This window comes from Schistocerca serialis, chromosome 9 (assembly GCF_023864345.2).
Source record: "Schistocerca serialis cubense isolate TAMUIC-IGC-003099 chromosome 9, iqSchSeri2.2, whole genome shotgun sequence".
Classification (NCBI taxonomy): Eukaryota; Metazoa; Arthropoda; class Insecta; order Orthoptera; family Acrididae; genus Schistocerca; species Schistocerca serialis.
The window spans coordinates 14,971,161-15,259,518 of NC_064646.1; the positions used below are offsets into that span (position 1 = coordinate 14,971,161).

Consider the following 288,358-nt stretch of genomic DNA (forward strand, 5'->3'; position numbering starts at 1 on the left):
TAATTATGAAAAAAAGATTGAATCTGTTGAAGTAATATGTTTTGCTAATTTCTGGAGTCATTTTATCCAGTGTAATATGATACTCCTTTGGGAGCGGGGTTATAGCCCCCATAGCCCCCCCCCCCCCCTTGCCACCGCCCCTGATTTCTATAGACTAGTTAAAATTACTTGTTAGTTGACACTTCACGTGTTGGAGTTCGTTTCCTCCAATCAGAGCCCTCAACGTCACACTCACGCCCGAACTGTTCGTCGTTGCCAAATTGCCACAACAATTGGTATTTCACTTCTCGTTCTTTGTCTGGCTTTCTCTCTTGATGTGCTTGGATCTCGAATCATGGATCTGGCACATTTAAGTCATATTTCATCACACGTGTAAGTGCATGTAAAACACACGTGCACACAACGATGCTAATGAAATACACACGTTTCATAGGCAGCGCTAATCAAACACTACTGAATACCTCCGCGCACATCCACAGAGATGGGCTTAAATTAGGTAAGCTTCGCAAGACACTGCGTGAAGACGAATTTCTGATGGCTGCAATTCATCGTTGCGACTGACTCGCCACAGCCATAAATATAACAATTTAAGCCAGTGTTGCATTGCGCAGCGGTCACCGTGTAAATCAAATGTACGGAAGGATGTAAGTTCGAATCGTATTAAATGTAAGGTTTTTTTATTTTTAGATATAATTAAAAAGTCTGATTATTATTTTTATTCGATTGATTGGTTTAAATGTAATTTTTTATTTCTAATACTTTACCGCATCATTTTACCATCGTATCGACTTTTTTATGTGCTCTTATTTGTCTTCCTATCATTCGTTTTCGTCTGCCTCTGACTCCAAGTGCCAACGAGGACTGCTCTATGGTTGGTAACACGACAGCTCGTGTAGCCAGTGTGAGGATATGAAACTTCCTGGCAGATTAAAACTGTGCCGGACCGAGACTCGAACTCGGGACCTTTGCCTTTCGCGGACAAGTGCTCTACCAACTGAGCTACCCAAGCACGACTCACGACCCGTCCTGACAGCTTTAATTCCACCAGTACCTTGTCTCCTACCTTCCAAACTTGGTAGAGCACTTGCCCGCGAAAGGCAAAGGTCCCCAGTTCGAGTCTCGGTCCGGCACACAGTTTTAATCTGCCAGGAAGTTTCATATCAGCGCATACTCCACTGCACGATGAAAATTTCATTCTGGAGTGTGAGGATAGTTTCAGCTAGCCAATGAGAGCGAGAAATTACAGTTTGCTTTTGGGGCTGAAACTGATTTTTTTCTGTGTTGACTTTGCTCGCAGAGGTTGGCTTTAATCGTCGTGACCAAAGCAATCGTGATTTTAGTTGTGCCGCAGATTGCTAACATCCGTTTTTTCTTGGTTACATTGCACATCACGAGGTTGCGGTTAGCTTAGGACAAGACGTTACATTCAAGGCTGCAGAATGTGTTGTCTGCTGCGGTTTAGTCATTGGTCACTTAAAATCAAATGTCGACAGAGCATCTCGCATTTCCGACGTACTTCACGACGATCACTTCCAACACCGATCGGCGTTACACATTAACAGCATTTCTGAAGCGACTCGCCGTGTCTGTGTGTCAGCTATTACCGACCGCTAGCCGGCAGCCGATGTGGAACACCGTAGCCGTGAGTGACAGACGTCAACTATCAAGTAATTTTAATCGGACTATAATTACATCTCGTATACAGCAGTCCAATTTTCACTATATATAAAAATTCTTAATTACTAATATTTTATAATATATTGTTTAAATTAAAAAAGAGATTAGTAATTAATTTTGTTTTCATCCTTATTTATTGTACGTTACGTTGGAATGTTCATGGAACATGCACTTACGTTTAAAATTTTACTCTGGATGGAAGTCGAACCCAGGCCCCCACATGGTACATCATTATTCTACCACAGATCCACATGGCCCCTAAGAAAACCGACACTGTTGTGGGGTATTACAGATGCTCGGAAAATTTCGAATTCGATTTTCTCGAGAATTTTGAGAGTTGCATTGAACTGTTATGTTGTTGTTGTTGTTGTTGTGGTCTTCAGTCCTGAGACTGGTTTGATGCAGCTCTCCATGCTACTCTATCCTGTGCAATCTTCTTCATTTCCCAGTACTGACTGCAACCTACATTCTTCTGAATCTGCTTTGTGTATTCATCTTTTGGTCTCCCTCTACGATTTTTACCCTCCACGCTGCCCTCCAATGCTAAATTTGTGATCCCTTGATGCCTCAGTACATATCCTACCAACCGGTCCCTTCTTCTTGTCAAGTTGTGCCACAAACTCCTCTTCTCCCCAATTCTTTTCATTATCTCCTCATTAGTTATGTGATCTACCCATCTAATCTTCAGCATTCTTCTGTAGCACCATATTTCGAAAGCTTCTATTCTCTTCTTGTCCAAACTATTTATCGTCCATGTTTCATTTCCATACATGGCTACACTCCACACAAATACTTTCAGAAACGACTTCCTGATACTTAAATCTATACTCGACGTTAACAAATTTTTCTTCTTCAGAAACGCTTTCCTTGCCATTGCCAGTCTACATTTTATATCTTCTCTACTTCGACCATCATCAGCTATTTTGCTCCCCAAATAGCAAAACTCCTTTACTACTTTAAGTGTCTCATTTCCTAATCTAATTCCCTCAGCATCACCCGACTTAATTCGACTACATTCCATTATCCTCGTTTTGCTTTTGTTGATGTTCATCTTATATCCTCCTTTCAAGACACTGTACATTCCGTTCAACAGCTCTTCCAAGTCCTTTGCTGTCTCTGACAGAATTACAATGTCATCGGCGAACCTCAAAGTTTTTATTTCTTCTCCATGGATTTTAATACCTACTCCGAATTTTTCTTTTGTTTCCTTTACTGCTTGCTCGATATACAGATTGAATAACATCGGGGGGAGGCTACAACCCTGTCTCACTCCCTTCCCAGCCACTGCTTCCCTTTCATGCCCTTCGACTCTTATAACTGCCACCTGGTTTCTGTACAAATTGCAAATAGCCTTTCGCTCCCTGTATTTTACCCCTGCCACCTTTAGAATTTGAAAGAGAGCATTCCAGTCAAAATTGTCAAAAGCTTTCTCTAAGTCTGCAAATGCTAGAAACGTAGGTTTGCCTTTCCTTAATCTTTCTTCTAACATAAGTCGTGAGGTCAGTATTGTTATAGAAGATTAATATCTGAGTTCCTAATTTCATGTGCAATAAATACAGGAGTATATCAAAAGATACAAAAATGGGATAACCCTGTCGTCTCCTTGTCAGCTACAAAGGCGGACAAACTTTATAAATAGTGTAAAGAAAATGTGCAGCAGGCAACACTCAACATTGAATAAAAAAAGATACAGTGCTGCGTATACAAAATGTTTAATGTTACAATCGGCCTTTTTAACATCATATTATATTGTATTAATTCCTTGTTTAACGTGTCTAATTTGAAGCCTATACTGATAATGTTTTAGCTGTGCACTCACATTTGTAAAACCTCATACGTGTTGTATCTGTGTTCAATGAAGATTTAATTTAGAAAAATGCGTCAGAATGGTTGTGAACAGACATGAGGTTACTGTGCGCTAGTCTACATCATTTCTTCCGAGTGCACAGACCCCAGTACATCGCAACTAATATCAAGTTCCTATCACCTCATGATAATCACAATAAAAGGTCTCACTTATTTAACAGCCTAGCTGTGCGCGCCATAATACAAAAACATTCCCACATTCCTCCTCTATTGATGCAGCCCATCTCGAAAACAAGTTACCCAACACTCTATTCAGAATTCAGAAAACATGTCGTGATATGATCCGAAAGAACAGACTCCACACAATACAGGGTGTTTCAAAAAGGACTTTAAAACTTTAAAAATTCACACAAATTTATTGAGAGAAGATACAGAGCTCGGCTTAGTGTTATTTTGTAGGGAAACACATCAAGTTCTTTTACCTTAAACTAAATATGTTGTATGTGGCTTTGGAAGTCAGTTTCTTCCCAAATTCGCTGTAGCATTGCAGGCGTAACATGATGCGGTGTAAATACTTGCTCTAAGTTCAAATAGAGAAGCCGGCACGGGAGGTCAAACACGATATTCTTGATGAAACCCCATACAAAAAAAATCGAGTGGTGTAAGATCTGGCGAAGGTGAGGGTCATGCAATTGGCGCATCACGGCCAATTCACTGAACTGGAAAGCGCTCACTGAGAAAATCCCAGACTTCAGCCAGGTAGTGGGGTGGTGCACCATCTTGCATGAAGAAAACATTTCGTTGTTGGTCATCCTCATCGATCTTTAGTATCAAAAATTGTTGTAAAATATCAAAAGTATCCAGATACACTATCCAAATGAAGCTTCTCTCACGGCAAAAAAGGTGTCGTGCACTTTGTTCTTGTTAAATGACCAAAAAGCGTTCATTTTAGGGCTATCACGAACATGTTGAAATGTTTGATGTGGATTTTCACTGCCCGAAATCCTACAGTTATATGTGTTAACCTCGCCACTTAAGTGAAAATTCGGATCTTCAGAAAAGATGATTTTGTCCAAGAAATGTTCATCCTAATGTACTCGATTTAACATATCTGCACAGAAGTTCTTGCGACCAATTTTATCAGTGTCTTTTATTGCTTGTGCGATCGTCAATCTGTACGGTTACAAATGCAAGCGGTTTCTCAACACACGTTAAACAGTCGTATGTGGAATCTGTAATTCGCGAGATGCACGCCGGATCGATTTCGTGGGGCTGTTGACTAAACGTTGTCTCACTCGCTCAACGACGTCGTCAGATGTGCTTGGACGACATGATGATTTCCCAAGTCTTATCGATCATCCTGTTTCTACAAAACATTTATGCCACTCATAAACTGCAGGCCTACTAGGAGGACCTTTAGCTTACTTGGTACGGAAATTAACGCCGAACTGTTGTCGCCCAACTCGATTCTTCAACCCAAAGCACACAGCTAGCACGCTCGGGTCCAGTGAAGGCAGCTATCTTTAACGCAACTGCCGCTAGCGCTCCTTACGGTGCGATTCGGCACTAGCGAACTACGCTAGACAAAACTTGATGTATTTCGCTACAAATTGACACTAAAATCACCTCTGTAGGTACTACGAATTAATTTATATGAATTTTCAAATTTGTAAAGTCCTTTTTGAAACACCCTGTATATTTTTATATAACACCCTATATTTTTCTGTTCGTTAATCCGCTTCTTCTCCTCATGACCTGTACAGAGACATCACGAACTGGCATAAACACAACATTCAACTTAATAAGAAACACAAAAGGGAATCTTTAGTAACGTGCCACGTGGCATAGCCGCGCGGTGTGAGGCATCTTGCACGGTCCGCGCGGCTCCCCACATCGGAGGTTCGAGTCCTCCCTCGGGCATATGTGTGTGTGTGTGTGTGTGTGTGTGTGTGTGTAAGCTTAGGGACCGATGACCTCTTGCAGTTTGGTCCCATAAGACCTTACCACAAATTTCCAAAAAACATTTAGTTCTGTTGTGAGCACAAAAGGAGTTGAACGTTCAAAGATGCTGCACCACGCGTTAGATGAATGAATCCATCGCTGCTTCCAGTGTCGCCTGTTGAAGTGAATTACAAGCAAGCACGATTCGTTCCCTCATGTCCTCTCGAGTTGTTGATATATCGCAATAGACAACGTTGTGTTACGCGTTCCTGAAGAAGAAGGAAGACCGAGAAGGTTAGTCCTCTGTGACCAGTCAATCAGACAAGATACCTTCGGTGCAGAACACGACATACACGCAAAGTATTATATGCAAAAAATACTGGTGATTTCTCAAACTGGGGAACAAACAAGAATGGGGTGCCGCAAGGTTCGGTCTTGGGCCCTCTGCTGTTCTGTTGTTGTTGTGGTCTTCAGTCCTGAGACTGGTTTGATGCAGCTCTCCATGCTACCCTATCCTGTGCAAGTTTCTTCATCTCCCAGTACCTACTGCAACCTACATTCTTCTGAATCTGCTTAGTGTATTCATCTCTTGGCCTCCATCTACGATTTTTACCCTCCACACTGCCCTCCAATGCTAAATTTGTGATCCCTTGATGCCTCAGAACATGTTCTACCAACCGGTCCCTTCTTCTCGTCAAGTTGTGCCACAAACTCCTCTTCTCCCCAATTCTTTTCAATACCTCCTCATTAGTTATGTGATCTACCCATCTAATCTTCAGCATTCTTCTGTAGCACCACATTTCGAAAACTTCTATTGTCCTCCTGTCCGAACTATTTATCGTCCATGTTTCACTTCCATACATGGTTACACTCCATACAAATTCTTTCAGAAACGACTTCCTGACACTTAAATTTATACTCGTTGTTAACAAATTTCTCTTCTTCAGAAACGCTTTTCTTGCCATTGCCAGTCTACATTTCATATCCTCTCTACTTCGACCATCATAAGTTACTTTGCTCCCCAAATAGCAAAACTCCTTTACTACTTTATGTGTCTCATTTCCTAATCTAATTCCCTCAGCATCACCTGACTTAATGCGACTACATTCCATTATCCTCGTTTTGCTTTTGTTGATGTTCATCATATATCCTCCTGTCAAGACACTGTACATTCTGTTCAACTGCTCTTCCAAGTCCTTTGCTGTCTCTGACAGAATTACAATGTCATCGGTGAACCTCAAAGTTTTTATTTCTTTTCCATGGATTTTAATACCTACTCCGAATTCTTCTTTTGTTTCCTTTACTGCTTGCTCAATACACAGATTCAATAACATCGTGGAGAGGCTGCAACCCTGTCTCACTCCCTTCCCAACCGCTGCTTCCCTTTCATGTCCCTCAGCTCTTATAACTGCCATCTGGTTCTAACATTCTGCGTGGTGTCTGTTGTTCTATATCGTGTCTCCCTACCACTTTCGCGCAACGACGCTCTGAGCGTGTTTTTTGGGGAATTGTCTAGTTTGAACCTGGGACCTGTTGCTGGTAAGGAGACGCCAGACCACACATGACATGTAGAATTCAGAAGAGTTCAGTGAGACTAGCGATGATATAACCAAATACTTAATGATTTCAGCGTCAGCTCCACTGCACTCCCTGTAAAAGAATCTTAATATTAACTAAATTTAGTGGAAGGGGTTCAAGGCTTTCCTATTTTTAGTTACCTGGTAAAATAACGTCGAAAAGCAGTTAAGTTTACCAATGGAAATTTTATTCTATTCACAAAACATTGTTTATAAATTGCACTATTGATAAAAGGAAATGTTTTAATACAGGATGGTAAAAACCAACTGGGTTCAACAAAAATGTGAACGAATATTCCCTGAATGGGTTTCCAAGTTCTACAATGGATCGAAGGATGACCTATGCCATATCACATCTATAATCTAGGTTTAAATTAAGTTTCACAAGAGAGAAAACTATCAAAATGGTGTACAGTGACCCTCAATTATCTTTAATTACTTATCTAACTTTCATAAATTACAGTGGCTGATGTGGCTTCTCAATAACTATATAACAGAAAAATCATCGCGTTTCAGATTTTTACTTCAAGTGGCAAATGTGAACACCATGAGCTTTAATTGACGATCGACACTAGTATTACGTAAAAAGGGGATGTAACAGATGAGACTTCTGCAGTTCTGAGTGAAGCCTTATGCGCTCAAAAATGCGGCATCGCGTGCGTTCATTACCTCGTCGGTGTTCGCCAGGGGCCGGCGGCCGGCGCAGCTCCGCTCACCTCTCCGTCTCGGAAGCAACTCTCTCCTAACTTCTCCTTACTACAATTTACCGAAGTTGGTTTAAAAAAACTATTTGGCTGTGTTTTCATCTGAGCAATCAGGGTCTCAATGTTAACCTTAAGCTCCACCTACAAAAATTCTGTCTATCCAATGAGAAACGTTATACTTTTCGTGGTTGGGGAATGTTTTTAAAGTTTACAACGTAACAGAGACGCGAAAAAGTCTCACGCTAAAACTTGCAGCTGGTGTGGTCCTTTTAGCGTTATCATAAGATTTATACTGTTCTTCTGGAGGGCTCCATCTTTTAACATGGGCTGGAGGGTGGTCCTGACGTAACAGAGACGCGAAAAAGTCTCGCGCTAAAACGTGTGGGTGGTGTGGCCCTTTTGTGTTATCGTAAGATCTATACTGTTCTTCTGGAGGGCTCTAGCTTTTAACATGGGCTGGGGGGTGGTCCTGACGTAACAGACGCGAAAAAGTCTCACGCTAAAACTTGCGGGTGGTGTGGTCCTAGCGGTTAGCTGGCGACGTGGGTGTCCATCCGTCCCTTATCGTAGGGCCTTCCAGCTTAACACAGTTCTGCTCTCGGCTTCTCCCCTCGGAACTGCGTCTGTCTCACAGTGGGAAGGTATGACATGCATTTTTGGCATTCTTGTGTTAGTCTGTGGTATTCCATTTGCTCACTCGTTACTCGTATTACTTTGGTTAATTTAATGTCACGATTTATTCGGAGCTATGTGACATACTACTGGATTTGCTTATCATGTCAGGGTTTTCATGGAAGGTGTTGGATTTGCCTGACACCTTACATATCACCACCCTTCGAACTTAATTTTTGCACTGAAGTTAGGCGATGATTGAATCGTTGTCTAAGCCAGTCAAAAATTATTCCTTTATCTAAATTTTGTTGCCTACTGTTCAGCCACGTTATTCTGGTTCTGTGCTAGTTTGTATTACTAATTTATATTTTTATATTCTTCCACATTATTCTCAAAAATATGTTTATATTGACAAGAGAAGAATATTTTTATTCTATTATAATTATTATTTTTTAATTATTTTCTTTCTTTATTTAAGTGTGAAGTTTGTTTTTTAAGAAGTTTGTTATCGAAAGTGAGGAGTCTTTCACATCGATTTTCTTAGAAATATATTTTTTTATAAATGTAGTAATTAAGTAAAATCCATTCCTAACACATTTTCTAAATATCATGTACAAGTAAAATGTTTTTGTTTCTATACACTCATTTCAACGTTGTTACACTAACAAATAAGAATTATTTCCAAGAATTGCTTTGACGAAGAAATATACATAACAAGTATTGAGATATTATCCTAACAAATGGTACAAATGTTAAAAAAAGGGAAAACATCCAACAAGATAACTTTTTATTCATTGTGTTTATAAGCAGAAAATAAGTAAAATATAGTTATTTTTTTATTTTTTATGAGGAGAAAATAAGTGGCTTATAGTTGTAGTGTTTATTATGCCTTACTTTTGTTCTTTATATTCTGTCCATTTCAGAACTAATGACTTATTTTTATCGATAGTCTATTTTTTACTTAAGTCCATAGTCAATGACTGTTATTTTGTAGTTTATTAGCTATCTGGTGTGCTTAACTTATTTAGTTTTTCACACATTTCTTTTGCACAATTCCTACATCACATAATTGGATTTCACACATTCACACAATCCTATGAATGTTTAAGCATGAGGTTAGCGAATGTTTTTGCGCGAAGGTGATGGACTTGAGCGAGATGGATGTGGGCAAGTATTTGATGTACAGCTTCGTTCGTCATTCCTTGTTGGCTTTGCAAGTGTGTGTTGCTGTTGTGGAGGTCCCATAATGGAATGGAGCTGTGAGTGCAGAATCTCGTGGTTTACTAGCTTTGTATGCGTGAAAGTCATCGTTATGTGTCGCTGAAAGTGGTCTTTTTTTCGTTGTAATAGTTCGCAGACGACTAGTTTACAATAGGATACGGATTTGGGAAGGTATGTCGTCTATTCTTCACCCATCTTCTTTCTTAGTCTCAATCTTGCGAATCTTCAACTTCTGTTCTTCCTGCTTTTTCTCTGTTTCTTACTCGCTTCTTGGTTCTTCTCTGGGCAGGATATGGAAATATTTATTGATAACTAGTTGCTTTGAAGTTCTCCTGCTAGTAACAGTTTGATAAATGGTTTGGACATGTAATGTCTACTTTGTGGACGTTTTCTTCAGTTTCGTGCATCAACGTGCTGTTTAATGGTGGTAGTGTCACTTTTACACATCTTTTTTTGCCAGTGGTGGCTTGCCCAAGTGGGCTTCTCGTCGGGCCGTTTTTTGCTCGCTCTGTTCATTCGGGGCGCTCGGAGACCCTTCCGGCGTTCGGCGTCCCATCGCGTCTCTGCAGGGCTCTGCCACTGTGCAGCTCCGTGTTCCGTCCCAGCAGGGTTCCGCCTAGTGGGCAGATTTATTGCCCACTCTATGAGGGCCCTCTGTTGGTCTCGCTGACCTATACCTTCTCTCGACGCTTCTGCCTTGTAGGAATTGTGTCTTGCTAGTTACATCCTTTTCTTTCTTGATACTTCTCGTTTTGCAACTTGTGGGTCGTTGCATCTGGTCTTTGCTGGAGTTTTTACAATGGTTCTTACAAAAAGTTTTACTTATAACATCTAACATATGTCTAGTACCTACATTGTTTTATGCCTTCTTAAAAAGCTTTACAAATTTTGGCGCCCTTTCCATGTTACAATTCTTAGATATTTTGAGTCTCAACTTCTACAAGAATCCTCAAATTCGTTTTTTATTTTTGTGTAGTGTCGTGGTGTATAGCATTTTAGTATTTCATGCTGTTAGACTATCTACGCTTTATCCCTTCACCTTAATCTATGGTACTATTGGTGTTATTTTTGTTTTTATTGAAACTACTTTCTTTTCCCACCTTCCTCTCTCTTCATTCTTCTTTCTCCTGACGATCTTATCTGCAACATAATCTTGAAATATTGTGCTGATTATTTACCAGTAATAAAATTAATCTTCAAACTTGTACTGAAAATGTTTGAAACTGCCAGTCTTAGGTAAAAATACCTCTGCTTTATCTCGTAAAATACCCTCTAATTCTCTTTTACTGTGTTCCAAAATACCTTGAACTTCTTGCAATTTGTCGTTGATTTCTTTATGGACTTCTAACATGAGTTGAGGCGATTCACCCTTTTGTGCATACCATTCTAATTCTTCATCCTCTTTATCTCACGTCATTCTTAATTGTTTGTTTATAACTGGTATTTCTTCTAATTTTAGCTTTTGCTCAATGAGAAGTGTGACATTCCCGAATGTTACGCTACCTTTCCCCATATCTATTATCGCTCGTCTCTCATTTAAAAAATCTGCACCTATAATCAAATCTACAGTTAGTTTAGGTATAATCACGAAGTTGGCTTCGATCTTTTGACCTTGACACGAAAGAGTTAATCTTGTTTTTCTCGTAACTTCCGCAGCATTGTTTCTAATAGGACCTCTTACTTTAATCTTACGTGTTTTCAGAACTGGCAATTCCTCATTGGCATTACACTGCATGAATAAATTTTCTGAGATCGCAGTCAGTTCACTTCCGCTATCAGTTACAATATTGACTGGAATATGCTTTACCATGGCCTTCACAATTGGTTGAATTTGAAAGGGTTGGTTCTGTTCTTCTTCTTCTTGCATCAACGAATCCTCCACTGAATCATACATGAGTCTTTTTAGGAATTTCCCTTGTGAATTCGAACTTTCTGTAGGATAAGCTTCGACTGCTACTTCTCTCTCTTTTATTTCCTCTTCTCTATTTCTTCCTTCATTTACGCTTTCTTCAACATCCTCTACTTTTTTCTCATCCTCGTCTATCTTCTCCTTCTTCGTCGCTTCTTCCACATAATCGCATCTAAAAAAAAATGGGTCAAATGGCTCTGAGCACTATGGGACTTAACATCTATGGTCATCAGTCCCCTAGAACTTAGAACTACTTAAACTTAACTAACCTAAGGACAGCACACAACACCCAGCCATCACGAGGCTCGCATCTAAATGCTCAAATTATCGCTTCATAACTTTCTTCATTATGTACGTTGGGTTGTGTGCCCACTCGTAACTTATTTTCATCTTCTGTCGACTGCGCATTATCCTCATTGAATTCGCTTTCCCTGGTTTCCATCCCAAATAGCTCTGCAATACTCATTACTTCGTCCTTTCCTCCTACATTCGTTGTGCATGCCTCTGGTAATTCATCTTCCTCGTCAGTATTCTCCCAATTAATTTCGGCCCAACACGATGTTGCTATTTTCTTGTCTTCGTTTTCATCTGGTCCCTGCGGATTTGTTTCTTCCTTCTTCTCTTCTCGTGATAAGATTTTTACTTCTCCGTTCAAGGTGCTGCAGTTGTCCTGGGTCGGTGCGTCATTCTCTTTGGCATGGGCGCTTAGCTGCCAATTCGAACGTTTATCGGGGTTTGGTGGTCTTACCTCCACCTCTTCTATCTGTATTCTCTTTTCTTGTTCAGCTTGTTGATAGTGGTTTCTTTGTTGATAATTTGTCAGTCTATTGGTTCTCCCGTACCCGTTCCGGCTGTCGTTATTCCCTCTGTAATAGTTGTTGCCGTTCCTGGGTGAATTATAGTTATTGCCATATTCTCTTCTAAATCCATAACCGGTTCTTTGTTGAAATCTTTTGTCGTTTCTTGGTGCGAAGTTATCTCGTGGTTCGTAATTATTGTTTCTTCGCACTGTGTCTTGTGGATTCCACTGCTTTTTGCTTTCGTTTTCACGTGCGCTTCGTCTTTTTCTTGGGCCATCTTTCGAAAATATGAACTCTAGTTCCCTTAAAATACCTTTAAATGCTTCGACGTCATTGCCTTCGCGACCGACTAATGATTGCTGGTATTTCAATGGTAGCTTCATCGCGCATAATTTAATCAACTCTCCGTCACTGTATGGTACATCTAAGCATTGATTTTTGTTTGCCATTGCTTCGAAAAATTTCACGGGACTCTTCTCTCCTGAATTTTCAAAATATGGGTTCTGTAATAATTCGTACTTCACTCTGTTCTGTGCTTCGCTGGACCAATATCGTGAGAGAAACTTCACTCTGAAATCTTCGTACGATCGGCATGTCGCTGCAACATTCTGCATGGTTTCTGCGACTTTTCCTGACATGTGTGCACATATAAAGTCTAATTTGTGTGCTAGCGTCCAGTGTTCTGGTAATCCTACTCGGAATTGATCAATAAAAGTTCGTGGATGTAATGAGTTTCCTTCTCGAAAGTGTTGAAATTTTCTGACTGTGAGGAAATGATCGTTGTCGTACTTCGTCGTAGTTCCATATGAAATTCGCGATTCTTCGCCACTTTTGTTTCCGATCATTTCTCCCGTCGTTCTTTCCGGTTGTAGTAGATCCATCGGATATTGTCCACTGTAACTTTCGCCTACCCTTGCGTAGTATCGTTGGAGTGGTACGCAATAATTTTCTTCCATCGGTTGTGAATGTGTAGCTGAATGCATTGCACTGTACTCTTCGCGACCTGGCTTTCCATTGTCACCTATGTTACTTTCCGCCTGTGATTGGAATCGCAAATGCGTAATACGTTCGTTAATTGCTTGTTTTTCCGGTGCTGTTACAGATACGGATGTGGTTGCAGACTCTGTGCTTGTTCGATCCTGTTCACTACGCTCTTCAATGGTTTGCAACAACTCTGTTCGCAATTTCTGAAATTGTCGCTTCGTTTGCGCTCCTATTTTGACTATGCGGTTATCATATCTCTTAAGCGCTGCTTTTGTGATACGTTTGTGTAACACATTGTTTTCAACAACTTCACGCGCTGTACCTGCTGCCTGTCTAGTAATTTCGCTTATCTGTTTCTCTAGTTTCTTGACTTCTCCCTGGGTGTTGTTACATAATGTTTTGATCTCGTCCTGAATGTCATTACGCAATGTTTGTACGTCCGCTTGTACCTTGTCAATGTCTGTTCTCAATTGATTGTGACCTGTTATTAAGTTTCCTATCACTTCTCGAGATTCTTTTGCCTCATCTTCAATACGACTTAGGTGTAACTGAATTTTTTTGTTTTGTTCTTTAATCTCACGCATTTGTCTCGTGGTTTCTGCATTCTGAATTTGAATTTGGTCCGCTATGTCTTTATTTTGCCCTGTCATGGTTTCCGTAATTTGTTGTAATAATTCTGCCAGATTGGTGGGTCCTATTGCGTTTTCTTCCGACGTCCTACGCTCTGTGTTTTCGCCCAAGTGTTGGTTCGGAATCGATTGCATTGAACTGTGCTGTGACACGTTTCTGCTCGAATTCCTTGTACTCTGTGGTGAGGGAGCTCTGATTACTTGTACTATGGGGTCTACGTATTCAAGACACAAGTTAGAATCCTCATCGACTGTCTCTCTACTTTCCTGCTCCTCTGTCGTATACTGACTTATGTTTTCTCTGCCTTGACGTACATTATCCTCGTTATGGTGCGTTATATGTCCTATTTCTCGCGATACTGCATCGTCTGTTGTACTGTCCTCTATTCTCTGTCCATTTTCATGCTGGATCTCTACCTCAATTCGGTCAAGGTCTCGATCTGCCATTGCTAATCTTTCCGAATCCCTTATTTTCTGTTTTAAAAGCAATTCACGCGCCCTACTTCGCGTCAACATGCGCTCATACGATCTCACGCGTTTCATAAACTTTTTTTTCACACGACTTGACACTACCAAGACTGACAATCTATTCACTTACTTGTTGGGTCAGAACCAACTTGTCAACGATGTATCCGCCACCTGTGCGCTTGCATTGGAGAGAAACCTTAATTCTAACAATATTAAAATTCATAACTTAATTATGCTATTGTCTCTGCCAGACTCACTTTTATTGAATGCTTTCTTACTATCTATCGCTACAGCTACTGTTTTCGACAATGTATAACTTTAGGAAAAAAAATTTTTGCTACGAAAATTTTTCAACAGGATATTTTTCTGACCTAGTTAGGCATGTGGTCGACCTTCAATCATGGTATTTTACCATCCTGGCAGGGTCGTCATTTTCTAACATTCTGCGTGGTGTCTGTTGTTCTATATTGTGTCTCCCTACCACTTTCGTGCAACGACGCTCTGAGCGTGTGTTTTAGGGAATTGACTAGTTTGAACCTGGGACCTGTTGCTGGTAAGGAGACGCCAGACCACAAATGACATGTAGAATTCAGAAGAGTTCAGTGAGACTAGCGATGATATAACCAAATACTTAATGATTTCAGCGTCAGCTCCACTGCACTCCCTGTAAAAGAATCTTAATACTAACTAAATTTAGTGGAAGGGGTTCACGGCTTTCCTATTTTTAGTTAGCTGGTAAAATAACGTCGAAAAAGCAGTTAAGTTTACTATTGGAAATTTTATTCTACTCACAAAACATTGTTTATAAATTGCACTATTCATAAAAGGAAATGTTTTAATACAGGATGGTAAAAACCAACTGGGTTCAACAAAAATGTGAACGAATATTCCCTGAATGGGTTTCCAGGTTCTACAATGGATCGAAGGATGACCTATGCCATATCACATCTATAATCTAGGTTTAAATTAAGTTTCACAAGAGAGAAAACTATCAAAATGGTGTACAGTGACCCTCAATTATCTTTAATTACATACCTAACTTGTCATAAATTACAGTGGCTGATGTGGCTTCTCAATAACTATATAACAGAAAAATCATCGCGTTTCAGATTTTTACTTCAAGTGGCAAATGTGAACACCATGAAATGTTTTAATACAGGATGGTAAAAACCAACTGGGTTCAACAAAAATGTGAACGAATATTCCCTGAATGGGTTTCCAAGTTCTACAATGGATCGAAGGATGACCTATGCCATATCACATCTATAATCTAGGTTTAAATTAAGTTTCACAAGAGAGAAAACTACCAAAATGGTGTACAGTGACCCTCAATTATCTTTAATTACTTATCTAACTTTCATAAATTACAGTGGCTGATGTGGCTTCTCAATAACTATATAACAGAAAAATCATCGCGTTTCAGATTTTTACTTCAAGTGGCTAATGTGAACACCATGAGCTTTAATTGACGATCGACACTAGTATTACGTAAAAAGGGGATGTAACAGATGAGACTTCTGCAGTTCTGAGTGAAGCCTTATGCGCTCAAAAATGCGGCATCGCGTGCGCTCATTACCTCGTCGGTGTTCGTCAGGGGCCGGCGGCCGGCGCAGCTCCGCTCACCTCGCCGTCTCGGAAGCAACTCTCTCCTAACTTCTCCTTACTACAATTTACCGAAGTTGGTTTAAAAAAACTATCTGTCTGTGTTTTCATCTGACCAATCAGGGTCTCAATGTTAACCTTAAGCTCCACCTACAAAAATTCTGTCTATCCAATGAGAAACGTTATACTTTTCGTGGTGGGAGAATGTTTTTAAAGTTTGCAATGTAACAGAGACGCGAAAAAGTCTCACGCTAAAACTTGCAGCTGGTGTGGTCCTTTTAGCGTTATCGTAAGATCTGTACTGTTCTTCTGGAGGGCTTTATCTTTTAACTTGGGCTGGGGGGTGGTCCTGGCGTAACAGAGACGCGAAAGAGTCTCACGCTAAAACTTGTGGGTGGTGTGGCCCTTTTGTGTTATCGTAAGATCTATACTGCTCTTCTGGAGGGCTCTAGCTTTTAACATGGGCTGGGGGCTGGTCCTGACGTAACAGAGATGCGAAAGAGTCTCACGCTAAAACTTGCGGGTGGTGTGGTCCTAGCGGTTAGTGTCCGTCCCTTATCGTAGGGCCCTCCAGCTTAACACGGTTCTGCTCTCGGCTTCTCCCCTCGGAACTGCGTCTGTCTCACGGTGGGAAGGTATGACATGCATTTAGGCATTCTTGTGTTAGTCTGTGGTATTCCATTTGCTCACTCATTACTCGTATTACTTTGGTTAATTTAATATCACGATTTATTCGGAGCTATGTGACATACTACTGGATTTGCTTATCATGTCAGGGTTTTCATGGAAGGTGTTGGATTTGCCTGACACCTTACATGGTTTCTGTACAAATTGTAAATAGCCTTTTGCTCCCTGTATTTTACCCGTGCCAACTTTAGAATTTGGGTGAGAGTATTCCAGCCAACATTGTCAAAAGCTTTCTCTAAGTCTACAAATGCTAGAAACGTAGGTTTGCCTTTCCTTAATCTTTCTTCTAAGACAAGTCGTAAGGTCAGTATTGTCTCACGTGTTCCAATCTTCCTACGGAATCCAAACTGACCTTCCCCGATGTCGACTTCTATCAGTTTTTCCATTCGTCTGTAAAGAATTCGCGTTAGTATTTTGTAGCTGTGACTTATTAAACTGATAGTTCGGTAATTTTCACATCTGTCTACACCTGCTATCTTTGGGATTGGAATTAGTATATTCTTCTTGAAGTCTGAGGGCACGTCACCTGTCTCATACATCTTCCTCACCAATGGTAGAGTTTTGTCAGGAATGGCTCTCCCAAGGCCGTCAGTAGTTCTAATGGAATATTGTCTACTCCCGGGGCCTTGTTTCGACTCAGGTCTTTCAGTGCTCTGTCAAACTCTTCACGCAGTATCTTCATCTACATCGTCTTCCATTTCCATAATATTGTCCTCAAGTACATTGCCCTTGTATAGACCCTCTATATACTCATTCCATCTTTCTGCTAGCTGAGCTCTTGATATTCATACAAGTGGTTCTCTTTTCTCCAAAGGTCTCTTTAATTTTCCTGTAGGCAGTATCTATCTTACCCCTAGTGAGATAAGCCTCTACACCCTTACATTTGTCCTCTAGCCATCCCTCCTTAGCCATTTTGCACTTCCTGTCGATCTGATTTTTTAGACGTTTGTATTCCTTTTTGCCTGCTTCATCTACTGCATTTTTATATTTTCTCCTTTCATCAATTAAATTCAATATTTCTTCTGTTACCCAAGGATTTCTACTAGCCCTCGTCTTTTTACCTACTTGATCCCCTCCTGCCTTCACTATTTCATTCCTCAAAGCTACCCATTCTTCTTCTACTGTATTTCTTTCCCCCATTCCTGTCAATTGTTCCCTTGTGCTCTCCCTGAAACTCTGAACAACCTCTGGTTCTTTCAGTTTATCCAGGTCCTATCTCCTTAAATTCCCACCTTTTTGCAGTTTCTTCAATTTTAATCTGCAGTTCATAACCAATAGATTGTGGTCAGAGTCCACATCTGCCCCTGGAAATGTCTTACAATTTAAAACCTGGTTCCTAAATCTCTGTCTTACCATTACATAAACTATCTGATACCTTTTAGTATCTCTGGGATTCTTCCATGTACACAACCTTCTTTTATGATTCTTGAACCAAGTGTTAGCTATGATTAAGTTATGCTCTGTGCAAAATTCTACCAGACGGCTTTCTCTTTCATTTCTTAGCCCCAATCCATATTCACCTACTATGTTTCCTTCTCTCCCTTTTCCTACACTCGAATTCCAGTCACCCATGACTATTAAATTTTCGTCTCCCTTTACTATCTGAATAATTTCTGCTGTTCTTAATATATATTAAAGACGTGCCATTCTAAATTCACGAAGATGCAAAGCTGGTACTTTTTGCCGATGATACAAGTATAGCTATCACACCCAGCAGACAAGAATTAACTGGTGAAATTGTAAACGATGCTTTTCAGAAAATCATTAAGTAGTTCTCTGCAAATGGACTCTCAGTAAACTTTGAAAAAACACAGTACATACAGCTCCACACAGTAAATGGAATGACACCATTAATAAGTACAGACTTCGATCAGAAATCGGTAGCTAAGGTAGAATATTCAAAATTTCTAGGTGTATGCATTGATGAGGTGTTGAACTGGAAAAAACACACTGAAGATCTGCTGAAACGTTTGAGTTCAGCTACTTATGTTATTAGGGTCATTGCAAATTTTGGCGATATACATCTCAGTAAATTATATTACCACGCCTATTTCCATTCTCGGCTTTCGTATGGCATCATATTCTGGGGTAACTCATCACTGAGTAAAAAAGTGTTCATTGCACAAAAGCGTGTAATCAGAATAATTGCTGGTGCTAATCCAAGATCATCCTGCAAACACTTATTTAAAGAGCTAGAGATCTTCACTGTAGCCTCACAATATATATTTTCACTTATGAAATTTGTTATTAACAATCCGAACAAATTCAAAAGTAATAGCAGTGTACATGGCTACGACACTAGGAGAAAGGTTGATCTTCACTACTCAAGGTTAAATCTTTCTTTGGCTCAGAAGGGGGTAAATTTTGCTGCTACAAAAGTCTTTGGTCACTTACCTAATAGCATCAAAAGTCTGACAGATAGCCATATAGCATTTAAACGGAAATTAAAAGAATTTCTTAATGGCAACTCCTTCTACCCATTAGATGAATTTTTGGATATAGTAAGTGGGTAATTTCCCCAGCCCCCACAAAAAATGAAAAATATCAAGTGTCATGTAATATTTTGTGTAATGTAATATCTTGTATAGACACCTTTTATTAGCCTGACACGTTCCACATCATTGCGAAGTGTCGTATTCATGATGTATGGAACAAAATACTAATCTAATCTAATCCATCATGTTGCTACAACACAAGCGTTCTGGTTTTTAGCGGCACTTTTTCCAAGACGACGACGAATTCATGTGAGAAAGTTGGCATAGGCCCTGCCGCTTAGGTCACTACTAATAAATAAATAGTTGTAGAATTGAGCATCCTATAGCAGACATTAAGTATCCATTGATGCTAATGTTCGACATTTCTAAGCTGTCGTGGGTCTTCGCTGGGTCAATAATGCATGATCTTTGTATTTACCTGTCCTCTGTTTGGGAAGCAACATCCATCTGTAAATAGAACGTCGTAGAAGAAGTTCTGGTTGGTGAGGATTTGCTGCTGTGCCTTTTGCCGGAACTGTACACGATACTCGTCGGGATATCACTCTCTGTAGAGTTCCTCTGCATGAATCAGTCGGCACACAGACCGTGCTTTTGAACGTCATCGTTGAGCGTGCCGAGTTCAACATGCTGCTGAACTCTCAGGATCGATGCAGGTTTTGCATACGGTACGTATGCCTCAAAGTGGTATTCCAGATCGCAGCGCACTCAATTGGCAGTTGTCCGCTGTATCTGGCTCGTAGATCACACTGTTTACAGAATGGACGGTCGTAAAATTCCTACATCAGCTGTATTAAAAGGCAGATTTCCTCCCTTGTCCATACGTTAGTCATACTGTTCTTTCTGTAGCATACATAAATAAAAACTCCAATATCCATGAACATGTTATAAAAGGCAAAAAAGAAAGTACTATGTCCTGTTAATCAGGACATCGACTTATAAAACTTCCATTACAAATAGTGCGGTACAAATTTGCAATACTTCTCTACACAAGATAAAAAGTATTTCATCATTTTCACTTTTTAGTACAACTCTAAAGTCATCTTCGTTTATCGCTATTCCTAGTGGGTTGCAGACTCATTACAAAACATGAAATTCAAAACTTGATGCAAGGAAGTGCAAAACATCTTACTGCCAGTACAGCCAGCTGTCATATACACTCCTGGAAATGGAAAAAAGAACACATTGACACCGGTGTGTCAGACCCACCATACTTGCTCCGGACACTGCGAGAGGGCTGTACAAGCAATGATCACACGCACGGCACAGCGGACACACCAGGAACCGCGGTGTTGGCCGTCGAATGGCGCTAGCTGCGCAGCATTTGTGCACCGCCGCCGTCAGTGTCAGCCAGTTTGCCGTGGCATACGGAGCTCCATCGCAGTCTTTAACACTGGTAGCATGCCGCGACAGCGTGGACGTGAACCGTATGTGCCGTTAACGGATTTTGAGCGAGGGCGTATAGTGGGCATGCGGGAGGCCGGGTGGACGTACCGCCGAATTGCTCAACACGTGGGGCGTGAGGTCTCCACAGTACATCGATGTTGTCGCCAGTGGTCGGCGGAAGGTGCACGTGCCCGTCGACCTGGGACCGGACCGCAGCGACGCACGGATGCACGCCAAGACCGTAGGATCCTACGCAGTGCCGTAGGGGACCGCACCGCCACTTCCCAGCAAATTAGGGACACTGTTGCTCCTGGGGTATCGGCGAGGACCATTCGCAACCGTCTCCATGAGCCTGAGCTACGGTCCCGCACACCGTTAGGCCGTCTTCCGCTCACGCCCCAACATCGTGCAGCCCGCCTCCAGTGGTGTCGCGACAGGCGTGAATGGAGGGACGAATGGAGACGTGTCGTCTTCAGCGATGAGAGTCGCTTCTGCCTTGGTGCCAATGATGGTCGTATGCGTGTTTGGCGCCGTGCAGGTGAGCGCCACAATCAGGACTGCATACGACCGAGGCACACAGGGCCAACACCCGGCATCATGGTGTGGGGAGCGATCTCCTACACTGGCCGTACACCACTGGTGATCGTCGAGGGGACACTGAATAGTGCACGGTACATCCAAACCGTCATCGAACCCATCGTTCTACCATTCCTAGACCGGCAAGGGAACTTGCTGTTCCAACAGGACAATGCACGTCCGCATGTATCCCGTGCCACCCAACGTGCTCTAGAAGGTGTAAGTCAACTACCCTGGCCAGCAAGATCTCCGGATCTGTCCCCCATTGAGCATGTTTGGGACTGGATGAAGCGTCGTCTCATGCGGTCTGCACGTCCAGCACGAACGCTGGTCCAACTGAGGCGCCAGGTCGAAATGGCATGGCAAGCCGTTCCACAGGACTACATCCAGCATCTCTACGATCGTCTCCATGGGAGAATAGCAGCCTGCATTGCTGCGAAAGGTGGATATACACTATACTAGTGCCGACATTGTGCATGGTCTGTTGCCTGTGTCTATGTGCCTGTGGTTCTGTCAGTGTGATCATGTGATGTATCTGACCCCAGGAATGTGTCAATAAAGTTTCCCCTTCCTGGGACAATGAATTCACGGTGTTCTTATTTCAATTTCCAGGAGTGTAGATAAGGCCAATTGAACAAACTCACTCCTAAAAAAGAACACACTTATATTAATATAACAGCGAATATTATAGAGCATATTTCTATTAAAATATTGTTGTGGTCTTCAGTCCAGAGACTGGTATGATGCAGCTCTCCATGCTACTCTACCCTATGCAAGCTTCTTCATCTCCAAGTAACTACTGCAACCTACATCCTTCTGAATCTGCTTAGTGTATTCATCCCTTGCTCTCCCTCTACGATTTTTACCCTCCACACTACCCTCCAAAACTAAATTGGTGATCCTTTGATGTCTCATAATAGGTCCTACCAACCGATCCCTTCTTTTAGTCAGATTGTGCCACAAATTCCCCTTCTCCCCATTTCTATTTAGAGCGTCCTCATTAGTTACGTGATGTACCCATCAGCATTCTTCTGTAGCACCACATTTCGAAAGCTTCTATTCTCTTCTTGTCCAAACTATTTATCGTCCATGTTCCACTTCTAAACATGGTTAGACTCCAAACAAATACTTTCAGAAAAGACTTCCCGACACTTATATCTATACTCGATGTTAACAAATTTCTCTTCTTCAGAAACGCTTTTCTTGCCATTGCCAGTCTACATTTTATGTCCTCTCTACTTCGACCATCATCAGTTATTTTGCTCCCCAAATAGTAAAACTCCTTTACTACTTTAAGCGTCTCATTTCCTAATCTAGTTCCCTCAGCATCACCCGACTTAATTCGACCACATTCCATTATCCTTGTTTTGCTTTTGTTGATGTACGTCTTATATCCTCCTTTCAAGACACTGTCCATTCCGTTCAACTGCTCTTCCAAGTCCTTTGCTGTCTCTGATAGAATTACAATGTCATTGGCGAACCTCAAAGTTTTTATTTCCTCTCCATGGATCTCAATACCTACTCCGAATCCTTCTCATGCTTCCCCCACTGCTTGCCCAATACACAGATTGAACAACATCGGGGAGAGACCACAACCCTGTCTCACTCCCCTCCCAACAACCGCCTCCCCCCCCGTGTTCCCCAACTCTTACAACTGCCACCCGGTTTCAGAACAAATTGCAAACAGCCCCTCGCCCCCTGCATTCCACCCCTGCCACCTTCAGAATCTGAAAGAGAGCATGCCAGTCAACGCTGTCAAAAGCCCTCTCCAAGTCCACAAATGCCAGAAACACAGGTTTGGCCTTCCCCAATCCAGCCTCCAAGACAAGTCGTAGGGTCAGTATTGCCTCACGTGCTCCAACACTTCTACGGAATCCAAACTGATCCTCATCTGCAAAGAACTCGCATTAGTATCCCGCAGCCGTAACCCATCAAACTGACAGCCCGGCAACCCTCGCACCCGTCAACACCTGCCCTCCCTGGGAGTGGAACCATTACATTCTTCTTGAAGTCCGAGGGCACCTCGCCTATCTCGCACATCCCGCCCACCAGATGGCAGAGCCCTGCCAGGACCGGCTCTCCCAAGGCCGTCAGTAGTTCCAACGGAATGCCATCTACTGCCGGGGCCCTGCCTCGACTCAGGTCCCCCAGTGCCTCGTCAAACTCCTCACGCAGCACCACATCTCCCGTCCCAACCCCATCCACCTGCTCCTCCACCCCCACAATATTGTTCTCAAGCAAATCGCCCCTGTACAGACCCTCCACACACTCCTTCCACCCCTCCGCCTTCCCCCCCCCCCCCCTTGCTCAGAACTGGGTTTCCATCTGAGCTCTTGATATTCATAAAAGTGGTTCTCTTTTCTCCAAAGGTCTCCCCAACCTTCCTGCAGGCAGCATCCATCCTACCCCCCGTGAGACAAGCCTCCACATCCCCACATCCATCCTCCAGCCATCCCCACCCAGCCATCCTGCACCCCCCGCCGATCTCATCCCTGAGACGCCCACACTCCCCATTGCCTGCCTCATTCACCGCACTTTTACACCTTCTCCCTTCATCAATCAAGTTCAACACCTCTTCTGCTACCCAAGGATTTCTACCAGCCCTAGTCCCCCCACCTACCCAATCCTCTGCTGCCCTCACCACCCCATCCCCCAAAGCCACTCACTCCTCCTCCACTGCACCCCCCTCCCCCACTCCTGCCATCCTCTCCCCCATGCTCTCCCTGAAACACCACACAACCCCTGGCCCAGTCAGTCCATCCAGGTCCCATCTGCCCAAACTCCCACCCTTCCGCAGTTTCCTCAGTTCAAATCCACAGTTCACAACCAACAAACTGTGGACAGAGTCCACATCCGCCACTGGAAACGTCTTGCAGTCCAAAACCTGGCTCCTAAATCCCCATCTTACCACTATATAATCCATCTGAAACCTGTCAGCATCTCCAGGCTTCTTCCATGTATACAACCCTCCCTCATGATTCCTGAACCAAGTGCCAGCCATGATTAAGTCGTGCTCCATGCAAAACTCGACCAGGCGGCCTCCTCCTTTACCTCCACCCCCCAATCCACACTCACCCACTACTCTTCCCTCTCTCCCCCCTCCCACTACCGAACTCCAGTCACCCATGACCATCAAATTCTCGTCTCCCTTCACCATCTGAATAACCTCCCCTATCCCACCATACATCCCCTCAACCTCCCCATCATCCGCAGAGCCAGCTGGCATACAAGCCTGCACCACTGTAGCAGGCTGGGCCCCGCGTCCATCCTGGCCACAACAATGCGTTCACCATGCTGTCTGTAGTAGCCCACCCGCACTCCCACTTCTTTTATCCATTATCAAACCCACTCCTGCACCACCCCTATTGGATTCTGTACCTACAACCCTGCATTCACCCGACCAAAAGTCCTGCTCCTCCCGCCACCGAACCTCACCAACTCCCACCACATTCAACTTCAACCCATCCAGTTCCCCTTCTAAAATTTCCAACCCACCTGCCCGATCAAGGGATCCGACATTCCACGCTCCGATCCGCAGAACGCCAGCCCTCCCCCTCCCGACAACGACGTCCTCCTGAGCAATCCCCGCCCAGAGATCCGAATGGGGGACTACCCTACCTCCGAACTATTTTACCCCCTACCCCATGAGCCATGGACCTTGCCGTTGGAGGGGAGGCTTGCGTGCTTCAGCGATACAGATGGCCGTACCGTAGGTGCAACCACAACGGAAATAAGAATATGAAGTAATAAAGTATGAGAACCTATTGCAAACCTGAAAGTTGGCAAAAATGTTTGAATCCAGTGCGACGTGAACGAGCACTAGCTCAGGTGACACCATGCAATTGTGTTCCATTGTTCATGACGCTGCACCGACCACGAATGATCTATCCCCAAACTTTGCGTCATACTATCTACTGAAAGCTTTAAACGGAGGTATGTTTTTAACTGACTTTTAATTACAACTAATTGTATCAAGTACTGTGTTTTTGATGGATCCTCCAAGCGATGTTGCCTTGAAACTGCATAATTTCATAATATGTAAGTTAGAATAATTCTTTAACCACCATTATAACTTTTTTAAACACCGTTATAACTTTTCAAAAATGGTTCAAATGGCTCTGACAAGGGAACCTCCCCATCGCACCCCCATCAGATTTAGTTATAAGTTGGCACAGTGGATAGGCCTTGAAAAACTAAACACAGATCAATCGAGAAAACAGGAAGAAGTTATGTGGAACTATGAAAAAATAAGCAAAATATACAAACTGAGTAGTCCACGTGCAAGATAGGCAACATCAAGGATAGTGTGAGCTCAGGAGCGCCATGGTCTCGTGGTTAGCGTGAGCAAGCTGCGGAATGAGAGGTCCTTGGTTCAAGTCTTCCCTCGGGCGAAAAGTTTACTTACTTTATTTTTGCAAAGTTATGATCTCTGTCCGTTCGTTCATTAACGTCTCTGTTCACTGTAATAAGTTTAGTGTCTGTGTTTTGCGACCGCACCGCAAAACCGTGCGATTAGTAGACGAATGGACGTGCCTCTCCAATGGGAACCTAAAACATTTGATCCAGTAAAACACATCTTATATATTCTATACGACACTGGTGACGGCATGTGCGTCACATGACCGTGCGATTAGTAGACGAATGGACGTGCCTCTCCAATGGGAACCTAAAACATTTGATCCAGTAAAACACGTTTTATATATTCTATACGACACTGGTGACGGCATGTGCGTCACATGACAGGAATATGTTGTCGACCCACCTAACTTGCACACTTGGCGAATGGGTAAAAAGATTCTTCTATCTTGCCCGATTTAGGTTTTCTTGTGGATGTGATAATCACTCCCAAAAAAGTGATGAAAACATAAGAGTGTGTCACATAAACTGCAACAAATGAATGCAACAGTTTCACAGTCGCACAGTTTTCTCTGTGCTCTGTCAAAACATATGTTTTTAACGTTTTCAAACTTTTCCGTGTGTAGACCGTCAAATCCTGCATATGTCCAAGCAAATATGAACATGTCTGGAATTTTGGAGAGCGAAGTTGATTATGTGTGAGTGCCTGAACTCTGGTAATTGCTGAAAACAAAAAATTAAACTTTTCACTCGAGGGAAGACTTGAACCCAGGACCTCTCGTTCCTCAGCTGCTCACGCTAACCACGGGACCACTGCGCTCCTGAGCTCACGTTATCCTAAATGTTGCTTATCTTGCGTATGGACTACTCAGTTAGTATATTTTGCTTATTTTTCATAGTTCCACACAACTTCTTCCTGTTTTCTCGATTGATCTGTTTTCAGTTTTTCAAGGCCTATCCACTGTGCCAACTTATAACCAAATCTGAGGGGGATACGATGGGGAGGTTGGCTTGTGAGCAATGGCTCTGAGCACTATGGGACTTAACATCTCAGGCCATCAGTCCCCTAGAACTTAGAACTACTTAAACGTAACTAACCTAAGGACACCACACACATCCATGCCCGAGGTAGGATTCGAACCTGCGACCGTAGCGGTCGCGCGGTTCCAGACTGAAGCGCCTAGAACCGCTCCGCCACCAGCGGCCGGCTTATAACTTTTCCCGTCGTTTTATTACAGCAGAACATACAACTAACGACGTATTTTCGAGAGTACTTCAATTTACTAGTGCTTCGAAACGGTGTATAGACAGAGTACATATGGGCTTCAAATGAGAGCCAGTATGGCGTTCCCGATTCTGTAACTGATGATAGGTCGCGGGCATGTGACGTAGGTGTTTGTTCTTCCATCTCACTGGTCTACGTTCAAACGCAAGTCCAGAAATATCTGACACGCTAGACATTGCTCTGCAACCGCGGCATGCTTTTTCCCGGTTATGACGTCAGAAATTCACACGCTCAGCGTTCGAGTGCACGGTCCGAGTGGCGACGGCTTAAATAGCATTACACTTACCATCAACAACAGTAAAAGCAAATTAGTGATGGTGCTGTTTCTAATCAAAGATTTTTCCGTGTACAAAATATATCATTTAAAAGTACTGCAGTCCTCATATTGTATTGCATTGCAGTAACTCGTATTGTCAATAAGAAAATGTTGCAGTTACTGTTCTGCTAACTCACATTCTCGACACGTGAGTAGCATTTCTACAACTGAGGAGGACAGGACCACAAAAGTTTCTATTTTCTCTTTGTACTCAGACAGACCTTCAACTGAAAACGGCCGGCTGGTGTGGCCGAGCGGTTCTAGGCGCTTCATTTTGGAACCGCGCGACCGCTACGGTCGCAGGTTCGAATCCTGCCTCGGGCATGGATGTGTGTGATGTCCTTAGGTTAGTAAGGTATAAGTAGTTCTAAGTTCTAGGGGACTGATGACCTCAGATGTTAAGTCCCATAGTGCTCAGAGCCATTTTCAACTGAAAACGATTCACTGATTGACTAGCAAGCATTTGCTTTGTGTTTCCATTTGTTTGTTAACTGTCAACTCTAGCACGTGGACGATTTGTCACTCCGGGCACCTGCGCTGAGCGCTAATACACGAAAGTCAGTCAGTATTGCGTTGGGTTTATATTAACGTCATGTGTACGTGAATGGTACACAGTCAACTCTAGCACTCTTTTGAACAGACCTTGAGAAGTGGATTACTAAATTAAAAAAAAATTATTTTATTATTTATTTGTTTATGCTGATCTAATCCTTATGGCCCTCTCTTACATTGGATCAGGGTTTCGCACGTATAGTATGTATTACATCATTGTTACCTAAGGATGTAACAGTTTCAGTGTGACAACTAGTGTTAAAATGATTTAAGTGTCCGCAGTGGCGGTGTAAGTAAGTTATACTGATCATGAACTAACAGTGTCAATACTGCCATTATTTGTTCAAAAATGGTTCAAATAGCTCTAAGCACTATGGGACTTAACATCTGAGGTCATCAGTCCCCTAGACTTAGAACTACTTAAACCTAACTAACCTAAGGACAGCACACACATCCATGCCCCAGGCAGGATTCGAACCTGCGACCATAGCAACAGCGCAGTTCCGGACTAAAGCGCCTAGAACGTAGTCCACAGCGGCCGGCTCGCAGCTGCTGCATGTAATAGTGATAACAATAATGATAATAATAATAATAATAATAATAATAATGACATTAATAACAACAATGAAGTGGCAGATGTAAGAAGTATTTACTGGTCTACAAAATAGATGTTTTCTGATACAGCGAATTCTACGAAAAGGAAATGTACGGAGACTGCATCGCCTGGGAAGACAGGTAAATGAGGAAGATCAAAGAGAAAAGAGAGATGTACAAGGGTAATCGTTCTGCTGTTACAGCGGTACGACAACCTGCTGGTGGAGCTATTAAGACTTCGACAATTTATATGACAGTCAAGAAAGTGGATATGGTTTCCTTTTATGACGAATGTCGCTAAAATGCTACAGCAGCGACGCAGTCGCATGTTGATATGGAACGTGATCGTGCCAAGGTCACAAGATCTGTCTTTTCAAACGTGATAAAAAGGAATTTCAACAAACTGGAATACGTACATGAAAAATAACACAACAGCAACTAAATGACAATGTTGTGACTGATAATTCGCAAGCTGCGAGTACTTTAACGATCGCTTTATAAACGCAGCGATAAAACTAGGATTTCTTTGTGGTCCGTCGTGTTTTTTTTTTTTCTTACTGTGTACAATTAAAATAAGTGTTCCAGAATACACATACACACAGAAGAGATGCTCGTTTATGAAGACAGACAGGCAGTCGGCCGTGGCCTCGAAGATGCAACCATCCCAGCATTTCTCTGAAACGTGTAAGCTGCTCACTGTGTGTTTCTGTACGAGACTGAGACAAAATTTACCTCCCACTTTATAAAAAATCTACGTATTACCAAAAATATATACCAACAATTGCCTTAAACTCGTATGCTAACTTCTGACTAAACAAAACCTAATAAGAATTGAATTGTTACCGGTCCGAATACAACTTGTCTTTATATTAAATGCGAGACTGAAGCAAAACAGTTATCTGGCCCTAATCAAAATTTTCACTTACGTCTTGACAACATTGTTGCAGATTTCTCGAAAGCCAGCAGCAAACAGCAAGGAAGCAGCGGCTAAGTTAGATTTCCATTTTTAAATAAAATTTCCAAGCAATATTCAAACTGTTGCATACCACTTGCTACAATATGGTAACGCGTAATGATAAACCTTCTTTAAACAGTGAGATGGGGAGAGTAACTATTCCTATGAAATGATATTCCGAGATAACGATTTTATAACGAAGGCTGTATTCGAAAAGACAGAGTAAACTTCTGAACAACACTACCCTTAACAAAGTAAGCAATGATTTAAAAAGGGTAAAATGTTAACAGAGAAAAAAACATTATTCAAAATTTATATTCTTTTCGCCTTTCAGTGTGTATACAGGGTGGTCCATTGATCGTGACCGGGCCAAATATCTCACGAAATAAGCGTCAAACGAAAAAACTACACAGTCCGAAACTTGTCTAGCTTGGAGGAGGAATCCAGATGGCTCTATGGTTGGTCCGCTAGATGGCGCTGCCATAGGTCAAACGGATATCAACTGCGTTTTTTAAAATAGGAACCCCCATTTTTATTACATATTCGTTTAGTACGTAAAGAAATATGAATGTTTTAGTTGGACCACTTTTTTCGCTTTGTGATAGATGGCGCTGTAATAGTCACAAACATATGGCTCACAATTTTAGACGAACAGTTGGTAACAGGTAGTTTTTTTTAAATTAAAATACAGAACGTAGGTACGTTTGAACATTTTATGTCGATTGTTCCAATGTGGTATATGTACCTTTGTGAACTTATCATTTCTGAGAACGCATGCTGTTAGAGCGTGAATGGTATTCAATACCGCTTCAACCTCACGCGAGCTATGTGACGGACATCCATCATGTTGGAAGTACATCGCCATTCTGTCATGCAGTGAAACATCTTGTAGTAACATCGGTAGAACATTACGTAGGAAATCAGCATACATTGCACCATTTAGATTGCCATCGATAAAATGGGGGCCAATTATCCTTTCTCCCATAATGTATGGTAAACCATACATTAACCCGCCGAGGTCGCTGATGTTCCACTTGTCGCAGCCATCGTGGATTTTGCGTTGCCCTATAGTGCATATTATGCCGGTTTACGTTACCGCTGTTGGTGAATGACGCTTCGTCGCTAAATAGAACGCGTGCAAAAAATCTGTCATCGTCCCGTAATTTCTCTTGTGCCCAGTGGCAGAACTGTTCACGACGTTCAAAGTCGTCGCCATACAATTCCTGGTACATAGAAATATGGTACGGGTGCAATCGATGTTGATGTAGCATTCTCAACACCGACGTTTTTGAGATTCCCGATTCTCGCGCAATTTGTCTGCTACTGATGTGCGGATTAGCCGCGACAGCAGCTAAAACACCTACTTGGGCATCATCATTTGTCACAGGTCGTGGTTGACGTTTCACATGTGGCTGAACATTTCCTGTTTCCTTAAATAACGTAACTATCCGGGGAACGGTCCGGACACTTGGATGATGTCGTCCAGGATACCGAGCAGCACACACAGCACTCCCCCGTTGGGCATTTTGATCACAATAGCCATACATCAACACGATATCGACCTTTTCCGCAATTGGTAAACGGTCCAATTTAACACGGGTAATGTATCACGAAGCAAATACCGTTCGCACTGGCGGAATGTTACGTGATACCACGTACTTATACGTTTGTGACTATTACAGCGCCATCTATCGCAAAGCGAAAAAAGTGGTCCAACTACAACATTCATATTTCTTTACGTGCTGCACGAATATGTAATAAAAAATGGGGGTTCCTATTTAAAAAAATGCAGTTGATATCCGTCTGACCTATGGCAGCGCCATCTAGCGGGCCAACCATAGCGCCACCTGGTTTCCCCCTTCAAGCTAGACGAGTTTCGTTCTTTGTAGTTTTTTCGTTTGACGCTTATTTCGTGAGATATTTGGCTCGGTCGCGATCAATGGACCTCCCTGCATAATATTCATCCTTGCTGTCCTTTACAGTAAATCTTTTTTCATCTAACTGGTACAATCACAAGTCAACACAGCACTACTGAATACGTCCGTCACCTGCCACACTTCAATTAAGAATACGGCAGACTGTGTAGAAGCAAAGACTGTGCCACAACAAGATCAAAGAATGTTTAACAGCAATATAACCTGCTCTCTCTCTCTCTCTCTAACGTGCACATAGATAACTTACGAAAATCGAAAACGACATGCTCACCTTGCAAATGTCTTAGGAAAATCACGGAAGACCTAAATCAGGATAGCCGGACAGTGCAAACTCCATCCTCTTCAATTGAGGTCGGCATCTTAACAGGTGCGCTGCCTCATTCGGTTGTACAGTTCAGGGTGATTCAAAAAGAATACCACAACTTTAAAAACGTGTATTTAATGAAAGAAACATAATATAACCTTCTGTTATACATCATTACAAAGAGTATTTAAAAAGGTTTTTTTTCACTCAAAAACAAGTTCAGAGATGTTCAATATGGCCCCCTCCAGACACTCGAGCAATATCAACCCGATACTCCAACTCGTCCCACACTCTCTGTAGCATATCAGGCGTAACAGTTTGGATAGCTGCTGTTATTTCTCGTTTCAAATCATCAATGGTGGCTGGGAGAGGTGGCCGAAACACCATATCCTTAACATACCCCCATAAGAAGAAATCGCAGGGGTTAAGATCAGGGCTTCTTGGAGGCCAGTGATGAAGTGCTCTGTCACGGGCTGCCTGGCGGCCGATCCATCGCCTCGGGTAGTTGACGTTCAGGTAGTTACGGACAGATAAGTGCCAATGTGGTGGCGCTCCATCCTGCTGAAATATGAATTGTTGTGCTTCTTGTTCGAGCTGAGGGAACAGCCAATTCTCTAACATCTCCAGATACTGTAGTCCAGTTACAGTAGCACCTTCGAAGAAAAAGGGACCAAAAACTTTATTGGCTGAAATGGCACAGAAAACGTTCATCTTAGGCGAGTCACGTTCATACTGAGTTGTTTCCCGCGGATTCTCAGTGTCCCATATACAGACATTGTGACGGTTGACTTTCCCGTTAGTGTGGAAAGTTGCTTCATCACTAAACACAATCTTTGAAACGAAAGATTCATCTGTTTCCATTTGAGCAAGGATAAAATCACAGAAATCGATTCTTTTAATCTTATCAGCTGCAGACAGTGCTTGAGCCAATTTCAGACGATAAGGTTTCGTAACTAACCTTTTTCGTAGGACTCTCCATACAGTTGATTGTGGAATTTGCAGCTCTCTGCTAGCTCTGCGAGTCGATTTTCCTGGGCTGCGAACAAATGCTTGCTGGATGCGTGCTACATTTTCATCACTCGTTCTCGGCCGTCCAGAACTTTTCCCTTTGCACAAACACCCACTCTCTGTAAACTGTTTATACCAACGTTTAATACACCATCTATCAGGAGGTTTAACACCATACTTCGTTCGAAATGCACGCTGAACAACTGTCGTCGATTCACTTCTGCTGTACTCAATAACACAAAAAGCTTTCTGTTGAGCGGTCGCCATCTTAGCATCAACTGACGCTGACGCCTAGTCAACAGCGCCTCAAGCGAACAAATGTACAACTAAATGAAACTTTATAGCTCCCTTAATTCGCCGACAGATAGTGCTTAGCTCTGCCTTTTGTCGTTGCAGAGTTTTAAATTCCTAAAGTTGTGGTATTCTTTTTGAATCTCCCTGTATTATAGAATACTCTTTGAACAAAATTGTACAATATTCTTTGCTTTACAATCTGCACAAGGTAACTTATAGTATAAAACATAGTTTTGTACTACATCACTGCACACATAACTGCACCCGCTGGAACCTCCTGGACCACGAACTTGCTGCTATGCCCATTGCACCAGTTCAAGTCTGTTCGGAAAACTGACCCTCAGGCCATAAACATGCAATTATGCCCCATGCACGTCTTCACGTCCCCCCACCAGCCTCTTGAAAACTAAACAAAACAAAAAAACACTGAGTCAGTATCACTCCCTGATGAGGGCGATCCGGAGAATATGGCGGACAATCGAGGCCCATGCCTGTGACCTCTGAGTATCCGAGAGCCAGAATGCAGTCTCCAAAGTGCTCCTCTAGGACATCAAACACTCTTCTGCTTCGATGGGGTCGAGCTCCGTCTTGCATGAACCACGCCTTGTCGAAATCAGGGTCACTTTGGATAATGGGGATGAAATCACCTTCCAAAACCTTCACTTACCATTCGGTAGTCACCGTGCTATCAAGGAATATCACTCCAATTATTCCGTAATTGGACATTGCACACCACACAGCCACCCATTGAGTGTGAAGGGATTTCTCGTTCGTGAAATGCGGATTCTCAGGCCCCCGAATGCTCCAATTTCGCTTATTGACGAACCCATCCAACTCAAAGTGGGCTTCATCGCTAAACCGAACCATATGCATACGCACATTAATTCCCATCATACCCTGCTGCCAACAGTGCAGTTTGAACGTCCTAATGCAAACCGTTCAGAAGTTATGACAATTTTATTTCATATAGTTCAATAATTGCGTAAGAGCCCTTTGGCGCTAGCTTCCGAGAGGTGAACCACAGCTGAATCATGTCCACACACCAGATCAACGACCTCGTCTAGTACACACCTATCCCAAGAGTGGCTTTCAGGCTGTTTCCGATGCTCGCTTAGGCAAATGTTAGTCTAGTCCGCAATCTGTCCATCCGAAAACACGAAACACAAACAGTGAAAATACGATAACACAGGGAGCAAACACTACACGATTCACAGGCAGATGATGGAATCGGCTCTTCTCCCTTAGGTTAAGTAATGGCTGTGGCGGTAGGAAGTATGTATATATATATATATATATATATATATATATATATATATATATATATATATATAATAACAAAAATGTTAGTCAGACCATAAAAATAAATAAGAAAATGAATCGCTAGACAACGAGAACACGCTAAGAAAAAAATGATGATACTAAGAAAGAAGCTACATTTGGAGGCATTCAATGTTCTTCAGAACGGTAATTTTCATCAACTGCAAAATCAAGATCAGAAAATACTACCTGCACTACTAGTGTAGCCTATATACGAGGGTCACTCCAAAAGAAATGCACACTATTTTTGTAAAAATACAATTTTCATTCTGCATGTGTGAAAGTTTTACAGTGTGTAGATACATCCTTCCAGCTTGTTTTCAAACTTAGTTCAACCTGTTCCCGTGAGTGGCGCAATCACAGCATGTCTTCAAGATGGCTGCTACACTTCACGTTCGTCAGAAGCAACGTGCTGTCATAGAATTCCCGTGCTGTGAAAACGAGACAGTTGGAAACATCCGCAAGACGTTGAAAAAGGTGTATGGAGATGCTGTTGTCGATCGCAGTACAGTTTGTCGGTGGGCAAGCAGGTTACGTGATGAAAGCGGTCACGGCAATATTGAGGACTGTCCTCGCAGCAGCAGGCCTCGTACTGCACACACTCCAGACAATGTACAGAGAGTTAACGAATGGTGACTGCTGACAGATGCATCACAGTGAACGAATTGTCACGCTACGTTGGGATAGGGGAAGGTGGTGGTGGTGGTTAGTGTTTAACGTCCCGTCGACAACGAGGTCATTAGAGACGGAGCGCAAGCTCGGGTTAGGGAAGGATTGGGAAGGAAATCGGCCGTGCCCTTTCAAAGGAACCATTCCGGCATTTGCCTGAAGCGATTTAGGGAAATCACGGAAAACCTAAATCAGGATGGCCGGAGACGGGATTGAACCGTCGTCCTCCCGAATACGGATAGGGGAAGGAAGTATTTGCAGAATACTGAAAGTGTTGGCGTTAAAAAAGGTTTGTGCCAGGTGGGTTCCCAGGATGTTGACAGTGGCTCACAAAAAAATAAGAAAAACGGTATGCAGCGAACTTTTGGAACAGTACAAGAATGGTGGAGATGAATTTCTTGGAAGAATTGTGACAGGTGATGAAACATGGCTCCATCATTTTCACCAGAGACGAAGAGGCAATCGAAGGAGTGGCATCATGCAAATTTACCCAAGAAAAAAATTCAAAACCACACCTGCTGCTGGAAAAGTTATCTCTACTGTGTTTCTCGATTCCGAATGACTCTTGCTTGTGGATATCATGTCAAGTGGAGCCACCATAAATTCTGATGCATATGTGACGACATTGAAGAAAGTTCAAGCTCGACTGAGTCGTGTTCGACCACATCGGCAAAAGCAGGATGTTTTGCTGTTGCACGACAATGCACGGCCACATGTAAGTCAAAAAGACCATGGAAGCGATCACAAAACTCGGATGGACAACACTGAAACACCCGGCTTACTGTCCTGACCTGGCTCCATGTGAGTATCATCTCTTTGGGAAACTGAAAGACTCTCTTCATGGAACAAGGTTTGAAGATGATGACTCCCTTGTGCACGCTGCCAAACAGCGGCTCCAACAGGTTGGTCCAGAATTTTACCGTGCGTGCATACAGGCGCTGATTCCAAGATGGCGTAAGGCAGTTGAGAGGGATGGAAATTATGTGGAGAAATGAAAATATTGTTCCTACACACTGTAACAGTTTCAAACATGTAGAATAAAAGATGGATTTTAAAAATTAATGTGCATTTCTTTTGGATTGACCCTCGTACTTAAACATCAAGTCAAATGCATCAAATGAATCGGACAAGAGACTTCCAAGTACAACGTCTGAGCTGTACGGGAAAATGCATAATAGATGTACGAGTACAGGTCATAGACATCTGGTTGACGACATATGGAAGTTTGGGTCTGGCCGTGAGTCGTGCACGGATAGCCAAATGGTAAGGCGACCGCTCGCGATAAGCGGGAAGTCCGGGTTCGAGTCCCAGTCGTGCACAAATTTTCATGTCACCATTCCATTCTACAGCTGATGGTAGTCCTTATTCGCAACTGCGAATTCATTTGATGTGTGCCGTAACGGCTGTGGTCGCCATAGTGCTTGTTCCTTTGGACACGCATGCATCGTAATCAGAGTAACACAGGAACTGCAGTTTCGTTCATCATATATACTTAAGTGTCTATCAGTAGGCAGAGCTCTGAATTGCCGCAGCTAAGAGCCATTACAATAACTAGTCTGCAGAAGAACGACAATGACGATTGCAACCGAGCACCGTCGCACGCAAAGTACCCAGCAATTTACGTTTCCGCCCGTAAGAAGCACGGGTAATAAATTACGAGGGGACGTCAAGAACTAAATTACACATGTCATGCCACGCTAAGAACATTGCGCAAAAATAGTGGTACAAATTCAGGAGCTAGTACATGTTCCGAATATCCTTCAGACGAAGTTCTACTGCGGTACAGCTAACAGGTACTTCCTATTGTGGGAGTCAAATGAGTCAGCAACTGGAAACAGAAGTTGTGTGATTCTTGTGAGCAGGACGTCTGAACTGCACACATATTCACCGTGAAATTCTGGCAGTCTATGGACCAAAGGCATTGTGGCGTCCAGCCGTAGTAAAATGGAGCCAACTATTTATACCAAGGCTGTACGTAAGTGGGTGATGCTGATCGGGAACGAAGGCGATCGACGTCGATCACAGGCGATAATGTCCAGGCAGAGGCAATCGAGGAACTAGCAATTTTTTATGACATTTCTCGTGGAGAAAAAGCGGTCTGGCTCAGCTTTAAAATGGATTAAAAACGGTCTTGACCGCCATAATACATATTTTGTTTACAATGGTTACCGGTTTCGATCAGAATGAGACCATCTTCGGGTCATTTATACCATGATGGTAGGTGGTGTCGGTGAACGGAGCAAGTGTAATGACTCCTCGAACTTTATCTGATCAAGATCACGTTCGTGGAGTCAAAGCACATGCTCCGTTCACCGCCACCGCCTGTCACAATGGTACAAGTGGTCTGAAGACGGTCACGTTCTGACTGAAACTGGTAAACATGTATGTAAATAAAAATCAACTGCCACATGTATGAAAGGTCATCACCTGAAAACGGCTTGACTGATTTACTTGATCTTTTTCGTTGTGATCGCTATTATCAGGACAAGATTTGTACGAAAGAAAATTTTAAGAAAATCCACCGGAAAAGTCGGACATTAATATCAATTATGTATCAATGTATCCAGTATCATCAGTTAAAAATGGCTCGACAGGTTTGGTTGAGTTTTGCCTTTGTTGTGTTCGTAATTGTCAGGAAAAGGTTCAAAAAATGGCTCTGAGCAATATGGGACTTAACTTCTGAGGTCATCAGTCCCCTAGAACTTAGAACTACTTAAACCTAACTAACCTAAGGACATCACACACATCCATACCCCAGGCAGGATTCGAACCTGTGACCGTAGCGGTGGCGCGGTTCCAGACTGTAGCGCCTAGAACCGCTCAGCCACCCCGGCCGGCTCAGGAAATGTTTTGTATGAAAGAAAATTTTTGGAAAATCCACCGAAAAAGGCAGAAATTATAATCGATTGTGAAAGATCATCACCTGAGAACGGCTCTAGCGATTTGGTCTTTTTCTTGTTTTTCAATTATTATCGATGGTAATGCACATTTGGTATGAAAAGGAAAATTTAAAAAATTTTTGCGTTCAGTCTGGCAGTTCTGCTGCCATATGTTTTCATAACAAAAAAATCTGTTTGACAGTTACAGATACAGGGTGTAAATTTCAAGTTGACAAACCAGAATAACTCGAAAAATAAGCGTCACACGAAGAAATGTGTAGAATCCAAAGTTGATTATTTTCGAGGGGGACATCAGCTGGTGCTAAAATTAGCCCGCAACCCCAGCCCCCTTCAAAATTTCAAATGGGAACCCGCATTTTATATTGCAGAATCAGATTCTACATAAAAACTGCTGACATTTTGTCTTAAACATTTGTTTTGATTCTTTGTAGTTAACGCTGTAATTCAAGAAAATCCATGTTCTCATTTTTGCGTGGAAAATGGTTACGGATAAATAAATAATACTTATTTACTTCGTAAATTTTGATTCGCTAAAACTAAAACTCTCCCTCTCTTCCCATAGGGTGGGGTTTGAGAGAGAGGAATTAGAGTTTTACAAATGTTGACCCAAATATTAATTTTTTCCGTAGATTCGGATAAGTTTTGTTTGTTTCGTGGTCATGAGGCTACACAACTTTTAATTATCAAACAAATAATCTGACTACCTAACTAACATCCAAACATCCTACTTACTAACGAGTGAACTCATTAACTCACGGAGTAAACAAAGTAAAAGACTAACTCACTCGCTAACTAAAGACAAACGTATTCCCGTATGAGATTTGGTGGTCCTGAAAAGGAACGATTAGTATCGTTTTATTGTTGATTATTTGCAAATACTTGCAAGTAAATGAATTTCGGGGTGCTTGTTTCCAGTGAGTTCCCTCGCCTCTCACTTTAGGCCTGCTTGTTGTCCGTAAACCCCTTGCAGCTCACCGTTTTATGAAATCAAATGTTCAAAGTGATGACCTCCAACTTCGATGCATTTAGTGACTCGTGCTGCAAATCCCTGCACACATCTCTGCATGTTTGTCAAAGTTGTGTGGCCTCATGACCACGAAACAAACAAAACTTATCCGAATCTGCGGAAAAAATTAATATTTGGGTCAACATTTGTAAAACTCTAATTCCTCTATCTCAAACCCCACCCTGTGGGGAGAGAGGGAGAGTTTTAGTTTTAGCAAATCAAAATTTACGAAGTAAATAAGTATTTTTTATTTATCCTTAACCATTTTCCACGCAGAAATGAGAACATGGATTTTCTTGAATTACAGCACCAACGACAAAGAATCAAAACAAACGTTTAAGGCAAAATGCACATAGTTTTTTATGTAGAATCTGATTCTGCAATTAAAAAATGGGGGTTCTCATTTGAAATTTTAAAGTTGCCTCCCGCCCCACCCCCAGGGGGCTGGGGTGGTGGGCTAATTTTAGCACCAGCAGATGTCCCCCTCGAAAATAATCAACTTTGGATTCTACTCATTTTTTTGTGTGTGAAGCTTATTTTTCGAGTTATTTTGGTTTGTCCACTTAAAATTTACACCCTGTATAATATACGAACACATATGTAATATATGTAGGGGAAACGTTGTTACCAAAAAACTCGAAAGAGCTTGACGGATTTACTTCAAATTTTTTCACGATACTCTGAAGAGCATTCAGATAGAAACGGACAGAGAGAGGGGGCAAAATGACATGGATAGAGAGAGCTGGAAGGACGTTATGCACCGAGAGATGGGGGGAGGAAAAGATGTACAGAGGTGCGAAACATTCAGACGGAAATGGACATAGAGGGGGTGAGGAGGAGATGGACAGAAAGAGAGGGGAGGAGGTTACGCACAGCGAGATTGAGGGTGGGGGGAGATTTGTGGAGAGAGGGGGGATGAGAAGATGGAGAGAAAAGGGGGGAGCGGGGAACTCCCATACATATTTAACAGCTGCAAAGAATTGCTGGGTTCACTAGTTATAAATAAATATTTTATTGCAGTCAAGACTGTTTTTCAACCGTTTTAAAGCAAAATCGAGGAACTGATTCGCAAATCATCCGACAATGAGGACGTTCACACATCGATACTCGAAGGGCACCGTGAACAAGCAGCGAATTTCTACCATCGAAGAACTGAATGATTGCTAGAACGTTCCGACTGCTGTTTACACAGCCTTGGTGACTACGTTGAAAAACAGTCATGTATCTGTGTCACTTTGAAGTATAGGTCATCATTCAATAAAAATTATTCGGCCTGCCATAATTTAGTAACTTACTTCTTGTAGTTCCCTTTCCGCAAACCTAACATAATGTGGACAGTTCGTCCTCATGATTTACTAATTTCTATAGGAATTTTGGTGCAGAGAGATATTGTTTCTCCTCTGTTGGGCTCATATGATATTCCAGGTACCTTCGGGTTGTATTTAACGCTCCGTTAGACTGTTGAATTGTCAACGCTACCATTCAGATTTACCTTCCAATAGCTTTGTGAAATTGCCTCGCTCTGCGGATCTGTAAGGCCATTGCGGTCCCTGGCGGAACAGCCTCCAACCGACACAAGAAATCTCTTATGAAGCAATCCAGGTGAAGGCAACCGCAGCTGACAACAACCCGCCTCTCCTTCCCCACCCCCTCCCAAACACTACCCCACCCTTCCCCTCCCCCACCGCTCCCCTCCCTGGACTCCCGATCGTCACCCACCCACCCACATACACACACACACATACACACACAACAGAACGCTCGTAGACACGGGCCACTGCACGTGATAGCTGACTGAGCAACCAGTAGGGCGCTAAGTTTCACATGAATCATTTTCCCCTTCTCCTGCTTCGGTGTTGTCAGTATTCACAGGTACTCTTAGTGTGAATGACGTGCAAGCAGTACTCCATCTATGAGACACGTCTAGTGCAGCGTACACACTTGGAGTCAGTGCCGCAAGCGCTCTTCTAAATCATTCAAGGTGCGGAGTTTATCTTATCTTTACGACCGTTACATGCAAAGTGTGAGATCGTCTCACACTATCGCCATTCAGAGCTGATCCCTCGGATAATACCAGAGTGTGTCTTCAAGCAGGTAATTTCTTATTTGTACAGAGAACGCCGCAACCATCCGCGAATGTGGTGCTTAATTTAATTTTTGTTTGACTTGACTCTTCTATAAGGAACGTCGTGTTGCAGCTTACGTCATAACGCGGAAATTAACAGAAAACCAAGCACAATAATTAAATCTGCAACTTTAATATGTCCGACACTAACTAATATACAGAATACTAACAACAATATATACTACTGTATAAATGACATGTCATAGTTAACGTTGCTAACAAAAATCTCATAGAGTTCTTGGTCAGTTTACTTCAGATTTTCACATGTTGCTCTAATAAACGTTCGGGTGTCCGTAGACCACACATTGTTTGGTTCAAATGGCTCTGAGCACTATGGGACTTAACATCTGAGGTCATCAATCCCCTAGAACTTAAAACTACTTAAACCTAACTAACCTAAGGACATCGCACACATCCATGCCCGAGGCAGGATTCGAACCTGCGACCGTAGCAGCAGCGCGGTTCCAGACTGTAGCGCCTTGAACTGCGCGGCAACACCGGCCGGCTACACACTTTTAATGTATATGGTATATAAATACTTGTGTACTATATAACAGATAAGGATCTTTAACAAAAATCTCAGAAAGTGCTTGACCAATTTACTTCTAATTTTTACACAGTATTCTAATAAACGTTCTGACTGACAGAGGCTATATATAAAATCTAAGCTTTTAAATGAAAACAAGTCGTAGGTTAATTTTGCTACCAAAAATTTCGAAATTTTCGTAATATGATACCCCAATAAACTTTCGGACAGGCGTAGGCTATAAACTGTAAAAATATGTCTGGTATATGAGTAGATATATATATACTATAAACATGGAAAAGTGAAAAATCTCAAAAAGCTCTTCAACGATCTACTTCAAATTTTTACACGATAGTGTAATAAACTTTCAGACAGATATGTGCTACAATTTCGAGGGGTATGCGGAAAGTAAGGAACGATCGGTCGCGAAATGGAAACCACAGTAAAAAGCCGATGAAGCTTCGCACAAATATGTTGGGCAGTGTCTCTAGTATGCCCGTAGATGGGATAATATTGTCCTTCTCAGTTCCTGAGCGCACAATGAGCGCGTAAAGACGCCTAGAACAATTGTGTCTCCCCCCGACTATGGGTGGCCACTGCGAGATTTCGGATTTCATGCAACCCCACATACCGTACATGTCATACATTTCCTTCTACCTGACAGTTCTCGGCCGCGCACTGCAGGGGCAATGAAATCGCTCCTGCAGCATTCTCCCTGGGAAGTGTTTGATCGCCCACAGTCTGTTTTCATCTCTGCTTACTTGCACCGCTGGCTGTAAATACGACGTTTTGGCAAGAATGACCTCCAGACCAGCGTAGAAAACTGTTGGAAAGCAGAGGAAGCTGACTTCTGTAGCCGCGCGGGGTAGCCGAGCGGTCTGGGGCGTCTTGTCACGGTCCTCGCGGCTTCCCCCGTCGGAGGTTCGAGTCCTCCCTCGGGCATGGGTGTGTGTGTCGTCCTTAGCATAAGTTAGTTTTTAGATTAAGTAATGTGAAAGCTTACGGACCGATGACCTCAGCAGTCTGGTTCCGTACGACCTCACCATAAATTTCCAGTTCCCTGACTTCTGTGACGAGGGTATTGGAAAGTTAGCACAACGCTGCGACAGGTATCTAAGTCGGAGTGGTGACTATGTAGAGAAGTAGCTGTAAGGTGTAGCTAACTGTCACAAATAAAACACATTTGATTTTCATTATGGTTTCCATTTCGCTACCGATCGTTCCTTACTTTCTGAACAGCCCTCGTATTTACGAGAAACATTATTGGCGAAAACCTCGAAAAGTTTTCGACCTATTTTGTTCAATTGTTTACACAATACTCTAACATACGCTATATACTTTTCAACACGTATAGTATATAAATATATATACCATATAACAGAGAAAAATTGTTAGCAAAAATATCGAAATGTTCCTGACTGAACGACTTCAAATTTTTACACTGTACTGTAACATTGGTTTGGACTGAGACACCTTGTTAGCAAAAATTCTCGAAATTTCTTGATCCCTTTACTTTTTATTTTTACACAGTACTCTAACACAGATTTGGACAGACATAGATTACATTTTTTATGTTTACGGTGTATAAACATTTATATGTTATATAAAAGAGAAACACTGTTAGCAAAAATTTCGATTAAGTTCTTGAGCGATTTACATCAGCTTTTTACACAGTAATCTGACAAATATTTGATTTCGGAGGACCCGGGGCAATCACTGAGGAAACTGGTTTAAATACTGAATGTCAGTGAGCGAACAATCTAGATATCTACGTATATACTCCGTGGCCACCAAGCGGTGTGTGGCGGAGGGCACAATTCGCGCCAAGGTCACATTCCCCCCCTCGCAACTGTTCCATTCGCGGATCACGCGAGGGAAAAACGATTGTCTGAACGCCTCAGTAAGAGCTCTTATTTCCCTTATCTTTGAATGATGATCATTACGCGATTTGAATGTTGGTGGTAATAATATATGCTCTACACCCTCGGTGAAGATTTGATTTCGGAATTTAGTGAGCAGCCCCTTCTGTTTAGCGCGTCGTCTGTCTGCAAGTGTCCCACTTCAAACTTTCTATGAGGTTTCTAACGCTCTCGCGATGGCTAAATGTACCAGTCATGAATCTTGCCGCTCTTCTTTGGACCTTCTTAATCTCTTGAATCAGACCCAACTGGTAAGGCTTCCATACACACGAACAATACTCTAAGACTGGATGAACTAACGTATTGTAAGCTATTTCCTTTGTTGAAGGACTGCAACGCTTCAGGATTCTACCAATAAACCGCAATCTAGAGTTCGCCTTATCCGTTACTTGTGTAATCTGGTCATTGCACTTGAGATCATTTCGAATAGTCACACCCAAATATTTGACTGATGTTACCGCTTCCAAAGACTGATTATTTATTTTGTACTCATACATTAATGGGGATTATCGCCTTGTTATACGCAGTAGGTTACACTTACTAATACTGAGAGATAACTGTCAGTCATTACACCACGCATTTATTTTCTGCAAATCCTCATTGGTTTGTTCACAATTTCCGTGTCATACTACTTTACTGTAGGCTACAGCATCATTGGCAAACAGTCTAAGGCCGCTGTCAATACCATCAAGCAAATCGTTTATGCAAATCGTCGGACGGGAGAGGAGGATGTCGTACGAGCCATTTAGTCCAAAACCGCCTCTCGGATAACGTTGACATGTTGTGGTCAAAGGAGTTCTGGCACCCGAATAGCCCGGATTTGAACCCCCTCGACTACTATGTTTGAAAGAGTTACCAATAAGACGAGGCATCCTTATATCGCATCTCTGTGCACCGCTACCGAAGCAGCCTTCGCGGATACGGACAAAGCTGTTTTAAAGAGTACGTGCGGTCGCTTCATGACAAGATTGTAGGCGGTCATTGCGGCTGAAGTGGGTTACACCGAGTAATGTTACTCTTGAATGATACCAATACTTATACGTAAAAGTATTTTCATTTTCATTTGTACACTGAAGCGCCAAAGAAACTGGTATAGACATGCGTATCCATATACAAAGATATGTAAACGGGAAGAATACGGCGGTACGATCGGCAATGAGTCTCTGGCGCAGTTGTTAGATCGGTTACTGCTGTTACAAAGGCGGGTTTGAAGATTTAAGTGATTTTGAACGTGGTGTTATAGTCGGCGCACGAGCGAAGGGACACAGCATCTACGAGGTAGCGATGAAGTGGAGATTTTCCCGTACGACTATTTCACGTGTGTACCGTGAATATCAGAAAAGACACCAGATCTCCAGCATCGCTGCAGCCGGAAAAAGATCCTACAAGAACGGGACCAACGACGACTGAAGAGAATCGTTCAGCGTGACACAAGTGCAACCCTTCTACACAACAAGTGTCAGCGTGCGAACCGTTCTACGAAACATATTCGAGATGGGCTTGCGGAGGCGAAGGCCCACTCGTGTACCCTTGTTGACTACACGACATAAAGCTTTTCGCCTCGTCTGGGCCCGTCAACACCGACATTGGACTGATGACGACTGATAACATGTTGCCTGGTCTTACGAGTCTCGTTGCAAATTGTATTGAGCGGAAGGGGACAACTTCATGGATTCATGGACCCTGCATGTCATCAGGGGACTGCTCAAGCTGGTGGAGGCTCTGCAATGGTGTGGGTGTGTGCAGTTGGAGTGATATGGGACCCCAGATACGTCCAGATACGACGTAAGCACCCTGTCTGATTACCTGCATCCGTTCGTGTCCATTGTGCATTCCGACGGACATGGGCAATACCAGCAGCACAATGCGACACCCCACACGTCCAGAATTGCTACAGACTGGTTCCAGGAACACTCTTCTGAGTTTAAACACTTCCGCTGGCCACCCAACTCCCCAGATATGAACATTAATGAGTGTATCCGGGATGCTTTGGAACATGCTGTCCAGAAGAGATCTCCACCCCGTCGTACTCTTACGGATTTGTGGACAGCCCTGCAATGTTCATGGTGACAATTTCCTCCAGCACTACTTCAGACATTAGTCGAGTCCATGCCACGTCGTGTTGCGGCACTTCTGCGTGCTCGCGGGGGCCTTACGCGATATTAGGCAGGTGTACCTGTTTCTTTGGCTCTTCAGTGTATTTTGTTAAAGAAAAGTTTTATTTGTCTGGATTTAAGCACCTCTACTCCCCAAGTCACTTTATTATGTGAGACGGATGATTCTTTGTGTAACTCTGTTACTTCCCCCGCCCCACACCTTTTCAGATCCAGTCGCGAATGAAGCACGGGAATTACGATTGTTGGTAAGGTTCCGTGTGAGCTCAAGTGTCTCTACTTTTAACTTCCTGGTATTTCCGCGACATAACGGTCGGAAGGCAATGTATTGGTCGGCTATCCTACGAACGTACGTTCTCGGAACCTTTGGCTCAACATCTCCGAGACGCTTCGCGCTTACTAAACTGTGACGAAACGCGCTGCTCTTCTCAGGACCTTATTCTATCTCTGCTGCCAGCCTAATCTGGTAATGGTCCTAAGCCACAGAACAGTACCTAAGCATCGGTCGAAGGAAGGTTTTATAAGCTTTCAAACGTAGTCAAATACTGAAACGTCCCCTTAGAAAAATTAATGAATTACTGTGCTGATAAACCTCTTACATTATTTGATTTTCAAACAGCTGAGCAGAACCGAACCTACTCGCTCTTTACCTATTCTGATCAACACTAAACTGACACACAATATTTTTAGCGCAACGCAATCCTGACTTTCAGTACAGTAAATTTGTAAGATTGGATGTCATGAACTGCTATATACACTCCTGGAAATTGAAATAAGAACACCGTGAATTCATTGTCCCAGGAAGGGGAAACTTTATTGACACATTCCTGGGGTCAGATACATCACATGATCACACTGACAGAACCACAGGCACATAGACACAGGCAACAGAGCATGCACAATGTCGGCACTAGTACAGTGTATATCCACCTTTCGCAGCAATGCAGGCTGCTATTCTCCCATGGAGACGATCGTAGAGATGCTGGATGTAGTCCTGTGGAACGGCTTGCCATGCCATTTCCACCTGGCGCCTCAGTTGGACCAGCGTTCGTGCTGGACGTGCAGACCGCGTGAGACGACGCTTCATCCAGTCCCAAACATGCTCAATGGGGGACAGATCCGGAGATCTTGCTGGCCAGGGTAGTTGACTTACACCTTCTAGAGCACGTTGGGTGGCACGGGATACATGCGGACGTGCATTGTCCTGTTGGAACAGCAAGTTCTCTTGCCGGTCTAGGAATGGTAGAACGATGGGTTCGATGACGGTTTGGATGTACCGTGCACTATTCAGTGTCCCCTCGACGATCACCAGTGGTGTACGGCCAGTGTAGGAGATCGCTCCCCACACCATGATGCCGAGTGTTGGCCCTGTGTGCCTCGGTCGTATGCAGTCCTGATTGTGACGCTCACCTGCACGGCGCCAAACACGCATACGACCGTCATTGGCACCAAGGCAGAAGCGACTCTCATCGCTGAAGACGACACGTCTCCATTCGTCCCTCCATTCACGCCTGTCGCAACACCACTGGAGGCGGGCTGCACGATGTTGGGGCGTGAGCGGAAGACGGCCTAACGGTGTGCGGGACCGTAGCCCAGCTTCATGGAGACGGTTGCGAATGGTCCTCGCCGATACCCCAGGAGCAACAGTGCCCTAATTTGCTGGGAAGTGGCGGTGCGGTCCCCTACGGCACTGCGTAGGATCCTACGGTCTTGGCGTGCATCCGTGCGTCGCTGCGGTCCGGTCCCAGGTCGACGGGCACGTGCACCTTCCGCCGACCACTGGCGACAACATCGATGTACTGTGGAGACCTCACGCCCTACGTGTTGAGCAATTCGGCGGTACGTCCACCCGGCCTCCCGCATGCCCACTATACGCCCTCGCTCAAAGTCCGTCAACTGCACATACGGTTCACGTCCACGCTGTCGCGGCATGCTACCAGTGTTACAGACTGCGATGGAGCTCCGTATGCCACGGCAAACTGGCTGACACTGACGGCGGCGGTGCACAAATGCTGCACACCTAGCGCCATTCGACGGCCAACACCGCGGTTCCTGGTGTGTCCGCTGTGCCGTGCGTGTAATCCTTGCTTGTACAGCCCTCTCGCAGTGTCCGGAGCAAGTATGGTGGGTCTGACACACCGGTGTCAATGTGTTCTTTTTTCCATTTCCAGGAGTGTATATTATGACTTTTGAAGCTTTTGTCCCATTTGTTGCATTAACTGTAATAACAATGCACTGGTGTCCGAAACATGTTCCTCGGTGCTTTTTGGCAGTGCATTTGCACCGGCAACATTCACATTTTGACAACCAGAAAATGTGTCTTGACTTATTTGAGAAAACGGTGAGGATCCAAAACCTGAATCTACAGTATTTGCGAGATTGTGTCCTGTCATTTCGGATTCCTGCGGCGAGCTGTTCCCGAGCGATCGATCGATAATGCTTCCCTGTTCACTAATTGTTTGACTGTCTACACCATTATTTGCAGCCCGCTCCATTTCCCTCTGCACAGTTACCAAATTACTACTTCGAATGTCTGGTAATTCATTACACAGTGGTGCTGATAAGCTAAGCTCGTCGTCACTATTATTTCTCAATTTACTTTGGAGCCTAGTGTTACGTTTTTCACACGCCATTATTGTCACAATGTTTCACACGATAACACAGAAAAGCACAATTTGAAGAGCAAAATAAGAAAACACATTAACATAGCATTGAAAATAATATCTCGTTAATTGCAAGCGAAGCTGCGAAATACTTGGTGCAAATCTACATGCATGCCACAACTGTTTTACTGTACAACAATGAAAAACTGCAACTACAAAGGAAATTCTCTCTATAATTACGCGCTAGCAATAAACAATAGCTACACTAATTACACAAACAACAAGAAAAAATCAGAAGATTCCAGTGAGGTCGACATATGAAACGTCCCCCTAGAAAAATTAATGAATTACTGTGTTGATAAGCCTCTTACATTATTTGATTTTCAAACAGCTGAGCAGAACTGAACGTACTCAGACATTTCGCTCTTTACCTATTCTGATCAACACTAAACTGACACACAATATTTTTAGCGCAACGCAATCTGACTTTCAATAATCCCTACAAAAGAATGGCCCTGACTAACATTAACCTATATCTTTCACAAATCACTTACCTCACAAAAATCTTCGTTACTCGAACTAATGCAATACAGCGAGTGCCACTACTGCCAGCTAAATAAAAGATTCAAACCACTGAAGGCACTAACTACTGATAGGCACAGTTAGCAAATGAAAGATTTTGATAGAGAACAAACAATGTATTTACCTTAATAGTGTTCAAAAGTCATGATATACATAGCAGTTCATGACATACAGTCTTACAAATTTACTGTGTCTGATGGACACACGTCCAGATCATCCGCTCTCAAAACTCCGCCATTTCTCTCTCCACATCCACCACTGCTGGCGGCTCACCTCCAACTGCGCAACGCTACGCGCTGTTAACAGCCAACTGCCCAACACTACAATAGCATATACTCCAACAATGCAAACCAACCACAGCCTTCACACAGCACAGTCGGTGATTTTCATATAGAGCGCTACGTGGCGTTACCAACATAAAAACCTAAACAGCCCACTTACAATATAAAATAAAAAGTGTTTCAGATGTTGTCTGTTCATTCATTGAATTCAAGTCTTTCATTCGCCTTCCCTAATAACGGTTTTGTTTCATTGTCCCATTACATATCGTATTTCAGTACTAGCTCCACTTACACGATATTATGCTCTCAAGCGCTTCACCGCAAATCTTGTAATCGGAAAGTAACGGGTCCTTTCTCTTTGCTATAGGCATTATTTAGCATATATCCACGTTTTAAAAGTATTGCCTTTCGTTAAATTTAGTGAAAATTTTCTCCAAGTCTTTCTGTATTTTCTTACGATCGTCCGGCGGCCATAGTTTCCTATACACAACAGTATCGTAAGTGAACAACTTTATAGCGCTGCTGATCCTACCACGAAGATCATATTACACCTCTTTGAGACACGTCCGATGCGACTTTCGTTTCTTTAGTGCATTTCTTATCCTCAGGCCTCGCAATCCGCCGATCAATCATCATTTGACCTGAGGCAAAAACGTATAAAAAAAGTTTACAAGCCAGTCACGTGCTCCCCTAAGACGGTATGTTTTGTCTTTGTCCCTTCGTTTCTATTTGCGATCGCCGTCCAACAAAACGCACTGGATTCTATTAGTCAAATATTCATCGAGCGGGTCACATTTCTGCGATGATAGTTGCTATGAATGTATTTTTGTTAACAGTCGGCAATGTGGTACTGTACGTAACGTTTTATGGGATCCTTCGAAGGCGGACTGCCTGTCCACCCGCAGCTATTGTTTGCAGGATTTCCTGTAGGAATAAAGCCGGCTGTTTTTCACGAAGTGGTTTTTCCGGAATTAATACTGATTCTTCGAGAGGAACTAGTTTTCTCCAGGATCGACATATTTGAGCTTACAATATGGTCTCGAATACTGCGGTAATCTGACCTCATTGTTAGGGTCTGTAAATGTGGGCGTCAGACGTCATATCTTTTTTTGTAAACAGGATTGACTGCACTCTTTCTCAGTCACGGGTGACTATTGGCTAAGCATGAAGTTCTCGGCAAAATTAGGAAAACAACGTACTAAGAGTAAAGTATAGTTTAAAATATAACTGGAATTCTATGTCCTTTAAGTAGTCTTAATTATATTCCAGTACGAGGTTTGCTTATATCAGTATCTCCCATTTGTGAATCTACACGACAGTCAAATATTAGTACGGTAGTGTAAATACAATTTTAAATGCAGAATTTAATATTTATGTTTTCTGTCTGCTGGCTTCAGTCAACACAGGCATTCACGGGAAGCTGAATGGGAAGTTTAGTTCCATTCATTATAAACGACCACAACTTACGAAGCTTTTCTACAAGATAATGCTTTAGGACCTGACTGAAAATCCTTGAAGCCTTCATGCATAGCCCTTCTAACCGATGCACAAACTCTTTCGTTCCGCCAGAATTAATTTTGCCTCGTTCCCGTTATACTTTCTCGCAAGCCAAAAATACCAACTGATGTCCGAAATATTTCTTTTGGTGCATCCTGCACGAAAAGCAACCTAATTCTGTGAAGCTCTGACGCCAAAAAAACAGACTTGTGACGAATATCTCAGCCAATATGCGAGCCCATTTCCTACGTTGACAAATGTACGATATTCAAGAACGAACCGAAAAAGAATTCTTTGAGTAACGTCCTTCGCACGCGATTTACATGTCCCCAGTATCTGCAGTCTGGAATTTGCTTCTTCCACCGTTTAATTTACTCCGTCGTTCAAACCTTCATCAACCCCGGAGGGCACGCCTAAATGTTTGTCTGTTGTATCTGCCTGTAAAGAATTTTCACCGGTGATGTAGACGAACAATCTTTTATCTTATCTACCAGCCTGTTTATGTCGCGTCATGTTGCATTTGCTTATCTGTTACGAGTCATCTGGCGCTTGTTGCATAGGATGTTACTTTTGTAGGTCTTTCTGTATTCAGTAACAGTTTTCTAGCATCACATTGTTAAGTGTGTAACGTTGTCCTCCTACATCTGTATGCATGCTTGGCACACCATGATACGGTTTGTGGTGGAGGCTACGTGTGATACCAGTATCCACACTTCCCAAAATGTTTATCCAACTCTAAACAGGTATTACTGTTTACCTATGCTATTGTGTGATATTACGTATTTAGTGTGTCGATAAACTCCGTGATGGTGTGTTTCATTTCCTGAATCTATCTATGGGAGCACCAATACGAATTAAAGCGTAAAATGATAGCTTCAGTACAGGAAAAGGTACAATGTGTTGTGTGGATACCTGAGATGAAAACTCCAAACATAGGTGCAACGTAAGTTACGGCAAACTGATGAAATTTACAGCTGAAAAGAAGAAAAGCAGCAGTCAACTAACAAGGCAGGTATTACCTCACCCTCACGTGCTGGAAACCCTACTTAACGTTTCAACTAGATGGAACACCATCTCAGTGGACAATAAACATCCGGGAGTCTCCGCGTGAACAATATCCGTATCGGTGGACAGGAACACATTGCCTAATCTCACGGCCACCAAGATCGTTGAAAATTTTACATCTCTTATGGTAATCCAACTTGTTATAGGTGCTAGACCGACGAAAGGTATTCGAGACTTTTACGAATAGGGGTTTTGTTAGCAATGAGCCGTGCACGGCTCGTGTTCATGCCATTTATTGTTTGTCATCTTCTGTTATGGTACTGCCGCCTCCTTTTCTTATTCCATTTACTGGCGTCACTAACTTCCTGCCTTACATACCCGTCAGCGGCAGCAGAAGCGCGTATCGATAAGTGCACTGTTGTACCATCTCTGGAGCGACCGATAGTATTTCCGGGTCGTCGTGTGTCTGGTAGGCAGTTCGGGACGGACCAGCAGTGCAGTCCGGACGCAGCAACAGTGAAGTCTGACAGCCGAATGTGTAATTCGTTGTGGGCGTCGATACCTTCTCCGTTGTTCCATTTAACTCCCTGTTGTGTGCTGGTCGAATGGAGCGGAAGTTATCCTGTCGGTTGGGTTGCCGTCGGATTGAGAATCGTTGGGCCGACTGCCTGTCTCACCTAAGCGAGCGTTAATGTTTGAATTCCAGGCCTACCCTTGGAAACTTCTGAGTGCCGTTTGATGACCTGTCTTTTCTTATTTGTCCTTGTAGTTTGTGTGGTGTCACCGGCAGACACCACACTTGCTAGGAGGTAGCCTTTAAATCGGCCGCGGTCCGTTAGTATACGTCGGACCCGCGTGTCGCCACTATCAGTGATTGCAGACCGAGTGCCGCCACACGGCAGGTCTAGAGAGACTTCCTAGCACTCGCCCCAGTTGTACAGCCGACTTTGCTAGCGATGGTTCACTGACAAAATACGCTCTCATTTGCCGAGACGATAGTTTAGCATAGCCTTCAGCTACGTCATTTGCTACGACCTAGCAAGGCGCCATTACCAGTTACTATTGATACTGTGAATCATGTAACGTCAAGAGCGACGTTCACCATTAATGGATTAAAGTTAAGTATTTCACCAGCTACGTCTGTTTTTTCTAAATTCTAATTTACTTGTCCTGTTACAGACCTCACGCCAGCCTGCGTGAGCTAAATCGCGTGCCTTTCGGCTTTCTCTAGTAACACGGTGTTGGCTCTCCTGCTAACCACAACATTGGCGACGAGGATGGGATGCTCGATGGTTAGTTGTGGTACATTCATTCAGTAATTTTCCTTTTGTTGTCCGGATGTCTTCCACGACGTCTTCTGCCACCATCCAAGCGTTGTCTGCTATCTTTTGCATTGAAGGTCTTCCACAGACTATTGTTTCCGACAATGGCCCATAATTCATGTCTGCAGAATTTCAGTCATTCTGTAAGGCCAATGGTATTCAACATCTGACGTCCGCGCCGTTTTCGCCACAGTCAAACGGTGCCGCTGAACGATTGGTCAGGACTTTCAAGTCACAGATGTTGAAGTTGAAAGAGTCGCATTCTCGGGAGGACGCGTTATTGCTCATTTTGTCTTCGTATCGCTCTCAGCCCCGAGATGGTCGCTCGCCGGCTGAGTTGCTCCACGGTCGCCCTCATCGAACCTAGATACCTTTGCTACATCCGCCGCATCAGGTTCCTGTGCAGCGGCAGACACCTGTTTTTGCCCCAGGCGACGTTGTCTACTACCGCCACTATCGAGGTTCACGGCGTTGGCTCGAAGGGCGCATTCTTCGCTGCATCGGCCGCGCTATGTATCTGGTTTTGGAGGCCTCTGGTGAGGTGCGTCGGCATCTCAATCAGCTGCGCCTCTGTCGTCGCACGGGATCTGCCGCTCCCCGCCGCCGCCGCCGCCTGTTTTCCCGCCGGCGACGCCCGCAGTGGGCGCGTCGCTTCAACCGCCGGGTGCCTCCCTGGGTCACGCGCCGCCGATCACTTCCCGTGACCAGTTGTCCTCCGACATGGAACTCTTGCCTGCTCCGGACCGTATGTCGTCTTCGCCCGTCGGGTGCCCCGGCCCGATGGAGGTCGACCCTTCGGCCCCTCCTGTCTCTCTACGGGCGCATACACCGCATGTTGGCGTGCACTCTGGAGCAGGTTTTCAGGCGTTTCCGAGCTCCCCGCGGTCCGAATGGCAGGGTGCGGGTGGCACAGCCTCGCCTGTTGTGAGGCTCCCCACCTCGTCGATAAGTCAACATGGGGTCCTCCCCACGGCGGGCGGAAGCCTTATGCCACAACCGTACGCCGATTTGCGGGGGAGGAATGTGGTGTCACCGCCAGACACCACACTTGCTAGGAGGTAGCGTTTAAATCGGCCGCAGTCCGTTAGTATACGTCGGACCCGCGTGTCGCCACTATCAGTGATTGCAGACCGAGCGCCGCCACACGGCAGGTCTAGACAGACTTCCTAGCACTCGCCCCAGTTGTACAGCCGACTTTGCTAGCGATGGTTCACTGACAAATTACGCTCTCATTTGCCGAGACGATAGTTTAGCATAGCCTTCAGCTACGTCATTTGCTACGACCTAGCAAGGCGCCATTACCAGTTACTATTGATACTGTGAATCAAGTAACGTCAAGAGCGACGTTCACCATTAATGGATTAAAGTTAAGTATTCCACCAGCTACGTCCGTTTTTTCTAAATTCTAATTTCCTTGTCCTGTTCCAGACCTCACGCCAGCCTGCGTGAGCTAAAACGCGTGCCTTTCGGCTTCCTCTAGTAACACGGCGTTGGCTCTCCTGCCAACCACAACAGTTTGTTTATGCATGACTTCTAGCTGACTTTAAATTAAAGTTGTTCTGCCCTTAAGGAGTGAGATTGTTAGGGCTTTCGGCCTGATTTAAAGAAATTTTAGGATAAGGCCTTCTGCCTTTTAAAATTTAAATTCCTGTTTTGAGTCTTAAGTTGCTGGCCTTTAGCAGTTTTTAAATTAAAGTTGTTTTGCCCCTTAAGAGCAGGTCGAAGTGGCCGAGCGCTTCTAGGCGCTGCAGTCTGGAACCGCGTGACCGCTACGGTCGCAGGTTAGAATCCTGCCTCGGGCATGGATGTGTGTGATGTCCTTAGGTTAGTTAGGTTTAAGTAGTTCTAAGTTCTAGGGGACTGATGACCTCAGATGTTAAGTCCCATAGTGCTCAGAGCCATTTGAACCATTTTGCCCATTAAGGCGTCAGACTGATTAGCGCATTTAGCCGGGAATTATGTTCTAAAAATTAATGTTTGGCTTGCTCTGTTTTTGATGTTTTCTTTACTCTTGTAATGTTTGTCAAATGAATAAAGTAGTATGTTCGAGTGCAACTGACAGGCACTCATTTTGGCCCCTTTCCACAAGTGAAATTATCTGTCCTGTCCTGCAGGTATAGCAGGGAATCTGAAGCACCATTTTTGTGCGTAAATTACTTTCCATTACAATTCTCCCAAAAAACCAGAGTTTGCCATCTGCTTACTCCACGGTTATATTTATAAGTATGTGGTCGACTACGTTAAATCGCTCCAAACAGAAACTCCTTCGTACTTGAAGGGTGAGACTGATTCCAGAAACTGGTTTCTCACCGCGTAGGCCAACAATGTCGGACTTCTCCGTCTGGTTATGTGCAGTAAATTATACTTACACTTTCTGATCAAAAATATCGGGACACATGCTAGTACATATAAATATGTGGTGTAGCCACTCTTCACCTCTGCTGGGGAACTTCAGTGGGGTGTCTGAATGTCCGTAGAGAATTGGTAGCCCATCCTTCCTCAAAGGGCGGAACTAGAGAAGTTGGTGATATTGGATGTTGGGGTTTGGAGCGAAGCGGACGTTCTAATTCATTCCATAGGTGTTCCACCACGTTCAGATCGGGAATCTGTGCAAGCCAGTTCGTTCCAGGAATTTTATTGTCCACAAACCATTTCCTCATAGATGATGCATTATGACAGGATGTTTTGTCATAGTGATACAAACAATCACTCTGTTGTACGCAGTACGCGGTGCTGTAGAATGTGTTCATATTCGTCATCATTTAGTGTTACCTTATGTGCAACAAGAGGACACACCATAACCTCCAAAAACACCCGCATACCATATCACTAATTGCTCCGTACTTTTGACACTGCACATGACGGCAGTCTCCAGGTATTAACCAAACGCAGACACATTCATAGGATTGCCACAGAGTGTGGCGTGATTCAGCACTGTGAATAACTAGTTTCCTGTCATCCATTGTCCAGTGGCGTCTCTGTAGCGTCACTCACCATTGGCTGTAAAATGTGTCACTTAGAGGAGCAACTCTACCATCGTACCCCACTCTTTAAACTCCCTACGCACAATTACTGTCCTGACGTGATTTCTGACAGCACTTTAGAACTCGCTAGCGATTCCTTTCGCTTATTTCGTGGGATTTTGTTTACAACTACCCCTCCTCAATGCTCGACGGTCCCTTTTCGTCAGTACATGACATCTGCTCTGTCTCGGTTTAGCTCTGGTGGTTCTTTCGCGCTTACACTTCACAATCCCACCACCAACAATCGACTTGGGCAGCTTTAGAAGGGTTGAAATGTCCCTGATGAATCTGTTACTCAGGTGACGTCCAATAAGTAGTCTACATTCTAAGTCACTGAGTCCTCGTGATCCTTTCATTCTGCTATTACTGCTTCTCTATCGACAGCGCAGTACTCCCCCCTCCTTTTTATACGGATGAGTCTGTCTCTCGTAATGTTTAGTGCTGAATTCCGCATTACCTACTGCTACGGAAGCAAAGGGAACTTCACAGCAAACATAAACACAGCCAAAGCCTTGCAGACAAACAGAAATTACACGAAGCGAAATGTAGTGTGAGGAGGGCTATGCGACAGGCGTTCAACGAATTCGAAAGTAAAGTTCTACGTACTGACTTGGCAGACAATCCTAAGAAATTTTGGTCTTGTGTCAAAGCGGTAGGTGGATCAAAACAAAATGTCCAGACACTCTGTGACCAAAATGATACTGAAACAGAGGATGACAGACTAAAGGCCGAAATACTAAATATCTTTTTCCAATGCTGTTTCACAGAGGAAGACTGCACTGTAGTTCCTTCTCTAGATTGTCGCACAGATGACAAAATGGTAGATATCGAAATAGATGACAGAGGGATACAAAAACAATTAAAATCGCTCTAAAGAAGAAAGGCCGCTTCACCTGATGGGGTACCATTTCGATTTTACACAGAGTATGCGAAGGAACTTGCCCCCCTTCTTGCAGCTGTCTACCGTAGGTCTCTAAAAGAGCGTAGCGTTCCAAAAGATTGGAAAAGGGCACAGGTCATCCCCGTTTTCAAGAATGGACGTCGAACAGATGTGCAGAACTGTAGACATGTATCTCTAACGTCGATCAGTTGTAGAATTTTGGAACACGTATTATGTTCGAGTATAATGACTTTTCTGGAGACTAGAAATCTACTCTGTAGGAATCAGCATGGGTTTCGAAAAAGACGATCGTGTGAGACCCAGCTCGCGCTATTCGTCCACGAGACTCAAACGGCCATAGACACGGGTTCACAGGTAGATGCCGTGTTTCTTGACTTGCGCAAGGCGTTTGATACAGTTCCCCACAGTCGTTTAATGAACAAAGTAAGAGCGTATGGACTATCAGACCAATTGTGTGATTGGATTGAAGAGTTCCTAGATAACAGAACGCAGCTTGTCATTCTCAGTGGAGAGAAGTCTTCCAAAGTAAGAGTGATTTCAGGTGTGCCGCAGGGGAGTGTCGTAGGACCGTTGCTATTCACAATATATATAAATGACCTTGTGGATAACATCGGAAGTTCACTGAGGCTTTTTGCGGATGATGCTGTAGTATATTGTGAGGTTGTAACAATGGAAAATTGTACTGAAATGCAGGAGGATCTGCAACGAATTGACGCATGGTGCAGGGAATGGCAATTGAATCTCAATGTAGACAAGTGTAAGGTGCTGCGAATACATAGAAAGAAAGATCCTTTATCATTTAGCTACAGTATAGCAGGTCAGCAACTGGTAGCAGTTAATTCCATAAATTATGTTGGAGTAGGCATTAGGAGTGATTTAAAAGGGAATGACCATATAAAATTAATCGTCGGTAAAGCAGATGCCAGACTGAGATTCATTGGAAGAATCCTAAGGAAATGCAGTCCGAAAACAAAGGAGGCAGGTTACAGTACACTTGTTCGCCCACTGCTTGAATATTGCTCATCAATGTGGGATCCGTACCAGATAGGGTTGATAGAAGAGATAGATAAGATACAACGGAGAGCAGCGCGCTTCGTTACAGGATCATTTAGTAATCGCGAAAGGGTTACGGAGATGATAGATAAACTCCAGTGGAAGACTTTGCAGGAGAGTCGCTCAGTAGCTCGGTACGGGCTTTTGTTGAAGTTTCGAGAACATACTTTCACCGAGGAGTCAAGCAGTATATTGCTCCCTCAAAAATGGTTGGCTCTGAGCACTATGGGACTCAACTGCTGAGGTCATTAGTCCCCTAGAACGTAGAACTAGTTAAAGCTAACTAACCTAAGGACATCACAAACATCCATGCCCGAGGCAGGATTCGAACCTGCGACCGTAGCGGTCTTGTGGTTCCAGACTGCAGCGCCTTTAACCGCACGGCCACTTCGGCCGGCTATTGCTCCCTCCTACGTACATCTCGCGAAGAGACCATGAGGATAAAATCAGAGAGATTAGAGCCCACACAGAGGCATACCGACAATCTTTCTTTCCACGAACAATACGAGACTGTAATAGAAGGGAGAACCGATAGAGGTACTCAAAGTACCATCCGCCACACACCGTCAGGTGGCTTGCGGAGTATGGCTGTAGATGTAGATGTAGATGTAGACCGTGTATGTCATCAGGGGACTCTCGAAGTTGGTGGAGGCTGCGTAGTGGTGTGGGGCGTGTGCAGTTGGAGTGATATGGAACACCTGATGCGTCTCGGAACGACTCTGACAGGTGTAAGCATCCTACCTGATGACCTGCATCCATTCATGTCCATTATGCTTTGCGATCGACTTGGGCAATTCCGGCAGGATAGTGTGACACCCCATACGTCCAGAATTGCTACAGATTGGCTCCAGGAACACTCATCTGAGTTTAAACACTTCCGCTGGCCACCAAACTGCCCAGACATGAACATTATTGAGCATATCTGGGATGCCTTGCAAAGTGCTGTTCAAAAGACATCTCCACCCCCTCATACTCTTAAGCCCTGCAGGATTCATGGTGACAGTTCCCTCCAGCACTACTTCAGACACAAGTGGAGTCCGCCGGCCGCGGTGGCTCAGCGGTTCAAGGCGCTTCAGTCCGGAACCGCGCGACTGCTACGGTCGCAGGTTCGAATCCTGTGTGATGTCCTTAGGTTAGTTAGGTTTAAGTAGTTGTAAGTTCAAGGAGACTGATGACCTCAGATGTTAAGTCCCATTGTGCTCAGAGCCATTTGAACATTTTTTTTTCTTTGGCTCTTCAGTGTTCAGTGTATAATAACAGCCCAGTGGAAATGAATGTGTGGGATCATGTTGTCAGCGTCTCCCAATCGTGCACAGAGAGCTGAACGTCACATGGGTAAGCGTAACTATAATGCCAGATGACGCTGGCCCCACAACACGAGACAGTTGACGGAACAGGAAACGATAGTGTGTGTCAATCAGCGATCTGTTACGGTGCACTGTGGTGGTGTTCTTCATTACCACATGGGCCGGAGACATTGGGATTACTTTAACACGGGGAAATATCGTCGGGAAACTGGAAGAGGGACGAAGTGTGATGAGTATAGTCCATGGGTTTGGTATTACTCACAGCATTGTTTCACGTGCTGTCCGAAGGAGAGGAGACGGTCGACCACGGCCAACTGGAGCAGCAGGTGACCGCTAAGTTATGCAATAAGCAAGAAGTGGCCTATATGAAACAGCGGGTACAGTTGCAACCATATTCAACAGAACTGCAAGGCACACGATTTCACTGTCCACAACGGCACGACGACTGCGTGGAGGTGGTCCTCTTCGCCCGACGACCAGTACGTCGTGTTCCGTTGACAGCTGCACATTGTCTTTGAATAAAAGTATCGTATGTTCATCTCATTGCGTGTTTTTTTCAGTTACCTTCTGCACCGTAGTGAAGCAGTTATTCCTATCTATGGTCCATCTTTCATCTAGATATGGTGCTTGGCAGTGACACGTCATGAAAAAGTTACTCTTGCCTTTAAGTTTTGCACACCAGTATACTATCCTGGTAAGCAGTTAAAAGGGTAATACGTCGGACTAATAATAATGAGCGAATGGCATTGGTGGCCGGGAGACCACTCTCGGAGGGCGGTTCGGCCGCCGCTCCACAAGTTCTTTCGCCGGCCGCGGTGGTCTCGCGGTTCTAGGCGCGCAGTCCGGAACCGTGCGACTGCTACGGTCGCAGGTTCGAATCCTGCCTCGGGCATGGATGTGTGTGTTGTCCTTAGTTAGGTTTAAGTAGTTCTAAGTTCTAGGGGACTGATGACCACAGCAGTTGAGTCCCATAGTGCTCAGAGCCATTTGAACCACAAGTTCTTTAACACTACTACGGCGACTTTCGAGTGAGTGAGGATGAAATGATGATGAAAGACACACAACACGCAGTCATCTCGAGGCAGAGAAAATCCCTGACCCCGCCGGGAATCGAACCCGGGACCCCGTACGCGGGAAGCGAGAACGCTACCGCAAGACCACGAGCCGCGGACAGATGTCAGACTAATCCTCTGATAGTTTTTTAGTTTTTGAGTATGTCCACATGTGCCTTATTTAGCAAGGTTAAGATAGTTATTTTCTGGAAATCTGATGCTAAATCGTATCGTTCATAGATTTTCCCACCAACTCCACTAATCTCCTAGTTTCCACCGCTCTCGCAAATAACAGCAACTCTGGAGGTTTAGCATCGACTGTTGCTGTCTTGTTTGAACTCAGATCATTTAGAGCTCTTGTCAGATCCTGACCGTTTGACTGGATCGCCTATTACTACCACGTCAGTTTCCTCCTTCTCGTCTATCACTGTCTATTCGACCAAGAGTTAGCATACACACTAATGTGTGAGTCTATTGCTGATAGCGCCTTTGGTCTTGGTAGGAAGCGACAGCCTTTTTGTGACAAAGTTCATATCAAAAGGTGAAAGGTGACGCACTTGTCTCCTTCGCTACTTAAATATACACCTTCAGACGTATGTATGTTGCGATTAATTTCGTCGGGTATTCCCAGTATAAGACCTCCGTCAAAAGTCAGGGAGAGTATTTACAATACATTAAATAACGTTGCTGATTCCATGGCTTACACTAAACGCATACAGGTGGGGTACACTAATTCCGTCCTGGGGGGTTCGGGGTGGCGTCAGGAAGGGCAACCGACACCCTCTGACACTAACAACGTCACATCCTAAGTAACAAGGCTGACCCCGCGTTGCTGGGGGACAAAAGCCCAAAGAAAATGATGAAATGATGATTCCACTGGTTTTATAAATAGCTCATCTTAGCTCATTGCAGCAAGTCGTAGAATAGTCAGTGAATAACACTGCCTTTGTCAAAAAATTGGCGTAGATACATCAGCTACACAAACCGAGGTTACGTGTAAGTTTTCAACAATGGAAGCATCAGTGTCCTTCAGTCTTATTTTTTTATTTATTATTTTTTTTTTATTTGGCCTTTGAGTGTGTACTCAATTTAGCCATCGGCAACACATAGTGACAATGTACACATAATTGAAGAAACAAATACAGAAATGCATATTTACAATAATAAAAAACTTAACTGTTACAGGTTTGTAGATAATGTTTTAAAAATTGAATTGAATTGAATTGGAAAATAATTAAAAGTGCCTTGGCTTACAGTTCACACCAATTCTGAAATATCTTCATCAGCAAGACATATTTATAATTTACGTACACCATTAAAATCTACAGATTGTGACCAGTAGTCTTGATGAAGTTAACTATCACTTTATATAGACGAACGTCTTTAGTACACAAAAGAGAAGAAGCTGACTGAGGAAGATGGTAGCCCATACTCAGCAATGTCTTCAGAAAGACCAACCGTTCACGGTCAAATTTGGGGCACATAAATAAGATGTGGTTGACATCAGCTTCCGACTCAGGATCACACTCACATGCTGGTGAAATGTAAACGTTGATCCGATGTAGATGTTGTGGGAAATAGGCATGATTGAATCGGAGTCTTATGATGGTAGAAATCGTGGATCGGCCCAGATGTGTCCTCATGAACCACGGCTGTGAAGGAATCCGAGGTTGTAGCACTGCGTAATAACCGCCTTTTGTCTGTTGAGAAACGTTCCACATTTCCTGCCATTGTTATCTTGCGTGATCCTTGACTTCACGTAAGTAGTCTGTATAAGGAAGGTGCAGATCCAGGACGGTGCCTAAGGTTGCTGCTTGTTTGGCTAATGCATCAACTTCATCATTATAGAGGATACCAGACCCTGCATCTGCCAATTCTTCCTCCTTGACAGCTGAAAGCGGCGTGAATAGCAAATTAATATACTTCGCTGATCGATATAGAAATTAACCGCAATAAAAAAGTATAATAACCACTAGATTCTTCATTTATGTGGTTTTGGGTCCGTATTTACTTTATAATTATTCCAAGTATTTGAAATCCGTCATTGGAACTACATAAAAATGCGTATTTATTTTACCATACGCGTTTCGTTTCATTCATTTAAAACTTCGTCAATTGTAGCATTTTTGTGTGACTTAACGCTTACGTCAGGCGGTATTGTCAGTTTGCATATTTTCTAGGGTATAGCACATATGGCTTTAGCCCAATATCAAACAGGCTTGCCGCTCTACATATTTCTTGACGTAAAACAAGACGGAATATTGCATCGCTTGCGTTTATTTAAGAAAATTATACAACATCATGCGGTGAACTGTTTTTTAAACAAGACGAGTCCCGTGTGACGGGCGCCTTCTAGGATAAAATCACCACCTATTGCACTAGTATGACTTTTAAAAAAAGTATCAGAATGTCACCTCTAACGACCTGCAAAATTCCAGTTCCGTACAAAAGAAAACATCGAAGTCTGTATTTTCTAGTATGATAGAAATATAAATTAAATATTCATATATCTCAATTTTTTCAGTTTTAATCTAATACTTACATAGGTGTTGTATTTCATATTAGAATATCGTGTTCCCAGTTTGGCACAGCTTTGCCACGGGAAACACGAAAGAGGGCGAAGACGTCCGCCTTCTGGTCGGCTCCTGATCGTTGTCAGGAGGAGGCTAGTTTTTTGATTACGCAAAGGCTTCTATTATTTCGAAAAGGACTACCCGAATTCCATTACGTAATCGGTATGAATTTTATAATTACCTAAGGGACCTTTAACAATGAATAATAAAAATTGCATGAAATCATTAATGAATGGGGCGGCTATGCGTTGTATAGAAAACAAGGAACGGCCTTCTGTCTACGGCAAGGATGCCGCAGTATTCTCTGCTGTACTAAAGGCTGATTGACTTTTATAAACATAATATGACACGGAGATAAAAAAAGAAAAAGAATAGAATAAGAATTCTGCTAAACACTAAATATATTCAAATAATTCTCACAAGCTATTAGGGCTTATTCATAAACAGTATAACCTACGTAAGTAATTTTCTGACTATGTTGGTGCGATAAGTTTTCAACCTGTCCTGTGATCGCTTCTTGGTTCACGTCTATATCACAAATTACACTCTTTTTCTTTCTCTTTCTTTCGAGGAAATTCTTTCACTGTTTAACAATTTTATAATAATAACTTGCCGATTTACAGTATCGAACAAAAATTAGTTGAATTTTACCAATTAATAACTGTTGTCTGCACGCTGGCAGGACCACTCATTTTTATGGCTCACAATCGACCTCTTTTACCCTTTCATATTACTAGAAGAAGTGCGATAAAATCTGAAGATCTACAAAAGTTTCTACCGTCATATTTTTTATTTAGATCGAAGCGGAACGCTCAATTCAGCTTCTGTTAACATGTTTCTCTGACTGCGCAGTCGATGTATTAGCGTTTGCGCTAGATGCCCATCTTTACAGTTACGTAAATCATATAAACCAAATGTCTTTCATAGAATAGGTCTCATCTTATAAGTTGATCATTTATACGTAGCTTGGTGAATGGCTTTCCAAGGGTACTTATAGCTTTCATACGACGGAAAGCCAAATAATATTACAATATCCATCTAAAGAGACAACAGTTCACACACTGAAACACCAGCTCGTCCGAACATATCCCATAGATGGAAGTTTGGCCGATTGTAAGAGGATCTGTGTTTTCAGTAATCCAATCGCGTCTCTGTTACTACGTAAGCTGCACTGGAGCACGCCCGTGCCGAGGCTGCTCCTGTATTGATCTGCAGTCCCTCCAGTCACGAGCGGTGAGTGGTACATCGATGTCTGCTCACCTGGCGTACATATCACATTCGAGAAGAATTCTGTACATAGCACTCGACGAAATTTTCCTTCTGATAGCTCCAGTACTGACAGACTGTAATCGGGATACGATATGGTTGTTTTATATCGAGTATATAACAGGAAATACCGGTCTTCGTCGCCAAACCTTCTGGACGCCGAACTTGTGGTTATAAATTGCTGCCACAAGCTAAAAACAACAAGAGGATCAACATCTAACCGCGTTGTTGCCTCTGTATGAGTTCGACCTGCCTTAAACCTACTAATGACACTCCACAACATTTCTTGGCCTCATTCATGATGCTGAAACGTACGTACCTGTTCTTAGCCGCATCCTATTGTCTCACGAATACTCGACCCACCAATCAGAGACCTCACGTGCATACTATCCGACTACTGTTTGGTTCTCCACATACCTCATAGATTAAACTAATATAGTAGAATCACCAGCTTCTCTTTACAATCAAAATCGCCTGAGACAAAGACTATCGGTTATTCCATTTAACTAGATTTGTTGTTCAATTAGAAAAATAGTGTTAATTGAATGTAAAAATGTGAGTGCTGTATGGCGGTGTTGACTGGGATATACCACAGGGTTTATTCAGCCGCCTGTCGTAAAGGATGTTTGTCCTCAACACACAATGGCCCCTTTCCTTCTGGATGTATGAGAGTTGTGTCGTATGTCTATTTGTAGAGTGTAGGCGAGTGTAATGGATGCGTGAATAGTGGAGTGTTACTTTTGTGTTGTATAATGATAATGAGAAAAGGGAGAAGGTGAACCTAGTGACCTCACATATCCTGCTCCACCCCAGCAACACCAAGGTGGCAGTTGAGCTTAACGTCCACATCAAAATGGTTCAAATGGCTCTAACAAGAGAACCTCCCCATCGCACCCCCCTCAGATTTAGTTATAAATTGACACAGTGGATAGGCCTTGAAAAACTGAACACAGATCAATCGAGAAAACAGGAAGAAGTTGTGTGGATCGAGAAAACAGGAAGAAGTTGTGTGGAACTATGAAAAAATAAGCAAAATATACAAACTGAGTAGTCCATGTGTAACATAGGCAACATAAGGGAGAACGATAGCAGATGAGCGCCGTGGTCTCGTGGTTAGAGTGAGCAATTGCGGAACGAAATGTCCTTAGTTCGAGTCCTCCCTCGAGTGAAAATTTTACTTTCTTTATTTTCGCAAAGTTACGATCTGTCCTTTCATTCATTGACGTCTCTGTTCACTGTAATAAGTTTAGTGTCTGTGTTTTGCGACCGCACCGCAAAACCGTGCGATTAGTAGACGAAAGGACGTGCCTCTCCAATAGGAACCGAAAACATTTGATCGCAAGGTCATAGGTCAACCGATTCCTCCACAGAAAAACACGTCTGATATATTCTATACGAAACCGGTGTCGGCATGTGCGTCACATGACAGGAATATGTTGTCGACCCACCTAACTTGCACACTTGGCGAATGGGTAAAAAGATTCTTCTACCTTGCCCGATTTAGGTTTTCTTGTGGATGTGATAATCACTCCAAAAAAAGTGAGGAAAACATAAGAGATTGTCACATAAACTGCATCAAATGAATGCAACAGTTTCAGAGTCGCACAGTTTTCCCTGTGCTCTGTCAAAACATATGTTTTTTTTTACGTTTTCAAATGTTTCTGTGCGTAGACCATCAAATTCTGTATATGTCCAAGCAAATCTGAACATGTCCTGGAATTTTGGAGAGCGAAGTTGATTATGTGTCAGTGGCTGAACTTTGATAATTATCTGAAAATAAAAAATTAAAATTTTCACCCGAGGGAAGATTTGAACCAAGGACCTGTCGTTCCACAGTTGCTCACGCTAACCACGGGACCACGGCGCTCGTGAGCCAACATTCTCCTCGATGTTGCCTACCTTGCGCATGGACTACTCAGTTTGTATATTTTGCTTATTTTTTTCATAGTTCCACACAACTTCTTCCTGTATTCTCGATTGATCTGTGTTCAGTTTTTCAAGGCCTATCCCTGTGCCAACTTATAACTAAATCTGAGGGGTGTGCGATGGGGAGCTTCCCTTGTAAGCACTATGGGATTTAACATCTGAGGTTATCAGTCACCTATACTTAGAACTACTTAAACCTAACTAACCTAAGGACATCACACACATCCATGCCTGAGGGAGGATTCGAACCTGTGACTGTAGCAGCAGCGTGGTTCCGGACTGAAGCGCCTACAATCGCTCTACCACAGCAGCCGGCAACGTCGACATCCGACGGACCCATCACCATATACAGTGTCACATGCCCTCACTTCATGAGAGGTGGTCAGGAACTGACCACTACCATCTCTCTTCCCCTTGCCGCTCAAATACTGGCAGTGTAAATGATTTTATCCATTACCAGGGTTCGAATCTGCATACCTCCGAATCGAGTGGCACAGCAAAGCTGTGCGTTCGCGGCCTCGACCACAGAGAGGAGTATGTAGTTAGTTAAGGTGGGAAGTTCATGAAATTGGTCGAAAAGGTTAGCTTCATTTCTTTTTATTAGTAGAAATCATGGACAATAAGCTTCCAAAGTTTCAACCATGAAATCGCATCCGAAGTGCCTGAAAAATAATTAAATGTATGACGCGACCATCCTCCCACCCTCAGTTTCTTTGAAGCAACACTACAACTTTGGTTCGGTCAACGATTCTGTGGATTACTTTCGAGCAAACTTGGACGGGATGCATCTATAAGGCTGCATTGGACACGTGCAGAAGATAATGGGCTCTAGATTGAAGAAACTTGTCAGTGATATGAAGGGCAAATAGTTGGTAGATGGAAAGGGCATTGATGGATACAACAGACTCACAAAGAAGATGATAGACACCCTTCAAGTGTATTATGCAAGCCTATCAGTCAGAATCAATCAAATGTAAGTGACATGAGAAGTGCAGTATGGGCTACATACTTCCACGTAGTGTCAACAGACGAACATCCCATTCATCATCTGTGCCACATTAGCTGGTGTAAATACCTACAGGCACAGAGGGGTAACAACCCCCATATTCACAAGGAGAGGCTGCCAAATTGTATCCTGGATGTTGTCAAGTGTACATAGGAGTTTATGACCGATCCTGAAGTTCATGTCAAAACCCAGATTCCAAGTGAGTCTCTAAATTCTCTCGTATGGAAACGGTGTCCTAAAACCACATTTTGATCTCCTACAGATGTCAGAATGGCACTTATGATGTAGTTCTTGTATTTAATGACGAGAACGTAGGAAGGATGAAGGTATTAGAAGGAATGGGTTTTAAAAAAGGAAATTTCACTCAAAAAATCTCGAAAAAAAGTAGGTTTACAGCGCCTCTATACAACTGAGAAGTCAGTTGAAGACCTGGTAAAGAAAAGACGGCAGAAAATAAGAAACCAGAAGAGAAATCTTGAAGGAAAAGAGGACCCTGGGTACAAATCAGGAGCATTCTGAAGAGGTGACATAAGAAAAAGCGTTAGGTTGAACTTCAAACTGCATTTCCTGTAAAGTCCTTTTTTAAGCTTATGTACCTTCTTCTCAGAATCAACGAAAGCTAGAATTATGAAATTTTGTACATTTATTCCTATAAATTCAATAAATGTTCTCCCAAGAGCGAATCTTGAAATTCTGAGTGCAAGCTGAGGTACGGGGAAAAGGGCTTGGAATTTTACACGAATTTTAATTTATAGTTATAGTTATATTCCTCCCCCCATGAACCATGGACCTTGCCGTTGGTGGGGAGGCTTCCGTGCCTCAGCGATACAGATAGCCGTACCGTAGGTGCAACCACAACGGAGGGGTATCTGTTGAGAGGCCAGACAAACATGTGGTTCCTGAAGAGGGGCAGCAGCCTTTTCAGTAGTTGCAAGGGCAACAGTCTGGATGATTGACTGATCTGGCCTTGTAACATTAACCAAAACGGCCTTGCTGTGCTGGTACTGCGAACGGCTGAAAGCAAGGGGAAACTACAGCCGTAATTTTTCCCGAGGGCATGCAGCTTTACTGTATGATTACATGATGATGGCGTCCTCTTGGGTAAAATATTCCGGAGGTAAAATAGTCCCCCATTCGGATCTCCGGGCGGGGACTACTCAAGAGGATGTCGTTATCAGGAGAAAGAAAACTGGCGTTCTACGGATCGGAGCGTGGAATGTCAGATCCCTTAATCGGGCAGGTAGGTTAGAAAATTTAAAAAGGGAAATGGATAGGTTGAAGTTATATATAGTGGGAATTAGTGAAGTTCGGTGGCAGGAGGAACAAGACTTCTGGTCAGGTGACTACAGGGTTATAAACACAAAATCAAATAGGGGTAATGCAGGAGTAGGTTTAATAATGAATAGGAAAATAGGAATGCGGGTAAGCTACTACAAACAACATAGTGAACGCATTATTGTGGCCAAGATAGATACGAAGCCCACACCTACTACAGTAGTACAAGTTTATATGCCAACTAGCTCTGCAGATGACGAAGAAATTGAGGAAATGTATGATGAAATAAAAGAAATTATTCAGATAGTGAAGGGAGACGAAAATTTAATAGTCATGGGTGACTGGAATTCGAGTGTAGGAAAAGGGAGAGAAGGAAACGTAGTAGGTGAATATGGATTGGGGGTAAGAAATGAAAGAGGAAGCCGCCTGGTAGAATTTTGCACAGAGCACAACATAATCATAACTAACACTTGGTTTAAGAACCATGAAAGAAGGTTGTATACATGGATGAACCCTGGAGATACTAAAAGGGATCAGATAGATTATATAATGGTAAGACAGAGATTTAGGAACCAAGTTTTAAATTGTAAGACATTTCCAGGGGCAGATGTGGACTCTGACCACAATCTATTGGTTATGACCTGTAGATTAAAACTGAAGAAACTGCAAAAAGGTGGGAATTTAAGGAGATGGGACCTGGATAAACTAAAAGAGCCAGAGGTTGTACAGAGATTCAGGGAGAGCATAAGGGAGCAATTGACAGGAATGGGGGAAAGAAATACAGTAGAAGAAGAATGGGTAGCTCTGAGGGATGAAGTAGTGAAGGCAGCAGAGGATCAAGTAGGTAAAAAGATGAGGGCTAATAGAAATCCTTGGGTAACAGAAGAAATACTGAATTTAATTGATGAAAGGAGAAAATATAAAAATGCACTAAATGAAGCAGGCAAAAAGGAATACAAACGTCTCAAAAATGATATCGACAGGAAGTGCAAAATGGCTAAGCAGCGATGGCTAGAGGACAAATGTAAGGATGTAGAGGCTTGTCTCACTAGGGGTAAGATAGATACTGCCTACAGGAAAATTAAAGAGACCTTTGGAGAGAAGAGAACCACTTGTATGAATATCAAGAGCTCAGATGGGAAACCAGTTCTAAGCAAAGAAGGGAAGGCAGAAAGGTGGAAGGAGTGTATAGAGGGTATATACAGGGCGATGTGCTTGAGGGCAATATTATGGAAATGGAAGAGGATGCAGATGAAGACAAAATGGGAGATAAGATACTGCGTGAAGAGTTTGACAGAGCACTGAAAGACCCGAGTCGAAAAAAGGCCCCGGGAGTAGACAACATTCCATTAGAACTACTGATGGCCTTGGGAGAGCCAGTCATGACAAAACTCTACCATCTGGTGAGCAAGATGTATGAGACAGGCGAAATACCCACAGACTTCAAGAAGAATATAATAATTCCAATCCCAAAGAAAGCAGGTGTTGACAGATGTGAAAATTACCGAACTATCAGTTTAATAAGTCACAGCTGCAAAATACTAACACGAATTCTTTACAGACGAATGGAAAAACTAGTAGAAGCCAACCTCGGGGAAGATCAGTTTGGATTCCGTAGAAACACTGGAACACGTGAGGCAATACTGACCTTACGACTTATCTTAGAAGAAAGATTAAGGAAAGGCAAACCTACGTTTCTAGCATTTGTAGACTTAGAGAAAGCTTTTGACAATGTTGACTGGAATACTCTCTTTCAAATTCTAAAGGTGGCAGGGGTAAAATACAGGGAGCGAAAGGCTATTTACAATTTGTACAGAAACCAGATGGCAGTTATAAGAGTCGAGGGACATGAAAGGGAAGCAGTGGTTGGGAAGGGAGTAAGACAGGGTTGTAGCCTCTCCCCGATGTTGTTCAATCTGTATATTGAGCAAGCAGTAAAGGAAACAAAAGAAAAATTCGGAGTAGGTATTAAAATTCATGGAGCAGAAATAAAAACTTTGAGGTTCGCCGATGACATTGTAATTCTGTCAGAGACAGCAAAGGACTTGGAAGAGCAGTTGAATGGAATGGACAGTGTCTTGAAAGGAGGATATAAGATGAACATCAACAAAAGCAAAACAAGGATAATGGAATGTAGTCTAATTAAGTCGGGTGATGCTGAGGGAATTAGATCAGGAAATGAGGCACTTAAAGTAGTAAAGGAGTTTTGCTATTTGGGGAGCAAAATAACTGATGATGGTCGAAGTAGAGAGGATATAAAATGTAGGCTGGCAATGGCAAGGAAAGCGTTTCTGAAGAAGAGAAATTTGTTAACATCCAGTATTGATTTAAGTGTCAGGAAGTCATTTCTGAAAGTATTCGTATGGAGTGTAGCCATGTATGGAAGTGAAACATGGACGATAAATAGTTTGGACAAGAAGAGAATAGAAGCTTCCGAAATGTGGTGCTACAGAAGAATGCTGAAGATTAGATGGGTAGATCACATAACTAATGAGGAAGTATTGAATAGGATTGGGGAGAAGAGAAGTTTGTGGCACAACTTGACCAGAAGAAGGGATCGGTTGGTAGGACATGTTCTGAGGCATTAAGGGATCACCAATTTAGTATTGGAGGGGAGCGTGGAGGGTAAAAATCGTAGAGGGAGACCAAGAGATGAATACACTAAGCAGATTCAGAAGGATGTAGGTTGCAGTAGGTACTGGGAGATGAAAAAGCTTGCACAGGATAGAGTAGCATGGAGAGCTGCATCAAACCAGTCTCAGGACTGAAGACCACAACAACAACAACAGTTATAGAATTATAATTAAGAAATATTAAAATTCTCCTATTCGATGTATTAAAAAAACCTCATGAGAGAAGCTTATTATGTGCAAAGAGGTTAAACAGAGACAATTTTGTAGCAATCTGTATTATTTTTTGAAAACAAAATTTTCAAATTCCATAACAAGTTAAATGTACATAATCCAAGGAACTTAATACCAAATTTGTTAATTTCATGTAAAACATGGTACAAAATTTCATTGCCATATCTTGAACATTGTGGATTCGGTGTATCTTTTAAATAGTGCGTGTTTTTCATGAACGTCCCCTCTTAAGGTTTCGCTGCACTTACGAATGCTACCACAGCACTGGAAACGTATTTAATTAATAGCATGACCTTCTCCAGTGAAGCCTGGTTTTGGGTTCCTGTGTACTACATTCACCCCTACGCCAGAATGGTTCAGTATTTTCCACCCAACCTCACTCGGTCATTAAACATTAACAAAATCGTTCAGTGTTGTACCGTTTCGTCGTTCAGATGAATGCTCGCTCTCGTTGAGCCTCGCGATTCCTGTTTTCGCTCCATGCGTGATCACACCAGGCCAGTGCCGCCTCCCATCTCGAACGAGTCTGCCTCCCGTCTCCAGGTCCTTTTCCTCCCTCCTTGAACAATCACATGCTTCCCCATCCCCTTCCACAAAACTATACAAATGGCTGCCTCGGAATTGTTAGGTAAAATCTTCTAGGATTGGAGTACATGTTCTCCTCTGCAAAACTTGTAGACACCAACCTTGGGCCACACCGTGCCACCTAACAATCGTAAACCTTCACAACCAAGTTTTTTTCCATTGGTGGGGAAATTAACCTGCTACTACAGGCATGTTATAATGGTACTAGTTATCGTGTTACAGATCCCAGGACGCGTCAAATCGCTACATCTACATACATACTCCGCAATCCACCATACGGTGCGTGGCGGAGGGTACCTCGTACCACAAGTAGCATCTTCTCTCCCTGTTCCACTCCCAAACAGAACGCGGGAAGAATGACTGCCTATATGCCTCTGTACGAGCCTTAATCTCTCGCGAAATGTAAGTTGGCGGCAGTAAAATTGTACTGCAGTCAGCCTCAAATGCTGGTTCTCTAAATTTCCTCAGTAGCGATTCACGAGAAGAACGCCTCCTTTCCTCTAGAGACTCCCACCCGAGTTCCTGAAGCATTTCCGTAACACTCGCGTGATGATCAAACCTACCAGTAACAAATCTAGCAGCCCGCCTCTGAATTGCTTCTATGTCCCCCCTCAATCCGACCTGTAGGGATCCCAAACGGTCGAGCAGTACTCAAGAATAGGTCGTATTAGTCTTTTATAAGCTGTCTCCTTTACAGATGAACCACATCTTCCCAAAATTCTACCAATGAACCGAAGACGACTATCCGCCTTCCCCACAACTGCCATTACAAGCTTGTCCCACTTCATATCGCTCTGCAATGTTACGCCCAAATATTTAATCGACGTGACTGTGTCAAGCGCTACACTACTAATGGAGTATTCAAACATTACAGGATTCATTTTCCTATTCATCTGCATTAATTTACATTTATCTATATTCAGAGTTAGCTGCCATTCTTTACACCGATCACAAATCTTGTCCAAGTCATCTTGTATCCTCCTACAGTCACTCAATGACGACACCTTCCCATACACCACAGCATCATCAGCAAACAGCCGCACATTGCTATCCACCCTATCCAAAAGATCATTTATGTAGATAGAAAACAACAGCGGACCTACCACACTTCCCTGGGGAACTCCAGATGATACCCTCACCTCCGATGAACACTCACCATCGAGGACAACTCCGGTTGCAACTTCAGGAATCCAGCTTATCCTCAAGTTCCTCTGGACGTTCTGACATGAGGAGCTGTCTGCAGAAACTATTCATGCTACAGTTTCGTCTCCTTGCCGATCGTACCTTTTCGAATATTCGAGCCACTAATTACCTTATTCCCCATAGAGTAGTTTAGGTATTACAATGTGACGAGAGCACTAGACTAATTTGGCTTTTCCACATTTGCTGTCAATTCACGCACTTTCATTTCACTATTAAAAATGACGTTATCTGACACTTTATCACTCTTTATTCCTTGAGAAAGCAATTCTGCCACAGTCTACTGCCTAAGGTGTGAAAACGAATACATTATGAGACTCAGGTAGACCAACAGTCATGAAGCTTCAGAGTTATACCGAGGAAAGTGGCGCAGTAGTTAGCACATTGGACTCTTAATTCTGAAGGGTGGTGGTTCAGATCCAAGGCTGGCCAACTAGTTTCGGGATTTTCCGTGGTTTCCCTCACTCGCTGATGCGAATATTGGGAAAGTTCGTTTGAAACATACACGGCCTGTCTCCTTTCCCATTCCTCCCCCAATCCGAGCTTGTGCCTCTTCTCTAGTGACCTCGTCGGCGGCTGGATGTTAAACCAAAATCTTCTTTCCTTCATTCAGACTGGTATGATAATGCGAGGCCACATCTACGTCTACATAAATATGCTGCTAACCACTGTGAAGCTCATGGCACAGAGTGCTGCATCATATGTTTCTTCCCGTTCCAAGTAGAACGGCTGCATAGATGCTTCTGTGCGCACTGTAATTTGTATAACGTTGTCTTCACTGTCACTGCGGGAGCAATACGTAGGACGCTGAAGTACAGGGACTGGACAAAAATATAGAAACACCGCGAGAAATGATGCTTGAAAACAAATGAAGTTGCTAACCAACGCCGGCCGGTGTGGCCGAGCGGTTCTAGGCGCTTCAGTCTAGAACCGCGCGACGGCTACAGTCGCAGGTTCGAATCCTGCCTCGGGCATGGATGTGTGTGATGTCCTTAGGTTAGTTAGGTTTAAGTAGTTCTAAGTTCTAGGGGACTGATGACCTCAGATGTTAAGTCGCATAGTGCTCAGAGCCATTTGAACCATTTTTTTTACTAACCAACCCTGCAGGTTGCGCTGTTGCGTTGACCACGAACGGCATCTGTGCAATGCCTGTCATGGTCAGAACAGTACTTTGTACAGCTGTGAGTGCTTTACATCGGAGCTAATTGAATTAGAACATGGCCGAACTATTGGTTCTCGTATGGTGGGTATTTCTGCATACAAAGCAGTCGAAGTGTTTGGTGTTTCAAGAGGTATCGTACTGAAGATTTATACCGCATACAGGGGAAAGGGTTTAAGATCAGCCTTTAAGTCACAACACGGACGAAAGTAAGTGTTGACTGATCGTGACAGACGGTCATTGTGACGAAAAAGAGGAGGATAACGATGTCGCCCTGACAAATCAGGTCAGCTCATAAACAACACGACGGGACGTCCATAATCAGGGGATTGCAGGGCTAATTGGAATTCGAAGAACACACATCAGCGATGCAAATGCCCCTAATAGCAAAACGCGGTGCCGAAACTATGAAACCTAGACTATGGAGCTACCGAAGAAAATCATCTGGTCTGATGAGTCTCGTTTCACATTGTTCCCAAATTCCTGTAAATATCATTTCTATGCCGACGACCTCCAGCTCTACCTAAGCGTCAGACCTGAAGATGTAAACACTGCAATCGCTCAGATGAATGATGATCTGTCTTCAGTAGTGACATGGGCGAAAAGCTTGGGGCTTAAACTAAATGCAAAAAAGACGCAAGCAATCTTAATAGCCCATCAGAAATTAATAAGTTCAGATTTCCGCGAACGGCTACCTCCTATTCTGCTCGACGGTACTCCAATACCATATCAGAAAACAGTGAAGAACTTGGGTGTAACTTTGGATCAGCATCTTAACTGGGCGGAGAATACAGTCGCAGTGTGCCGAAAGACGTCTGCTTGTCTCTATGCTCTCAACAAGTTTCGGAACATATTTCCACAGGACTTGAAACGCCAGCTCGTGCAAGCACTCGTTCTACCGAACCTCCACTATTGTGATGTGATTCAACAAGGCACGAGTAGTGAAAACAAAAGACGGCTAGAGCTAACCATGAATGTCTGTGTGCGTTACACCTGCAACATTCGCCGATATGATCATGTTAGTGCTTCATACTCCGAGCTAGGGTGGCTGCGGCCGGACAAATTGCGTGACTACCACACTCTATGTCTACTTCACAGACTCCTCGTCGCGCAAACACCCCAGTACCTTGCTTCAGAGATTAAAAACCTGTCATGCCATCATAATTGAAACACGAGGTCACTCTTATTTGGTATCCCAACTGTGCCTACTCACAAAACAAAAACTTTTGCAAACTCCTTCTCAGTTGCCGCTGTCCACCTCTGGAACAAACTGCCCCTTACCTTGCGCAAAATTCAATCTCCTGCTGCTTTTAAGAAGAAGTTGAAGCATTTCCTACGATCATCCTCATAAAGTTCTCCACAAAATTAATGTATCAGGCCAATCCTCTCATCTGTCAAATAGCAAAGCTAGCGTCTCCTATCTTGCTCCTGAGATGCCTTCCTCTTCATCTATCTCTATTAGCCAGGCAATCTTCTTTTCCTTTATATTTCCTTAATTATGTTTCATCATGTCTATTCTTCTCCTCCCTTCACCATGAGTCTCCCTTATACTCCCTGCTGCCAGCACTCCTATCTAAAATTTGTCTCTTCAATAATGTCTAATTATAACAGTACTTACGATCTACGAATATAAACTCTATATGTATGTATTTTTCCAGATGTACCTTTCTAATTGTTTATTTCAGTTTTTGTACTAGATGTAGTTTAACATGCCTACTAAAACGTATGAATGTAAAATAAGTAGAATGCCTGGTTAGATGTAAGAGAGGGCCTGATGGCCCTAATCTTGCCAGGTTAAATAAATCAATAAATAAAATAAATAAAAATAAATAAATTCTGGACAATGTGTTACGACTTCTGCACCACTGAGACGGCGTGGAGTTTTACAATTATTTATTGAACTTTCTTTACAATTTCTCCCTCGTCGTTGCTGCCCACCCCTGCGGATCCCTCTGCCTGGCTACTGCTGTGTAGATTCTCCGACAATGCGCGCTAAGCGCGCCATCAGTGCTCCGCTGAGGTCAGGATGCCCTGTGGTTGAGATGAACTCGTCGCCGCCCGGCGCCCCAGTACGGGCACGCCCACGGAGCCGCATCGCCGTGAGGTCAGCTGCCGCCGCCTGCTGCACCGGCGGCTGGAAAGCCGTCAGTCGCGATGTCCGCGAGGTCCCGTCATGGACGGACCACGCGCCGTGGGGCCGGGTTGCCGTGAAGTCCGGGCGTCAGTCCCCGACGGCGCCTGTGACCGAGACCGCGCTGCGGCCGGTCCTGCTGGAAGTTCTCACTGTAGTTAGTCAGCCACGGTGCCGACCGAACTCGGGCTGACCTCCAGAGCTGAAGTTGACATCTGGCGGCGAACAGATGACTCCTGCGAGCTGGAACAAACTTCCGGAATCGTCACCTACGGAGATTGAACATTCGGACACGGACCACATTCGTATTCAGATCCGAACTGCTTCCTAATGGCTTCTGTCTGTTGCTGCCTGCGCTCCACTATTTATATCTGGCAGGAGGACGTTTTTTACCCTCGGTGGTAGCTTTTTGTTATTACTCCAGCAGTATATTGCAGCGTAACTTGGCGTGCTGGCCTCACTTCCCCTTACTCAGCACTCTCCAGGCTTCACTCACCGCTTGGTCTGTGTGCGTCCTTGCGTCTACATCTACATTTATACTCTGCAAGCCACCCAACGGTGTGTGGCGGAGGGCACTTTATGTACCACTGTCATTACCTCCGTTTCCTGTTCCAGTCGCGTATGGTTCGCGGGAAGAACGACTGCCGGAAAGCCTCCGTGCGCGCTCTAATCTCTCTAATTTTACATTCGTGATCTCCTCGGGAGGTATAAGTAGGGGGCAGCAATATATTCCATACCTCATCCAGAAACGCACCCTCCCGAAACCTGGACAGCAAGCTACACCGCAATGCAGAGCGCCTCTCTTGCAGAGTCTGCCACTTGAGTTTGCTAAACATCTCCTTAACGCTATCACGCTTACCAAATAACTCTGTTACGAAATGCGTATGGCTCCCACACTGAGGAGCGATACTCAAGTATAGGTCGAATGAGTGTTTTGTAAGCCACCTCCTTTGCTGATGGACTACATTTTCTAAGGACTCTCCCAATGAATCTCAACCTGGTACCCGTCAGTCTGTTGGTAGACTGCAGCTGTCAGCAAGGCTATCTGTGCCTGCCTACTTCGCAACACCTCGGTCGCCGGCATGCCTTTGTTTTGCCATTCTCCACTGCATGAAGCAATGCTTACTACATGTGGCCAAAACACGTGGAAGGGATTTGGTGATGATTTGGGCAGCCATGTCGTGTTATTCCATGGGCCCGATCGGTACTCTGCAAGATCTCATTACCGCCAAGGATTATGCGACCACTTTGGCTGATTGGGTCTGTCTTGTGGTAGAATGTTTGTTCCCCAATAGTGATGCTAGGTTCCAAAACGACAGCACCCCTATTCTCACGGCTCGCGTCATCCAGGACTGGTTTTTGTGAGCATCACAACCACCAGATCTCAGTATTACTGAGTCTTTGCGATCTACTTTGGACGGAAGGGTGCGTGATCGCTGACCATCTCCATCATCTTTACCTGAACTCGCCAGTACTTTCAGTAAGGTTCCCTTGAAAGCTCTGCAGGACCTGTATTTATCCATTGCGAGACGAATGGCAGCTGTTTTGAATTCCAACTGGCTTCCTACACCGTATCAGGCGTGGTAATGTGTTGTGCTTTTGGTGTGTCCGTATGTCTGTCCACCTAGTGCATATTTCTGGATTCTTCACTATTATTAAATCTGTATATTGAGCAAGCAGTAAATAAAACAAAAGAAAAATTCGGAGTAGGTATTAAAATCCATGGAGAAGAAATAAAAACTTTAAGGTTCGCCGATGGCATTGTAATTCTGTCAGAGACAGCAAAGGACCTGGAAGAGCAGCTGAACGGAATGGACAGTGTCTTGAAAGGAGGATATAAGAAGAACATCAACAAAAGCAAAACGAGGATAATGGAATGCAGTCGAATTAAACTGGGTGATGTTGCGGGAATTAGATTAGGAAATGAGAGGTTTAAAATAGTAAATGAGTTTTGATATTTGGGGAGCAAAATAACTGATGATGGTCGAAGTGGAGAGAATATAAAATGTAGACTGGAAATGGCAAGGAAAGCGTTGCTGAAGAAGAGAAATTTGTTAACATCGAGTATAGATTTAAGTGTCAGGAAGTCGTTTCTGAGAGTATTTGTATGGAGTGTAGCCATGTATGGAAGTGAAACATGGATGATAAATAGTTGGGACAAGAAGAGAATAGAAGCTTTCGAAATGTGGTGCTACAGAAGAATGCTGAAGATTAGATGGGTAGAACACATAACTAATGAGGAAGTATTGAATAGAATTGGAGAGAAGAGGAGTTTGTGGCACAACTTGACTAGAAGAAGGGATGGGTTGGTAGGACATGTTCTGAGGCATCAAGGGATCACCAATTTAGTATTGGAGGGCAGCGTGGAGGGTAAAAATCGTAGAGGGAGACCAAGCGATGAATACACTAAGCAGATTCAGAAGGATGTAGGCTGCAGTACGTACTGGGAGATGAAGCAGCTTGCACAGGATAGTTTAGCATGGAGAGCTGCATCAAACCAGTCTCAAGCCGGCCGGTGTGGCCGAGCGGTTCTAGGTGCTACAGTCTGGAACCACGCGACCGCTACGGTCGCAGGTTTGAATCCTGCCTCGGGCATGGATGTGTGTGATGTCCTTAGGTTAGTTAGGTTAAGTCGTTCTAAGTTCTAGGGGACTGATGACCTCAGATGTTAAGTCCCATAGTGCTCAGAGCCAAACCAGTCTCAGGACTGAAGACCACAACAACAACAACAATAACAAGCAGGCTACCTTGGGCTAATTGGCGTCTGTCTAACAATCTGCCAACTCAGATTTTTCATCATCTCTGTGACACTGTCACATGAGTCGGGCTAACATATGACCATTTGTGCCGCCCTTCTTTGAATACGTTCAGTGTCCCTGTTAGACCAAAGTAACACTCAAAGGTACCAGTCGTGAACTTTATCATTGTTTTGCATCTACCTGATGCTCAGTCAGTAGAATATGGAAGACACAGGACAAATACCGTGTCTGCATTTCTGACTGCCAATTACTTTCCATTTACAGTCTGTCTGTAAACTGAAGAGCGAGTATCGCTTGTAATGGGGCTGGGCAGGGCGGAGGGGGGGGGGGGGGGGGGGAGGAGGAGGAGGAGGCGTGCAGTGGTCTTTCCTGGAAGAACGCTACAATTGCCATTCAAGAGGTCCAAGAATCAGTTTTCCCTCTAGTAGTGATTAACGTAGGTTCTATTAAGGTGCAGCATTAGTTAGTTGTTAATTTCTGCATTGAATATACTGTAACGCGTTTAGTGGAAAATAAACACTACCACTAATTTAAAATGTGCACTGTGGAAGAGTAGGTATAATTTCGTGAAACAGCATGTAGGTGATCATTGTGCCTTAACGAAGTAGGTGGAGTGGGGACTTTCCTGGCCGCTCTTCCATTTACAAACAAGGTAAATAGAAGAAGCCAGGAAACAGACGTTAAAAGAACAATATAATGATGTAGAAGACCTGGAGAGAATATGACAATATGACCTACTCCATGAGAAGGTGTGAAGAGTTACTTCCGATAAATGAACTATGAGCTGTAGTAGAAGAGAATTAGAGGATGAAAATGGGATGATACACTATGTGATGAAAAGTATCCGGTCACCTAGTTGACAATGACTTTCAAGTTCGTGGCGCCCTCCATCAGTAATGCTGGAATTCAATAAGGTGTTCGCCCACTCTTAGCCCTGATGATAGCTTCCGCTCTTGCAGACATACGTTCAGTCATGTGCTGAAAGGTTTCTTGAGGAATGGCAGCCCATTCTTCACGGAGTGCTGCACTGAGGAGAGGTATAGATATCAATCGGTGAGGCCTGGCACGAGGTAGGCGTTCCAAAACATCCCAGAGGTGTTCTATAAGATTTAAGTCAGGATTCTATGCAGGCCAATCCATTGCAGGGATGTTATTGTCGTATAACCACTCCGCCACAGGCCGTACATTATGAGCAGGTGCTCGATCGTGTTGAAAGATGCAATCGCCAACCCTGAATTGCTGTTCAACATTGGGAAGCAAGAAGGTGCTTCAAACATCAATGTGCCGCGCGGTCTCAGGCGCCTTGTCTCGGAACGCGTGGCTCCCCCCGTCGAAGGTTCGACTCCTCTCTCAGGCATGGGTGTGTGTGTTGTCCTTAGCGTAAGCTAGTTTAAGTTAGATTAAGTAGTGCACAAGCTTTGGGACCAATGACCACAGCAGTCTGGTCCCACAAGACATTGCCACAAATTACCACAAAACATCAATGTAGGCCTGTGCTGTGATAGTGCCACACAAAACAACAAGGGGTGCAAGCTGCCTCCATGAAAAACACGACCACACCATAACACCACCGCCTCCGAATTTCACTGTTGGCACTACACACGCTGGGAGATGACATTCACCGGGCATTCGCCATACCCACACCCTGCCATCGGATCGCCACATTGTGTACCGTGATTCGTCACTCCACACAACGTTTTTTCACTGCTCAATCATCCAATGTTTACGCTCCTTACACCAATGGAGACGTCATTTGACATTTACCGGCGTGATGTGTGGCTTATGAGCAGCCGCTCGACCATGAAATCCAAGTTTTCTCACCTCCCGCATAACTGTCATAGTACTTGCAGTTGACCCTGTTGCAGTTTGGAATTCCTGTCTGCCTATTACACTTTACGACCCTCTTCAGCTGTCGGTGGTCTCTGTCAGTCAACAGACGAGGTCGGCCTGTACGCTTTTGTGCTGTACGTATCCCTTCATTGGAAACAGTGGACTTAGGGATGTTTAGGAGTGTGGAAATCTCACATACACACGTAAGACACAAGTGACACCCAATCACCTGATTGCGTTCGAAGCCCGTTAGTTTTGCGGAGCGCCCCATTCTGCTCTCTCACAATGTCTAATGACTACTGAGGTCTCTGATATGGAGTACCTGGCAGTAGGTGGCAGCACAATGCACCTAATATGAAAAACGTATGTCTCTGGGGTGTCCAGATATTTTCGATCACATAGTGTATGAAAATGGCAAGATACTGTACGAGGAAGAAGATATAATAAACCGATGGAAAGGTTGTATGGTAGACTTAAACAGAGTAAAGGAGAAGCCCTATCTAACCACTAAATGGAAGATGAGTTAGAAGTAAACATGAACTTCAGTTCTAAATCCAGAACTAAAAACCAGCGATAAAGGAAATGATGACAGGTAAATCTGCTGCACTGAATGGTGTTCCTATAGAATTGTTTCAGTGTATGGGTAAAAAGGGCATAGCAGAAATGACAATTTTATGCAGTGCGGTATACGAAAGTGGTACATGGCATGAAGACTTTGTCAAGGCAGTGATGATTCCAGTGCCCCAAGGAATCGAGTACTGTGCCAAGACCGAGCGAGGTGACGCAGTGGTTAGACACTGGACTCGCATTCGGGAGGACGACGGTTCAATCCCGCGTCCGGCCATCCTGATTTAGGTTTTCCGTGATTTCCCTAAATCACTCGAGGCAAATGCCGGGATGGTTCCTCTGGAAGGGCACGGCCGACTTCCTTCCCCATTCTTCCCTAATCCGATGAGACCGATGACCACGCTGTCTGATCTCCTTCCCCAAAACAACCAACCAACAACAATACTGTGCCAAGAAATGCACATATGGAACACGTGAACTGTAATATCTGTGCACCCAAAATTGTGTAGAGGATATTGAATCGTAGAATGGTACTATAATGGAAGAGGACACAGGTAACAGCAATTTGGTTTCAGAAAAGGGGAGGCGTAAGAGTTGATATTGTACTAATTACAATTATTGGTGCAAGATATATAGATCGAGGAAAAGGAATGAGTTTGTGCTTCACAGATCTAGGAAATGTGATAGAAAGTAAGATGATGGAAATTGTAAAACTGAAGAAGATAAACTGAAAAGATAGGAGACTTTCAACATTTTCCTTGCGTTAGCAGGATGTGCCTGGCCTCTAGTTGAAGTAGAGGTACCGCACATGTGGCTTTGTCGTTGAAGATGAGTAAATCCGTCACATCTCGCGGTTTTCCCGAATTCCCCTAACCTTGCATCTTCAGATATGTCCATTCATAGTAGTGGAAGCGCTTGGTCGTGAGCTCCTATTGAAGTGGCGGGTGTAGCGCTATAATGGAGATATTTGGAGGAAATCCTTAACTATTTGGCTTACAGTAAAGAGCAAACAGTTTAAACTTTTCAAGGGATTCTGTTGAATGAATCCTGTCGTTTTAATCACATCATAGCTCACTGTGCATTTAATATGTTGCGCTATATATTAGTTACCAGTACCAACTGCAACTGCGATCAGACGACAATTTAATTACTTCTAACGCCCATACGCGACCATACTATAGACCAGCCTGTGATTATGCAATCTTACACAATCTTTTTTACGATAAATCTCAATAGCTGACGAAATCGACTATCGATGTGACTGTGCACTGTGGCCCTCACTCCGAGACTGTCTTTTGTAATGGCTCTGAGCACTATGGGACTTAACATCTGAGGTCATCAGTCCCCTAGAACTTAGAACTACTTAAACCTAACTAACCTAAGGACATCACACACATCCATGCCCGAGGCAGGATTCGAACTTGCGACGTAGCGGTCGCGCGGTTCCAGACTGAAGCGCCTAGAACCGCTCGGTCACACCGGCCGGCTTCTTTTGTAATGTAATAATTAATTGTCGAGAGCCACCACAGATACGACTGTTCACTGTGGCTCCCACTACCACCACGTTTACATGGGGTTCCCAAAATCGGATTTCGTACACCGATCTCCCAATGCCGCTTCTCGGTGGTCATGTAAACATTTCAAAATCGATTCTGGAACTCCTCTTCTAGTTCTCGGTTTTCCAATTTCGCAATCGGCTTTCGCTTCCAAGTAAACGTAACCGACATTGAAACGAACTTGGGCTGTCAGGTTTCGTCTTGTTTTTAAAAAATTTCGGCTAATACAGCCGGAGTGACTTTTTCTATAGTGAAGGATAAGTTGAGATACTAGACGGAAGCTGTTAATGCCTCGTCTAACTGAAGTGAAATAGTAATTATGCTGTTTATCAGGCGTCACATTTAACTGAAGTGGTTCAAATGGCTATGAGCACTATGGGACTTAACATCTGAGGTCATCAGTCCCCTAGAACTTAGAACTACTTAAACCTAACAACCTAAGGACATCACACACATCCAAGCCCGAGGCAGGATTCGAACCTGCGACCGTAGCAGTCTCGCGGTTCTGGACTGAAGCGCCTAGAACCGCTCGGCCACACTCGCCGGCTCACATTTAATTGGGCTAACAAATCTGCTTCAGACCTTAACATGTAAACAAGACAGCGGAAAGCTGTTTCCGAAATTCGGTTTTCGTCTTTTGGGAGATATGTCAGATGTAAACATACAAGGGTTGAATGAAATGTAATGCCCCCATCTTCGTTATTTGGGTTTGGATCAGAATATTTTCATAAATCAAACGCAGAAATAATCCTTAGAATGTGATTTTTAATTACCAATATCCACTTTTCCACATAATCACCAGCAAATTGGATACATTTGTGCCAACGATGAACAAGTTTTGCGAAGCCATCGCGGAAGAAGTTGACACTGTTACCGCAACCACAGTCTCACAGTCTCCGGGTCATAAGGGTGTACTCACGTTTCGACTCCTGCCACAATTGATTGGAGAAAGGCGTCGCCTTCATTCTCGTAACATGAGAGGAGTTCCTCGCAAATTTCAAGTCTGTGCACTTTCATTTCAGGAGTCAGCATCTGGGGTAGCCATCGTGCACAGATCTTCTGTTAGCCAAGCAAAGCAATAATGTGACCCACACGTTCTTGTGAAATGCCGATTGTGCATGCAATATCTCTCTGAGTGATACGACGATCGTCCTTAATCAATCTGTCAACATTTTGCTTGTGAAACTCGGTGGTTGCTGTCACAGGACGTCCAATTCTTTGTTCGTTACGCAGGTCAGATGTTCCTGCCTCAACATCTTTAAACTTACTCGCCCAACGACGCACAGTACTCACATCAACACAATCACCATAAACTGCTTTCATTCCCTGATGAATCTCCTTTGGGGTGACACCTTCTGCTGTCAAGAATTCAGTGGCTGCACGTTGCTTAAATTGTATTGACCGACCGTCTGCTTTACACTGTAAGAACACAATCATTCAGTGCTAAGGCTTCCCACCAACAGGAGCTGTAGAGAAGAGGCTACGGAACAAGCCAGTACCTACCGCATACCAACGCTGCCAACTGTTGAAGAGTTACAAAGGTGAAGGCATTATTTTTCAGTCAACCCTCGTAGTATGCATGCTTCTAGCCCTGACCTTCGAGTTCCTGCCGACAGAAAGGAGCTTCTGCGTCGCTCGCTTGAACCAATCCCAGCTGCGAAAATTTTGTGTTGCTGTATGTACTGGAGCACTGCACAGCCAATAGCATGCTTCTCATGTGCGTGACGCCATGACGCCAAGCCACGTCGCGAAGGTGTCACACTGTAATCTCCATCTCATTCTGATGCCATATTGTCCCTCTATGCAGAGACTAGGCTTTTCGCAGTATTGCACAATCTTATTCAGCCTTTAAATACATGTTATCTAATGTACATGTTATAGACTAATTAAGGAATTATGCATACAGCGGAAAGCAACCATGAAGCTAAGAAATGGCATGACAGACAGATTTGAAATCAGGAGTGAGACAGTGTTATTATCTTTCACTAATTTTATATACACTACTGGCCATTAAAATGGCTACACCACGAAGATGACGTGCTACAGACGCGAAATTTAACCGGCAGGAAGAAGATGCTGTGATATACAAATGATTAGCTTTTCAGAGCATTCACACAAGGGTGGCGCCGGTGGCGACACCTACAACATGCTGACTGACATGAGGACAGTTTCCAACCGATTTCTCATACACAAACAGCAGTTGACCGGCGTTGCCTGGTGAAACGTTGTTGTGATGCCTCGTGTAAAGAGGAGAAATGCGTACCACCACGTTTTCGACTTTGTAGCCTATCGCGATTGCGGTTTATCATATCGCGACATTGCTGCTCGCGTTGGTCGAGATCCAATGACTGTTAGCAGAATATGGAATCGGTGGGTTCAGGAGGGTAATACGGAACGCCGTGCTGGATCCCAAAGGCCTTGTATCACTAGCAGTCGAGATGACAGGCATCTTATCCGTATGACTGTAACGGATCGTGCAGCCACGTCTCGATCCCTGAGTCAACTGATGGGGACGTTTGCAAGACTACAACAATCTGGACGAACAGTTCGACGACGTTTGCAGCAGCATGGACTGTCAGCTCGGAGACCGTGGCTGCGGTTACCCTTGACGCTGCATCACAGACAGGACTGCCTGCGATGGCGTACTCAACGACGAACCTGAGTGCAGGAATGGCAAAACGTCATTTTTTCGGATGAATCCAGGTTCTGTTTACAGCATCATGATAGTCGCATCCGTGTTTGGCGACATCGCGGTGAACGCACATTGGAAGCGTGTGTTCGTCATCGCCATACTGACGTATCACCCGGCGTGATGGTATGGGGCGCCATTGGTTACACGTCTCGGTCACCTCTTGTTCGCATTGACGGCACTTTGAACAGTGGACGTTACATTTCAGACGTGTTACGACTCGTGGCTCTACCATTCATCCGATACCTGCGAAACCCTACATTTCAGCAGATAATGCACGACCGCATGTTGCAGGTCATGTACGGGCCTTTCTGGATACAGAAAATGTTCGACTGCTGCCCTGGCCAGCACATTATCCAGATCTCTCACCAATTGAAAACGTCTGGTCAATGGTGGCCGAGCAACTGGTTCGTCACAATACGCCAGTCACTACTCTTGATGAACTGTGGTATCGTGTTGAAGCTGCATGGGCAGCTGTACCTGTACACGCCATCCAAGCTCTCTTTGACTCAATGCCCAGGCGCATCAAGGCCGTTGTTAAGGCCAGAGGTGGTTGGCTGTTCTGGGTACTGATTTTTCAGGATCTATGCACCCAAATTGCGTGAAAATGTAATCACATGTCAGTTCTAGTACAATATATTTGTCCAATGAATACCCGTTAATCATCTGCATTTCTTCTTGGTGTAGCAATTTTAATGGCCAATAGTGTACTATACGTATCGAAGACTTGATAATGAAGACAGTAAAGGCAGAGAAGGAAGGAGTAAGCTTCTAATGTTACTCCTTCCTTCTCTGCCTTTAGCGATCAGATGATCGATTTCATCAAACTTGTTAATGACATAGTACTGCTTGCAGATAAAACAATGTCTCTTCAGAGAACGTTATCCAGACATGAAGAAGGTTTGCAATTGTGGGGAATGAAAACCAACGGAAAGAAAACTATTGTGAAGAGGATATATAACCGAAGGAGTGATCGTGAAAACAACATATCAAATCTAACAGGTTGCACAGTAAAGATACTCAGGAAGTGTGCAAACTGTTAACTGTACGAGTGAAACAGAAATAAGATCAGGAATTGGGTAGGATGTTTATTGCAAGGAAAGTATATTCTGAGAACAGCAATCGAAGGTCTAGTTGAAGGGCGGGATCAAATGGTTCAAATGGCTCTGAGCACTATGGGACTTAACGTTTGAGGTCATCATTCCCCTAGAACTTAGAACTTCTTACACCTAACTAACCTAAGGACATCACACACATCTATGCCTGAAGCAAGATTCGAACCTGCGACTGTAGCAGCAGCGCGGTTCCGGACTGAAACGCCTAGAACCGCTCGGTCACAGCGGCCGGCTGAAGGACGGGAAAAAAATAGGAAGAAAAAGAACAAACATTTCGGTTGAAGTGAAAAGAGTGACATACCAGATTACGAAGCAGCTGTACTGGAACAGGATCAGCTGGAGAGAGTAATGGTAACAGGAGCCTGTCCACTGGCGAACACGTTATGATGATGATACTGACGATGACGGGAATGATGATGATACAACAACATTTTAGCATGATTGCAACGACAGCGTCAATTATTGAACATCTGTTTCAAATTTGGAACATTAGAGTGTACTATTATTTACACCCATGAAAAATGAATATCCAAAGGCAACATTCACACATTATTTTTCATTCATATTCTACGTTAAATTGTTGTTGTGGCCTTCAGTGTGAAGACCAGTTTGATGCAGCTGTCCACGCTATTGTTTCCAGTGCGAACTTCCTTATCACACCGTAAGTACTGCAACTTACATCCATTTGCGCCTATTCGCTATAAAGGGGTTGTTTGTGTAGTTGCCCCAGATGATAATTAGACAAAATATTTTTCAGGATTTGTAAGCGGTGGGTCCTTGAGTTACAGCAGTTAGCGAACTCCGAGAAGTAAGTTTAAACAGTTTTGTTAACAAAAGCTGATTATAAAACGCGCACACTACGCGCACCCATCATCACTGTGTATGACATCCTAATTACGGTCGTATCGAAAGGCTTGAAACGCCCTTAGAAAAATTATGAATGACTGTGCTGGTAAACTTCTACGTTATTTGATTTTCAAACAGCTGAGCAAAAGTCAACGTACTCAAACAGTTTTCTCTTTACTTGTTCTGATCATCACTAAACTGACACACAAAATTTTTGGCGCAATGCATTCTGACTTTCAATAATCCCTACAAAAGAATGGCCATGACTAACAATAACCTATACCTTTCGTGAATCACTTACCTCACTAAAATCGTTACTCAAACTACTGCAATACAGCGAGCGCCAATACTGCCAGCTAAATAAAGGATTCTAACTACTGATCCATCTTTACAAATTTCCTTTTTCTGGCGAACACACGCCCAGATCGTCTGCTTATAGTGACCACTCAAAACTCTGGTATTTCTCTCTCCACATCCACCATTGCTGGCTGCTCACCTCCAACTGCCCAACACTACACAACCGATATTTCAACAATGAGTCCAACCAGCCACAGACGGCACAAAGCACAGTCAGTGATTTTCATACAGAGCGCTAAGTGGCGTTACCAACATAAAAACCTAAACAGCCTACTTACATTTTGTAGGCTGTAAGTAAAGACAAAACTGTTTGAGTACGTTGAGTTTTGCTCAGCTGTTTGAAAATCAAATAACGTAGAAGTTTACCAGCACAGTCATTCATGATTTTTCTAAGGGGACGTTTCAGGCTTTATGGAGAGCTAAGGAAAAAGACATATTCGCGGCCGAGGCAACGCTAGTTAACAGGGCGTGCTACCGACGGAGGCTGCCGGACACAAGTGTAGTGATCAAGCAAACTGTCAGCATTCCAGATAGGCCGGCTGGCGAGCGCGTGCTACGTACCGTTCGGCCGCATGCAACCCGTAGACCCTTACATCACTATATTTAAGCTTTGGTCTCCCTCTGCAATTTTTAGCCCTAATACTTACGTCCATTAACACATTGGCGATTCCCTGATCCCTCAGGATGAGTCCTATCAGTCAATTCCTTTGGTCAGTTGGTGCTGTTAATTGATTTTCTTCTCAATTCGATTCAGTACCTCTGCACTACTTTTTCGATCTACCAATCTAATATGCAACATCCTTCTGTAGGAGCATATGTCAAAAGCTTGTATTCTCCTTTTGTCTAAACTGTTTATAGCCCACATTTCACACATCGAGCGAGGTGACGCGATAATTAACACACTGGACTAGCATTCAGGAGGACAACAGTTCAAACCCGAATCCAGCCTTCCTGATTTAGGCTTTCCATCATTTCCCTATATCGCTCCAGGCAAATTCCGGGATGGTTCCTCTGAAAGGGCATGGCCGACTTCCTTCACTCTCCTTCCCTAATTTGATGGGAGCGAAACTTTGTTGTTTGGTCACCTCCACCAAATCAACCACCTGATCCACTTCCACACATGACTTCACTCTACGCAAGTACTTTCACAGAGATTTTTAACAGTTAAATTTGTATTGGACTCTAACAAATTTCTCTTTTTCAGAAAAGCTTTTCTTGCTGTTGCCTGTCTGCAATTTATATCCTCTGTGTTTTGGCCATTGTGAGACATTTTGTTGCCAAAATATAGAACATTATCTACTATTTTCAGTGACTCTAGAAATTTGACTCTTGAGATCATATAGTAGACATATACCTGACAGGTACCTACTCAGGTAACAACAACGTAAGAAAGTGTTGGAAAATATGTTCAAACTCACATATGCATATACATACACTTACTTATTTCAAGTAAAATAAGATTGTAATTCTCAAGTAATAGATAAACAAAAAGAAATGGAAATGGTGTACTAGATTAAAGGCAATACAGAAGATAATGGCCTAAATACAGAGAAAACTAGAAAGTTTTAACAATTTCTTATTTAAATCTTGTCAAGAAGATCCCAGTACATAAGAAAAGATATATTTATCGTTGCAGATCTATTATCTTATTTATTTTATATTATGTATTTTTTGTATGTCTATATTTTATATTTTTCAAACAATGGAAAATACAGATGGAATGTTAACAGTATTATGAGAAGGAAAGTTGTTACCATATAGCAGAGATGCTGAGTCGCAGATAGGCACAACAAAAAGACTCACAATTATAGCTTTCGGCCGTTAAAGCCTTCCTCAACAAAGAGACTCTCACAATTATAGCTTTCGGCATTTAAGGCCTTCTTCAACAATAGACAGATGTACAGACGCACACACACACACACACACACACACACACACACACAAATGCAACTCACACAAGACTACAGTCTCAGGCAATTGAAACCACATCAGTTTCAGCTGGCACAGTGTAGCCAGGTTTCCTAACAGAGTAAACCTGATACAAATGCTGGTCCTCCATGTTGCGAATTGAGCATGGGACACGTAACCCCATACTTTTAAGAAAAAGACAATATCGAAAACTCAACAGAAGCCTAGGATACTGGATGGAAAATACATATATCGGCCCTGGCAAAGGAAACGTATAAAGAAACTGACAACAGAGACAGTGCTGCAGCCTGGAAAAATGAAAGAAATAGCCAATGAAATGTACATATAATGTTGTAGGGCTACAGGAAACAAGATTGCAAGTAAATAGACAGGAAGACAAACCTGAGCACTCATTAGTATATACTGGCCCAGAGCAAAAATCTGTCAATTTGGAATCAGGAAAGCTAGGAAAAGTTTATTAGAATTGTAATTTACAGTTGAAGGACGTGCAGACTTAAATAAGAGAGAAATTTTAGGAACCTATCAATAGTAAATGAATGTGCACCTACAGAAGAAAAGACACGATTGTTGAAAGAGTAGTTCTATGAAAACCTGGAAAAAGTATGTTGCAGTGTAGCTAAGTACACTGGAGAGCCAAGCAAAACTGTACACCTGCCTAATACCGTGTATGGCCCCCACGAGCACGCAGAAGTGCCGCAACACGACGTGCCATGGACGCTGCAAGGCAGCCCAGATGTGCTCAATAATATTCATGTCCGGTGCGTTTGGTGGCCAGCGGAAGTGCTTGAACTCGGAAGAGTGTTCCTGAAACCACTCTGTAGCAATTCTGGACGTGTGGAGTACCGCATTGTCCTGTTGGAATTGACCAAGTCCGTTGGAATTCACAATGGACACGAATCGATGCATTAGACGTATGAGGTGTCCCATATCACTCCATCTGCACACGCCCCACACCATTACAGAGCCTCCACCAGCTTGAACAGTCACCTGCTGACATGCAGGGTCCACGGATTCATGAGGTTGTCTCCATACCCGTACATGTTCATCTGCTCGATACAGTTTGAAACGAGAGTCGTCCGACCACGCAACGTGTTTCCGGTCATCATCAGTCCATGTCGGCGTTGACGGGCCCAGGCGAGGCACAAAGCTTTGTGTCGTGCAGTCAGCAAGGGTACACGAGTGGGTCCTCGGCTCCGAAAGCCCATATCGAAGATGTTTCGTTGAACGGTTCTCACGCTGACAGTTGTTGACGGCCGAACAATGAAATCTGCAGCAATCTGCGGAAGGGCTGCACTTGTCACACTGAACGATTCTCTTCAGTCGTCGTTGGTCCCGTTCTTACAAGATCTTTTTCCGGCCGCAGCGTGTGACGGCCGCAGCGTGTGACGTTCACGGTACACTCATGAACTGGTCGTACAGGAAGATCCGCACTTCATCGCTACCTCGGAGATGCTGTTTCCGCACGCTCGTGCGCCGACTATAACACAACGCTCAAACTCACCTCAGTCTTGATAACCTGTCATTTTAACAGCCGTAACCAATCTAACAACTGCGTCAGGCACGTGTCGTCTTATATAGACGTTGATGAGCGCAGCGCCGTATTCTGCCTGTTTACATATCTCTGTATTTGAATACGCATGCCTGTATCAGTTGCTTTGGGCCTTCAGTGTATGATGCAATGTTCGTGGTAGGCGATATTAATGCAAAAATAGGGAGGAATGAGCATCAACATGGAGTTACTGGAGAATACTCGTTACACGAAAAAAGCAATGAGAACGGAGCTCTACACTGCCAATTGGCAGTACAGAATAATATGATAATGAAGAGCACTTGCTTCTCTCACAAAATAATTCATCTGGTTACATGTAAGTCTGTAGTCAATGAAATACACTCCTGGAAATTGAAATAAGAACATTGTGAATTCATTGTCCCAGGAAGGGGAAACTTTATTGACACATTTCTGGGGTCAGATACATCACATGATCACACTGACAGAACCACAGGCACATAGACACAGGCAACAGAGCATGCACAATCTCGGCACTAGTACAGTGTATATCCACCTTTCGCAGCAATGCAGGCTGCTATTCTCCAATGGAGACGATCGTAGAGATGCTGGATGTAGTCCTGTGGAACGGCTTGCCATGCCATTTCCACCTGGCGCCTCAGTTGGACCAGCTTTCGTGCTGGACATGCAGACCGCGTGAGACGACGCTTCATTCAGTCCCAAACATGCTCAATGGGGGACAGATCCGGAGATCTTGCTGGCCAGGGTAGTTGACGTACACCTTCTAGAGCACGTTGGGTGGCACGGGATACATGCGGACGTGCATTGTCCTGTTGGAACAGCAAGTTCCCTTGCCGGTCTAGGAATGGTAGAACGATGGGTTCGATGACGGTTTGGATGTACCGTGCACTATTCAGTGTCCCCTCGACGATCACCAGTGGTGTACGGCCAGTGTAGGAGATCGCTCCCCACACCCTGATGCCGGGAGTTGGCCCTGTGTGCCTCGGTCGTATGCAGTCCTGATTGTGGCGCTCACCTGCACGGCGCCAAACACGCATACGACCATCATTGGCACCAAGGCAGAAGCGACTCTCATCGCTGAAGACGACACGTCTCCATTCGTCCCTCCATTCACGCCTGTCGCGACACCACTGGAGGCGGGCTGCACGATGTTGGGGCGTGAGCGGAAGACGGCCTAACGGTGTGCGGGACCGTAGCCCAGCTTCATGGAGACGGTTGCGAATGGTCCTCGCCGATACCCCAGGAGCAACAGTGTCCCTAATTTGCTGGGAAGTGGCGGTGCGGTCCCCTACGGCACTGCGTAGGATCCTACGGTCTTGGCGTGCATCCGTGCGTCGCTGCGGTCCGGTCCCAGGTCGACGGGCACGTGCACCTTCCGCCGACCACTGGCGACAACATCGATGTACTGTGGAGACCTCACGCCCCACGTGTTGAGCAATTCGGCGGTACGTCCACCCAGCCTCCTGCATGCCCACTATACGCCCTCGCTCAAAGTCCGTCAACTGCACATACGGTTCACGTCCACGCTGTCGCGGCATGCTACCAGTGTTAAAGACTGCGATGGAGCTCCGTATGCCACGGCAAACTGGCTGACACTGACGGCGGCGGTGCACAAATGCTGCGCAGCTAGCGCCATTCGACGGCCAACACCGCGGTTCCTGGTGTGTCCGCTGTGCAGTGCGTGTGATCATTGCTTGTACAGCCCTCTCGCAGTGTCCGGAGCAAGTATGGTGGGTCTGACACACCGGTGTCAATGTGTTCTTTTTTCCATTTCCAGGAGTGTAGTTAACCAGATTGGCCGTATCATTAATGTCCACCACTCTACCTTAGTTATATAGGTACGGAGCTGCAGAGGACGAAACTGTAATTCAGATCGCTTTGTGGAAAAATCAGTCTAGAGAGAGAGAAACTATTGGTAGCACCTTGCAACAAGACAGAAAAGAGGGTGATCTGATATACAGACAAACTTCCTTATGAAATAAAAAAATCCAGCTGACACTAAATAGGAATTTGAGTAGTGAAGAGTCATCAGGATAAATAGGTGAAAATGGAGCAATATTGAAAAAAAAAAAATTAAAGATGCTGCATAAGAAATAATAGGCGTGAGAAGAAACAGAATAATCCAGAAATGGTTTGACAAAGGTTTGCAGATGAGCTGTAGAAGTAAAGAATAGAGCAAGATCGAGATTGTTGCAAACATAAACCATAAATAGTGCGGAACAATATAGAGTATTAAGGGGAAGAGCCAACAGATTGTCTAAGAGAAACTTAAGAGAGTTGACTAAGACTATACATGGATGGGAATCATTCATTTGCTTTGCTCCTTTGTCCCACTTGGACGCGGGGTCGGCCTTGTTAGTATGGATTTGGCGAGGTTAGAGTCAAGGGGTGGCCGGATGCCTTTCCTGTCGCCACCCCGTGCGCCCTGGGATGGAATCAGTGTACCCCAGCTGTCTGCGTATAGTGTAAGCCATGAAATAGTGCAAACGTTTTCAAATGTCTGCGACTCATATAACTAAAGTGGGGACCAGCCCGGTATTCACCTAGCCTAAAAACCACATCCAGGCTGGCCGATACACACCGGCCCTCGTCGGTAATCCGGCAGGCGGATTCGATCCGGGGCCGGCGCGGCAACCCGAGTCCAGGAAGCAGCGCATTAGGGCCCTTGGCTAAACTGGCAGGTAATATGCATGGATGGGAATACTATAATTATACGTGACACTACGCATGTAATATGCACAAGTTGGGAATTTGGGTGCGACGGGAAGCGAGTGCGGATAGCCGAGTCGGTTAGGGCGACCGCTTGCTTGATGCGGGAAATCTGGATTCCACCCCCGCCCACCACGAATTTTCACTCGTCGTCGTTGAATTAGTTTTGATGCCAGATCGCGACTAATGTCGGAGTTCAATTTCGCATATATACGGCTGCAAAAGACAGTAATAACCTTCGTGGACTTCACAAAGGCATATGACTCCATCGACAGACAGACTCTTGTTAGGATCCTGAAGAACAGAGGACCTGATGGAACTACACAAGAATTCATAAAAGAAATTCTGACAGACACAAAAGCAAGGATGAGATTCAGAGGAACAATGTCAAAAGAATTTAAGATCAAGACTGGTGATAAACAGGGAGATGGATTGTCACCATTGTTGTTCAATATAGCACTGGACGAAGTGATCAGGCAGTGGAGAGCAATAAACGAGGAAATGGGAATACCAAAGACCAATGTGGGGGACAAAAAGGACAACAGGGCTCAAGTGGACTGCCTAGCCTTTGCAGATGGCATAGCAATAGTAAGTGAGACGGAAGAACACGCAAAGACACAACTCGACAACTTAAGTAAGGTAGCCAGAAAGGTGGGACTGAGGATCGCCTATAACAAGACAAAGACATTTAACACCACTGCAGACTAGGAAACACGGGAAAGCACTGTGCAAATGGTGGACAAATTTAAATACCTGGGAGAATTTATAACAGGAAGGAACAGGAGCAAGGAGGGAATAACAGAGAGGATAAAGAAGATGAGGTCAGCCTTCTGCATGACGAGAGAGATATACAATAAGAAGTCACGGAGGCAAAGATAAGCCACTACAAGGCAACAGTGAGGAATGCAGTATTGTATGCTGCTGAGACGATGACACTAGGAAGAAATGGGGCAGAACAACTAGAGAAAGAGGAGAGAAAAATACTAGGTTCAAATGGTTCAAATGGCTCTGAGCACTATGGGACTCAACTGCTGTGGTCATAAGTCCCCTAGAACTTAGAACTACTTAAAACTAACTAACCTAAGGACATCACACACATCCATGCCCGAGGCAGGATTCGAACCTGCGACCGTAGCGGTCGTGCGGTTCCAGACTGTAGCGCCGGCCGGCAAAAATACTAGGTCCCAAAAGAGGTGGAGAGAGGTGGACACGAAGACCTAGGGAAGAATTGTACCGGAACATGAGAACAATATCCGGGGAAATCAGACTCCAAAGGGCCAGGTTTGCTGGGCATGTATTTAGGATGAGTATGGACAGAATGACGAAGAGAGTGTGGGAAACAACAGGGAGGACAAGGGGAAAGACAGAAACCAAGTGGATTGTTGAACTTCGGAGGGACTGGTTGGAATTGGGGATCAAGGTCGAAGGAAAGGAAAATTGGAGGAACAAATATACACCGACAAATATGCCGGAATCAATGACAGAGAAGAATACAGGAAAAGGTTAGAATGTCACCAGTGGAGCCGCCAGGAGAAACGGAAACTGAAGATCTCGCAAGAAGAGCGGGAGAAAAGAAGAGAAAGAATGAAGAGGTTCTGGGAGAAGAAGAGGAAAATGCAATCCATGAAGGGGCTACCCGTGGTCCTACAGAGGCCGTAACGCAAAAAGAAGAAGAAAAAGATACGGCTGCAGAATCATGAACGGTGACAGACACCAAACATATAAAAAAAAGGACTAAGAAGAAGTTGCAAGAACTAGAAAAGCTAAGGAAACATATTGAAATAAGAAAATTCTAATAAGGAAACTGCACGTGCTAATATCAGACATATGAGAAACAGAAACCATGCAGGATAACTGAAAAGAAATGGAATAGGAATCCCTGTGTATAACAAAGCCGATAGTACAGCATGTGAAAGCTACAGAGGTATGACACTACTAAGTACAGCTTATAAGATCTTCACAAGTCCCCCCTGCGGGTTCGGGGGTTAGAATAGGCCCGCGGTATTCCTGCCTGTCGTAAGAGGCGACTAAAAGGAGTCTCACATGTTTCGGCCTTATGTTATGGTCCCCTCTCGGGTTTGACCTCCATCTTTCTAAATTATTCCGAAGAGCGAGCTAATTGGGGAAGGGCGCCTTACATGGTGCACTGTAGCCGTCGTGCAATTAGACCTTTAGCCGTCTTTCTCGTCGTTGCAATCGTGTCCCGCTCGTTTTCGATCTCTTGGGCGATTACCACGCTGCACTCTGCAGTGTTTCTTTTAACTGCGACGACGTTCTTGGCCATTTATGCACCTAACATCCAGCATGGTAGCCAGTCCGTTGTGGTGGGGCCGCCATGTACCCTCTTGGTTGTAGCCCCCTGACAACACAGGGATCGCTCTACTGATGCCTGCGCCGTTAACTCCCCACGTATGCCAAGGAGTAGATGCCCATCGCCCTGGGGCATCGAGACTCCCAGCAATGGCCATCCTGCCAGGTGGCCTTTGCTGTGGCTGGGTGGCGCCAGTGGGGAGGGCCCTTGGTCGGAGTAGGTGGCATCAGGGCGGATGACCCGCAATGAAGCGTGGTACATCATCTCTCGCTGGCGGCCAGCCGTCAGCGGTCTCTAAGCGTTCCAAAGCTCACTATAAGGCTAATGTGTATGACCCCAAATCGTTCCCCTCCCTGGCCACACCATGGGAGGAATGAAGGGCTATGAATGAGAGCGAACGATACTCGCCCCGGTATCTCGTCTGTACCAGAGCTGACGGGGAATCTTTTATGTCCGTGAAGCCTCAGTTCTTTGTAGAGCATTTAGAGGACAAGTTTGGGGAGGTGGAGGGCTTGTCCAAGATGCGGTCCGGATCGGTGTTGATAAAAACGGCATCCTCCGCCCAGTCGCGGGCCTTGTTCGCTTGTACTAAGCTGGGGGATGTCTCCGTCACTATCACGCCCCATAAAAGTCTGAACATGGTCCAGGGCATTATCTTTCACAGGGATCTCCTTTTACAGTCCGACGACGAGCTGCGCGCCAACTTGGAGCGCCGAGGTGTCCATTTCGTCCGGCGCGTCCACCGGGGTCCGAGGGATCGTCAGGTTGCCACCGGTGCCTTCATCTTGGCCTTCGAGGGTGACACGTTACCTGAGAAGGTCAAGGTGATGGTGTACCGTTGTGATGTCAAGCCGTATATCCCTCCCCCGATGCGGTGCTTCACGTGTTGGAAGTTCGGCCACATGTCTTCACGCTGTGCGTCCGACCTCGTCTGTCACGATTGCGGTCGACCTTCCCATCCTGATCATCCCTGTGCGCCGCCTCCAATCTGTGTGAACTGTGGTGCGCACCATCCGCCTTGCTCGCCAGACTGTCCGATTCTGCAGAAGGAGTGGAAGATCATGGAAATAAAGACTCTCGACCGCCTGACGTACACTGAGGCGAAGCGGAAATATGATCGGCTTCATCCGGTGCGCATGACAGCTTCTTATGCCGCAACTGTCACTCCTTCTACAATTCCATCCGCTCCAGTCAGCTCTCAGAGTCGAAGTCCCACACCTGCCCCCTTGATGGTGGGGGGCACTAAACCTCCTGTTGCTCCTGCTCCATCTACTTCAGGAGCAACACCCCCCCAACCATCGGGGACATCAGTCCCCCCTTCCCAGCCGGAGAAGCGTAAGACTTCTTCGGCTACTCTCGTAAGGAAGGGGTCCCTTTGGGACCTTCCTTCGCATGCTCCGACCGGTTCCAAAGCCGACGACCGCAAGTGGCTCAAACAACCGCCAGTCCCTGGTCGTCGGGACACACGGTCATCGTCTGTCCCTGAGACTGACCCGGTGATGCCCTCCCAGCCTGAACCACCCAAGGCGCAGCGCGAGAAGCAGAAGAAGAAAAAACTCCCCAAGGCTACCGACATTGCGGTGGCATCCATTCCACCGCTTCCTACAAGCTCTGCATCTGAGGATGAGGTGGAGATTCTGGCGTCCGCTGAGGACATGGATCTCGCCGATCCCTCGGATGCAGTAGATGGCTGTTGTCCAGGTGGTGACTCAGTAGCAGCAGGGGCCCCGGAGGCGTAATCTGCCTCCCCAATCCCTTCACGCCTTTCCCATCCATGGCTAATACCATCCTCCAGTGGAACTGCAGCGGTTTTTTCCACCATCTAGCTGAGCTCTGCCAACTTATCAGCCGTCATCCTTTCCTTTGCATTGCTCTGCAGGAAACTTGGTTTCCAGCAATGCGAACCCCTGCCCTCCGTGGCTATCGGGGTTATTTTACGAACCGGGCAGCTTATGAAAGGGTGTCTGGTGGCGTCTGCATATATGTCCTTAACTCTCTTCACAGCGAGTTTGTACCTCTACAAACAGCTTTAGAGGCTGTCGCTGTTCGGGTGTGGACGCCACAGGCTATCACCGTCTGCAGTATTTACCTTCCACCTGATGGTGCTGTCGCGCAACATGTCCTGGCTGCTCTGATAGCACAACTGCCGCCACCTTTTTTGCTGCTGGGCGATTTCAATGCCCACAACCCTCTATGGGGTGGGACTGTCTCCGATGATCGTGGTCGGGCCGTGGAGCATGTGTTGGCTCAGCTCGACCTTAGCCTTTTGAACACCGGTGCTCCCACGCATTTCAGTGTGGCCCGTGGCTCGTTCTCGGCCATCAATCTCTCTATTTGCAGCCCTGGACTTGTCCCATCCCTCCACTGGAGGGTGCATCCTGACTTGTGTGGTAGTGACCATTTTCCCATCTATTTGTCACTCCCAGTGTCATTCTTCTGGGCGCTTGCCCCGCTGGGCTCTCCACAGGGCTGACTGGCCAGCTTTTACTTCCGCTGTAACCATTGCGTCTCCCCCACAGGGTGACATTGACGAGGTGGTCCGTGTTTTCACCACGTCCATCATTTCAGTGGCCGAGGCTGCCATCCCCCGTTCCTCTGGCCTCCCTCGGCAGAAGGCTGTCCCCTGGTGGTCGCCGGAGATTGCTGAGACTATTTGCGACCGTAGGCGGGCTCTCCAGCGTCATAGGCGGCACCCGTCTCTGGAGACCCTCATCGCCTTTAAGAGGCTCCGTGCCTTCGCCCGTCGTCTTATTGCACGGCGTAAGCAGGAGTGCTGGGAGAGGTACGTCTCCTCCCTGGGCTCCCGTGTCTCGTCCTCGCTCGTGTGGTCCCGGATCCGGCGGATTTATGGATCCCAGACCCCTATGGGTGTCCCTGGGCTCTCCTTGGACGGCGCTGTCTGCACGGACGCTGCCGCCATTGCTGAACGGCTAGCTGTGCACTTTGCTCAGAGCTCTGCGACTGCATCCTATCCCCCCGCCTTTCGCTCTCTAAAGGAGCGAGCCGAGCGGACGCCGTTTTCATTCCACACACGTCATTCTGAAAAATACAATGCTCCTTTCAGCGAGAGGGAATTCCTCGCTGCCCTCGCCGATTGCCCTGATACAGCACCAGGCCCAGACTGCATCCACGCACAGATGCTGAAGCATCTCTCCAGGGACTGCCAGAGACACATTCTCGCGATATTTAATCGCATTTGGAGCGAAGGCGTGTTCCCGTCGCAATGGCGAGAGGGTCTTATTGTCCCCATCTTGAAGCCCGGTGCGGACCCACTGGCGGTGGACAGCTATCGTCCCATTACCCTCACCAACATTTTGTGCAAATTGCTCGAACGTATGGTGGGGCGGCGTTTGTGTTGGGTCCTTGAGTCGCGCGGTCTCCTCGCTCCATCCCAGGGTGGCTTCCGTCGGGGCCGGTCTGCAGTGGACAATTTGGTGCGGCTGGAATCTGCTGTCCGTACGGCCTTTGCCCGACGTCAGCATCTCGTTGCTGTATTTTTCGATCTGCGGAAGGCGTATGACACCACATGGAGGCATCACATCCTCGCCACGTTGCATGGGTGGGGTCTTCGTAGTCGGCTCCCGGCTTTTCTTCAAAGCTTTTTATTGCGCCGCTCTTTCCGGGTGCAAGTAGGTGCCACCTCTAGTTCCTCTTATATACAGGAAAATGGGGTCCCGCAGGGCTCGGTGTTGAGCGTCTCCTTATTTTTAGTGGCCATTAATGGTCTGGCTGCAGCAGTGGGGTCGTCGGTGTCTCCTTCTTTGTATGCCGACGACTTCTGCATCTCATTTAGCTCCATGACTACGGGAGTCGCCGAACGCAGGCTGCAAGTCGCCGTTCGCAAGGCAGCATCATGGGCTCTGACTCATGGTTTTCAGTTCTCTGCTGCCAAGACTCGAGTAATGCACTTCTGCAGGCGTCGGACGGTCCACCCTCATCCTGAACTTTACCTCGACGGCCACCCGCTTGACGTGGTGGACACTTGCCGCTTCTTGGGACTTGTGTTTGATGCCCGGCTCACATGGGTTCCTCATGTTACTCAGCTGAAGCAAAAATGCTGGCGGCACCTCAACGCCCTCCGCTGCCTTAGCCACATGTCTTGGGGTGCAGATCACTGCACGCTGCTGCGGTTGTACAGAGCCCTTGTGCAGTCCCGACTTGATTATGGGAGCCTGGCCTATGGGTCTGCGTCCCCCTCAGTGTTGAAGTTGTTAGACCCCATACACCACTGTGGAGTTCGGCTTGCAACTGGCGCTTTTCGCACTAGTCCCGTGGATAGTCTACTGGTGGAGGCCGGGGTTCCCCCGCTGCGGATTCGCCGCCATCGTCTGCTCGCCGACTATGCTGTCCACGTCCATTGCTCGCCAGGCCATCCCAATCGTCGCCTGCTTTTCCCTGCTATGGTCCTCCATCTGCCAGAACGGCGACCTAGGTCTGGGCTTTCCGTAGCTGTCCGTGTCCAGTCCCTGCTGTCAGAACTGGGGTCATTCCCTCTTCTGCCTCCCTTCCGGGTCCGTACACCTACGCCTCCCTGGTGTTTGTCCCGGCCGTCCGTCCGTCTGGACTTGGCACAGGGACCTAAGGACTCGGTTCCGCCTGTGGCCCTCCGTCGCCGTTTTCTTGCGCTCCTCGCCTCATTTCCGGGCTGTGAGCCTGTCTACACTGATGGTTCCCTGGTTGATGGTCGCACTGCCTACGCTTTTTCTCACGCTGCCCATGTTGAACAGCGCTCCTTGCCAGCTGGCTGTAGTGTTTTTACTGCAGAGCTGGTGGCCATCTTGCGCGCTCTTGAGCATATGCGTTCCTGCTCAGGTGCGTCCATCGTCATCTGCAGTGACTCCCTGAGCAGCCTTCAGGCCATCGACCGCTACTATCCCTCCTCTCCTCTGGTGTCCTCTATTCAGGAGTCTGTTTCCGCCATTGCCCGTTCTGGTCGTTCGGTGGTCTTGATTTGGACGCCAGGTCATGTTGGCATCCCGGGGAACGAACGTGTTGACAGGCTGGCCAAAGGGGCGATCGACGCCCCAGCTTTGGAGATCGGCCTCACAGCTCGCGACCTGCAGCTGGTGTTGCGCCGTAAGGTGCTTGGGGTGTGGGCTGATGAGTGGCGTGGCCTGACATCCCCGAATAAGCTACGGGCTGTTAAGGAGACGACCGCTGTGTGGCGTTCCTCCCTGCGGGCTTCTCGCAGGGACTCGGTGGTCCTGTGTCGGCTGCGCATCGGCCATACGTACCTGACGCACGGTCATCTGTTGCGTCAGGAGGATCCCCCCCTGTGTCGGTGTGGGTCCCGGATGATGGTCGGCCACATTTTGCTGGAGTGTCCTCGACTGCGCACACTCCGGCAATCTTTTAATCTCCCGGGCACTTTGGCTTTGGTTTTATCCGACGATGCCTCCATGGCTGATGCCGTTTTAAATTTTATCCGTGGTAGTCCGTTTTATGGTTCGATTTAGGGGGGTCCTGCACCTTTCCCTTTCTGTGTCTTTTGTCCTTGTGTTTGTTGCTGTTCTGGTGTGCCGTGAGATGGTTGACTCTTTCCCTTTTTTATTCTCGTGGTCAGTCAACCAGTCTCTGGCCATCTTCCTTTCTTCTGTTTCTTTCTGTCTGGTGTTCCTCTGTCCTGTTCTTGTCTGTAGTGTTTGTTGCTGCATTTGTGTTCTTTTAGCGTCTGGGGGGGACGTCTCCTCCCCCTTTGGTTTTTACCTGCTCCGTCGATTTTCGGCTCGCCTGATTTTGGAATGGGGGACTGATGACCTTCGCTGTTTAGTCCCCCTTAAACATCCCAACAACCACCACCACCACCATCTTCACAAGTGTATTAAATGAAAGGATACAAAAGTGCTCATAAGAATACTTGGGAAATATCACCGTGGTTTTCTACCAGACAGAGAAACAACTGACCAAATATTTGTAATCAGACAAATGATGGAAAGGTTCTTTGAACATGATGTAGATCTGCACTAACTATTGTCGATACCGAACAAGCCTTTGACACCATAAATCGGCAGGAATTAAACACTGTGCTGCGAGAAGTTGCTATATGTGCTAAAGTAATAAATATAATCTGAATGCCAAAAACAGAGACTAGAGCAAAAATAAAGATATTCAGTAGCCCAAGTGAAAGCTTTGTCTTTAACAAAGGAGTGAAGCCAGGTGACAAGACTCTCCACTGTCAGTTGTATGAAGAAAACTTCATAACCCTCTGAAGAAGAGCACTAAGTACTTGAAATTCTTTTAAGCACTGGTCATAGTTCGCCATCGATTTTAGGGCCGATATTAGGAGTCCGTTTCCAGCTGCTCCGTGCATTCGAATCAATTACCGTACTCAAGCAAAATGAGCGCAAATGTCGTCGTCATGTATATCACTACGATTAATCATGTAAATTGTACCATTATTTTGAGGATTAGTAATGTATTCTGTAAATACCGGTATACAAGTACTGCGGTGTCAAATACGTATAGTGTTCTCGCTAATGTAAAGTTCTCCTCAAGATTTGACCCGTAAGTGACTGATTAATTCAACTTCGTCGCTTCAGTCATACACAGTTAAACAGCTGATCTGTAATGAGAGAAAAGAACTTTAGGCTTTCAACTAATGTCCTTTAAGTTTCATGTGGAACCGAAACGACTCACTCGTTTTAAACGTGTCTTTTCTAAGTAATGGAGTAATAATCACCTTTAACTGTCGTTAGTTACCGTACGTCACTTTGCGAAAAGAAAAGAAGAGTTTAAACCTATACTACAGTATCTATAACGATTTCTATAGAAATAATCAGCATCCAGTTGTATAAAGGAAACCTTATAGCCTTCTGAAGAAGAGCACTAAGTACTTGAAACCGGTTAAGGAAATAAAATTTCTTTCTATGCAGCTGGTTGCTGATTATTTCGATAAATACCGGCACAATTGCTGAAGACAGATAAAATACTAAACATGAAGACTTTCTTCATATTTTCCTAACATATTTTTTATTTAACGCTGTTAATTATATGGCGAAAGCTATATTGTGTGCCACAAGGCTATTGTACATTTTTCGCACCTTCTAAAACACGTTTAATTACGCTGAGAGTGGAGTTCTAATTATCAAAGCCAGCGTCACCAACATTGCAAGCACAAAGTTTTACCGTTGTGACAAATATACCAGTTTACGAATCTTTATGTTATTGTAATATTTTATAGACTGTTCCTGTTTTTATTTGCCGTTTTCAATAGTAAAATTATTCTTTTTACTTGATAATTTGTGTCCATAAACAAATGCAAAGTTGAAAAGTGACACAACTCAATACTGCACTGTTTAGGTTGCCTAGCCTGAGGTGCTACAAATGGTAGCTGGTGGTGAGTTGCGGTGAGGTTCGTGCGGAGATAACACCTAGGAACATTAAGGTAAAAATACGTAATGGGAGAACGTTTGGACAAGTTTCAGTTCTGAACCACTTTCTAAGGCTCTTGTGTTCTTTTTACCTCAATTTTGTAACAGTTCGCTAATATACTAAAGTTATAAGTTGCGCAAGAGGTTGCGCCAATTTTATCGATCGTAACAACACAAGTATGCCAGTACAATTGTTATAACAACATTTACTTTGAAGTGCGTGTGAAATTTTGCGATGGACAAGTGATAAAGAACTTGTGGTAAAGAGTGAAATAGTAAGCTAAGAATCAGTGTATCAAGATTTTCGTAAGTCAATGTCATCTATTTATATATCACAGTTGATTCGTAAAATACTGTGTTTTTGACTTGGGTGTAGTGCTCAATGCTTTTCGTCCGTGTTATTGTAGAGGAATTGGATTAGAGACCCTCGGGTACCCGTAGGGTAACTTCCCAAACGCGTCGCTTTAATTTGTGTTACTATTTCCCCGTACTCGAAAATCATAACATCTCCGGTTTTGCGTGTTACAGGCAACCCAAGATGCATCGTGCAAGATCAGTATTAACAAATCTGTTACCACTTACACCATTAATTCCACACGCTGCAGGACCTGAACGATTTGCAGCATGGTTATTGCGATCAGGAAGTGCCACCACCTCACTATCAGTTACCAGTACCCGAAATTACAGCGCATCTGTAGCAGCAGAACCTTTTCTCAATGGCAGTTCGTCGGCATATGTGGAAGAAATGTACAATGCTTGGTTGGCTGACCCAAAAAGTGTTCATGTGGTGAGTAGTACCATTTAATTTTCAGACTAAAGAAGTTCGATTTTATTTATTGTATTACCCGTCTATATTCACCTCTCTTGTAGGCTGGAAACAATTTTATATTAAGAAACGCTACCCTTATTTCAGAATATTTTGTGTTAAAGTTCATCCAGCACAGTCGTACTAACATTATCTGAGACCCGCATTTCATTCTGTTTTATTTCCTGCAATTTTCGTGCTTCATGTCTTGTTAATCAAGATGGGGGGCAGCATTACATTTTGACAATTACTGTTCCCTTCGCATGTGCTTACAGCTGTTCTTTCTAGTATGTAATTTTCTCAGACGAAAGTATTGTTGATACTTCTAATCTTTAGTGACACATGGACTTGGTGGGTTTTACTCCTGCATCTGTAGCCCTCTATTAGTTGTTTTTATTGTGTTATCTTATTGTTTTGATTGATTTGAAATTGTTGCAAACTATTTTATGTTGAATAACTGTCAGCCAGCTTAGTTTTTTAATCGTATAAAAATTATATTTTTTAATTTAATTAAGCTCTGTTGCCTTTTTGTGATCAGCATTTAAAATTGATCTTTTTTCATAAGTTTATCAGTCTTATTCTTCAAAGTTCAAGGAAACCTTCTTGTTACATATGTGCTGGTAGAAAGGCAGCATTGTCTGTTTTATTTCTGGCAAATATTACTATTTGCTTTTAGTCTGTTTCCTGGTTGTAGGTACTTGCACACTTTAGTTATTAGCATAGCTTTCATTACCCTGAGCTCACATTCTTTAATCTCCACTTCCACATTGTCCACTGTCACAGTGATTACCTATGGTTGTGTGGTGTCTCCATGGCTGTTTCAGTAAACCTCTCCTGTGAGTGAAGTAAAAGAAACTTCTTGAATGTTATAGCAAACTGGGCTAAAGTGTGATGATGTATCTCCTGTTTGAAGTCTTGGGTGTGGTGACAGGCTGTGATCAGTAGCATAGCCCAAGGTCTAAGTTAGAGTGAAAGAATAATTTGGTTGTGGGTTGAAGCCAACAGAAGTGAATGCCAAGTGAAGGTTGTAGTAACAGGTTGACCTTTCATGTAAACTAATGTGTTTAGTTTATGTGTAATTGCAATTTGCCTTATTTAATGCAATTTTCATCATAACAACCAAAACTGTAAGGTAAATTCAGGAAACACATATTACATAGGGGTCCACTCTCCAATGACTATTTTGAGGATATATCATAAATAAGCTAAAAAGTAAGCAAGGGGTTCCACTGCATAACATTAACCACGAAATATTGTAGAAAGTTATAGTTTACTTTTGTTAATGGTAGGTCTACTTGTGGTTATTTCACAGTTCCCTATTTTGTTTAAATTACTCTGTGGTTTTAATACAGTTACTGCTTTCCTTCTTGGCAGTAATAGTGAATAGTGTACCTGTATTGAGCTGTATGACATTACAATTTCATCTGCCATGCCTTGGTTTTAAATTTAGGCTACTGGCCACTGCTTTTCCAGTGTTATTTGGTAGGAAACTTGATTGACATCCATCACATCTCTTTTATCTCTGAATTACAAGCTGACTGCAGATGCACTTGTAGTTTGTGTCCTTATATTCTCAATACATATTTGTGACTGTCTTGTAGCCATTATTGGGGTCTAGGGATCAAGGTGAACAATCCATATTATCTTTGAAGTATGACATTATATGTTACTTGGATGGCATCTGGGGAAAAAAAATGGTTTGTATATTTCCAATGTAGATGTCGGTTGTGTGTGTTGTTTACAATATCTCATTTAGTTCTTGTTGGTGGTTGTTTAGATTGCCTTGTTTTGTAGACATTTATAGGTCTAGTGGAGACAGCAATCCATTGAATAGGGAGATAATATTTTGTATTGTGTTCTGGGTTACGAGCAAGTAGCATTTTTATTTTTTAAAAAAGTATGAGGTGATTGAACTGAAATATAGTGTAGTGTCAGGCATGGCTGTTGAAAGGCAGCATTTGTTTGAACTTTGGTGGTGCGAGTGAATATGCTGTCATTGTCTTATTCTTCCATTGTTAGAATCCTTGTTTTCCTGTGTGGTCTGACATTTTCAAGTTATTAATACTAAGGCACTAGTAACAACCACAGCCCCTTGAAGATTCAGTTAGTTTGTTGGTTTTTTTTGTGCTAATGGTTTAATGTAATTGATGTCATCCATGGGGTCATTTCTTGAGGCTTGCATCCCCTCCATGCTATAGACTGTATCAGTCTGTGTGCATGCTACTGATGTCTTTAATCTCATGAACTGGCCATGCTGGATAGTTTTCCTATCATTAATTTACACTGAACCTTTTTAAAAATTGTAACTAGTGTTATCACATAAAGTGTCTGCCTGTTTTAATATTGGATTAAAGTAATTTAATTGTGTCACAGTTCCTTATCTCTTGTCTTGTGTCAGTGTTTTTATCTTAACCCATGGCTGTCTCCACTGTTACAGGTCATTACTTAATTTCAGTGGATTTTATTCTGTGATGTGCACTGCATCAGCTAATTTTATCTTTCAATATTTTTACTGTCGTATAAGACTGTATTTATCAGATTTTGAGCTTTTAGTGTCCCTGATATCACTCACGAAAGATTGTATACCATCCTGGATGTTCTGTTTGATCTGTATAATTACATCTATGTAGCCTGTTCTATGTGACTACATTAAGATTCTGCCTTGTTTTCAGATTTCATTTAATTAAAATTTGTTCTTCCATTAGTCATATTTTACATCTAGTGAACGATCCAGACACCTGTGAATACCTTGAAGTGTGGTGTCAAATATCAAGTAATCTGCAATGTATTTGTTATCTAGATGCCAGTTATGTGAGAGCCATCATAGGCATCTGATTTTTGTGGTTGGTTTGTATTTTGTGACATGTTGGTTTTGCATAAATGGAGTATAAAATTTATTAGGCATTGTCATTTTTGATCCTGTTGCTAATAGTGGAATTTGTCATGTTAGTCCCCTTTCTTCTGCCACAGATTCAGAAAGAGGAAACTGTTAGTTTCCACGTTTCAGTCTGTTATGAGTGTATGCAGTGACAAAAAGAATCAATGGATGTTTTGAAACCTTGCAGCTTGTTTGGGTAAAATCAAATGAGTTAACTGTGGGAACCCAGCAGATCTTAAACCTAGGACTAGTAGTGGGTTAATGAAGTGTTGCTGGCACAATCACTTGTGATCAGTTAGGAAGGATACCTACATGGTTTGAGATTTTTAAATTTAATTTTGAATTTTGTTTGAAGCAGTGTGTGTGATTTTTGTGTTTTATAAGGTGGGTCTCTGTGAGAATTCAGTATGGGTCTTTTTTTAGTAAGGGATAGGGGAAGGGAGGGGGTGTTGTAATTAGTAGTATGGGCAAAATTGGGGTGGGGGCCGAGGTTACTAGAAGTTGACAAGTCTTGTGGTAACGTTTAATATAAGCCTCCAGTTTTGTTGTTAATCATTAACTTCGTATAAAAATTGTGAAATGGGGAAGGGAAAGGGCATTTATGTAATGTGTTATTGATTTCGTTAATGGAGCTTTTGGGGAGAGGTGTCGCAGAGTATGCATGGCACAATAATTTGTCTTTGGGTGAATGTGTTTTTTGAACATTTGTGAGAATGTTGTTTATTCTGTCTGTCTCTTGTACGGCTTCTTTATTTTTTATTTATTTTTTTGTAATTATTTTAGTAAGACTGAGATGTTTCTTTAATTTTTTCGTTAATACCTATTTTGATGCCACTTCTTTCTGTGTACTCTCCTGTAGGAAAGTTATCTGATTCAATAATGAGTGGAATGAATGTTGTTTTAGATTTTGACCATTAGTTTAAAGTTGTATATTATTAGATTGAATGTTTTATACTTTCAGGGTAATTTTTGTGACAAGCATTGCATGGTTTAGGCTACAGTGTCCATTCATCTCATTTTTTCCAAAATACACTGCTATTCTGCAAGTGTTTCAGGGATACTCAAATTTCCTACTATTTTGTAATTCCTCGTGGCTAAAGTACTTTACACTGCCGGATGTTTGAGTTGAGAGCTACTGCGGAATTATATACGCTCAGAAGTTCCACTTGCACAACTTGCTCTACAGTCTTTGTATATTTACTGTTTATGTTTTGTTTCCTTCTCTGTTGCATGTAACATAGTTGAGTTTAAGGGTTTAATAAACATCGGTCCGTGTCTGTGCAGTGTTATGGGACAGTTTTTAATAGGAGTTGAGTTGAGTGGTAGGCTGTGACTATTAGACACCAGGAAATACTGAAACAGAGTTTGGAAATCTGAAACATGATGGATGTGTGGCACAACATACATATTAGAAATGAACAATTGCGTACAAAGATCTGTCATGACATGTGTATTCAGTTGTTGAGTACCAGGTCACAAACCTTGCACATTCTGCACACAGCTTAGATCTACCATTGCCAGCTTTACTCCTCTCAGAGCCCCCTAGAGATGCTTTGTGTGCATTTGTTGTGAATATATAGCGAGGAAATTTCTAATAACTGGGAAATAATTAATAACACTGACCCACAATATATCTCAGTGGAGAAGTGTCTTGAGTGTGTATTCAAAGGTTTATGGTTTAATTCTCAGTCAGTATTAGAACTATTTTTGGTTAGTTGCTTCTTTTAGTTCTAGCAGTTACATATGTATTTGAGAAGTGAAGTTGCACCGTTCTTCAGGGCCCATTTTAAATCGTAAGTTCTCTTGTAATTGGCTACATAAATCAGTTCAAAAATTGGCCGAAACAAAGGGTACACTGCTGTGGTCTTCAAATCAGTCATTGGCATGAACACATCTATATTTTATTGGTTCACAGTCTAGTGATTAGTAAGTGGTTGCCTCTGGCAGTTTCCCGCTTGTAGTGAAATTCTGGCTTTGAAAATCTATCTGCCACAAATATTTGAAACTGATACCTCCAGGGTCAAGCACCAATGCATTGGCATGCATAAAAACGTATTAAATGCTGTCTCTCTTTTCCTTAGCGTTGTTTTATTTTTTGTTTATTTTGATTGGATATTATTGTTGAAAATCTTTGTCTCTGTTCTAAATGATTATCGAAAATGAAGCGTCTTTAATATTTTCAGTCATGGGACACATTTTTCCGAAGCAGCTCAGCGGGTGCTGCACCAGGCCAAGCATACCAGCCTCCGCCTTCACTAGCTCCTCCAGGGAAGAACCAGGTTCCCATTACAAGTCTTGCTCCTTATTTGGGAGCATCATTGCCTGCTCTTGATGGACAAGTTAATGAAAAGATAATTGATGACCACTTGGCTGTACAGGCGATCATCCGTTCATACCAGGTATGCCACTAGACTCAAGTTACAGCTGCTGTGAGAGATTTGCACATGTGTTCTTTTATTGCTGTGTCAGTTCTTTTGGTTATTGCCATAGGAAATGAGAAATGTACTGATACACAGTAATGATTGCTGTGTGTTGTGCTGCTATATGTAATCCATTGCCTGCTCCCTTAACTGGCAGTTGGTCAGTTAAGTAGTGTAATGCATAGCCACATCTGTAAATATGTATTGTATTATTACATGTAATAGCAGAAACACAAATACTATAAATAAAATAATTTGTGAAAGGCTTGATCAGAACAGATACTAATGCGTAGCTGAATGAGTGACTGCGTGAAAGCTCTTTCTTCTTCCTCCTCCAGATGAATTACAATTGTAGCTGTTGTGTAATTACAAAAATTAATGAATTAATAAAACTAATGCTGGCCTCAAATAATTTGCAAATATGAAATTATGACATCGTTGTTGTTTTCCACATTTTTAACTACATTTTTGTGTTGGTTTGTAGATTTTATTGAAGTGTTTACCTTCACTATAATTTCAGAAAATGCTATTTTGACGTTTTGACGTTCTTGGCTATGATCCAGTATGACAGTGTCCTGACTAGCATTTATGCACAAGGTACTGAGCGAGATGGCGAAGTGATTAGCACACTGGACTCGCATTCGGGAGGACAACAGTTCACACACGTCTCCAGCCATCCTGATTTAGGTTTTCCATGATTTCCCTAAATCGTTTCAGAAAATGCCAGGATGGTTCCTTTGAAAGGGCACGATTTCCTCCTTCCCTAATCTGAGTTTGTGCTCTGTCTCTAAGAACTTGTTGTCACCGGGACGTTAAACACTGATGCCCTTCCTCTCCTTATGCACAAGCTGCCATTTAATTTCTGGGGGTTGTGGGATGGGGCAAGCACAGCTTGGGCATGGGCAGTCAGTGTTACCATATTCTGACTGAGCAGGCGTTGGACTATATGAAGTGCTGTGGAAATAATTAAAAGGGTTGCTCAATAGAAAGAGTTGAGACTGTGCAGGAATGAAAGTGTCTTATTAGCATCGTGAATTTTGTTTAAATTGCAAAATGATGGTAATTTGTAATAACGGATTGCATAGGACCTGGAGACCATCCATTGTCTTCAGTCTTTGTTTGAGGATCGGTGCATGTGTTGTATGTACTGTTTTAAGTGCAGGAAAAAATAATTCTAACAGCAAGTAATTCTGCCTCACGGGATTACTTGCTCCTTATCGTGCTTTACCTGGTAGTAAGTTGCTTTCGTGTATTCAGCTGAATTTGTTGCTGCACATTGAGGTACATTTTTAATATGTTCATTAAATTATCAGAGTACAGGTGGAACACTGTTGCTGTCCATTCTTTCAAACAAAAAAAGTGCTATTTCCAGTGTAGAGGGAAGGATAATATGTGCTTGCTGGAAGAACTCCTTGCTGTTATTCATGTGGTGAAATGCAGTACATAGTGCTGAGAGGCCATGTGAGCTCAGTGCACTCATCTGCTAACATTCAGCTAGAACTATCTTGAGAACAAGGTTCTCTCTTGCACCTTTACTGTGAAGCAGGACTATGAACACAAGTGAGCAGCTCTGTTTTATTGGGTGCAGTTGCAGCTGCCTCCACTTTGGGCAAGACGAAATGAATTGTTTGTAGTAGTCACAATTACTTTTCTACTTGTAACAAGTGACGTTTGTTTAGGTTCAAACCTGTCACTCTGTATGAAGCCAAGGATCAGAGTAGTTGCTTCTGTGTGATTGATTGTGTCCTATTTAGTAGAAAGTTGTTGTTTTACACTAAGTCTGAAGGTCATTCAAAAAGGTCTTGATCTGACAAGTAAAACATAAAATTTAATAGAATTTTTAGACTATCTTACTGGTCACTTTGTAAGTCAATGCTTTAGACCAATGACTCTGCTACACATTAATTAAATATTTTTAATTAAATATTTTTTCCCGGCAGTACAGAATAAGTATGCCTCAGTTTGTCTCAACACTGGAAGTTAATTTTCATCCACCCATCAATTTATTTGGCTTTGAGAGGAAAGGAGTAATGGCAGGAAGCCAAATCTGGCAAATAGAGTGGATGTGGAAACAGTTCTGAGCAAAGGTGTTTGAGTTAAAAATAACATCAACAATGAGAAGTATGAGTAGGTTTCATGATAAAAAGGAACTTCCTTCTTTGTGGGATGTAGATGTTTTTCTTGAATAACATAAATCAATTTGTAGTTGTATTCCATTTAGATGGTATATCTGCCAATATGAATGAATACCACACCACAAGAATCACACATGTAACCACTTTCTGTATCATAGTTTCACCTCTTGTTGCCCATTACTTTGACTGGTCTTCAGTATCTGGCTTTTGATGAAGCCATGTTTCATATACTGTCTTGAAATGTCAGAAAAGCTCACAGGAAACACATTCAAATAAAAGCTTTATTTTAAGTAGTAGCTTAACAGGTATTCCTTAAGGAGAAAACTTTATTGTACTCGAAACTTCATGTAAATATATTTGCAGTTTCAACATGTTCTTGTATTCTCAATCGTCAGTATGGAATTCAGTTTTTGAAAACAGCCGCAAGTTGCTCTTAATGCGACTTAGGGCCGTTTTCAAAAACTTGGTTTTAACAGTCACTCCCCCTGGGGGAAATGCCTGCTCTTGCTAAAGTAGTAATTGGGTATGGCATCCTTAATCTTTGGAACAACTTAGTGATATAAATTTTGGAATGTTCTGAATGCACATTACCTGCGCGCACGCACAAACTGTCACTCACATTGTTTGTTTGTGTAACACCACAAAAAATACATATGTAAATACTGTACTTGAGAACGAGGATAAATTCTCAAAACACATTTTGCTCAGAATGAATACAATATGTAACCGGCACTGTGTTTACACTAAAAACATTTGAGCAACACAAAATGAATGATGGTGCTAACTTGTGCTTCATATGGCGAAACACCCTAAATTTGGTTCGACAAAGGTGTCACGATGATCACAACAATCACGAAACTGCATTTGCGCAGTAGAGGCAGTTTGGAAATGGTTGTGATATCTTCATTTGAACGAACCTAGTTACTCCCATCAGCCACCACGCCAAATAGAGCATGGGAGATGCAGCACAAATTTTTACAACTTTTACTTGTTTGCCTGTTCAAATCCACTGAATAGAGTGCCCTGGTTCTAAGAAACTTAACCACTTAATATTTGCAAACACTACTGGACAGCCAACATTATGCCAGCATCGTATTTTCTCAACAAACATTTTTTCGTAATGCGTAAATTGCCGGGAAATTATAAATATGTTGATGCAAAATCAGGTGCAAATTAACATTGTGGGCTTATGAAATTTGACGGGACCGATAAAAAATGTCGTAAACGGCAGGAAAATGTCAATTCCAGAAACGTAAAAGTGGGGTTATATTGTAACAGCAAAAGTGTGAAATTTATTCCACTTGGTGGTTATGATGTTAAAGTATCAAGTTGTAGTGCTAGATCTAAAGGCTTTTAACTTCACAATTAATTGATATTCACTGTGGTGGAGGGCATTGCCATACTAATTGCTGAGCCTTGGGTGCAGCCATTCAAGCTTTATTGAATGGTGGGACAACAGCTGATATGTATGTAAAAAATGTCAAGAACGCAGTCAGTTGTAATTTCATCTCTAATTTCTGATGCCTAATGGTGCATGTCCTAATGTCACATACCCTGCCGGGCTGAACCGAGCCTTATCTAAGAAATGAAAAACTGAGCATCTAAAACTCCTGATTCCAATTTGCTCAGAATCCACCACAGACGTATGACAGCAACTGATTGGTGCATTTAAATCACAGTTTCCAGCATTTTCTGTGACAAACAGTTCTCCTATTCATTAACAAAGCTCAATTCAGGGTCAGTGTTTTTATTTTCTAGGCCAGCTTTATGTGGTCACCCTGTAAAAGCTGGTTATCATCCATTGGTTGGTCATGGTAACCAGTTCTAATTCCATAATCTTTCGTGTGCAGTGATCATAAATTTTTATTTAATATCTTAATCCAGAAACAGATAACGCTCATCATTTGAAACATGTTTGTTACGCAAACTTTTTCCAGCTGCATTGATTTAAAAAAATCCTGTTGGACCAAGAGGTGATACCTTAGGAGTGTTTAGGTTGTTACTAGATGTGTGTGTTATTTCACAGAATATCTGCAAAATTACCACAAGGCTAGCGAAGTTAATAGTTCAATATTTCTTAAATAAAGAGTTGACCTCACCAATAAAAGGTGTTATGTCAGTGGAAAGCCTATCACATACTACCTGGAATCTGGATGGCATATGCAGGGTGAACCAAAAAGGACATTACAACTTTGGAATGATGTCAAAACTTACTGAGTTGACTTACGGAATCGCTAAGTGTGTCATTTTGTAGCAGTCAACATAAAGTTTGATTCATATAGTGCATCAGTACCCCATTCTGCCACTAGGAATGCAAGCGTAGCACACAGTTAAAATGGCTACTTTCACTGGTGTGGAGTTTGCTCGCTTTGTGTTTCGTTTTCAAGAAATGAACTCTTCTCCAACTGTTTGATGTAAATTTTCATTCGAATATGCTACAGAACCTCGAAGTGAGTCTGCAGTTTACTCCTGTCGCGAGAACTTTGCTGAGACGGGCTGTTCAGTACAACATGATAAATCACCAGGTAGCCGACATATTGATGATATGTTAAACAGAATAGGAAGAGCTTTGCTCACAGTCTACAAAAATCAATGAGATGTGGGTCTCGTGAGACTGGCATTCCACAAAAGACTGTTTGATGAGTACTGTGTAGACATTTATACTTGGAACAATATAGATTCACAATGGCACAGCACATTAGTGATAAAGATAAGATTGCTCATGTGAAGTTCTGTGTGGAAATGTTGCATCAGATAGAGGATGACGGCACATTCCTGAACACAGTAATCTTCAGAGATGAGTCAGTATTTCATGGAGCAGTGAAAAATCCACATGCAACCCTAGAACACATTCATGACAGCGACAAAGATAATGTGTTTTGTGCCCCCCTAGCAAATTGAAAGTTTACTGCCTTTCTTCATGGAGAGTACTATCACTGGTAATATGTATCTGGATATGCTTAAACTTCCACAGATTGATGAAGATGACAAAGGTGGGACAGTTTACTACTGCCAAGATGGCGCATAACCTCATTTCCTAGTGGAAGTTCAAGGTTTTCTCGATAATTGCTTCCCATGTTGGTGGATTGTCCATGAAGGGCCAATCACATGGCCAACCTGCTCCTCAGACTTGATGCCATTGGATTTCTCTCTCTGGGATTTCATTAAAGACCATGTGTATGTTCCTCCCCTACCAAACAATTTAACGGACCTGGAAAATGGAATCTACATTGCTACCGCACAATTTATGCCCGAATTGCTGCAGTGAGTGTGGAATACCATTGTGATGTTTGCTGCATCACAAATGACTGTCACATAGAACCAAAATAACACGGCACTTTATTGTGAATCTTGAGGTTGTTTGCTACAAAATGACACGTGTACTAATTGTGTAAGTTATTTCATTAAATTTCTATATAATTCCAAAGTTGTGAAGTTCTTTTTGGCTCACCCTGTATATTAAAGATCAACCCTGATTATGGCAAGGTCCGTTTCGAAATACTGTGTGAAAAATTGAACATATAAGCTCCTTTAGACTTCCAGAAATGCTTCCTTGGGGTATAATAAAGGGAGATGGCACTACAGATTTGCTCAGTACATTGCTTTGAAGTCAGTACTACCCTGTTACATGCCCCAAAACATTAGCAAACTACTGTTTACAATTGCTTCTTGTTCTTACTTTCTGTCTTGTACATGAAAAAAGTTGTTTTAAATAGATAATGTTATGACAAATTTCGTGAATAACACAGTGTCAGGAAGGCAATTTCAAACATTTTTCTGGTGTTAACCGAGCGAGGTGGCGCAGTGGTTAGCACACTGGACTCGCATTCAGGAGGACGACGGTTCAATCACGTCTCCGGCCATCCTGATTTAGGTTTTCCGTGATTTCCCTAAATCGCTTCAGGCAAATGCCGGGATGATTCCTTTAAAAAGGGCACGGCCGATTTCCTTCCCCGTCCTTCCCTCACCCGAGCTTGCGCTCCGTCTCTAATGACCTCGTTGTCGACGGGACGTTAAACACTAATCTCCTCCTCCTCCTCTGGTGTTAAATGCATATTTGATCCAGTAATATGACACTTTCCACCTCATTAGTGTAACATTTTTTTTAATAATACATTTCGAATAACCATGTGTATGTGATGTCAAATCCAGTATTTTCCGTAATATGGACTGATGAAACTGATTTTCCACCTATGCCATATTCCCAAAAATGCTGAAAATTTGTATTGTCAAACAGTGGAAACCACAGATAGGAGTACCAGCAATGTAGAAAAGACTAATTGCTACTTAACGTAAAAAAGAAATACTACGTTGCAGACAGGCACAATCAAGACACTTGCATAAAGCTTTCGGTCACAGCCTTCATCAGCAAAAGAGAAACACACACCATTCATACACATTAGCAAGCACACCTCATGCACACATGACCACCAACACCAGCATCTCGGGCTGGAATCCAAATATCTCGTGGGATGCAAGCAGCAATCTGGAGGGTACAAGGAAGGGGAAGGAATAGTAGTGTTTGGATGGGGAGAGAGGTGAATACTGTCTGGTGGAGTGTGCACTAGAATGCCAACAAGCACTCCGTCAGGAGACTTGGGTTGCAGGGGGGTGAGGAAAAAAGGAGAGGATTGGAGAGAGGTGGGCAGGTGCATTGGCAAAGGGTGGCACATTAACAGGGTGGGAGACAAGAACCTGGAGGAGATGTTAGGACAGAGGGGGTGGAAACTGTTGGGACGATATGTTACCGTAGGTTGGGGCTGGGATAATAACAGGAGTGGAGAATGTGTTGTAATGATAACTCCCGTCAGTGCAATCAGAAAAGGTGGTGGTGGTGGTGGGAAGGTTCCAGATGGCTCAGATAGTGAAGCAGCCATGGAAATGAAGTCTGTTACGTTCATCTGCATGTTGTGCCACAGGTTGGTCTACTTTGCTCTTGGCCCCTGTTTGGCAGAGGCCGTTCATCCTGGTGGACAGCCAGTTGGTATTGCATTGTTTGCAGCAAAGCTGGTAAATGACAGAGCTGCTTTCACAGGTGACCTGGCCCCTGATGGGATAGGGTAACCTCTGACAGGACTGGAATAGGAAGTGCTGGGTGGGTGGATTGGGCTGGTCTTGCATGTCAGTCTTCCTTAGGGGTATGAGCCTTGTAGCAAGGCGTTGGGATTGGGAGTGGCATCGGGATGGACTAGGATGTTGTGGAGGTTGGGTGGGTGGTGGAACACCATTTTCGGAGGAGTGGGACGTATCTCGAGTAGGATGTCCCTCGTTTCAGGGCATGATAATAAATAGTCAGAGCCCTGGTGAAGGATGTGGTTCATTTGTTCCAGTCAGGGGTGGTACTGGGTGACAAAGGGGCACTCCTTTGTGGCTGTTTCTTGGGGCTGATGGGAGGATGGGGGTGTGATGGGAAATGACACGGGAGATATGTTTGCAGACTAGGCCTGGGGGATAGTACCTGTCTGTGAAGGTCTTGGTGAGACACTCAGCATACTGAGCATGGGGGTTCTTGTTATTGCAGTGGCCAGGCTGTATCAGAGGTCTTTTTCTGTGTGAACGGGATGGCAGCTGTCGGAACGCAGGTACTGTTGGTGATTGGTGGGTTTAATGTGGACAGAGGTGCAGATGGAGCCTTCAGAAAGGAGGTGGTCAGCATTTAGAGAGGTGACATGCTGGGTTGAGGAGGACCTTGTGAAGCAAATGGGAGAGAAGGTGTTGAGGTTGTGAAGGAATGATATAGGGTGTCTTGGCCCTGAGTCAAGATATTGTAGATGATCTTCTCTCCCGTCCGCTTCATATGGTCCTCGTCAACCCCACCTCCCTGCCCCACAACCTCCTGAAATGGCACTTGTCGGCATTCTGATCGCTGCATATTGCACCAGGCAGTGTTCGTCCCTCTCCCCACCCATACCCTACTATCCCTTCCCCGCCCGCTCCAGATTGCTGCTTGCATTCTGTGTTATAGTTGCATTCCAGTCCTAGATGCTGGTGCTGGAGTTGGTTGGTCATGTGTGCATGAGGTGTGCTTGCTTGTGCCTATGAGTGGTGTGTGTTTTTCTTTTGTTGAAGAAGGCTATGGCCGAAGCTTTATGTAAGTGTCTTTTAATTGTGCCAGTCAGCAACTTAATGTATCTCCTTTACTGTATGTAGCAATCTGTTTTCCACATTGTTAAAAATATATTTCCTGTGTACGGTCAGTTTACGACATTTCCTTCTCGCAGCGTTCATCCAGAGAGCATTGAGAGTTGGCTTGATTGGAGGTGTAAAGTCAAAAAACAGAAATAAAACCAGTAACAAAATTAAACTCTGCAACTTCATGTATATAAAAGAAAACATTATTTGAATGAATCCACTTACAAATCAAATGATTCCTTTACACTTTAGATTATAATCAAATTGATTAATACACCTGTAAATGATGAAAGCTGGCATTTTTGGTCAAAATATTTGGATGTTGGTGTAAAGTTTGTGACAACATGACAGTTCCCTTTATTGTACTCCATGCATGTTTCACATGTTAACTGTCAGAATTTGTGTCTTACTTCACCATTCTTTTGTTGATCTTTGCTCAGATTTACTGCAAGAGGCGTCCTTACAGAATACTGTGTTTATTAAAGGTGTGATTATATTATTATTATTATTACACAACAGATCCTCGTGTGAAAGAAAGATACATTAATTTATTCTAGCCTCTGAATTTGTTTTTTGTTCGTACTAACATTGCAGAATTAAAGATTTTGTGTTAGTCAGTAAATGTACAAAGAACCAGCATCCATTTGAACATGTATTCGTAATATTTGTCCAGCTGTTTGTGCAAAATAACAGCAATCTTTTTAAGTGTGTGATGCTTCTTGCTGCATTTGTAATTTTAGAGCTCATGTTTATGTTAGTATGTTAATGTAATGTAATAGTATGTTAGTGTGCACCTTGTCCTTTACCATTGTTTCCTTGTTTCTAACTTTAGAACACTTTTATATGTTACATCATGACTGGGATATATTTGCTAGTCGTCCTAGATATGTGCTGCATTTGACTTGTGCATGTGGAAGTATGTGAGGCGGCTTCTTCTGTTGATTATGTATGAGATCTGTGTTTGTGTTATCTGTTTTTGAGGACAAGTAACTAGTGTGCTGTTGTGTTTCTAAGCCTAACAACAAAATATGACAGCATAATAGTTTGTTTGGAACTAAACTTCAAAAGTCTGTTTAGTGAATATTTTCTTAAATGTAGTTCACAAAAGTAAAGAATAAGGCCTTTCACTGCAAAGTACCTTCAATTAGAATTTGGTTCAATTTTTTACCTAAAATAAGCATGTCGTCCACAACTATTATTACCAATGTTTTGGAAATATTTGATTGCCAGTGGGATCAGATTTAAACTGCTTTTGGTTTAAGTTGGATAGTAAGCTGTCTAAAGAGTCATATTTTTCGTAATGATGTACAGAAATGCAACTGTTGATGTCTGCCTTTGAACATATACCCTGAGGTGACAAAAATCATGGAATAGTGATATGCATGTATAGAGATAGTGCTAGTATTATGTAGATGAGGTATAAAAAGGGCAGTGCTTTGGTGGAGCTGTTATTTGTACTCGGGTGATATGTGTGAAAAGGTTTTCGCCATGTTTATGGTCACACAGTAGAAATTAAGACTTAGAATGTGAAATCGTAGTTGGAGCTAGACACATGGGACATTACATTTCACAAACTGTTAAGGAATTCAGTATTTTGCAATCCACAGTGTCAAGAGTGTGTCAAGAATACCAAATTTCAGGGATTACCTCTCACCACAAACAAAACCTACATCTACATTGATAGCAAATCAATTTAAGGGCCTGGGAGAGGGTTCATCAAACCACCTTCACAATTATCTAGTATTCAAATCTCATATAGCGCTCGGAAAGGAGGAACACCTTTATCTTTCTGTACGAGCTCTGATTTCCCCTATTTTATCACGGTGATCTTTGCTCCCTGTGTAGGTCGGTATCAACAAAATATTTTTGCATTTGGAGGAGAAAGTTGGTGATTGCAACTTACTATCTGGTAAGGACTCCACAGCGTGCATCAGTATTCTAAAAGATGGACAAGCATAGTGTAGCCAGTCACCTTAGTAGATTTGTTACATTTTCTAAGTGTCATGCCAATAAAATGCAGTTTTTTTGTTAGCTTCCCCACAACATTTTCTATGTGTTCCTCCCAATTTAAGTTATTCGTAATTGTAATTCCTTGGCATTTAGTTGAATTTAAGCCCTTTAGATTTGACTGAGCTATTGTGTAACCGAAGTTTAACGGATTCCTTTTAGCACTCATGTGGATGACCTCACACTTTTCGTTGTTTAGGGTCAGTTGCCAGTTTCTGCACCATACAGGTACTGTTTCTAAATCATTTTGCAATTTGTTTTGATCTTCTGATGACTTTGAGTCGATAAATGTCAGTGTCATCTGCAAACAGCCTAAGGCGGCTGCTCAGATTGTCTCCCAAATCGTTTATATAGATCAGGAACAATAAAGGGCCTATAACACTACCTTGGGGAATGCCATAAATCACTTCTGTTTTATTCGATGTCTTTCAGTTACTATGAATGGTGACGTCTCTGACAGGAAGTCACGAATCCAGTCACATAACTGAGATAATATTCCACAAGAACGCAATTTCACTACAAGCTGCTTGTGGTTCAGTGTCAAAAGCCTCCTGGAACTCCAGAAATACAGCATCGATCTGAAATCCCTTGTCAATAGCATTTAACACTTCATACGAGTAAAGAGCTTGTTGTGTTTCACAAGAAAAATGTTTTCTAAATCCATGTTGACTGTGGGTCAAAAGACACTTTTCTTCGAGGTAATTCATAATGTTCGAACGCAATTTATGTTCCAAAATCCTGCTGCATGTCGACGTTAATGACACGGGCCTGTAATTTAGTGGATTACTGCCACCACCTTTCTTGAATATTGGTGTGTCCCGTGCAACTTTTCCGTCTTTGGGTACAGTTCTTCCGTCGAGTGAACGGTTGTTTATGATTGTTCAGTATGGACCTATTGCATCAGCATACTCTGAAAGGAACCTAATTGGTATATAGTCTGGACCAGAAAACTTGCTTTTATTAAGTGATTTAAGTTGCTTCACTAATCGGAGGATATTTACTTCTACATTACTCATGTTGGCAGCTGTCTCAATTCGAATTCTGGAATATTTACTTCGTCTTCTTTTGTGAAGGCATTTCGGAAGGCTGTGCTTAGTAACTCTGCTTTGGCAGCACTGTCTTCGATAGTATCTCCATTGCTATAGTGCAGAGAAGGCAGTGATTGTTTCTTGCCGCTAGAATACTTCACATAAGACCAGAATGTCTTTGGATTTTCTGCCAGGTTTCGAGACAAAGCTTTGTTGTGGAAACTGTTATAAGCACGTCACATTGAAGTCCGCACTAAATTTCGAGCTTCGGTAAAAGATCGTCAATCTTGGGGATTTTGCGTCTGTTTAAATTTGGCATGTTTGTTACATTGTTTCTGCAACAGTGTTCTGACCCGTTTTGTGTACCAATGAGGGTCAGCTCCATCATTTGTTGATTTATTTGGTATAAAGCTCTCAATTGCTGCTGATACTATTTCTCTGAATTCAAGCAACATCTGGTCTACACTTATACTGTTAATTTGGGAGGAGTGGATCGTCTCTCAGGAAGGCGTCAAGTGAATTTTTATCTGCTCTTTTTGAATAGCTATATTTTTTGTTTATTTTTGGAGGATTTGAGGGTTATAATATTCAATCTCACTAAGACTGCCCAGTTTCCACTAATCCCTCTGCCTGTTTTGATGCCTGTCATCAACTCAGGAATATTTGTTGCTAAGAGGCCAAGTGTGTTTCCACAACCATTTACTATTCATGGGCTCAAAATAATTTTCAGAGAATGTGTTTAGCATAATTTCGGATGATGTTTTATGCATACCTCCAGAATTAAACATGTATTTTCACCATCATATCAAGGGTAAATTAAAGTCACCACCAACTATAAAACATAGTTGCAGACAACCTTCAACAAAGAACAGCAATGTTGGCGTATAGTTGTCAGTGCTAACAGACAGGCAACATTATGTGAAATAATTGTGGAAATCAATGTGGGACGTACGACAAATGTAGCCAATTGGACAGTGCAATGGAATTTAGTATTAATGGGCTGTGGCAGCAGACAACAGATGTGAGTGCCTTTGCTAAAAGCAAATCATCGTCTGCAGTGCCTCTCTCAGGCTCGTGACCATATAGTTTACCTAGAATGGGGAACTTTGGCCTGGTCGTGTAAGTCCTCATTTCAGTTGTGAGAGCTGATGGTAGGGTTTGAGTGTGGTGCAGACCCCAGGAAGCCATGGACCCAAGTTGTCAACAGGACACTGCAAGTTGGTGGTGGTTTCATAATGCCGTGGGCTGTGTTTACATGGAATGGACTGACTCCCCTGGTCCATCTGAATTTATAATTGACTGTAAATGACCATGTTTGTCTATTCATAGACTTCATGTTCCCAAACAACAATGGAATTTTTGTGGATGACAATGCACCATGTCATCGGGCCACAATTGTTCGCAATTTGTTTGAAGCACAGTCTGGACAATTTGATCAAACGGTTTGGTCACTCAGATCACCCGAAGTAAATCCCACTGAACATTTATTGGATATAATCGAGAGGTGTGTTTGTGCACAAAATCCTGCTCTAACAACACTTTTACAACTACAGATGGCTATAGAGGTGGCATGGCTTAATATCTCCGCAGGGGATCCAACAAATTGTTGAGTCCGTGACTTGTGGAGTTGCTGCACTATGCAGGGCAAAACTGACATGTTATTAGGTGGTGTTCCATGACTCTTGTCACCTCAATGTAAATCTATTTCAGTTTGAAATTATTGTAACAGAAAAATACAGTCAAAATAAAGGAAAGATTTCTTAATAATTTAATGCAGTCCTTATTAATTACGTGTTTCACATTTCTGTATCACTATAATATAAAATAGGCATGGTAACATTTTGTGTTGTAGTAACAGTGTTTCAGGAAAGTTGTATTAAGTGCAAGTAATAAAAGATTAAAGATTTCAATACCATTCAAATTGCAAGTTATTTTGTTTTGTATTGCTGTTATTTGCTGGAAGCAGTAAACTGAAGGAAGTGTGCAGATTTTGTACAAAAATATTCATTGTAGCTGTGTGGTTAAAACAGCTTTAAGTACATCAAAGTAATAAGTCTTTCAACCCATGCTTTGCAGTGTTTGTAGTTGATTTTTACCAAACATATTTTCAAGAACAAAAGTTTCATAACTGTAAAAAGTATTAATTCATAACAACGCAACAGCTAATGCAGTAATTTTACTTTCCACATTAATTTTCTGGACTTGTGCATTAACTATTTATAATGACCATCTGCAAAGGCAATGCAACAAGAGAGAAGATGTACACAGTAGGCAGAAACACTGTGAGCACATTTTTATGTCACTGACAAAGTTTGATGTGCTGCAGGCGCGTGGCCACTTGGTGGCAGACCTGGATCCTCTGGGGATAATGTATGCAGATCTTCACAGCAAGTATAGAGATCGCCAGGGCGCTCCACCCGAGATTGTTGTCCGGCAGTACATGCTGGGTAAGGGGAGCTATTACATTGCACTTAATTGCAGATGTGCAATATATGGCCATAGACTTTACTTTCCTCATATGCCAGTGTCTCAGTACACTCTTCAGCTGTGGAATATTGTTGGAAAAAAATAGCGATAGTTTGATTGTTATACACTTAGTGTAAATATAATTTTTTTTGCTTGTATCTTAATGTTGTGGTTCTAATGTTGTAAGGCCTTCAGTATTTCTGCTTTTTATGTTTTGTAAGGTCTGGTCCTTAAAAAGTATATATTTAGCCACTTATGCCATGTTTTGTAGCAATATTTTGTCAAAGTGACAGTGAATATTGCTTAAAGTAGTGAAGATAAATGCTAAAGAATAATACAGGGGACATCTGAGGACTGCCTTTCAAATTTTTACAGAAACTGATTTTCTTTCATCTTTCTTTAGGTGCAAATATTTTTATTGTTTCTTAAAATATTCACCTTCAAAATTTATACATTTTTGCTGTGTTGGAAACAATTTAATTTGGTGTTGGAAGGATTCAACAGTTTTTCCTGGTGATGAAAATAGCAGTCCACAGGTTTTTTGTTTGACATAGAACAAAAAGAAGTCTTTAGGTAACAAATGAGGTGAATACTGGTGGAGAGATAGTGGTTCATTGTTTTTCACTGTCAAGTAATCATTTGTCAGACATGTTATAAGACAGCAGGCATTTTTACACAAAAGAATGATGAAATGTTTATTGGTTGTTTTCCTAATTTCGTTGATGACTGGTGGCAAACAAATGGTTGTATAGTATGCCTTCCATTCAGCATTAATGGTTCTTCAGTCCTCTAAAGCAATGGTCAAAACATTTACAGCATAATTGGAGAAACTAGTGACAATTTTTGTAAGTGCTTTGTGAACGAGCCACTTTTGTTGGTTTTTAATCATTTTTGAACATCGAATCATTTGATCACTGCTTGGTTTCTTGTTGATATGAGTATATTAAACTTTTGTCTCGTAATATGATCTTATGTATAGATTTTGTATTCCCTCTGTTAAAACTTTTAATCATTTGCTTTAATCAGTTGACAAGAGACTGTTCCTCAGTTTGTCAGGTCGAGCTGAATTTGCCAATAACAGGTATTTTTAGAGGTAAATGTTCATGCAAAATTGCATGTATGATGGAGGGTTTGGTACACATCAGGATGCCACAAAAATGCAATATATTCCCAATTATTTGGGAATGTATTGCATATTTATGGCAGCTTGGTGTGTATCAAAGCCTGCATCATGTGTGGGAGAAGATGCATGAATAACAGTTATTTTTAAGTGCATATTCGGGCCAGTGTCTAACAGATGGGGAGTGGTGGCAGCCTTAGCAGCAGACATCTGTGCACTCTCATGCGGGGTTCAGTGCAGTCGTCTTCTGCTGCAGGTCTGGCATGTGCAGTTTTTTCTTTTCTAAAAAAAATGTGTGAATAATCAGGAATGTACTGTGTATTGGTCCTTCTTGGTCAAACTGTACACACCATCAGTGTTGCTTGGAACAATGTACTGTGGTCAACCTTCATGAAATTCATTGCTGACAGAAGCATGGGCTCGCCAAAGTTACTTTAAATGCCATTCAGGCAGTTACTCAAGTGCCATTGTTGGAAAACAAATTGTAAAACAATAGTGATATCACACCTCTGTATTGCCATCTAGTGGTCATTTGTAAAATCTTAAGACAACCCTCATAAAGAATGCTCTTAAGTCAAAACATAGTCTTTTGGTTAAGTAACTGTTCATTATATCCCCCCCCCCCCCCCCCACCTCCCCCAGTCTTTCACAACACATTATCTAATTCTATTCGCAATCCTCATTAGAACTGCTTCTAGTGCTGGGTTTGAGATTGTGCTTTCCTAAGTGAAATTACTTCCACGTTCCATTTGCTCTGAGACTAACCTAAATAAATGTATACATTTTTATTCTTAAATATATCCTGTCACTGATACACGAACTATTGAGCAAACCTTTAACCTGCACAGTTGTCTGCTCTACTGGAATGAATGGTAAGTTTGGAAACACTCTGAGAACAATTTGATATGTAATAATGGCATATAATCTTCAATTACTGTTTACAACTTCTCATTCTTCTTGTTCAGTACAGTTTGTGTGGAAATAACTTGGGTCGGATGCTTCATGTACTATGCTTGAGTCTTGTTTCATTGCTTGATTGGTAAGGGGCATGACAGATGTATTTTCTGCCTTGGCATTTGAATGTAACAGCATTCATTTTTATCTCGGTGACTATAGTTTGATAATAAGACCACAATATAGAAATTGTGGTTTGTCTGATAGGGTGGTTCCATTTCCGAAATAGTTGTCAGCTCAGCATGAAATATGATATTGGAATGTCTCCCCTAAAGTGTACTGGTTGCAGACATTGTTGGATTGCAGAGGGGTGTAAAATTTATTTAATCAGCCCATTTTGAATGTTTTCAAAATCCAGTTCTCATTTTCACATTTGCAGTTTACTGTCAAATTAGTGTTGTGGAATACACAAGCTCTGGTTACCTTACTCTGGATAGTGCACATTTTGATTTTTGTTCCTTAGATTTTGTAGTTTTATTACAAAACTTAATATCTTATCCTTCCCCAAATCGAGAACTGGTTCAACTCCTTTTGACTAATTGCGTATTCTTCTCTCATTACTTAAATTTGTTTTAGTTGATGATGCAAGTTTTCTCCCTAGTTGTCAATACAGTACAATTTCTTCTGTTATCCCTTTTTTCGTCTCAAATCGTACATCACCAGTATCAGTCCTCATACTTCCTCTTAAACATGCAATTTCTCATCTTCTTCTCCCTCTGTAGATTTTGTAACGTAGTGGTAGACATCGACATAGCCTCTAAAGATATTGTTTTAATTTAAGGTGCATATTTACTTCTATTAAATTTATGTTCAAACATAAAGTTCTTTTACTTTTAAAGTGGCTTTCATATTGAAAAGCAGATAGTTGGAGGTACTTAATATGATACTGTAAACAACAGTTTGTCATCAGAGAACAGAATTTCCGTGTTACTACTGAAATATATGATAATGCTTCATGTAAGATAGTATATTGTCTAGAAATGCTTTTTATAATAGTTAGTTACAGAATACGCAAAATAAAGTATTGGGATATTGACTTATGGCCTGAGATAAATAACGTATTATACCTGGCTCTTTAACATTTTCAAAGGATACACACAACACTAAGCTTCACTGCTTTGGTTTTCAGTGTAACCAGTGTCTGGTGAATTAGCCATGGAGTGAGGATATCTATGGAGTGAGAATAGCATACTAAACTTGTTGCCTACGTTAAATGAGAACAATGTTTATGTTTTGCACTAAGACTGAAACTTAAATATTATATATGTTTGTCCTGTTTTTGCACATTTATTTGTTAATAAAAGCAGGGTTGAATGAGTTTTGCTGCTATAATTGCAAGCCAAAATTTATGGAAGGATTAATACCAACTTTTCATTGGTAAGTAATACAAGGTCTTGTGACTTGGTATGCAGTGTGTGTTGATATTAAAGACCTTGTTCTGTGCATCTGAATGCTCACTCCATAGGTAACCTTAACACTAAAGGCCTCTATATGTCATGTAATTCCTCTGAAAACTTGTGTGTCATTGTGTTCTAAGTGTTTCTTAAGCCATGGGCCTATATCCCATAAGTTTTGTGTGGACACTTAGCGTTCATCATTCTGAAATTGCTTTTACAGTTTGCCAGTTTCTGTGCTTAATACAATCTTTTATCATAATGGGATTAATTTACTATGAATGACAGAATAAACTTGAGTAAGAGTGGCAAATCATCCGAAAATCATATTGGTTCCATTTTGAAGTGACAGAAATCATTACTGATTCCTACTAATTGCTGATAATAAATGTGCCAGTGGATATATTTGTAAATTTCATGTGCACTTTTCTTGTGTGTCAGTGATAAGATGTATCTAATCTGCTATTTCGAAATAGCTTTTCCCTAGCAACTTGTGAAGTTTGAAACATGCAGTATTTAGTTGCTTATCTTTCCATGGATTTTGGAGGTGGTGGCTATGTTTGTGTTTTTGTTTGGTAAGGTTTTCTGTGTAAATAAGATACTATCTTCACTATCACAGGTAAGATACATGAAGCAGTGATGCTTCATAGTTTTTGTGTTTGATTAGCAGTTAGGTAAAATTTGCATACTACTTAATATAATTTAGTGCATGTGCTAATTATAGTTTTACACATCCAAAAAGGAATTAGACAGCTTGTATGACATGGTAAGAAGCTCATTGTATGGCTTAGGTTAAGACTATATTTGTCATGCAACTCTAGATGTTGCAGTTGCTGTGGTGGAGGATTTTCTTATGGGTGACTGGTTCATTGTACATTTGTATTGGCAAACTCTATAAACCATACTGATGATGTAAAATTATATATTTTTACACTTGGATACACTTCTTGATGTATATGCCTTGTTTGTTTCAGGCATTTTACCTTTACTGGTGGTGTCAATACATTTCTGGTGTGTAAATGTTATGAAAAGTTATCAGTAAACTTTACTTCTGTTTTCACTTGGTGCAGTCTCCCCAATTTTTGATCGGTAGTTTTTCTGCCAAGGGTATTGCAGAAAGCTTGTGTTCATATTCATGTAAGAGGCTGAGAGGGAGAGTACCACGGTCTATCTGAAGTTATTAAATATTATTAGAAAACTGTAACCCTTCATTCTTCACCTGTATATGGTGTAATACAGAAGAACATTGGATGTTAAAATTATTTACAGAAATGTCAGTTTTAGTAATCTGTAAGAGGGCCTTCGAGAGTAGCAGATTAAAAATTATTGTGGTTAATTGGAAAGGTTCAGTATGAGACTGGCAAGTCTCCACATTTACCATCAACTAAAAACTACCTCTTTTTTAGGTAGAATGCACTGGGATATTCAGATTAATTAGTTTGTGCTTTTGTGCGTTGTGCTGTACTGGTCCAAGCATTAAATACCATTATCTTAGTATTACACATTCACCAAATCTATTCAGTGAAATGAAATGTCGTGTGACGAGGGCCTCCCATTGGGTAGACCGTTCGCCTGGTGCAAGTCTTTCGATTTGACGCCACTTCGGCGACTTGCACGTCGATGGGGATGAAATGATGATGATTAGGACAACACAACACCCAGTCCCTGAGCAGAGAAAATCTCCGACCCAGCCTGGAGTCGAACCTGGGCCCTTTGGATTGACAGTCTATCGCGCTGACCACTCAGCTACCGGGGGCGGACATCTATTCAGTATTTTCAGTATTCAGCAATTGCGCATAATTTTTGCGCAGAAGCTTGCAGACAAAATTGAGGCTCATGATCATGTGTTCCTGCAATTTTGCGAGACCTACACATATCTTCGACAGTTCTCTTCAACATCTCCTTGGGTTTTTAATTCATTATGGTTGACACTGTTCTGAAGATTTCTAGACTCGTTTCCTTTTTCGAATAACTGTGGTTATTTATTGTTTACTCCTAGGTGCTGAATTTGATACATTAGGACTGAAGTATGTGGTCATTCTCAAAACTTGGTAAGAGTTTTGGGATTATGTGTTGATGGTCATTTTAAGTATTTTTTGATCAGTAACATCTTCAGCGGTTTGCTTCCATCCAAATTGTGTTGCCAGATTCGAGGTCATCACATCGCCAAGCTGGATCCCCTGGGAATCTCAAGTGCAGACCTGGATGACAAAACTCCTCCAGAATTGCTGTACAGCCACTACAGCTTTGGTAAGATACCTGAACACGAAAGGGTTCATGATGTTGCTTCAGCAAAGTAAATATTCTCTATAGTATTTTGTTTCCAAATTCTAACATTTTATAAAAAGTGTGTTATTTTGTGTTATGTTAAAGATTGAGTATTTAAAAAAGAAACCTGCTGTAAAATTGCTTGTGACTTGGTAAGAATGAATTTGCATGGTTCCCAATGAGAAAATAGGTAATCTGTGGAGTAATGCTGTTACATGTCAGCCAACAGGAATCATACATATACACCCAAGATTTGCACAGGGCAATTAAAAAGGAATATAGCAATATTACAGGGTGTATATGACCTGGGACAACCGGGAAAAATCCGGGGATTTTTTCATCTGGGAGAAAACCAGGAAAAACCCAGGAATTTTTCATTATTTTAGCATTCAGTAAAATGCTTGTAATTTTGACTGGTAAGAATTGATTCTCTAGCAAAGAATGTTACTGTATTCTGCTAGTGGAGAATGATACTACAGCAATAGAATATAAATGAGAGGGGGGGGGGGGAGGGGGAAACACTTGAGTGGCAAAGGAAATGTGCCATTAACAACAAAAAAAAAAAAAAAAAAAAAAAAACACCGTGCACACACACAAGTGTCTGCAAACAGTAAAAATATGTCAAAGGCCTTAGGGTGAAGACTAGGTAATACTTCATAACAATAAACTGCGTTCTATGAGCATTACGCCACAACTGTTTACATTAGGTTTGTTTGACCAGTTGCCAGTGGGTTCATGTGCATGTACTGTCGACTCGCTTATATGCTTCTCCTGCTTCCCGCTGCTTGAAGTGTGGCTGCTAACTGTATCAGCAGTAGCAAGCAGCCAGATGCTAATCAGAAAAATTTTTCTCCCGCGCCCTAGGTGCCAGATTTGTGCATGCGCAGAGTTGTAGTGGGGAGAGGGTTAGTCTCCATATGTCCCGTGTTTGCGTTAAGTGATTTCGCTGTTTCCTCTTCGTTTACAGCTCCCATGTCAAATGAAACAAAACGGATTTCTGTTGCTGGCAGCTATCAAGTGAATTAAAATACATTCACATAATTACGGAGGGCAAAAATATATTATTACTTTCAGTTTTCTGATTTTATTTTATTCCAAAGTTATTAGCAGTCAAGCATTAATTGCCTTGCAGAACAATGAAGTTATTTTTGTCAGTTTGCTAAAGAAATTTGGCTTTATTAATCTTTCCGCTGAGACAATCAATTTATTTGAAGCGAAGTGTTTATTCCACATTATTGGTTGGTTCCAACTGTTTGTTGAATTTCAAATGCACATTTTCATCTTCTGCCATGTATGGCATTATACCATAATAAAGAATCAAATATGAGATAGTACAGTACTGGTACTCCAAGAGAACTTACATCCCAAAAACCACACTGAAAAGCTTAATATCATATGGGACCTATTTCATTGTGAATCTGGAAAAAACCAATGTACATTTCAAGCCAAATTACACATTTTAACATTGTTTACGAAATTCCAATTCTCTTGGAGTATCCTCTAATGCCCCGTTTCTTTTATGGCATAATGTAAGCTCTCTTAGTGCTTTATACACACTAACATGTGGGCTCCCTACACCACTGCAGCTGCGCACGCACATTAATGTGTGTTTTCTGACGTGCTCTGCCTGCTGTCGCTTAGCACGGAAAAAGTGTATTTTCACCCAGGAAAAAGTATATTTTTTAAATGAGATATCCGGGTATAACCCGGGAATTTTTTTTCCTTGTCTGCGTATACACCCTGTACTACAAATGGCTATAACTATTTATTGCATAGAAATACAATGATAAGAATTACAGATAATGTAAAAGAAATTTAAAAAGATATATTTGTTGTATTTGATCCAGTTGGTCATGCAGACATCACCGAAACAATAACCCATTTCTCACCATATATTCTGAACCATGTGTGGAGTCATCAATGTGAACAAATTAGAAATATACATTTTGATTTCCGGAATTGTTTTCAGGCACATACATAAGATTTTTCACATAATCCCTTAAATATAAATCCATGGTGTTAGGTCTGAAGATCAAGGTGGCCAGGAGCAGAACTCTGTTGTCATACCCAATACAACCGATATCATGTGCGATCTTCCTTACCACAGTGTTGGGGTGCTGGATCTTGCAGAAAGGTGGAATTCATATCAGGCTGGGGCATCAGGCATTGCTGAAGGATGTCCAGATAAATATATGTCAAAACAAACAGCACAGTGAAGAAAAATACTTAACCATATAAGCACTGGCTTCAGGTTCACTGCTCTTGTACAACAATCAAAATTTTTAACTTTGTTTTAGGTTCTCTGTAATGCTTATTGAGGTATTGCTATGCATTAATAGGTGTAGCCATTTTGTAATCACTATATTCAGTTTGAATTACCCTGCAGAAACAAAACCAAAAGATTTGCATATATGCCACCCATGAACAGGCTTTGACAGACATAAGAGGTCGTCACTCATAACTGGTGCTAATGCTAACAGAAAGTGGAGTGTGAGTTGTCAGTACTGATAACGATTAGGGATTTGCGTACCTTTATACTCCAGTGGTATGCTTGTGTCTTTATATAACATTAACAGCTGAAACAGTCATTTACGAGGCATAGTGTAGTATGCAATCTGAATCATGTCATAATCTCACATTATTTATGTGCTCTGAATATTGCTAGGTATATGTCTCATTAAGGGGGTAGGACGTCAAGCGGCCCAACTTGGAGCAAGACAGGCACCACAGGACATTTTAATTCCCACTGTTTATACTTTTACAAATAAATTCGTAAAACTTTGTCAGCATGACCAGGAAGGATTCAGGATTCACACTCATAACAGTGGAAGTTCAAACACATAACAGAATAATTTTTTTTTGCTTGTGAAATTTCAGCATTTTTTCACTTACTGTTGGCTGCATTTGTTGCTATAGGTACACTTTTCTTCCTAAGTAAGAGAGATTGTTCGATGAATTTTGTGCAGCATACAAACCATACTTACAGGTGTATGAAACTCTAGAATTTTCCAAATCTATTAAAAACTGTGGTAAAAATTGAGGTAAATAACTATAAGAGTTGAGTTTTTTTTCTAAACATGAAGTTTAAAATGCAACAGCTCATTCATTTTTTCATAAATTAAATAAATTCTAGAGTTTCATATACCTGTAAGTATGGTTTGTGTGCTGTGCAAAATTCATCCAAGAATCTCCCTTGCTTAGAAAGAAAAGTGTACCTATAGCAACAAATGAAGCCAGTAGTGAATGAAAAAATGACGAAATTTCACATGTAAAAAAATTTATTTTTTTATGTTTTTGAACTTCCACTACTATGAGTGTGAGTCCTGAATCCCTGCTGGTCATGCTGACAAAGTTTTACGAATTTATTTGTAAAAGTATAGACAGTGGGAATTAAAATGTCCTGTGGTGCCTGTCTTGCTCCAAGTCGGGCCACTTGACATCCTACCCCCCTTAAGTGCCAGAAGAGAGAAAAACAATGATGGGGACAGGATTTAATTCTCTGATTTTGGGTTTGTAGTCTGGTGCTTCTATTTGGACAGTGTACAGTGAATGAACCAGAGATTCTGCTGTACAGTTCATCATAGGGCTGCTTTCCATGAAAGCTGCAAGACTTCCTGATCTACATATACATCTGATATTTGGAGAAAGGGATATAAATATTTGAGAAATATGTTTTGAATGACTATCTTTTCACCACCCATGGCTGCATGTGTTTATGGCAAATCCCACAATTGCAGTTTCAGCTTCATGCTATTATCAAGTGGTTCAACTGCAACAAATAACTAATGAAGATTAAAGCTCAACATTTCGCAGGAATCGGATGTAGTTACTACGTAGTGTGTAAGTGAAATAATCAGAACTGACAATTGGAAAAAACTACTTAAATGCTGAAATACAGCAGCTGCCAACAAGATAAACAGAAATAAAGAACAGTAGATGTGAGTTTACATATCTCTTGTTGATATTTGTTGTACAAACTGCCTGTATAAAAAGCAAAATATGTCCTCCTGTTGTCAAACTGACAGACAAATAAATCAGTCTTTTGTAAGTTTACCAGTGTATACAGTTAAAAATACTCTTGAGGAACTGACCTTTTGATGCCTACACATCTCATATCATACTGGTGGGAAACAGATGGCAGACAGCTTCAACATATTTAGAACAATGCCAAAGACCATACTGAAGGTGCACACAGGCATCATGATACATAAGCCTTTGGTATCATAAACAAATATTCTCTTGCGAGGAGCTAAAAGTTTTGGGAAAATGAGGGATACAACACTTTATCTGTGGTAAAAAGCATTGGTCCATACATTTGAAAAAGAGTTAAAACACTACTTAGTCATGCAGAGACATATAATACTATGGTGTGCCTACAAAGCCTTTGCTATTACATAGATATTTGAATGGTATATAAATTGACATGTAGTATATTACAGAGATATTGAGATACAGATATTGAGATACACAGTCAGGAGGTACGGTGCTGTAGGTGTTCACATGGAGCATTCATCTACCATTTCCCATAGTTTGGAAGCCCAAACTGAAGTTATCCAGAAATCTTATAAGTATCTGTTTGTTCATTTAACATATTTTTCTGGACAAGTCTTAAGATGATCATATACTTCCATTTCCTCCCCACAATATTCATGGTTCTGCCCTTCTGTACCATGCACAAGATGTGGGAGGACACCTCTATATTGCCTGCTGTGCGTTTACTCTCCTAAGATGAATGCTCAATATGGAGGTACTACTAATGTTTAAAATGTTTCGTGAGCCATTTTGTAACAATATATCTTGTCTGTCTAATATATTCATTGAAGCATGTACCACAATGGATGTTGTTGACTCTTGATTTATTGTTAGAATAACAAAATTGAAATTCCTGGGTTGAGCAATGCTCAAAATTAGGGAGAGGCAGCCACTCACCTCACTCACCTATAGCGGATTGATGTGTGGAGTGCAGAAACATTTAACAGAAAACAGTATTCACACTAGCTTTGAGCAATAGCTCTTTTTTCTAGCAAAAGTACACACATTCACATACAAACACCCAAACGCACACTCCTGTGACCACAGCAAGTGTAATTATTGATATTAGATTATTGAAAGCAGTTGACTGAGCTGACAATGAGGGTTAGTGGGAAACAGGCAGATAACTCTGCAGCTGCACAACAAGACAAAAAGTGCACAGAGTGTACAAAAAGAGAGAATGGGTCGTGGAAACTAAGGGGGGGGGGGGGGGTGACAAGAGGAAGGTTAAGGTGAAGATGAAGAGGAAGTGAAGAGGAAGAAAGGGAGGGGAGAGGAGGGGGGCTTGGAGAATACATTTTCTGTTACATGTTTCTGCACTTGACATACTAATCCACTATAGGTCTATTTTACATATTGATTTATTGAAAGGTTCTCTTTCATTAAATCGAATTAGCTTTTGTAGAGGGTTGTTGGTTAGGAATTTAATTCCTGATTTTGCATTCTTGAATGTTTCGCAAATTTATCTGATTTTCACACAATGGTATAATGTGGGAAATGTTAAGACTCTCGTTTTATTACCTAGTTGTTATTAATACGAATAGGAAAATCTTCTACAGCCTAGATTGCATGGTATTTTTATTTTATTTCACAATGACCGGTTTCAGCATAATATTGCTGTCATCATCAGATCTTTGGAAAATTCTTATTGTCGACCACTATGATACCACTTTCCACTTGCAGGGAACATCATCATGTTGGCTTGTCAAACACACAAAAAGAATACATCAAATATGCATTGCACCAACTGTGTGGTCACAAGTGCAGGTAAACACATACACAGTGAAGTACTAGCCCAAGCATATCCCAAGAAATAAATGTGATCATATTTTCAATTTGCATCAGTATTCAGTCTTTCACTACACATACTCTTAACCTTATCGGTGGGAGGGAGGTACAACAAAAAAAAAAAGCTCTTTTGTATGTACCTGGATGGCAAGACTTATTGTTAATGTGTTTCATAAAATAGTTTTGATAAAATCGGTGTGAAATGAATCTTCTTATTCAAAAGTCTCACACTGAAATATTTCTGACCATTGTCAGTCTGTTGCTTCTGATTTATGCAGGAAAATTTCCGATTAATTACAAATTTTTACTTTACTGTAGGGGTTACTTTACTGTAGGGGTTACTTTACTGTACCAGATCCTGACTCCTACAGTTTTCAGGAGAGAGCTGGGCAGGATGTGGTGTTGAGGTCCTAGTTATGCTAATGATCACCAAGAAAACATCATTAACAATAAAGTGCCACACACAACTAGGCCAGTTGAGTAGCCTCTTCAGGTGCAGAAGGCAGGCGTGCTCTCATCCCACAGTATCACCAACACAACGAAAAATTGTGTGATGGCTGCTACGTCACAAGTGGCTGTCAACTGCAGAATCTCCAGCTCTGTGTATCGATCTCGAAGGGCTCTCATGGTTGTCGAAGATATGCACTCGGGCGTCTAGCCCCTGGTCTACCTGGAGTACTCACTGGCATGCAAGGGTGGCTGTCACTACCCATTTAGGAAACAGGAGCCAGCAGCATTGCTGTCTGCCACAAGAATGGGAGGAGTAGGAGCGGTGCCCACTCACTTGAAGCAGATGATGGACAGTGTCCAGGCTTTGTAGGTAAAGCCTCCAGCATATCTGCAGGATGATAGCAGCCTCCGCACCTGGTCAGTGTGGCCTCGGAAGTTGTCAGTGCAGCTGGCAGCAGTGGTGTCCTTCCAGCCAGACCTGTGGTTCCATAGGCAATCAAAGACAGCTAGGTGTGCCGAAGGTTGAACTCCATAGCCTCCCCTGTCATTGGATAGCTGCAGCTGACACAAGGGCCGAGACTACTCACTGGGCAGTCGGCACTCATCAGTCAGGTATTTATTAAGAAGGGTGGTGTCATTATGTTAGTGCGACCCTTGCGCTCTGCGATGGAGGAATGGCTACGACATGTGTCCCGGTCTTACTTCACTGTCAGTTCTCCTAGTGACTTCAGACTTTCGGAACTTCACCTTTCAGATGCTCTTTTTTGCTAGCTCAGCACCTGTATATTTAAAGTTGCATTGTACTTAGCCATCCGTAAGAAACTCTGCTTTTTCACTAGTATGATGGTATCTCCATCTTCCATGTTTTGCTAGCAGATTTTGGCACTTGGTTGTTCCCATGTTTGCTACAAGCCACTCAGCATTTCCACAGCTGGCAGTCTACTGGTTATTAACACTGGCAGTTCGACTTCTGGGGGCTGCCAAGGTAGAATTTGGATGAATTTTTAGTGTCCACCAGGGATACTACCCTGGGAGCAACATTACTGTGGAACAGATACCTGTTGGAGACTTCTAATACAGTGTGAGAAGGAACTGAAATATTTTTTAGTGTTTGTTGTGGCAGTGATGAAGTATAGGCACACCATTATAGAAATAATCAAATGTAGTGAGGAGATTTCTTTGTGTTGACAAACAGGTTTTGTAAGTATTGTTTTGGCAAATTAATTATGAAGGAGAAAAGTAGACTTAATAGCGCTGTTAGGGAGGAAAATAAAAAGTCCATAAAGAAAGTTGCAAGATGAAAGATGACAAGACTTGATGTTGCTGAGCAGTTGCTATGATGACAAACAAAGTGCAGCAGAGAGCTCTGGCGATGTGGCAGAAATTAAGTTTGGTGGGTGGTATTGTGATGCATCTGTGTTGTTTTTCTTGTTTTGTGATCCAAACCAATAGTTGATTAATGGCAAAATTACACAAGGATTTTTCTGAAAACATTTTATACAATTCGTGTTCTTATAGATTTGAAGAAAATATCAATTTGCTGGTTTGGTGAGCTTGAAACGTCGTCACACATTATTGGGGTGGGCTTTTGCACTGTCTGGGTGAGAAATCGGTCACCCAAACACCTGGCAACAATTGTTCTCAGGTTTAAGTAGTAATCAAAGCAAATCCAGTCTTCATTGCATCAGAACTTAGTGGAAAGCCCTCACAAAATATTAAAAACTGTAACAGTAGTGAAGGAGATTCTACACACCATTCGTCATGTAGGTGGCCTCTTTGTAAGAAAGAATGATGGCTGTCATGAGTCTGTTGGTTACATAATGAGTATTACTGCATTGACACTGTACTCAAGAGATTATTAACAAAGTGAGAATTTATGTTGTCACTTTATTTGATGCAAACTCGTGGGACCACCCGGACTGTGCAAACATTTTAATTTTCAGTGTGTTGTTGCCTGTGTTGATGTAGTTTTAAGGCAAGTAGTGGCTCGTATCCTGATTCAGATAAACACCTGTAATGTTACATGGACCACATAGATACACGTGTGTAAAGTAGTGTGAACAATGTTTAGATACACGTGTGTAATATAGTGTGAGCCATGTTTAGATAACACACATGTAATATAATCTGTGACTAGTTAGTGGTCCTACAGCAATTTTTTGTTCGTTATATTAATTTGTACATATTTAAAGCAAAGGCTTTCATTGTATCTTTAGCAGTTTACATAGCTTTGCATGATACATATTAATTACTCTAGTGTTGCACACTAGTAAATGCAACATTTTCTCTTTCATGTTTTTGTGATGCTAGTTGTAACAGCAGTTTCTTTTCTGTCTGCCTACAGTGCTTAGCTCTTACTAATTTGTCAACTGTTGAAAGCAATTGGTGTCTGATGAACATAGTCATAATTTGCTTTCTACATCTATATGACTACTCTGCAATTCACACTTAAGTGCCTGGCAGAGTTGCTTTTGGTCACAGGCTACTGACTGCTAATACATAAAAATGCAGCTAAAGACTATGTTAACCATATAACTATTCAAATTTTAATCTCTTTCTTCGGATTATCCCCCTGGTTTTGGGGAAGCATGGGATAAAATTTACAAACACTGTTTAAGCTACGAAAGTGCAAATATCTTGACTTCCATTACCAGTTGCTTCCAGCAGTCCTGTTGTTTGCTGATTTGATTGTGGAATGTTGATGTTGTAATATGTTGTTTAGGCAAGCGAGCAAGCACCACTTATTCTCAAGATCTGCAGCGGAAAGTGGCTTCGATGATGGAAAGTACGTACCAGGGCCAATTCAGAATTATTCCTTCATACACCATTGCCTTCCTGCAGTGAATAAATCACATTTAATGTTAATATACGTCTAAACTTTGCTAATTTTCTCCATAAATAATTAATTTAAACACACATTTGCACAGCACAATAATTGTGTTCTGATAGTACCACTTGATGTGCAATTGCTTTTAACATTCTGCAAATTTAGTGCCACAACTTAATTATGCATGAAGCTTGTTTGTAACCTGCATGTTTTGGGTTATGGTAATGTATGATTGATATTACCTTTTAGGTTTCAAACTTCATCTTGTTGTTGGGAATGCTACAATTCTGCTTCAAAATGCTCTGTTTAGTGCACAAAAGCAACCTTTTATATAGGGATGTAATTTTTAACCATTGAATATGAGAAAGTGATGTTTCCGGCAAAGGTGTCACCTCTTGTCTGTTTTTTTACAGCTGTTATGGAAGGCAAGATCCATGTAGTTGAGGGTGAAAGTAAGAGTGTTAGCTTTTTGATAATGACCACTGTGGATATATAAATTTATTAGTTATAGTTATAAGATTGATATTTTGAGTGTTTTGTTTGTGAAACTAATCTTCAAACGACCTGCTTTCATACAGAGGAGACCGACATGGACCGTGTTTTCAAGCTGCCCTCAACTACATTCATTGGTGGTAAAGAGAAAGCTCTTTCTTTACGAGAGATCCTGAGAAGACTTGAAAATGCCTACTGCCGTCACATTGGTGTGGAATTCATGTTCATAAATTCCCTGGAACAGTGCAACTGGATACGCCAAAAACTGGAAAGCCCTGGTGTGATGGAAATAACGAATGATGAAAAGAGGCTTATTCTCGCAAGACTCACTCGAGCAACTGGGTTAGTGGATAACTCTTTCTATAATTATTGATAAAATAAAGTTTTCTATGTGGAACCACCATTCACATATTAAAAATTAAATGCTAAGCAATCAAAAGGTCACACAAAACTAAAGAAAGGGAATACCATCAAATAGTAAACACAGAGGAAGAGCATAAAAGATAGGACAACAGGAAGAACAGAGGAAAGAGACTAGTGTTTGTGTGAGTTAGTGCATATGAGGTGTTAGTTAAATTTTAATTACACACTACATTATGGGAAGTAGTCTTGTTCTTCTATTACTTGCATCCTCATACTCATTCCTCCCCCTATTTCCCTCTACTCCTATTGACAAATGCTGCCAGGGGGAAAGACTACGTTAACATGTCTTATATTATTATTATTATCTGCGATTGGACCCATACGGATCACGCAAAGCTTTTCCGATTCAATTTTTTAATTCTCCAAACTTATCTCATTCTTTCCCCATGAATTCTCTTTCTTTCCTCTGTCCATTTTGTCCCCTGTCTCTTGCAAACTTCATTCTCGGGTTGTACTTTCCAACTATTGATTTTTTGCCTGTATACATTTCTGTTTATAACTTCTGAAGAATTTATTTGTGCATTTGCTAGATCTGTTTTGGTTTCTTGTATCCAGGGTATGGTTTTCAATTTGTCAATGTATATTAAAATTTTGTGGGAGAGTCTGGGTGTTGGGAGTCTGTGGATATGACCGTAAAATTTTAGTCTTCTTTTCCGGATGTCTGCGGCGAGGTTAGATAATTTTTCTGTAGTTTTCCGAGACTGTAACCTGTATCCATCTTTCGTTCTTTTTGGGCCAAGAATCTTTCTGATAATTTTGCGTTCCTCTTTCAGGATGCCTTCCAGGTCGCCTTTTCTATGGAGTGTGAGTGTTTCGCTGGCATATAGTGCTTCGGGCTTGATTACTGTATTGTAGTGTCGTATTTTTGAGTGAATGGAGAGACACTTTTTATTGTAGATGTGGGTTTTCCAGTACGCTCTTTTCAGTTTTTGCAGTCTAACTTTTTGTGCAGTTTTCTCTCCCCCTGTGGGTTCTAGGACCTCGCCTAAGTATTTAAAGAATGGAACTCTCTCAATTTGCCCATATTTTGTAGTCAGTTTTTGAGTTTCAAATTTTGAGCAGATGAATTTGGTTTTTTGGAAGGAAATTTGTAGCCCAACTTTTTCGGCGCATTCTTTGAGAATGTCTATCTGTTTAATTGCTGTGGTCTCGTTTTCTGCTAGAATGGCCACGTCATCTGCAAATGCCAAGCATGAAATTTTAATACCATCTTTAGATCTTCCTAGTTGTATAGGCTTCCAGTAATTTTGATTCTTCAGTTCTTTTTCCCATTCTCGGATGACTTTGTCTAAGACAAGGTTGAAGAGGAGTGGAGACAAGCCGTCACCTTGTCTGACGCCGGTTTTGATCAGGAAGGGCTCTGATATTTCACCCAGGAATTTTATCTTAGAAGTTGTGTTTGTGAGCGTTTCTTTGATAAGGTTTAGGGTTTTCGGATCGAGTCCTAGCTCCTCAAGGATAATAAAGAGAGATTGCCTATCGATTGAATCATAAGCCTTTGCGAAATCAACAAAGGAACAAATGATCGGACTGTTTCTGACTGCTTTGTATTTTAGTGTTGTCTTCAAATTGAAAATTTGTTCTGCACAGGATCGGTGAGGGCGAAAGCCAGCTTGGTATTCACCAATACTGTGTTCGAGTTGTTCTTGTGTTCGTTGAAGAAGACAAGCTGAGAGGATTTTATAAGTGACTTGGAGAAGGGAGATTCCTCGATAGTTGTTTATATCTGCCATGTCTCCCTTTTTATGCAGTGGATGAATTAGGGCGCATTTCCAATCTTCTGGTAGTTTTTCTGTCTGCCAAATGTCTGTGATGATTTGAGTGAGTTCTTTGAGGGAATGTGGTCCAAGATTTTTAAGTAGTTCTGCAGTGATATTATCTTCTCCGGATGCCTTGTTGTTTTTCAGTCTATGAATATGTCTTTGGATCTCCTCTAGTGTAGGTGGTGGGGATTCTGGATTTGTGTAGATAGCAGTTTCTTGAGGCAATCTTGAAGAAGGTTCAGGGCAATTGAGGAGTCTGGAAAAGTATCTTGCCAGCTCCTCACAATTTTCCCGATTTGTGAGCGCTAGTTTTCCATCTGGTTTTCTGAAACATAGATTTCATGAGCCGTATCCATTGATTCTCCCAGCAAAGGTCTTATAGAAGTCTCGTACATTATAGTTACGGAAATTTTCTTCAATAGACTCACACTGTTCCTTGAGGTACTTCCTCTTGACTTGTCTGATTGTTTTTGCCACTTGTCTTCTGGTGTTGTGGAAGTGATCTAGATTATCTGGGGATTTTTTACTGTTATACTTCAGAAAGGCTTTCTTTCTTTCTTCCAGTGCTTTTTCACATCCAGAGTCCCACCAGGGGTGTTTTGTGTTCTTTTTCAATGGGATCAGTTCTTTTGCCTTCTTTGTAATTTTTGTTCGAAATTTTTCCCAAGAGTCAGCTGGTTCCCTTTCCCACTCCTCCTTCAGATTGGTTTCTTTGATTGTTCGTGTGTCAAATTTCATCATGTGTGTATTCTTCGGATAGAATTTTTTTGGTGTGAATTTCACTTTAATGCGTGTTAAGTAGTGGTCTGAGTCAATGTTCGCCCCTCTGCGGACTTGGACATCATGGATCTCTTTCTGTACGAAATAGGAGATGGCAATGTGGTCAATCTGATATTCGCCGATCTCTTGTATGGGGGACCTCCAGGTCTTTTGTTTTCTAGGTTTTTTTCTCAAAGTTGTAGACATTATTTTTAGATTATTTTGTTGGCATAGTTCAATAAATCTCAGTCCGTTTCTGTTGGTGAATCTGTGTGCTGGATATTTTCCTACAGTTTTTTGGTGTTCTTTCTCTCTGCCAATTTGTGCATTGAAATCTCCCATTAAGATTTTGATATCATCCCTGGGAATTTTGGCCATGACATCTTCAAGTTTAGTCCAGAATTGTCTTGTATCATTTAACCCTTTCATTACCCTTTGTATGTTCTTGTTTCATCCATATTTTCTTCTCTGGTTCTGCTAATGCAGTAAATTGTTTACTGGAAACACGACTGAGGGATAGGCTCTTGCTTACTACTTGCTACTACAATAATATGTCTTTAGTTTTTTTCTTCATCCAAGTGCCAATTGTTTTCCTGCCTCCCATTCACTGAGTGAATGTTGTATTTCCTGTAACCACAAATTCATTGGTGTCAATGAAGAGGTAGTGTTTTGAGATGTGTGAACAATAGCATACAATTGAGGTTTGTGAACTAACATCACAGATCATGCTGACTGCTGTTGTTGGGCTAAGAATATTTGTTGTGAATGCGTAGAGCTGACAAAATGTGACCTAGTTGTTGGTCATTACAGCAGAGTTTTAAAACATCATTCACATTTCAGTTTGTGACAGTGGGGATTATTCCTTCAATGAAGATAAGTCACCTTCTGCTACAAAGAAGAATGTCAGTGAGTTCTAATAATCTACAAGTTTGACTCCATTTATTGTTTGATCATCGTTTCATATAATATTTCATTTTTCTGGGAGTCCATTGTCAGTAACTGTATGCACTTTATTTTGTGGTAGTTGAGCAACAGTAGTTATCTGTAAGCCATAAGCTGATATTAACTACACTCCAGGAGGACACTTAGCACGATTGTTGATGTTTGTTTCAACAAAAGTCGCAGTATGGTGTTCTCTCTCGCTCTAAGGGACGCTCTATGCTGCTTGTATTTGGTGAGTAATGATTACCGTGAGATACATGCTTCATATCGTTAAAGTCAGTTTCTTTTCTTCCTTTCATAGTTTTTAGTGTGACCTTTGCCTTTCCCACTACTAGTTTGCAGTGTAACCTTTGACTTTTCCACAACCTGAGTTGTACTGCTACCATGTTTCATGTTGTGAGAATAGGTGCAGCTTCATAATCAGTGTCACTACTTTCAGTAATTGCTGATAAGACTGAAATACTTCAGGTGGTCTCAAAATACTTACTCACACTTTCTCATATTTGGAGATGTCAGTTGTTCATTACACCTTTCATCACCTGAGCCTGCTGTAACCAGCTATGGAGCAAGCTTCCGTATGTAGGCATCATCTAGAGGAGTCCCTCCCCCCCTCCCCTCAGTCTGGAGAAAGCTTGTGGTGCCACTGGGGCCATAATATTCTTAGTTCGATAATGGGGCTTTGGGGGAAATATTGAATAGCAGTAAGGTTTCAGCAGGAAAATTTCTTGGAGTGGAATGGGTGCTACCACCTTTCTTATTGCTGATGAAATCATAGTATGCACTGTTAGGAAGACCGTATTTGTGAACAAGGTGAATGATACCCTGAGATTTCTGTCCAATCTAGGTAGCACAACGCTGAAGAAACTGAAGACGTTTTAAAAGGGGCAGCATTTCAACCAACATGTAACCACTTTGATCCAGCTTTTATCAGGGTTTCCCAAAATCACTTAAAGTAAATACCAGGATCGCATCAGCAAGTTTTGAAAACGGGCTCTCCTTATGCACTGAACTTTCATAAGTACCTTAGTCATAGGTCTAAGAATACAGGTAGAGCACATCTCGACCAATTTTATGGAGCCTTTTGTATTGTCCTGATTTGGTTAAGTTTTCCAATTGTGTTGATCAGTGAGACAGAAGTCTAAATGCCTTTGATACTGTCCACCATGGCGTGATTAGGCTGGCTAAAGGCAATTGAAGAACCAGCTCCACACCAATGTCTATGCTGTGGCTGGTGAACCCACGATTTAATTTATAAGTTGTGTGTTCACAATATCTTGTACCAGAACCACAGTAACTTACTAATTTCCTCTAATGTTCCTAAGCAATTGGACAAACTTAGCTTGTTTCTTTAGACCGTGTCCATCCCAAGAGAATTCACAGTTCACGACATTGAGGTATATGCAATCTTGAGGACAGTGGAGCAGGTGAGATGTGTGTTGGTCATAACTTCTATGTCAGTTTTCATTCCCTCGGTACACTAAAACAATAGTATGAGAAGGATAGATTGTTACTCAACTTAAAGATGACACATTCGGGTGCAGAAAGGCACAACGAAAAGACTGTTAACTGAGTACCAGTCTATCCTTTTCATAATATTGTCATTATTTCGACCTGGATTTACCATTCTTTGATTTTATTCTTTTCATAATACAGTGAAACCTCTATATAACGTTTTTCAAAGGACCACAAATTCTAAACACTGTATAGAGGAAAACACTATAAAGAGGAAGGCTTCCAAATAATAATTACAGGGCATTACTGAAGATCGGGATACCACTAATCAGCTTTGACAAATGGTGCCATAGATGACATTTTAAACTTCCATAATACTCTAGTATGATATTCATTTGCAAATGATCAATGTATCAAATGATAAGTTTTTTGTAATTAAAACATGGGGCCCGGTAGGTGGATGGGTGAAAGTAAATGGTGCCAAAAAGATCGCAAGCAGAATGTGCGTCACATGTAACGCAACCAGGTTCTGCCGCTGACATACGAAACACGCTGAGTGCAGGCTTTCCGAGCCGGTGCGTACTGTGGATCCACAGAACGGAAAACGATGCGTCTACATCCAGTCACTTAAACGTTATAAAGAGGTAAATAATTGACCAGGGGTCCAAAAATATGAGCATTACATGGAGGAAATTGTAATATAGAGGAAACGCAGTAAAGAGGAAAATTTAACATTGTTTATATGGGCTTTTAGTCGGGACCGAAAAAAACAGATGTAACATAGAGGAAAATGTTATAAAGAGGTTTCACTGTATTGTTCATATTCCAACGTGGAGTTTTCCACTGTTTAGAACACCAAAAGCCATACAGTGCATCAATTCAGCAGACAAAATTGCTTTGTTTGTCGAGAACACCTTCTTTCACGTACATCTGAGACGGAGGTGATATTCTAATGGAAGCTAGGGCATGTCGGAAATCAAGCAAATGATCTTGGTTGTGATAGCCGAGGCCTGTTCCTGCAGTGGCAAATCCTAAAAGCCCTCTATATGCTGTAAGCTATCCAGGGACAAGAAGGCTCATGCATCGTTGGGAGTTGGAATGGCTGGAACTGAGAGACAAGTAGTTGCAGTCAGTCTGCTGGTCTGCTGTACTCTGTTAACTTGGCATTGGTTTTAGCATAGCTCTTCTACAGGTAGAAGGACTCGTCATTGTACAGGACATTGACACGTGTATATCTTAAAGCCCTAGTTTTGGTCAGTGAACACAGTTTTCATAAGGGTGGACAACCCATAATTTTGTTTGAAATATGATTTCAGTTTTGTGTGAAACCACTCTGTGGCAAACAAAAAATAAATAAATATATTGAAAATCTCCCAAGTGTGTTCCTCTCATCATGGAGCCTGAGTGACATTTCTTTCCTCTCTAACATTCTACAACCTCTCCCTCTTTCTTCCTCTTTTCTCCCAGAGGAATAAATTAATAGTTCCAAAAGCTAGAATAGTTTTTTGGACCTTTGCATGTCTCTGCTGGCAGTACTTAGAATTTCGCTTCCCTATGGTACTCTTTAAAGTTTACAGTTTTCGGTTGTATATTTTTCTACACATGCATAAGGTGTTTACATTTCTTAACAAAATGATGCACGCACGACTTACGTACCATTTGAAAATAACAACAGGGCAGAAACTTGTCTGTGAGATAATGGGTCAACTTCAGAATAAATCATTCTAGATGAAAGAAAAATGGTTTTATCCTCTGTATTATTTTGTACAGGCAACTATAATTTGTGTAAAAATTGTTGCTGTTTAAAAGGTTGGCAAGAAAACGATAATTTAGCCTGTACCAACTATATCTTTAAATGTAATTTGTAAACTATATTTCTCTAAAAGAACAGTTACTGATGAAATTAATTGACATTTCGTATTTTTCCTCAGGTTTGAAGCATTTCTGGCAAGAAAATGGTCAAGTGAAAAAAGGTTTGGTTTGGAGGGTTGTGAAATCCTGATACCAGCCATGAAGCAGATTATTGATAGCTCAACAGAGTTTGGAGTGGAATCTATTGTGATGGGTATGCCACACAGAGGTCGTTTGAATGTTTTGGCCAATGTTTGTCGGAAGCCTCTGGAACAGATTTTTACTCAATTTGCTGCCCTGGAAGCTGCAGATGATGTAAATAACTATTCCTTAAAATTTTTAAAACAACAAAATAGTCTCGAATTAGAATAAATTGACCATAATGTTGGTTTAGTCTTCTTTTTATCTATCAATGGTAGTGCAGTAGCTAGTTGTGGGTCTTTATATGGATTACCAACTTAAATTGAATCCTCCCTTCATTTTTATATTTTTGTTTTGTATTGGGGCTTGTTGTGTTTTACATCTGATTATGTGTATCACTTCGAATTATCCTACTCAGCAGTGAATCACTTAAGCCAGTCTCTCATAAAAATTATGTTACTAATATTTTGAAAGGTATGACTCCTGAAAATTGTGATAAGACAAGGATTGAGTTTCTTGCTCTGTTATAATTATTGATTTGGTTATGTACATGGACCGGTTACAGCTTTGAAACCTTGTTTTACACAGGCTTAATATACTTTATGTATTTTGAATATGGTGTTCAGTGCACACTTTCGAGTAACAAGTCAGTACATAAAGAGTATGATGTTATTTCACATATAAACTGCTGTGTTAACATAAGTTTACTCGGATTTATGTTAAGGATGTTAACATAGGCAATAGTTCATTTAATTTACATCATTTCATGATGTATGGAGCGTAAGGCTTGTTCAGTGCTTCTTCTTCTTCTTCTTCTGCTTTTACGGCCTCATTGGACCACTTCAGTCAATCATTTCTGGTCCTCTTCTTTGGTATTTTCCCCTTCGGAGTGGCCCAGTATCTCTTCATTCGTTCCGATGCTTTTCGTCGTTCCTTATCTGTAAATACCCTTTTCATTGTATGTCGTTTGTCAATTTTTGGTTTAAATCTTACTTCTGTGTCCCTCAACTTCTTTAAATTTGGCGTTTTGTTCTGCAAATCATCCAGAGTTATTTCCAGTTCTTCCATATCCTCTCTTATTTCCTTAAGCCATCCTCCTTGTTGTTTCAAATTCCAGAGTTTCTCAATAATTTTCCTTGATAATCTGGTTTCTGGTGTCCTCAGAATGTGACCACAAAAAGAGATCCTTTTCTTTCGTATAGTATCAGTGATGGGCTCCAGTTCTCTGTATACCACTTCATTTTGAACTATCCGCCATTGCCCAGCTTTTTGATATTTCTTATTTATGCATGTTCTAGCAATTCTTCTCTCTACTTTTAAAATTTTGTCAATTCTGTTTTTCTGGGTGACTTTAAAAAGAGTTTCACTTCCGTATGTAACCTCTGGTTGAACCACCGTCTTGTAATGTTTTAATTTTGTTTTAATTGATAGACATTTTTTATTGTAAGTAGACCATGTTAGTTTTTGAGCTTTTATCATTTTATTAGTTCTTGCTCGCCATGCAGGTTTCTCGTCCAATTTGTGTGTTATAATTTCACCCAGGTATTTAAATTGTTTCACTATTTTAATTTCCCTATTGTTCACTGTGATGTGATCTATTACAAGTGGATCCGTTACCATTATTTCAGTCTTTTCAAATGATATCTGGAGTCCTAATTTTTGTGCTATATTTTGTAAGCTTGTTATTTGTTTTGTGGCTTCCTGAATATTATTAGCTAGTAATGCTAGGTCATCAGCAAATCCCAAGCAATTTAGGTTTTTTTATCTTTCTTAGTTCCAATTTTAATATTCATAGGATTTTCCTTGTACCATTCTCTCATTACATATTCAAGAGCACAATTGAATAGCAATGGTGATAAACAATCTCCCTGTCTCAACCCTGTTTTAATCGTAAATGGTTCAGATATTTCTCCTCTAAATTTTACTTTGGATTTGGTGTTTGTCAAAGTTAACTGTATCATTTTTATTAATTTAGGATGAAGTCCAAAATTCCTTAATATTTTCATCATTGAAGATCTATGGATGCAATCATACACCTTTTTGAAATCTACAAAGGTTATGACTAGTTGTTTGTGCCTTCTTTTGTAGACATCCATAACTAACTTCAAGGTGATTATCTGTTCTGGGCAGCTTCTCCAGGATCTAAATCCTCCTTGATATTCTCCCAGTTCCAGTTCTAATTGATCTTTACAGCGGTTGTATAGTGTTCTTGACATGATCTTATACGTGCAGTCTAAAAGGGAAATTCCTCTATAGTTGTCTGGATTTGATTTTTCTCCTTTCTTATGTAATGGATGTATTATAGCAGTAGTCCAATTTTCTGGTAATTTCTCTTCATTCCAGATTTTTACTATGCATTGGTGTAATGCTATCTTTACTGGTTCTGCTGCATATTTCCAAAGTTCAGCAAACGTTTGATCTTCTCCACTTGCTTTGTAGTTTTTGAGTTCTTTCAAAGCTCTGTAGACCTCATTAATTGTAGGTGGATTTATATTTTCTGCTGGTGTTTTAATTGGGGTTTCTGTGTTTATCTGAAGGAGTTCTGGGGGATCTTCACAATTTAGTAACTTGTTAAATGTTTCTGCTAGAATTTCTGTATTTTTACTATTGCTATGGGCTAGGTTATTATCTTTATCTTTTAACATTAATGTTGGAGGATCATATCTTTGTAATTGTCTGCCAAATATTTTGTAATAGTCTCTTGAGTTTGTTTTTTCACTATTCAGTGTTTCTCTCTCTCTCTCTCTCTCTCTCTCTCTCTCTCTCTCTCTCTCTCTCCCCCTCTCTCCTTCCCCCCCCACCCCCCACCCCCCCCACCCCCCCTCAATGAAAAGGCTCCGTTCTGAGATGAGATGTATACATGTCAGAGGATTTTAAAGTCTGAGATGTGCTGAAACAAAATATTTTGCAGCACCTTTTGATAGTGGCCTTAGGCTAAAATTGCAATATTAGTCTGTTCCCTAATCTTTAAATAATGCATTCTTATTTGTTCACAGATATGGTGTATTTTGAATAGAAAGTTGAAAAATGTATTTTTTGTTTTCCTTTGTTTTTTCTTGTCTTGTAGATATCGGTATGTAATGTTTCAGTTTTACCACAATTTGCAGTACTTTGTATTTATTGATGCACAATTTATTTATGCTGCCAGCTAAAAAAAAAAAATTATGGTAGCTTTCACTTATGTACTTTCTCATTTACTATTTTCACAGTAGTATTCTGCTTTATATACTTCCTCATTTCTTGCCATTTTTCTTTTTATCTGACTTCATTTGCTGCAAACTGTCATTCTGTTTGTCGAGCTTGTATCCAGTTACATGATTTGCCCTCTAGAACCTTAATTAAATGATGGAAAATGTGGGATAATATGATAACAGTATGAATTAGAGTATACTGCTACCTAAATATAGAGGTACTGAGTGGCAGATAGGCACATTTAAAAGTAGCCTAGGCTATTGGACAAAGTCCTCCTTCTGCTACAGTGCCCGGAGGTGAGCGAAGCTGTGTGTGTGTGTGTGTGTGTGTGTGTGTGTGTGTGTGTGTGTGTGTGTGTGTGTTAAATCAGAGGGACTATGATACCTTATTTTGCTTGTGAATATGCCTGCCTGCTGTTCAGTGCCTTTCTATGAGGTGAGTAGCAACCTATCCTAATTCATAGTGTTACAATCTGAAGCACCTTAAATTCCTTCTATCTGTTTATTTTCATATTCTACCCATTATCTTGGAGAGTGGTGTGCCGTGTGATGTGTTGGTAATCCAGTTTGACTATTTCTAATTTCAGGGGTCAGGTGATGTCAAATACCATTTGGGTACTTACATTGAACGTTTAAACCGTGTGACTAACAAAAACATTCGACTAGCTGTGGTAGCCAACCCTTCGCATCTTGAGGCTGTAGACCCTGTTGTTCAGGGGAAGACACGTGCTGAACAATTCTACCGTGGTGATGGAGAAGGAAAGAAGGTGAGGCCACATCATCTTACTTACTTTTAAATATAGTAGAAAGTACAAGATGGAATAATGACAGTATTAGGAAAAGCATAGATTGTTACTCACTGCATGGAGGAGACATTTAATTGCAGACACGCAGTGAAAAGACAGCTAAACATTTAAGCTTTCAAACAAAATAGTTCTTCAGAAACAGAACAAACAAACACACACACACACACACACACACACACACACACATATATGGCTTCTGTCTCCTGCTGCTGTGGCCAGAGTGCAGACTGCAACTGCATCTGATGTGAACAGCAATCTAGGGTTTAGTGGCATGTGAAGGAAGCATTTGGGGGAGGGGGAGGGGGGGGGATAGCAGGGTAGGGATGGAAGATGATGTGCTGCCTGTGAGAGCATGCAGGGACATGGGAAGGGGGGGTGGAGGTGAAGGATAGGGCTGCTAGGTGCAGAATTGGTAGGCTGTATTCGGTGGGGCTGGGGGAGGGGGGGTGGAGGATGTAGGGAAGGAGAAAAGACTGAAAGTTTTGGTGAAATAGAAGCCATGTATAGTGCTGGAAGGGGAGCAGGGAAGGACTACTGAAGGCCAAGGTCAGGCAGGTTACGGGAATGAAGGAGCTCCCAGCTGTGCAATTCAGGAAAGCTGTGTTGTTAGGAAGGATCCAGATGGTGCAGGCTGTGAAGCAGTCATTGAGGTGAAGCACATGGTGTTGGCCAGTATGTTCAGCAAGTAGTTGGTCCAGCTGTCTCTTGGCACGTTTGGTGGCGACCTCTTGTTAGTTATCATGCCCATGTAGAATGCAGTGCAATGGTTGCAGCTGTGTCTGTAGATGACATGGCTGCTATCAAAGATAGCCCCGACTTTAATGGGACAGGAGATTTCTGTGACAGGACTGCAGTACGTGGTAGCAGAAGGATGTATGGGAGAGGTCTTGCACCTAGGTGTATTGCAGAGATATGAAGCGTGAGGCAAGGGGTTGGGAGCATGAATGTAGTAGGGGTGGACAAGGATATTACGCAGATTCAATGAGCAGTGGAACACCACTGTGGGAGGGGTGGGAAGGATAGTGAGTAAGCTATTCCTTCTTTCAGAGCACGATAAGAAGAGGTTGAAATACTGCTGGGGAATGTGATTTGGTTGCTCCATTCCTGAGTGGTACTAAGTCATGAGAAAGTGCTCATTTGTGGGCAGAGTGTTGATATATGGCAGGTGCAGTTGGAGACAGTGGCCGCCTGTGTGTTTGTTTGTTTGTTTGTTTGTTTGTTCTATTTCCAAAGATTGGCTTTTTTGTCCAAAAGCTTAAATGTTTAGCAGTATTTTCATTGTACCTTTCTGCAACTTGGTGCATCCTCTATGTGGTGTGAAGCAGTCTGGCCTTCCCATCTTTATGTACTAATTTTTGATTGTTTGGTGAAATATTTTGAACATTGTTTCATGTCTGTTCTGTTTGAATATAAAGATACTCGAACATCAAATTCGTCTGTTGCTACAGAAAATTCTATCTTTTACTTAAAAAAGTAAGTGAGTAAATATGCCTTACATTCCTCTACCAGGTTATGTCCATGCTGCTACATGGTGATGCTGCATTCTGTGGTCAAGGCATAGTGTATGAGACCTTTCACTTGTCAGATCTGCCTGATTACACTACACATGGAACCATTCATATTGTAGTCAACAATCAGATTGGTTTCACCACCGACCCAAGGCATTCACGGTCCTCCCCATATTGCACTGGTATGTATTCTGTTACTTTTTTGTGTGTATCTGTTAGTGGTGTGTGTAATACATTCTATGTCTAACTATTAAATTATGTTGTAGATGTTGCCAGGGTGGTAAATGCACCCATCTTCCATGTCAACTCAGATGACCCTGAAGCTGTAATGCATGTGTGTAAAATTGCTGCAGAATGGAGAGCAACATTCCACAAAGATGTTGTAATTGATATTGTAAGTAGAATAAATCTGCTGTTGTGTTTTGCGGAAACTGTACAAAACATTAAATTGATTTGTGTGTGGTTACGATTCAGGTCTAGATAAAACAATAGTTATTACTTATTTATTTTTTTCATAAGGTCAGTGTGTGTATAACTGTCCACCTCCCCCCCTCCAATCACTCCGACCCTATTCATTGACATAATAGCCAAATGTGCAAGCTGGATCACTGTACCAGCTCTGAGTTACTATCAGTTGCAATGCTTTATTAGATAGAGCATGAAAATGTTCATATTTGTTCTCTTGTATGTTTCACAACATTAATTAATTGAAACATTTAATATGGCACTACAGTTCTGTTCATCACACATTCATTGGTTTCTGTATCACTTGCAATTCTTTTGTGCTGTGATTGATGCCATTACCAAAAGAATTAACATTATAAGTTGCAGCACAGGAGTCTAATCACTTATGGTAATTTCATTATATGTAGGTAGGCTCCTTTTAAGTTATTGAGTTTTTATTAATTTCCTGCTTTTGTCATAGTGTTTATTAGATGTAAGTGTTTTCTCTTTGCTATCGTAGGTCTGCTACCGACGCAATGGCCACAATGAAATTGATGAACCCATGTTCACCCAACCATTAATGTATCGCAAGATCCGTAAAACGCCGCCAGCATTGGACAAATATGCAGATAAACTAATAAATGAAGGCGTTGTTACAGCAGAAGAGGTTAAGGTGAGTGTTGTCTATAATGTATAGTAGATATATACGATACTACCAGACAAGTATAACTATAACAGCAGCAACCAAAAGTTAACACAATATCTCAACACAGAGTTTCAAGAAAATGGAAGAATGAAATATCTATCCAAAGTCATCAAAATTACAGAAGAATGGATAATTTGGTTGGGAGCAGAGGTGTTAAAAAGTTAATAATAGCTGCACACAGATGGAGGAGGGGACAAGGCAGACTGCCTCTCTTATACTCGGTTCATCATAAGAATAAACCTTATGTAAACATTGCACTGTGTATTCTTCCACGTTTGCTGGAACCTCATTGGATTGTGTTTTACATGGAGCGGAGGCCAAGCTGTCTCGAGTACAGTAACGTATGATAATGAGGATAAGTTTTATGCTGTGCATTATGCAAACATAGATTCAGCAATAATATGGGGCAGCAGCTTTACCGGCGCATTTGACTTCGACAGCACTGGCCAGACAAGTGATCCAACTAACCTGCAGTGATGCAAACAGTTGCAGTAAAGACGTAAAAAGTGATGAGCAGAGAACAATATAGCTTTGAATGTCATTTAATTTTGAAACAGAAGAAAATAATGTGTGGTAAAACTCAGGCGATACGCTTCGTAAGTGATTGGATGGAAAACAACGCGCTCTTGATTATAGCTAACACAGTACTGTAATTAAAAACGAGTTATAAAAATGCCGGCTTCAACAGTGGTCATTTTTCTGCGTGACCTATGTGCGGCGCAAAAGTGCACTGAGGTGATTTTACCACATTGTTAAATATTGAACCACTGAAGGTGTTACAGTCAGTCATCTGGTAATCTCAGAACTTCTTCCATATCGGACTTCGAGGAATACATTTCATTTCAGTACAGCTATGTTGACAATGAGGCGACCAGCAACAGAATCCCAAGCCACCAATAAGTCCACATGTCCTCCTCTTTTATGACAGGCTGTTCTGCATTTCGCCATTGTTCGGCAGTGATATGTTACAAAGCTTTGTGCATTAGTTCCACTATGTTTGGCAACTTAAATGTCCTGTTATTTCTCGCAACAAATTCCTTACCTTTGCTCTAGGTCAGTTTTATTGGATTCAGATTACATTGTTGATGTGGCACAAGTAAAAATGCAGCAAGGGTAGTGTGTGCTCAGTGCCCTGAAAATTATTGTTTTCTATGTTTGTACGATGCTTATCATTCTGGTTCGTGAGAGACCACATCCGTTCTACAAAACATTGGGCATATTCAGACAAAGACTATTTGATTTCTCATTTTTCTCCAAACATTTTAATTCTGTAATGATTTCTTAACTTCAACAATCTTTTATAAAAGATCGATAATTAAGAATGTGTATTTTCAGTGAAAACCAGAATTTTGCGTGTGACATGTTATTGGAAACTAAAAGACATGCATTTTTCTTACTTACCATCCGCGGCTCGTGGTCTTGTGGTAGCATTCTCACTTCCTGCGCATGGAGTCCCGGGTTGGATTCCTGGTGGGGTCAGGGATTTTCTCTGCCTCAAGATGACTGGGTGTTGTGTGTCTTTCATCATCATTGACTTGCAAGTCGCCAAAGTGGCGTCAGCTACAGAAAAAGGACTTGCAATTTCGGCGGCCGAACACCCCGCATGGGGTCTCCCAGCCAACAATGCCGTACGATCATTTCATTTTTTTCTTACTTACCACATATTTAATGAATTTAAATATTTTAGGTATTCAACCTGAACAGAAAATAAAAATAGATTTGTACTCTCCAACAAGTTTTGAATTGCTGTCTGCCACCATGCCCGTATATTAATCTATGTTGCTACTGATTACGCCATGCATATGATTAAATTTTGTTCCCTTACATTTAGTACATACTGTTTCTCAAAAAACTTCAAGGCTGATTTTTCTTTATAGTTTTATGGAAACATTAAGAACAACTTGTTTCTAGTCATTAGTGGTGTTCCACGTGTGTGTTTCACTACGGAGCAGAAAGCAGTGTCATCCATTTTCATGGTACTTATGAACAGCAAGACAGTTATAGCATAAGTAACATTTACAGAGACTTTGACTGTACATAATTATTGAAATAAAAATTATATTGCTATAAAGTACAGTTAAGATGTTGATGGCTGTTAACACATCAGAATATATTTAAGTTTCATACACAGTGACGTAGTAATAAGATCTCTAATACTTAAGTTGGACCTACTTCCAAGGGCGGAACAACACCAGTGTAAGAGAGCTGCAGCTGCTGACCAATCATCGCGTTTGTGTTTGTTTGCATCAGGTTTATTATTATGACGAACAGAGTATAGTTAATGATATTTTACCATAACTTAATGCTGAATGAGATGGAGTGAAAGTAAAATGTTTGACTTAAACTTGCAGAGTTTGCTGAAAATTGCTGTAGACGTTGATCTAAATAGTCAGTGCCAATGTAGATTTGATATCTTGATAGTTTGTGTCACACTAAGTGGTAAGTAAGGATGAGAGAAAATGAAGACTGACAAAAAGGGACAAAGCCGGGCATATTAAATACAACAGTTGATGGTAGGTTGAGTACCCCAAAGTGTACACCCATCTACACCTGTATGAAGTGCTTGTATAAAGTTATTGAGACCTGGTTCACAAATCTTCCTGTTGTGTTTATTGATATATTATGCAGCAGATTATTATGTGCCCACTACAGTCTGTCACATATCATTCAGCAATCAGTGACGTTTATGTCTACTAAGGGAAATAAAAAGTGCTTGCACTGTCTCTGTGCACAAAGGTCTGTGTTCACAGCAGAAACAGAATTGTCTCGCACATGAATTTAGGCAGTGCTTATTATTATTTGCCCGTTTGCACTCTCAGTTCCACAGCCATTACTCATTTTTCCACCTCCTCCCCTCCCCCACTCCTCTTTCTCCTTCTACCAATATTCTTCTCCTTTCCTTGCCACAGTTTCTGTCACTGCCTTCATGTGTTTATGAATACATTGATTCTTCACTCATTCCTTTTTTGTTGCTCATGTTTATGATGTTGTTTATTGTTTTAATTTTCAGTCAGACTTTCTTCTATAAGTTACCGTTATTTACCCAAATGCAAGCTGACCTTTCTTCCCAATTTTCATAGTCCAAAAATCTGTCTGTGGTACAGATTCAGGGGCAAAGCCTAAGGAAGTTCCAAGAAATGCCACTAGAAGCCACTATAAGTAGTTATTTAGCCAAGGAAACCGTTGTGGCAATGTTTTGAGTATAGAATGTTGTTTTTTTCTTCTGCCCCTTGGGAAACTCAAATTTAATGTTGTTCATCTTTGAATTTAGCAGTTTTTCAAACATTTATAACAAAAATAAATAAATCTTGTTTCATAAACACCATCAAAATGGAAGTTTTTAAGGAACTTACAGACATTGGCAAATATGATAATTAAAGTTTCACGATTAGACAGCTACAGCTCCATTTGGAAGCTGTTGGTACATGCTGATGTACGTCGAACCACTTCTCAATGCTACCAACCTGTGATGTAATAATAGTAAGTGTTTTACTGCTTTAATTTAATTTCCTGTTTATGAGTACAAATAAGTTCCACATTTGAACGTGAGAGTCCTTATAAATGAGCTTTTATGAAACTGGTGCAGCAAGAATTGCCTGTGATGCCATCTCTCAAAGCCCACCTGCGTTTAGTTCGTAATTATGGCCTCCTGTATTCTAGATGACTGTGCCCTGTCTTGTTTGTGGAACAATATTGACAGGCATAGAAGATGCTACAGGAGAAAGATTTCCTGCAGTGATGACAATACTTACAGTTTGCACTTTGAATGGATCACTTATACTGGAAATGATTCTGTGTAGACAAAGCATATTGCGAAATGTTAACTTCCGTGGCTGGAATTGTCACAATTTATAAAATGTTCCTGGCTCTTATGCCATGGACAAATGGATTACACCTTAAATTGTATTGTTTAGAGTGTTAAGAAAAGTAATCTAATAAAGTACCCTGTCTAACCTCTGACAGAGATGATAAAAATCAGTGTCTTTAATATGTAGATTGCTGTTCACCACATTTATATCTTTTAAATCAAGTGCGATATTCTGTCAAGCTGAAAGGTAACTTTCTTGGAGGAAAACACTATATTTTGTCGAAAGAAAAAAAAATAATTCGGTGACATTCATATTATATTGAAAGAGTGTATATAACTCAAAACACGAGTTTCAGTACAGTCTATATAACTCTTAGTGGCCCCAGTTCCCCTCAGAATATTTCGGAAGATATTGTGAATTCTCACTGGTCCCAGTGTTTGGGTTGTAACTGTAATTTTAACTGTCAAGCTGTGTAAATTTAATTCCTGTGGATCACTGCAGGAAAGTATTACTTCCTACAAATCCCTGAGAGCTGGCGCCACTTTATACTTTACCCGTCATACGATGAGCCATATTTGTTTAGATTTTTAAGTGTGATGCAGTGAACAACAATTCTGTTTTCCACTGTGGGGGGGCCATAAATCACCTGTGTGTGTGTGTGTGTGTGTGTGTGTGTGTGTGTGTGTGTGTCATTTTAATACATAATTATGGTTGTAGTAAACAAGTGAGAACAATGTTCGTGTTCATCACCACTTCAAAACATTAGTGCTATAGTGTTTTTGTTTACTATAACCAGTTTCATATTAATATGATGGATGTACCATTTGTGTACACCCATGAACAGTGATTGTGCAAATTTATGAGTACAGACATATGCGCTTGATAATGGAAAACAGCTGAAATCAGGTCATTATGGTACAAATGACAATTTCTGGTACTACATAAGGACAAGTCATTTTGTAACTTCATTACAAAAAACCTTGAAAAGTAGTTGACCAGTTTGCATCAAATTTTTGCACCCTACTCTAATAAATGTTCAGATGAACATAGGCTACATATATTGTCTAAAGGGGAAATGTTACCAAAAATCTCAGAGCTCTTAGCCAATTTACTTGAAATTTTTACACAATATACTAATAAACATTCAGATGGACATATGCCATACATCTTTTGAATGACAATTTATTTATATCTTATTGGCTTATAATTGTCATATCATTAAGTAGTGTGAATCATCTGAAACTTTGTAAGCTGACCCTTTCGCAGATTAAAACTATACAAAATACTATAGTTGAAACTGCTGTCCTCACAAATCCAGCAACTAGAAAGGTCTCTCTCTTACACCGTAGACCAGTTGTCACAACTGATTTACCCATTCATCAGGTTGCGTCTCCATAACAACAAACAAAATCTTAAGGTCAGAGGAGGGGGAGGAGATGAGCAAAGATGGAGGTAGAAGGAGGTGGGCAGAGTGTGGGGATTGTAATGCATATCCATTCCCATATATATTTAGCAATTCTGAAGCATTGCTGCTAGCAATTTTATAACAGGATTGACAAAAAAAGGAATTGATTTTCGAGATGTTCTTCTCTATTGTCTGCTGTTCTTTCTGTTTGTAACCCCTTTTTATTCTATCATAGCCCATTTTCCAATTTGACTGAATTTGTGTTTTCCATTGTCTGGCATAAATTCTTTTCTAGTCACCTTGTTCACGTGTTCCCGGAGGTTTCTTACTTCCTGTTCCCCCTAGGCAAATTGTCATTTCTTTCGTCTTCTTGGCATTTAAACCTGCTAGACCAAAAATTAATATGTGGCTCGAGATTATACCCATTGTGATTTCCCATTGCCTTTGGTGTGATAAGCTGGTTAGCTTCAGGTATATACAGCAAGTTTCCAGTCATCCAGTTTAAATTTTCTTTCGTTATTTCACCTAATAAAGCATATGGATTGTTGTTAATTACAGTCACTTCTTTCATCCTTCTTACGATTTGAAAGTTAAGTAAATACCTGTAAATTATTAATTGTTATTGCGATTGCTTTATTGTAAATTAAGTAGTTTCTCGGATTGCTTATGTTATAGGTATTCATTTAATTGTCAGATGCGATTGTCAGCCGACATATCAATTCAGCTTAGAATATACCTGCATTTACAAACATAATTTTCTTAAAACAAATTGTCTGCTTGTGTCAAAAAAATCTGTATTGCATTATGTTATCTTGCATTTTTGCAAGTATATAATTTGGTGTATTATGTCACCTGTATGTACAGGTGGTTGCAGATACTTGAGTGGTACAACATACACTTTCTGCAATCTGGCATGTGTAAGAGATTAATGCACACAGTGTACAAATGCTTTACAAGATTCCTGTTTGAGATTGATGTATTAGAGAAAACCAGTCAGTAGCAAATTATCCAAATAAAGATTTTAGCTCTAGAAACACGTAATGTTTCCATTTAACTAAACTGCCATGACAAAGGACTGGTTGGCAAGAAAATAGTTTCCTTAATTTTGAGACTAGGTTAGTGAGCAGCACTGCCAGCCCATGTGATACAATGTGTGTGTTTCATTTGTTGTTGAGATGAAGGTACATAATTGTTTTGTACAGTATGTATATAGGCATGCAGCCGGAAGGAGGAGAGTTTGAAAGTATATTTTTCAAGCACATTTTCTGATAATTATCAAGAATTTTGGTCATTTGTATCTCTCTTGAAATGTATATTCAACATAATTTGTGACTGTGTGCTCAGTTTAACTATCCACAGGAGTTGTCAGAGTACAATGTCCATAAAATTTTGTGCATCAACCACTGAAATACATCAAGAGAAATTGAGAATAGATTGCGTACACACATTTCTGCAGTCGCACACTGCAAGCCATTGTACAGTGTTATAGTAAGTTGTATCCACCATCCTTTTCGTTCCATTGTCTAATTCCTTTGTCAGATAATAAATGGGAAAAGTTATTCTTCCTGTGCACTTTTCTAAGAGGCATAATTATTCTGTGATTCTTCAGTTTCTCCTGGAATGTTTGTTGTTCGAACAGTCCATGGTAAGAAATGTCGCTATCATTAGGTGTGCTGACAAACTGAGCTCCTGAGGGCATGCAGCCGATTTATATCCCCACCCACTGCAAGCAGTTCCCTCCTTAGGGCACTCGTCAGCAGTCACGGAGATGATTGCATTGGCGTCTGTGGTAGCGTTGATGTTGCTGCCCTGTCCACCCTAGTCGCCAGATTGGTGTTTGCTGAACTTCTTGTAATTAGACCCAGGGCTGATTCCCAAGCTTGGTCCGCAAAAGGTATAATATTTCAATCCATAGAACTTCTTACCCCACCCTAACCTAGCACTTAGCTTCTTCCTAAGATTTACAAACCCAGTCACCCTGGCAGTCCCATAGTTGCTGGCTTCAGTGTACCCACTAAACATATATCTGCAATCTATTGTACAAAGACCCCCTCATATGTTAAAGAAATCTATCATTTCCCAGATTGCCTGAAATCTGTGTCTATCCCACTCCCACCCCACTCCTTTGGTTGTCAGCATTGATGCCACCTTCCTCTGTATCAATATTCCCCATGTACATGATGTATCTGCTACTGGACGTTACCTGAACTAGCACCCACCTGATTCCAAACCTATAATGTCCTTATGCTCACCTTGATCAACTTTATACTTACCAACAACTTCTTTACCTTTGATGGGCATACACATACACAGATCAAAAGCATGGCCATGGGAGTCGGGATGGCTCCTTCCTATGCCAATTTTTTGGTTTCCTGGGATCTATTAGCATTCAGCCCCTGGTTTGGTTTAAATATATTGATGACATCTTTGCCATAAGGATTCATGGTGAGGCTAATTAAAATTTTTATGATCTCTAGATACATTCTCACAACTCAATTTCGCATGGACCTATTCCAAATCCCATGGTACTTTCCTTGATATTGACCTCATCCTCATTGAGGTTCAGCTACACACTTCTGTCCATATTAAACCTCCTAACAAGCAACAGTACTTAGATTTTGACAGTTGCCATCCTTTCCATGTCAAATGTTCCATCCCATGCAGACTCTTTACAACAAAGCACCATCATTGTCAATCCAGTCTTCACTGGACAAAGTTACCCATTGTTCAAAAGCAGATTCCTTGAGACATCATATCTAATCCTAGTACTGCTGATCCATCCAAAAAACTACTGAAATCACACCCTGAAGTGGGGTCCATTCTGTCCTGACTTTTTTTTCCTCCCACCACACCTACAATAGCTTCACCACCACTACGCCTACTCCCTCCCCATCTCCACAGTATCCTGGTCAGACTCTATGCTGCTCCTGCACCCATTTCCTTACCCTATGGCTCCAGTCCCTATGATTACTCATGCTGTAAGACTTGCCCTATGCACCCTCCTACTACCACCTGCACCAGCCCAGTAACTGGCAAAACATATACAATCAAAAGGGAGAGCTATCTGTGAGACATGATGCTGTGTACCAGTAAATTGAAACACTGTTCAGACTTACACATTGGTATAACAAGCACCAAGTCATTAGTTATGATGAATGGACTTAGAAAAGGGGGTATACTGACAGCACACATTGTCCTGTTACAGAACATGCTCTGCAACATGAGTCATGATCTTAGTGTCTGTTGTACCTCTTGTGCTATCTGGATTCTCCTGCCTGACATCAGTTTCTCAGTATCTCATATGTGAGAACTGGCATTACAACACGCCCTTGGTTGCCAGCCACCTGGCCTTAATTTACATTAACACCTTAGATCTCAAAATTTTCTTTTAGTCACTATTCCTTTGTTCACTACCTTTTAGTTTTCTATATCTTTTATTTTCTGTCTTGTCTTTTTTACACTCCCCCCCCCCCCCCCCCCTCCCCACCTCCCATGTCTAACATGTCTGCTATACAGGGTGTTTGGGGAGGAAAGGTCAATATTTTAAACAGTGATAGTATAAGTAATTCTGAAGAAAAAATGATGTATGAACATTGGTATGGGTATTGAAAGGAACTTTAATTTGCAAAATTGATTGCACAGTATGAACGTATACCCAATACAATTGGACCGTAACATGATTTTCTTGCAAACAGTGCACGGGTACATGCCATGTTTACGCTATGCAACCTACCACATTTTATGTGGCATACACAGTACAATCACCCATTGTTTCTGCAATTGTACCGTGTTAGCCGCATTGTGTAGTGTACCAGTGATGGATCGGTTAGCTGTGTAGCGTATGGTGTTCACTGTGTTTCTACAAGCACTGCTAACAATGCCACACATTTAGAGTAGTGAGGAATATGCAGATATGGTGTATGTTTACGGCTTCTGCGAAGGTAGTGCTACCACTGCAAGAGAGGAATACCACAGACACTTTCTGACTTGGTGATTACCTGATCACAGGGTGTTTACCAAACTGTTTATCACTTTGCATGCAACAGACATTTTTTGTCCAAGCGTGCATGTCCACACGTATATGGGAAACATTACATGCGGAAAACCTGTATCCATTTCGCATACAGCATGTCCAAAATGTCTATGTTGGCGACAATGTCCAATGACTTCAACTCTTGTCACTGGATAATTGAGAATAGTCATTTGCTTCCATATATACTATTCACTGACAAAGCCCAGTTTTCACGACGTGGAATAAACAACACACGCAATAATCATTGATGGTCACGGGAAAATACACAAGCTTCAGTGGATATCAATTTCCAAGTTCATTTTGCGATAAATGTTTGGTGCAGCATGATCGGTAACCTTTTGGTAGGTCCATTTGTTATCAATCAGTAATTGGGAGAGAGATACTCACGTTTTTTGGAAAATTCGTTTGTGGAACAATTGGAAGACGTTCCTTTAGCCAAGCGAACTGGAATGTACTTTCAACGTGACAGTGCCCCTCCACATGTTACCTTATGTGTGAGGGACCATCTCAAACGCACCCACCCTAATCGCTGGATTGGCCATGGCAGTGCTATTAACTGGCCTCCAAGATCACCTGACCTTATATCTTTAGATTTGTTTTGTGGCGTTGGATGAAATCAGAAGTGCACAAAGTGAAGGTAAATACACAAGATGAACTGCTTCGTCGCATCATGGACGCTGCTGAATTGATTAGGAACCAACCACAGGCAATTGAACAAGCAACACAACATTGACGTTCATGGTGGGATATTCAAACCTGTTCTGTGAACTTTACAACATCTGTACGATAAGTGTTAAAGCCATTTGCAAAAGATGTGGTACAGCTTTTTCAACTGAATACATGCAACATGCATGTTGTAATGCATTATGTACTAAATGCAAAGTAAACAAACATTATGTAAAATTGTGTTACATAACTGTACTTCTCTGTAACATTGTTTTCAAGAAAATCACATTACAGTCCAGTTGTATTGCATATACGTTCACGTTGTGCACATCAATTTTGCAGAATTGAAGTTCCTTTCAATACCCATACCTCCCTAACGAAGCATTTGCGGACCTATGTTCGTATAACATTTTTTGTTCAGAATTACTGGGACTATCACTGTGTACAATGTTTTGTCAGTAACCTCTGTCTTGCTTATTACCCTTATGTTTTCAAATCTCATTCTGTGCGACATCCAACAATCAGTCTTTCCTTCTCATCCCATCCACTAAGTCCAACCTGACGCAGGATACAGGCCAACTTTTCTGAACTCTCCTCATTCCATAAACCTTGCCAGTCTCTTCCCTTCATCCTTCTTCCATCCCCTTCAACCTATCTGTCAGAAGAAGGGGCCACTGGCTCCAGAAGGTTGCACATTTCCTTAACTTTTGTATGCAGTTTCTCCTGCCACTGCTTGGTGAGTAGATTCTTTCAATCTGTCCAGTTCTACTACATTGTTAGCTGCTACACTACTGCACTGTGAAATTCCTGGATAAAGATTCAACAGATGACAACCATTGGCTTTAAAGAGTAAACAGACAAAAAAGATATTACAAGATTATCATGGTATTTACGTTAAACAAGGTAAACTTTATTTCCAGGATGTTCGTGACAAATATGAGAAAATATGTGAAGATGCTTTGGAAAATGCGAGAAAAGAGACACACATAAAGTATAAGGACTGGCTTGATTCTCCATGGTCTGGTTTCTTTGAAGGCAAAGATCCACTGAAAGTATCTCCAACTGGTGTCAAGGAGGACACCCTGGTTCACATTGGCAAGAAAATGTCATCACCACCACCAAATGCTGCAGAATTTGAAATACATAGAGGTTTGTATTAAATTATTCAATAACTCTCTCTCTGTCTCTCTCTCTCTCTCTCTCTCTCTCTCTCTCTCTCTCTCTCTCTCTCTCTCTCAAGATGTTACCTTGAGGAAATAGCTGAGATGGTCTTAGCAAGGTCAGAGTAGAAAAAAATTATCCTACCTTTCACAAATGTTAGGTACTACTTGAAGAGGAAAGAGGGATAGGTTGGAAAAAATTGATGGGAGGGTGGCTCACTGTGACTATAGGATGAGGGATGAGACGGACCAGTAATTTGCTCCCTTTCATTCTGGGTCTGAATGATGTGCCCTTCCTGTATAACATTGCCCAAGATATCACTTTTTCTTTCTTGAGGAAGGAACTAATAGTTCCAAAAGTTAGGACAACTGTGCTGTGTGTGTGTTTGGGGGGGGGGGGGGGGGGTAGTAGCAGTACTAAAAGTTTTTTGTCTGGAAGGTGTACTGATCAAAAGTTCGGTCTCAAAATTTTATAGTATTCTCAAATTAATTCTGCTTTTGATACAATGCTGTTATTAAAAGGAAGACCACTCATCATTTAATGGAAATGTTAAATGTTCGATGGGCAGCTTAACAAGAAGTTGAACATATTGGTTCAACTTTTAAACATGGATTGTTTGTCTGAGAGCACAAGTATGATGGTGATAGACTGTTGTAATAGTTCAAAATAAGAAAAAACTTTTTGATGCCTATAGTGATTTTCGTGGTTAGTTGGGGCTGCGTTTGTTAAAGCATGTCTACTTTGCAAAATTCCTCACTAGTCGACAGATTTTAGAAGACAACCGGCTCATTACTTAAAGCCACACTTAAGTCTCTTATTAATCTTTTGTACAATCTGGTATTGTGTGGAAGTTGTCCTGGAGACACCTAATTAACATTGTTGTTGTTGTGGTCTTCAGTCCTGAGACTGGTTTGATGCAGCTCTCCATGCTGCTCTATCCTGTGCAAGCTTCTTCATCTCCCAGTACCTACTGCAACCTACATCCTTCTGAATCTGCTTAGTGTATTCATCTCTTGGTCTCCCTCTACGATTTTTACCCTCCACGCTGCCCTCCAGTGCTAAATTTGTGATCCCTTGATGCCTCAAAACATGTCCTACCAACCGATCCCTTCTTCAAGTCAAGTTGTGCCACAAACTTCTCTTCTCCCCAACCCTATTCAATACCACCTCATTAGTTACATGATCTACCCACCTTATCTTCAGCATTCTTCTGTAGCACCACATTTCGAAAACTTCTATTCTCTTCTTGTCCAAACTAGTTATCGTCCATGTTTCACTTCCATACATGGCTACACTCCATACAAATACTTTCAGAAACGACTTCCTGACACTTAAATCTATACTCGACGTTAACAAATTTCTCTTCTTCAGAAACGATTTCCTTGCCATTGCCAGTCTACATGTTATATCCTCTCTACTTCGACCATCATCAGTTATTTTACTCCCTAAATAACAAAACTCCTTTACTACTTTAAGTGTCTCATTTCTTAATCTAATTCCCTCAGCATCACCCGATTTAATTTGACTACATTTCATTATCCTCGTTTTGCTTTTGTTGATGTTCATCTTATAGCCTCCTTTCAAGACACTGGCCATTCCGTTCAAGTGCTCTTCCAAGTCCTTTGCTGTCTCTGACAGAATTACAATGTCATCGGCGAACCTCAAAGTTTTTACTTCTTCTCCATGAATTTTAATACCTACTCCGAATTTTTTTTTTTTTTTTGTTTCCTTTACTGCTTGCTCAATATACAGATTGAATAACATCGGGGAGAGGCTACAACCCTGTCTCACTCCTTTCCCAACCACTGCTTCCCTTTCATGCCCCTCGACTCTTACAACTGCCATCTGGTTTCTGTACAAATTGTAAATAGCCTTTCGCTCCCTGTATTTTACCCCTGCCACCTTCAGAATTTGAAAGAGAGTATTCCAGTTAACATTGTCAAAAGCTTTCTCTAAGTCTACAAATGCTAGAAATGTAGGTTTGCCTTTTCTTAGTCTTTCTTCTAAGATAAGTCGTAAGGTTAGTATTGCCTCACGTGTTCCAACATTTCTACGGAATCCAAACTGATCTTCCCCGAGGTCGGCTTCTACCAGCTTTTCCATTCGTCTGTAAAGAATTCGCGTTAGTATTTTGCAGCTGTGACTTATTAAACTGATAGTTCGGTAATTTTCACATCTGTCAACATCTGCTTTCTTTGGGATTGGAATTATTATATTCTTCTTGAAGTCTGAGGGTATTTCGCCTGTCTCATACATCTTGCTCACCAGATGGTAGAGTTTTGTCAGGACTGGCACTCCCAAGCCCATCAGTAGTTCTAATGGAATGTTGTCTACTCCCGGGGCCTTGTTTCGACTCAGGTCTTTCAGTGCTCTGTCAAACTCTTCACGCAGTATCTTATCTCCCATTTCGTCTTCATCTACATCCTCTTCCATTTCCATAATATTGCCCTCAAGCACATCGCCCTTGTATAAACTCTCTATATACTCCTTCCATATACTCCTTCCACCTTTCTGCCTTCCCTTCTTTGCTTAGAACTGGGTTGCCATCTGAGTTCTTGATATTCATACAAGTGGTTCTCTTCTCTCCAAATGTGTCTTTAATTTTCCTGTAGGCAGTACCTATCTTACCCCTAGTGAGACAAAGCTCTACATCCTTACATTTGTCTTCTAGCCATCCCTGCTTAGCCATTTTGCACTTCCTGTCGATCTCATTTTTGAGACGTTTGTATTCCTTTTTGCCTGCTTCATTTACTGCATTTTTATATTTTCTCCTTTCATCAATTAAATTCAATATTTCTTCTGTTACCCAAGGATTTCTATTAGCCCTCGTCTTTTTACCTACTTGATCGTCTGCTGCCTTCACTACTTCATCCCTCAGAGCTACCCATTCTTCTTCTACTGTATTTCTTTCCCCCATTCCTGTCAATTGTTCCCTTATGCTCTCCCTGAAACTCTCTACAACCTCTGGTTCTTTCAGTTTATCTAGGTCCCATCTCTTTAAATTCCCACCTTTTTGCAGTTTCTTCAGTTTCAATCTGCAGTTCATAACCAATAGATTGTGGTCAGAATCCACATCTGCCCCTGGAAATGTCTTACAATTTAAAACCTGGTTCCTAAATCTCTGTCTTACCATTATATAATCTATCTGATACCTTTTAGTATCTCCAGGATTCTTCCAGGTATACAACCTTCTTCTATGATTCTTGAACCAAGTGTTAGCTATGATTAAGTCATGCTCTGTGCAAAATTCTACAAGGCGGCTTCCTCTTTCATTTCTTCCCCCCAATCCATATTCACCCACTATGTTTCCTTCTCTCCCTTTTCCTACTGACGAATTCCAGTCACCCATGACTATTAAATTTTTATCTCCCTTCACTACCTGAATAATTTCTTTTATCTCGTCATACATTTCATCTATTTCTTCATCATCTGCAGAGCTAGTTGGCGTACAAACTTGTACTACTGTAGTAGGCATGGGCTTTGTGTCTATCTTGGCCACAATAATGCATTCACTATGCTGTTTGTAGTAGCTAACCCGCACTCCTATTTTTTATTCATTATTAAACCTACTCCTGCATTACCCCTATTTGATTTTGTATTTATAACCCTGTAATCACCTGACCAAAAGTCTTGTTCCTCCTGCCCCCGAACTTCACTAATTCCCACTATATCTAACTTTAACCTATCCATTTCCCTTTTTAAATTTTCTAACCTACCTGCCCGATTAAGGGATCTGACATTCCACGCTCTGATCCGTAGAACGCCAGTTTTCTTTCTCCTGATAACGACGTCCTCTTGAGTAGTCCCCGCCCAGTGATCCGAATGGGGGACTATTTTACCTCCGGAATATTTTACCCAAGAGGACGCAATCATCATTTAATCATACAGTAAAGCTGCATTTCCTCGGGAAAAATTATGGCTGTAGTTTCCCCTTGCTTTCAGCCGTTCTCAGTACCAGCACAGCAAGGCCGTTTTGGTTAATGTTACAAGGCCAGATCAGTCAATCATCCAGACTGTTGCCCCTGCAACTACTGAAAAGGCTGTTGCCCCTCTTCAGGAACCACATGTTTGTCTGGCCTCTCAACAGATACCGCTCCTTTGTGGTTGCACCTACGATACAGCCATCTGTATCGCTGAGGCACGCAAGCCTCCCCACCAACGGCAAGGTCCATGGTTCATTATCATTCCAAAATTAACCTTGGTGCAGCCCCATCCTTAACTTCATGTCCCTTGGATTATTTCTGCAAATTATAGCACAACAATAAACAAGCAGTTCTCACTATGATGTCACACAATACTTGCTATGTGTGCATTATAGACATGATGGTGTGGCAGTGACAGACTCCCTTTCTAGATTCAGTTACAACTGTAAAAGTTCATACGTCATTGCTCGTGTTCCAGTCTTTTTATAATGTTCGTGTACATTTGTGCATTTCTTACTTGAAGTACAAAACACTTAGAAAAAACATACGTGGTTAAAGTTCATTCATCAGAGGATTTTCTACATGACCAATTCACAATCAGTTTACATGCAGCAAAGAAATTCTTATTGTCAGTAATATAGGTTCAATGCTTTGGCTCCATACGTTCCTCTGTCAGTGTTGACAGCACTCACACTACAAGGCCTCACCTCTTTCAGCAACGGGTGTTCAGCTTTGAACCCCCCCACCCCCTTGCTCCTCCCACCATATGAATTGATGTCTGTGCTGGCTAATGTTACTCCTGGTGTGCAAGCAGAATCATTATACTTTCCGATCTAAATGAAAGAAACGAAAGTGTGATGTGCCTCATTGAACTTCTGTCAGGTCCTGAGTAATTACTCATTCAATTTTGCATGTGATTTAAGACTGATTTCTAGTTTGTGTTCAGTTTGTTCTGTGACTAATTTAACTGTAGTGATGTAATGGATGATAAGCTCAAAATGTGTAATCAAATGCGAATTTACCAAATAAATATATGGGGTTATTAATAAGTACCTCAGTTTCTAAAAGTTTAGATTTGTCATATGCGCTGTGGTTTTGTTGGAGAACTCACCACTGGTAGGCAGGTGTATCAGAACAAGTAGACAAATCAACTGCTCTGTATTGTTGCCTTGAATGAACATGCACCTCCCATGCTGATAGGCAACCCATCGAAGTTTTCCAAAGCAGGCTGCTTTCATTGTGCTCTCCTGGATACCACAGCAGCAGTGACTTCAGTGAATTGTATGCACATATTGACATTTGCTGCATCACAAATGGTGCTCCAAAACTAATAACATATTGTAAATGAGAGTTTGGAGAGGCTCTATCCACTGATGCTGTTTTTGTATGTCTTGTAGTTTTCACAGCCTTTTTATTTTAATTTGTTGCTGTTGGCAAAATAGTAATCATTGCATTAATATTTATTATGCTTTGTTTAGGTTTGGAACGTATATTGAAAGCACGAATGGAAATGGTGGAGTCAAGAACAGTTGACTGGGCTCTTGGTGAAGCAATGGCTTTTGGTTCACTGCTGAAGGAAGGAATCCATGTACGCTTGAGTGGACAAGATGTGGAGAGAGGCACATTCAGGTATGCAACTTCACCTCAGACATTACAGTTAAATATATCCTGAAAGCAAATGGGATTCGCCTTGTCCTGATTTATTGATTTTTGGAATGTTTGCTGCATTTATTTTTCATCCACCTATAGTTACATTGGGAACTTCAAAATGAAAAGAGGTTGGAATGTGACAATATTAGGAGAAGGAAAGTAGCTACTCACTATATAGCGGATATGCTGAGTCGCGGATAGGCACAACAGAAAAACTCTCATAACTATAGCTTTCAGCCATTAAGGCCTTTCTGAACAACATACACACAAACGCGCGCATATGTGCACTCACACAAACGCAACTCACACACACAACTGCAGTCTCAGGCAACTCAAAAAACACTGCGAGCAGCAGCACCAGTGCATGATGTGAGTGGCGACTGGGTTGGGGTAAGGAGAAGGTTGAGGTGGGGAAGGGGAGGGATAGTATGATGGGGGTGGCGGACAGACATTAGTCCAGCCCCTTCCCTGTTCCCATTCCAGTACTACACAGCCGTCATTCCACCGCCACAATCAGCCCTTTTATTTTTCTCCTTTTCCGCTACTTCCCCCGTCCCCCCCTCCCCACCTCTTCCCTGCCCCCCGTCTAACATGCAGCACACTGTCCGCCACCCCCACAGTACTATCCCTCCCCCTATCTGCCCCAGCCTCCTCCTTACCACCACCCAGTCGCAACTCCCATCGTGCACTGGTAATGCTGCTCGCAGTGTGGTTGCAGTTGCGTGAGACTGAAGTTGTGCGTGAGGGTTGTGTTTGCATGGGGGTGTGTGTGTATCTATTGTTGACGAAGGCCTTAATGCCCGAAAGCTATAATTGTGAGTGTCTTTTTTTTGTTGTGCCTATGTGCGACTCAGAGTCTCCGCTATATGGTGAGTAGCAACTTTCCTTCTCTTAATATTATTGCAGTCTATCTTGGATTTTCCATTGTTTGAAAATTGAAACAAGGACGTTGTGTTGGTGTAATTCATGAGATGCAGACTTTTGCTGGATTGTTACAGATACTTGTTCCACATTAGAAAATTGTCATTCCACCCTTCAGTTGGAGAGGCTGTTATTCGTTTGGACTTTTGATACTAAATAGTTGGCTGCCTTGACCTGGAACATCAAAATGACCTTAATTGTTTGATATTTGTGCCCTTGGTAGGAGATGAAGTCAGAGAATGGTAGATGTCCAGTAACGTACAAAAATATCTAAAAAATGTGATTTATTATCCACCTAGTTTAAGATATGTTCTTTTTAGTTAATTGCCTCATGTGGATGTGAGTTGTAATCTTTGCAATTCTGCAAAGATGTTTTTTCTTAGTTGCTCTTTCCAGGCTTCTTTAGTGTGTTTAGCTTTGTTTGCCAATAATACATTTTTGGAATGTTCCACCCAGCTGTCTGTCTCCAAAATTAATAACATATTGTAAATGAATATTCCAAAAATTTATCATCATACTGTTCTGCTAGAGTCCCCCTGGTATATCTCCCTCAAAAATTGGTAACGTATTGTAAATTAATGTTCCAAACATATATTACCAGGATTTTCTGCTTAAGTTCTCAGGTATCTCTCTAAGAACTTCCTTAAATGCGGATGATTTAATTCTACCACTGTTGTTGTTGTTGTTGTTGTTGTGGTGGTGGTGGTGGTGGTGGTGGTGGTGGTGGTGGTGGTAATGAGAGTAATGATAGTAGTAGTACCAATACCTTCCATAAAATTGATGTTCCTTTCATTCATTTTGTCCTTTCTTTTACTTTACAGTCACAGACACCATGTACTTCACCACCAGAAAGTTGATAAAGCTACATACAGACCTCTGTGTCACATTTACCCTGATCAGGGTCCTTATATTGTTTGCAATAGCTCTTTGTCGGAGTTTGGAGTGTTGGGTAAGTTAATAGCTTTAAATTTATGTCAAATGATTGGTGTGACTAACATTTATGATGATGATGATGATGATGATGATCCTGTGGGAATTTGTAACCCTAATCTTCTCTATAGTTAAAAAAAACTGCTGAAAGATTTGTACGTCACTCATTGAGCAGCATCAGTTATTGAGAAAAGAATTCGCATGCTGCTCCTATGTAATCAGCGTAGATTCATTTCAAGTTCAGTAGTAGCATAATTACAGATTCAGTTCTTTTATTATAACCTCCATCTTCACTGGCCTTTGCCCTGTATAATAAAATACATAATTTCAGGCTTTGAACTGGGATATTCTATGACAAATCCAAATGCATTGGTTTGCTGGGAAGCCCAATTTGGAGATTTCAACAATACAGCACAATGCATCATCGACCAGTTTATATCTTCAGGCCAGGCCAAGTGGGTGCGGCAGTCTGGTCTGGTGATGTTGCTACCCCATGGACTTGAAGGGATGGTATGTATAAGTTATTGTTTAATGATAATTGAGAAAAATAAGTTTCAGAAATGAACTGAAAAAGAAAAAGAAAAATGTTTTCTGGAAGGGGTAAAATGTTCTCTGGCCTACAGCCTTGTCTAGTGGCTTCTTGGGTGAACTACACAATTGCTTCTTCTGTTTAATTATGGTGTATTATCTTCCCCTTTTGTGCGAGTCAGTCTACATTTTTTTCAAGTGTTTGTTCAGCATACTAATTGACACTCTTGAATTACAAATTGTAAAAATGTATAGTAAACAAATGAATATTTTCATACTTTCAAATTGGTTACCATCTAAATAGAACTTGAGGCAAAAGTTTCTGTACAGCACTGTTCAATGACTTGATGTTGTGCATTTAGAGTATTTGGAATATAAATTAGCCACAGAATGGAACCTGCTCTGCCAAAGGTGTTTTTACAGGGCCCTTGCTTGCTGAAAACACGGCTCTCATTTCTGTATTTAACAGCTGTATTTGAGGGAAATGTAGCTTTGTTTCTTTGCCCAGTGGGATACCTATCATCTATCTGAAGGCAAAGCTACCCTCTGCAGCAATAATCTTACCACTATTTGACTAAGTACTGGAAGTTAACGATATAACATAGTTCAAAATGAGGGGTAGGGGAGAGGGAGGGGGGGGGGGGGGGGGTGATGAAAGAAGGAACATTTAAGTACTTAAGCACAGGACAAGAAGTTTATATTTATTTATTTAACCTGATCAGATTAGGGCCATCAGGCCCTCTCTTACATCGGACCAGTGTTTCACACATGCAGCATTTCACACATCAGAGTTACATCATGAACATAGTTCAAATGAGAAAATTAGCTTACTCTAGTGACAATATGAATAAAGAGTAGTGACTAAGACCTAATAAAGTAAATGCGGAAGTATTTTTACAACAGGTGCTATACAGACAGATTATGATAAAAGCAATAATAATAACAGGAAAACAAAGAATCAAATAATAATGATAAACATGACTAAGACCTAATAAAGTAAATGCTATGACAAACATGAGAAAGATTGGCAATAGTAATGAAGGTTTGTGCAGATGTACATTAATATCTTGGTGTGTAAAGTAGATGTTTACTAGTATAGCGAGTTTTGGGTAAGGGAGATTTAAGGAGGGGGAAAGAGGGAAGTAATGAGGTGAAGTGCACTCATGTACAGAGGAAGGCATTATTGTTGCTTAAGTAGATACGTCATTAACTGTTTTTTTAAGCCGGTCATGTTTTTAAGTTCTCTAACATAACGAGGGAGGTTATTCCAGAGTCGGGTTCCCGTTACTGTAAAGGACTTGGAGAAGGTGACTGAGCGATGGAGTGGAACGGAGAGGATTTTATTGTAATGGGAATGTGTGTTTCTGTCATGTTGTTCCGACATGAGCGTTAGGGACGAGGAGAGATATGAGGGACAGTGTACATGTATAAGGCAGTAGATGAGACAGAGTGTATGGAAATCTCTGCGTTTATCTGCACGCAGCCAGGACAATTTTGCATATGCTGGTGAAATGTGATCAAAAAGTCGAACGTCACAGATATATCGGACGCAGGCATTCGTGACCAGTTCTAGACGTCGGGAATTTTCCTGAGAGAGGGCTTGTAGGATAATATCGCTGTAGTCAATGATTGGGAGTATAAGCGTTTGTACTAATTTCTTTTTCAGATCGAAAGAGAAGAGTTTTTTATATTTTTGTGGGACATGAAGGGATGCTGATGCTTTTTTGCACACTGCAGTTACGTGCTCTGTCCAATTTAGATTTTCATCTATTATTACTCCCAAACTCTTTGCTGAGGGAGAGAAGTTAGTATTTGTTCCATTTAGGATAAGAGGTGGTACAGATTCCCGATGTTTTGGGCTAATGAGCTTAAGTGAGCAACAAGTACCGCTTGGGTTTTAGATGGGTTTAGTTTTAGACCTAAGTCCTGTGCCCATTTTGACAGTGCATCGAGGTCAGTATTGAAATTTTCAATAGCTTTCTTGAGATTGCTTGGTTTTGCACATAGATACAACTGAAGGTCATCAGCATACATGTAATATTTGCAATAGGTCAGGACCGATGACACATCATTGACATAAAGAGAGAAGAGTATAGGGCCTAATACTGAGCCTTGGGGAACGCCATTGTGATTTTATATTCCCAGACAGGACGCGTTGCTGACGAGACGTCATGTATGAGCGAAACCATTGCACTGTGCTTGGTGAGAAATTTAGACCGCTAAGTTTGGCTAGTAAGATGTCGAAGTCGACAGTATCAAATGCTTTGCTGAAATCTAAGAAGCAAATGATAGTCCCTTCTTGTCTGTCCATGGCAAGTTTCAGGTCATCTGTCATCTTTATCAGAGCGGATGTTGTGCTTCGATGTTTACGGAAACCTGATTGGTATTCGTCTAGTAGGTTGTTAGTAGTTAGGTAGTTGGTGAGCTGGTCATGAACTATATATTCTAAGGCCTTTGATAGTGCAGGAAGAAGGCAGATGGGGCGGTAGTCAGAGGGTCCTTTTTAGGCAGTGGCTTAATTTGTCCCAGTTTCCAGGCCTCAGGGAAAACACTTGTGATTAATGAATCGTTGAAAATGTCTGTTATAGAGGGCAGTAGTTGGTCAATAATAAGTTTTACCATCTGGATAGTGATACCATCATGTCCAGTAGATGCTGATCTAATCCGCATTATGGCTTTCTTGACAGTACTGCAAGTGACGTGCTGTGGATAGAATTTTTCTTTGCTACAGTCGTTTATCCCCATGAAGTAATCAATGATTCTCTGTTTTTTTTGCGGATCAATTTTGGTTTTAGGTAATGTGAAGAATCAGTTTAGTTCTTCAGCTGGGACCATGGGATTTTCTGCAACTTTTATGTTGCCTAAACCGAGACTACGGAGATTTTTCCACGGGATAGCTGGTCTACATCTATTGTCAGCTAATGTACGGGCATGTCTGAGCTTAGCGTTTCTCACCGCTTGACTGACTTTGTTTCGTTTCTGCTTGTATACAGCATGATTTTCAGGTGTAGGGTGTATCTTGTATGCTCGATGTGCAGCATCTCTGAGACTCATGAGCTGTTTTACTTCATCAGTCAGCCAAGGTGCAGGTTGCCTTTTTACTTTTCTGGTCTTTATTGGAGCATATTTGTCATATAGTTGAGTAATTTTGTTAGTGAAATCCTGGAGTCTGTTGTTTATGTCCATGAGGGGAGTGGAGGTCATCCCCCAAACTATTTCTTGTGCCTCGGTTTTGAGTTCAGGCAAATTTATGCGTTTGAGGTCTCAGTATGTAGACAGTTTTTGTTTCTTTCTAGGGCATTCTAGTGAATACGTCACGGAAATGATGTCATGGGCAGAGATGCCAGGCGCAGATATTTGAGAGGTGCGGATTATTCTGTTCGGAGATTTCGTTGCGAATATATCTATGAAAGTGTGACTGGTAGTCGTGTGATGAGTAGGTGCCAGCTGAAGTAGCGTCATATTTGAGGAAGAAAGCATCCTCTTAAATTTCCCAGTGGAAGGACTATTGCACAGAAAATTAATGTTAGAGTCACCTGCTATAATTACATGTTCATATGACGATTCGAGACTAGAGAGGGCAGTTTCGAAGCGGGCGAACCCACCTACTTTAGGTGGTTTGTAAAGGACACATACTAAGCACTTTCTGTTAAGTGATTTGATCTCTCTGAACATATATTCCACTTGTTTATCTACATTGTTGTTGGATGTGTGTAGTACTGTAGGTGACAAATCAGAGCGTATGTAGGCCCCTACTCCGCCCCCTCGTCTGTTGCATCTGTCGTGCCTGAGAAAGATATAGCCATCTAGGTTTACGAAAGTTGTAGGAATACTTGGTTTGAGCCAAGTCTCTGACAAAAGTATTACGTGTATATCAGCAGTTTGAAATATATATTTGAACTCGTCGAAGTTAGCTGGCAGAGACTGGACATTTGCATGTGCAATATGCAGCTTGGTGCGTTCAGGTGTTGATTGCCCGAGGAGGCTGCCGACCGATGTTTGCGGGTCGTGGTTGGCGGTGACAAGAGGGTCTGGCATGAGGAATGCGGAAGGCGTGTGAAGGAGAGGGGGGTGAGGGAGTGTCCTCCCGGTTCTGTGCAGTGAAAGCGGCCGGGAGGGGGATGGGGTAGGTCCCCAGGGAGACGAGAAGTTTATATTATGATACCGTAAAATAAAAGTTGCTGGCAAGGTCTTGGAGACTTGGTGATCGAGATAATGCTAAAATAGTTGTGATGCCAAACCAAGAATATCCTATACTAACCACTATGGTACCTGCTGTGACTAATGGGTTCTTTAAGTTTTGATTGTAACTCATTTTCTGTGATGATACCTGGGTGCTCTTTTAAATGAGACTGTCTCAGGTAAAATTTCACGCAGGAGACATGCAATTTTAGTAAACAGTGATTGTAAACTGCACAGCCCAGAACTTGCCTGCAATGAGCACACAGATCGTGTGATGGAGGAAGGAAGGTGACAAGGTCTAAGTTTGATACAGTAATATGGGCGGAATGCAGGGAGGAACAAAGCAGTTCTTGGGAAGTCTTGAGTGAAGTTTCAGTAACTTGGTCCTGGTCATTCAGTTTGTTAACCAATTCTGAATACATGAAAACTTTTGTGATAATACATATAGGTGGTTTCACCCTGGGTGATTGTGAGCTGCCTAAATGTTTGGACAAGCTGAAGCAATAGATGTACATAAAATATAAACAAGGGTAAAATAGGTGAGAAAGTGTCAAAGGATAAAAATAATCTGAGAGAAACAAGTGTATCCATTCCGTCAGATAATGATGTTCTTCAAATTCTGAAATTTTCAGGTAGAAAGAAAAGGGGTAGGAGGAATAGTTACCCATGCTTTTGAAATGGAAGAAAAAGTTAAAATGTGTATATCGTTGCGTACTGCAGCCAGAATTTAGAAAACAGTTACACACAGTATCTGGAGTCACGTCATTACAAACAGCAACAAACATACACATGATTTTTTTTTTCAAATATGCATTGTCGTTCCTTGTTTTTTGTTGAAGGATGAAATTGAGTATTTTGCTTTCACAGAATGCGTTATGTCAATTTTCTCAGGTACAGGTGATTTCTGCCATTACCAGGAAAGCCCACTACATTACTGCTTCTAAGAAATAAGTTTACCTTTGATTATGGAGAGAATCTGTTAATAATAAGAACAGTTTGTCTTTCTCTGCTCCAATTTTTGCACATAAACTTCTAAATAACCTTTCCAAAAACTTTTGTCATCCCAGTTAGTGCAGATAGTGTTTTATACAATTGAAATAGCTTTACACAAATATTGGCACACAGAGGTAATGCAATTTTCTTCACTTTTTTTGTCTTCATGAATTTTCTCTCTCAGCAGTCTATCTGAGGGAAGTAAATTGTACAAGAATCTGGAGACATATTGCCTCCATTTCTTTTTTTTTTTTAAAAAAAAGACCATCAGTGCTTGTTTAAATTAGTAAATATATTCTAATCAGTCCCAGTCAGAATTTTTTGGTATTTTGTGTAGATTTTTCATTAATGCTGCATGTTTGAAATGTAAATGTCATACAGTGTTGCCTATCAAAATTCCGACATCATGAAAAATGTAAAAATGGGCAAAAAAAATGTACCACATACTTCGATCTGCAAATGATTTCCATTTCAGTACAACTGTGCAAAGTTGAGACATTGCATTGAATGTTGGTTGTTTCGGAGACATTTGTGTTAGTGAGAAGTGACTTCCAGCGTATGTTGTATTTCGACAGCAGCAGGATCATCGTCTATTTAGACTGCAGTTCATTATTCCACGATGTTGTTGCGTATGTTGGTCAGGATACCACGACTGTCATGCAAACATTCCATGGTACACAAAACAGGTCAGAATACTGTTGCAGAAACAGCAAAAAAAGTGTCAAATTTTCCAAGATTAACGATCTTTTACAGGAGCGTGAAACTTTGTTTCAAAACCTGGAGGAAAATCCAGAGATATTTTGGTTGTATGTAAAGTGTGCTAGCTGCAAAACACAATCAAGTGCCTTCTGTGCACGATAATAATGAAAATAATATTGATGACAGTGTTGCTAAAGCAGAGTTGCTAAACACAGCCCTCTGAAATTCCTTCACCGAACAAGATGAAGTAAATATTCCAGAATTCAAATCGAAAACAGCTTCCAACATGAGGAACTTAGAAGCAGATATCCTCAGAGTAGAGAAGCAACTTAAATCACTTAACAATAGCTTTGTACCAGTTAGGTTCCTTTCAGAGTAAGCTGATGCAGCAGCTGCATACTTATCATATACAGGTGCTCACTCAATGAAAGATCCATGTCCAAAGATTGAAAAGTTGCACAGGTCACACCAATATATTCGAGAAAGGCAATAGGAGTAATCCACTAATTTACAGGACAATATCATTAACAGCGATATGCAGCAGGATTTTGAAACGTATTGTGATTGAACATTATGAATTACCTAGAAGACAATGATCTATTGACACAGTCAACATGGATTTAGAAAACATCATTCTCATGAAACACAACTAGTTCTTCACCCACACAAAGTATTGAGTGCTATCGACAAGGGATTTCAGGTTGATACTGTATTTATTTGTAGATTTCCAGAAGACTTTCAACACCGTATCTCAAAAGTAACTTGGAAGCAGATTGTGTGCGAGTAGATTCGTGATTTCGTCAGACAGGTTGCAGTTCGTAGTAATTGACCGAAAGTCATAAAGTAAAACCGAATTGATTTCTGTTGTTCCCCAAGATAGTGTTACAGGTTCTCTGCTGTTCCTTATCTTTATAAACAATTTAGGAGACAGTAAAAGCAGCCGTCTTAGATTGTTTGCAGATGATGTTGTCATTTATCGTCTAGTAAAGTCATCCGAAGATCAAAACAAATTGCAAAACAATTTAAAAAAGATGCCTGTATGGTACAAAGTTGGCAGTTGACCCATTAATGAGAAGTGTGAGGCCATCCACATGAGCACTGAAAAGAATCAATTAAACTTCTGTTACACAATAAATCAATCAAATTTAAAGGCTGTAAAGTCAACTAAATACCTAGGAATTACAATTACGAACAACTTAAACTGAGGACAACACATCTAAAATGTTGAGGATAAGGTAAAGCAAAGATTGCATATTTTAGCAGAACACTCAGAAGATGCAACGGATCTAGTAGAGACTGCCTAAACTTTGTTTGTTTATCGTCTTTTGGTGAAAGCTGCACAGTGTGGAATCCTTACCAGATAGGATCTACAGAGTGTAATCGTGAATTACCAGGATCAGGGAAATGTCATAGGAGGACTAGACCTCTTCAACTAACATAATTACCCTTGAACAAAAACAACATAACTATTCTTTGGGTAATAACAGGTCCCCTTTGAAAAACAGTTAAGAAAATTAAAGTTGATTTGACATTACAAATATGAAGGCATTCAAAATGGTAAGAAAGACAGCTATTCAATTGCAATAATAATCATCTCAAACAAATTCAAGAAATAAGACCTGAACAGTATTGGCCTTCTAAAATTTTTGAATTAAATGATTTTACATAAACCACCCAATTAAAATAATTAAACAGTTCTAGATAATTCTCTCCAAAACATTAGGCAGACCCACAAAAGTTCAGTTTCAAAAGATGTACAGTAAACTTAGAACAAGGTTACAATTTGTATTAAAGGAAAAACTTCTGTGCAAAGCCAGTTAATCAAAGGCCTTTTTGCCAACAGCAAACTTTCATTTTCAGTGCAAATCAGATAGCATAAGATACTCAGCTTGAGCCGAGACAGCCAGGATGTGCAAGTGCAAACAAACAGCGAGCCACAGTAGGAAATGCTCGAGAGCTATTAACATGGTCGTAAGCAAGCCAGGCCCATGCAGCGAGAAGGCACAGACATGGAACATTCTCCCAGCAACTTAGTAAGTGCTGTCAACAACAAAGAAGATAAGTGCCTGGATTATACTACAAGTTAAGTTATGGTTTAGCCATGATGGCACCTATAGAGAGTTTCCAGTAAGTTATTATGCCCTAGGAAATAAGCTTCGCTAAAAGAGAAATACAGGAAGGAAGCTAAAATTTCTTCCAGGAAGGAATATAATAATAATAATAATAATAATAAAAAAAAAAAAACCTTGCTCGGGTCTTATAACTAACAGGCGCTCAAAAAATCTTGAAAGGGCTGGAAAATAGTGATATCAGAGCCCAGCAGCTTCTAAATCATAATAAAAAAAATGCTGTTGATGGTGAAATGAGCCAGCATAGCTCGCAGAGCGCATCGAGAAAGTCCAAAGAAGGGCAGCAGGTTTTGTATTATAGAGAAATAGGGGAGAGAGTGTCGTGGACATGATACAGGATTTGGGGGTAGACATCATTAAAACAAAGAAGTTTCTCATTTTGGCCAGATATTGTCATGAAATTTCAATCACCAACTTTCTTCTCAGAATGCAAAAACAGTTTGTTGATACTGACCTACTTGCTCAGAAATATATAGAACTTCATTTTTTCCATGTACTGTTAAAGAGTGGAATAATGGAGAATTATTGTGAAAGTGATTTGATGAACCTTTTGCCAGGCAGTTAAGTGTGATTTATAGAGTAGTACGTAGATGGAGGTGTAGGTTTAGGTGTAGATGAACATGGAAGAAATGGGTTCTGGAGAGATCTCAGGAATCCTATGTGACTGATGCCAGAGTATGCAGACATATTGGTTCACTCAACTGTGCAGGATCGTATAACTGTGGCAAGTACCTTGAGAGAGAAAATGGGCTCATTTGTAGCAGGACAAGTACCCATACATAGAGTGCAACAATGTATGGAGCACCATGGACGACAGCGCAAGAGTATTAGATGTACAAAAGGAAAAACAGAACACAGATAAACTGCCCCCTCCTGAATCTACAAAGTATTAGTTAGCAAAATTAAATTCAAGGAGCACAACTGCAAGTACACGTGACAGCAAAAAGTATGCAGTAACTGATAAGACAAGTTTTTCATGCAGATCTGTTAAGGGAATAAATACGTCAGGAAATTTACTGCATGTATCAGTAATAACAATCTTTTTGTGGAGTGCGTTCATTTGATTTTTTTTTAATTCTCAAAATAGCTGGGGCTAATCATGAAGACATGAAGTGTGTAAAAAGTTATAATTATACAATTTTGAAATTATTGTTGTATTTTAACTCAAAGATTAAAGTATTTTTGGGTTTTAACCAGAATCATTCACTTTTATCTATTTGCTGTTGAAATGTATCTAGTTAAATGTTTTATATTTCTTTCAGGGTCCTGAGCATTCTAGTGCTCGTCTAGAGAGATTCCTGCAGATGTCTTCTGATGACCCTGACTATTTCCCACCAGAGAGTGAAGAGTTTGCTGTGCGACAGTTACACGATATCAACTGGATTGTAAGTATAACCAGAATTATCAAGGCTATACAGCTACAATATAGTTTTATATGATCATTGTTGAATTGTTTGGAATATAATTCGATGTGAAAGAAATATGAGGATATGTAATGTAGTTACCAACTCTAAATTTTCTACATGCTAAATGTTTCTCTTTTGTGATAACCGCAAACATAGTTATCTTTGCTTTAACTTGTAATAGGTTTTTGAGGTAGGTAACAGTTTCAGATCTTGTATCTCCCAGAAACATAACAAAGTTTCTTGTTTTATAAATGTCATGTTGAAAAAATATCAAACTAATTCTGCCCACACACAATTTATATAGCATTTATGCTTATTTTTCACATGCAATCTATGTTTGTTAATTTGTTATGATCCTGTTGAAAGTTTTCCTTTGTCATCTTCTTTAAGCTTGAATGCCCTTGTGAAGATGTCTGACCTTTAATTCTACAGATATAGGAATCCTTTATCTGGATAAGTTAAAGGATACAGCTTCCATCAGATTTCATCAAAACAGTATGACTTTGCAGCATTGAGGGAATTATGTTCAGTAGCTGTAGTTTTCAGATTCACAAAGTGGAACAAAATGAAAAGAAATACGTTTTAATGGATCATGTTTTAACATTTAAACCACCTATGTTTTGTGTGTGTGTGTGTGTGTGTGTGAGAGAGAGAGAGAGAGAGAGAGAGAGAGACATTATACTCTTTCCCTCTTGTAAAGGTAAACTTCAACATTGTTTGGAAGAAATTATCATAACAAGTGAGATGGTAGACCAGGAAACCAGTTATTATAAGATATTATAAGATGAAAATAATGTTTAGTGATAATGATAATGTACTATGTGGCATAGGGTCACTTCTGTTCACAATACATATAAAATGACTGTGCAGATAGTCTGTGGTGTTATGATGCTGTTTGCAGGCTATGCGGTTGTGTACATTGTGGTGACATCTTTAGAAACTTGTTTTGAAAGGCAGAAAGACTTGTAGATGATCGGTAACTAGTGTAAAGATTTGCATTTGCCTGTGAACATACATATCATCAAGTGCATAAATAATGAATAGATAAAATGTTGTTTGATTATCTGGCAGGTGATTAGTCACTAGAATCATTCACAACTTAAGTATCTGGGAAGTATTAGTCTGATATGATTTAAAGTGGATGCCAAAATAAATTTAGCTGTGGGGAAGATAGGTGTAAAACTTGGATGTGTAGGTTAAATTGTTAGAAATTGTCATTTGTGCTCAAGGTTGCTTACCTATTCTTGAGTATGATTCATTGATGTAGAACCATCACCAAATTAAATTAGCTGAATTTATGGGGAAGCTTGTTAAACAGCAGTGGGAGACACTATGAGAAAGGCATTGTGTGTCCCTTGAGAGCCTTACTCTCAAAGTTCTGAGAGCTCGTATTCCAAAACAATTCAAGAAATATCCTACATCCTCCAGCATACATATTGCGTAATGATCACAAGACTATTATTAGAGAAATGTGAGTTCATACTGAAGGGTTTTGACAGGCTCTCCTTCCCACATACCACCTGTAAATGGAATAAGAACAGGGAAAATGGCTCTGGTACGCTATGGACCACTGATTCTGATACACTATGGGCCACATTGTGGTGGCTCGCAAAGTACAGCTGTGGATATTGAAAAGATAATAGTACAAATTAAAAATCTTCTGCTCTTTAGGAAAATGTAATCTGCAGTGAATATTCGGTGACAGGTTAAAAAAAACTATGTATCGGTCCAGCTCTTGGCTTCGGATCCCAGAACATAAGTAACGAGGTGAAACTGAGTTGCTCCATAAGGCACAAATGAATAATGCAGTTGTTACCACGTTGCCAGCAAAATTGGAGGCTCCTGGTTTGAGTCTCAATGCAGTAAATAAATCGTACTATTGTAAATGTTCTTTGATTCTCCAGCTTTTATCTGTGTGTTTATAATGTGTCAGACCTTAAATGTAAAACTAGAATCTACTTGGTCTGTAATAGGTAGCAAACTGCTCAACACCAGCCAACTATTTCCACATTCTGCGCCGGCAGATAGCCCTTCCGTTCCGCAAGCCCCTCATTTTGATGACCCCAAAATCACTGTTGCGTCATCCTGAGGCCAGATCAAGTTTTGACGAAATGACTGAGGAAACACAATTTCTCAGGTAGGTTGAATGTATTTTCTTTGTATGGAGGAGGATGGATTTCACAAAAAAATGGTGGCAGATTCTGTTATTTTATGTTGATTAAAATTTTATATTATTATAATACAGTGTGAGTATTGAAATATTGTGGGTACTATGTAATTTTTGTTTCTTAAGTAGCATATACTTTCTTTCCTACCAGTCTTCTGACTGATTTGATGCAGCTTGCCTCTCCTGTACCAATCCCTCCATCTAAGAGTAGTACCCAGTGTCCTCAGTTATTGTTCTATTTATTCGAGTCTCTGTCTTACTTGTAAGTTTTTGGTCTCTCTATCATGACCTCGAGTGCCATGGTAGTTATTTGCTGATATATTAACATATATTATCTTCCTGTCTCATCTCATTCTCAGTTATTCACATATTTCTTTTCATGCCAATTCTGCAGAGAAACTACTCATTTCTTATCGTATGGGTCTATATAATTTTTAGCATCCTTCTGTAACACCACATCTCAAATGCTTTTCTTCCTTATAGTGTTATACTCCAAATGAACATTCTCAGAAATTTATTCTTTAAATGAAGGCCAACTGTCACTCCTCTACCTACAAGCTCTACCATAGTGATCCCATCCCAGAGGTCCAACATAACCTCAAATTCCTACCCAGATTATTAGACCCATTCCAGACTCTCTTCCCTGAATCCACTTCCCTCCTTATCTCAGTGCCCCCCCCCCCCTCCACACACACACACACACACACACACACACACACACACACACACACACACACACACACACACACACACACCTACATTCTGCATTCTTTCCAAAATCAAGAAACTCAGTAATCCTGGGCACCCCATTGTAACTGTTTACTGTGTCCACACTGAAAAAAATCGCCACTCTTGTTAACCAGCACAGCCAACCAGTTGCTTGTAGCCTAGCCTCTTACATCAAAGATACAGACTACTTCCGTCACAGATTCTTGACCATCCCCAAACATTACCACATGGATCCCTACTGTTACTATTGCACTTCCCTAGCCTAGCTATACTCAAACACTACCACCCCCAAAGTCCTTTTGAGCCCAAAACCATGACTTCATTCATTGTAAACCACACCAGTTGCATCCTCACACACAACTACATACTTTTGAAGGGAAGATGATTTAAACAAATATGTAATACAACAATAGGCACCCACATGCCACTTTCCTGTGCTGGCCTGTTTGTCGGCCATCTAGAGGAAACCTTTATAGCCTCCCAAGACCCCCAATCCTCTTGTCTGTTTCAGGTTTGGTGATCGTATTTTCATTATCTGAACCCAGGACAAAGACATCCTATTGTCATTCCTCCACAACCTTTCCAGGTTTTCCTCTGTCCACTTCAACTGGTCCTCAGCCTAGCATGCCATCTTTCTAGATGTTGACCTCCATTTCTCTGATGGCTCCATTCTTAACTCTGTCCATATGAAGACCACTAACCATCATACCTACATTTTGAAAGCTTTCACCACTTCCATTCTAAAAATAGCTCCCAATTTGTCTGTCCACCTGGGGATGGCATATCTGCAGCAATGTGAATTCCTTTGTCGAGTGTGGTGAAGGTCTCACAAAGGCCTCGACAGAGGCACAGTCCCCGAGACGTAGCCTGCAGGCTGACTTCCCCTACCAAATCGTCACACATTTTATGTGAGTATGACAAACTAGCTGTCCATGAGAATGAATGGGCATTGCCCAACTGTGGCCAAGAACAACCAGTGATGGACACACTGCTGAGCATAGCCTGTTAGACTTCATTGGTGGCACAATAGTGGGCAACACGATACTGGCAGCAGGTGGGTCACATGACTGAATGGCAGCAAACAGCATGCCCAGTGGTGTGTACAGTGTGGCCAGCAGTGTGTACAGTGGCAGGCAGCAGGCTCATGCACTTTGCATTTCACAGGCAGGTGCTGGCTAGTCTGCGGTAAGTTCATGTGTACCTGGATGGCACACTGCTTTCAAGCAGTGTGGTGAAGTGGGCTTTGCTCGAAGTTCAGAGTGATATGTGCTGATATAGTGCAGCGAAACAATAGCAGCAGCCTGGTGACAAATTTTCCACTGACCAAACAGTATTACATATGAGCCAAACTTTTAGCGGTCTCTCTTAAGACCAAAAGATTGTTGTCTCAAGTTCTGATGTCAGTTTGTTCAGGCATAAAATTGGAGCCTGGTCAGGATGGATGAAGATGGGTGTCTGCAGGTAGTTTTTGAATGAAAGAGTGAAGCAAAGTAAATTTTAGTTAAATTCTACAATTTGGGTTACAGAAGAGTTTGTCCAGGCTTGACTGTGGGCCCCCACCACTCTAGGTTATAGAATGCGGGACTAGATTGAGGGAGAGAAGGCAGTTAACTTGTGAATAAGCTGATGGCCTATCAAGAAGGAAAAAGAGTTACAGAGATGGGTGGCCTAACCCATCTGCTCTATAAGAAGGCTGGAACCCAAGAGACAGAAAACATGGAGCACAAGAGAGTGACTAGAATAGGCTCTGCACTCAAAGATGCAGCCAGCAACCACCATGTGACACGATTCTCACTTCCCCTATGATTTGCCTCTTGTGATGGATTTGGCTGGTTTTGTTAGCAAAGTTCAGGAAACAATAATGTCTGATGATGATGCCATGGTTCACCATGCACGTAGGATCTGAAGGAGCTCATGGTAAATACTTAGTCGAACAGCATAAATAAAATAAAATAAATCAGAATTAAAATTATATTGAAACTCTGAAATATTCCTAAACTGGCTAGCCTACCTGTAAAAATACTTTGGTTACCACTTCCCCCAATTATTCAGAAGTTCAGAAGAAATGATATAGGTGTCTTTTGCTTTGTTCGATTTCAAGTATCCCAAGGCTCTTTCAGACACTTAATCTAATACCATTTCCTCTGTGTATTCACTTCAGGAGACAGTCTCCCCCCCCCCCCCCCTCTCCTCCCCATAGAGGCCATTGATGTACTGTTACTAATGGATTCTTCCTGATGATTCTCTTAAACTTCAATCTACTATTCATCACTATTAAATTGTGATCTGAGCTTATATCTTCTTTTCAGTACACTTTAGAATCCAATACGTGATGTTTCAGTCTCTCTCTCCCTGTAATTCCAGGCCTTTTTCCAAGTATACCTCTTCCTCTTATTATTTTAAACAGTGTTTTCACTATTAATAGCTGACATTTATTGCAGAACTCGGTCTTCCTGCTGTCTCATTCCTACTACTGAAATTATTTTCTTCCATAACTCTGCATTCAGTTCCTTCCTCTACTGTGGCATTCCACTCCAACCCTTGATTACTAGATTCTCATCATCACTGAGTTGCATGTTCAGTGTCCTCACATAATCCTTCTGTTGCTTAATTTCTTCTTGATTGTACCCTTTACTTTTTTTCCCATTTCACCTCACTGACCTATCGCTGCACTTCTCTTCTCAGGTATTTTAACCTTTTTATGACTTATTTTATTTTACACTCACGAAGACTTGTTTTGTGTGTACCGTTAGTCAAGCTGTGTGTTCAGAATAGGACTGTGAATTAGTGCAAGGTTAGAGTTGAGTGATGTTTTTTTATGTATCACTTATTTGATGTCATCTGTTAGTACTTTAGTTTTCCTTTCTAGAGTAGTATCTGAGACAAGTATTTCATTGATAAACTACCAATGAAGTTTTTGTATACACCACTACAGAATTGCTCCCATAAAGAAATTTGATTTTATGATTTGAATAAAAGTGTATGTTGATCACCCAACTTAGTAACTTTCCTTATTAATTATTTATGTATGAAACATCAAGCATTGGTATCATAATTGTTCTCCCTTGTGCCAGTTGACCACTTACACTTTAGAAAATTGTGGATGTGGAGCAGTTACAAAGATAAACCATCCTTCACTTCCATATTTCTTCTCTATTCATTTCAAAGTAATTTTGCATTCCTTTCAGCTAGCACTTCTAATTTCATATGTTGTCATTTTACTGTTGATCTGTACAGCAAGCTAATTTTTGAGTTACATCTCAAAATCTGTTCCACAGCGAGATAGAGATTTGTACAGTGTTAAGTAATTGCAATCTTTCGTTATCGGGAGGCTATGTGTTTTATTTTTGTTACGATGGTATCAAACACCTTTGCTAGGAATTTGATGCTTGAATCATTAATATATTGTTAACTGTGCCTAACTGAAAAAGTCCCCTTCCGCCCCACATGTATTGTCACCATGAACAACAGTTTCGCATATGCAGCTGTTCAGTGTTGTTGATTGTGAGAAGTGCTGCATGCACTGTGTTCAGAAAGAGAATATCCTCCTATATTCTACAGTAGAGTTGCTTGTCTGTCTTCGAGAACAACGTGTGAGAGATGGGGGGTGGGGGAACAGAAAGAAAAGACAAGGAGTAAATTGGCTGTTTAGCTCTTTTGACACTGACACGTGGTACAGGATATTGCACATCAATGTTCCACTCTATATCGTAAAGTACAAAGCAAGCTTTGGCTATAAAAAGTATGAAATTTGTAAGAAAAATCTTTGCTGCTGCCTAATGCAAGCCTTTACAGAAAACAGGCTGTGGGGAAACAAATTATTCAGCTTATTTTTGCCCCTTTGTAATTCATACAATTGATTTGAATGTTGGAGTAATAACTTATATATAAATTGCTATGAATATCCTGTTCGTAAAATTCATTTAAGGGAGTAGCTGTCTTTGAATGCATGAAAAATATGTAATTTTCATTATTCTTATTTCAAGTAATTTAAAAAGTAATGCTATGGCTGATGATATAGTTTTATTCCTTATGCTTTTGTCTGTAAGAAGTCATTGTTGTGTTCACATTGGACACACTCTGTAACTGCTGTGTTAGGTGGAAGGACACCTCGCAAGCAGAACATTTATCATCAGTGGGAATTCCTGAAGCTCTTCTTCTGGGTTTGTAACAAAATAATTTTGTATAAGTCTTTTCAGTATACTTATCATCATCCATAGGATAGTGAAAAATGTTAAGTTCTAACAAAATGTTGACATATTGAAACATATGTTATCATCTTCACCCACAAAATTGAGACAAAAGCGGTCACCAGAAATGGGCTTTTGAAGGTATCACAAAATGTTACATACAGCATCAAATTCTGATATAAATCATAGATACCATTCTCAAACTATGTTCCGACCAATTTGAAGAAAATCATTTAGAGTTGTGCATTCTTTTGTAGTTAAAAATGCCTCTAGTCAGCAATCCCTGGACTATACAAAGGGTTGCCACAAGATCTGGAAATCAGGGAATCTCAAACTTATCAGGGAACTATCAGGAGAATTTGGAAAAAAAACTCTGGAAAATCTCATTTTTGTCTCAGATCAAATTGTTTCTTTACTGAGATCTTAAGTACTGTCACTGGCTGGATGCAGCTGAGTATATGTGCCACTTCCCTACTCCCTCATTCTTACTGCTTCTCCCCTTTCTACCACTCCCTTCAGCTTGCAGTCAGTCCTACCATCACATCTTGCCACTAACCTAGCAGCTGCCGATGAGAGGTAAGCAGGCATGCTGAGCAGTTTGTTTGGCTCTGATTCTCAGAGACTGTTGATGCAGTGGCTGGAGATGGCAGTCACATGTGCAAAAGCTGTGTCTGAATGATTGTGTGAATGTGTGTGCGCTCTTTTTCTGACAAAGGCTAAGGCCAAAAATTTGATTGTGAGAGTGTGACTGTCTTTTCTATGTGCCTGTCTGCGGCTCAGTGATCATCTTTATGGTAAGTTGCTATCCATCCTCATTAGTATTGATTCTCAGAGTATTCGCACAAGTTATCTGTTGCTTGGACTGATCATCACAGTGTCGTTTCATGAACATGGTGCCGTGACGTGAATAGCTGGCCACACAAGTGGACTTATTTTATTTTATTTAATAAAATTGCAACCAAATAGCCATATACAGTTACTTTGTTTAAGATTTTACATTTACCTTTACATTTTACATTTTTGCATATTCATTTATCGATTTCACTCTTTTACTGCACAGTTTTATGTGATATTGTTCACAGGCTTCGTTACACGGTTCACATACACATGTTTTGTTTTTGCAAATTAGATGGTGAAAGCCGTGAATAGAAAATCTAGTTAAGACATGTCGCAGCTCGAAGTTTGGTGCTGTCCATGAGCGGTTCGTCTTTGCCTCAGTGCCATAGAACTCCGGCCATACTTTTTCTTGTTAGTCCTCCATGATCTTCAGTTGCTTTGTGGAAGCCCTGGTGTGTGGCATCATATATCAAAGTTTGATATCTTCAATTAGGAATGTGTCTCTCGCTAGCAGGTACACTAGTTTAGATCTTGTTGTCTTTGGGAGACCTAGTGCTCTTTTTCGATAAGTCAGTTTTACCTTTTCTAGTGTTTCTAGATTTTTTCTGTCAGCTGGTCCCATATAACCTCCATCCCCCAGGATTGGCAAGATTTTTGCATTGAATGATTTCATGGCTGTTTCTAGACTGAGTAGGCGGATGTTTTTGATGTCCTGTATTGCTATTATTGCTTGGGCTGCATGTTCTGTTGTATGTTTTGTGAAGCATTTGGCTGTTGGTTGCAATGTCACCCTCTAGGTATTTAAAGTCTGATGAGATTTTTATTTTTTGTCCTCTGATGTTGATTTCCGCATTCTTGGGTGTTTTGCCTCCTTTTCTGAAAAATCACCATTTCCGTCTTTGTTATGTTTATGTGTAGTTTGTGTTCACTGCACCATTTGTCTATTTTTTGCAGCTTCTGTATATCTGTTGAACCTATGGCTATGTCGTCAGCGTATGCATATACGTGTACATCTTCTTCATTTTCACCAATTTGGAGTACTTCTTCAGTGGCAAGAATGTAAAGCAAAGCGCTCATTGGGCCACCCTGTAAGACTCCGTTCGATTGCAGAATGAGGTTCGAAAAAGAGAGGTTGTCTGATATTGAGATTAAGTTGTATTCGAGGATTGACTTGATTATTCTTGCCCGTACGCTATCTTCTCCCATTGTGTTTTCCAGGTTTCGGACTATGAAATCTCTTTCCAGTAGGTCAAAGGCTTTGGTAAAATTTATGAACACGGTGTAGAACATTTGTTTCTTTTGTAGCACTTCGATGTTGCTTAGAAGAAGCCTGACTGCCGTAAGTGTTGATCTTCCTGATCTGAAACCCATTTGTCGTTCTGGGAGATGACTGTCCACAGAGGCTTTGATTTTTTGTGTTATTGTGTTTGAAAACATCTTGAATTGAGTATTTTCCAGGGCTATGCCTCTGTACTGTTTGGGTCCATGGGGCTCCTCTACCTTTGTAGAGAACTTTTATTGTTGAGTGTCTCCATTGTGTCGGAATTCTTCCAAGTTCCAGGCATTTGTTAAATAGTTTGGTCCATACATGTTGGAGAGCCTCTTTTGCATCTTTTATATGTTCATTATATATTGTATCGACTCCTGCTGCTTTCTTGTTCTTCAGTGCTCTTATTACTTCCTTCACATCTTCTTCATTTAGAGGTTCCCATATATTGTCTTTTTCCTTAGTTTGATGTTGTTTCTCTTTCTTTGGGGGTGTTTTGATTCCTCGTTTGTTCAGTATCTTACTGAAGTGGTCTTCCCATTCCTTCAAGTCTATATTTGGTGTATGAGCCATTTTTCTTGGTCTTGCTGCTATGTATGGGTCTTTCTCTGCTTCATCCACTTCTCTTTTTGCCTCTCTTTCTATGTATTCTTTTTTCTTCTCTTCTATTAGTTTTTTGTAGATTCTCCTCTCTTCTGCGTACAGTTTGTATGTTTCCTCGTCATGCTGGTTTCTTAGTCTGTGGAGCATTCTTAGAACAGTATTCCTTTTGCTGTAGCATTCAGCATCGAACCATCTTTTTTCTGTCCTTGTTTTTGGGTTTGTTTGTATCACTGAATTTTTTAGGAGGTCTTCTATTTGGTCTATTTCTTTTTCAAGGTCTCCTTCCTCTATTAAAGTTTCTATTTGTGTTATTTGTTCTTGCTGGTTTGTTAATTTTTGTATGTCTATTTTTCTTTGTGTGATTTGGTGAGTCTTTCTTGCTGGCGGTGACGTGACGTTATTTATTTTCATCTTCATTGGAATGTGCTTTGCTATAGGAGTAATGGAGTCATGCCATATTGGTTGAATACTTCCTTTTATTTCTCCTCTTGTTAATGCAATATCAATGATGCTTTTCCCATTGTGGCATATGTATGTAGGTATCTGTCTATCATTCAGTAGGGTGAAACCATCTTCTTCTAGGATTTCAGTAACTAGTTTTGTTTTACAGTTCTCCGTGTCTATTCTGCAGTTGAGATCGCTTGCAATAATGTTGGGTTTGCTGTCACATTGTTTGATAAGTGTGACTATTTCATCAATTATTTCTACAGCATTTGTGTGCAGTTTAAAATAGGCTGCAATTATATTTATGTTTGCTGCTTCTGGTAGCATACATTTTCTTGTTTTATGATTTTTTTTTGGTGGGCGTCAAAGAGGGTTTGAGTAGGATAGATATTCCTCCCGTGGGTCATCCTCTTTCTCCCTTCTGTGCCATTAGGTGATAATTGTAGAAATCTTTATGTTGCCAGTTGTCTATCAGGAAGGTTTCTGTTAGAATTGAAAGATCAGAGTTTTGCAGAATGTCTGTTGGTGTTAGATTAAGAGCACTTTTTATTCCCTCCGTATTCCACAAGACTGCTTTTATTTCTTGCTCTTCTGGTTTTCATCTTAGTTTAGCTGAACTCTGCTCCCTCTTCCATTGATCATCTTGGGAAACGAAATCAACGTACTTTTATGTTTTCTGGCCAGAATTCTGGTTCTTGTGTGATTTGTAGCTTTTCAAATGGAATGCCTACTTTGAAAGCTTTTTTGTCGCCCAGTGTGCGCAGTTCTTCACATTCTAGTTGTCCCAGTATTTCGTTCTTGTTAAGGTATTTCACTACTGTATCAGTTGTGGAGGTTCCCTTTAAGTTAACGATATATAGCCACGCTGTTGTTTCTGCTGCTTGCATTTCTTTGTCTTTTTTTTGTACCCATTATGGTTTTATTTTTACTCTGGTATCTTCTGTACCGTCTCCTTCCCACCACAGTACTCCAAGTTGGTTCCTCTAGTTCATTAACCTGATTTCAGGTTTTATTATGTTGCTCATGTGCATTGATTTGGACTTTTAGCTGATTTTGTTGCTGGAGCAAAGGATTTATGTATATTGTTGTTCCCCTTGGTTTAACTTTGTTGTTGTATTTAGTTTGTATGTTGTTTCAATCAGTTTTGGTTTTCTCTGGGTCTAGGTGACTTTCCTTTTCTAGTGTTTTATTTGCTCCTGTATTAATATCCCTAGTTGGTTTTTTAGGAAATCAGTTATCTCCTCCACTTTATGCCTCAGTTCTCCCCTTCCCCCCGAGAGCTAAACACTCCAATGTCTCCGTTGAAGTTCTTCTCAGATCTTGTAGGTGTGTCTTCCGTCTGCCTCTGTGCGCTATGTGCTGTTTCCTGCGTTTTGCTAATAGATTCACTAAGTGCCCAGCAGTCCACTATGTGCTGTTTCCTGTGTTTCTCTGATAGATGTCGCTAGTTGTTCGGCAGTGCAGCTGTCTTCTCCCTCGCTCGTCTCCTCTTGTTGGATGTTCCTAACCTCTCTCCTAGGATTCCTATTCTCCTCCTCCTCTGCTTTTGTTTCATTTTTCAAAGATTCTAAGCATTTTCTTATTTCACTCACTGCCTCTAGTAATTTGTTCTTCATTTCCTTCTTCATATATGCTCCTCCTTGTGCCACTTTTCCGATCTTCAGAAGAGCATTCTCAATATGTTGCAGTGCACTGTCCGCAATCTTCATTCCAAATCCACGCAAGTGGACTTAAAGATGGTCCGAAGCCACAGGCAGTTTTTGTGGGTATCTGTAATGGATCAGGCCTGCTGATTTGAAGCCCATCATTTCCCACTAATGTGCAGGACCTGCCCATCGGATCTAGCCTCACTGATCTACTTGCAGGGTCTGTTTGTGTGAGGTGTAATGCTGCGGATTTTCATGGTTTTTCCATGGACACAGGACTGCGGTGCTCCTCGGCAGGCTAGAGGCCACGGGTGATGGGTTTCAGGAATCCCGATCGTCTCACCACAAGTACTGTGTACATTGTGGTCTTTTGTAGACATTTTATGTACTCTCGTACATTTTCACACTTTCAAGGTAGTTTATATATTCGAATCAATCAATGGAAAATCGAGGATGGAATGTAACAATATTAGAGAAGGAAAGTTGCTATGGAGATGCTGAGCCACTATAGGCACAACAAAAAGATTAACACAGTTATAGCTTAAGGCCTTTGTCAACAGTAGACACACACACACACACTCTCTCTCTCTCACACACACACACACACACACACACACACACACACACACAATTCACAAACATGTGTACAGTCTCAGGCAACTGAAAGTGTGGCTTCAGTTGCCTGAGACTTCAGGTGTGTGTGTGTGTGTGTGTGTGTGTGTGTGTGTGTGTGTATTGTTGATAAAGGCCTTATTGGCCGAAAGCTGTAATTGTGTGGATCTTTTTGTTGTGCCTATCGTGACTCGGCATCTTCGCTATATGGTGAGTAGCAACTTTCCTACTCTAATATTGTTATATATTGGAAAGTGTTTATGATAAGAAGAAGAAAATTGTGGCAGTGGCTGACAGTTTGTACACTATGTACTCATGTATTCCTTGATAGAAAAATCACACAATACTTGTAAAATAATAGACATAACACAGTGAGTGATAACAGACAATAACGAATGTAGTAGAACCGACATTTTATTGGCCTATAGTGTTCGTTTTCCCAACTCTTCCCAGCCTTATACACTTCTTTCAATAGGCCTACTTCTTACTGAGGTTATTTCTGAAATCAATGAAGGCATTTTAAATCTGTCTTGTGACTCCAAGGAAATGCATATTTTTGTCACCAAATGTGTTACATTTTATTGAAATAAAATAACATCAGTGGTCTTAATGAAACAATAGACCATTGGGCTTGCTTTCTCCATCTAAAAACAGTTCATTACAAAAGATGTTGGTGTTAGTACTTAAGATTTTTGCTCACATGGGTAGAAATAAAGAAGTCCTTACATTTTTTGTCATCTTATGTCTCTACTTAACCTTGAGATCTCAAAATTTGTCAGGGAAGAATGCTACAACATGTCTGGAAATCGGGGGAAATATCAGGGAATTTCACTTGGGGAAACTTGGGACAACCCTGTATACAGCAATGCTCCCAGATCCAAAAGGAGGTCCTCCTCCATATTCTCCTCCATATGATGGTCCTTCAGGTCTCTTTGTGGTTTTCTGTCATCCACTGCTCTGCTCACTCAATAAGTTTTGCATCTACTTTTGTGCAGAAGTTGTAATAGGCTGGTCTGAACTGAAGTTCGAGTACTTTCGCAATTTCCATAATGCTTGTTAGGCAGTCATTGAAGTTACACTTTGACAATTTTTTTCCCTGTGTGAATGCTTTTCAGGCACCCTTGTTTACAAATTGCATTGTAACTCGATAATGGAGTTTCAGGCAAACTTGGGGTGAACACTACAGTAAAACGGATGTCCAAGAGAAAAATTTTTTAAGACAAAAAAGAAAAATCAATGTTTTGAAATTTTCAAGAGGACTGCCCTTTTAAGCACTTCTATGTGTTTCAAGACAAATTATTGTTGTTCCTTTTATCCAGTTCATTTTCCTTAAGATAGCACGGTCAATTACATATGTATACTCACTTTTCCCTTAAGATAACATAGTCAGTTACTTATATATACTCACTTTTCTCTTTGAGTCTTGAGTCATAGAGATTAGTGAGTGTTAGTGTTTGTATTAGGTAACTTTTTGCTTACCTGAGTTCTCAAATCACTGTTTCTCTCTGCTGCTTGATATCCAAACATAAAATGAAGTAGCATAGTTTGCAGCTAATTTGGTGGTGTTTAATTAGTCAACCTATTTAATTTGCAATCAGGGTCATCCCAGAGGATGGAGCCCCAAGCCAAAATCCAGGAGGTGTGAAGAAATTAGTTTTCTGCACAGGCAAGGTGTTCTATGACTTAAGGAAAGCCCGTGAAGAGAAAAAATTGAGCAGTGATGTAGCCATTACAAGGATTGAGCAGGTATTTTTAATATATTAATATTGCTAATAACAAAACATTATTCCAGATAGCTCAGTAGAGAACTAAAATATTCTTTTGTGCTGTAATTGCAGATCTCCCCTTTCCCGTATGACTTGGTGAAGAAGGAGTGTGCAAAGTATCCAAATGCCCTTCTATGCTGGGCACAAGAGGAACACAAAAATCAAGGTTCATGGACATACGTTCAACCACGATTCCACACGGCAATAAATGGAACCAGGGATATTGTGTAAGTGAATTACCTCACATGGTGTTCTCATTGCATTGTGATTTTTTTTTTTTCTTTTACCCTTCAATTGACATGAATAAGCCAGAAAAACTAGATCAGCAGACTGGATACTAGTTGGTTTGATAAGAACACGTGATAAGTTTTGAAAAAGTGCTGTTTCTTTTTAAGGATAAAGGAAACAGGTGTGACAGAAAATAAATTGTCTCAGGGTCCTAAGTGTAGGTATATTCGAGAAACATGAGATGTACTGTGAAATATAAAATGGAGAGCGGGACATAATTAGAAATGTTTTCACCTACTTGGGTACAATAATTTGTTTTCCCACTGAGGTAAGCATTTTCTTTGCGTGTGGTATGGGCTGTGTCTGCAGTCTCTGATACAGTGACTTTAGAGAATGGACAAAAAGAAACAGGATTCCTTATATTCTAAAGAATAGCTTGCTGTTGTGTATTAGTGCACAACTATTTTTTATCTGTGCTGTCAAATGATAAGTGAACCAATCTAAAACTGGCTCATAGCATATAGTTTGTCTTAAATTCAAAAAGGCTTATGTTATGTAGTTTCATGCTAGCACCAGAACCAGGCTTGGTCTTATGGTATATGAAACACCATGTCCAGCTGAATAACAAGTTGAAATGGACTCGCTATGGATACACTGAGGTGACAGAAGTAATGGGATACCTCCCTAATAACATGTTGGGCCTCCTTTTGTCCAGCATAATACAGCAACTTGGCATGGCATGGACTCAACAAGTCATTGCAAGTTGTAACATTCGCTTGCTTTAGTTCTTCGTTGATAGTCCTTGATGTCAACGTACTGCATTGCTATACTGGATGAAAAAATGGGGCGGGGGGGATGGAAATTCAACACTGACTACTGTAAATGCTGTAACCAACAGTTGCACACAGTTGCGTTCCACGGGGCCTTTACTTTTACTGTTCACAACCCCTCCAATACTACGCTGTTATATGGCCAGTTCACTGTTGGTAAATTTTGATAAGCTTCATTAATAGCTTGTAGGCAAACATCAGCATATTGCTACAATAGTTTGTTGTTGAACATTTGTAGCAGTAAATACGTAACCACACGGTTCACAGTTCTTGCAGAATAATAGTGAATGTGTGACGCTATTTTTCAAATAAATTGAATGGACGCTGTCCATTGTTTTAACACATGGCCTATTTGTGTTACACTAATTCCATCGTTTAAAGCATTATTGTTACTCTAACTGATACAGACTTCCCGTCTGAAAATCAGCTGTGGACTGACTGCCTTGGGACCAAAAATTGGGCCTCTGTATATCCTCGTGATAATAGGTACTGAAAAAATACATTGTTATTGTTTGACAGAAATTACAATTAAAACATAACTCATTCCATTAAATGAATACATCAAAAATTCCTTATTTATAACAGTTTCTTCTACCACAAAGGTTAGGCAGAATTAATTGTTTAAATAATGAAATTAACATATATAGTTACGCAAACAGTGCTTTTGACAAATCTGGTAATTATTTTGGAATTAAATAAGGACTGGCTTTGCTAACATAGTTTTCGAATAGAACCAAATAAATACTTAAAAGCATCCTGGCAGTTCTTCTTCCAAATGTTTATTACAGAATTGATATTTTTTTAAAAGTCAACAATAGAATCTAAGTCATGAATCAATTACGGATTTCACCCTATAACAAAAAATATTAAATGGGAATAGTCCAAATAAATTAGGAAATTAATTACATACACAAAACTAAGCACAAAATTAGATCTGGTGCTACATTTCATAAGACTGAGGGCCAACCTTTCTCTTTTATGAAAATGCAGATTTTACTCGTGTATGTTAATGGTAATTAGGCAAAATTGAAAATAAAATGAATTTAAGGAGGCACCTGGCAAAACAAGAGTGGAAGTAAAAGGATTCCAGCTTGCTTAGTCATAAAGTCCTGTGCAGAAATATTGAGTCGTGCGGCCTCTATAGCTGCCCGAATTGCGAAAGTCTTGCTGGTGCAGGACTTTGTGTACGAACTGACCTCTTGATTATGTCTCATAAATGTTTGATGAGATTCGTGTCAGGTGATCTGCTTGGCCAAATCATTTGCTCTAATTGTCCAGATCAGTTGTGGCTCAGTGACACATTATTATTGTTTACCAACATGAATTTCGTGAATGGCTGCAAATGGTCTCAAAGAAGCCAAGCATAACCATTTTCATTCAGTGGCTAATTCAGTAGGGCCAGAAGACCCAGTCTACTCCATGTAAACACAGTTCACCATTATGGAGCCACCACCAGCTTGCACAGTACATTGTTGACAACTTGGGTCCATGGCTTCATGGGGTCTGCACCTTACTCAAACCCTACCATCAGCTCTTACCAACTGAAATCGGGACTCATCTGACCAGGCTATGGTTTTCCAGTTATCTGGGGTCCAACTGATATGGTCACAAGCCTAGAGACATTCTAGAGGCAAAGTAGTGCTATTAGCAAAGGCACTTGTGTCTGTCATTTGCTGCCATAGCCAATTAATGCCAGGTTTTGCCCATCTGGATAGGGACTTTCGTCGTGTCCCACATTGATTTCTGTGGTTATTTCACACAGTGTTGATTGCCTGTCAGCACTGAGAACTCTACCAAATGCTGCTGCTCTTGGTCGTTAAGTGAAGGCTTTGAGTTGTCCATGGTGAGAGATGATGCCTGGAATTTTGTATTCTCGGCACACTCTGGATAGTGTGGATCTCGAAATTTGAATTCCCTAATAATTTCCAAAATGGAATGTCCCATGTGTCTTGCTCCAACCACCATTCCACATTCAAAGTCGGTTCATTCCCGTCATGCAGCTATAGTTACGCCAGAAACATTTTTGCATGAATCACCAGAGTACAAATAATAGCTCCACTAATGCACTGCCCTTTCATACCATGTGTACGCAATACTACTGCCATCTGTATATGTGCATACCACTAACCCGTGACTTATGTCACCTCAGTGTAAAGTAATCAAGAAATTTGGTTGGCATGTATTGCTCTCATATCTATGTTGCTAAACTGTTAACCTGGTTCATGGCAATCAGTCCCTGTTGCAGGTTGCTTATTTGGTGGGTTCCAAGGTCATGAAAATTTTGATTTTCGATCTATACTAATAATAAAATTGTAAAACCATTATCTCTGTTGGTACAGGCTAGTCTCCAAATATATGTTACGAATTTTTGTGAGGTTTCCACAGGTAACTTGAGTGAAGCTTGAGGCAACATAAAGGCTATATCTCATCAGAATCGGGACAAGCAAACAACTGTACCATAATTTAAAGTTTTACCTAAAATCATCTTCTCATCCTAGTAGTTAGCATGTTTAATCATCATGGTGTAGTACACCAAGAAACCAATAGATGGTGATGTCAGTTTCACAGCACACCTGTGATCCAATAGATGGTGCTGTTAGTTTTTTAATTTATGACAGATGTATTTTTAGAAGTTTGTCAGTGACAGAACTAAGCACTGCAGCCTTATTTTTGTAAATACAAACTAACAGCAAATTTTAGCTGGCTTTGATATACAGGTTTACTGATTTCATGTTGTGTATTAAAAACTTAACAGCATTGCTATGCTTCTTTCAGTAGATTTTATTTTTATTTGACTTGTTTCCTTGGAAAGGGTTTTTTTTTTCTTGGGGCAGAAGTATTCACACACCACAATCTAAAATTGAGTTTAAATAGCTGGAATACATGGATTTATTGTTTTTGCTTCATTTATTAAAAACTGAACACCATTGATCTGCTCCTTTCAAAAGGTTTTATTTATGTTCTTTGCTGGGAAATATGGATTTGTTAACTTTGCTTTGTGATTTGGGTCCATACTCATTGCATTTTATTTTGTTTATGAATATGCCTAGAAAATGATAGTCTTTCTGAATACACCAGAGCTGTTAAGACTGAGGACTGTGCGCTCTCTAGAACCTTGTGAAGATCTTGAGGCAAGACGTTGGGCTTTTAACTCGCCCTTTGCAAATGCATTCGGAAAGCAAGACATGATGCAGCTCTGATAGAGAGCATCGTGCATTATGTTGCTCCTCAGTACCCTTCACTCACAGAGGGTTAAAGTTACTTCTCCCGAACATTACATCATACAAGTGGAAATTTATGGGAAGAGGCGCAGCTGAGTGAGTTTTTATACACCGAGTCCCACTTCTTCCTACAATTTACCATTTTGCTTTAAACGTTGGCAAGTCCCAGTGAGGTTACATTCTCCCATGATCGTAAAGGCCAGATGCTGCGTGTTGCAGAAGTGGTCCTTAACATAAGTTGCTTTTCGTGTGGCCAGCTCTGCGTAGCTTTTTGCCATGGTAATGAACCAAACAAGCTCTTCAGTCATGTCCCCAATCACACTACTTCATACATTGTAAGGGGAAAAAAAAGCTTTATAAGTTAAAAATGAATTCCCCATGTACGAAGTCTTGGGCTCAGCCATAAATAAATACCCGGGCAATGCCAGGTTTCTCAGCTAGTGTTTCATATAATTATTGACCAAATTTGAAATGCTGTTATACTGTACTCATTAAGAGCGACAATCTAAGGTTGAAGGTTTAACACAGTAAGACAGATATTACAATTATAAACTTTGTGTATGTCTTGAGGCAACTCGGTCTGTATTCATCCAGTATTAACGAATGAGAGCGCTTAGTGACTTGCAACAAACTTAAAATTTAATTTGAAAATTTTTCTCACTGGCATCCCCATAAAATGATGAAAGGAAAAAAGTATATTGCTTACTACAATTTTGCTCTTCATGCAATAAAACTTCAGTAACTTTATAAAAGACATCATATTTACGCCAGTGACTGTAACGCTTTCTTTATTTCACGATTGCAATTTCGGCCTTAGGCCATTATCAAGTGCAGCTGAAAAATATAAAGCTTATAAATTATTTAACAAAATCGTGTATCTTGATATTCGGCCAATTATACAGAATGAAAAATGTAATTGCATAAGCATGTTACTTACATTTTTGTCGCTTTACGCCGTGTCAACTTAAAGTGAGCTGACACATTTATATGTCATTGTCATTACTATTAAATACATTTGTCATGCTGTTACATATTGCGAGCACACACATCCATATGTCATAAAACAACATAGTCTGTAGACACTCATGTTCGTTAGCCTATCACTAGTCACTTATGCACTAAACTACAGCGGCAGATTACTGTTTACATGCTACTGGTAGCCGTTTTGGCACGTAAACGGATTTCAGATGTTTTGCTTTGTGTGGAGCGCCATTGCTGTCCAGCGACTTTACTAGGAAGCATAGTGTGCGCCCTAGTTGTACCAATATAATATTTTACGTAACTTATTTTTAATACATTGTACTTAAAATACATGGATATTGATTACCATTTTCCTTGTATAAAGGATATACATACTTATTCATCATTTTACATACATAGAGGATGTACATTATTATATATACTTGTAGGTATTCTTTTGTTGCCCACTCTTACTGTTAAATATGTATAGTTATTTATTTCGTCATGGTTTATTGTATTAACTTAGCATAACCAAAATCACTGAGGCAGTCACATGTCACACACAACCTCATTCGCTTTCCAAATCAGCAACACACTCTCATAGAACAAGCCTCATTCAATTAGAACACAGCTGGTGTGACATTTTGTCAACGTTACATAAATTATAAGCACACAAATTGATCGTTACATAGCATACTAAAATGATATGACAATGTAATGTGTATTTCTGTGTCAGTTGTGTAGAATAGCGTTAATATCAACGAAAAATACAAAATTTTTAATCGTGAAATATTGTACAATTTCGTTTTGGCGAGATCACACAACTTTACTGTATGATTAAATGATGATGGCATCCTCTAGGGTAAAATATTCCGGAGGTAAAATAGTCCCCCATTCGGATCTCCAGATGGGGACTACTCAAGGACGTCGTTATCAGGAGAAAGAAAACTGGCGTTCTACGGATCGGAGTGTGGAATGTCAGAGCCCTTAATCGGGCAGGTAGGTTAGAAAATTTAAAAAGGGAAATGGATAGGTTAAAGTTAGATATAGTGGGAATTAGTGAAGTTCGGTGGCAGGAGGAACAAGACTTTTGGTCAGGTGAATATAGGGTTATAAATACAAAATCAAATAGGGGTAATGCAGGAGTAGGTTTAATAATGAATAAAAAAAATAGGAGTGTGGGTAAGCTACTACAAACAGCATAGTGAATGCATTTTTGTGGCCAAGATAGACACAAAGCCCATGCCTACTACAGTAGTACAAGTTTATATGCCAACTAGCTCTGCAGATCACGAAGAAATTGAAGAAAGGTATGAAGAGAGAAAAGAAATTATTCAGATAGTGAAGGGAGACGAAAATTTAATAGTCATGGGGGACTGGAATTCGAGAGTAGGAAAAGGGAGAGAAGGAAACATAGTAGGTAAATATGGATTGGGGGTAAGAAATGAAACAGGGAGCTGTCTGGTAGAATTTTGCACAGAGCACAACTTAATCATAGCTAACACTTGGTTCAAGAATCATAAAAGGAGGTTGTATACATGGAAGAAGCCTGGAGATAATGACAGATTTCAGATATATTATATAATGGTAAGACAGAGATTTAGGAACCAGGTTTTAAATTGAAAGACATTTCCAGGGGCAGATATGGACTCTGACCACTCGGTTATGAACTGTAGATTAAAACTGAAGAAACTACAAAAAGGTGGGCATTTAAGGAGATGGGACTTGGATAAACTGACTAAACCAGAGGTCGTACAGAGTTCCAGGGAGAGTATAAGGGAAAAATTGACAGGAATGGATGAAAGAAATACAGTAGAAGAAGAATGGGTAGCTCTGAGGGATGGAGTAGTGAAGGCAGCAGAGGATCAAGTAGGTAAATTGACGAGAGCTAGTAGAAATCCTTGGGTAACAGAAGAAATTCTGAATTTAATTGATGAAAGGAGAAAATATAAAAATGCAGTAAATGAAGCAGGCAAAAAGGAATACAAACGTCTCAAAAATGAGATCGAGAGGAAGTGCAAAATGGTTAAACAGGGATGGCTAGAGGACAAATGTAAGGATTTAGAGGCTTATCTCTCTAGGGGTAAGATAGATACTGCCTACAGGAAAATTAAAGAGACCTTTGGAGAAAGGAGAACCACTTGTATGAATATCAAGAGCTCAGATAGAAACCCAGTTCTAAGCAAAGAAGGGAAAGCAGAAAGGTGGAAGGAGTATATAGAGGGTCTATACAAGGGCGATATACTTGAGGACAATATTATGGAAATGGAAGAGGATGTAGATGAAGATGAAATGGGAGATCTGATACTGCGTGAAGAGTTTGACAGAGCACTGAAAGACCTGAGTCGAAACAAGGCCCCCGGAGTAGACAACATTCCATTAGAACTACTGACTGCCTTGGGAGAGCCAGTCCTGACAAAACTCTACCATCTGGTGAGCAAGATGTACAAGACAGGCGAAATACCCTCAGACTTCAAGAAGAATGTAATAACTCCAATCCCAAAGAAAGCAGGTGTTGACAGATGTGAAAATTACCGAACTATCAGTTTAATAAGTCACAGTTGTAAAATACTAACACGAATTATTTACAGACGAATGAAAAAACTGGTAGAAGCGGACCTTGGGGAAGATCAGTTTGGATTCCGTAGAAATATTGGAACATGTGAGGCAATACTGACGTTACGACTCACCTTAGAAGAAAGATTAAGGAAAGGCAAACCTACGTTCCTGGCATTTGTAGACTTAGAGAAAGCTTTTGACAATGTTGACTGGAATACTCTCTTTCAAATTTAGAAGGTGGCAGTAGTGAAATACAGGGAGCGAAAGGCTATTTACAATTTGTACAGAAACCAGATGGCAGTTATAAGAGTCGAGGGGCATGAAAGGGAAGCAGTGGTAGGGAAAGGAGTGAGACAGGGTTGTAGCCTCTCCCCGATGTTATTCAATCTGTATATTGAGCAAACAGTAAAGGAAACAAAAGAAAAATTCGGGGTAGGTATTAAAATCCATCGAGAAGAAATAAAAACTTCGAGGTTTGCCGATGACATTGTAATTCTGTCAGAGACAGCAAAGGACTTGGAAGAGCAGTTGAACGGAATGGACAGTGTCTTGAAAGGAGGATATAAGATGAACATCAACAAAAGCAAAACGAGGATAATGGAATGTAGTTGAATTAAATCGGGTGATGCTGAGGGAATTAGATTAAGAAATGAGACACTTAAAGGAGTAAAGGAGTTTTGCTATTTGGGGAGCAAAAGAACTGATGATGGTTGAAGTAGAGAGGATATAAAATGTAGACTGGTAGTTGCAAGGAAAGCATTTCTGAAAAAGAGGAATTTGTTAACATCGAGTATAAATTTGTCAGGAAGTCATTTCTGAAAGTATTTGTATGGAGTGTAGCCATGTATGGAAGTGAAACATGGACGATAAATAGTTTGGACAAGAAGAGAATAGAAGGTTTCGAAATGTGGTGCTAGAAAAGAATGCTGAAGATTAGATGGGTAGATCACATAACTAATGAGGAGGTATTGAATAGAATTGGGGAGAAGAGGAGTTTGTGGCACAACTTGACAAGGAGGAGAGATCGATTGGTAGGACATGTTCTGAGGCATCAAGCGATCACCAATTTAGTATTGGAGGGCAGCATGGAGGGTAAAAATCGTAAAGGGAGACCAAGAGATGAATACACTAAGCAGATTCAGAAGGATTTAGGTTGCAGTAGGTACTGGGAGATGAAGAAGCTTGCACAGGATAGAGTAGCATGGAGAGCTGCATCAAACCAGTCTCAGGACTGAAGACAACAAATTGATAAATACTGGATTTAATAGATTAATCTGCGCCTATGTCTAAGCTACTATTTGTGTATGCATTGTAAGATTGAGTAAAAATTATCTAGGTATTGTTTGTTCCTCAAGTCAGTTTGGTCCTTTAAAAGGTGTTTTAATTGAATGAGGCTGGTTCTATGGGAGTGTGTTGCTGATTTGGAACGTTTATGAGGTTGTGTGTGACATGTGACCGCCTCTGTGACTTTGGTTATGCTACGTTAATACAATAAACCATGGAGAAATAAATAACCTGTACAAATTTAACAGAAAGAGTGGGCAACAAAAGAATACCTACAAGTATATATAATGGTGTATATGCTTTATGTATGTAAAACGATGAATAATGATGTATATCCTTTATATAAGTAAAACGGTGATCAATATCCATGTAATTTATGTACTATGTATTAAAAATAGGTTACGTAAAATATTATAGTGGTACAACGAGGGCACACACCATGTTTCCTAGTAATGTCGCTGGACGGCAATGGCGCTCCACACAGAGCAAAACAATATCTGTAATCCGTTTATGTGCCCAAACTGCTACCAGTAGCATGTAAACAGTAATCTGCCGCTGAAGTTTAGTGCATAAGTGCCTAGTGATGGGCTAACGAACATGAGTGTCTACAGACTATGTTGTTTTATGACATATGGATATGTGTGCTCGCAATATGTAGCAGCGTCACGAATGTAATTAATAGTAATGACGACAACATATAAATGTGTCAGCTCATTTTAAGTTGACACGGTGTAAAGCCACAAAAATGTAACATGCTTACACAATTAAATTTTTCATTCTGTGTAATCGGCCGAATATCAAGATATACAAAGATTTTGTTAAATAATTTATAAACATTCTGTATTTTTCAGCTGTGCTTGATAATGGCCTAAGGCCATAATTGCATTTGTGAAATAAAGAAAGTGTTACAGTCACTGGCGTAAAAATGATGGCTTTTATAAAGTTCTACTTGACTGTGAATCCCAGGTATAAAAAGTTAAACTTTAGTAAGATGCATGGCATTTTAATTTTCTGTACTATGAACTCTATTTGCAATGTATTTTGCAGACAGCATCTACGTATGGCACTGAATGTACCTCAAAATTCTATCATTATACAACACACAGTCCAGGAAGTATGACATCATAAAAACATTGAGATGCAAAAAAACTAGCTTTTGTTTAAAACTGAGCACAACTTCGCCAGACTATATTCAATCCAGTGTTTGATAATGAGAGCACTTAGTGATTTCTGACAAACCTTAAGCATAACTTCAAACCTTTTCTTGCCTACAAGCCGAATGTCAAATATATAACACATTATTTAATCAGAAGTTTGAAGCTGTTTTATGCATGGGAGTACAATTCAAAGGCTCTGGGTTTACTGGTTGTTGACCTAATGAGTAACAGTATTGAATAAAACAGGTAACTGGACATCATACAGAGATCTGTTTATGAATCATAAAATTCTTACTCTCTTTTCTCAGTACATTTACACCTTTTGGCTTTTGATACTTGCAGTAAATATGTTTCACCTGAACTCTTAATTTGCTTCATCACAATTAGACACACAACTAATTTTAATGTAGAGTTTACGTCCTCGTCTACAGTTAAAGATTGAATAGTGTGTTATGGCACAAAGGTATTAAACATGCTCCCATCTGACATGAAACAATAAATTGGAAATCTGTACTAGTTCAAAAGAAAATTGGAAGCATCACTTTCACAAACTATCTGATAATTTAGATTCAGGGGTTGAAATTTTGTATGGCAAGTGGTAGTGCTTTATAAACAGGACTCTATTGTTACAGATATAGGTAACTGTTTTCGTTGTGAAATATGTATGTACTCATGTAAATATTAAACTAACAATAAAAGATGAATGATAACTAATTAAATAACTGAGGAAACAGCAGCTCTCTTTACAGTAATGGCTTAACTACCAGTTGATGAGGTTATATTCAGTTGGCATAAGCACAGATAGTATGACGAAGTATATTAGTAGTTTATTCATATTTTAAAAGTTGATTCTCTTTTGTTAACGTTTGCCATGACTCCTTCCACATCTGCAAAGGTCCTCCTCCTTGATGGGTTGTATGGAATACAGTGGACAAATTTATGCCGCAGGAGCTTTCGTCACAGGAGGAAGTTTGTAGATCCATGAACTAGGAAAACAAAAAGAAATTGTGTTAAAAAGGAACATACTTGAACCACCTTCATTTATCTCTTAGTGCAGATAAATCTTAGCAATATAAACTAACATCTGTATCTATGTACACATACTGCAAGCCAAAGTGAAGTGCACAACAGAGGCTACTTAGCATGGTACCACATGTTAGTTTCTTCTTATCTCGATTTTATGTGGGAAACGGGGAAAAATAATTGCTTAAATGCCTCTTCAGTCTTCACGGTATCTATAAGAGTGAAAATTTAAAAATTGAAGAATGTAACTATACTATTTGCTTAGTACTGGTTCCTGAAATTTTGTAACTACGCCTTTGTGGAGCAGTTCGTATCTATCTTCTAGAGTTTACCAACTGATCTGAGATGCACACGACTCAAACCAACCTCTGACCATTCATGCCACTTTTCTTTGTACACATTAAGTATGCCTTTTTAGTTCTGTTTGATAACTACACTGAAATACCAAAGAATCTAGTATAGGCATGCGTATTCAAATACAGAGGTATGTAAATAGGCAAGATAACAGTGTTACAGTCGCTGACAATTATGTATGACAAAAAGTGTCTTGCACAATTGTTAGGTCAGTTACTGCTGCTAAAATGGCAGATTATCAAGATCTAAGTGAGTTTGAATGTTGTTTTATAGTCAGTGCATGAGCGATGAGACGCGACCATTTCACGAGTGTACTGTGAATATCAGGAATCCGGTAAAACATCAAATCTTGGACATTTTTGTGGCTGGAAAACTATGCTGAAAGAATGGGACCAGTGATGACTGAAGAGAATTGTTCGTGACAGAAGTGCAACCCTTTCACAAATTATGGAGATAACCTCATGAATCCGTGGACCCTGCTTGTCAGCAGGGGACTGTTCAAGCTGGTGGAGGCTCTCTAATGGTATAGGGCACATGCAGTTGGAGTGACGTGGAACCCCTGATATGTATAGATACGTCTCTGACAAGTGACACGTACGTAAGCATACTGTCTGATCACCTGCATCCTTTCATGTCCATTGTGCATTCTGACAGACTAGGGAAATCGCAGCAGGACAATGTGACACCTCACATATCCAGAATTGCTACAGAGAGGCTCCAGGAACACTCTTCTTAGTTTAAACACTTCCATTGGCCACCAAACTCCCCATACATGGACATTATTGAGCATATCTGGGATGTCTAGCAACGTGCTGTTCAGAAGAGACCTCCATTGTCTCGTACTCTTACGAATTTATGGACATCCATGCAAGATTCATGGTATCGATTCCCTCCAGCACTACTTCTGACATTAATCGAGTCCATGCCATGTTGTGTTGTGGCACTTCTGCGTGCTCATGGGGGCCTTACACAATATTAGGCTGGTATACCAGTTTCTCCAGCTTTTCAATGTATAATAAGACTGAAAAAATATATAACTGACATAATGGACTGTTGCTGTTGTTATTGAAAAGACAATAGGTGAAATTAACAATGAAGTGATACAATCACATTTGTATTTAGGGAGGTCGACCTTAACTACTTGATATATATGAAAAAACCAAATTGAACATAAGAGTACAGATTGCTTGTGGTGCTTTTGGTGAAGTAAATAGTGTTTGTGGAACTACATTTCCAATGTGACTGAAAGGGAAAGTTGACAGTTAGTGTGTGTTACCAGTTCTGAACTATGGCACGGACTTTTTAATTCAAACTAAGGATACCTTATTGTGCAGTGTAGAAATATATGCTCAGAATTGCTAAGAGAGTGAGAAAGGCACACAAATGAGTGAAGAAAAAACTGGAGTGTAAGGTCTAATTTTGAATGTAATGAAAATGAAATGGAGTAGGGAGTACATTGAGCTAGACGAATGGCGGATAATGTATCAGGAATGTAGTTTGCTGCTTTCCAAGAGACAAAAGATGAAGATGACTGTCTAATGGGAGATAGGCAGATAAAATTGGAAAATGTGCTGGAGCAAAATGGATGCTATGGGCGAGTATTAAGGAGGTCTTCATCCAGCAGCAGATGTCAAACAGGCGATGACAATGATATTAGTGTGTGTTATGTTTTTTCCATCAAATGTTTCTACAGATTGTAACTATACTTATTATTCTCTATAACAGTAATGGAATTTCCTGGTTGAAAAGCCCCTTACCTGTAGTGGACTGATGTGTGGAGCATTGAAACACGCAACAGAAAACAATATTCACACTAGCTTTCGAACTTTGGCCTTTTTCTAGGAAAAGTACACAGATGCACACACACACACACACACACACACACACACACAACTGTTCAGACATCCAGATACACACTGCAATGACCAATGCAAGAATGATAATGGAGTGTGTGTGTGTGTGTGTGTGTGTGTGTGTGTGTGTGGCTATACTAGAAATAGAGAAGAGAGTTTCTTGTTGCGGGTTTCTATGCTCTGGTCAGCTTTGGGTAAGTGATCATCTTGTCGTCTTTTATGCCTTTTATTCCTGATATTGGCTCTACTGTAAGTTGACCACAATATTCTTGCACCTGGGAGTGAGATCGCTTTGGTCTGCTTATGATGAGTTTGCATGTAATTCAAGTTGGCAGTATATGCACAACTGATCTGAAAGCATTGACAATGCAGCGCATTTTCCTTAGTGACCACTGTACTTGCATACTGTAACGTCATGGGGTGTTTCAAATAACAGCCAAGTGCAATAATATCATGTTTTGGTAATATATGTATGATGTAGTCAAACAACACATTGTTTCTTCTGTTAATGTACATTCTGTTAAATTTTTTGTATTGACTGAGATACTAAGCATAGAAATATGCAAGTCTTCCTGGACAGTGTCACCTCTCTTCACATGTGACTGCATCACCCATAAACAGTCATTGTAAATAGAAGATGACTTTCATTCTTCCGTGACAGATACAAACTACTGCTTTCCCTTCTGACATCGTATCTGCATTGAGGAAGACATTTTGTGTTCTGCAGTAAAAATTCCTAAATACAGTTGCTTATTAGAGACTAATTTTCTGTAAGCATAAGTATGCTTCACTGTAAAATTGAGACAAATTGCTGACAAATATGACCCTTCAGGTAGTAACCATCTCACACACACACACACACACACACACACACACACACACACAGAGAGAGAGAGAGAGAGAGAGAGAGAGAGAGAGAGAGAGAGAGAGAGAGAGAGGGGGGGGGGGGGGGAGTAAAGGAAATTATCCAAGGTTTCAAAAGTGTTAGTCCCTTGAACACAAAAGAATGAAGGAAAGGTTAGAGAATACTAAAAAGGGAGGGCAAGTCACATAGACCCCAGGATGAGAGGGGTCTACTTGTAGCGAGGACAAAAGAGAGACAAAGATGAATGGTGGAGTGTCAGACACAGTAGGAGATCAAAGTACATTGGTAAGCACTGTGACAGCTTCAATCCGGAGATGATTAAAAGAGTGAGAAGCAAAGATGAGTTAAGAACAAGAGAAATGAAATGATTAGTGCAATTAAGAACTAGGAGGAACCAAGTAATATGTTGGTGGTGATCTGTTCGGGCACCCATGGCATGTCACCTTTTCAGCCTTTTTCAAAATGCTGATACCATTTGTAAACCGTGGTTTACTCGTAGCAGACTCACCAAGAGCATCTTTAACATTTCTAAAATTTTACTGTACTTTATTGTGTTCTTCCACCAAAATTTAATATAGATTTTCTGACGAGTTGTTATGCAAAATAATTAATTGCTGATATTGCCAAAACACTTGAAAACATTTTGTCAGCCATCAATAGACTAAATGTCTGACATGGCTGACACTGTACAGATTCTTTTCAGACAGGATTACCATCACAACTATGAAAAACATCATGCAAATCAGTCTAATGCAACATGCAGAATCACAAAATTACCATTACTTATTTAACACACTTTGTAGTATTGGGTGGAAAGATCCAATTGGTATGGCTCTACTGTAGAGCTTGTTCAGCAAATGGGTACTGGGGGAGGAGAAGAGTAGTGTTTAATGTCCTTCTGACAATGAGGTCATTAGAGATAGAGCACAAGCTTGGATTAGGGAAGGATGGAGGGGAAAGCAGCCGTGCCTTTTCAAGGGAACCACCCCAGCATTTGCCTTAAGCAGTTTAGGGAAACAGTGGAAAATCTAAATCAGGTTTCAAACTGTCCTGGGTATGGGGTTTCTCCAAGACAGACTGTTCTGTGTCCATTCATGTACAGAGCCAGTTTATTGGTGGTCAGTTCCTATATAAAATAGTGCAGTGGACACATGTTAGTTGTTAAATGTGTGTGATTTAACAAGTCTTTCTGCCTTTGGTTTTCTAGGATATGCAAATTCCCAATATACTGTTGATTTTTAAGTGACCAATACAGTAAGAAAATACAAAAAATTGGTCAGGTGCAAGTAGAACTTTCACTCTGTATAGACAGTTCACGTGTTCCTAGAAGTGAGAATGTCAACAATTTTTGTCTGTTACTGACATTGATACTGGTAATATGTTGGCCCTGGGACTTTTTGCTTTACTTGTACTATTAAACCATGCTTCTTCCATATTTCATGATTCTAGGTCAGCAGGAAGTACAGTACAGATTTCAATGAGCGAGTTTGCAAGTATCGAAATGCGTGACATAAAGGACTGTATTTTGTGTTTCCATTGACTTTCAAGGGAAACATCCAGTCGCACCCCTCTCAGACAGACTATCAAAAACTGAACACAGATCAAGCATGAAAACAGGAGGAAGGTGTACTGAACTGTGAAAAAGCTGCAAAATAGAGACAGTGAATGGTCCAAGGACAGGAAGTGCCATATAGAGGAACATAAATTGACAACGGTGCCGTGGTTAGTGTTGGACTGCAATGTGGGCGAGCCGCAGTTAAACCTCCATCATGCCAATATTGTTGTAATAGTAATAATAATAATAATAATAATAATAATAATAATAATAAAGAATAGGCCTCCGGTATGTTCTGCCAGTCGTAAAAGGCGACGAAAAGAACAAACCACTAATAGGGCTAACCCCCCTTTTAGTGTGATTAGTTGGTTCAGGACAGAACTAAAGAAGCCTCGGACAAGCGCCGTCATGGTCGGGGACGACGCTTGAACCCTATGCCCGCCCACAATGGTAACGACACTGCTAGCCAACTGGAAAATGATTTAAATCCAAATAGAGGTGTTTTGCAGGATATGCTTCCTGCAACCACCCTAGAAGGAAAACAAAGACAGAGGATGAGATGAGATGGTCAGATGAAGTTAATCGACACCTCATGTTCTGTTATTACCAAGCAACAAACCTAGGAACCAACACAACTGGATACAGATCACAAGTATACACAACATTTATTACCAGATACCCAGAATTAAAATTTTTAACAGAACAACGACTAGCTGATCAGATCCGTGTAATAATAAAAAATAACAGGATACCCCAGTCAGAATTAGAAAACATCAAACAACAAGTGCAACAAATACTGGAACAAAATAATGTGCAATCAGAAGAAGAAGAAAATACAGTAATGGACTCAAACATCCCAGAGCAAACAAACAAAGAACAACACGCACCAATTAAACAATCCGAGGAAAACAAAATCTTAAGACAGCCACCAGAACAAGCACAAATAGAACATGAAGTGACACAGATGTTAGATATAGAAGAAAAATTTCAGCTAACATATATAGAATACAAAGACACACATACAGACATTAGACCATTCTTGCATAGACCACCAAATAACCCACAAGTCGAAACAACAATAAAAACTATCAACACAATCATACACAACAAATGAAAACACAACTATGGAAGAGTTACAACTACTGGTTTATATAGGAGCACTCACAACACTAAATATACACACTAGGCAGAGATCAGAACCAACCAACACACAGAAGAAACCCACAAAACCAGCATGGCAACACAGGCTACAGATCAAAATAGAAAAACTGAGAAAAGACATCGGACAGCTAACACAATTTATAAGAAATGAAATCTCGGAAAAAAAACGAAAAAGGTTAGGTAAAATCTCACAACAAGAAGCGACAGAGCAATTAGACGAAAAGAAGCAGAAATTACAAGCATTAGCCAAACGACTCAGAAGATACAAAAAAAGTGAAAATAGAAGGAAACAAAACCAAACATTCAACACAAACCAAAAGAAGTTTTACCAGACAATAGATAACACACACATTAAAATAAACAATCCACCAAACATAACAGACATGGAACACTTCTGGAGCAACATATGGTCAAACCCGGTACAACATAACAGGCATGCACGGTGGATACAAGCAGAAACAGACACATACAAGATGATACCACAAATGCCTGAAGTGATAATTTTGCAACATGAAGTCACCCAAGCAATTAATTCTACTCACAATTGGAAAGCCCCTGGAAATGATAAAATAGCAAATTTCTGGTTAAAGAAGTTCACCTCAACACATTCACATCTAACTAAATTATTTAACAGTTACATTGCAGACCCATACACATTCCCTGATACACTTACACACGGAATAACATATCTGAAACCTAAAGATCAAGCAGACACAGCGAACCCAGCTAAATATCACCCCATAACATGCCTACCAACAATATACAAAATATTAACTTCAGTCATTAAACAGAAATTAATGACACATACAACACAGAACAAAATTATAAATGAAGAACAAAAAGGCTGTTGCAAAGGAGCACGAGGATGTAAAGAGCAACTGATAATAGATGCAGAGGTGACATATCAAGCTAAAACTAAACAAAGGTCGCTACATTACGCATACATTGATTACCAAAAAGCTTTTGATAGTGTACCCCACTCATGGTTACTACAAATATTGGAAATATACAAAGTAGATCCTAAATTGATACAGTTCCTAAACATAGTAATGAAAAATTGGAAAACCACACTTAATATCCAAACAAATTCAAATAATATCACATCACAGCCAATACAGATTAAGCGTGGAATATACCAAGGAGGCTCATTAAGTCCTTTCTGGTTCTGCCTTGCTCTGAACCCACTATCCAACATGCTAAATAATACAAATTATGGATACAATATTACTGGAACATACCCACACAAAATCACACATTTGCTATACATGGATGATCTAAAACTACTGGCAGCAACAAATCAACAACTCAACCAATTACTAAAGATAACAGAAGGATTCAGCAATGATATAAATATGGCTTTTGGAACAGACAAATGTAAGAAAAATAGCATAGTCAAGGGAAAACACACTAAACAAGAAGATTACATATTGGATAACCACAGCGACTGCATAGAAGCGATGGAAAAAACGGATGCCTATAAATATCTAGGATACAGACAAAAAATAGGAATAGATAATACAAATATTAAAGAAGAACTAAAAGAAAAATATAGACAAAGACTAACAAAAATACTGAAAACAGAATTGACAGCAAGAAACAAGACAAAAGCTATAAATACTTATGCCATACCAATATTGACCTACTCATTTGGAGTAGTGAAATGGAGTAACACAGACCTAGAAGCACTCAATACACTTACACGATCACAATGCCACAAATATAGAATACATCACATACATTCAGCAACAGAAAGATTCACATTAAGCAGAAAGGAAGGAGGAAGGGGATTTATCAACATAAAAAACCTACATTATGGACAGGTAGACAATTTAAGAAAAATTCTTTCTAGAACGAGCAGAAACTAGCAAAATACACTAGGCAATCACTCATATAAATACATCGGCTACACCACTGCAATTTCATAACCACTTCTACAACCCTTTAGATCACATAACATCAACAGATACAAAGAAGGTAAATTGGAAAAAGAAAACACTTCATGGCAAGCACCTGTATCATCTAACACAGCCACACATCGATCAAGACGCATCCAACACATGGCTAAGAAAAGGCAATATATTACAGTGAGACAGAAGGATTCATGATTGAAATACAGGATCAAACAATAAACACCAGGTATTACAGCAAGCATATTATTAAAGATCCCAATACCACAACGGATAAATCTGCAGACTTTGTAAACAACAAATAGAAACAGTAGATCACATCACAAGCGGATGTACAATACTAGCAAATACAGAATACCCCAGAAGACATGACAATGTCGCAAAAATAATACATCAACAGCTTGCCTTACAACATAAACTTTTAAAACAACACATTCCTACATACAAGTATACACCACAAAATGTACTGGAGAATGATGAATACAAATTATACTGGAACAGAACCATTATAACAGATAAAACAACGCCACATAACAAACCTGACATCATACTCACCAATAAAAAGAAGAAATTAACACAACTAATCGAAATATCCATACCCAATACAACAAATATACAAAAGAAAACAGGAGAAAAAATTGAAAAATACATCCAACTGGCTGAGGAAGTCAAAGACATGTGGCATCAGGATAAAGTTGACATCATACCAAATTATACTATCAACTACAGGAGTCATACCACACAATATCCACCAGTACATCAATGCAATACAGCTACATCAAACATATATATACAACTACAGAAACTGTAATTATTGATACATGTTCAATTACCCGAAAGTTCCTAAATGCAATATAACACATACCATACAGTTAAAAGGAAGTAACGCTTGATCAAGGTCCGCGTCACTCCATTTTTAACCGGACCTAACGTCTGAGAAAGTGAAGGAAATTATTATTATTATTATTATTATTATTATTATTATTATTATTATTTACATTGTATTGACCAACTAGGATCATGTTAACAACTTCAGTTCCTCTTCTTTCTTTGTTGTTGTTGTTTCCTAGTTTTCCAGTATTCCCCTCATTTTCTCCCCATGAAGTCTCTTCCTTTCTTCTATCCATGTTGTTTCCCGATTTTTTATTTCTTCTGCTTTGAAAGCATTCCAAATTTAGTATATTACTTCTAAAAGGTTTTCTTTCTATTATTTCTTATTTTTTGATGTTGTTCTTTCTAGATCTTTCCTTACTTCTGTAATCCATGCTGTTTGTCGATTTCTTCTTCCAGAAATATAGGGGTATTGTTTTTGTTAGTCTATTTCCATCCATTCGGTAAAGGTGTCCAAAAAAGGCTAATCTTTGTTTGGCCATTACTTCAGATATGTTCTCCATTTTTGTAGATCTCCTCATTACTTCTTGTTTTTCAACCATCTACAGTTTTTATTCTGCCCATTATTTTTCTAATATTCCTTCTTTCCAGTACCTCTAGTCTGTCCATCTTATAATTCATCGTTAGGCATTCAGATCCGTATAAACATTCTGGTTGTACCACTGTGGTGTAGTAGTAGTGTTTTTCTTTTTTTTGGGGGGGGGGGGGGGGAGGGGGGATATGCATTTCTTGTTGTAAATATTTTTGGTCAGGCCATATTCTCTTTCCATATTATTAACTCTTACATCTATTGCAGATTTTTCTAGTCCATTCTGTTGTATAGTCTCTCCAGGATATTTAAATTTATTTACTCGCTCTATTTTACCTATTTGTATTTCTATGAATTTTGGCACATTTTTTATATTTGTCATGAATTTTGTTTTTTCAGCTAAAATTTTGAGACCAGTTTTGTCTAACACCAGTTTTTGTTTCAAATGGCTGAAATACTTCTCCCATAAATTTGACTTTATATATTGTACCTGTTAGTGTTTCATGAATTATATTTGCTAATTTTGATTTGGCACGAAATTCTCTAATGACTTTATCTGTTGTTTCTCTGTCTATACAATCAAATGCTTTCTTGAAATCAATAAATGATACTATTATTAGTTTGCTGGTTAACATTCTGTGGAGAATTATGCACTTCAACTTAAAAATTTGTTTTGCACAGGATTTTCCCTTTTGTAAACCACCCTGATATTCTCCTAGTTGTTTGTCTAAAATATCTACCACTCTGTATTTTGTATGCCATTGGCAGAAGTGACCCTCCTCTGTAATTATTGACATTTTGATAGTCTCCCTTTTTATGTAGCAGGTGGATTACTGCTGTATTCCATTCAGCTGGAATCTTTTCAGTTTTCCAAATGTTCTCAAGAAGCATTTGTAGATCCTTTATGATTTTTGTTTCTGACCACTTCAATAATTCTGCTGTAATGCAGTCTCACCACTTGCTTTATTGTTTTTGAGTGTTTTGATGACTTCATATATATATTTCTAACTGGTGGTTGGAAATCTTCCTCTAGATTTTGAGGTGTCACTGGAAATTCTAATTTATCTGTTGGAACTGGACAATTTAACAGCTTTTTTGCTAAAATTTCACAATTTTCTTTGTTGTTTAATCCCATTTTGCCATTTTCATCTTTGAAACAAATACTTGGTGCCTGATATCCTTTAAGTAAGTGTTTTAAAAGTTTGGTAAAAATTGCTGGTATTATTTTTGGTGAAATTTTCTTCTATTTCAATAAGCTGAGAATTTTAAAAGTTTCTTTTGATTTTCCGTGTTATTTTTTATGTTTCTTTTCTCTGTTGTCTGAATTGTTCAAGGTCTTCCTCATTTTTTGAACATCTCCATTTTCTCCATTTTTGAGCTCTTTGTATTAGTGCTTCTTCACACTCCTCATTCCACCATGTCTTCTTTTTATTCTTGGCCAACCCTAAAGTTTTCTCTGCTGCTTGGGTTATTTGCTCCCTGTTGCTCCTGCACCACCTACTTCAGGAGCAACACTCCCCCACAACCATTGGGGATGTCCGTCCCCACTTCTAAGCTGGAGAAGCTCAGACAAAATGGATATAGACTGCTCAGGCAAAAAGTCTGTGGCAGCAGGTGACCCTGAGGCATAAACTGCCTCATTGAATGTTGCATGCCTTCCCAGTCTCATGATGATGTCATCCTCCAGTGGAATTGCGGCTGTTAAGCTTTACACCTGCTTTGTGCATTGCCCTCCAGGAAAACCCTGCCCTCCGCGGCTATAAGGGATACTACAGGAAGTGTAGCGACTGTAATCGAGTGTCAGGTGGAGTTTGTGTTTGTCATAAACTCAGTCTGTAGTGAACCTGTGCCCCTTCAAACCCCTCTTGAAGCTGTGGCTGTCAGAATAAGGACGGCACAGGAAATAACTGTCTGCAGTGTATATCTTCCTCCAGATGGTTTAATATCCCTGAATGTATTAACTGCACTGATTAACTCCCTAAACCTTTCCTTTTGGGAGATTTAAACACCCATAACACCTTGTGGGATGGCAACGTGCTTATTGGCCGAGGCAGATACGTCGAAACTTTACTGTCTCAGTTCGACCTCTGCCTCTTAAATATTGGGACCGCCACACATTTCAGTGTGGCTAGAGGTATTTACTCGGCCATTGATTTATCAATTTGCAGCCCAGGACTTCTCCCATCTATCCAGTGGAGAGCACATGATGACCTGTGTGGTAGTGACCACTACTCCATCTTCCTGTCACTGCCCCGGCATCAAGCCCATGGATGGCTGCCCAGATGGGCTTTAAACAAGGCGTACTGGAAACTTTCACCTCTGCTGTCACCATTGAATCTCCCCTACATGGGAACATCGGCATAAGCAACACCTTTCATTGGAGCGCCTAATGTGCCAGCTCCGTGCTCGTGTTTACCAACTTATCAAACGACGGAAGCAGCAGGAGTGTTAGGAAAGATATTTCTCAACCATTGGGTGCCGTACGTCACCTTCCCAAGTCTGGGCAAAGATCAAATGTGTTTTTAGGTACCAGACCCCAACAGGTGTTCCCGATGTTAACATAACTGGCGTGTTATCTGCCAACACAGACGTGATTGCTGACCACTATGCTTGAGCCTCTGTGTCGGAGAATTACCCCCCAGTCTTTCACACTCTCAAACAGTGGCTGGAAGGGAAAGTCCCTTCATTCACTACACGCCACAGTGAATCCTATGACGCCCTGTTTACAGAGTGGGAGCTTCTCAGTGCCCTTGCACAGTGCCCCGACACAGCTTCTTTACCAGATCAGATCCACAGTCAGATGATTAAACACCTCCCTTCTGACTACAAGCGACATCTCCTCGTCATATTCAACCGGATCCGGTGCGATGGTGTCTTTCCATCGCAATGGTGGGGGAGCACCATCATTCCGGTGCTCAGACCCGGTAAAAACCCACTTTATGTGGATAGCTATCGGCCCATCAGCCTCGCCAACATTCTTTGTAAGCTGCTGGAACATATGGTGTGTCGATGGTTGTGTTGGGTCCTGGAGTCACGTGGCCTACTGGCTCCATGTCAGAGCGGCTTCTGCCAGGGTCGCTCTACCACTGATAATGTTGTGTCCCTGGAGTCTGTCATCCGAACAGCCTTTTCCAGATGCCAACACCGGGTTGCCGTCTTTTTTATTTACGAAATGTGCATGACACGACCTGGTGACATCATATCCTTGCCACATTACACGAGTGGGGTCTCCGAGGCCCACTCCCGATTTTCATCCACAATTTCCTGTCACTTCATACTTTCCGTTTCCAAGATGGTGCCTCCCATAGTTATCCCCATATCCAGGAGAATGGGGTCCTGCAGGGCTCTCTATTTTTAGTGGCCATTAATGGTCTAGCAGCAGCTGTAGGGCCGTCTGTCTCATCTTCTCTATATGCAGACAACTTCTGCATTTCACACTGCTCCACCAGTACTGGTGTTGCTGAGCGGCGCCTACAGGGAGCCATCCACAAAACGCAGTCATGGACTCTAGCCCATGGTTTCCGGGAGGACGACGGTTCAATCCCGTCTCCGGCCATCCTGATTTAGGTTTTCCGTGATTTCCCTAAATCACTTCAGGCAAATGCCGGGATGGTTCCTTTGAAAGGGCACGGCCGATTTCCTTCCCCATCCTTCTCTTACCCGAGCTTGCGCTCCGTCTCTAATGACCTCGTTGTCGACGGGACGTTAAACACTAATCTCCTCCTCCTCCTCCTCCCATGGTTTCCAGTTTTCCACCGCAAAGTCGAGTGTTATGCACTTCTGTCAGTGTCATACCGTACATTCGGAACCAGAACTTTACCTTAATGACGATTCACTCACTGTAGTGGGAACATAACGATTCTTAGGACTGGATTTCGACGCCCAATTGACCTGGCTTCCTCACCTTCATCAGCTTAAGCGGAAGTGCTGGCAGCACCTCAGTACCCTTCGCTGCCTGAGCAACACCAACTGGGGTGCAGATCGGTCTACGCTGCTGCACTTCTACAGAGCCCTTGTTCAATCCCCCCTTGACTATGGGAGTTTGGTTTATGGTTCGGCGGTGGCCTCAGTGTTGCATTTACTCGACCCAGTGCACCACTGTGGTGTTCGCCTAGCGACAGGACCTTTTAGGACAAGTCCGGTGACTAGTGTCCTTGTGGAAGCACGAGTGCCTCCATTGCAAGTTAGGCATGCACAACTGCTGGCCAGTTACGTAACACACATTTCATTCAAGTCTGCCAATTCTACTAAATGCTCAGGGAGTTACGAATAACTTGAATTGGAATGATCACATAGATAATGTTGTGGGCAAAGCAAACCAAAGACTGTGATTTATTGGTACAACACTTAGAAAGTGCAGCAAATCCTCTAAAGAGACGGCTTATGCTACAATTTTTCATCCTGAGCTAGAGTATTGCTGTGTTGTATGGGATCCTTACCAGGGAGGATTGACGGAAGACAGTGAAAAAGTTCAAAGAAAGACAGTTTGTTTCGTATTTACACAAAATAGGAGAGAGTGTGTTCCGGATGTGATAAGAGAGTTGAGATGGCAATCATTGATATAAAGGCATTTTTTGTTGCAATGACATCTTTTCCTTTAATTTCAATCACAGTCTTTCTTCTCTAAATGTGAAAATAATTTGACACCTGACCTGATAGGGAGAAATGACCATGGCAGTAGAAAAAAAGAAATCTGAGCTCACACAGAAAGATTTAAGTATTGGCTTCTCCTGCATGCTGTTCAGGAGTGTAACGGTAGAGAAAGTGTGAAAGTAGTTAGATAACTCCTGTGCCAGGCAGTTAAGTGTGAATTGTGTAGTCATGTGAATGTAGATTGAATTGCACTCTTTCTTAAATGTGACAGTTCTATATCCTTCTTTCCCAGTCTATTTCTCAACTTACTTTCAGAAAGCAGCTGCTAGAAAAGGGGCAGGTTCTGATGTTGCTACCCTGACTGTCCTTGTTTCCACATTTTACTTGTGCTCATGCCATAGCAACAACATGCATTCCTTGCTCGTATTTTGTTTACCATTTCAGGATACAGCCCCTTCTTTGCTGCAATCATGCTGCTGATAAAATCATTGGAAAAGCTATTCTTATCCCTTATTTTACATAAGCAGCCCAGAGTGGTGTTGGAAGGGCGGAAGGAAAGTAGAGCAAGAGTGAAGTGTTGCCTGGCAGTGTGTGCAGGGAATAGATGATAGCCAGATAAGGCTGCCAGGTCCAATGTCATGATGTGGGGGTGGGGGTGGGAGAGGGAATGGGAGGCAGTAAAGGAGAGGAACAGAGAAGAGTAAAAAGTGGTGCACAATGAGTGTGAGGGGTTGTGAATTGGGTGGAGGTGATAGGATGGGGGGACGGGGGGGGGGGGGACTGGTGAGTGGACTGTATGGGGACAGTAGGTTATTGTAGGTTGAGGCCCGGATGATTTTGAGAGTGTTGTAAACATAACTACCATGTACACAGCTCAGAAAAACTGGTGGTGGAGGGGAGGGTCCAGATGGCCCAGATTGTGAAGCAGTCATTAAAATCCAGCATGCTGTGTTCAGCTGCTTGTGTGGTGACCATTCAACCTGGTGGACAGCTGGTTGGTAGTCACAACAATATATGAGGGTTGGAACTTTAATAGTGGCAACTATCTATTTACAGCTCATACAAAATAAATGTTTCAAAGTTTTAATGACCTTCGAAGTATTCACTAGCATTGTGTATAACATGTTGCCAGCGACGTGGAAGTCTTAGGATACTCTTAGCAATGCCAGTTGTGTTGACAGTTCGAGCAGCGCGGTCTATTGCCCGACGAATTTTAGCAGTTCTGAACTGAATGCCGTGAAGTGTTTCCTTCAGTTTAGAAATCGAGTTGAACTCACGAGGGCTTAAGTCAGCGGAGTGCGTAGGTGGTATAGCACTTAGCAGCCCTATCAGTCAAACAAATCAGTAACAGCTTGCACTGTACGTGCTTGAGCAATGTCTTGCAAAATGATGGTCAGGTCCTACAGAAAGTGTCATCACTTCTGTCTCCAAGCTGTTCATTTTTGGAACACAACCTACGGCCAGCATAGAGACAGAAGTGATGACTCTTTCTGCAGGACCTGACCATAATTTTGCAGGACAATGCTCAAGCCCGTACAGTGCAAGCTGTTACAGATTTGTTTGTCTGATGGGGCTGCTATGTCCTATCCCATCTACTGCAGTCCCGACTTAAGCCCTCGTAATTTCTGTTCAGTTTCTAAACTGAAGGAAACACTTCATGGCATTAGCTTCAGAATTGCTACAAATTCGTCGCGCAATAGATCGCGCCACTCGAACTGTCAACACAACTGGCACAGATAAGAGTATCCTAAGACTTCCACATCGCTGGCAATGGGTTATACACAGTGCTGGTGACTAGTTTGAAGGTCAGTAAAACTTTGAAACACGTATATGTTTTGTACAAGCTGTAAATAAATAGTTGCCACTATTAAAGTGCCAACCCTCGTAAAAAGCTGTGCAGTGATTGCAGCGGAGCCGATATATGATGTGACTGCTTTCACAAGTGGGCTGGCTTCTGATGGAGTAGGATTAGCCAGTGACAGGACTGGAATAGGAACTGCTGGGCCAATAGATTGGCAGGTCTTGTGTCTGGGTCTTGATATGTTCCCTGTGACAAGGGGTTGGAATTGGGTGTGGCATAGGGACTAAGATGATAGGGATGTTGGATGGGTGACAGAAGATGACTTTGGGAGGGTTGGGAATTGTCTTGGGAAGGACATTAGTCATTCCAGGGCATATAATCAAAGCCCTAGCAAAGGATATCATTAAGTTGTCCCAGTCTGAGGTGTATTGATTGATGAAGGGGTGCTCCTTTGTACTTGGTTCATAGGAGTGTCGGAGAATTGGATGTGTGGGGACATAGGACAGGAAAGGTGTTTGCAGACTAGGTATGGGGAATAGTACCTGTCTGTGAAGGCCTTTGTGAGACCTTCAGATGCTGATCGAGGGAGTTCTTCTTATTGATGATTCACTCTCCCTGGGTGGCCAGGCTGTATGTGAGGGATTTTTTGGCGTAGGGACAGATGACAGCTGTCAAAATGCAGATACTGTTGGTGGTTGGTGGGTTTAATGTGAACAGAGGTGTGGATGGAGCCATGAGAGAGGTCGTGGTGAACGTGGAAGTAGGTGGCACGCTGTGTTGAGGAGGACCAAGTGAAGCAGATGGGAGAGAAGGTGTTGAGGTTGTGAAGGAATGATGATAGGGTGTCTTGTCCCTCAGCCCAAATCATGAAGATGTCAGTGAACCTGAAGCAGACCAGGTATTTGGGGTTTTGGAAGGCTAGGAAGGTTTCTTGTATATGACCCATGAACAGGTTGGTGTAGGAGGGTGTCATGCTGGGGCCTATGGCTATGCCATGGGTTTGTTTGTATATCTCCCTTCCAAGGAGAAGAAGTTGTGCGGGAGGATGAAGATAGTAAGGTGTGTGAGGAATGAGGTTGTGGGTTTGCAGTCTGAAGGATGTTGGAAGAGGTAGTTTTCAGTAGTGGTAAGGCCATGGGCCTGAAGGATATCACTATATGGGGAAGTGGCATCAATGGTGACGAGTAGTGATCCAGAGGTAAAGGGGTGGGGATGGCAGAGTGTCAGTGAAAAAAGTGTTTGGTGTCTGACTTGAGAAGACTAGATTTGGGTCAGTAGATTGGAGGTCTTGGTCAGTGAGGGCAAAAATCCTTTCAGTGGGAACACAATAAGCAGCTGTAGTGGGGCCATCCAGGATTGTTGGGTTTGCGGATTTTGGAGAGCATGTAGAATTTGGGTATGTGGGTTGTCATAGGGGCGAGAAGGGAGAGGCATCCAAGTTAGAGGTTTTGCGAAAGGCCTGAAGCAGGGGTTGGAAATTATGTTGGACTTCTGGGATGGGATCATTCTGGCATTGTTTATAAGTTGAGTCATCAGACAACTGGCAGTGGCCATCCTCCAGGTGGCCATTGCGATCCATAGTGACTGTGGTGGAAATTCTGTCTGTAGCAGGGTGATTTGATCATGGTCTGTTTTGAGGCTGTTTGTGGCTGTCCTTCGTTCTGCTGAAAGGTTAGCATTTTTAGGAAGGGTCCTGGGGAAGGATGATGTGGCCAAGTTGGAAGTAAGAATTTCCTGGAGGATGAGCAGTGGCTGGTTATTTGGGAGGAGGATGGGTCACTGTTGGATGGTGGCATGAGCTGGGAGAGGCAGGGGTTGGTACTGGGACAGGTTGGCTTTGGTTGGAGGGATTAGTGGCAAAGAAATGTTCCCATTGCAGGGATTGAGAAGGAGAGTAGATATTTGACAAGTCCAACATGGTTAAATTTGGATGTGGGCTTTAAGGTGAAGCCTTTGGATAGGATTGAAATTTCTGTGGGTCTTAGGATTTTGGTTTGTTGTGGCTCTTGGTTTGGTGAAGTATTGTTAGGGAATTTTGAGAGATGTGACAAGTGGAAAAGGTCAGCTAGGCAGGGTCTGGGTGGTATGAGGGATTGACGAGAAGCAACACTGTGGTTAGGAAGGGTGTTGGATACTAGTGCCCCAAGGCGGCAGTCTGATGTCATTTAGCTGGATAGCTTACGGAAGTTTATGAAGTTGTGGGTTTCACAGTAGTAGTATCTTGAGGAGGAAGCAGAGGTGGGTCTGGGATGCCTTTGCCATGGGGAAATATTATTATTATTATTATTATTATTATTATTATTATTTTTTTTTTTAAAGCACCGGATTTGTGAGGGATAATGACTAGCAGAATCTGAAAAGGTGAAGGGCATTGTGAAAGGAGAGGTAGGATCCAGAGAAAGCAATTTTTACTGTTAGGCATTTGGAAAGGGTTCCATGGTTTAGGCAGCATGTAAAGAACATTATGTGGGACAGAGTTTTAATCAGGGAAATGGATAGATTTCTGAGCTGGAGCCGTAGTCCATTGCGGTACGGACGGAGTTGGGGAAGTGGGCAAATGAAGGCATTTGTGGTTGTGAGGGGAGCTGGATAACAGAAAATAGTGTAAAAAAATGTACATTTATCAACAAATAACTAAAACCCATACAAAAAGTATGAGAAAAAGGATGGAATGGATGAGTTATGGAAGTATGAACTTAATATAAGGGTGTGGCACATGTAGGTGTGGAAAATAACATGCAAAAATAAGCAACAATGTAGGAGGAAGTGTGATCAGTAGGAATAATTATCAGTGGGAAGAATTTGGGTCATGAGATGCTGCATCAGCAATCATCACAGTCACATAACCGTGTGTTGTGTGTGGATGAGACCATAGCTGCAGTGTGGCTCGAAGTTGTAGCGTGTGCTGTTTGCAATCCAATAAAATAACTAAGGAAAGAATCAGTAGAATAATGCTTTAAAGAATAGTGACAAAGGAAAATATCACTGGGTTGTGGGATGGAAGGAAAGCTTTTGGGTGAAATGAAACAATAGAAAATCCAGGTTGGAATATCAACAATATTATGAAAAGGATAGGTTGCTACTCACCATGCAGTTGGGTTGTAGATAGGCACAACAAAAGGACTATTATGCATTGAGCTTTCTTCAAAAACGAAAGTATTCAAACAAGCAAGCACACCCCATGCTCACATGACCACTATTTCTGGCTGCTCTGGCAATGTGGCCAGAATACAATGCTGCCACATCAGTGGGATTTTCCTATAAGAGATAGCATTGTAAACACATTGCCGATATCTGTAGCTGTGCATTGCCTGTAGTTTGGCATGCTCTTTGCAATATTATTATTATTATTATTATTATTATTATTATTATTATTGTCTTTTCTTATGTAAAGCATGTGAGAAAGACTCAAAAGTTTGTACAGAAAAACTCTAAATGACAATTATTGTAACTGAGTATATAAGTGGACAAGGAAAAAAAATTCCCAGATCTCCCGGTTAAAAATAAACTACTTCTGTGTTAAGTGACAGTATACTTTCCCTTGGAACAGTAAAAGTTATCAATCATTTTAATGGCTATGGCTTTATATGGCGACTTAGAATTCCCCAGCACTTTAGAAAACAAAACTCGGAGGAGAAAAAAACATGTTTCAGAAAGTTCTTTGATGTGCAGCTACATGTTTGCATATTTTCATATTACAAAAGTATAAATTTGAATTCTACCAAACACCACATGTTGCAAACAGGAAAAGTTAATGGTTTAAATTAATATACATAGTGTTGCTACAAGAAAAGCAAAGCTTTCATGTATAATATTTGTCGCAAAGATTAATGAGCTACAAGAAAAGCTAAGCTTTCACATAATCTTTGTTGCGCTTTTTACAATTTAAGATATATCACACAAATGTGCCAGTAAAATGTTAAATACCGACATAAATCTTTAATCTTCTGGACTCAAAATTCTTCTAAATGGCTTGCCATCAGAGTGTTGATTTTTGAATGAGAGTTAAAGGCTCTCTGATTTAAGAAATTCATTGGACATTCTCACACATAGTTCATCTTGTGTAAAAGGAAATTTACTTTGAAAATAACGCTTTTCAAACCACAATTCGCAATATTTTCCCGCGATCTGTTGGAAATAGATTTGTTTGAGCAGTTGACAGAGTGTGCCAGATAAGAGGTGTCACCACACTTGCGCAGCTACAATGACGTAGGAAGCCCGTGTGTTCGTATGTGTCAAACTTTAGAAGATCGTACGTTATGTTTTAAAAGAAACAAGACGTCAGAGGATACTTGAGAGCGGTGGATTGTCATGAACCATACTGAAATGAATAATTCGGCTTAAAGTGCACATTTGTATGTGGAGATTCCCAACAAAGTACCGTATTTACTCGAATCTAAGCCGTACCTGAAATTTGAGACTCGAAATTCAAGGTGAAAGAAAAGTTTTAGGCCGCACCTCCAAATCGAAACAAAGTTGGTCCATTGTAATATGAGACACAATTTAGGTTGAATGAATGACGATACAGCTACAGCAGTTTGGTTCGAGTTGTAAGCTAAACAGTTAAGCTTTACCAGGTAGCCATTGCTGTGCGCCAGGTGCTCCGTTCGTATTTATACGGGTACCCTTCCTTTTTCACGTGCGTCGTCTGGTTTGAATTGATTGCTTATGTTTCTTTGATCTGATAGGTGCCATTCTCTTTGTGATATGTGTTTACGTCACTCTAAGCTGAAAATGCATTACTGTACTGTCATGCATTGTTTGTCGCATTCTGATAATGAGTGTTTACGACCTGTCGCCGCTCGCGGCATGACTTGCGTTTGTGCACGCTACCGGCAGCTAACAATTTAAAAAAAGAGAGAGAGAGAGAGAGAGAGAGAGAGTGAGAGAGGGGGGGGGGGGGGGGGGATCGTCTCATTAGCAAAACAATGACAAGAGACTGCTATTTGTTGTTACTTGCACTGCTGCTTTCATTGATAATGATCAACAAGAACCAAATAATAGACTGCGTATGATAGATGATGTTGTGAACGAGAGTTTAGCGAAAATTTTTCTCTGTTTGAAAATCTTTGCAGATGCCTCTTTAGTACATTACATTCTACACATAAATTAGTCATCTTAGATTTAAAAATCTAGTCAATTGCCGTGCTTCATTTCTGACTGTATCACTATTAGGCATAAGAATAATACGAATATAAACATGACATGATATGTATATTCTTCTGCGTTTGCTGTTGTCTCACTCTAGTTTCGTAGTTTATTAGGCAGACAGGATTTAAATGAGTTAGCAGCATACACGAAAGAATACATGGCAAAATGTTTATATTCGTATTATTCTTATGGTGAAGAGAATACTGCATGTGATTCACAATTCATAAAAGTTCCTATAAGGAACCATCTCTTCTCACAGGTAGGAAAAAATTCAGAACGTAGAGTTGGCCATATTGACAAACATCCCCAACAGTCTTGCCAGTTGGATTTTCGTAGTACATTGAAATGCTGCTACATTCGAAGATGAACAATACGGAATTCGTATTTACTTCGTTGGATAATGTATGCAAATGCAGTGGTCGAAACTCGGAGCGGAGAATAAAAAGCTCGTCTTCCACCTTTTTTAAAAATTTATTTACTGACGCAGAGGTTTTGTCGCCAGTATTTATCTTTGTGCCTGCAAAGCATGCCTGTGTAGCGCTACATATATTCGACGGCAGAAGTTAGTTGTGGCGGCACCTACCAACATTTTTCAGAACTTTTGCTCACTTTGCACTCAATTCTAAGCTGCAGGTGGTTTTTTGGATTACAAAAACCGGAAAAAAAAAGTGCGGCTTGGATTCGAGTAAATACAGTAGGCCTCGACCTGATATTGAGCTTTTCAGTGTGGTTTTCAGCATGTAAATTTTCTTGGAGTACCAGTACTGTATTATGTTATGTTTGGTTCTTTATTATGGCATAATGCCATACGTGCTAGAAGATGAAAACGTGCACTTGAAATGCAGTGAACAGTTGAAATTAGCCAATGGTGTGGAATTAAACACTTCATTTCAAATAAATTGGCTGCCTCAGCGGAAAAGAAAAACAAAAGCTGAATTTCTTTAGCAAAGCGACAAAAATAAGTTCATTGTTCTGCAAGGCGATTAATGCTTGACTGTCAGAAAGGTGGAAATAAAATAAAATCTGAAACTAATAACATATTTTAGCCTTACGTAATTATATGAATGTATTTTAATTCACTTTTTTTTTTTTTTTTTTTTTTTCCCCCCCCCCCCCCCCCCAAATGAAAAGAGAGCAGTAAACGAAGAGGAAACAGCAGTCACTGAATGTAAAAGCACAGATCCCGTGACGTGGAGCCCCCCCCCCCCCCCCCCCCTTCCCCCTCCGTATAACTGACTGCTCTGGGCAGCAGCCCCAGACCTACAATGTTTCAAACCAGGGCAATGCTAGATGGTCCCCCCCCCCTCCCCCCCACTAGCACTTGCAATAGGACATCATAAATTAAAAAATAAAGACTTTTCAAAAATATGTTCATTTTGAAGTGCACATTTTCCGATGAGTCTGATGCACAAAACAAATTACTTCGAGGAAATGTAAGATGTGTTATTTGGTCTTAAGTGTGCCAAAATGCAGTGCCACGCCTATTCACACAGCTTTCTTCTGCTGCACGTCACTATAGTTCTCACTGTGGAACTCAAATGTGTATATTTGGTAATGGATCCCATCAAACGTCCTGGGGTGCCTCTCCTGCTCCCAGTCGGCCGGCTTGACATCCTGCCCCTGTTATTTTTATGTTCTCTGTGACATAAAATTAAATGTAGGATACATAAAACTAGTAGACAAGAGACAAGCAAGACAGTACACATTTCTTCAATCATTAGGTCCTAGTGTCTCTCTCTCTCTCTCTCTCTCTCTCTCTCTCTCTCTCTCTACCTACCTATCTATCTTGCTACAGCTTTACATGGCGTGCTTGTGCTTTCCTCTCTGTGAAAGAATCTATTACCTCATCAAAGTTCGTCAAACATTTTGCTACATGAAAAATCAAAATGTTGATGTCTAATACTGAAAAAGCTGTTATTACAAATAGTAACCCAAGACTAACGTGGTTCTCGATCTGATTACGTTTATTTTGTCACTGTCTGCTAGATTAAAAAAAATAGGTCTTTCTAATATTGCAGCAATTGTAACTCACTTATTTGGTGTGTGGCTGTTTTGGTTATAATGGTCATTTTTATAATACAGCAGAATATAATTGGCGAAGTACCAATATGAAATGCCTATTTGGCCTACTACAATCAAAAAGCTTTAAGTTAGGAAATAGTTTCTTATTTGATTCATACGCTCAGTTTCTCAAGCATGAGATTCAAAAGTAGTAGTACTAAATTTTTATATAAATTTGGAATCGTCATATTCTTCCATAATTTCTTCTCCTTCCTCGTTCTAACAATCAATCTTCTCATCACAAATTCTGTAACTATTCATACCATTGTCAAAACTCATTCTCTGGTTAACTCTGCTAACCCTGCCAAAATCGCCAGTTTAGTTATCCAGTGATTATTCTCTGGTTAGGTCTTATGAGTTCGTACAACATGTTTTCCACACTACTCCCAGAATAGAACTTACGCGGCTGCTAGCCAGGTACTGTACAACTTGTTCTTTCTAGTGTTGCAATCTGGCCAAAACTTTTCTGTCAAAATTTCATTTTCTTGGATACACCAAGAAGATAATACATAATGTTTCTTACCTGTTATTTGTTAGTCTTTTATTTCCAAAAAATGGTTCAAATGGCTCTGAGCACTATGGGACTTAACATCTATGGTCATCAGTCCCCTAGAACTTAGAACTACTTAAACCTAACCAACCTGACATCACACACAACCATGCCCGAGGCAGGATTCGAACCTGCGACCGTAGCGGTCACGCAGTTCCAGACTGAAGCGCCTAGAACCGCACGGCCACATCGGCCGGCCTTTTATTTCCACTCTGGTAGTCTGAATCTATGGACTTCGGTAGTAATTATAACAATGCTGATCATTCGCATACCCAATCAATCACATAAACAAACAGCAGTTGGCATTCGCCCATTCGGCTTTATTCCGCTCAGCTCGTGTAGCCCCATCTCCTTTTGTCTGCAGGAAAGTGTATTTCTAGATGCGACAAGGATTCCCCTGGCAAACACATCATGTTCACTATGCACACATTCAAAAATCAACTAATGATTAATTCAGAAATCAACTTCAAATGTGTTCAAAAATGTTCAAAAACCAACAGGGGTGCATTTCAAAATCATTTGAATAATCAATAGACTAATGTGTGCTAGATGCTAAGCGCTTTGTGAAACAAGGTTTTTTTCATCAAGAATATGATTTCGCCCCCATCTGCAAAATCGCCGCCCAGTTCAGATACCCTGGTTTGCTGCTTACGCAGCCAACAGCGACATATGTATAGCCAGAAGTGGGAGAACGTACTACTCATAAGCGACTCAACTGTGCGTGCACATCAGCCCGCTTGTAACCACTTAAATGAATCTAATGTAAACAGTTGTGATGTCGTGCTCATCGGAGGTAACTTATTGTTACGAAGCATTGCATAGTGTTCCTAAAGCCTTTGACACATTTTGCTGATGGCAGACGCTTGTATGAGCACTGTGTTTTTTTTTATATGGCTCATTTCCTTTGCAATTTAAGTTTTATTCTCTTGTCCATATTTTGTTGCAGTATTATTCTGCAGTAGTGGGATAAAGTAATATCATTTGTTAGGCTATCGGTTCTTACCAGTCAAAATTACATAAAATTAAATGAATACTAAAACAATGAAAAATTCCCGGAATTCTAAAAACATTCCTGGGTTTTTCCAGGTTGCCCAGGTCATATACACCCTGTGTAAACTTGATTATATCAAATAGTTGATTTTTGTGTCAGATAGTTCATGTTCACTGTTTTAAAGACAACTCCTGCTTTATTCTCCAGAAAATGGAGTACTCTCACAAAATCGTTTTGTTTGTTGCGTTTTATGATACATATTTGTATTTTCCAAGTGCAGTCATAGATTCTCTCTCTCTCTCTCTCTCTCTCTCTCTCTCTCTCTCTCTCTCTCTCTCTCTCTCTCTCTCTCTAGTAGCACTTCAGGCAGGGAGTGATGTTTTGTGTGTGTGTGTGTGTGTGTGTGTGTGTGTGTGTGTGTGTGTGTGTAGGAGGATGTTGTGATTTGCATGCATACAACACAAATAATGTCTTGTTCTTGTATCTTGCTACTAACTGGGAAGGGTGGTTGAAAAACACCACAACTGATTGAAGGTGAAATTAACACAAGATTAGTAACATAATCATAGTTATCCATTACAAATGCAGGTGTTCATGAGAAAATAAAGCCATCTTTCTGTAGTATCTAATGTGAAATTGTTATTTTCCTTATACATTTCTGTTTGCATTTCTGTATATTACATGTGGTTGAACATTTTGAATTTGGTCATGATAGGAAAGAATTTGTGATTACTGCATTTTCCAGAACGCCTGAGGTGCAGCACGGTGGGTTGTTTAGCAGGTTCTTTGGCAGACAGTCTGAACCCGCTGAAACTGAGAGCTCGAAACTTCACCCTCCCTCTTCTGCAATCAGACAAATTAGGTGAGGGGTAGTATGGGATTTATAGCCAACAATTTGTATAATAAACTTCTGACCTGCTTCACTTATAATTAGTAACTATATTACAGAAGCTAAGTTATGGTGTATTTTCAGTTCTGGTCCCCTGTTAAAGTATCAGTGTAATGTAGCAGCTTTTGACTGGGATCACTAAATTTGTTAAGAGTGTACAAATATTTTCTTACCTTGTGAATGGCTCATGATTGTTCTGTTGTTCAACGAGTTTTTACTCATTTGGATAGTACCACTATAGATGACTTTCTTCAACAATGAAAAGGTTTGTAACACTACTGACAATTTTATCATAAAAGATTTCACAACTGTCCATAAGAAAGGCTGATGCAAATTTGTAGAATCACAGCTTAAACTTATTAATGAAATTCCACAGCAGCTACATCTACCATCTACATATATATTCTGCAAACCACTGAGAAGTGTTTCGCAGAGGGTGCTTAAAATTTATGTGTTTTGGGGTTTCTTTTCTTCCCATTGCAGTCACATATGAAGTACGGGAAGAGTGACTGCTTAAATGTCATGTTCGCATAATAATTAGTCTAGTCTTGTTTTCAAAGTACCTTCAGAATTGATATGAGGGGCTGAAGTATCCCTAGACTCTTCACTTAATTCTGGTTCTGGAAGATATTTGAGTAGGGTTTCATAGGATAATTGGTGTGCATCTTAGTGTGTCTGCCAGTGCAGGGTTTTATAGTATTTCATTGATACTCTCCTGCAAGTCACAAACCTGTGACCATTTGTGCTGTTCTTCTTTGCACATGCATAATACCTCTGTTAATACTATTTGGTATGGATCCCACAAACTTGAGCAGTATTCAATAGATGGGATTCACAAATTATTTGTAAGCCGTTTCCGTTGTAGACTGATTGCATTTTTCCTGTATGCTATCAAGGAACTGAAGTCTGCTTCCTGCTTTAACAACAATGGAGGTTATATGATCCATTTAATTTCATATCCTCACAGATAGTTGCACCCATGTATTTATAGGAGGTGACTGATTTCAGTTGTGACTAATTGATATTGTAGTAATAGGATACTAATTTAATGCCTTTTATGAAGTGCAAATTTTAATTTGTACATTTAAAGCAAGCTACCAATCTTTGCACCATTTCGGGATCTATTTAAAGATCTGGTTGTATTTTTGTGCAATTTTTTCAGGTGATACTTCATTACTGATAACTGCAGCATCTGCAGAAAGTTTGAAGTTATTACTGTCTGCTTGGTCACTAATGTAAAACATGACAGTAGGGGCCCCAATACATTCCTTGGACATGCTTGATGTTGCTTTTACATCTGTTGATGGCTCTTCATCCAAGACAACATGCTTCATGCTCCCTACCAAGAAATCCAATCCAGTCACAATAAATGTTCTTGTGGTACCAAGTAAAATGCATCTTGGAAATCAGAAAACATTGCATCTGTGTGACTGCATTGATACATCAGTTTCAGGTTGCCCTGTGAGTAAACACTAGCTGAGTTTTGCTAGATTGATGTTTTCGGAATCTGTACTCCTTGGCATGGAGTAGTTCATTCAGGTTGATATTCTTAATATTCAAGCAGGGAATATGTTACAGAGTTGTACAAGAGACAGATGTTAGTGAGATTGGATGGTTATGTTTCGGATCACTTCTGCTTGCCCTCTCACAGACGGGTATGTCCAGTGCTTGGTCAACTATTCAGATCTTCCTGTTTGTTTAGCTGCCCTTTGTACTTAGTAATCATTGTTGCTACCAGTGCCTCATGGTCACTGACAGAAATATTTGCCATAACCTGAAAATGTGAAACATAACTATAATAAATACCATATTCAATAGAATTATGGGAGCTGGAGCCTTGCCTCTGTGGATAGTGCAATGTCTAGTGCACTATCATGGCATGCTTCATGGATTGCCTCTAAGCTTCAACCTACCACTAACTCCTCTCATAGACTCCAAACTAAATACAAGGCTCTTCCATGGTGTTGCATGACCAGCCCTATTGAGAGAGAGAGAGGTGTATTGGAAACTTGGATTAACCATCATGTTGACAAACACAGATTAACATAGTTAATAGCTTTGGATTCAATGCTACTTTCAAATAAGTGGCATGCGTTACTTAACAAGGTTCCCCTATATGTTGGTGCTGGTATTGTTTATTGCATGGATGCATGAGAATAAGGTGTTTGCCACATGCACTAAAAATCCTGTAGATGAGTGTGATTAGAGTTTAAAAATAATGTGCTTGAACAAAACCACACTAAAAATGCTCTTCTAAGACTTATGAGAAAAATTATAATTAAGATGAACTACTTACTCTTCAATGCTCTTAAAACTTGAGCTTAAAATATTCTAGATTCCAACAAATGAATAAATTTTGCAATATGGCTCTTCAGTTTCTCCCAGAGTATTTTGTTGATTGAACAGTCCGGGTGTATTGCCAGTTCATAGTGCCCATTGCGCGCAGTATTTCAGCGATGAGACATGTCGGCCTCGTCAGGGTGTGATGTCGAACTGAGCTCCTGAGGGCATGCCCTGCTAATACTCTTACCTTTATACCATACTCTGCATATTGAAGAAGCACCGAGTAAACCCTGTCATTTGCCCGCCCAATAAAACAGGAGCATTATTAGGAAGCATCAAAGATGATCTCTGTTTGTGTAAGGCCAGCATATACCAGATTACATGTCAGTGTGGGAAGACATGTTTTGGACAGACAGTGCGAACTGTGGAAGATCATTGCCGAGAACACCAGAGGCACAGTCAACTGATGTTTCCCACAAGGAAGTGGTTGCAGAGCACTATTTGCCCGAGAATCATGCGATGGAATATGAATGTACCAGGATCTTTGCTCAGACTTCCAAAGCCTCATTAGAGGTGCCATAGAAATTCACACCAGGGACGATATTGTCAACTATGGCTGTAATCTTAGCAAGGCTTGGGAACCAGCACTGAGTTTATTTGAGAAGATTCTCAGCAAACAAAATGATTTGGCGACCAGGGCAGATAGAGAACGTACATCAGCAGTATCACAGACGCCGAGGCAAGCGTCTCTGTAACTGCAGACGTACAGCTGCGGCATCGATGAAGCAGCTCATGGCGGCAGGAGATATTAGTTGGCTGTGCATCCTCAGGAGCTCAGTTGGTCAGTGCAGTTGACTATGGCAACATGTCTGTTCACTGAAATATTGTGTCCATTGGACACTGTGAATTGGCAGTACACCAACGTACTGTTTGACCAAAATTTTAAAAGTTGTATATCACTAGTCTTCTTATCAACAAACGTATAGGGCAGACCCCACATATTTTGGCTTCTATCCTGTTGCCAAATATGAAATACATTCTGTTAAAATGTGGCATACAGTGCTTTGTATTTCACTTGTTTGTTAATAGATTGGAATTCAAAAAATGACATTTACTCTTTTTCAAATTAGTTAGAATGGTTGGTTGTTGTTTTACGGAGTAAAGGTAACCAATGACTACACAGCTGAGGTGCTGAGTCATCAATATGTACACAACAAAGTGAGAAAGTTGCTAGCTTTCAGACGAATCCTTCTTCAGAGCTTTAGATTACACATAAAACTGCTTGGCTACATTCTCCCAGCTGATCGCAGTGTGCTGGCACTGCAGATTGACTGGGGCGAGTGGTTAGTGGACTACATGAGATGAGAAAAGTGGCGGAAAGTAGGAGGAAAGATGGTTCATGCTTTGAAAAAGTAATGTGGCACCAGTGAAATAGTTCTGGTCACAGGCGGAGGAAGTTGTGCACAGCACACAGTGGCAGAGAGAAATGGACTGGAGACTGGGAAATAGAACAGAAGAAGGAGACTTTGGTGAGGAGAGTATTGAGTGCAGGATGAGGGAATTTTGGGTCCTGCGGCTGGGGTGGAGACCGGTGTGGCTCACTAGGTAAGAGGGGATTGAAGCTTTGGAAGTTTATGGATTGAAACATATGTTGCAAAAACAGTTCCGATCCTCACAATTCAGGAAACTGATATTGGAGGAAAAGAATCCAGGGCTGCATGGGTTGTAGAGCAGCTATGAAATTCAAGGATATTGTGCTCAGCAACTTGATTGTTTGTGTGCAATGCCACCAACCAGATGTCCACTCAAATGAATGGCCACACCCAGATTGAGGCCAAGAGTAGAGTTTGCCCATCCATTTGTTAAGCCAACATGCTTGAATTAAATGGCTACTTCACAATTTATGCTGTCTGGGTGCTTTATGCCAATACCAGCTTCTCTGAATTATGTAGAAAGGAACTACCTTTGCAGCATACCCTTCGATCCTGTGATCCTCCGGGCCTCAATCTCCACTAGCCCCTGCGGCCCACACTCACCTCCACCCCATGCCCTTTGATCCTAAATTCACACCATTTAGTGTTATCAATACTATTTTCCAACAATCTTTCACCACATGTATTCTATTTCCCTGTCCTCAACAATCTTCCACATCATTGAACACTTTACAAAACTCCCCCTGCTTGCAGCCAGAATGAGTTTGCAAGCATGGCATTTCTGTACAATGTGCTTTCTACCTCTTCCAGTCACCAGCCACCCTTCCCCAACCCACCATCCACTCTCCACCTTTCTCGCCTTGCCCACTCTCCTTAAATATATAATGGTGCTGTTTCTAATTGTTTATAGGCAAGTACTGAGTCATGTCAGAGCAGAATAGATGTATTCTCTTTTCAGGCTAAGAAATGTTTACTTTTTACCTGTTAATAATTTTTAACAGAAATTATCCAGTAAAGCAAGATGTTGATTCATGATGACACTTGACATTGGTAGCTTTGAGTTTTTTGAACCCTTGTCCAGCCACGTTTGTGTGAAATAGTGTAGGAAAAGGGGGGGAGGGGGGGGGGGGGGGGGGGAGAGAGAGAGAGAGAGAGAGAGAGAGAGAGAGAGAGAGAGAGTTGAGTACAACGAAATGTTCATGTGTCATTCATTTAGGGAAAGCTATGCTGTTTGTATTGTTTTGTTCATTCATTTTGACAGAATAAAGTATGTTCGATGTGTCTGTTTCAGTTATGCGGGTCGGCCTACAGCTGCATCTCCAGCGACCGGTAGCAAAGTCCATCACCTTAGAGAACTTGCTGCTCTCCTTGATGAGGCAATGGCCATTTGAGCAGTGTCTTTCTAGCTCATGGTTCCAGTTTCAAAACTTGTCATGTCACATTCATACATGACAGTGGCTAGAAGGCTTGTATTCCCTGTGCACATTTTCCAACAGAGCCTGAAGATTTCCACCAGATGCTTTAATAGCACAGAGCACTATCTCGGTAGGCAAGAACAACTGTCTTAGTTCTAGCAGTGTGCAGTTTTCGGGGCATTTTTGCCCAATAATAAACAGCTGTGTTCTGTGTTGGAACATGGTGTGTGCTGACTTTCAGGCAGCTTAGTATTCAGTACAATAATATTCATGTGAAAGCCATGAAATTTCTATCGCAGAGTGGTTGTGTCACTTAAAATAGAAACTGATATGAAGATTGTATTTGCTATCCTTTTGTATATGTGAGAAATTAATTTTCTTATGGACTTTACATTTTGTGCAAAAGTAATGTATGCTGAGAAATAGGTCATCAAATATTTGTTTTGCTTTTTATCTGCATTAGATGTTTGTTTTAACTGTCTATAAATCAGTATTTTAGAACATATGTGGAACATTTAGCTTTTACTTACATCATAGTGACACTGCTGCTTTCTGATGTTTTTACATATCAATATCAGCAATGCAAATATCAACCTTTGGGATTGAGAGTCTGCTTGTAACGATAGCAAGATTATTATTATTCCCCCCCCCCCCCCCCCCTCCCCCTGATCTGCATTAATTGCTGCCCAACAAGTAATTTATGTCCAGTTTTGAGTGCTGAATGCTAAAGTTACTTATTTAGCAATATTAACTTACTTTTGTTCCATTTAGTCTGTATTTTATAGGCTCTGGTGAGGTTTACTTAATGTAGGATTTCCAAAGGTACTGTTCATTTGTAAAGGAACATTAAATTCCTTCATGACGTGTGTGAAATATTGATATGTATGGATTTCATATTTTTCTCATACAGTTGTTATAACATTGCTTCTGGGAGGCATGTACTGATATGAAATGTCAGTGCACTGCACACTGCAACTTAAGTGTATTTTATTTTACATTTGTAACTAATGTACATACATCTGTAGAGAAGTAATTTACCAAAGCTGATCTGTTAAAAGTTCTGGAATACTCATTGCATATATCTGGACTGTTAATGTAAAACTTTGGATTGGAGCCCATGGTTTCAAATGCTTTTTTTTCTGTTCAAACAAACTGGTGTTATATATTGAATATTGTTAGAAACTAACATCAATACACACATGCTGTTGAGTATTTCTTTTATCAGAGACAGTAGATTCAATTCTGAGCAAATTGTGTGATGTAACATGGGCTATGCTATTACTTTATGAACTGCAGATCCTTTAAAAGTGACTTGTATGATATGTTTCTCCTGTAGAAGACAAATCTTTATTCTGCACTTTTATGTGATTTCTTGTTGGTGAAGGACTGATATGATTGTTGATGAATATGAGCTCATGAGTAATTTATTTTTGAAAATAAATGTGTGACTGTGTTGTATAGATAATATTGATGTATGTGAGTGTTAAAAAGAAAGTGCAGTAACCTGAAGAACTTTGTTGTTTTTTTTTATTTTTTTTATTTTTTTTTTTATTTTTTATCCTGTAGTGTTGTGTGTATAGCATTTTATATCTGTCTCTGGCCATCCCAATTCACTTCACCTGAATATTTGGATGGCACAGACTAAGACTATTACCTTACACTCCTCCCTCATCCAGTTGGTTACAGTGTCTTTTCTGGTAACAGATATAGGCAAGACAGCCAGCCACTGCCATTATTGAGCAGTTGTATTTATCTTCCTTATCTATTTATGTTAGGTTTCCTTATTTCACATCCTATAAAAGGGATAATTTCATCAAAGGATGTATTTCACTTTTTCGCAGGCAGGCAGCATGGTGAAATCAACATTTCATTCACAGTGCGTACTTTAATGCTGTGATGTGATGTCTTGTTCAGTAGCTAAGGTTGGCAACTGACTGGTGAAAACATTCAGTAGTGGTCTGAAATAATCAGATTTCTGCTGTTCCCAGAAAAGACCCAAGTTAAATTGTGTGTCTAATTGTATCCTTTTAGTCAACATTTTTCCCGATTCCATCTCTGAAGAGATCCATTGTATGAGTTCATATTTACTTCAGAATGCAACATTGCTGGTTGTTTCATTCATTACAGAAGTATAATAGCTGTTTATTTCGTGTTACTTGGACTTTGTTGAATATTCTCTCAAGGATAAAATTAAAATTACACTTTATTGACACATCAGTGCTGACCAGTTTCAGCTCTAGAGGCCATTTTCAGGTCATACTCAGAATAAATTGTGCATATAGAGCAGTTCTTTAAATGAACGATATTAAAATTTAACCAAAAGCTTCCAAATACAGCAGCTACTATAATCAAATTGATCAACTTAGAATTGTGGGACCTTAAATGTTGTTTCCAAGAACATCAGTACTAGGTCCGCTCCTGTTAACCAACATAAGTGGTCATCCAAAGACTTAAAATTATGTTTCCTTTTTCATAAGGGCACTAAGCAAAACTCAAATATATATATATATATATATATATATATATATATATATATATATATATATATATATATATATATGACAACATCATGTAATCTGTCTATTTGAACAATAACCACATTTCAAAATCTTTTAAAATATTAATTTGTCAGTTATAATGTAATTTTTTTGTTGGCAACTACTCACCTTTAGTAATATCAGCCACAGTTTTCAATCTTTGCAGTTGGTATATAATGCTAATTAAGACAGAAGCAAGTTGGGGGATGGATGGTTACAGTTATTAACTGGGTGAAGCATAACGATTTTTGAGGCAGTACAACAGCACAAGGCACAAATCATAAATTAAAGAGTTCCATTTGGCAGGTCCTAAAACTGATCTTCTGAATTAATACTTTTGCTAAGGTTAAGTGAAGCACAGATGCACCCCGAAGGAATTATCTGAATGGGGCGGAAATTGGTAATTGTGATGTACATGTGCAGGTGAACAAACGGTTACAGTTTCAGAAAAAATGGATGATTTATACAAGAAAAACAGCACAAATTCAGCAAGTCAATAACGCATTTATCTGCCTCTGGCTCCTATGCAGGCATTTATTCGGCTTGGTATTGGTTGATAGTTGTTAGATATCCAGAGGGGGATATTGTGTCAAATTCTGCCCAACTGCCATGTTAGATTGCCAAAATCCTGAGCTGGTTGGAGAGCCCTACCCGTAATGCTCCAAACATTCTCAATTGGGGAGAAATGTGGTAACTTTGCTGGCCAAGGTAGGGTTTGGCAAGAATGAATACAAATGGCAGAAACTCCCGCCGTGCTCAGGCCAGCACTGTCTTGCTGAAATGTAAGCAAGCCCAGGGTGGCTTGTCGTAAAGGGCAACAAAACAGGAGGGAAAGGGGGGGGGGGGGGGGGGAGATAGAATATTATCACTGTACTGCTGTGCTGCAATGGTGCCGTGAACCAAAGGGGTCTTGCTAGGAAAAGAAATGGCACCGCCAGACCTTCACTCCCGGTATACGATATTGCAGTGCTTGTGTTATTGACATATGGGAGTTTGGGTCTGGCCGTGAGTTGCGCATGGATAGCCAAATGGTAAGGCAACCACTTGCGATATATGGGAAATCTGGGTTTGAGTCCTGGTCCAGAACAAATTTTCATTGTTGTCTCTTCATTCTACAACTGATGGTTGTCCATAATCGTAATAGCGAATGCATTTGATGTCGGGCCATATGGCAGATGACAGTCAGATATGTATCCCACCGTTGTCTGGAGCGTCTCCAGATATACCTTCGGCCTTGAATCTTATTCAATGGTGTAGGATGTCTTCAGTGCCAAGTCCTGCTTCAAACTGAGCCACGATGACCAGAAAAGGGGTGTCTGAAGACGCCCTGGGCAATAGTGGGATGCCAACCTGACTGTTGCCTGCCATATGGCCCAGCATTCGGGAGTGATGGTTTGGGAAACTGTTTCTTTTCATAGCAGGGCCACTTCAGTTGTCATCTGCAGCACCATTACAGCACAGTGATTCATCAACAATATTCTATGCCCGGTTTGTTGCCCTTCATGGCAAGCCATCCTTGGCTTACATTTCAGCAAGATATTGCTCACCTGCACACAGCGAGAGTTTCTACTCCTTCTCTCCATGCTTGCAAAATCTCATCTTGGCTAACAAAGTATTTCTCCCCAGTTAGAACATTATGAGCAGGGCCCTCCAATCAGCTCAGGATTTTGACCATCTGACTCACCAAATGGACAGAATTCGACACCATATTTCTCAAGGTGACATGCAACAACTTTTATCAATCAATGTGAAGCCAAATAACTACTTGCTGAGGGTCAGAGGTCATTGACCTGCTGAATTTTTGAAGCTCATTCTCTTCAGTAAATCGTCCAATTTTTTGAAAGTATGATCATTTGTGTTTGATTTCCGTCCCATTCAGATAATTCCTTCGCGGTGCATCTTTATCCCCCCCCCCCCTCCTACCTCCTTTGGAGTGTAACTACGAGGGAGGTTTGAAAAGTTCTCAGAATCACCACAAGAGGTCAGCACTAGTGCAACGAGTTGTTAAAGTGATATTCATTGGACTGTTGCCTGTAAACACATGCCATGTCAGTGCTCTTGGAAGAGAGCTGTGGTGGTGACGTGGCTCTGGAAGAAGGAAAAAAAAAAATAGATTCAAGCAGTGATTAAGTACTTCGTAGAGAAAGGTATGTAAGCTTAGGACATTCATGCCGATTTCCAGAATACACTGGGGGAACTCCGCTCCTTCGTATTCAACTGTTCCTAAGTCGACAAATGAATTTAAATTTGGTTGGAAGAGCGCAGATTATGATCTGCGTAGTGGTCGGCCAAGATGTGTCACTACTCCAGAAATAACTGCAAAAGTGCACATGGAGGATTGCCGATTGAAAGCGTATGAAATTGCTCATGCTTGCCAGAGGTCATCTGAAAGGGTATATCACGTTTTAACTGAAGAATTAAAAATGATAGTTATCTGCAAGATGGGTGCCGCGACTCTTGACGCTGGATCGAAAACACATAAGAATGGACATACCAGAACAATGTTTGGCCCGTCTTAATAGAAATGAACAAGATTTTTTGTGCCGGTTTGTGAGCACAGATGAAAATTGGGTGCACTACTATACCCCAGAGACAAAGCAGTGGAAACATGCTGATTCTCCCCACGAAAGAAGGCAAAGACAGTTCCTTCAGCAGGAAAGGTCATGGATCAGTGTTCTGGGATGCGAAGGGGATTCTGTTTGTAGATTACACTGGGCAAACAATTACTGGAGAATAGTGTACTAACCTCCTGGACAAACTGCAACAAATTACGCGGAAAAAGGTCAGGTTTAGCAAGGGAGAAACATCTTCCATCAAGACAATGCGCATACGTGCCATGGCCATGGCAAAAATTACGCAAACTAAAGTATGAATTGTTGCCACACCCACCTTGTTCACCTGATATGGCTCCGTCAGACTTCAATTTCTTTCCAAAACTGAAAATTTTTCTTGGTGGACGAAGATTCACTTCAAACAAAGAATTTATAGCCGGGATTGACAACTATTTTGCAGGCCTGGAGGAAACTCATTTTTGAGATGGAATCAAGGCACTGGAGCATCGTTGGACCAAGTGCATTAATCTATAAGGAGACTACATTGAAAAATAAAAAAAGTTTTTGATATAAGTACCTTTTTTTCTATTCAGTTTTGAGAACTTTTCAAGCCACCCTCATACTACTAAAGGTGTGGACTAGCCCAAATGTGGCAGTCTAGAGAGAGGCCAGAATGTAGTGCTAGTTTTCTTAATCTTTTTATTAAGAGAAATGCGAGGAATTCTTACCATCAAAGTATATCAAGGGGATGAAAATTAGCTCACTAAATGGACAAGCTGGGAGTGTCACTCAACATCTGCAGAGTTTTTGCACACTGCTAGAACTGGGTGCATCGTGACAGCCTACTTCTTTGCCTTCAGAACACCCAACTGATGGCAGGGATGCAGAAGCAGTGTCTCTGGAGTGTTGTGCTGGGTCAAGGGAACATTGGTTCGTCCCCCCCCCCCCCCCCCCCCCCCCCCCCCACTTTTCCCTTTATTCATGTTAAATGCTTAAAGATCAGAAAGGCCTGCTGCTTGCAATCTGCAATGATTCTGAGAATTGTGCAGCCAGTTGAATGGGGAGGGGGGAGGTTGTTTTTGGAATGTGAGAGTTTTTCAGCTTTGCATTTATTTAAATCCCACATGACAAAGTAGTACGTACAGTTTCCCTATATAAAATTTAACTTATTGTAATCCTATATAAAGTTCAGATTTTGATGCCAAAGTTGCTCTGTTATTTTCTGCAGTTGTAGTGGGACTCTGTAGGAATTTGTAATGAAGAGAATAAAGCTGTGGGTCACTGATTCACTCATTCTGTGCAGTTCCTTGCTGCATCCCAGCACAAACCATTTACAACAAATAAGTCAGAGTGACGATTGGTGGATATTATAGAGTGGCAGGTCTACCCAAGTGCTCACTTGCAACTTCAGTTTTCTGCTCACCCTTCTATTTGTAGGCACCAGCAGAAATGTGTATGGTACAGTCTGAACAGGTGAAACTGGCCCATGACTAACATTTTAGACGTGAACTTCAAAGACTCATAGTATACAAACAAAAGTAACTTTTTGTTACCAGAGGAAGACATTAATAGCTGTCAACTAAATGAAACTGTGTGCATAAAATCACTAAAAGTTCTTGTGAGTCAAATTAAAATGGACGAATTATAACTCACAAGCTCAGTTCAGCATGTTTTGCACTTAAAAGTATCTGTGAGAAGATGGGAACTAGTGTATACAGGGTGAAAAGCATTTAAACCGACAAACTCTGGGAGGTTGTAGGGGACATCAAAACAAATATTTTTCCCTAATGTCAAATTAATTAAACCAACAAACACTTTTCCATTTTTTTTTATGACCAAGAGACAACACATTAACACAACCCAATTTCAATTACAGTAGATTTTAAAAAATGCCTCCATTGACACATAAACAAAGGTTACACCTTCGGATCATGTTCTGTCTGACACGGGCAAAAACCCCAGTAGTATTCTGAATTGTTCCTGTTGTAGCTACTATCCGGGCAACCAGATCCTCTTCTGATGCAACAGGAGTTGTGTAAACAAGGTTGCGCATCTCTCCCAACACAAAAAAAGTCCAGTGGGGACATATCTGGGGATCGAGCAGGCCATGGTACAGGACGACCTCTGCCACTCCACGTTTCTGGGAACCGTCGGTCCAGGATTCGACGCACATGATGACTGAAATGTGCTGGCGCTCCATCATGTTGGAACCACATGCGTTGTCTTGTAGGGAGCGGGACGTCTTACAGAAATTCTGGCAATGCTCTGGCGAGAAAATTGTAATAGTGCCTGCCATTTAATGTCCTAGGTAGCAGATACGGCCCAATTAAACAGTCCCCAACAACACCAACCCACACATTAACGAAGAACCGCACTTGATGAGCGCTAGTAACTGTGGCATGTGGTTTATCCTCAATCCAAACATGCCAATTGTGCACATTGAAGACTCCATCATGCCCGAACGTTTCTTCATCGGTAAACAACACAGAGGATGGAAATGTAGGATGCATTTCACACTGTTCCAGGTACCACTGCGAAAACTGTGCTCTGGGTGGATAATCAACTGGTTCCAGGTTGTGAACATGCTGTAAGTGAAGTGGACGTAACAATTGCTGTCGAAGGACTGTTCTTACATTCGTCCCCATGTTATGTGCAATTGCACGAGTGCTGATTGAAGGATCCCGCTCCACATGCTGCAAGACAGCTTCCTCAGATTGCAGCGTTCTTACCGTGCAACGGCGTCCCTGCCCAGGTAATCTGCTAAATGACCTGCTCTCACGCAGATGTTGGTACACAGCAGCAAAGGTCATATGATGCGGGATACGGCGATTAGAATAGTGTTGTTGATAAACCCGCTGTGCTGCTCGTCCATTGTGGTGCGCTGTGTAGTATGCACCAACCATATTGGCGTACTCACTCCAAGTGTATTGCTCCATTAGTAAACAGAGACAATGCACTACTAAACTGGTGGACAGCAGTTGCCTACAACTGAAGAGCGTAATACGCCCCCTAACAACTGATTACAGTAATACGGCCTCTAACAACTGAAGAGCATAATACGGCCTCCACCAGTTTAAATAATCCTCGTAGGAAAAAATGACATAGGGAAAAATATTTGTTTTGGTGTCCCCTACAACCTCCCAGAGTTAGTCAGTTTAAATACTTTTCACCCTGTACTACATATTACTCTTTTGTTACAATCTTCTAAACTATAAGTCAAATAATGCATTTATTCAGGAAAAGCAATCTATTAGAACAGTGATAACAAATAACTGCTTTTCTTGCACAAGCAGTTTTACGGATCATGGAATTCTTACCACTCACTTTCCCCTCTTTGTCTGGTTGAAGAACTGCATCATAGTTCAAATATGGTCGACATGCTGCCAGCAGACTTAACGCAAGAAATTGTAAATCTCTGCAGATTCCAAAGAAAATTAAAATTTAATTTATTGACTACTCTTACAAGATTGCCTACATCAAGAACTGAAGATTCCTGTTAACTACATGTGTGCCGATGCCCACTGTAAGCAGGCCTCTGTATAATTATCCTGTAGATAATTATTGCCTTTTTGTAATTATTGGAGTAGTCCTTTGAGTATTCACCCAGCAGTATTCGATAAATGGGAGAAGTGTAGTGTAACTGAGAATGCACCAAAGTAGTAGCTAAGATGGTCATGTTTGAGAGGTTAAGCATTAGCTCAGTTAGATAAGGATAGGGCAGATAATTGACAGCCTGTTCTCTGAAGGAACCATGCCAGCACTTGTGTCTGAATGCTTCACAGAAAATCTAATTCAGCCTGAATGGGGTATATAGAATATAAGTTAAGATTGTTAAGAGCTGCAGTGATGATGATGATGATGAGCGTTTGGCGTCATTGGCCGGGAGGCCCCTTCGCGGGGCAGGTCCGGCCGCCACATCGCAGGTCTTATTACATTCGGCGCCACATTGGGCGACCTGCACGCCGGATGGGGATGAAATGATGATGAACACAACACAACACCCAGTCCCTGAGCGGAGAAAATCTCCGACCCAGCCGGGAATCGAACCCGGGCCCAGAGGACGGCAATCCGTCACGCTGACCACTCAGCTACTGGGGCGGACAGAGCTGCAGTGCATCATTCTATCTGTTCCGGTTGATTGCAGCATTCTTTCTTATATTTTTCCTAAGATTATTTAAGTGGGATTAGTCTTCAAGAACTCTGACTTCAATTGCTGCTGTCAGTTTCAATAAAAAATCGAAGTATGTGACTGCATCATCATATTACAACTGTTGGCCTCTATTGTACTGACTTAAACTTTGGTCTCTGTTACAACACGATGGTGCAGCATACCTGAAAAAATAGTTATTCTGGAACATCTTTATACATCTCTCAACATTTTTTTGATTGCTGTGCTCATTATGCACACATTCACATGCTTGGTCCTCTTACACTGACTTGTGCCCATCTCCTCTACTGTTTCTCAAGTGAACTCAGTTTTGCGTTATCACTAATACTCTTCCTTGATGTTTCTCCTGGTTGGGTTCATCTCAGAATCTTTGTTAGTTGTACATTTCTCTGTTAGAGCTATATCTCTGCTCTCCTTTATTTGTTTTGTTAATTAGCTCTTGAGACACATTGCCTACATACTGGATACTGATTACATACTTTCCTGGTAGACAAAACTTGGTGCAGGCACATAATATGAGCCTCCCAAATAATATTAGGGAGGTTGTTGAGCATATCACCGACTGATCACCCTCACTCTGTATGATACTGTGGCAGGGCTTTGAACTTAATGTAGGACACTGATGCACAATCTGACAGTCATGTACTTTACCACCACTCCCTTTCTTGCCTTCCTGTTGTCAATGGTGAAAATTTATTGCTCATACAAGTTTCATACTAGCTGATGATCATGTGTGCATGAGGTGTGCTGGCTTTTGTGTGAATGAATGAATGAATGATATGCCTTTCTCTTTTTCCGACGAAAGCTTGTGTGTAGCTCTCTCTTAATTAGGCCTGCCTGCAACTTAGCATGTCATCTTTACTGTAAGCAGTGACCTTATTGTTTCCTGCATTGTTGATATCTGTAGATGATTATCGCAATCCTACTGTGCATTAGCAACTTTAGCTGTGAATTCAGTTCCTGTGTCATAGTCACATTGATAAAAACAGACTGTGAGCAGCAATAGTTCAGTCCGAAATAAGTCCACATTGTAAGTACATACAACAGCACCTGAAAGAGACAACTGAGGCGAAATATTGTGCAAAAACGGGAATACAGACTTAACTGAACACACAGTACATCATTAAAAAATTAAACACATCAATATCTCTCTCCCATTCTACAATAAAAAGAAATTTATGCAGAGATAATTTCTTCTGGTAAGTGTTTATTAATTTCAGAAACATATGTGCTCAACTCATTAAGTAAAAATTTTCTTTACAGCAAGTCTTCAGCTGTTCATTTGTATTTTCCATTTCTTTCTTTGTAAAAAATCACTAACCTTCTTAAATTCAGTTTATAATGTAATAGATTTTATCTTGCAGTTTTTCGATTTAAGTGAAATATCTAGCTTTTTAGTAGAATCCTGAAGTTAGCTACAATTTTCCTGCTAATTTTGTTTACGGACTGTCTTCTTCACCGCCCCAACTGACATGCCTTGTTGCTTCTGGTTCATCATTGACTTTTGTTTTGTCTTCTTCTGTTTCAGATGCTCTTGTTTCACTTACTGTCATTTCGATTATCCCTGTCCCACTTATTCTCATTTCACTTATTGCTGTTTCACTTCTTGCTCTTTCAGTTATCCCTGTTTCACTAATTCTTATGTCACTTACTTCTATTTCACTTAATGATTTACATGTACAAACCATTGGTGTAACATGCATTTTTGGTGGTGGCTGCTTCTTTTCTCTGCATTTGCATTTTGTCGGTATTGGCAGCCGTCGAAGCATTTCACGTAAAATTGCATGTGGAGGATACTTTGCAGCACTCTGCATGACAGATTCCATCAATGCACTTAAAGCAGCATCTGGAGCATGTGTCGGAATTTTACGTACCAGTTCAAGAATCATTCCCTCTGGAACACTGTCAGAGAGCCAAAGTGTCTTTAGGAGGGAATAAATAATCGATTCTGGAATAGTGTCAATGAGTGGCAGAGACTCCAACAGTGTCCTCAGGACTTCTTCCACTGGAGTCTCTGGTAATGGAAGGGAATTGATGAGATCACACAGAACTGCAACTGCTGGATGACTTTCTGGTGGTAATTCTTCAACTTTTTCCACAGCTAGTGCAGCAGTAATTATTTTTGGATACATCTCTGTCACAGCTTCAACTGCTCTCCTGCATACAGGGTCTTCATCATGTTCACAGTTATATTTTAAAAACGTCTGTCGACATTTGAAGATTATCACTTCATTAACTGTGATTTCAAGCTGGTCCCAGATATCATAAGGATCAAGCCTCACATTGTATCCTAATTCTTCCAGTTTTGCTATATAAGAAAAATGAACAGTTATTAATAGGTGTTCTAGGATTATAAAAAATTTGAAATGTTCTACCTAGAAATTTATTATAAATTTGCTCAAGACATTGATTCTCTGTGAGATTCCTTATCTAATCAACTATAACATATCTGACACATCTTCGTTGTTGGTATTTGTTGATACAGAAAATATGGGACCATTAAAGTATGGGGATCACAAATACACTCCAATTCAAAACAACATTGATAATGACATCACAATCAAGAAGCACCTTCTATGTATACATCTACATCTATATGCTGCTAACAACCATGAGGTGCATGGCAGAGGGTACATCACATTGTACCAGTTATTAGGGTTTCTTCTCGTTCCATTCATATTATTGACCATGGGAGGAATAATTGTCTGAATGCCTTTGTGTGTGCAGTAATTATTCTAATCTTAATCCTCAGAATCCCTATGTGAGCAATACATAGGGCATTGTAGTACATTCCTAGAAAGCTGGTTCTTGAAACCTTTTTAACATACATTCCAGATAATTTATGTATATCTTCAAGGGTCTTCCAGTTCAGTCATGCAGTATATCTGTGATACTATCCTATAGATTAAACAGACCTGTGACCATGCGTGCTGCCCTTCTCTGTATACATTCAATATCCCCTGTCAGTCCTATTTGGTACGTGTCTCACACACTTGAGCAGTATTTTAAAACCAGTCACACAAGTGATTTGTGACTCCTTTGCAGACTGATTGCACTTCCCTCTTATTCTACCAATAAATTGAAGTCCACCACCAGCTTTACCCAAGACTGAACCTAAGTGACGATTCCATTTCATATCCCTAGAAAGTGATACACCCAGGAATTTGTATGAGTTGGCTGATTCCAACAGTGCCTCATTAATATTATAGTCTTAGGATACTATTTTCTTTGTGCACTTAGCAAATTTTACATTTTGGAACATTTAAAGCAAGTTGCCAATATTTGCACCACTCTGAAATCTTATCAAGGTCTGACTGAATACTTATGCAGCTTCTTTCAGATAGTGCTTCATTGCAGATAGCTACATCATCTGCAAAAAGCTTGATGTTACTATTAATATTGTCTGTGAGATCATTGATATACAACATGAGTGGCAAGGGTTCCAACACACTTCCCTGAGGCACATCCGAAGTTACTTCTACATCAGACAATGACACCCCATCCTAGGTAACATGCTGCATTCCACCTACCAAAAAGGCCTCAATCCAGTCACAAATTCCACTTGATACTGCATATTGCTGTATTTTTGACAATAAGCGTAGGTGTGGTACTGAGTCAAATGCTTTTGGGAAATCAAGAAATACTACATCTATCTGATCACCTTGATCCAAAGCTTTCAGTATGTTATGCGAAAAAAGTGTGAGTTGGGTTTCTCATGCTCCGATGTTTTCACAGTCAGTGCTGATTGGCGTTGAGGAGTTCATTCTTTTCAAGATACCTCATTATGTTAGAGCTCAGAATATGTTCTAAGATTCTATGACAAATAAGTGTCAAGGATACTGGACTGCAGTTTTGTGGGTCACTTCTACTACCCTTCTTGTAGATAGCTGTGACCTGTGCTTTTTTTGCAAAAACTAGATGCAATTATTTGTTCGAAGGATCTACAATGGATTGTAGTTACAAGGAGATCTAACTCAGTTCAGTCTGGGATCTGATAGGGATTCCACCGGACCATGGAACTTCATTCAATTTTAATGATTTCAGCTGTTTCTCAGACACTGTTGACAGTAATTTCACTCATCTTTTCAGTAGTACGAGACTTAAATTGGGGAAATTCTCCTGGAGTTTCCTTTGTAAAGGAACATTTGAAAACACTTTTGATGTTGCTTATCAACAGTCCTTTTAGTCATATTCTAAACATTGTATTCGTAGTGCAATAAACAGTAAGTCATGCTCTCTCTCACCTGCTACAGCTTGCATAAGCAGTTCCCCTTGGTGTACCCAGTAATAATTAGTAAAATTAATTACAAGTACAAAAACTTTGTTTCCAAGAACATTATCTGTTCAGTTTTAATAGGCAAATGTGAAAGTTCCAGTCCACAAATAGAAATTAATTATTTTCTGTACACTTTCTGCAGTATATAAACCTTAACTGTCACGAACCATAGACCTTGGTGAGGTGAGGTGAGGTGAGGTGAGGTAGCTTGCATGCCTTAACAATACAGATAATCACAATGAAGGTGCAACCACAATGGAGAGACGAAAATAACCTATGGTTCCTGAAAAGGACAAGCAGCCGTTTTCAGTATTTGTAGAGGCAACCATATGGATGATTGACTATTTTGCTCTTGTAACATTAGCCAGTATGGTCTTCCTATGCTGGTACTGTGAATGACTGAAAGCAATGGGAAACTACGGCTCTTATGTTTCCAAGGGCATGCAGATACTGTATAGTTAAATGACTATGGCATCCTCCTGGGTAAGATACTGTGGAGATAAAATAACTCCCTTCGGATCTCTGGGCGAGGAGTACTGAGGAGGCCGTTGTTATCATGAAAAACAAAACTGGCATTCTACTAGTTGGAGTGCGGAATGTTAAATCGCTTAATATAATTTTCTTGATTTTGACTCATGAATAGGGCAACCTTTGCTCTTTCCTCCAGAACCTCACCTACTCCAAAAATCCACTTCATTTGCTCTTCTCAACTCAATGAGCCAGCTCCTGGATTTCAATCTCCACAAATACATCTGTTTATATAAAATGCACGCACCACCATCTGTACCTACACTTTAATAGTTGTCACCAAGCCCATCTCAATAAGTGTCTTCTGTACAGCCTTGCTACCCTTGGATGCTGCACCTGCAGTGGAAAAAAAGTAGTTGTCGAAATATGCTGGTAACCTTACAAGAGTCTTTGACAGCAATATCCTATTCAGCTTATATCGATGTGTGTACTTTTGCTAGAAAAAGAGCAAGAGCTTGAAAGCTAGTGTGAATACTGTTTTCTGTTACATGCTTCTAGGTGCTCCCATCAGTCTGCTACAGGTATACAGTTGCTCTTCTATCATTTTTATACAGATCACTTGATTGTGTATATATACTACATAATTTAAAAAAGGAAGTTAGATATAGTGTGAATTAGTGAAGTGAAGTGGCAGGAAGAGCAAGACTTCAGGTCAAGTATATAAGGAAAAAGATAGATTGTTACTTACCATAAAGCTGACACATTAAGATACAAAGACGGGCACAATTAAGACACTTACAGTTTAGTTTTGGCCACAGCCTGTGTCAGGAAAAGGCTGGGGCTGAAAGCTAGTGTGGAAGTGCCTTTTAATTGTGCCTGTCTGCAACTTAATGTGTCATCTTTATGGTTTCTATGAACAAAATAGTGAAAACGTTATTGTACCACGACAGACGTTAAGTCAACACCCTCCACAACAGTAAAAGTTCATATACCAAATAGCTCCGCAGATGATGAAGAGACTGAAAGAAAGCATGATGAGAAAAAAAAAAAAAGAAAAGAAAAAGAAAACAAAATTGAAATAGTTAAGGGTGATGAAACTTTAATTATGGTGGAGGACCGGAATTTAACAGTACAAAACGGAAGGAACCTGGACTAGCTGAAAGAAATGAGAGGAAGCCACCTGGTAGAATTTTGCACAGAGGGCAAATTAATCACTGCTAATACTTGGTTTAAAAATAATGAAAGAAGGCTAGTAGAGGATGTCCATTAATTATGTGAGAGATTTTCTTTAAATCCCACCCTGCCCCTCACTTGCCCCATGTGATAGTTACCCAAGTCATGTAAAAGTAAATAAAAAGAGAATTTTTTCTTTGTTTTAAACTTGATTTAAACACTTTATTAAAACCATGTTTTATTTAGAAAGTATGTTAAACAGTGTTTTTAACTATTGAAGGCACTATTTGAGACATGCTGACCCTGGACAGACACAAATGGACCATAAGTCTCCACAAAAATCATATGAACTGTTTTGATGGATCCCTAAAAAATTGATCTTCTACTGGTACATTATATACATGACATGTCACAGAACCTTTACTTATTTTGTTGATGAAACACAACATTCATTGTACCTTTCTTTTAGCCCTACGATTATGTACGATATTGCAGTGCCTGTGTTATTCCAAATTACAATGCAATGTTCCTTCATACAGGCACTGCAGTGACTACAGCCTCAGGAAATACCTGAAATGAATTTGCAATTGCGGATATGGACAACCATCAGCTGCATAGTGGAATGACAGCAATGAAATTTGTGAATGGTGGGCTCCATGTGGTTCCCAAGTCGTGCAGCGACTGTAAACCATAAAATTACCAAATATGCAGCAACTGGTTGCTGCATATTTGGTAATTTTAATGAAATTTGTGCCGTACTGGGACTCAAACATGGATTTCCCGCTTTTCACAAGCAGTCATCTTACCATTTGGCTATCTCGGCACAACTCAGACCGAAACGTCCATATGTCATCAACCATGTGTGTACAATCTGTACTCATACATCCATTATGTATATTCCCGTACAGGTGAGACATTTTATTTGAAATTCGCTTGCCTGGTGCCAGCGGATAAAGGCGATATTGGAGTGCCTGTGTTATTCTGAATTACTATGCAATGTTCCATTCGATATGCATGCATTCATGCATAGTTGATAATGTATGAAAGTTTGGGTACTGCTGTGAGTCATGCTCGGATAGCCAAATGCTAAGGTGACTGCTTGCAATAAGCGGAAAAGCCAGGTTTGAGTCCCAGTCAAGCACCAATTTTCATTGTCATCATTCCATTATACAGCTGATGGTTGTCTATATTCACAACTGTGAGTACATTTCATGTAACATTATGTAGCTTTCAACTTTTTTATTTATATGATGAATAAGAGAATTCTTGTTGGTGAACTTCAGCTTAGCTTCCTTCCATAAACAATTAGCTTCTTGAAACTTCCTGGTAGTTTGAAACTGTGTGCCGGAGTGAGACTCTAACTTGGGACCTTTGCCTGGAAACATCCCCCAATCTGCAGCTAAGCCATGTCTGCACAATTCCTTTCTTCCATGAGAGGTAGTCAAGTTTTGCAGGAGAGCTTCTGCGAAGTTTGGAAGGTAGGAGATGAGGTACTAATAGGAGTAAAGCAGTGAGGGTGGGTTGTGAGTTGTGCTTGGGTAGCCCTGTTAGTAGAGCACTTGCTCTAAGCAAAGGTCCTGACTTTGAGTCTCGGTCCAGCACACAATTTTAATCTGCCAGGAAGTTTCATATCAGTGTACACTCTGCTGCAGAGTAAAAATTCATTCTGATTAACTTCTTGCTTGCAAATGTGTTTCAACTTGTTGGCATGACACTTAACTTAGGCAATGTAAAAGTCTGATACAAATCGATGTTGAACACAATAACATCGGCTTTATACATATTGCCTAACAGACAGTGATTTCAACCAGTACAGCAAACAGTCACAGAGTGAAATCTGATAACTGTGCACCATTTGTTTCAAATCGGGGAATCCCAGCATTCACATGTGTAAAGCATTTAGTTCAGTTCAGGGAGGTCATACAGATTGGTCGACACATTAAAATTGTCTTTTATAATAATATATATTTTCTGACTTAAAACGCTCACGCGAGATTTTCGTTAACCTCCCCCCCTTCCTATTTAAATGTGGTTTAGTGAAATATTCATGTATTACATTATTTTTAGTTTATAACAGCAGTTATTATTTCAAGTTAATTGTTGATCGGTTTCACCACCTCAGTTGGGGCAAATCTGATCACCATCGTATTTTGTATGTAGGAACAGAATCGGACTTCCAGTGGAGTGAAACAGATCGCTATTATGATTTTTTAAAAATATATTACTGTATTTGCAACAAAATTTTACAATTTCTAGACTAAACAAATGGATATTAAACTTGACATTTATGCCATAAAACCACTAGCATTTACGAAATTTGACAAACAAATATTAATTTTTAGTTATTGTGTGTCATAATCAATGTGAAAAGTATTTACTCAATCTCATCATCATCTATCCCTTCAAAAATAAATTTACTTCACCTTCTGCATTCTGGAACAAATTTTTTAATAATTTGGGCTCAGTTGCATCATCAATTTCCGGAAAGACAAAATAAACATTACCATCAAGCACTTTCTTTCTCAGAAATGTCATTAGGGATGCTGTCAACTTTACCAATAAAAAAAACCTGAAACTTTTTTTCGTAGGAAATTTTACTATAGTGAAATCCTTTTCTTTAAATTCATGCCAATCTTTATCCTTCTCCTTGTCCATATCTTCACTTTCATTTGACTCATGCTGTTCTGGATCACTGTTACATAGGGACTCCCTGCTTGCAGCCCCGTCACCGTAATTTTCACTGAAGTCATTGATAACAATTCCTTTTCCTGGAGTTAATGCTAAATGCTTTGTTTGGTGCAGCTTTCCTTTTGTTTCATGAGAGCAAACCTGTTTCAACTGCATTTCGAAGGCTGCTGCCCAAGAAACTTCTGATGAGCTTGTGCCATGTGCATTGTTATCGGTTGCTTCTAGAATCTGTGAAATGACTTTATCGGGACAGAAAGGAAAAATTCCTGCTTTTCTGAACCCAGATATTACTTTGATTTGGACATGATAGGTATATTTTCAAGGGTTTTTTTCAGATTTTGGCACCACTCCTCTATTCTTCCTTCTCCAATAATTTAGCACATTTCTCCAAGCAAGTTTTAAAGGTCTAAAAAAGGTCACATCAACTGGCTGACACAAATGAGTGGAATTAGGTGGTAGAAATACAAATTTAATGTCCTGTTCCTGGCACAGTTTAATAACATTATATGACAGATTACTCGAGAAATTGTCACCTATAATCACTTTAGGTCCCTCCAATTGCCAGGCATAAGGAAAGACAATTTGAACAAACGATGATTCAAACATTGTTAGGTCAAACCAACCACTTTGATTCCTATTATAACCTGCACCAGTTATGCCTCCTTCAGTCCAATTATCGTAGAGGTGTTTTGCCCTGTAAACTGTGCACGTTGGGAGGACTGAGCTGTCTGCAGCTGCTGTCTTATGCCTTGCTTCATTATTACTTCCACTTATCCAAGATCGTCACAAAAGCTTGTCTCATCACAGTTTATAATTTTGGAGGGAGGGACACCACTCAAGGTCACTTCAAGGTTTTTAAAACAATCAATCACTGTTTCTCAGGTAACTGCTGCCTTTGCCCTCTTAACATTTTCCACTTACTCTAACAGTCAGTTCATTAAATATTTTCAGAAAAGATTTTACCCACTTGTGTCCAGGTCGATTATCATGAAATCCTTTTTCAGTTCCCCCGGCTTGATTGAGATATGCCTGTACAATGTTCCTAACCTCATTATTTCTTGAAGGAAACCACCACTTCGCACAACACAATAATCATTTAACCAGGCTTTTTTCCTCACTATTGGTCAATGCTGGTTGGCCTTTTTTTGTATTTGTACCTTTCCTCGAGTTTGTCATTTAATGTTGTATATGGAACTGTGTATTGCTCTGAAGCTTTCCGGGTGCTTAATTTTCCTGATTTGACAGCTTTCACCACATTTAGAAGAAATTCTGGTTTGTAGTTAAGATTTCCATGTTGGTCCCAGAGCCTTTCGGTATAATCGCATGATCGGATTCACTCTACAAAAATGCAATTTTGTAATTAGGCCTGCATAGTGACTAGGCAGATGCAAGCAATAACATTGCAACTTACCAGTTACACTTAAGAGGTAACAGGCGCCAGCAGAAGTTTTCACACTGTTGTGTTGACTACATAGGTGCAGCACAAGAATCACACACCCACTGACAATGTGATTTGCTGGTAGCACACACTCCAATATGCTATTGTTGTTTATAGATTAGTCAAGAATTCATGACAACGATCAGCTGCAATGTAATTGTTAAAATTCTATGCTCAATTATCCAAATGTGGGAAAACTGGTAAATGACTGGATTGACACCACCTTGTCGGATTCACCTCATTTTATGGTACTGTGAGAAGGCCTGGGACAGGTACAGAGAGCTGGACCCTAGAGAAGAGGCACGAGGCGGCCGTATCTGTGAGGAGGGTGGGTCCACACTTGCAGCAGGGATGCCCCACAAGACTGGGACAGGCACAGAGGCAGGAGGTGAAGTTGGTGGCAGCAGACCTGCGGCCCTCACCATGGCGTGAGATGCAGCTGGTTGTAGTGCCACGTCACCAGCCCATCACTGGCGTGCATCATCAGAGGCAGTAGCCTCAGCAACTGCGGACCATGACCAGAATCCATGTCAGTCAGTAGCTGAACCCACAAGTTCAGACCGCGGAGCCAGAAGGGAACTGCAAAGAGGGTCATTGGTGGGGCGACATAAGCACATGCAGGATTGTGCGTGGCTGGTGACTATGGAGCATCTTGGCTGGTCTCAGCTCCTCCACAAATATGAACCTGTATGAATTCAAGAAGTGTGTAAATGCGTGCTTGGAGGACCCTTGATTTGCAGATGAGATGTTTCGCCTCAGATTGGGAACGAAAAGGAGGAGTCAACTAGCAAACACCTTGACGGGCACAGAAATTTTGGAAGTTCTGGGACACAAACTGTGGACGATTATCCATCACAAGCATATACGGCAATCCTTCAATAGAACGAAAAGTTTGAGGGGGCATGAATCATAGTTGTGGTTGACGGTGAAAGACAGCATATAACATATAAATAAATTTAGAGAAAGCAACAACCAACAACCAGAAAGAATTAGGGAAGGATCCCACAAAATCATGGATGCTTTCCCACGAATGCTGCAGTGTGGGCTACAGAGAGATCATCACCCATGGCACTGCCTGTTGGATAGCAGATTGTGACAAGATGCACAATGTCACCATCAAAGCTGGGCCAAAACAAATGCTGATGGGTCAATAACTTAGTATGTGAGACCCCCAACATCTCTGTTGTAGGAGCTGGAGCACATACTGCTGTGCTGGGATCACAACCCTGGGTGACAGCTTATTCACAGCTGAGAGAACACCACCACTAATTACTGAAAGGCAATGACAGAGAGCAAAATAGCTCCACACAGGACCAGAAATCAGATACCCTGTGTGTAGGCCTGAGTGGGACACCATGCTGAATGAGGTGAACAACTTGGTACAGAACCGGATCGGCAGCAACAGCAGCTGTGACCTGGGAGACCGTAGGAAAAAATCCATCCACCATATCTTGTGCCTTAATCATGAAAACAAAGGAGTTCATCCTGATCGAAAGTACGATCCAACCCCATCAGAAGCTGGGACAGCATATCAGTATTTGCATATTGCATGGTAGACCAAAAATGTATTTTATAGTTGCAGTGAGACAGAAACAAGGCCCAACACTGGAGGCGATGTGTTGATTTGTCGGTCAACGAAGCAGAAGCATTAAAGAATGAAACCAAGGGCTTGAGGTCAGTAATGAGAGGGAACTTAGACCCAAAGAAGAACACAATTTTTGGGGGCATAGATGATAGCAAGCGCTTTCATTTAACTTTGGAGTATCACTGCTGCGCAAAGTTGAGAATTTTCGATGTGTAAGCTATTGGCCGTTCAGAACCATCCTTGTATCATTGTTGTGGTTGTTGCTGCTGTTGTTTGGCACATCACTGTCCAGCATGGTGTGCTGTATTTGTATGGTTACTACATTTTCTGCCCCCTGAGGACTGATCGATATCTGATGACCAGGAACAGGAACCACCACAGTGATATCACATCAAGCTTCAATCTGATTGCCAGCAGCACGAGATACCTTGAAAGATTGAGCATTATTTAACACTTCAGCCAAAGATTCTTTCACTGTAGTGCATGCTGACATACCTCACTGTCAAGAGCCAGCTGAATGATGGTGTCACAGACCTAAAAAAAGAGTATAGGAATCATATGACTGAGGCCATGGAGTTCAGCCGCCCAAGCCCGCTAGGCCTGGTGGGGATTTTTTATGACAATGATAGAACTCTACATGCACTGCAATGACAATGATAACTGATGACAACATACACATTTCATCAAACAAAAATGACGCAGGTTCCTGGAGTGGCGGTTACTGGCACAACTGGTAGATCCGAGAAGAAATCAAGAAAGGACAAAGCCTTGCATATGTTTGTGTCAGTGACACCAAAAGTGAGGAAGTGTTAATGAAGCCACTTTTCATAAGCCTTCCAGTTTGTGGCTGCACCGTCATAAGGGGGAATGGGCAGCAGATACACTGACAGCGTGGAAGCCTGCATAGTCAATGTGGCTGACAAGTTCATCATAGCAAATTTAAGAACCTGCTGCTGCTCGAGGAGAGATTGGAGCACTGCCTCCATCAAAAACTGAGAAAAAAGAAAAAAAAAGGGGGGGGGGGGGAAAGAAACAAAACAAAACAACCAAACAGACTGAGCACATGGAGGTGAACACCACACTGATTACCAGTTGTTTCGTACTGTAAGACACAAATGGCCACAACGAACCACAGTTTATTCTTCTTTTACATAAAAGTAAACAACAGTTGACAACACAGACACAAACAAAGAAACAATCCAGGTACTTATACAAGCAATTGCTGACAATAAATAAGAACACAATATGAGGGCGAGCGACTGCTGCACTGTGCTCCTAAAGAGGAAGACTCCCGTGGACAGCACGGCGGATGCCATGCAATATGCGTAAGTCATGTGGCCTCCGGTGGCTGGCCCACGTAGTTGCAGTTGGGGGAATATTCAAAGTGCTGCATGTCAGCAGCCTGATGCTGCGGTGCGTATCCAAGTATTATGAGAAGCTTATACCAATTGTAGTTTTCCAATTATTCTTATTTACGTCATAATAATGAACATCAGTAGTTGACCACAGCACTGTGAGAGGTCATTAACCATAGAAACTACACTATGGGTTTGCAGTTTGATGCATCTATAACAATGTCGGAGGAACTAGACTATATGAATTGGCAAGGGACTCAAATATAACTTTAGAATAGGTATTTTAAATTAAGCTCTTTTAGTTAATATTACCCCATTCTGCTTGGAAGTCAACAATTTCATTAAAGCATCAAGATGTTCCATAAAAAATTCAAAATCACCAGATGAAGCCCAGTATATTGTGACTATTATTATTACTATCATTATTATTGTTGACTTCCATGAAAATATTCTACTACAGCACGTGCTTCAAAAGGCTGATCACTGCAAAATCTATGGGTGTCAGTATTTTAGTGTTTACATCCCTTCATAATGTAAATGGCAACTCTTCCTTTCTCCATGCATTTTAGGCCCAAAATTTTCAGTTGATTTTACCTCTATTAATAATGATAGCTTGAATTCTAAATTTACCCTGAAAAAGATACTGCCTTCATACTAGTTGCTACAGGGATATGCTCATGAGTGTTAGTGTTTCCCCTTAATGAATCTGCTGTCAACTCAACACAACCCTTTCCCATTCCTGTTGAGACACTGCCCATGTCTTGTAAAACCCCACCTCTCAACAGCATCAAAACAAACAAAATCTTTGTTTGATTCAGCACCTGACATGAGCAGTTGATTTAAATCTATGTTACCCATAAATACATTTTATATCACTGCTTTATTAGGTCACTAAAATTGACACATTTCTTGATGTTAAAAATTACTTTTTATATCTTACGACATGTGATGTTTTTTTTAACAAGTATTGGTCACAGGCTTCCAGCTTGACTATGTCACAACTTAAGCTGCACCATGTTAACTAGACTCAGAGATGTTCAACAGGAGCCTAGAAAAGGAACAACCTGAACATTTGTATGGCTTGTAGCTGAAGCTATCTTTATCAGGTCACTCTCAATACTGTAGTCATCGTTCCTGTTCATACTGTTCCCTCCTCCACCCACTATTACATCGTCCTCCTTTCCAAAAAAAATTTATATTCTCCATCATTTAGCTAAATCTCGCTGTTGACTTGAAAAAAAATGTGACTTGATACCTGTTTCCTAGTTCTTTCTGTAACAACTGGCCTACATCTCTTACGTGACTACTACCTAACAAAAAGCGTTTCCCCCCTTTCATGCGTTTTCTGAAATCCTTGGTTTCCTATTGAAAGCCTGCTATGCCTTGCCTACATCTACTGGAGACCATTCCTCACCTACATGAGAGAGTACGGAAAACCAGTCTATTTTTCTGGGAGTATTGGGCACGACGTTTGCAGAAATATCTATTTTTCTCTCAAGCTGTTCCCCATTTTGGTCGCTTTCCAGTACTACCATGTCACATGCATACAATATTCTCTCTCCAAACACGTATTATCATTTATAAGCTACATTCCTCTAAGATAGCTTTCGCAGATGGGACGAAGTTGGGTTTTTCCAAAACATTCGTTCAACCACAGCGTAGTATCTCAGAATATTCTAATAACAGTGAACTTTAACATTTTGTAACAGTGCAACCTTTGGCGTATAACATGGCCTCTCCGCACATTTCGCTAATCCCTTGTAACCCTATTGAATCTATGCACAGAACCAGCTCTGCACGTGTCAACTACTTAATAAAAATAAAACGTTCACTGTGGCAGATATACATAACATTCCAGCGTCACGAGAATGAATAATTAGTAATTACTTATTAGACCGTAGAGACGTTGTATCCCATGTTTCATCGTGCCCCAAGCCCAATAGGGACCAAAATGCAAAGTTACAGGCTTATCAAGTCTGCTTCTCATCCTTTCTTCCATTAAGAGTGGTAAATGAAGGCTTTTAGACCCCACAAAAATTTCTGTAACAACATGACAGGATCCCTCAGTTGTTTGCAGAGATATTTTTTGTACATCGCAGTGTGTGAAGTAAACGGTGATCTCTGGTAAATAAATGCACGTTGGCCCCTCTTTACGTCACCTGACGTCACTTTCCAGCTGAGCAATTGTTTGTTTATATCGCATAAAGGTAGAAGTATGTTCGTGAGAGTACGAGTAGTGTTGCCGAAGTAAATAATAGAAAATCTGCGCTATTTTGAATATGACTGACGAAGGTGATAGTGAAGGTGTTACAGACTCACCCAGAAGAGGTACGATACAGTAAATAAACTTTTGCGGCGTGTGACAATAAGGAAGTAAGCCTACCCAATAAATATTGTGTTTCAGGGCCAACTTTGTCAACAAGCACAAGTAGCTTTGAAGCCCTCGACCCACACGATCCGAACTTAAGCCGCCTTGCCACAAACATGTTCCAGAAAACGGCAGATTATTTGTATGGAGAGCTGACAGCCACATTGGTAGGTAGTGTTCTTATACACTAGGTTGTGATACATGTGACAACGATGTTCGATCGTGGATGTACTCGCCTTTATAACAGTGTTAAATTACGTGCGATATGTTCATTATATTCCTTATACACTCGTTTAACTTGAGGGTTGATTTATGTTATGTTTTTAGGACGATTATCGTTTGCTGGAAGCGATGAATCGTGCTACGATAACAAAATATGCTGACATGAAGCAGATTGCTGGAAGTGTTTCGAAGACTATGGCGGAACTGAATGAGAAACGTAAGCAGATAATGCTGTAATATATTAAGCTGTTATTGCTTGATGTCAGAGACTAATATGCCAACTTCTCCTGTGCAACAGATAACAGTTTTGCGATTTTTGGGTTTTGACCAGTGGTACGACACCCGTTGTTGCACTTGTTCAACATTAAATCGTTTATTGATTACATATTTTGGCTATAATCTCTATCTCTCTTGGATGTGATAAAAGTGTAGCTGTTGTACAGTGAGAGGATTATTATGTTAAGTGTGCACTGTCGTTGTCATCTTGAGTCTGAAGACTTGTATGATGCAGCTCTCCATGCTAGTCTATCCTACACAAGATTCTTCACCTCTACGTAACTACTGCAACCCACATCCATTTCAGTCTGTTTACTGTAGTTGAGCCATGACGTTCATCTACCATTTTTACCTCACCCTCTTGGGTGTCTGTGTGGTTGTGTTGTGTGAATGTATATATACTTAAAAGGAAAAGAACAATAGCTTGGAAGCTAGTGTTAGGCCCCCTAATTGTCTTCTATTACTTCTTTCTGAGCACCGTGCACCAATCCTCTATAGGTAAGTTGTTGCCTTTCCCTTATTTTACATACTTTCTATCCAGAGATTTCCACTATTGTTATAATTCCTTCTTTTAGTAATTTTGCGGCATAAATTCCTTTTCTTTTTAGTTCAAATGTATGCTGCCTCATAAGTTATCCAGTATGATCGTCTAATGTTCAACATTCTATTGTAGCACAACATTTTAAAAGCTTCTGTTCTCTTCTTGTGTGAATTTTTTATCACCCATGTTTCACTTTTGTACAAGGCTGGACAGTCTAGACAATTGCCTTCAAAAAGCACATCTCAACATTTAAATTTATATTTTGTGCTATCAATTTATATTTTGTGTTTTTTTTTCAGAAATGCTTCTCCCGCCATTAAAATATGCTCTGTGTAAATGTGTACCAGGCAGCTTCCTCTTTCGTTGCTTTTCCTCAGTCCATGTTCTTGTATTAAAATCATCTCATTAAATGTTAGTCACATCCTTAAAAAGAGTGCACTGATCACTTTGGAGCACTGTAGCTGGTGAAGAACTAATACTAGATGATTATGTAACCATCCACTGCTGACTCAAGTCATTGCCATGAAGTGTTGTGTGTGTAAGCCAGTCGGTTGTATGGAATCAAAACAGTAAGAGTGGTTGACATGGCAACGTGACAGAACAGCAGGAGTGCATCGTCATGTTTGGACAAGCGTATGACCACACTATGATTAAAGTTATCCCCTGTGTTGATGTATCAAACTGGACCCTCCAAAGTGTCTAAAAGGAAAGGCGTAGCCCTTGCAGCCACATAACACAACGTAAGAGTAGTGATAATATTATGTTCGTAACCATCTAGGATCAGAGACAAGTGTTAAACTCTCTGCCAGTGACAACTGGTTTGATACCCAGCACAAATTTCTTCTGTCAGTGAATCCATCTCAGCTGCTTATGAATGAACATTGAGAAGGGAACGGAGTGCAGTGAACATTTGGAGTTGGGTACCTCACAAAAGGCCGTTACACACAATGGTAAATAAAGCTGCACATCTTCAAACAGCATAGAAATAGGACAAACACTGACTCATTGGAGGCATGTAGTCATGTAGTGTTGTCTGACTTTACAGTTTTGCCTTTTTAAATAATGCAAAATGTTCAGTGCATTGACAGGCCAATGAGATCCTTACACCACAATGTGTGGAGGATATAGTTCAGCCTAGAGGCAGTTCTGTGAAGTTCTGTGAATGTTTCTTACAATATAACTTAGGCCTACTCTTTCAGGTTACAGTGAGCACGATCAAGGATTTGGCATTTCAGAAGCATCCAATTCCACTTGTCTGCTTTGACCCATGAAGTCATCAGTATGACAGATACAGCTACTTCCAGCTTATACAAAATGATGACAATGACGTCGCTACAGACCAATGCCAACAAATGTGAACAAAAACAAAAATGACAGTAATGTTTCACTCCAAAAATAAAATGAAACCAATGGGACAATCACGGAAAATGGGGGGTTTAGGGCAGGATAAGCTAAATATACAACAATAAAAGAAAATCTGTACCATCCCAAAACAAATAATTACTATACAATAATAATTACTATACAATAAAACCAAAACATAAATTACTTACCAACAAAGGCTGAAACTTCACATCAGATCCATACCTAATGAAAAAACAATAAAAAGAAATTAGACTTGTTTCTGCACAACAAACACCAAACTAATTACACCTAACAAAAATACCAAACATATAAACAAAAAGAACCTTAATCACTCACTGAAAACAATTCCACAACTCGCATTACCGCGCCAATTACCTAAACTCAAAGCCACATTAGCATGATGACAACCAAAACTCAAATGAATCCAATACCACAAGTTAAACTCAGCACATCCACTTCCACCACCAGAGGCCACTGTCAAGTACAACATATCTACAAACACAACCTACTCAAAAACTCCATGCCACAATGATGTCATACATCACTCCATTATGTCATGGGTAAAAGCAGACTGGTGGAATCGGATGCTTCCATTGACACCCAAGGATTCTTATTTCAACATTGTTGACAAAGTCCTGCCCTGTCTTCCACATCTTCATGATGAATGTGCTGTGGACATTCCTGTCTTCCAAGATGACAACAGTTGTATTCACAGGGCTGTACAGATGCACTTCTGGTTTGGCAAAAAATCAGGCACTCTTATCATACCTTGACTAGCTTGCTAAATCACCCAGTCTCAATCCCCATAGAAACTATCTGAGATTATTTGAAACAGCAAGTGAAACATAGTAATCAGCATCGACACAAATTCTTAGCTCATTCATCAATACATATCTTCAGCGGGATACAGCTTAATTGAAGAAACATGTAGACTCCCTTCCTTGCAGAATTGAGGCCATTATTAAGGCGGGATTTCTCCTGAGGAAGACAAATATTTTGACCGCTATGCTTATTTTTCCTTCTCTCCTATTTTTGTCTGTCTCTTAACTATCTGTCTGGATCTAATCATAAATTCTTTCAATCTCTTCATCATCTGAAGAACTAGTAGGTGTATAAGCTTGTAATAATGTTGTGGGTTTTGGTTTCGTATCCATCTGGGTTACAATAATGTGCCCGCTAGCTACATCTACATAGATACTCCGCAACCCGCTGTAAGGTGCTTATTGGAGGCTGCCACATATCACTACGAGTCATTTGCTTTCCTCTTTCACTCACAAGTAGACCAGGGAAAAAATGGCTGTCTATATGCTTACATACGAGCCCTAATTTCCATACAAGCCCTAATTGCTCTTGTCTTATCTTTGTGGTCCTTATGCAAAATGTACATTGGTGGCAGTAGAATAGATCTGCAGTTGGCCTCAAATGCTGGTTCTTTAAATTTTTACAATAGTGCCTCACAAAAAGAATGTTAACTTCTGTCCAGGAATTCTGATTTAAGTTGATAAAGCATTTTCGTAATACTTTCGTGCTGATTGAACCTACTGGTAACAAATCTAGCAGAATGCTTCTGAATTGTTTAGATATCTTCCTTTACATCTACATCTACATTTATACTCCGCAAGCCACCAAACGGTGTATGGCGGAGGGCACTTCACGTGCCACTGTCTGAGAGAAATCTTCCTTTAATCGTACCTGGTGGGATCGCATACACTCGAGCAGAATTCAAGAATGGGTTGCACTAGCATTCTATAGACCATCTCATCTATAAATGAGCTACACTTTCCCAAAAGTCTTGCAATAAAACGAAGTCGAGCATTTGCCTTCCTGACCACCAATGTGACATACTCATTCCATTTCATACCACTTTGTAGTGTTACGCATAGATATTTAATCAGGGTGACTGTGTTAAGCAACACATTGCTAATGCTGTATTCGAACATTATATGATTGTTTTTCCTTCTCATACACATTAACTTACATTTTTCTACATTCAGAGCAATCTGCCCCTACATCACACTGACTAGAAATTCTGTCAAAGACATTTTGTATCCTCGTATAGTCATTCAAGGATGACACCCCGTCCCCCACCATATACCCCAGTATCAGCTGCAAACAGCCTAAGTTGTTGTTCGTCTACATATATATTCTGTAGTACCACTACTAGTCATTCCCTTTCCTGTTCCACTTGCAGATAGAGCAAAGGAAAACTAATTGCTATATGCCTCCGAATGAGCCCTAATTTTGCATATCTTACCTTTGTGGTCCTTACATGAAATGTATTATGGCAGCAGTAGGAGTTATCTGCAGACAGCTTCAAACTCTGGTTCTCTGAATTTTCTCAATAGTGTTCCTCAAAAAGAACATCGCCTTCCCTTCAGGGATTCCCATTTAAGTTCCTAAAGCATCTCTGTAACAGTTGTGTGTTGTTCAGACCTACCAGCAACAAATCTAGCAGCCTGACTCTTAACTACTTCAAAGTCTTACTTTAATCCGACATGGTGCAGATCCCGAACACTTGAGCGGTACTTAACAATAGGTCACATTAGCATCCTGTATGGGTCTTCTTTACCGATGAAGCACGCTTTCCTAAAATTCTCCCCATAAATCAAAGTTGATGTTTGCCTTCCCTGCCACAATCCTCATCTGCTTGTTCTATTTCATATCGCTTTGCAACACTATGCCCAGATATTTAAATTATGTGACAGTGTCAAGCAGGACACTGCCAATGCTGTATCCGAACATGGTGAGTATGCTTTTCCCACTCCATATTAACTTAGATTTTTCTATATGTTGAGCCAGCTGCCAGTCATCACACGAACTAGAAATTTTTTCTAAGGCACCTTGTCTCATCCAACGGTCACTCATCTTTGACACCTTCCCGTAACCCACAGCTTCATCAGCATATAACCACAGATTGCTGACCACCCTATCTGCTGTACCACTGAAGTATATAGAAAATAATAGTGGTTCTATCTCGCGAAAATGTGTCCCTATCACACTTCCCTCGGGCACTCTTGATAATATCCTTGTCTCTGATGAACACTGACTGCCAAGAACTATGTAATGGGTTTTATGACTTAAGAAGTCTTTGAGCCACTCACATATGTGGGGAAACTATTGTGTATGCTTGTACCTTCCTAAACAGTCTGTAGTGGGGGTACCATCTCAAAAGTTTTTTGGAATCTAGAAATGTAAAATTTGCCTGTTTCCTTTGATCCACATTTTGCAGCATATCATGTGAGAAAAGAACAAGCTGTATTTCACATGAGCGGTGCTTTTAAAATTATGGTGATTTGTTGACATAAACTCTTCAGTCTCTTGGAAATTTATTATGTTTGAACTCGGAATATGTTCTAGAATTCCAGTACAAACTGATGTTAAGGATATTGGTCTATAATTTTTGGGTCAGTTCTTCTACCCATCTTATATACAGAAGTCAACTGTGTTTTTTTTTTTTTTTTCCAGTCTTTTGGGACTTTGCCCTGGGCAAGGCAGTTGTGATAAATGCAAGCTAACAAAGGGGCCAGTGTCGCAGACTACTCTCTGTAAACCTGAATTGGAATTTCATCTGGACCTGACGACTTACTTGTTTTCAACTTTTTCAGTTGCTTCTCTATGCCAGGTACGCCTGTTTCTACGTCCTCCAAGAGGGAGTCTTAGCGACAGGCAAATGATGGTATGTTTGTGTGATTCCCCTGGATGAATGATTTGTTAAACGATAAATTTAAAACTTCAGCTTTCCCTTTGCTGTCTTCTGTTGCCACACCAGTCTGGTTGATGAGTGACTGGTTAGATACTGTCAACCTGCTTAGTGATTTTACATACAACCACAATTTTCTTGTGTTCTCAGCAAGATCTTTTGCTAAGGTATGGCAGTGGAAGTTGTTGTATGCATTCACATTGGTATTGACACACACATTTATGCCAACGTTTACCTGTCAACATTTGCAAGTTCTTTGAATCAAGAGTGCAACAGTTTCTGTTTCCTCAGCATTTCCCAAATCTGATTATTAAACCATGGAGTGTCTTTTCCATCCTTAATCATGTAACTTGGCATGTACATCACCAGAGCATCATTAAAAATTGGTGTAAATTTTGGCCACAGTTCCTTGACGTCTGTCCATTCATTGGTTAAGTGGGACACTAACAACAGCTTAGCCACTTTTTCTAGCATAAATACACTCCTAGCTTACTGATGGACTTATTTAACTTAATTAACTGTTGTCACTGTGGTATCTTGATCACTATTCCCTGCCTCTACACTGACACTGTCGATAAAGTCAGTCCTGTTTGTAGGTACAAGGCCTACAATATTTACACTGCATGTGGGCTGTCGATCTAGTTGTTAAGGCAGTTTTTGGAAAACATGTTTAAAAGTACTTCACAAGACTGACTGTCCATACCATATGCAGTGAATCCACAGACATCCCAGTCTGTGCTCAGGAAATTAAAGTCATCTCCAACTAATACTGCATGCTGTTAGAGCAGCTTACCCACAGTCTTATTTTATTATTCATTATTAGAACTACTTCTGCATTACCCTTATTTAACTTTGTGATGATAACCCTGTACTCATAAGACTAGATGTACTGTTCTTCCTGCTACTGCACTTGCCTAGGTCCCACTATATCTAACTTCAAGCTATCCATTTTTCTTTTTAAGCTCTCTCACTTATTTGCTGGATTAATAATCTAAAATCTCATGCTCTGACCTGCCAGTTTTTATTTTTTTCATCTCTCTCCTGCTGACAAAATCCTCTTGGAGATCTGAATAGGGGACTATTTTACCTCTGGAAAATTTTACTCACATGGATGCTCTCATCATTAAGCCATACGGTAGAGCTGCATTTCATGGAGAAATATAATAGCTGTAGTTTCTCCTTAGTTTCAGGCATTGGCAGTACCATCATAATGAGGCCATGCTGGCTAATATTACAAAGCCAGATGAGTCAATAATACAGACTGTTGCTCCAGTAACCACTGAAGAGGTTGCTGTCTCTCTTCAGGGACTGTGTTAGTCTGAGTTCTCCACAGATAACCTTCTGATGTGGTATCACTCATGACATCGCTGTCTGTGTAGTTGAGGCATGTGTCCACCCCACCTTGGCAAGGTCTACGATTTGTAGTATATCTCTGCACTTTGTACTATAATGCTCTGTTATTATTCAGTCTTGATTAAAGCAGAATGTTTCCTTTGAAATGAAAGTGACTGTTTTCCTTACCCATCCGTGGCTACAATATTTAATGACCATCATTGATGAGACATAAAATATCCTCATCTTCCGTGTGTGTGTGTGTGTGTGTGTGTGTGTGTTCCTGCGTTCAGTTTCATTACACACAGCAAAAAAAGTTGTCCATCACCCCGGTTCCGAGAACTTCTGAGGATAGACGTTGACTGTGGATATTGTATCACAGACACAGTCCCTTTGATTGTTCAGAGATGTCACCAAACCCACCCAAAGATGTAAACAACCAAGCACGAGCAGCGCCTATTAGACAGAGAGGGTCTGACAGCCAATTAGTTCCAGTTATTCCACCAGGAAGGAGAAAACTGACTTGTGTCTGTAGTTCAACCATGCCTAAATAGTCAATACCGCGGTTTGATTGCATCTGCATTGTTAATTTGTGCCAAGAAGGGCTCCTAACAAAGGAAGTGTCCAGGCATCTTGGAATGAACCAAAGCGATGTTCTTCAGACATGGAGATACAGAGAGACAGGAACTGTCGATTACATGCCTCGCTCAGGCTGCCCAAGGGCTACTACTGTAGTGGATGACTGCTATCTACGGATTATGGCTCAGAGGAATGCTGACAGAAATGCCACCGTGTTGAATAATGCTTTTTGTGCAGCCACAGAACGTTGAGTTACAACTTAAACTGTGAGCAATAGGCTGCAATATGCAAAACTTCACTCCTGATGTCCATGGCGAGGTCCATCTTTGCAACGATGACACCATGCAGCACGGTACAGATGGGCCCAACAACAAGCCGAATAGACCACTCAGGATTGTCATCATGTTCTCCTCACCGATGAGTGTCGCATATGCCTTCGACCAGACAATCATCGGAGACATGTTTGGAGGTAACCCGGTCAGGCTGAACGCCTTAGACACAATGTCCAGTGAGTGCACCAAGTGGAAGTTCCCTGCTGTTTTGGGGTGCCATTACGTTGGGCCGACATATGCCACTGGTGGTCATGGAACACCCCATAATGGCTGTAAGATACATGAGTGCCATCCTCCGACCGACAGTGCAACCATATCGGCACTATATTGGCAAGGCATTCGTCTTCGTGGACGACAATACACGCCCCCATCATGCACGTCTTGTGAATGACTTCCTTCAGGATAATGACATCGCTCGACTAGAGTGACCAACATGTTCTCCAGACATGAACCCTATTGAACATGCCAGGGATACATTGAAAAGGGCTGTTTATGGACGACGTGACCCACCAACCATTCTGAGCGAACTACGCCAAATCGCCGTTGAGGAGTGGGATAATATGGACCAACAGTGCCTTGATGAGCTTGTGGATAGTATGCCACACAAATACAGGCATGCATCAATGCAAGAGAACCTGCTATTGGGTATTAGAGGTACCAATGTGTACAGCAATCTGGATCACCACCTTTAAAGGTCTCGCTGTATGGTGGTACAACATGCAATGTGTAGTTTTTTTTTTTTTTCATGGGCAATAAAAAAGGCGGAAATGATGTTTATGTTGATCTTTATTCCAATTTTCTGTACAGCTTCCGTAACTTTCAGAACTGAGGTGATGCAAAACTTTTTTTGATTTGTGTATAAAAAGTGGAGATGGCTGAAGAGATGCCCTGATTTTTTGAGCTCCTAATTTTTTGGGCTGTTAAACATTTTTATGCTTCATCCATCAGTGAGCTGTAGGCAAGTTGTAGCCCTTCCTAGTTTTTGTTTGTTGTCTTCATACTGGTTAAGGGTCTTCCCCAGAGTAAAGACATCTACACAGTAGAGAAAAGATACAAATAATTTACAATTAATTCTCCCACTAGGAAAGTTACACTTTTCTGGTAAGTACTAGGCTACAGGGGGCCCAGGAAAACAAGCAGCTTGTTACAGCAGTCACAGAGGTTTGTGAGGAATACACAGCTCAGAAATGTGCTGTTTTGCTACAACCCTAATTTGAATATTGCATAAGAAAGCAATTCATCATAGGAGACAGAAGGTGAGGGAAAACTAGCTGCTGATTGTGGAAGCAGTTTCCCTACTGAGATATTCCTCTTTTCATCCATAGAGGCAGAATAGTGGCATTGACACAGTTTTATTTTTAAATATTGTAGTTCCAATGTAACACAACAGACTCACTCCAGCAGGAAGATACACCTTTTTGTCATGCCAGTGGCATATATTTTTTAGTGTTTCTCATTTTAGTGGCAGGAATTTCATATTCTGAGAAGTAGTTAGTTTTAAATTTCTGGAAACTTTACTTCTGTTTTAGTTGAGAATGACTTGTTTTGAAGTCTTGTCTCTTCTCAATGTTCCAGAATAAAGTTTATTGTACAGTTTTTTATTTTATTGAACAGTGGCTGACTCATCAATTTTTTGTTTTTAGTTGCATCTGCCGTAGCAGTTTACTTACTATCATCATTCTATAAAACATATTTAATAAATTGTATTGGTAAATGGCTAAACAGAGTGTAACAAATGCTACAGTTTGTGAAAGAGGAACTCTGTGTGTTGTTCTTTCCCTCTTTAGGTGGTGCCAGTAAGTTAGTTTGGAAAACCAGACATGGGCACCACTGAAAACAGCCGCAAACAAGGCAGTGAAAGCATTTTATGTGTTCAAATTTGCTTAGTGCCAATTCGTAGTGAGTGTGCAAAGAGCTTTCTGTGACATGTTTCACAAGACACCACCAGTTTACAACAGCCTAGTGAATTTTGGGTCTGACTGGGCGAGTCAGAACAGATAGTGAACCATGTGAGGGACATGATGTTGCAAAATCCCATGTCTACCTCTCCAGCTAGTGCAAAATTGAACATCCCTCGGCCAACAGTGCAAAAAAATAGTTCATAAACAATTAAGAGTGAAGCCATACAAATTGTGGCTCCTGCAAGCTATAAGCTACGATGACCAACTGTGTCATGTGCAGTTCTGCATTGATATGCAGAACCGTTTTGAAAAAGATGACTTCGTAAGCAATTTAACATTCAGTGATCAAGCTATTTTTCATCTTTCGGGAAAGGTTAGCCAACACAATAGGTATGTGGTGGACACAGAATCTACATGCAGCTGTTGAACATGTCCGGGAGTCTGAGAAAGTTAAAGTGTTCTTTGCCGTGTCCAACAGTTCTTCTTTGCTGACACAACTGCTGCAGTTCATGCCACAACTTAAAACTGATAGCAGGGATTTCAGCTTTCAATAGGATTTTGTTCCTCCACATACCCATCATTATGTATGAAGATTACCAAAAGAGATGTTGCCACATCGCTGGATAGGTTGTGTTGTGCTACTTGAATGACTACCATGATCCCTGCACTTGATGCCTTACAATTTTTTATTATCGAGTTACATCAAGGATAGCATTTATGTTGCACCTCTGCCACAGAATCTTGGAGATTTGTGACACCACATTGTTGCTGCTGTGCTTATTGCCACTCTTGATATGCCGTGTTGGGTATGGACAGAATTGGACTGCTGAGTAGAGGTGTTCTATGTGACAGAAGTCGGGCACAGAAACTTCTAGTTTTTTTCTTTTTTCTGGTTTCTTTATTTTTCTCTATTTCTCTGCATGTTTCTCCTTTACCACTAATCCCCTCCCCCAACCACCACCTCTCCCCTGCACGCCGCCCAACTTGCAGTACTTCACTGTCCGCCATCCCTACCATACATCCCTTCCCCTCTCCGTCCCCTTCCTTCTCCTTTCCCCCACACAGTCGCCACTCCCATCATGCACTGATTGCTGCTGCTCACAGTTTGGTTTCAGTTGCCTGGGACTGCAGTAGTGTGTGTGAGTTGTGTGTGTGTGTGTGTGTGTGTGTGTGTGTGTGTGTGTGTGTGTGTGTGTGTGTGTGTGTGTGTGTGTGGTTGACAAAGGCCACTGGCCGAAAGTTTTAAATATGAAAATCTTTTTGTTGTCATCTGCGACTCAGCATCTCCACTATATGGTGAGTGGCATCTTTCCCTCTCATAATATTGTTATATCCCAACCTGAATTTTCCATTGTTTGATTTAAACTTCTAATTTTGTGTTTTTATTTTTCCTGCAACTGTTTTTGTAAGTTGACTGTATGACTGTATTTCTCCTTGTTACCTTTTCTGTGTAATTTACATTTGGATATTATTTAAGTTGGTCCACATCCAAGAATGTCACATGCACAAAAGGATCAACAGAATATGGCAGTAAATAAATTAAAACTATAATTTAGATATATTAAAAATACGGGAAAGGTGAATCATTAGGTAAATGTTAGGTCCATGGAAAACTGTTGAAGGTTGGAAATTACAAAGTAATGATGAAATTTATCAGAATGTAGAAAATGTACTAGAAATAATGAGAAAAGGAAGACTGGTTTTTTCACATTATATTTATGCAAGACAGTAGAAACAACTGTCAGAGAAGTGTTTAGGGGGAAATTATTGAATATAGGAGGATTCTAAGTCGGGAGAGTGGGAAAAATTGGTCTGAAATGGTCCAAAAACAATAAGGAAAAAATGTGTTGAACAGATGACAGTGCTGGAGAAAAGGAAAGAAATGACTACAGAATTGAAATTGGCCCTTCTTCTGTAGCTGTTCCAAGCGAGAGGGGACTGGGGTGGGAGGGGAAGATAGTCCGCTCGTGCGTGCCCCCCCCCCCCCCCCACACACACACACAGATATATGGACATGTGTGTGACAAAAAGATATCCTGTATTTAATAGTGAAGTTGCTATTATTTGCCATAGAGTTTTTGAGGTGTAATTTACTGCTCAGAATTTTGCTTCAGTTAAATTTCCTCTTTTGGTTTTTTGTTATGTATCACTGAAAAAAAATATTATTCAATATTTCAAATATGTTAAGAAAAGTGGAGTTGCAAGTAAATTAAACTTCAATTTGTTGGGAAACTTTCCAGAAAATTCTAGAAATGTAATATATTTTGTTACCATTGTTTGCAGATAAGAGCCTGCAGCCATACCTTGAGCAGATTGATCAAATAGAAGACAGTGTTACTAAACTGGAACAGGCTGCCTATAAGTTAGATGCCTACTCTAAGCGACTTGAAGCAAAGTTTAAAAATTTGGAAAAGAGGTATATACACATAGTATGAATATTTGTCAGACTCTTTGCTCCTTCTTGTCATTTCCATATCACTAGCAAATTATTCTGATCTGGTAGCTTTTTCTCAACAGCTATTTATTTTATCAATTAAGATTATAGTTTATTAATCAGAAGCAATTTAATACCTACAGTATATTAAAAACATCTACAGCCAGCATGCAAGGAAAAGAAAATTACCATTAAACAAAATTTTTGTCTTAGTACTTGAACTTGGTTGCTTCAAGGGCATCTTTTTGTGTTGCTGTGAGGAGGTTCTTTATTATGTATGAAGCAGTACATGAACAACATTGCAGTATGTGGTCTGCTCCTCTCCATTCTCTAGTGGTGTGAACTCTACATTGAAGCCGTACTTTTTGAACTTGGTGCTATCTCTTGTGATGATTGACTGCAGTCTGTCAAGGGAACTTGAGGTCACCCAATGTTGCTTGTACTTGGAAGGAAGCTTGTGCATTGATATCAGACACTTGTGAGGTTTCTGATCCATAGCAAGCCACTTTTGGTCTCTATCTTGTTACAAGTGCTTTTGATGATTTTAGGAAACTATTCCTTTTTCTGAAATGTGACAGTGCTGGCTGGTATCTGAATGAGGGATGGGTCTGAGTATTTTAACTGTAGCCTTTTCTCTACTGGCTGCTATTTCCTGGTAGATTTCAGGTGGTACTACAAAGGTAGTCAGTGCAGTTTCTCCAGTGGTGTAGTGGCATAAAACAGAATGAGACAATGTCTTGGAGGGCAACATCCACAGCGTTCACATTGGGTGTAGCTTGTGCTGAGCATATACAGGGTGTATCAAAAAGAATCATCCAATTTGGCATGTCTGTATTTCTGGAACTAGTACACATATACTATGAATTTTGGGTTTTGATGAATGGAAAACTTAAAAGCTTTTTCTTCCATACCTTTTTCATAGGTGTTCAATATGCCTCCCTTGAGATGCATGGCAAATATCAATGCGGTATTCAAATTGTTCTCACACTGCAGCGAACACGTCTTGAGTAACAGTTTCCACAGCTGCTGTTATGCAATGTCTCAGTTCATTCATTGTTTTTTATAACAGAGGCACATAAACAGAGTCTTTTATAAACCCCTTGCAAGAAATAATCACATACAGTCGGGTCTGGTGACCTTGGAGACCAGTAATGTAAGGCTGAATCATTTGGTTCAGTGTGACTGATCCATCATTCAGTAATTCTTTGATTTAAAAATTCCTGCACTTCCAGGTGCCAATGTGGTGGGACCCCATACTGTTGGTAAATGAAGTCTCTCAAATCAGTCTCCAACTTTGGGAAAAGAAAGTTCTCAAGCATATCGAGATATGTGCTCCCTATAACAATGTTCTTGGCAAAGAAAAATGTGCCATACACCTTTTCCCGTGAAGCTGCACAAAACACATCAGATTTGTACAACTTCATGTAGTTGTTCCATACCCCATATTCTCACATTATGACAGTTCACCTTTCCATTTAAATGGAATGTTGCTTCATCACTAAATGCTAAATGTGGAAGATAACTTTCATCCTCCATCTTGCCAAGTACAAAATTACAGAACTCCAAATGTTGTTGTTTGTCACTTCACAGAGTGCTTACAGTAGCTGAATTTTGTGTGGTTTCATGTGTAAACATCGATGCAACACATGCCAGACAGACATCAGGGGCATGTTGAGCTGCATGGTGAACAGATTTCTGCAGACTCCTTGTTCACAAGGATGCGTTCGTCTGTGTCGGACACTTGGGGATGGTCCGGCGATTTGCCTTTACACAAACCTGTTTCTCAGAACTGTTCATGCTATCATCTCCTGTGCTGTAGGAGGATCCACACCGTACTTAGTACGAAAGTCACACTAAGCAGTTATTACTGAATTGCACTGCGCAAAACTTAGAATGCAGAACGCTTTCTGTTATCCCAACACTATTTTTACTAGAACTGAAGTGGGCACACACTGCTCTACCTAGTGGGAAACATGTAAAACTTGAGAGTTTGCTCTTTCGAACAGTACGTTGTTCACGTACGTATCTCGGATAACGCGATAGTTACGAATTTTTTTTTAATCGGATGATTCTTTTTTATAAACCTTGTATATTTGGTTGCAAAAGAATACCAAATGGGGACAGATGTCATCACATTCACTAGTTATGTCTTCTGGACAGTATGTCAGTTATTGTGTGATGTTATTTCAGAGATACAAGTTTTTGCTTCTCGAGCTGCACCCATTGTAAGTCAGCATGTAGTCCAAAGTAACACCCAGTATTTAGGCATACTTCAGTATTCTGATGAGCCTTAGAGCTCAGAATTCGTCTCTTTCCTGAAGGCAGAAACCACAGATCTGTGTTTTAAATGGATTTGGTGCCAGGTGATTCTTCCTGTATTGAACAGCATTCTTCTCGAATACATCAGAGAGCTACTGTTTGGCAAATGTAATGCTGTTTGAATGGTGATGAAGCAGTTGCAATTGGTTCATATGGCAGAGACTGCTTATTTGCATCAATGTTGAACACAGATGGGATCCACACATCATAAGAGTACCAGTTTTTTGTGGTCGATACCGTACAATTTTGCATGCTTACTGCTGTTATTCCCAACTGTCACGGTAATCATAATATTAATACATGAACTTGAAAATTGAAGTACCAATTTTTAAACATTAACTATCCAATGAGGCCAATAAAACTTACGTAATTTGAAAGGTAATTTTCCATAGATGTGCACAAAAAAAAAAAAAAAAAAAATAAATAAATAAATAAATAAATAAATAAAAAATAAAAATCTTGTGTAAGTAGCCACTAACAGTGATAAAAAGAAGAAGATGCTTTCATACTCATAACTTTGATGATACCTTCTCTATCACACATTAAAGTCTCCAATATGTGAATATTGAAAACTTGAAATGCTTACCAACTTCTGTCCTGCTTATTGATCAAGTGGTATGATAGAAGTTACACACAAAAGTAACAGCGTTTCATGAAATTGCATTCTATGGATGTTCATGTTTACCTGGTTCATTTGCAGTAATACAGGAATTCCATGCGGCTACAATGCAACAACAGCTAGGTCAGAAATGTTGTCAACAGTGGAAATCAAAATATTATAGTTATATAGTCTGTAGGAATACAAACGTCTCAAAAATGAGATCGACAGGAAGTGCAAAATGGCTAAGCAGGGATGGCTAGAGGACAAATGTAAGCATGTAGAGGCCTATCTCACTAGGGGTAAGATAGATACCGCCTACAGGAAAATTAAAGAGACCTTTGGAGATAAGAGAACCACTTGTATGAATATCAAGAGCTCAGATGGAAACCCAGTTCTAAGCAAAGAAGGGAAAGCAGAAAGGTGGAAGGAGTATATAGAGGGTCTATACAAGGGCGATGTACTTGAGGACAATATTATGGAAATGGAAGAGGATGTAGATGAAGATGAAATGGGAGATACGATACTGCGTGAAGAGTTTGACAGAGCACTGAAAGACCTGAGTCGAAACAAGGCCCCCGGAGTAGACAATATTCCATTGGAACTACTGACGGCCGTGGGAGAGCCAGTCCTGACGAAACTCTACCATCTGGTGAGCAAGATGTATGAAACAGGCGAAATACCCTCAGACTTCAAGAATAATATAATAATTCCAATCCCAAAGAAAGCAGGTGTTGACAGATGTGAAAATTACCGAACTATCAGCTTAATAAGTCACAGCTGCAAAATACTAACGCGAATTCTTTACAGACGAATGGAAAAACTAGTAGACGCCAACCTCGGGGAAGATCAGTTTGGATTCCGTAGAAACACTGGAACACGTGAGGCAATACTGACCTTACGACTTATCTTAGAAGAAAGATTAAGGAAAGGCAAACCTACGTTTCTAGCATTTGTAGACTTAGAGAAAGCTTTTGACAATGTTGACTGGAATACTCTCTTTCAAATTCTAAAGATGGCAGGGGTAAAATACAGGGAGCGAAAGGCTATTTACAATTTGTACAGAAACCAGATGGCAGTTATAAGAGTCGAGGGACATGAAAGGGAAGCAGTGGTTGGGAAGGGAGTAAGACAGGGTTGTAGCCTGTCCCCGATGTTGTTCAATCTGTATATTGAGCAAGCAGTAAAGGAAACAAAAGAAAAATTCAGAGTAGGTATTAAAATTCATGGAGAAGAAATAAAAACTTTGAGGTTCGCCGATGACATTGTAATTCTGTCAGAGACAGCAAAGGACTTGGAACAGCAGTTGAATGGAATGGACAGTGTCTTGAAAGGAGGATATAAGATGAACATCAACAAAAGCAAAACAAGGATAATGGAATGTAGTCTAATTAAGTCGGGTGATGCTGAGGGAATTAGATTAGGAAATGAGGCACTTAAAGTAGTAAAGGAGTTTTGCTATTTGGGGAGCAAAATAACTGATGATGGTCGAAGTAGAGAGGATATAAAATGTAGGCTGGCAATGGCAAGGAAAGCGTTTCTGAAGAAGAGAAATTTGTTAACATCCAGTATTGATTTAGGTGTCAGGAAGTCATTTCTGAAAGTATTCGTATGGAGTGTTGCCATGTATGGAAGTGAAACATGGACGATAAATAGTTTGGACGAGAAGAGAATAGAAGCTTTCGAAATGTGGTGCTACAGAAGAATGCTGAAGATTAGATGGGTAGATCACATAACTAATGAGGAAGTATTGAATAGGATTGGGGAGAAGAGAAGTTTGTGGCACAACTTGACCAGAAGAAGGGATCGGTTGGTAGGACATGTTCTGAGGCATCAAGGGATCACCAATTTAGTATTGGAGGGCAGCGTGGAGGGTAAAAATCGTAGGGGGAGACCAAGAGATGAATACACTAAGCAGATTCAGAAGGATGTAGGTTGCAGTAGGTACTGGGAGATGAAAAAGCTTGCACAGGATAGAGTAGCATGGAGAGCTGCATCAAACCAGTCTCAGGACTGAAGACCACAACAACAACAAACACAGTCTGTAAATAATGTTGTATATTGGCATTTTGTGTGTGTGTGTGTGTGTGTGTGTGTGTGTGTGTGTGTGTGTGTGTGTGTGTGTGTAAGAGTAACTTTGTGATTATTTTCCGTTATTACCAGAAAATCTGAAGTAAGTTCCTAATTTTTAATTTCTGCATTTCGAATAACTATAACTTCAGACTTCCCTTATTATATGGAAACTAGGTTTATTTAAGTCTATGTGCAGAAGGAAAATGCTAAGAGGTCGGAGTGAAAGACGAGGAACTAGGAAGACAATTTTTACTTAGAGACAGTAGTAGGAACTTGGCCATTCATAATGAAAATACATCTGTTGTATTCAATGATCAAAATATTAATACATGAATACTGAAAACTGAAGTACCAATTTTTAAAATTAATTATACAACGAGGCCAATGAAGCATATATAATTCAAAAGGCACCTTGCTGTAGAGGTGCTACTAACTTCTACACATTTACTTTTCACAAGCTGTGGTAGAAATGACATAACAAAGAAACAATGTTTCATCAAACTGCATTGTAGGGACATTCATGTTTAAGTGTAGCTGATGATTCATTTGCAGTAACACTCGCATAATGGGAAACTGCAATGCTACAAGTCCTATTTCATTGATGTTGTCAGCAGTGGGAAATGAAATTTAGTAATGGAGCCATCGAGAGCAAGAAGCAATATTTGTTACAATCATATTTTGAATAGCTATGGCTTTCCTTATAATACAGAAACTATATTTGTTGTTGGCTATGCCTCAAAGAAGGACTCTAATGGATGGTACTGAAAGATGAAGAGCTGGAGAGAGAACTTTGTAAAGACAAAGTAATAGGAATAATGTGGATGTTGATAATGGTAATTCTATCATTCTCTTGCAAGATACATTAAATGTGCATTGAACATAATTCCAAATTTGAGACCTATAATCACAGTTTGATGAATTAGCTGTCCAAATTTTTTAAAGCAAGTCATTTCACATTTGAGGTTACTTTACTTCATGTTGTCATAAGAAGAAAGTTGATTTGCAACCATTAACACAAAATTTGTTTTTCAGCGCACTGTACCAAAGACTCGCTTCAAATGTTTAAACAATTAAAGATAAATCAAAGAATTATTTCAAGAATATTCATAGCTACAATGCAACATCTGCTGTGGGTCAGTTCTGAGGCTAAAGTTTTGGTAACAATTGTACGTGGAGTGTATTACTTTAAGAGACAGGTTTTTTTTAATCACATGTTGGGTCCTCTTAACTCACTTGGTTGAATGTTGACCACAGGCGATATAGTAAAGCTTATTCTAAGGCTAATGGTTCTCATGTTCTTTCCTGTCTTGACTAATTTTAAATAAGAAGACACCAGAGTCATTAACAGTTTTGTATTGTTTATTCACTTTAGTAACAGCAAGCTTATCCCTAATCATGATCACACTTCTTCTTTCCTTTTGTAATATCTTCAGCTCAGAACTGCATTTATACCCAAATTTTTGAATATTTGTTTCATAATCCAATCTCCCCCCCCTTGCAGTTTTTGCCCTTTGCAGCTCCCTTCAATGCTGAGGAAGTTATTCCCAGATGTTTTAACACATTCTATCCCTTCAGCTGGTCAGTGTTTTCCACATCTGATGTTCTCCCTTATTCCGAGGAGGACCTCTCTCATTTCTTGTGTTACTTAAGTAGTCATCGTCGTCGTCAGCCAGTTCGATTACTTGGTGACGTGGTGTCTTTGACTTGGCGTACAACATAGGATCCCTGCAGGTTCTGCCATTTCTACCTATTTTGAGCTTCCTGCTGCCAATTCAGTCCAGCTGCCTTTCGTAAGTCTATGCCCCGCCTGTCCTGTGGTCTTCCCCTTGGTCTGTTTTAGTAATTTGTGGTCCAATCTAGCACTTGTTTTGACCACCTGCCATCTTTTCTTCCAGTGACATGACCAGCCCACTGTGATTTCAAAGTATCCACTCTTTCCATTATCTCACTGATCTTTGTTGTCCGTTTGATATCAGCTACTTTCTTTCTGTCTTTTCTTTGTGTAGCTCAAAATTGATGTTTCCATTCCTTTTTGGGTCACTGCTGGTTTTCAGACAGTGAATTCATTTAATGTCATGAGTCACAGCCATAAGCTATTGTTGGCAGTATATGTTGGTCAAAAACTATTTTCTTCAGCTCAGACAACATGTTAGACTTAAAAACTAAAACTGAGGAGTATGTTTCATAAGCTTGCCAGCTCAATTTAATATGTGAAATATTTCTGGTTTTAAGCCTCCTTTCATATTTACAAGTTGACCCAGATGGACATTTTCTGTGACCCTTTGCAGAAGTGTACTACCAACAGATATATTTCCAGTGTCAATTCTTTATCATGATCTTGGTTTTATCATAGTTCATTTTTAGACCAACTTCAGAGCAGACAAACATGAGTTTACGAACCAATATAAAGTTCTTCTATACTATTTGCAAATAGAACAATATCAGCAACAAACCTCAGGTTATTTAATTTCTTTACCAGAATTAGTATTCCCTTTGTTATCCAATCCAGCTTAGACATTGCTTTTTCTAGGAATGCTGAAAATAGTTTTGGGACATAGAGTCACTTTATTTTATCTAATTAATGTTGACATTATAAACTACGGAAGAGCCACACTTTTATTTATGTCCAATTACTTTATTTATTTTAATTAATATTCCTAACTCCACTGCTTCTTGTTTGTTTGTTCTCTTATTCACACACATGTCCATTTTGGCAATCTGCAGTAGACACTCTAAAATTAGCAGCATACTTTTCCATTATTATACCATATAAAAACTGAAACCCGAAACAGCTAAATAATATAGACCTTCTCAAATACTGAAGTTGCACATTAAAACAGAAACACTAAAGTAAATGGAGAAGACACCCAAATCTCATAAACTAATAATAAATCTAATAAATAAACTGTGTATACTATTAAAAGAAGTACAGAGTGCTTACAACACTTTCATTTGTCAAGCCTTCCTACCTCATTTGCAGTCTGCTTCTTTGTCTTTCAGACTGAACAGAGAAACCGAATTAAAGAAGCAAGTAACACAGTAGTTGGCTGAAATAATATCTTACTCCAAGAGGAGGTAATGATGTAGTTTCATAAGTAACTGGAAGGTCAAAGAAAATGATCCCATTGATGCCTTTGAAAGCCTCTGTGTGTATGGCAAGTTAGTTATAGTGTTAGTGAAGCATAACTTTCTCTGTTCCAAATCCATTTTGCTGTGGAATCATAAATGTCTGTTTTGTCCTTGATCCTGCGCCAGATAAGGACTTTAAAAATGTCACTTCAAGGTGGTTTCATTCATTCATGTGTGTGTCATGTTACATAAATCACATCGTGAAGGAAAGATTTCAGCAATGTGAATGAGTCACTCTCTTACATTAAGAGACGGGAGTGGCGACTTGTGGCTACTTCTGTAAAGTTTACCAGAAAGTTATGACTAGTGATTATCTACTGATAATTATGGGATATACTTCTAGATTGCTTTACTAACTATATTAGTAGAAAAACAGCTGCTTTGGGGAAAACAATTGTCCCTTCTCTTATATTACTCAGCTGTTGTTTTGGTGTAATACTTCAGACAAAGCATTTATTTTACACTGAGCACTACAAACTACCTACACATGCTGCCAAAATCAAGATCTAACAACTGTTGTGATTGGGCAAGCTTTTGGAGCCAGTGGCTCCTTCAGGTAGAAGGGTTGAAGGGGAAGGAAGAAGGGTGAAGGAAAAAGAATGGAGAAGTCTAGGAAAAAGGGTAGATTTTGAGAAAGTCGCCCAGAACAGTGGGTCAGGGGAGACTTAACGTACGGGTTGTGAAATGCAGAATTAATCATAATTGCTTTTATTATTATTATTATTATTATTATTATTATTATTATTATAAATCACAAATACCATTAGGGAGCATGAGCATATACACATATTTGCATGCAAACAACCACCAATTTATTAAAAGTAGTCATTCCGCATGTATGTGGAATGACTGTTGTTCAAGAATTATGTTAAGGAAGTGGACCCAGTCTGCATCAGAATTCTGGAACCGCCAACTTGCTCAAGGAGAAAAGGGTCTTAATTTTCTCCAAGTGATTACTGTTGAGGACAGGTGCTTACCTGTTTTTGCTGGTCTGAGGGCCAGGTTGACTTCATTCAAGTTTAGATAAATGGTTGTGTTAATTGTCCTCTGGTTATCTGATTATTGATTTAATCTTTACTGTGGTAGTAATCACAGAATTTTCACTTTTTGAAAGTGATTTGCTATTTAATCTGACTTTATTAGTGTGTGATAATTTGGTAAGGATTGTTACAAAGGTGTCCTTAAAGCCAGAAGACCTTCGGGATGCTTCTCGAATAGTTTGTTTTCATCTTGGCTTTGTAAATTGGTATTTGTCATTTACCTTATAGTAACACTCCAATGAGGAGCCATTCAGAGATAATACCCTGCCAGTAATATATACTGTAACATCTTATGTAGCATCACATGAACAAGTTTTTCACTAAATCTTTAAAAAAATAAAATAAAAAGTTGTACTCATCAAAAATAAAACAACTGTAATAATCTTGTTATCCATCATAGAAAAGAACGTAGAACAATCTGATTTTGTGAACTGGATGCTTCATCTGAAATTGACTTCCTGTGACTGCATCATTGGAAAAGGAGACAGTTTGCCAGCCAGTGATGTCTGTATGGTAGTGGTGCTCCTCTGATTTGTAACATTGGTGCACAAAACCATTACAAATATGATATTTAGATTGAATTGTCTTTGACACCTACTGCTGGTGTAGGAGAGCACAAGAGTTGTGAATTAGGGTCACTTAATGGCTGCCATGTTTCTTTATCCTTGCACAGAAGTGCGCTGTGAAGCTGTTTATGTACTCTAATGATGTGAAGTGTGCATTTGTTCACTTCTTCTTCTTCTTCTTCTTTGAACTTGTGGTGCTGTCTCTTATTCCATTTCTCTTTCTACCCTTCTTCTCATTCCTTCCACTTTTCCTTCTGTGTCTTTTTGTTGCAGACAATTCATATGTGGTACGTGTCCCAGCCAGGACAGTTGCCACTTTTTGATCTTTTCCAATAATCTTCTTTCCTCCCCTATTTCCTTTTCCTTCATTACTTCTTCATTTTTAAGTCTGTCAGTCCACTTCACCTTAACCATTCTTCTCCATAGCAATATTTCAAAACTTTCTCAATGACAAAAGGGTCTTAATTTTCTCCAAGTGATGATTGTTGAGGAAAGCTGCTTACCTGTTTTTGCTGGTCTGAAGGCCAGGTTGACTTCACTTGGGTTCAGATAAATGGTTGTGTTAATTGTCTGCTGGTTATCTGATCATTGATTTAATCTTTACTTTGGTGGTAGGCATAGAATTTTCACTTCTCTCTTTTTAATCACTGCTATGTAACACTACACTCCAAACATAACATTTACTGAATATTTTCCTCAGTTGCATTGGAATTCTTGTAGCTGATAGAAACTACTTCATCTTTTCAAAAGCTCTCTTTCCTGTAGATACCCTCCTCCTTATTTCTTGTACAGCTTCCATTCCAAGTCACCAAACAACACAGGTGCAGAAAAGATTTTACTTGTTCTATCCATACGTTAATTGGCACCTTCTTCTTGCTTATTCTCATCATTTTTGTCTTTTCTATATTTATCTTCATTGCACACTCCTTGCTCTTTCTAGTAACACTCTTGAAAATCTACTTTAGTGCCTCTTCTGATTCTGCCAGCACTACTTGATCATCCATGTATTTTATAGTCTTTATCCTGTCTCCTCCAATTACAATGCCCCTTGCATCCTCTATACCTCACTTATTGTTTCTTCCCCACATATGTTGAATAGCTGTGGTGACATTGAGCATTCTTGTCTTACAACCCTTCCAATGCTCATCTCTTCCATCTGCTCATTCTCCACTCTATCAGTTCCTGCTTTTTGTACATATTCTTTATTAACCTTGTATCTTTCCAGTATCTACCAACATATTTTAAAATTCTCACCAGTATACTCCAGTTGACTCTATTGAACACCTTTTCTCAGTTGCAAAACAAATACATTCTCTTTGTTCATTTCTTTCATTCTTTTACTAATCGCTCTCAGATAACCTATAGCATCTCTTGTTCCTTTACCATTTCTGAACCCAATATGGTCTTCCTCAGTATTTCCCCCTTTTTTTTCCCTCAGCATGACCCTCATTACACCCTTTAAAACATGACTAATAAAACTAAATGTGTACAGACTTTGCATTCTTTTGCATTACACTTTTTAGGTAAAAGTACTAGAATGGTCTCTAGTAGATCTTGGGGTCAAATTCCTGTGTCATAAATTTTCAGTCAATCTAGCAGCCGAATTTGGACATAAGACTTTCAGTGCCTCAGATGGTATTCCATCACAGCCTCGTGCTTCCTTTCCCTAGAGCCAGTCCTAGTGGAAGAAACATTAATTTGGCTGACCAGGATCAGCATCCTACATCCTATAGTCGTGAAAATGATTTTAGTGTTGAGAAGGAGGAGGAGGAGGTGGAGGAGGAGGAGAGTAGTGTTTAATGTCCCATAGATGACGAGGTCAGTGGAGACAGAGCACAAGCTCGGATTGGGGAAGGATGGAGGAGGAGAGTGGCCATCCCCTTTTGAAGAAATCATCATAGCATTTGCTGTAAGCAGTTTAGGGAGATCACGGAAAACTTAAACCAGGATGGCCGAATGCAGGTGTGAACCATAGTCCTCCCAAATGCATGTCCAGAGCACTAATGACTGTGATAGCCCGCTCATTAATTTTTTACTAAGATTTCTGGCTCGAAACTAGAACAGGACTATGACATGAGAGGATACTCTTAGGTAACCAGTGCAAGGCAATCAATTTTTGTGCCAAAATAAAAACCTTTGATTTTATTCATGGTGGTGGTGATCATGAAACATTGCTTTAACCGTCATTGTCATTTGATGTGGTTTGATTTAATGAGGGAGACGAAACAACAGTGGCCCTATCCTTGAATTTGTTGTGCAGTATCTTCCCTGTCATTCTAGAAAAGCCAACCAGTGCCGTTAAAGAGTATTAGTAATACCTTTGTTAGGTCTCTGTTAACCACAGTTTCTTCAGGAGTTAAGGACTCAAATATTTTGGTCTCTAGTGCTTTGCATTTTTATTTTTTATTTGTTTATTTTATTTATTTATTCAATTTTTTTATTTTTTTCCCTCCATTAACTCCTGGGTGACCAGGGACCCACAGCACATTTACCCCCTTGCTTTCCCATAAACTCGTAAGAGTTTCAGCTTTCTCCAATGTTCTTTGATATCGCTTGGCTGTCTGGATGAATGTAGACACTACAATCCTTGTAATACATACTTAGATTCTCCTCTTTGTATACTCTGGTAGTAAAAATCTCCACCTGCAATACTGTATTCAGCTTTCGTGGAGAGATTACACTCTCCCTTTGATACTGCACCCTGAATATTCTGGATCCAGCACCTTCGTCTGTTTTCAAAACGTCATTAAACCAAACTATGCCACCTGAATGGTATCATCATCCTTCCTTCCATTGCTTCCTACCTCCTACAGCTAATAGAAAGGTTTTCTTCCTCCCTCCCTCCCTCCCTTCTTCCTTCCTTCTCCTCCCACTCCCACTCACCCTCCCCTATTTTCTATTAGGTTTTGACAGACAGCTCTGTAGTTTAACTCGAGATCTAAGTTAGGTGATAATTTGGTTGTGAGTTGGCAACTTACCTGACTTGACAAGCAAGTTCCGTGAAATGGAAGTTGAGGTTACAGACTGATCTGTAGAACAGCATTGCACATTCTGTGGTTATATTTACACCAGTACTAGGTACAGTTCCTTCAGTTTATTGCTGTGGATCACATCATCAGTCTGCTGTGCTCTTATCGGGTACTTACAAACAGCTGTTGGATGTCCCCTTGCATTTCTGTCCCACCTTGTGCCAAGTGCTGCCACATTGTGCCTGCTCTAGACTCTTGACAGATTTTTCAACCTTCTTTGACCTATAATATTTAATTAAGTTGTTAAAAACTCACTTCCCGCAATATTAACCCTATAATTCTCTGACTGCTGCTCTGAAGATACCATAACTGGCTAGAAAGATGAAACACTACACGTGGTCTCCACTTGACTGTGTACTGGTACCCCACAAAGAGGCTGAAGCTGAGTAAAGAAAAGCCTGGGTAACAATCAAAAGACATGAGAGTCAGATCATCATAGACTGAAGGGCCAAAGAAGCTGGTACACCTGCCTAATATCACGTAGGGCCCCCACAAGCACTCACAAGTGCTGCAACACAGGGTCTGAAGTGGTGCTGGAGGGTTCTGACACCATGAAACCTGTAGGGCTGTCCATAAATCTGTAAGAGTATGAGGGGGTGGAGATCTCTTCTGATCAGCACGTTGAAAGGCATCCCAGATATGCTCAATAATGTTCATATCTGGGGAGCTTGGTGGCCAGCAAAAGTGTTAAAACTCAGAAGAGTGTTCCTGGAGCCACTCTGTAGCAATTCAGGATGTGTGGGGTGTCGCATTGTCCTGCTGGAATTGCCCAAGTCTGTCAGAATGCAAAGTAGATGTGAATGAATTTCCCATATCACTCCAGTTGTACATGCCCCACATCATTACACAGCCTTGACCAGCTTGAACAGCCCTATGCTGACATACAGGGTCCATGATGTTGTCTCCATACCCATACATGTCCATCTGCTTGATGCAGTTTGAAATGAGACTCATCCGACCAGTCCACATGTTTCCAGTCATCAACAGTCCAATGTTGGTGTTGATGAGCCCAAGTGAAGCATAAAGCATTGTGTCGTGCAGTCATCAAGAGTACATGAGTGGGCCTTTGGCTCCAAAAGCCATATCGATGATGTTTCATTGAATGGTTTGCACGCTGACACTTGTTGATGGCCCAGCATTTGAATCTGCAGCAATTTGTGCAAGGGTTCATATGTCATGTTGAACGATTCTCTTCAGTTGTTGTTGGGCCCTTCTCGCAAGATCATTTTCCAGCAACAGCGATGTCGGAGATTTGACGTTTTACTGGATTTCCTGATGTCCACGGTACACTCATGAAATGGTCATATGGGAAAATCCCCACTTCATCGCTATGTCAGAGATGCTGTGTCCCATCGCTCATGCGTTGACATTCAGACTCGCTTGAATCTTGATAACCAGCCATTGTAGCTGCAGCCTTTCAAAATTAACTACGCTCCCTCGGACTCAAGAGCTGAAATATTAAAAGTTTTG

General features: G+C 41.0%; 3 protein-coding genes across 8 annotated transcripts in view; 2 read left to right on the forward strand and 1 right to left on the reverse strand.

Moving 5' to 3' along the window:
- Window positions 1-103,351: 103,351 nt before the first annotated feature.
- LOC126419295 (2-oxoglutarate dehydrogenase complex component E1-like) lies at window positions 103,352-238,356 on the forward strand. 5 transcript variants are annotated; one of them, XM_050086463.1, is made up of 21 exons: window positions 103,352-103,436; window positions 103,951-104,209; window positions 109,289-109,504; window positions 128,909-129,011; window positions 138,022-138,084; window positions 138,705-138,960; window positions 145,889-146,123; window positions 149,728-149,907; window positions 151,456-151,636; window positions 151,721-151,848; window positions 152,419-152,571; window positions 163,438-163,666; window positions 169,080-169,230; window positions 170,994-171,121; window positions 171,434-171,612; window positions 180,896-181,018; window positions 183,013-183,176; window positions 195,133-195,280; window positions 195,373-195,527; window positions 231,570-231,686; window positions 236,721-238,356. In XM_050086463.1, the coding sequence occupies exons 2-21, from the start codon at window positions 103,961-103,963 to the stop codon at window positions 236,818-236,820; spliced, it is 3,258 nt and encodes a 1,085-aa protein (XP_049942420.1). In that variant the 5' UTR covers window positions 103,352-103,436; window positions 103,951-103,960; the 3' UTR covers window positions 236,821-238,356. The 5 variants fall into 5 exon arrangements, with proteins under 5 accessions (XP_049942420.1, XP_049942421.1, XP_049942424.1 ...); XM_050086464.1 differs by lacking the exons at window positions 128,909-129,011; window positions 138,022-138,084 and adding an exon at window positions 123,154-123,274; XM_050086467.1 differs by lacking the exon at window positions 231,570-231,686.
- An 8,981-nt stretch (window positions 238,357-247,337) lies between these two features.
- Window positions 247,338-261,287, reverse strand: LOC126418755 (uncharacterized). The gene is made up of 3 exons (XM_050085680.1): window positions 261,254-261,287; window positions 260,972-261,205; window positions 247,338-248,409 (listed from the first exon to the last, which is right to left on the reverse strand). Exons 1-3 carry the CDS (start codon window positions 261,285-261,287, stop codon window positions 247,541-247,543), a joined length of 1,137 nt encoding a protein of 378 aa, XP_049941637.1. The 3' UTR covers window positions 247,338-247,540.
- LOC126419296 (biogenesis of lysosome-related organelles complex 1 subunit 2) overlaps window positions 261,227-288,358 on the forward strand; it is a 61,083-nt gene continuing 33,951 nt past the window's right edge. The window contains exons 1-5 of one of the 2 annotated variants that reach the window (XM_050086469.1): window positions 261,227-261,412; window positions 261,489-261,619; window positions 261,780-261,891; window positions 273,984-274,116; window positions 282,125-282,205. In XM_050086469.1, the coding sequence (XP_049942426.1) occupies window positions 261,364-261,412; window positions 261,489-261,619; window positions 261,780-261,891; window positions 273,984-274,116; window positions 282,125-282,167 (468 nt within the window). In that variant the 5' untranslated portion in view covers window positions 261,227-261,363 and the 3' untranslated portion in view covers window positions 282,168-282,205. Of the gene's footprint in view, window positions 261,413-261,488; window positions 261,620-261,779; window positions 261,892-273,983; window positions 274,117-282,124; window positions 282,206-288,358 lie in introns of those variants that run through there. The other variant, XM_050086470.1, reaches the window with a different exon arrangement.

What these genes read in the sequence shown, in the direction of transcription:
- LOC126419295 (XM_050086463.1), top strand. Translation starts at nt 103,961, where the DNA reads ATGCATCGTGCAAGATCAGTATTAACAAATCTGTTACCACTTACACCA. An exon ending in ACCCAAAAAGTGTTCATGTG is followed by an intron (nt 104,210 to 109,288) that starts GTGAGTAGTACC and finishes TAATATTTTCAG; the next exon opens with TCATGGGACACATTTTTCCG. An exon ending in CCATTACAAGGATTGAGCAG is followed by an intron (nt 195,281 to 195,372) that starts GTATTTTTAATA and finishes CTGTAATTGCAG; the next exon opens with ATCTCCCCTTTCCCGTATGA.
- LOC126418755 (XM_050085680.1), bottom strand. Translation starts at nt 261,287, where the DNA reads ATGCGATATAAACAAACAATTGCTCAGCTGGAAA. An exon ending in AACAATTGCTCAGCTGGAAA is followed by an intron (nt 261,206 to 261,253) that starts GTGACGTCAGGT and finishes TTTATTTACCAG; the next exon opens with AGATCACCGTTTACTTCACA. An exon ending in ACGTCTCTACGGTCTAATAA is followed by an intron (nt 248,410 to 260,971) that starts GTAATTACTAAT and finishes TTTCTTATATAG; the next exon opens with CAAAACTGGAAGAATTAGGA.